The sequence below is a fragment of the Ornithodoros turicata genome, chromosome 2 (genome assembly GCF_037126465.1).
Source record: "Ornithodoros turicata isolate Travis chromosome 2, ASM3712646v1, whole genome shotgun sequence".
Taxonomy (NCBI): domain Eukaryota; kingdom Metazoa; phylum Arthropoda; class Arachnida; order Ixodida; family Argasidae; genus Ornithodoros; species Ornithodoros turicata.
Window position 1 is genome coordinate 99,292,063 of NC_088202.1, and position 288,358 is coordinate 99,580,420.

The window sequence follows — 288,358 nt, forward strand, 5'->3', positions numbered from 1 at the left end:
GCGATGAATTCCTGGATCGGTGGAGGGAGCTGTTACCGGCCTTTCCTCAAGCTGTCCAAACAGTCTTGATTGTTGTTACGGGCGATTTGTTAAACATTACGCGCGCACATATAAGCCTGTTGCGCTGGAGTTTCGCACAGACACTGGCGCCATTAAGTTCCACCGCTTTGTCTATTCCCGCCTGTGTGTACACAGACGAAGTTTTCCTGGGAATGGAAGGCGTTGAAAAGCGTCCAGGAACGAAAAAAAAAAAATGACATTGTTGTGCCGTAGGTTGTAGCAATAGCTATATGAACCCTGAAAGGACATATCGCTGGGCCTGTTTGTGCTACATGACTGAAATAAAAGTGTTAAACAACACAGGACGAAACTGACGAACAGACGTGTTTTGCGTGCCTTCTTCATAGTAGATTCTCTGAAGTGTTCGTGGTGGCTCACATTTTCCCACCCACAATAATGCACGAGTACGACTATTGAGACGGCAAAGTGCCCTGTACACAGAGAAATCACAACGAGGCACAGGACTGACCGTATAGGAGAACGAGAGAACACGTGTGTGGTTCCGATTCCGGATACTGGCGGCGCTTGTGTCGGAATTTCGGAGCGTTCCCCCAGACCAAATGTCTGGTACATCGAACTTTTGTGAAATTCTTGAAACATAACACACGGGAAAACACAAGCCGTCGCAATACGCGAAGAGTGCACCCTATTTCTGTATTTCAGGAAGAGAATTCAACATCAGATGCCTAATTTTCATGCATGCACACACACAAGCGCGCGCACACACACAAAACAACAAAAAGTGTTATTAATAATAGTAAGACTTCCTGATGCGTGTACATCGAACTCGCACGAAGGTGATCAGAAGAAAGACGGAAGAAACGCCTGTAGCGTTCGCACCAACAGCAAAAGAGAAAATCGCGATGTAGCGCATCCGTTGCTCCACCAACGCAGCCCCAGCACGCAAATGAGCTGCCAACCCTCGATAGCAGCTTCGTTCATTCACCGATGGCGTGATCGTCACCCATGCACGCCAAGCAATCGCGCCCAGCGCTGCGAAGTTAAATTCGGCGAACCCCAGGTGAATCTTTCCATCACATGCCCAAATTCTCAGATGTGGGAGGAGACACACGGCGTCAGCTGGGGATCCGTACTTGGTTCAGGAGCATAATCCTTCCGTGAACATACTTGCGGCACTGTGTCAGTGTGTCGCGATGCTGTAGACGCAGCTGCACTTTCACAGTGTCAGGACACAAAAAAAGAAAAAAAAAGGGGGGGGAGAACACACAATATATTAAACAGGTGTCCGTGTCGTAAACAATGAAACTGCAGTCTCAAACGCAATGCAGGGTATAACGTATGCGAGGTGTGTTAACTTTGAGGTTGTTCTTATGTATGTTTCGAGTGAAACTTGGTATTTTACTAAAGCAACACTTTTGTTCCCTATGTGTCCGCATATTCGATTTCTTTCAGACCATTTCGTTCTAAGCAGTGAGGAATACTCTTTCCACAGTTGCTTTATGCCTACTAGTCCCTCTCATGATAAATGTTTCGGAAACGTAAGAAACCTTGGAGTTATCTTTTTTTGAAAGCTCTCTTTCACGACCTGAAGAAGAAAACTTTTTGCGATTACTAACCAAAGAAACTGCACCTCTTTGTCGCTTTTCTCTTTGGTCAACTTCTGTATCACTCTGCTTTGTGAACGTGTCGAACGAATAGTGCCAGAGAAGTTAATAATTAGTCGGAGGCACCTCCGAAACTGTTGACGTGCCCAAGGGCAGTTCCATAGGGTGAAGGGCCTGTGGGTTGAAATTCCACATGGTGAAAGAACGCACACACACGGACAGCGCCCGGTATGTGCAAACACTGTCCGTATGTGTGTGGTTTGTCCCTATGTGTTACTTTACATGTGGAACGACAGTTAATCGTCTCCAGGGGACAAAGTCCTAGAGTGAAATGTCACTCTTACAAAGCGGGCAAAATGAAAGTTTAAATTGTGACACACCTTTATCGTTATAGTTAATATCACTCTAACGACGACAGCTGTAATTCGCATAGGTACTGCGTTAGCGAATGCTCTCTTGAGTACCTATTGAAGCCATTTCTTTCGCACGAAACATGGGAAGCATCCCGAGGCGTTCTGTTGGCTTTACATATTTTCTACGTGACATTCTATAGCATTCAGTGATTGATTTTCGGGGGGGGGGGGGGATGGTATGGCCACAATCACGTGCAATCTGAGCGAGTACAGCGGGTATTCATTACTTGTGTTGAGGAGGGACGAAGTTTGTGGGTCCTCACAATCCCAAAATTCGCGGTCACCCTTCCCGCCGGCGCACTCCGCCACTATGCTCAGCCGCTATGCGTGAAGCGCCCTTACAGGATGTGAATTCGATGGGAGATCGTGTTTATGCCAATTAACAGCAAAACAGAATAAAATTTTTAAGATGTCATCGTCGAATTGAAAAGAACACCATGTAAAGAGTCCCTGGAGATACGAAAGGGGCTAGCAGAATATAAACCTAGTGCACCCTGGCCAAATGAATTTTGATGAATTGCGCCTATGGGGATTCCGTCGATTTTTGCACAGCGCCCATGTTTAGGCTACGATTTTTCGATGAAGACAGTGAAATTCTGGAAATGTCATCGCCTATTTTTGTTCAGTACATCCTCCAGGCCACATACCAACCACGGCACGATGTATGAGTGTTAATCCTGATGCACCCAGGGCCTTCAAATTTGCGACTCAGACAGGGTTCCCCTCCTAGGCGCTCGACGGACTAAGTCCCAATATTATCGAAATACGCATGCGCTCAGACTGTACGGCTGGTCTGAAGGAGTTCGAAAGGCGAACGGTCATTTTTTCCAGAACTTGAAAAGGCTGACAGAATAGACAACTTTATGTTGAGTGAGTAATAAACAAATGATACCGTTTTGTATTTTATATCGCTTTTATATGAAACTATACAACTTGATAAAACTGTCCATTTCGAGTGCCGTTTCGGAAGTGATTTTGTCAAACACGACCTTTCAAGGTGCAACAGGAGAACAAGATACGGGGTTCAGACCCCGTGATTTTACTTTCACATATACATATTACATAATCAGCTTAGGATATCTTTATTATCATCGTTATATCAAATGATATTAATCCCCGAACTTGATGAAATTCGCCATTTGGCCATATCGAGGGCGGTTTTGGAAGCTATTTTGTCAAACGCGACCTCTCAGGGTGCAACAGGGGAACAAGGTACGGGGTTCTAACCCCGTGATCTTACTTTCACATATACATATTACAAAATCAGCTTAGGACATCTTTAATATTATGTTTATATCAAGTGATATTAAGTCTCGAAGTTGACGAAATTGGCCATTTTGCCATTTCGAGTGCCGTCGTGGAAGCGATATTGTTAAACGCGACCTCTCAGGGTGCAACAGAGGAACAAGGTACGGGGTTCAAACCCCGTGATCTTACTTTCACTAATATATATTACAAAATCAGCTTAGGACATCTTTAATTTTATATCGAATGATATTAAGCCCCGAAGTTGACGAATCTGGCCATTTGGCAATTTCGAGTGCCGTTTTGGAAGCGATTTTGTCAAACGCGACCTCTCAGGGTGCAACAGGGGAACAAGGTACGGGGTTCAAACCCCGTGATCTTACTTTCACATATACATACTACGAAATCAGCTTAGGACATCTTTAATATTATCGTTATATCCAATGATATTAAGTCACGAAGTTGATGTAATTGCCTATTTGGCCATTTCGAGTGCCATTTTGGAAGCGATTTTGGGAAACGCAACCTGTCAGGGTGCAGGGTGGTGCAAAAGGTGGTGATTAAAGGGGCTTCGAACGTTGTACAGGGCTCGGTCCTCTGCCGAACGTTGCGGTAGCCTCTGTTAGAATACCAGTACAAGCCATTCATAGTATCTTTTTGGCACCATGATACAAGTCATTTGAGTCATTGAAAAGGGTCCTGCTGCCGCCTTTTCCAAATTTTGCGGTGGTTTCCGATGCAATCACAGGAGAGGGGCATAACATAAGCCGTCGCGTCTTTATATGTGCAAAATGTCTGCCACCATGATTAAAGGGGTTTTTGTCTGTGTTAAAGGGCTCTGCTGGAATCTTTTATTGAGTTTGCGGCCGCGGCCGTTATGATTCCAGTCGAATGGCCATAGCATAAACCGCTGCGAATACGTATATGACTTTGGAACTATGATAAAACGGGTGTCGACCGTTTTAAAGGGCTGTGCTCCCGCATTTTCCATATTTTGCGGTAGCCTAGATATTAATCCCCGAACTTGATGAAATTCGCCATTTGGCCATATCGAGGGTGTCTGTGTTAAAGGGCTCTGCTGGAATCTTTTATTGAGTTTGCGGCCGCGGCCGTTATGATTCCAGTCGAATGGCCATAGCATAAACCGCTGCGAATACGTATATGACTTTGGAACTATGATAAAACGGGTGTCGACCGTTTTAAAGGGCTGTGCTCCCGCATTTTCCATATTTTGCGGTAGCCTAGATATTAATCCCCGAACTTGATGAAATTCGCCATTTGGCCATATCGAGGGTGTCTGTGTTAAAGGGCTCTGCTGGAATCTTTTATTGAGTTTGCGGCCGCGGCCGTTATGATTCCAGTCGAATGGCCATAGCATAAACCGCTGCGAATACGTATATGACTTTGGAACTATGATAAAACGGGTGTCGACCGTTTTAAAGGGCTGTGCTCCCGCATTTTCCATATTTTGCGGTAGCCTAGATATTAATCCCCGAACTTGATGAAATTCGCCATTTGGCCATATCGAGGGTGTCTGTGTTAAAGGGCTCTGCTGGAATCTTTTATTGAGTTTGCGGCCGCGGCCGTTATGATTCCAGTCGAATGGCCATAGCATAAACCGCTGCGAATACGTATATGACTTTGGAACTATGATAAAACGGGTGTCGACCGTTTTAAAGGGCTGTGCTCCCGCATTTTCCATATTTTGCGGTAGCCTAGATATTAATCCCCGAACTTGATGAAATTCGCCATTTGGCCATATCGAGGGCGGTTTTGGAAGCTATTTTGTCAAACGCGACCTCTCAGGGTGCAACAGGGGAACAAGGTACGGGGTTCTAACCCCGTTGTCTACTGCTTTACAGTACCTTTAAAAGGCCTTGCTGCCGCGGTATCAGAATTTTCCGGTTCCCTCTTGCGCAACCCCGGTAGAAAGGCATAGCATAAGCCGTCATGAATATGCCTTTCGTACCATGATACAAGGGGTTTCGTGCGTTTTAAGGGACTCTGCTGCTGCCTTATCCGAATTTTGTGGTCGATTCTGTTGCAATACCAGCATTATAAGCCGTTGATCATAAGCGTGTTTGGAACCATGACTTAAGAGGTTTCGCCCGTTGTAAAGGGCTCTGGTACGGTCATTTACGGATTTTACGGTCGCCTCCGTTACAATTCCAGTGGGAAGGCAATAGCATAAGCCGTAGCGAATATGCCTTTGGCACCCAGTACAAGGGCATAGTATAAGTCGTTTATAATGGCTTCGCTATGCAGGATACACCAGTGACTCTTTGTGGTGTATTCCTTGGATGCCCCTGCTATCATCGTTGTTGCAGAAAGGTTACTTTTTACTTTTCTCAAAGAAGTTTGCAAGTGATGCAATGTTTGAGAAGGAGACTGTGGGTCACTTCTTGCAGGTAGACGTGTAAGCGAATCATGGACTTCTGTATGTGTGCTGCACTTCGAGAAAAATTGATTGATTACCATGAACAGTGCTTTTCAAACGGCTTCGTAACGGATATGTATTTTCATCTATGATGTCTTTTCCTCAGACTCTAGCACCAGTGCTCGTAGGTGTCTGCTGACGTGTAAATGTTGGGACTGATTTGTCATGCAAGTGCCGGGAAATGTTTCCTTTCCAGGCGGGGGGGGGGGGGGGGGGGGGACATACGTGCATTGTCATTCAGAGATACGATATCACACCACCCAACGCGTTTCAAAATGAACTCCCAGAAACTAGCTCATTTTCATGTTATTTTGGTTTCGTGACTGATTTTCCTTTCCCACACTTCAGCCAATAAAATTTGCCTACCTGCGGAAGGCAAAATCTGACATGGGACTTAAGTTAGAAACCGCAACATCTGTTGTAATTGTCTGTTCTTGTGTTGTTGTAAATTGCCGTTTGACCTATCCACCTGCGACTGTACCTACAAGAATGGGTAAACAGTATTGTAAATACACTAAAATAAAATTCACTCAGCGTTCTCTACTTCTTCACCACCCCGTGTGTCGGTGACCCTCTGTATTCCTACACACTGCTGTGATTTGGGAATATACATGCCTGCTATTCTGAATGTATTTAGTTCTGCACCAAAATCTCTGGTCCAGCGAAGTCGTGTTTGATCATATCATTGCCACTCGCGTCGCCACAGCACTCGCAGACGTCAAATTTTCCATATCTTCCATTTCATTTATCAATAAGTCTGGATATAAGCGTGATATCGAAGATGTCATCATTTAATTACATAGACTGTATATCCATGCTTAATAGCTATGAGTCCGCGGCGCATACCTGTTTCCCTTGCTACAGCCTGCGATGTAGCGTTTGGTCAAATCGTTCATTTTCAAGCGACTAAAGAACAAACAGGAGACAAGATCACACACAAGTCGCTCTGTTGTTGTTTCGCGTTTGTTCTTTGGTTGCTTGTGGATTAGCACCAACCAGTCCAATCTATATACTTCAGATATTTTGCTAAATCGTCGCCCAAGTGGCACTCACTGGCACAAAATTGTCAGTTACGCCTATTTTAGCTCGTAACTCTTGATACCAACTTGATACTGACGGTATCGTCATAAAATTACGTAGTCTGTGTATCGTCTGCGGACCGTAGCTGTTTTCCTTGCTGCACCCTTAGAACTCGCATTTAGTCAATTTGTCGTCCAGAAGGCTATCACGCTCCGACCTGCCAATTTCATGCGACAATCTCCCGATATCTGGAAAGTCTCATGCTCGTTCCCACAGTTATACATCACGTCTTATTCTTTATCTTACGCGAAAACTCCCGGGCGTGTTATCGGTGTTGTTAACAGGTCGGGGCGCGAAAAGGGAATTGTTCGGCTCAGATACGTCCACCTCTCCCTTCCCAAATCTGTTCCTCCTCACGTACTCATGCACCACCCTGTAAACTTAGCTTCCTTGCGTAGTCCTCTGCTATCAGGTCAAGTCGAGTTTCAGAGGGGGTGTCCCGAAACGCTGCTCTTGAGCGGAAACTCATTAGAGCGTCCCTGTAGCTTGTCATGTCTGACACATATCAGTGAGAGTAAAGCATTCGTACGGCATCAAAAACGTGGTCGTCACGTAACAGCCATTTCAAACCACAGTATGAAACTCCGCAAAAAACAAACAAAAAAAAACACAAAGGCCACCTAGAAATTTCAATATACGCCTGTATAGCGTGCTCCATCGCTTAGACATTAGGCTTGTAGTGAAGCCAGACTCAGAAAACAGAAGCCATTACTTCGTTTGATCGTTTCAATGGAGAATCGTGCCCCAGCACAACAAAGTTGAATGCGGGTGCCAAACAAAAATGGCTTAATGCGAACTGACGTAATGTTTTGGCGGCACTATGCTATGAGGTTATTAAGCGGAAGAGCAGCTTCCATTTCCCTCTGCCGCGGTTAATCCAAACGTTCATTAATTGAAACGCGTACCTTGAACATGGTGCAGCGCGTGCAGGGGAGCTTTCGCTCTAGCGTTGCATAGGGCCATCATTAGGGCTTAATTACAGAACAGTGTTTTGCTTCGTGTTGCCGCATAATGCTATGGAGTGCTCACATAAAGAAACCAGGAGGCGGAGGAAATGTGACCAGCTGAATGACCCACCGCACAACAGTGGCGTGTTAAGAGATATTCTATCGTCTTTTTCAGCGTAGACAGCAGAAAGTATGCCATGCATTTCCAACACAGCTCTCATTGATGTCCTTGTAACGAAGCAAGGAGAGGATAGAGCGCCGTTACCTCGTCCAACATAGCCTGCGTCGCACATTGCGACATTGCTTCAGCGTTCAATACTTTCTTACCTTTTTTTTTCTTTCTTTCCATCATAGCAGTGAAGTATGGGTTTGCAAACTTTTACATGAAAAAACATTATCGTCATGAGTTTGGACATCGTGGCAACTTGTTATAGCTTACAACATGCGGAAGGGAGCGACGCAAAGTTAAACAAATTCTCGTTTAACTGAACACAAAGTAAGAAGAAGGACGCACATGGTGTGTATCTATACTGCTAGGGAACTGTACGAATCTTGTACCGGTGTGGTCTACAAGATCATTTGTTTGAAAGTGAGGAGTCAAATATGTTCCATTACAGCAGCTGCAGATGGGCGTCTTGTCAATGGTATTTTGTGATGGGTATTTTAGGAGCTACGCGTTCAACACTTAATCGATAGGCCGTATTATTTGACGTTTATGGTGTACACCCATGCTGGTAATGACGTAAAGACATGTAGCACCTATATGCAATTCGATAATTTGCGTAGCAGATGCAACGTAGCAATTGTGGACATTTATAAGGGAAAAAGTGAGAAGGTGCATCCCCTACCATGGGATGGATTTATAAGGAAGTAGCACAAAACACATGTTATTGCACGCCATCCACGGCCACGGTAAATAACAGTCGGTTTCCGCGACCACCACGCAACTCAACGCCCCTTCACTATAACTCGCGTTGCTGTAGGGCAGCCCGTTACTAAATAACTCGATGCGGAAACTGGGCCCCACATCTGCTTATCTTGCGTACTTCACGGCCAATCACGTTGTGACGCCTTGTATGCGGTCATTTCCTTCCATGGTATCCTCGTGAAAAGATGACGCTCTCTTAACACGGCTCCATAAAACGCCTCTCTATATAGGTCCACGCACAAGCAGCACTCTTCTTCGTTGGAGTCGCGAAAAAAAAAAGTAATAGACCCACCTTGCTGCACCGTCAGAGTGTCACTTTCTGTCAGGAATGACGTATGCACCACGGAAAGGGGGCTCGTAATCCGAATGGCGAAACAGTCGCGGCTCTATCGCCGGATGTTCTCACCAGAAGAGCATAAATCTTGCGTACAAGGAGGCTATCATTCATAAGTAGAACGAGAATATAATATCAGAGAGCGCGATAGGTTGCGCAGTCCTCTCGTATGTAGGGACGTGAGAGCACGACGTTGAATGGTACCGAATGGCGGAACTGCATTTCCATAAATTATGTGCTTGTGTCACCTAGCCCACGCGTGTGAATGTACTCTGCGCAAAATGCTTTCGTCATGTCCTGCACAACTCTCAGCTTGATGATGTCCTTTAATCGATAACACCACGCGGCCAAGGCTGTTGCATTCAGTGACCCGATGTTTCCAATCTGATAACGATGATGGTGATATGATAAGAAGAAGAAGAAGAAAAAAAAAGAAACGGCGCGACAGGGTCGGAGTGGCTACTCCAGCACCCCTAACTAAGGTCAGGTAACGAGAAGAAAATCTGAGGTACCTCCATATTTGGTGTTTCCGGGCTCGAATTACGTTTTCAGCGGATTATGTGAGGACAAAAGTAGCCAGGCGGGGTATTGATGATGATTCAATGAATAATACTATTCAGTCAAACCGTAACAAAGACTCTAAAGACACCGCAATGCTCAACTCACAACGCATTTGGTGTTCACACACTACAAGAATCAGACATGCAGCAGTACAGGTAGTTTAAGTACAGTCACTTCAGAACTTGCGTCATCGTACTCGACATGGCTCAACCCTCACCTTAGAAGTTGAACCAGTTTAAACGTGATATAGAATTCTTAGATAATGGGAGTTGGGCCAGGAGGAGTGCGATGACGCAAGTTCTGACGTGGCTATACTTGAACTGCCTGCCGGAGTCCGGCAATGGCGGCCTTGGAAACTCACGATCACAATCATCTGATAAGGCAATGTGGGGCGCATGGGGGATAAGGCAATAAGGCGTGTGGGGATGCATTCCGCTGGGGGCGCCACAGTACGCACACGACCTTATCGCGGGAGATAACACTTATGAAGGGGGGGAGGGGGAATGCGAGGAGAGACATCCAGAGTGTGGGTGTGCTTCGATGTGCGAACTCTGGCTGTGGACGTACGTGTCTGGTGGATGATGCACAGCCGCTTGAACGTGTTACTGCCGGTTGTGTTCTGATTTGGGGTGCTGCTCGACCCCGTGGTGATGTAAGTGTATCGCATTGCTCTTTTCATTAATTAAACAGTGCTCGTATGGCATGTATCGGCGTCTGGGTTCTTCGTCGTGCGGTTAAGCGGTGAGACGGGTAGGGTCCTACACTAGGGTGGGGTTCGGGGCGGGGGGGGGGGAGCGGAACCCTACAAGCGTGAGTTCGGGCCCTGTTACGAACTCACGTGAATGCCGACATGACGTATCGCTGAGCCCGATCATGCCACACACGTTCCCAAGCCGCACAATGTACAGGTCCCGACAAAAGTTTACGGAACACGCGAGCGGTGTATTTTCTCCTCGGTACGACACCCTAGCGGCAAGCGGAAGCTGGCGAAATCAGGCCAGATCACTGCCTCAGAGGGGTGGACAACTCAGAGCCATTTATAGGGAGAGTTTGGCCATTCTTTGATCTTTTGCCGCCTCATGGGAGGAGCTTATTTTGACGTCAGAGTCGTCGTTGCGCCGCCCAAAAAGCCTGAATCTGAGCGGAATCCGCTTATCAGGCATCTAGTCCGCGCCATATTGATGCTGTCCGCCAGCTGGTCGACACCTTCGTGGCCGTGTTGAATGTAATCTACAGGAATAACCGGCTTATGACCCACTGGCGCAAGTGATAAGGGGGGCTTTGTTGCCGAACAGAAAGAGTTCAAGGACGAAAGGCTTTCGAAGCAAGAAGTACGCACGTGTCTTCTCTCCTTGGATTGTAAACAACGATCAGCATCAATATGGCGTCTGCGACCGGTTGATGACTGGATAACAATAGAGCACGACGAGGGAGGTCGTTCGGCCGTGACGCGCTTTAAGTTAGGCTCCTCCCAATGGCCAAACTCTCTCTATAAACGGCTCTGGGACAACTGCGCTCTTAGCGACACACAGCGGTAGTTTCGGTATGATTACTGTTGTATGTGCCCGCAAAGTGAGTTGGATTTTACTGTTGTGCTCGCCAACAACACGTGATTCAACGATTGTTGAGACAGGGAGCTCGCCGCTATCATCGTGATAACAAGCATGAATCATAGTGGCAACACTTTACGGTGTATTGCTTTTATTGGAAAGCCATGATATGTAGACAAGAGAAAGAAAGGTATCTGGCAAACACTTGCTTTATTATGGACGACGCGTGACGAGCTGATAAACAATTGACGCTGACATTGGTAATTCATTGATTGATAAACAACTGACGTGAGTCACGAGTTGTTGACGAGCACAACAGTTAAATCCAACTCACTTCGCGGGCACATACAACAGTAATCATACCGAAACCACCGCTGTGTGTCGCTAACAGCGCAGTCGTCCACCCCTATGAGGCAGTGAACTGGCCTGATTTCACCAGCTTCCGCTTGCCGCTAGGGTGTCGTACCGAGAAGAAAATACACCGCTCGCGTGTTCCGTAAACTTTTGTCGGGACCTGTACTGAAAGTCAAGTGCAATAGGGGTGGCCGGTATGTGTATTACCAATGTTCTTTAGTTTCACAATTCTGTTCAAGGCCTTCCACCTACCCGTCCACCCCTATTGCACTCGACTTTCAGTACATTGTGCTGCTTGGGTTACTGCACTTACTTGCTAACATCACACTTGTAAACAGCGCAGATGTGATGTTATCTGGTGAGTGTACACGTGAGTTCGCAGCGGGGCCCGAACTCACACCTTATCAGATGATTGTGACCGTGAGTTTCTAAGGCCTGAAATGTCGAGCTATGCTGCCTGCACTTGCTGTATGTGTCATTCCAGCAGACGACGCCGCACTTTGAAACAGATGGTCTCGAGTTTTTCGCACTTGGCAAGGTGCACCGCTTTTTCTGTGGGTTTCTTACAGGTGTTTTAGCTTTCCTTGACGCCATACCGGTTTAAACACCATGCAGATCCCGCTGACGAAAGTACCTACTGTTGGATTCGCGGCCGCTTGCGCCCGAAATGGCGCTGTGCAAACTTTGCTGCAACAGCCCTGTAGTATTCACTTTCCTAGTCTGCAAGTTCAAAAGTATATTTACGCTGTGCAACGTATTGCACAGAATATATCCGTTAATTAGCAGCAAACATGGTTATTTGAGCAGAGAGCTTAATTAGAAACGAAACAGCATTAAACTATATATGTAGGTTCTCAGAACATGTACGTTCTGAGGTATTGTGTGCGGCCTTCGAGTCCACAAGCATCTGCCTACAGTCCTGTACAACTTAAGAAGGAAAACAAATCTAGTCCGTCAACTACATATGCCGTTGGAGATAAGGAGACGCAATAGACCGCCAGGAGAAATACTGCAGCGCCATCAGTAGGGAGTGCACTTTTTGCCGCAGCGTGGTGTCATGCGGCCAGTCTTAACAGCCAATACGGAAGCCGAGTGAGTATGACGCATTACAGTAATTGGCGCAGCGAGAGAGCGTGACCTCTCTGCGTCCAGCCATCCTATCTGCGGCGCAGTAATATTTTGAGAGCTGACGGGCTAGATTTATTTTCCTTCTTAAGTTAAACACGACTGTAGTAGGGAGTCATACTCTTTGTTAGTAGAAGTGGGTCATTCGTCTCAGTTTAGGGCGACGGCAGGCTCAGGCCTGTGCAGCAAAAATGGCACCCTTGATAAGTCACCAAAACAAAAAAAGCAATAACTACCTAGCGTCAACGAAACACAATGAAATAAACTTACTTCGAACACGCGCGCGCACACACACCGAGAGAGAGAGAATACAATCTCTCTTTCTCTCTCTCTCTCGGTTTTACGCTTTTTTGGATTTTTTTACGTTTTTCCGAAAAAAAGAGTAAACATTACGCTACATAACAGTGGTCGTAGTGAAAAATATTTTACAGGCTAATGCGTTGTGTGTACTTTATTTTTTTCTTAGTGTATAGAGTGCTGGAAAGCAACGAAATCAGACAAGAAAATTCATTTTATGCGTGGGCTCTTCCCGAAGCGGTCACTCAACAGATATCCGTTTTTTACTCGTTGATAAAGAAATATCCTTGAAGGAAACTCCTGCCAAGGAAATGTCTTTCTACTTGGCCCATTTCAAATTTGTTTTCATTATATAAAGACATGTCATGGGATGAATTGTTCTACATTAATATCCAGCTTCGGAACACTGGACTGGCATATCTCGTCTTGTGCTATTTATTTATTTTATTACCCTCAGGGCAGTAGCATTTCAGAAGCAAAAATGTCTCTAAGATGAACTCTTTGAGTCTTCTTTTCTTTAAACTTCTTGGTTCTCCGTATTAGTGGAAGGGTCAACAGCAATCTACTTGACTCATAATGATATCGTACACTCTCTGACCGTCCTGAAATGTGACTTCATACCGGAAACTGTTTGTTATGCTGTGAATCTCTACACGCTGTCCAGCCAAAAGAAAGCTTGGCTCCAAAATGAGCTGCGAGGCATGTTGGACGCGCAGATAATACGTCCATCAACGTCGACTTTTGCATCACCTATAACCATCGCACGTTTGGATCGCATCGGATGGAATAGTCCGTCGAACCTAGGGAGTTTCCTATAGCCTCATTCCAGGACGTTGTCGAGAAAATGGAAGTGCGCGAGGGCTATTGCGCGTATCCATCGCTTTCGTCCTCACATTCATGCGGCGTGTCCTATTAGCTCAGGGTATGCTTTTTCCTCTGGGAAGCATTACATAAGGTTTGTCCCGTTGCGTCCGTCCGTAACACCGCCATGTCGTCACACTCTTTAGGGTGATTCCATCACCCAGACTCTATCCTACCTTAAGCTACCTGCTTGCTCTCTAAACCGTTATGCTCTCTTTCCCATCGCCAATGACGGGGCGAAGGCGACGGGGCCAATGACGGGGTTGGCAGGTTGTCTAAGAAAGGGGGCCATGCGCTACCTTTGACTTAGACAACCTGCCATTAAGTACACGCCACACGGTCGTGACACTGCGATGAACGAGCGGGCCAGTCGTGCAACGGAGGGGGTTGTAACGTGACGCCCAAAGTCTGTTGCGAAGTTGCAGCCCTTGAAGCGGCGCGGTCGAAAGTGACACCTAGCATGTTACCAGCGCGGTGCCGAAGGCCTCTCGGATTCGGGGCAGAATGAGGCTCAGAGACGCCGCACCGATTAACGAATATGGGTCGTGGCGTTGGCTGCCGCGGCGAGTAGCGCCAGTTCGCAGCTGCGGTATACGGGAAGGAGAACCTAGTGGCGCACCCGAGAGGTAACGGATGCCAAGTCACCGGGGCAGTCGTGAATGAAAGATAGGACTACCACGGAATGTGAAGCGGTGTGACGCACTAGTTGGAACCATGAAGAACCATGTGCGGTAAGGTGGGGCAAGATGAGACACGGGGCAAGACGCGACATTTTTTGCTCGACGGCGTCTGTCTCAGAGACACGAAAAATAAGAATTTCATATTAAATTGCAAATTTGTGTCTCATCTTGCTCCACCTTACCTTACTATGGAGAAGCAGAGACGTCTAAAGAGAGACGCCCATCGTTGGGCTGTCGAGGAGTGCCGTCACCTGGTGAGTCGTCCGTGGGGCGAACCTCTCGTAACTCTAGATCTATCCAAGATCTATTGCAATAAGGCAGCCGTTGAAGAGGCAGCAAGCGCGCTACACATAGCTTAATCGCGGTATCGTTGTTTGCCTGTTTATATGCCAGCCTCAGCTGGGCTAATTTCCATTTCTGGCTTTCGTGATTGGCTGATTCGCCACGAGCTCCTGCAACAGCAGCCAGATGCTAGCCTTTGTTGACAATCTGGACATGCCGAAATGGCGACGTCTATGGTCTCGCTTGAAAGAGGTTGTTGACATTTCCTTACGGCTGGCAGGTCCAACGCGGCTTTCACGACGGTGAGTGCCTCGTTGTGGTTGAGAGTTCTACCATGGCTGACGCTTCGAAGTGAGCTGGCAGGTTACGGCAGCGGAATTCCAAGCGGAACAGTTCAACGATGCGAATGCTTATATATTTTGCATTCCAATTCACATATATATTATTATGTTCAATGGAACAAAAAATATTGATTATGGCATCCAAGCGTATTTCCCCCTTTCTTTTTAATGAGCAGTGTGTATATGATGGCCTGTTCTGGATAAGAGCAGAATGTGTTCTGGTCGACCAGCGTACCAAATCCAAGGACAATAAAAAGGGCCAGAAAACGGTTTTCTCTTGATATGTTTGGGTTTGCGTTTTTGTTCCTGTCGTACACTGATACATTTTATCGATTTATTACTCTCGCCTAACGTACAAGGCAGACTCGACCAGCTATCTAATAATTACCGTGCCTACATCTCTAAATTTGTGTGATAAATAATAGGAGCGTTGTTAAGAAGTTCTACTATTTGAACGGCATTAAAGGTCAGATATGCCGATTTTGAAGTGCCGCAGAACTGAGCGATACTCGCGCTGTGTGTTCATTACCGAACACTGAATATGTGTGCGAAATATCTTGCTCCAACTGTTCGTAGTTTTTTAGAAAACAGTTTTTTTAGTTCCCACGCCCGGCCGTCAGACCGTCGGCAAACCCTGCGCACGGGCGCACCGACGTCACTGCTCTCGGTTTATCTGTCTTTGGCTTGGCATGGACTCTTGGCTTGGCTGCTTGGCTTCTTTCGTTTCCTCCTCTGTGCATCGTACGTAAGCGAACAGCTGTTGTGTTGTTGCTAAGCCGGAAACAAAGCATGTGAATGTTTGTTTTTGGCACAGCGTCGTTTGGAAAGTGCACTTCCTTGTTCTGACCTTGCCTTTTATGGGCTGGAGCGATATGATTCGTAAATATGCCACGGCGAAGTTGTCGAAGATGCGAGAGTGCTACGCTGTTAGAACAATTCATCGGTGCATTCAAGTGTTACCTATTATAAGCTGCCAAAAGACCAAGCAGTGCGAAGCTCTTGGCTGACAGTGGTGCCTGCTAATTTCCACTGCAAGGATTTCGTCCACGAATGTTATCATAGGTTACGCGCGACTCCAGAGGCAATTTGGAATCTCGGCACGAAATCGTCTGATGAAAATCTGAGGTGCCCGACGCATAACATTTTGAACGTGCCACGGAGGATCAAGGCAAAAAACGAGAGCAAAAAATGGTAAGTCGAGGTTCAGATATAAAAAATAGCAAGCTTAATGAATCGATTGTGCAGCTGTCCTACTGCGCTTACTCTGATATAACCACGATTAACAACACAATAGTACTATTGATAATCTAACTTCTGAATTATCACAGGTGCACGCTGAAGGCGGAAATGAAGCATGATCTGGCTTGCATCTGGTCATGAAGAAATTGCTGACACGTTAGTTGCAGTCCACCTCCACCAACAGGTATGACAATGTGATGTTATAATTTGAGTATTCATCTATGTTCAACTTTTCATGTGCACTCGCATGCAGACATTTTGACACCACTTTTAAATCTGCCCTCAAAGTTACAACCTGTGCTTCCAGGGTGGAAAACAAAGATCGCCATTCCGATTAGCTGCTATCTCCCAGTTCAAGCACTTTTGTGTCTGGACACTGGTTCCTGTGGATGGGGTGTTACAAGCTTTACTGTCTGATATAGAAGGTACGTTACATTAGTTCAGTTAGTTTGTCTTTTGCACATTTTTGTTGCTGTTAGCTGGATTACTGTTGGACATACAATCCTTTGACACACAGAAGCTGATGTCGCCTCTGATAACATTTCAGAATTTTCAGTATCATCAACGTCCATTGAGGAAGGTGCCTTTACTATCTGTGAATCTTCAACTGAAGAATAGCCCAGAATTCATGTTAACATTCTCTACTCTTATTAATTCACTGTCTGTTTTCTGAGAGCTAAGAAAAATGGAAACTATTTATTTGTCACAACTTCACACTGGATACTGGTGTGGTACTGGCTTGACATGTAAGCTAAAATACCTGGATTCTACAATAATTGTGTTCAACTTGGTGCATTACCGTGGGCAATGCCACATTCACTACATTTTTAGTGGGTCCGGTGCGCAAATACTGTGTGCATACTGCATACATACATACTGTTCGATAGGCAAAAATACCTGAGCAGTGCTGTGTAGTCTTTTTACCCAAAGTCCATACTCTTACTGCAAAGTCACAGTACGTAGAACAGCAATATGTATCAAGTATGCTGCGTATGCAATGCAGGTATGCTGCGATAGAGATTCACAACTGAAAGAAGACTGTTGAGAGCATCTAAATTTTAATGAGACGAGACTTTCGTGCACAAGGCTGCTCTTGTTAATGTCTAACATGAAGTTACAAAATCCCAGAATATATAAAACATGTTGTAATGTAGAGAGCGAGGGGTGGTACAGACATAAAGATAATTATATAATCATATATAATAAAATAAAAAGGGGGTACAACTGCCCCCTCAACTCAACAACTCAATAACTCTACTTATTCTCTACCTTACAACATGTCATATATTCTGGAATTTTGTAACTTGATGTTAGACATCAAGAAGTACAGCCTTCTGTGCAAAAATATTCTTTCTGTTGTGCACAATCATTATGCAGTAAATGCGACTATCCATTTCTTGTCATTAAATGCTTTTCCTTTCTTTCTTTCTTTTTTTCTGCAGTGATGAGCATCCATAAGGACACATGCCAGAAAGGGAGTCTCTTTGGGATGACAAACCCTCATCACCTCATGAGGATACAATGGTTGACGAATGGTTCTCAAGCACATCGAAACTTCCAACAAATAATTCATGAAAAAGCCAGTCAGTGCTAGCACCAAGAATTGAACGTGGACCGTCCTGCTACCAGTCAGAGATGTTCAGTGGCGTAACCACAAGGGGGCTAGGGGGGGCTCGAGCCCCCCCTACCTACCACGGACCGACCCACACAAATCGTGCAAATCCGAGAACATAATATATGGGGGGGGGGGGGACCAGTGTGACTATCGCGAAAGTTCTTGCAGTTCATGGCGTCTATCTAAGAAGCATTCTTGAATGGTTTTCAAAGTATGAGCTTTTCAAAATACTTCCAATCTCGTGACACCACTTCATTGGTCATGACAGCCTATACATGTAATCGTACTGTGAACGTCTAAATCAACTATTTTCGTTCCCTTTTTTAATCCTCAGTTTGAAGTGTGCACAAGTATGTGTGTGTTGTCGACACAGGATCAGCGGGGGGGGGGGGAGTTTTCGTATCGAGCCCCCCTACCTTTGAGGTCGGGCTACGCCACTGGAGATGTTACATTTCAGGCGCTCATTGACTTTTGGTGAATTACTTGTTGACTTTGTCCCAAGGTGGAGCTTGCTACAGCTCATTTGCTATCTGTTAATGTTGTGGCATGTGTTGCGTTTTTCTCTTTGTGTGTTCCAGACTCAGAACGGTTAATTTGGATCAGGTCAGGTACGTTTCATTTAGACATGGCAAACATAAAGTGGTGTTTCTCAACACTTAGCAGTGGTCTTCATGCATTACTGCTACGGCCATTAAGCGTGAATAGAAACCTAGCCAGAGCAGCTGATACACAGAGAGAACACAGCCCGTGTGTGTTTGTCTTTTCCACCGCAGCCCTTGGGTTTCCTCCCTGATGGCTACACATGTCAGGGATAGGTTTCAGAACCGGTAGTTCCCGCCAAGTGTGAATTGCTTTTCAGGAGATCATCACGCTGGCAGATGAAACATATGGTTTAAATTATTTGCAGGACAGGAATTGCGCAGCTTCACACAAATACTACTACTACGACGTAAGAGTGGTTTAAAATCTATATTTTTTGTGTTCCTGACATTATCGCACAAGATGTAGTATCCACTATGATCCTTTATGTGGGGGTATGTACAGTGCAATCAACAGATGCTATTTACAAATCTGTGTTTTCTACTGTGTTGAAATGGGGTAGTTTGTATCTGAGAGCCATAGTGAAACACAGGCCCTCGAGAAACATGGCAACACATTGCAGGGACTCTGGATGCTGCCTAAATTTCCAGAACACACAGCTCAAGGCAGCGGTTAAATAACAAGTGGTTAGAGAAATCCAAGATGGTTGCATCCGTAAGCAGTCCGCTATTGGATTTGCTTCTGTCAGAGACACGTTATCTCAAAGGGAACGCACGGACACACTCAGAATGATACTAGGGCTGCCTGTGAAATAGAATGAGGAGAGGGGAAGATATATAACCCTTTTTCTTGTCTGTTATCCTATTGGTTAAATTGTCATTTTCTTAGCAGCATATGTGTGCATATTCCAGAGTCTGCTAATAAATATATCAGTTTAGAGCTAGCAGTCGCATTGTAGATGTCTCATCCTGTCCTTGGTTGCTTGTGATTCACTATGGCCATGCTTGCTAATGCAAAAACAGAAAACAAAAAAAGACAATAGAAAAATACGGAAAGAGCGACCTAAAAAGCTGCCTGTTCTAGTGCTCACATGGAGGCAATGCAATGAGGTAACATGTTCCATTCATGAACTGTGCATAGTAGTACATATCACAACGGCAACCGATTATTCAGATTTTTCTTGAAGTACTTTGTTTTTTTTTAGCTTTGTTTGCACAGTCTATTATTGGAGCTTTATGTGATTCCCCTCTTCAGATACTTTAAGATTGCTGATGCTGTGCAGTTTGTTAATTTTGAAACTATACTGTGCTGAGGTACAAAAACAGAATTGTCATATCTGCATTTGAGCACATAGGAATAATTTGTAAGTACTTTACTTGTTGACATTAATATTTGCACCAGGTCACAACATTGTTGATTTATGGAAAATGTAAATAAATATATTTATTTGCTTGCCAAACAATGCACAAATGTCTTCTTTTCTAGTGAGATATTCCCTGTTCACCAGACATAAATGTGGAAAAGTTAAAGGGGCACAATGATGGTAGAGTCTAGCGTTGCTTTTTGCCACTTCACATATATGCACTGTTATTCGTGTGCACATGTAGGAATAGGAAGGTAGAGGATGCGCATAAAAAATTTCGTATGCAGCCACACATATGGTTCAGAAGATTAATTAGATGATGTCCAAGCATATATAATTGTGCTTCATGTGCAATGGGTATGCTAACGGATTGCTTCCATGAAGCCTTTTTATTTATTTTTTATAAATTCTTTTTATAAATGTTATTTTTGATTTTATATGAATTTCATATTACATATTGTATACTTATATTTTTATAAATTTTATACTAAAAACTCAAGTTACACGGCCCCTGTAAGAGTGCCCTTTGCAAATGGTTTGGTAACGTGTCTCGAACTGTAAAGGTAAGAGGCAATCGAGAATGCTGCAGACAAGGTTGCAAATTACATATTGCTTATCACGTCCTACATACAAAGTGCTTTGTACAATAATTCCTGAGCACGGAATTAATCCCGAGGCTGGCCAGTGATGTCACCCACGACGACAAGTCACATAATTGCCTTTAATACTTTTACACCCCATGGGCTGAGTTGTGAATTGAAAGAGCACTCTACAGAAGGATAAGGTGCACCTGATTTCTAGGATCTATGCTATGCCCTAACTCTTCAGACACCACATTTCTAAGTGGCAATATGTGCTCTGGTACTTCTTTTGCGTCTGCATAGTGTGCAACCACATGGCTACTGGAGCTTTCGTGTGCATGTTTTTGTGCGACGGTGTTCATTACAAACAATATCCAGATGTTAGACATAAAATGCAGTAGTTTGTAGCGTACCACACAACACAGCGTGACATGGGAGTGCGTGATTCAAAGAAAGCTTCTGGAAAATGCACAGAATCCCACAAAAAGTTTAAAATGTGATTTGTATTTCGTTTTACGTCTTTCGTCGTTACATACCATCGTCGACGCTGTTGCACATTGATAAATCGTACGTAAAACTTGTCCCATAGCAGTATGCGGTTTCTCAAATACATAGCACAATTTTCCTGCAGTAATAAAACGCTGTCGGCATTTTCTTGCTGACACGGCTGTCGAAACGTCAGCCTCTACAATGGGCAAGTGCTGTAAAGGGGCTAACGCAGACGCGACTTGATACAAATTGTACGTGCTCACAAAACACAAACGACTAATTCCAGTCACAACATCGCACAGAGGTTGGTTCGCGAATGAGTTCGCAGCTGCTGCACTGTTTACTTATCGCGGAACGGTGGAACCCGGCTGTCCGCCATCTTCAAGCACAGATACGTGAAGCCGCGAGGAGCCGTAGCTGAAATCCACTGACAAGTACGAAGGCGCGTACACGTCACAACACAGGGGTGCCCTGTCGTATCCCTTCCCATTGAAAAGAGCGTGCAACCCTGCGCAAAGAACTGTGGGACGGTTCAGGCCTGACGTTTACGCAAACGTCATCACTCACATGATCAGTAAAATGGCGGCGCACATAATCGCCGGTGAACACGTTTGTAAACAATGTCACTTTTGCTTCTGTGATTGGATTCAAAAGCATGTTTTGATCGTACTGACAAGTTTGATCGAATGCAGCAACAGTTAAACATGATCCTCATGGATGTGGCCTCATAGTACACGGTGAAGTGTTGCGTACAGCGGCTAATTCCTTCGCAATATTTCCGCGGTACCGGCTGCCCGTTGATAAATAAACCTTGTTGTGAATGTATGTCATCTTTGTGTTTTACCTAAACTGAATGTGAAGTGTCCACAAAAAGAAAAAAAAAAAACGTCCCCTACCTCAGTCAGTTGGGCAGCCGCAGTAGTTTATCGCTTTACCGGGTTTTACCATGACATGGTGTTCCTGAAACCTTGGTTAGGAAGTTTGAGAGACAAGTTGGTAGCCCAGTAGTTACTAAATGAAGTGTTTACTGACGCAGGTTAAAGGAACAGTGCTGGGGAGACCCAGAACAAAAAGCAGCAACAAACTATTTACATGAGCCAACGTTTGCTCTTGACATACACTATGTGAAGTTTGTATTGTATCACTATATACAAGGCAACATGACCCAAGGGCAAGTGGGTGAAATATTTACAAACTATAAAACAATGAAGGGATGCTCTATATAATATATACATTACTGTAGTAGAACAGAGTGTGTTACAGTAGTAACCTGTGAAGTGGTCTTAACCATAGATCGAGAAAGTGCCCGTCATAAATAACTCGTTACAAATTCAGTTACCCCGTGAAAAATATAACAGTTAATAATTATGTTCTTCAGCCTGAAATGTAACTTGCAGTTACTGAGTTACTTACACTTACCTTACTTCGAACAAAAAATAGGTAAATAGTATTTGGTAATAGTGTTAGGTAATTAGCAGCGCGTGTGAGCAGTTGAGCTAGACCTTGAGTTACCTGCGGAGAAGTACAATACGACTAGGTCGTTTTCATTTATGTCCAACAATAGACCTCTCCCTTTTTGTAAACAAATGACGTCATAGTGTTCGACACCGCTACAAATTTGGTAAAGTTGAACTACACTCGAAGCTAGAGGTGAACAAGGTCAACCCCGAAAGCCTCCGTCTTGATGATATTATGATGGTCCCAGAAAGGGATGCGACCTTCTTTCCTATTTTTCTTCCAGTAGGAGGCAGCAAACAAGTTCCCATTCGTGGAACCCAGCCCACCCCTTCCGATTTGTCTCTGTCTACCAACATTATGATGACGTTTCTCTGGTAGGGGTCCATTCGAACGCTTTGCATCTTGCTCCCTGTGGGCACACAACGGGCCAGCTTCATTTCAATGGCAGCAGTTCTTACTCCCTGAATAGAATACTGTCATTGATTGAGCATCACGAAATGGTAAAAAATGGCATAAATGAACCGGAGGGAAAGCAAGAAAATATGTGGACGTGAGTGAAAAGTGAATTAAAAGTAACTTGGTACTTAACTTAAGTTACTCTGGCAAAGTTACCTAAAAAAGAAACGAGTTCCTCTGAAAGTTACCACAGCACAAAAGTACCGAGTTAAGTTACAAGTTGCCAAAAAAAAAAGGAACTTTGTTACGGTAACGAGTTACTTGTAACGGGTTACCTCGAACTCTGGTCTTAACCGTGATACTGAGTACCTGCTCAATGCAATGCTTCTTGCAACAAACAAAACACTTCAATTACTCCCCCTTAAACTGTGTTAACTTTGTGAAAAGCTGCCTGCAGCGCTGTCTATGCAAGTCAGCAGTGGCTTGCCTGCTTGCATGATGTAATCGTACCTCGAGGTATTTTTGTGCTATACTCTTCACAATGTGATAGTAATGATTTTCCAGTGGACCCTGATCAAGCATATGTTGTTGCCGGAGTGATTGAAACACTTGACTTTCAAAAAGGGGTTCAAGCACACGAGGAAGCAGTTCACGCAACACTATGCTCGACGGCTGTCCCTTCTCATTTAGCGCCCCACGGAGAACTCTTTCTGATTTTCGACAAACAGCAATAACGTCTTGTGACGGAAAGACAGCTTCACCTTGCAGTCTTCGTAGTATCAAAGAGTGATATGGCCTTGGATCTGACATGGTTAGCGTTGGGACACATGTCTCACATTTCAGGTACCCTTGTAGGTAACGTGCAATATACCCTGCGATGTACACTACCACCCTCTCTCCAAAAACTGAGGGTTCACGTGAATCTGGGAAGTAGTCATGGTCCCGCAGGTCAGCCGGCACGACGTGGTCCTCTGTTGTCATGTTTCTTCTAATCGATGTTACATTAATGATGTCTTCTGATCGAGATGTATAGCTGCTGGCATGAAGAATTGCAATGTTTTCTAGTGGAAGGCAATTTCCCATTCCTGTTTCTTGTACTTCATTTTGGATGAGCAGTTTCTTGAATCCAGCTGCCAATTGTCGTGCTGTTGGGTTGTTATTCCATCCCCCCTGAGCTCGAAGTGTGCCAAAGAAGAGTTCCAAGTGATCTTGGCTGATCCTATGTGTAGGTAGGTACGTTATGGCACCCTTGGAAATCAGGTGCTCATAAACTTCCAAGGAGCTCTGGCAACAAACAAGGAATCCAAAGAATCCAGTTTTCCTGTTGCATTTTAGGATAGCAGGGCCGGATATGCTTGTTCTAAGTGAAGTGATGTACGCTGCCGCGCAGTTGAAGAGGTCACGAACATTTTCTATGTTTTCTGGACATAGGGGCTTCTTCCAATTCTTCTGTATCATGCTGCGGGAGTTTAGCACATCAAAAATGTCATTTACCATCCTAAGGAACTTCTCAGTGGCTTCCGAGTCACTGAACTCTGGAAGGGGGAGACTGCGGCATTCAGCTAGTGCATCAGCTACAGATGTGCTCATTACTTGGGCGGCCAGGTTAACCTTCATAGGCTGCCGCTGCCAGTTGATGTGTGCCACCCGCAGCCTATTTCCTGCATGCAGGCCTTCCCTCGCTTGCAGCAAATGCAGCTTCTCTATATATGCCCATGAGATAGTGTCTCCTTCATTATCTACAAAGGTTTCCTTGTGGGACAGGGCATTGCGGATTAGTTTTAGCATATGACATGCGTCCAAAAATGCACTTATTGGCTCACCAGTCTCAGGGTGGGGAAAGCTTGTCTTGAGGCCCTTTTCGTAGTCAAAGGAGCAACCCAAGTTGCGAAGCATGGCAACGTTTGACGATGCCCCATCACAAGTGATTGACACGATGGTTGCACCTGCTTCATGTAAAAGTGATAATGCCTCGCGCACAAGGTGTGTCTTCTGCTCACCAGATATGCCATCAACTAAGAAATAGCCGATTGGCAGCTTCCACTTTTCCGTGATGGAAACAATCATCACAACAAATGCTTCTTTGGCTATTGCTGTATCATCGGTGGAGTCAGGCCCGAGGCTGACATAGCCGTATGTCCTCCTTCCATCCCACTCGACATGTTTCCTTATTGCCATTTCATCAACCATGAGGCTGCACACTGTAACTCTGCCTTTGCTGTTTTCATAAGCTGTCTTCATTCGGAGTGCTGTGAGGGCTTCTTTTGAGAATCCTGGTTCGCCGTCGATTGATTGATACCACTTCTTTATTGTCCGTGGATGTGGCAGGCAGGTGTCGAAAGTGCTACGCACATATTTATAAGCACGAGGGGAATAAAAGTGGAGTGTCAAGGCAAAGGCACGTAACTCTGGGCTGTACTGACGTGGCACGGGTTTTCCCTTCTGTTTTGCTGTTTGTCGTTTGAGGATGTCTTTGTGGGCTCCTGCTATGTTTTCTAAGCAGTCTGCATTTTCTTGCAGTAGTATGTTCTTGGACCTCAAGTCTTTTATTACATCTTCGAGGTGTGCCACTTTTTGCTTTATGCGTCGCTGTGCCTGCTGGAGAGCCTTTATCCTCTTTTTGCTGGCAGTGTGCAGCGATGCCACTCGTTTCACCTCCTTTTTCAAAAACGCCTTAACAGGTGTGTCCTCAGTGGCATGGCTGTCCTGGACAGTGAGCATGCAGTCGTCTTGTTAGACGTAAATTCATAACACACACATTGAAATTGACCAGCTTCTCGCAATAAAAAATAAGTATGCATCATTTAACTTATGATTTTATATATTCTACAGTGAAATTATTGTGCAAAAATGCAGGTTGCACGGTACATAATTATGCCAATCAATATTAGGTACCTCATTGTAAGTTTAATCAAAGGACCTTCAGAGAAATGTCTCAGCTTTCTTTACCGCTACGTTGTTGCAGTTCACATCCCCCCTGCCTTTGTGTGAAGGGTCAGCTGCGAGTGTTTCCACCTGACTTTCAGTTTATAGGAACAGGCATGATTCATGATTGATTTGTACCATGCACATGATTAGAAGCAAACGAGATGCACTAACAGCTTGCGAGGGCTACGTAGATGGACAAGCTGGAGTGCTCTTCCTCTATGCCTCCCAATCCTACTTCCTAGAATAAATGACACAGACATGCAAATCAACAAAGAATAAATCAATGTAAGTATTTTATTTCATCATTGAGTGTACATCATAAATGCAATTCATTTTTCTCATGCTGTTAGTAAAAATCAGTCAAATCACAGATCTAAATCAATACATGCCATCAAGATGTCATGTTAGGAATTAGAAGATACATGCAAACACATTTGATGGAATAGAAAGAGGCTGGTTTATAGTGCGTAGTACGCTCCAAGTAGGCTACGTAGATGCAGCCTGTACAAAATGTCAGCCGCCATCATACCCTCGTGATGAAAGATTTTTCTTCTAAAACGTAAAGGGCACAATAAACCCTTTAGTGTTCAGGGTACATCTTGCTCTCCCTTTCTCTTTTATTGTGTGCAATATGTTGTATTTAACTGCACTTAGTTATTAATTTCGAGGTAGTGGCCATGTCTCAAGACAGATTGGTATATCCTCCAATGACAAGAAGAACTATATGGTTTGAATGTATCCCCAACTGTAGTGGCACAGAGAGATTCTATGTTACTGTTGATATAAGCATGCCGCACATTCCCTCTGTGGTCTGAGATGAAACAGTAGCCCTCCTGATAGTTCTTACCAATATAATCCCTCTGGTAGGGGTCACAGGAGTGGAGGTGCTCGCAGTATCCTATGTGTCCGATAGAAAAATAAAATGCATGTATATACCTTGACTGCACTTAAATGTATAGCATATCCTTTCAACTGTTTTGCTTTTGGTAGTCCTCACCAGTGAAATCCTTCTGCTAGATGTGGCAGCAGCATAGGGAGCATAGGTGATGGCACTGGTTTCCTGTATACACAAAGGAAAGGAAAAGATGGAGATCACCCTCAGCTATAGCTAAATGTACTGTAGAATTGTAAAAGCAGGTGTACACCAATAAAGAAGGCAAAGCATAAAAACGTTAGCATTCACAAAGCATCACTACTGTGCTTCCATACTTATAACCCCTTCATAGCAACAGTGTGGGCGAGTTGGTACATACTGGACACAAAATACACTGCAGAGACCGGACATGACTAGTCAAATGAGACGGATGATTCAAATTCATAATAGAGGTGGTAACAGTGTGCCTTCCATTACCCTCCTTTCCCACGAGACCCAGTATGTCAACCACAAAATTGTTTTCATTCCTTCCCAATAAACCACAGTTGTTAGTCAGAGCTTCATTTGTCTACTCACGTCCTGTCTCTGCGCTGTTTTTTGTGCCAGTTTATACCTAGGGAGTGACTTTTTCGGGTTCAATGCCTTTCTCAGATTCGGGGGGTAAAAATCAGGCGATAATTGTGCCTTTGTTATACATATATATAATTATATGTATAAATATATATAATTGTGCCGGGTGTTATCGGGTGTTTTTGTTTCTCCTCTTGTCTATTGAGTCCTTTCCTAATCTCTCTTTTTGTGTTTTTTTGCGGGATCGTGACCTTCCAGTGGTAATCCTCGAAGGCATAGACAGTGTTCACACACATGGGTGTATTGCTGGGAGCGTAAGTGACCCATTCTTAAATGTGTTACACGTGGCGACCTTTGTTTGTCTTCAGTGGAAACGTCACTTGAGGATTCCATAGTGACTGGAGATCAGAAAGAAATCGGGTTTAACCCGAATTGGTCGTGCATCAGTTCGGGGGTAATAACCGGGCAGAATCGGTTTTAACCCGAAAAAGTCACTCCCTATTTATACCCCTTCTTCATTTCTCTTTCACATTAACATGTCTCGGACACTTGATAGCCTTATGGACATAATTATGTTTCGGCCCAGCTTACTGATTTGACCCAGGTATAAAAATAACCTTGGGTCATGTGTACCAATATGTAAATTTCCAAACACAAATCAACAGGCCGGTCCAAAACATTCAAAACAGGATTGCATTGAGCAGGAATTCTGACAGTTGACATTCTCACCAGTGAGGTATTTAAGCTTGAACAAGAAGCTTGAGGTGATGCATGTCCAGCTCGGACATATCCCTGCAAAATTTGCAGTTAACTGCACAGTTAACTCTGTGCAAGCATATGGAGAACCAGAGAAAGCAAGTACTTACTAATACGTCCTCATCTTCGAGCTCTGTAAATGGGTTGTGCAACGGGTTACAGTCAAAGCCCGTGCTTTCCTGCAGCCAAAGTAAATCACATATAATACAGGTTTGATGGTTTTAAGAAAGCATAAAAAAAACGATTGTTCAGACCAATTAGATGCCGTTAGATGCCGATGTTAGAAATTATGGTGCTCTGTGCATATGACTAATATTTTGCATAGCTGAAAAGGCAGCAATTTATCTGTATAATGTAAAAACCCCGAGACTAAGGAACACGAAGGGACAGACACAACACCCTTCGTGTTCCCTAGTCTCGGGTTTTTTACATTATGCATCATCTTCACCAGCTCGCGTGCTTCCTAGCCATTTTTTCATAATTTATCTGTGCCCTGTTGTGACCCCGTCAGATGAAAAGTACTGATAACCAAGCAGAACGTGCACAGTGACGTGCTTTGTTTCAGCACAATATAAGAAACAACATCGAGTCGTCTCACTTTGTGTTTGCTGGTTGACATGTTGAGTCACTCAGTTATCTCGATATCAGTTGTTTAACAGGAACCACACATTTTAGTGCAGCATGATTTAGCATCATAAAGCAAAATGTACTATACTTACATCACTCATCTCTGCACAGGAGCTGGACAATAAGTCTTGCTGTCAGGATAGAAATTTCAATGTGAGCTGACTTGTGGAACTCACAGCAGAGTAAACTAAACTGTCTAAACTCTGAGGTAATAAGATGCACAAATAAATTAGCAATACGCTATGCAAGTAGGTCTCTGCGCACGAGAGGGGAAATGTTTGGAAGACGACATGACAAAGTGAGTATCCTCTCCGAAGGCAACAATAGAGGACCACATGTGGACATGTAGTAAAATTATGACACTATATGGTGAAAGACGAAGCCACCTGGTACACAGTGTAATTGATGGCCCTCTTATTTTCGAAAAGGGTGGGGAAATTAGGATGGCTCCACCGGCACGAGGAGAAAGGGGCAACCTAAGGGGCTGCGCAGATAGCTCACACGCTTGCATAGCATACAATGGCATACAAGTTGATGTGTAGAGACTACACTCCTTCACACAGTAAGATACATTATGCATACTGATTGTAGCAATAGTAGACAATGGATAGCAATGGTGGATAAGTTTTTTAGACTCTGTGTTAGTACTGCAAAGCAACTGTGGCTATGTGTGGTGTACTGAGATGGATAGATGGAGCGAAAGAGAACAGCACGAGGGAGTGGTAGAAAGGCTCTGCATCCTGTGTCGAATTCACAGGGGAAATGTTGCATGATGTAGCAATAATTGTCCAAATAAAAATCATATACATGTTTGAGGACTTCAAGTCCTGTAGCTCACAGCACCCTGAGTGTGTACACGAAAGGGCCACTCACTTCATGTTCTCCCTCACAGGTTTCCTCTAGAGCGAGTTCCTCCTGTGTTCTGGCTGGAGCTGGGAGTTGCTCCTGTGCTCCACCAGGAGCTGTGACTAGTTCCATCTAGGAAACAACCAGTATGCCATACAGCAATTGCCACGACATAGCAGAAAAATACAGAATATAAACCTAAACGTATGAAGCACAAACACTGTGCAAGGAAATGCTGTGAACACTGCGTATCATGCCCTGAGAGTGTGAACACGAAAGTGACACTCACTTCATGCTCTGCTTCACGTGCTGCCTCAGGTGCTGTTGAAAGCTGTGCTACCTGGAACATAACCGACATTATATGTGTGCCATAGGTAATGAAATATTGCTAGGGATTGGCAGAAAAACGTAGATCACAAGTTCATATCTCATGTGCTGCACTTTCTCGTCATGTTACTTAATTGAAAATTTCAATAAGGTTACTGCGCATGACCAAAACAAAAAGTATGTTCTCTGATAGCATTACTTACAGAATTTGCTATTCAAGTTTTTTCTTTCCTTTCTTTTATTTTTGTCGACATTAACGCTCACTGATTCATAACAGGTTGTCACAATTTCTTGTACCGTTCAAACAATATTATACGCACTTTGGAGTACGGGAACGAGAGCACTCAAACACACCTGCAGCTCAGGAGCAGACACAGAAGGATGAGCGATGGGCACCGCACCAGGTCTTAATCGAATCCGTGCTAACGATGTCCTGTCCATGTCACGGTTCTGAAAGTGCTTGGAGCACACTACACTGTGTTTGCTGGGTGTCCATCCAGTTCTCCCAATGGCCTCAACCCAAGCTTCTCGAAGCGTAGGATCTCGTGGGAAACTGTAATCAATAAATAGAAGTAAAGTCAACTGTCGTACGATGTGCGACAAACGCATATACTTACCAGTGAAATGTTACGCCCGAGGCTTTTGTTGCCTCGCCGGACCGGTGCTGACAGCCCATGTAGCAACAACGTCCCATATTTATTATTGTAAAGTGTTATTCACAACTTTAAATACCTAAAAGACGCACAACGACACCAGACTAACACCACATAGTTGCGTTTGGCAAGTTGCCACCGATTGCCACACAGCATAGAAACCACGCCAATTTGTTTTCGTCGCCTTCCGTGCGCGCCGTATCGTCTGCTAGTGACGTCAGGCCTGGACAAGATGGCGGTTTTGCAAGGAGCGACCGCTTGGGGGTGGTTACAAGGTCTGGGACTTCTGGCACCCCTGTGCGTCACAATGCCCGTTCGGGCGCATCTACGTCATAAAAATGGCTGCGCCCATGTGTGTTTCGGAATGAATTACCTATTTTTTTGACATGGTACTGTACCGAACTGAGAGAACGAAGGTGTATTTTGGGGAGAGCTGGATGTGGGCTTTCAGAATATCACAACCGTTTCGACTATTTGGGATATCGGCATAGCTGACCTTTAAGTTAACTCCAGAAGCCGTAAGAAACTTCCTAGCCGGACACCGTGTGACACAAATGAATAATCATAACAAAGCGCACTGGTATCGGTTTAGTAGCTACCACGTCCTCAACATAATCGTCAGAGCTTGCTCCCTCATTAATGCTAACTCGAAATGGAAAACCGAGTACCCGATATGCGGTTCCAGTAATGAAATTGTAAGAGACGTGGGTACGACCTCTTCCTTTTACAGTTGGGAATCCAAACTACGTCTATCTGCAAAGTGCAAATATTATATCCTCTTCTTGCTGCTCATCGGAAGGATTATGGAACGGTTGGTCTTGACATGTCGCATCCGAGGTGTTTACGTTACAGACTCCTGCGTTTCGCTTGTGATCAAACCCTCTAGAAGGTTAGATTGGCGTTACTTAACAAACTTCTAGTTCATAGAAACAATGAGAAGTTCGGAACAGAATGTTTCATGGCAGATATAAGAGCAAAACTTATTGTCCCCTTTAATATGCGTCCTGAATGAGAGCTTGCGCCAGTCCAGCACAGTACGATAGAATAATTGTGCTTATTGAGAAGCGAAGATACCCCATTAATAATGGGGAGTGGATTCACACGTAAGGTGAGTGAGCCTGTATTTATGCGGCGACATGCTGCACGTGCCGCAGGGTACGCCTGCGGATAATTACGACCACTTCAGGTTCTTTAACGTGCACCGGAAACCTCCCACGCACGGTGCTGGAAGCAGTGTTGAAAATACCCCAACTCCACGGAGGTCGTAACCTTTGCAAGGCAAGGTCAAATTCCTTGGAAAGACAATGGAACGGCTCAAGGGACCCCAACTCCAGCCGTTCTATAGTCTTTGGTTGCGACCTCCTTTGGCTATGGATTAGGGTAAAAAAAAATTAGAGAATGCGAGTATGTTTGATGGATGCATAACAAAATCATATAACGTCGAGAACGTAGAACGTTGTTGCCGCCTGATATCGAACACAACAGTACTGGCAATTGTAGGCATCTCCCTTGCGCAGGCATCTCGTGTTTGATTTCGGGCATTCCTGCGTAGAAGGCCCCCAGAGTTTCCTGGATCAGGATACACACCACTAGAAGTTAACGTAGTTGGCCGCACTGCGCGATATCATGACCACCACCACCACCGTAAGAAATGCTACGTGAATCCGTCATTGGCCATGGGAAAGAGAGCATAACGGTTTAGAGAGCAAGCAGGTAGCTTAAGGTAGGATAGAGTCTGGGTGATGGAATCACCCTAAAGAGTGTGAGGACATGGCGGTGTTACGGACGGACGCAACGGGACAAATCTTATGTAATGCTTCCCAGAGGAAAAGGCATACCCTGAGCTAATAGGACACGCCGCATGAAATCTTAACACTTTATTATGGGGGCACAATATGAACGAGTTTATGTAACAACCACTGTAGTCAGCACATTCCTGTCACTCTCTGACTGTGACATCACCAGCGTCCCAGCGATGCATGTGTTTCAGTGGTTACTGCCCGAAGCCACAGCAAATGAATGTGTTGTTGCCAGGGCCAAGTTGTGCGAGGCCTGAGGCAAAGGCACATCGCGGGGCCTGTTTCACACCAGCAGTAATGAAAAGATAAGAAATGGTAAGATTTTCGCAGTGGGAGATTAAAGTAATCCCTGGTTGAGGGCTTCGTGCGCGGGGTCTATGCAAGCGCGGGGCCTAAGGCGGTTTCCTTACTCGCCCCCCCCCCCCCGCCCCCCTATCGCCGGCCCTGGTTGTAGCAGGTCCTCATAACCAACCTCTCCGCGTATTTTAACCTTACATCTCCCCTTCCCGTCAATACGTTCCATGTACGCAAGGTATGTTGTACCATGTAGTGTTATCGTGTGATGCACGTTTGCCAAACTGCACTTTGTGTTGACGACAGTGTAGAGAACACTGGACCGCTGCGAAAGTATCATTTGCCACGTGTCCACACTGCGCCTAAAATATCCAACACACAAGGTTCTTGTATCGCCATTACTGGTAACACAATACGTCTGCTTCTAAAGTCGGCAGTTACCTTATAACTCCTTATGAGCCACATACCAATCAATATTAGTAAACCTTTTGTCAATATCCCCCTTGCTTTATATAACCCGCTTTCTCTCTCTGATAAATCACCAGTGGGAATATGTTTAATGCAAAGTAACAAAAAAGAGAAGGTAAAGGTTAGTCACGGTGTAGCCTTGCTAGATAAATCACCACTTTGTCGCTGAGAAGTAAATCTTTGCTGCTCTACACTCTAAAAAATATAACTCCTTTTTGGGTGTAATATGACGATACCCTAACTGACTCCCTTTTTGGTGTATATATACACCCTCTGGCAAAACTACACCCCTCAGAAAGGGTGTTCTCTGAACACCTCTTTTGGTGTAATCTAGCGGTACCCTAACTGACTCCCTTTTTGGTGTATGTCTACACCCCCAGGCAAGACAACACCCTTCAGTAAGGGTGTTATGCCGAGGGCAACAGAAACACAACGGTTAAAATAACAGGCAAATTCTTTATTCGGGTTACCTATAATACACTGCATGCACTGCAATAACAACACCAATAGTCATCGCACAATACAAAACATAAAAGTGTCCGCCAACATGTCGACCAAGATGAAGGTATTACGGTTAGGCCAAGAGAAGTCCTGCCTCTGTAGTGAAAGAAAAAATGAACTGTGAAATGTCTTAATCAAATTAAGGGCGAAATACAAATTACATGACAGTTACGCAGATAGCTGAGGCTAGAGAAACACAGCCCTCGTCAACATGCAAGCAGCTCAAGATAGAAAGTAAGACAATCGATAAATGATGATGATGATTGAATTTATTGGCGCAAAAGCAACTTAAGCTATAATACGCCAAAACCATGGTAATATTGTGACTAGTTAAAAATCAGACGATTATACTAAAATAACGTTGAAATTAAGAAGCACACAATCATAGTGTAGTTAAAAGACCAATGTCCATACAAAGCTGCAATCGGTAAAGGGTCAGCGAAGTGTCGGTAGCGAGACCCGAACCCATACCTCTCTGATTTCTGGTCAAGTGTATTACCAATTACACCATTCTGACATCGCCAACACGCAAACTTGCCACGGCCTTGTTCAGAAGACGCGCACAGCCATTGACTCAGCACATCTGACCGGAAATCAGAGGGTTGTGGCCTCGTGGTTTCATAGCCCGCTACCTCTCGCCTCTTGAGTTGTGACTCTTGCCAGCTGCCTTACTTGCTACCACAAATTGCACCAACTTCGTTTGTTACGTATACCCCTTGACTTTGCCTAACGACCACATGTGTGTGACGCGCGACGACACAACACGACGCGCACTGTTCTCTGATCTAATCCGTGCATTTCACTTAAGGTTCAAACATAATCTCAAAATACCCGCTTCAAAGGCACCTCAATCAACCAGACAAGACAAAATACACCGACAACACTTACCAAACAGCACGCTGCAGCAAGACGCTTGGACAAGTTACTCGATCCGATGGGCACGGCGCATCTGTTGCTTGCATCCATTCGAGACCCGGAGCCATAATCCTTGCAGTGTCATACTAAACTCAGATGGTCAAATGACCTGTAGTTCACAAAACGACCTCCCCAAAGAACACGAAAACTTCCACAACTAACTCCAACCGCCATAACTGGAGAACACAGAGTAAACAGCACACTGTTGCCAGACTTGTCGTAGCGAAACGTTAGAAATTTGATGGCCACTACGCCTTTTTCACACCAATTCTCGAAATTACACCCTGCCGAGCGGGACATACACATATTACACCCATTTCAGACCAAAACCAGGATGTATTCTTTTTCCTGAGGGTGTAATAAGGGAGTAAAACAATTGATACACCCCAAATACACCCCAATTACACCTAAAAAGGAGTTTTAGTTTTTAGAGTGTAGAGTCGTTGTGCTTTTGTGTTGTCGTCCCTGTTATGCTATATTCTCTCTGTGTGGTTATAGCGCTTTTGGTACTCCATGGATTAGCGTGAGACCTAATTCGACGTTTTAGGTGTATATACACTACACCTTCCAGGCGCTATACAACTGGCTCTCTATGTTGTACACGACACGTAGAGGGTATAACCACGTTCAGCCAGCATCCCAGGTAAGGAACTTAACTGGCATTTCACCGCAGGCCCCATGTCCTCGACCCTCGACGTTCACTGAGTATGGAGAAACCAGCCCAACTGCTACTCTTGACTCATGGTCGCTAACTCTGTTGTGCTACCCACACAACTATACATAACTATGACCAGCAGACGACACGCACACCAGATAGCTCTTCCTCACACAGTTGTTGGAAGGCGCTCTCTCGTGTATGTTTTGTCGTCGTCCCTTTCTTCGCGACACTTAGAGCACAGTAGGTAACCAGTTCACATCAGACAGCTTGCCTCATAATAGTCTCTTTTCATTTGTGTTATCTGTGCTATTCCGGCATATATTTCATGCAACCGAGCAGTTTCCCAAAATCTGTTCTTGGTACTAACAGGAGATCCCGAATCTACTTTTTAATCTGGGACCTCTTCATGTACATGTCCTGTGACAGTAATATTTTCCTACGTTTAATAAACAAATGTCAGAATCAGACACTACTTTTGGATAAAATATTCCATGAACGCTTATCCACCTCGCAGCACGGAGGGGATTTCCGGGTAACCGATGCAACGGAAATTGAATTTCACGTCACTACGTGTTTTGGGCGCGGGAGTTCGTGGAAGCAAGGGCTCTTCCATCCTCTCATTGCTTCTTTCTTTGCCATCTTTTTATTACTCGCATTCGCTTGTCTCTTCGTGCGAATTTCCCGATGGACAGTTCAACAGTCCGTACAGCAAGCGAATATTGTTTACTGCATCGGTAGAATATTAATTTTAGAATGCATCGGTATCACTTGTTACAACATTTGGCAGTACGTAGCACTTCTGTATAGTGGCCAAACTTAATCTACAAAGCGTGGCATATACAGTAAAGGACCGAAAATACTTTACCAACATATCCAAACAAGAGCGTTGTAAAACAGAACAAACCTGCAGAAGAGGATATTTGATCGAGCTGTTAATGTCTTACGGGAGCAAAAAAGAAAAGCATTCATATGGAGAACTGTAACTGTTATCTGCTTTCGACCCTGACCGCTACTGATTGCAGAGGAGGTAGTGATTATCATTTCATTCTGTCAGCAAATCATGTTAGTTCTCGGCAACCTCGACGAAGTCTCTTACTGGGCTGAGACATCCCATCCGCTGTGGGTCAGAGGTGTGGGAGGTTTGGTCAGAGGACAATGCAAGCCTTTTGCGAGTACAACATAACTGATTGTATGTAAATAAAAACCTTTGTGCACTCAATATTGTTTCAAATTGTCTGTTTTCGTGTTTTATTTTCTGCGTCGTCAGGGGTATGACATGGTCATCGTGAGGGGGAGAGATTCGATGCACTGACGCACAGTGGTGTCAATCAATTAGCTTCCTGTCACAGCATGTGATGCACAAATAATGTTGACAGCACGCCGTAAAAATATGCTGACCTACTTTGGGAGACGGTTATGAGCTTCGACGGTGTGCACACGTTTCCTTTCGAACCAGTGTAGACATGCGTGGTGTACCATCACAGCTACGTCCAGTGTGTGCTTCTGTATGGACTGTGTTCCTGCAATCACTATCACCACCACCACTCTAGTACGTTGTATATATGCATAATTTACTGGGGATGTTTATGGGTTTACTGCTCATTGTACTCTATAGAAACTCGAAGCCTCGAAAAGCATATACAGACTGCCTTTTAGACAAGGTCATTCATGCACGTGTAGACAGGAAGACTGCTAATGGTGTATCCCGAATAATCTCGGTGGACCAACAAAGCCGTACAGCGTGTGCAATTATAATCGTATTCCAACTTTACTCCTAAAATCACAAATAGTTTCGCAGTTCTGGAGCTTGTAACTGCAATTCTCCAGAGAGAAAGGCTTTAGATCCGCTAAAATCCTCTAAGACTGCGGCACGATGACAATTTTGACAGTTTGACAGCTTACATTTTCTTGCGCTCACAAGTGTCAACCGCTGGGAGGCAGCGGCCCATGTCCTCCTGAAATGCGCAATTTACCTTGAGGAAGGAGGCAGTGTATGTTCGCCTCACACGAACGCGAAACTTCGGAAGAAATCGGCTTTCGTGATAAACGAGGACAGGCGTGCCTTCATCATTACTGCCTGGAAAAAATGAAGGGGTAGCAAATAAACGGCTTCCTGAACAATTAATGGCCGCTGAAAATCACTTTGAATTCAAGAAACGAAAGGAATTTTCTATTGCTCCTCCGCGCACACGCTTATCGTCTCCACAAAAATAATATAGTTGCTTACATCGCGAAGGAGAAAACAAATAAACTTGAATCTCTTGCGCTCTGAGTTCGTCCTGTCAAAGATGTAGGAATGTCGGCCACAAAAAGGCTAGTCCTCGGAATCACACAAAATAAAAAAAAGGTATCTCCATACTAGAGCAGTTGTACAATAGCGATACTGAAACGGCTCCTCTATAATAGATTTTATGGTGAAAGATTGTTTTGGGACGGACAACAATTAAATAATAGGGAGCATTCAGCTTATTACAGTTGTATTTAGTACAACGCTGGTTTTCTTTCTTCTTTTTTTTCATTCAGTTGAACTGTGAGAGAACATAATAGTTTCAGCTCAATGCTAAACATACTCTTCTGTGTGATTTCTGTTACATGAGCGCGCGCTCCATTCACCACCGCGTCCAGGTGGGTCTATGTGGAGTCCTTCCTCAAGCGTTCCTCTCAAATGGATTCAAACTGAATGCGTGTGTTGCATTCCTCTCAGTAATGTCTGCAACATTTGTTCACATCAGATTTCGCGGTGTAGCAAGCAGTTGAGATCAGCATGACAATCATAGTTACGTATGTAGTTCTACCTCTGAGATACGCCGCGCAACATACTAAGCTTAAAGCCACCACAACATTAGTGCGCCCCATCATGGAATACGCCAGAATAGTATGGTTTCAATCCACTCATGAACTGCGTTCCAGGTTAAAACAGGTACAGAAGCTCGACATCAGATTTATCCACAATAACTACAACCGTGATCGGAGTACAACATAACTGTTGGAGATGCTCGCAACTTCCCCTTCTGTCGGAGAGATAAAAACATTGTAGGATAAAAGTTCTTTTTGGTGATGTTGGGATTATATACTAAACTTGACGAGCACAAATGCGTGTCTTAGCATTCGACAAGAATTCAAAGAAACAAACATTTTAGGCACATTATACTCGTAAATTATCGCAATGATGGTTTAAATATTCTTACTTTGTACAAGTTATTAAAGAATTAAATGAGTAATCGGACAGTACGAAGCTTTAGTGAATCATTTTCACTCGAACGGCTCGCGAACGGTTTTGTCGCTGCCCATCCAGCGGATTCCGTTCTGAATCGCGCACCCTTTCCCATTGGTTCTCCGCTATACGGTTCGCGAACCATCTGAGGAAAACGATTCACTAAAACTCGCTGTTGTCACGTCCAGAACGGTATCCTCTTTCGTTTCGAACATCAAATTTTATTTGTGTAACCTGTGAATGACCATTTTAGTCAAGTGTAATGTGTTCTTTTTTTTAATGTCGTGTGTGTGTTTTTCTTTTGTATGCTGATACATGTTGTCTCTTAATGTATCCTCTCCTACAATGACGTCCAGAGGACGTTAGTAGTATCTGAAAATAAAAACAATAGATAAATAAAAGAAATAAATTGTGAGTTTCCTGAGTGGAAGTCGTGTCCGCTTAAAAAAAAGAGAAAGAAAGAAAACGGAATATTGCACAACAGACTCAGCGATCGTGAATTTGAAAATAAAATAATCTTACAAATAGAGCAATAGTTGAAATATAGCCAGTGTCTTTCCAATTTCTCATTAAATATATTTTCGCAAAATCGTCTAGCTTCGTTGCGAGAGTCGCGTGCCCGATGAAAACCGACCCTGTGTATATGAACTTCACTAGTTTTGTTTGTCCCGCAGTGTATGTCTCACCAGACGTGTGTAGGTATGCGTATGTAGTGCATCCGCTTCACTCACATAATATGATTAATATCCCACCTATCATGGGATTCAGCTCCACAACTCCATCGGACAAATACCATTTGTTGGCATTATCTGATCGTCGTAATGTGTCTTCCCAGGAATTAGTCGAGCTCACGCAAGGCCCTGGATCTAGACTGCGTCCATTACACTAGCAGGGCACTCGGTCAAAATCACTTCCGACATTCATAAATACAACCCCCCCCCCCCCCGTCATATGGCATACGCACGTGACTGCCAGTACGTCGCTAAATGAGTTTGTACTTGTAAACAACAACCTCACGCTCTATTGATCGTCTCCGCGTTCGTAAGTTGTTAATGGGGCTTTGCGGAGTGTATCTACTCCATGATTTACGATCTGTGCAAAGTCAGCTTGGCGACGTGCATGTTCTACGTAAATACGTATGTACAGTATAAATAAGTGAAATTCAGTACATCGGTTCAATTACTTGTCGTCTTTAGGCTCGAGAAGAGAATGAAAAAGTTTACCTCTGACTGGTAAGTTCCGTCTATTTCACATCTCGAACTGAAATGAACTGCGTAATATCCTAATGCAAATGATCAGTTGGACAAGTGCCACATTGGGGAGGCGTACTTTGAAGGAAATGCGAAAAACATGCGCATTGCATGTCGCCAAATCAATGACTTGATCACTGAAAAATTCTTACGAAAGTGAACTGGGACAACAACACTATTTTCGTGTTAAGCTACATGCGTAGATGAAGTCCTCGGCGTCGGAAGGGGAGAGAGAGAGAAAAAAATGCTGCAGAAACGAGTCTGCCTCGTTGCCGGCAGCTCGACTAGAGCTTGTTGCATTAAAAACGGCACTGGGATCATCACTTTCTAGCGATTTTGTGAGCCTCGTGTGTCTTACAGGATGGCTTGGTGTGTCCCTGGAATCGCGCCAGGGCGCGAGGCGCGGGTTCTCTTTCCCTGTTGCTCTTCAAATCATCGTGCACATTTATACAATGGGCTATACTGTGCTTCGGTAGATAGACATAGATGAGGAAAAAAAGTACAGAGAAGGGTAAAGCTTGGAACGTTCAGCAGCCATTAAAGGCTCAACCTGCTCCATTACTAGGTATGCATAAGCTTAACACGCACAGGGACGAGTAGAACGAAATTGAAGGGAAACGCGCTGTTAGATGTCCTATGCAGTTTGTGCGCAGAATCAGTGCAAGGGCAATTCACTTTCATCCTTCATAATTCACTGGTTAGTAGGGACCGGTACAAAAACTCAACTGGTGGGGGGGCTGAATTGCTTATCTGATCGCAGGGATTATCTCAGGATCCCAAAAGCTGATCGAGAAAAGCGGGGTGCTCTGTCATGCGCGAAACACCAACCCATGAGCAAGTCTCTTTCCGTGATTTTCTGCCATCTTCTGCGATATAAGAAGTTCAGGTGCCGCTATGCCATTGCATAGTGTTCTGCGGCCACCTAGCATGAGAAGGTGAGAGCTTCGTGCCATTCTCTCTGCTCGTCTTCGGAGCACACGAAGTTGGTGGAACTCCGGACCCACAGTGCGATAGCCTCGAGTGACTGTAACCAGCACTATCAGCAGCCATGGACAGAGTGAGCAAAGCTCTCACCGTTGACCTCCGATGAAAGCGATATTACTTCCAGTTCGTTTGCGGAACTTGCCTTCTCGATGGAATCTCGAAATTGTTTAGTTCATGTATAAGCTGGAAGAATCGCTGTTGAAAGTGCTTCACGGTCTAAGCGTTTGCGTGGAGACGGAACGGTGGCCCTGGAAACGCCTGTCAATGTTGACATTCCGCTCGCAGGATCGCCAGCACTCGCTGTAACGTGCAGAGTGAGGTGCATTTCTCACCTCCTTGCCGACTTTCACAACATGAGCATACTAGAGAACGGAAGCGCGGCGTTGCCGTTCCGCAGAACATTTCGTCGTCGTTTTCAACGTTTATTTCATGCATCTTCTTGCTCTGTCCATCGAAAAAGCAAAGAAGAAATTGGCAGTATACAGGATGCTTCAACTCAATGCGTCACAAAATTCTATTAGAAAAGCTGCTTGTCTGAAAGCTATGGGGTCAACGAGACCTTTTTTCGACGAACTTTTGCCGCGTCTTGCAAGCACGTCGATCAATTTTTAGTCGAAAAGCGGTTGGATTTTTCTTAGTTGAACTTCGAAATTTGCCAAGCCGACGTATCTTTTTGTTTCGTTTGTTGCCAGAAACAGAACGGGCGTGTCGTATTTACCCCATTGCAGTACAAAAATATATTCCCCAATACAACGGTAAGAGCTGAAAAGAAATTGCCAGAGCTGTCGTTTCGAGATGAGCAAATTGTTGGCAGCCCCTGTACTCACTTAAATGGTGAGCCTCTTCTTGACTCACTTCTAACTGTTTTTCCTATAACTCTGTCATTGTAACCTGCTGCCGCTATCGGCAGAAGCACTGAAGGGGAAGCTGAAGCGGAAGTTGCCGTCCTCCACGCGTCGCTTCTTGACTGAGAACTAAGCGCGGACTTTCAGCAATTGAGCGCTTCAAAGCGCCCGTTTTCGCACTTTTTTTTTCCTGATGCTACTATTGCCCTAGGACTAGGTAGCGCATTTTGTCGTGCATTTGGGTAAAGCCGCAGTCCGCATTTGGTTTCCGGCAAAAAACGTCACATTGAGCAATTCGATCCAGAAAATTCAATTTCTCGCTACTGAAAAGCTAGTCGAAGTATCATTGCAAAAGTTCGCCGAAGATAACTTTACATACTATTTTCTATACTACATACTATTTTTATTACTATTTTCTTTCCATACTATTTAGTACACATACTTGAAGACAAATACACGCTTGAATACAATTTTGTGAGACGTTATGTGAAGTACCCTGCTTCTTCTTTCCTGTAGCGAGATCTGCACAGAAAATGCAATGCGGAAGAAATAAAACGAAAACATAGAAGAGAAAGAAAACATGGAGCAGACACGGTTGAAATTAAATACTGTTCATCTCGCTCAGATGCTCTATGGGTGCGCAGAATATCCAAGCAGGCGAAAGAACGTCACCCATCTATTCGAACAGAAACGAACGATTCAAAGAAAGGACCTGCGCAACCTAAACTCCCCGGAAAAATGATGGCATTGTGGTTTCACTTCGCATTCTACTTTTGTTACAAGCCACGCGCCACTCTAGTCCATTTATTTTGTTACGATCCAATATTTCTCGTACTCTGCACCAGTGCACCGTGTTAACCGTCTTATGGTTCTGGTGCAAATATTTTCAAGGCTGCCTTCGCATGTATAGTATTTGACGTTAGTCGAGGACGGAAGGCGCTATATCTTTAAGCAGAAGATTGAGAGACAGCGTTTTATTCTTTGAGGTTTTCTAATGTTGAATTCCAATGGCAAATTCGGAACAGGCAGCGGAATCCAGAGCCGTATATTAAAAGGGAGTCTGGTCATTGGGAGGAGCCCCCAATAGAGGCTCGACTTGTCAATCATAGTTCCGCACCTCTGATTGGTTTGTCTTTTACCACTGGAGTCGCCATGACACCTTACTGCCACCCAAAGGGGCGACAAATTTCGTGACAAAAATTTTTCACAGACTACTCCGATTTTACGTTGCGGTTTCAATTGGTGCTAGGCTATCGCTATCTAACCGAAAATAATACGTTTTTTCGTCGGTGTTAGGCCTAGTGAGCACGGCGATTACAACGAAATCATAACAAAAACGGCACTGTGCTGCACAATTTTGAATTTAATTACTGAATCTTATGGATATCAACACTTTTGCCCTATTTATTTCATCTATTCATGTAGATAAGTTAAGGAATGTGCCGACGACAAGATGTGCACCAGCAGGTAGTTCTGCCGGCAGCGGTACAACGACGGAAGCAGGCGAGAATTCCCGACGTGCCTTCCGCAGCTTAGGTGGCAGGCATCAAATTCGCACAAAAAATCCACTACTTTTGCGGATCGCGAGAGGTATCCATTTCAATCCCATCCAGTCCTATTTGCCACCCAAAATGGCGCTGCTCATGTTGGATGGGGGGGGGGGGATATACGAGGGGCGTTCAAGTCAAACCGGGACTTCATTTTACGCAAAAGTAAAAACCAAACGGCAACCTATTTCGAGATAATGGTTGAGGTGTTTCATCTCATTCTCTTCGTTCGCGCCCCAGAAAGGTTCCATATTATTTGCACTTCGAAAATTAGCCCTTCTTATTACGGCGGTCGCTACGCAAGCTACGGTTCCACTTGAGAATGCATAGAACGGGCGGCGTCGTATCACGTCGGACACTTCCAAAACCGCCACTGGCGGCGCTGTCGCGACGGACCAGCGTGCCCCCTATAGGAGCCCCACGGTCCCTATATAGATAAAATAATTGCCTTGCTAATTTATCATTTGTGATTTAGAGGAAACCTGCGGGAGCATGTGGTGGTGGTGTGATATTATAAACATGTCATTATACTCAAAACGTACGAGGGGTGTTCAAGTCAAACCGGGACTTTTCATTTTTCAAGTAAAATGAACTTGAAGGCGAGAAATTAGTTTTATTTTTCAACGTAATCTCCAGCTGGCACTAATGCACTTGTCCCAGCGTTTCACGAGGGCTTGGATGCCAGCAGCGTAGAAATCCTTACCGGCGCGTAGCAGCGATCGGACCGCATTCTTGATCTCGTCGTCGCAGCTGAAGTGGCGACCCCCAAGGAACGCCTTCAGTGGCCCGAAGAGATGGAAATCGCTGGGGGCGAGGTGCATTGTCCTGTAGGCCGTACGAGGCGCTCATTGTCGAGGAGTCCTTTGGTGATGAGGCCCGGCCGCTTTTGCTTCAGCGCCTTATGCACATCCATGAGAACCTGACAGTAATATGCACTATTGCTGGTGGTACCACTGGGCAGCAAATCAACATGGACAACGCCAGCCTTGTCCCAGAAAACCGTGGCCATGACCTTACCCGCAGACGGGGTGTTTCGGAACTACTTGGGAGCTGGCGAGCCCAGATGCTTCCATTGTTTTGATGCGCGTTTGGACTCAGGAGTGAAATGGTGCACCCACGTTTCATCGCACGTGATGATCCGATCAAGGAACGGCTGTCCTTCAGAGTCGAAACGGTACCGTAGCTCTTGGGAGATTTCCAGTCTTCTCCGGCGATCAAACTCCCAGAGCTGCCTCGGGACCCAACCTGCACTAACTTTCCGAAACTGGAGGTGTTCATGAATGATAGTGTTCAACGTTCCCACAGAAAGGCCCGTCTTTCGAGCCAGTTCGAGACATGTTACCCACCGGTGCTTGAGGATCAGGCGCTCCACATGTTGGATGTTCTCAGGAACTCTGACACTGGGCTCTGAGCAGCCTCGGCCGGGATCGTCCTGCACTGATGTATGGCTGTCTCGGAACCGTTTTCACCACTCAAACGCTTTTCTGCGGCTAAGTGTATCGTGGCCATACTGAGCCTGAAGTCTTCTGTGAATTTCAGATGACTTTACGCCTTCATTCACGAGAAACTTCATGACAATTCGCTGTTCGATGTGCGCGCTCACCTCGTTGTCGGCCATCTTGTCCAGCACGTGTCTTCTGTTTTGCACAAACATTGGACCACCACGTGGTGAACGCGGAGGCCTGTCGCGTGTGAAAGTGACGAAAAAGAAGTAGCGCGAGTCATTTGTACGCTCAGGAGACGGAGAGGTCCCGGTTTGACTTGAACACCCCTCGTATTTATTAGACCCACGAAAAAAAGACTGGAGGAAAGGTCAGCCATGGATAGGGGGACAAATAGTAAGGTTGATGGATAATGCTATATATTTCTAGACGTCATTGGTGCGAAAGCTGAAAAAGTGGGTGGAGCTTCAGGTATAGGCATGACCCATTAATGGCCAGACTCCCTTTTAATATACGGCTCTGGCCGACTCCACGGGGTAGCGCCCATCTGCGGCCGAGAGCACAAAATCTGTATCTGTGATTGGAACATTCACGCACCCTTTAGAGCAAGTCGGGGTGGTAGGGACGCTCGCGCACGACCGGACAGACAGTTTTAAGTGTCTGCGGAGCTAGTTTGCAACTACATGTTAACATTCAAATTTCCTCGATGTGCGTGAAAGTTGTCGTGTACCTCTTCATCGCTGTACTCATGTAACGACGTTTTCGATTAACGGCAACTTTAGGTCACTTCGATGGCCGTCGAGAGATCGCATGAAAGGCGCGTTTGTAAACGATTTCCCCCTCATCGACCGAGCTTTCACTCGTTGAGACTGAGCATGGCATGCTCGTTGACTCGTCGCTGTCATTGGGGGGGGGGGGGGGGTGAAAGCGCTGGCATGCGAGACGATATACCAGCAGGCATGGGTGCAGCACTTGCAGCGGAAGCTTCGCGCCATGTCAGCGAAACCGAACAGATGGATGCGGCAGAAACCCGAAGGACAAACCACATGCCACGTGACGCGGGAGTTCCGGTGAAATATGGTGTTTTCGCGGGGCAGTCGGCGTTGCTCCGTGGAGCGACATTGGCCCAATGCCGCGCCAGAACTGCCATTGGAAGACTCTCTGCCAATAGAACAGAATTGCTCCAGACAGAGCAACCAGATTTGCTCCGGAAGGGCTCCCAATCTACCATTGGGATTCAACATAGAGGGCACATGGCGAGGTTTCAACGTTAACTATTAGTGGAGGAGCAGCGCAAGTGCTAGGAGGGAGATAGCTACGCCAGAACCAACGGTAGGAAGGCCTCGCGGAACGTGTGGAAGATACACAACAAAATAAAAAATATGCACTACATACAGATGTGAAGACAATGCCGTTTTGTCTCGAACTGGAGAATTCTCTTTTTTTTTTGGGGGGGGGGCGGGGTGGGGGGGGGTGGAAACGTCACATCAACTGCTAGGCATCTTTAATTTGCGGACGAATTCTTTGGTACTAAATGCGTGGATATTTTAGGCAGGCGAAGCGCGAGCGAAATAGTTCCACGCCCAAAAGCAAACGCCTCAAAACTTATTTACTGTATTCTCCACCCCATTTTGCCACCCCATTCTATTTTGCCACCCCACCTCGTAAAAATTATTCGCTTAATGTTTCAGCTCGCCAGCGATTTCGACAACACATGCAAGTCGGTCACGATATTCAATGCACGTTATGCGTTAACTCTTGCACAAGTATGTAGAGAATCCACTGTATATTACACATTGTGGACCCCTGCTGAGAATTGGTTCTGTTATATTGGATACAGGAAGCAGACTAAGAAAGCGCATGTAGCGCTGGACTGCATGAATTAGATTGAAAAGGTGGTGGCGGTCGTGGTGTTCATGATTGCGACTGGCCGTTGTTCACATTGAACAGAAAAATATGAAGATCGTGGTCCCAGAGAACCGCCTATCTCTTTCCTTTGAGATCACTGTGACACATATCAAGCGACCATTCTATGTGAGTACCAATGACGTTAAATCAAGGTGCGACAGTTGCAATTCCAGTATTCGCAACGCAGCATTGCGCTGGTGGCAGCATTGTGCATTCCATTGCTTTATCTCCCAGGATATCGCGTATTCAATGCTAAATGTACAGAGCGTCTTTCTTTCCCTCTCTACAGATATATTTATAGAAAAAAAAAGGCTGTGAGAGCACCATATGCCGTTCTTGCAGGTGAATTAAAAGTTAGGCGGAACATTCTGTCGAAGCGAGAATGTGACTACTAGCCCTAGAAAAAAAGGAATAAAACGGGGAGTAATTGCAGCTTCTACTCCCCTAGTCTGCAATTACTCCCCGTTTTAGTCCCCTAACCCGACATTTAGTCCCGACATTTACTCCCCAGGACTGCAAATTGTAAATGCACTTCGCGAATGGTCTCCTGAATGCAACAGTCTACGTAAATATGTGCCCTTGGTCAATTTGAAGGGCATAAGGCTATATAACTCAGCCAAAGTAGCAATTTTCCAGTCACAGAGTAAGAAACAATTAGCGCATCTTTCTTCGCAAATTATGCCCCATGTATGGCGCAAGATTTTATGTCACTCGATATATCACGGCTGATGGTTTGCTTCAAAGTATTTTCATGCATGCACACGAACTATGTACTTGGGACTCTTAGAACAGCGAGTGAAAGGCTCCACTCTGTGACATTCATTTACTCCCGAAAGGGACTATTTTTTGTGGCAGTGCATTTAGTCCCCAAAAGGTGTAACAGTACTCCTTTTTTTCTTAGAGTGTAGATGGCCAAGCGCATCAAGAGCCGAGAAAGCACATGGCCGCTTGATTCCTGCACGTCTTCTGTGTTCTTTTGGTGCTTTTAACGGTATGCAGTTACAACATGCCCAGTATGATATTTTCAGCTCTACTTCGAAAGTAAATGAATTAATTTAGTAGTTACATACTCTATACAACAAAATGTCCGCTTGGCTGTATAACCAATCTGCGAAAACAGCATCTACGGTAATCTCGTAGCTTTATTTTCTAAAAACTCTGTATCGAGCCAAATAAACATCATAAAACAAAATAAAACACCCTTCATATGATTCATCTATTACTTTATATAAAGCGGCGTGTTCTATCTCCGACTTAACACGTTTAACTACGGTAGAGTAATCCATGCTCCTAAGTTCAGATCAGGCAAGAACTCACTGAGGTCGTGTTACGGACAGAATACAATGTGTAGAACACACACACACATAAAGAGACGATGATGAGATGGGCCTCATGCTGGCCAGCAGGCTGGGCGCTGCCCCAGTGCCATTTGTAGATAGTGATAGATGATGATAGCGATGAGGATTCAGGTGATCAAAGGGTGGAGAGGCCTGTTGATGACAGGAAATCCCAAAGATGACGGGGACCTTGGTGCATATGAACGCTACTGGACCATGGGCCCAGCACCTTGCCTATGGTAAAGGGGCGGTGGTCGATTGCATGCATTACAATGTGTATTAAGTCACAATACTGAATTGATTTGTAAACCTCAATATTGAAGCATTGTCTCTTCTCCTCTTTTCGGTGCCCTTTATTACCTTATATGCTTATAGTTGCAAAGGGTTAACAAAGGAAGAAAAACACAGTCCATTTCGAGAGGGCATCTCAAAGTGTGCAGTCAAGGAGAATGGAACAGCTAGAATAGCTTTAACGTGACGCTTCATGCATAGCCTGCACTTGTTCAGGTGCAGGACTGAAGAAGTGCGGATCCTGCATGAAATCTTGCGTGACATTGAAATTATTCAAGATATTTCATTCTCTGTGATTTTATTTGCAAACTACAGGTTTTCGGCTTCGCCATCTACGGAGTTCACGATCATATAGACTACGGAATCCTCTTATCATATCTGGTCACCACACTGTGAATTATTACGATAAAGTCAAAACTGTTCTGTCATCTGCAGCCGTGGAAGGTATAAATAGAGAAGGAATCTGTACATGAAAAATTTAATGCAGTCCTTTACATTATGCAGCGATCTAGACGAAGTTGTTCATCTAAGAAGGATCGACATATATTTTCTAAAAAATCCAATCACTGCGGGATAACTAAGATCATTGAAACAAGAAAATAACTTCTGCAGAAAGTTTTGCTCACAGTATACCGCAACATGCTCCCTTACTTGTTGCAGATATAAAAAAGAAAAGAAAACGCGATTGCTTCCGCAATGAACTTTCACAGGCTGCCGGTGCCAGCGGAACGAAGACTATTATCAATGGAGTTCTTCTGCTTCTGCAATAGAGCTGTATTCGACTGTGACAAACGCATAGATATCAAATATAACATTTCACCCTGCGGAGCGTAGTAACGTAGTTCTCGAGATAAACAAGAAAAACAAACAGCATGTTTGCGCGAATTCAACCTCCCCTTGTTATTTTACCAACCAACCAACCAACCAACCAACCAACCAACCAACCAACCAACCAAACAGCATGTTTACATTCGGTTTCACCGTGACCTAAGGCAGCATTCACACGGGTCACCTTTCTGCAACAACTCTAACCAGCAGCTTACGACGCTGGAAACGCTCGAGACGGTGCCATCTCCGTGTTCACACGGACCAACTCTGCAGCTCCACCCACAAACAACCTTACGTCAGCTTACTTCGCCAAGCGGCGAAAAATGCCAATAGTATGATTGTGCGGCGTTAGTTTTTAAGTAAGAACAATTATTTCTCAGGTAAGCCTACACAATTCGTAAGCTGTTAATAAAAGGTTGTACGGAACGAACGAAATCGCATCGCCGTGAGGAGTGGACTTCCGGGAGCTTGATCTCCGGCAGCTCTCAAGCAGCTCTGTGTAATCCGGTCACGTGGCAATGCTCCTCTCGGTGATTGGTCGATGGGCGACCAACTTCTGAACTTTTCGCTCTGCAGCTCCAGCTTCCGTGGATCAATAGTTAGCGTGCTGGCCATGTCACGTCGAGACTGGGAGGTACACGGGTTCGGATCCCGGTGCGTGCTGCGCTGTCTGAGGATTTTCCTGGTTTTCCCTCAGGCGTTTTCAGAGATATGTCGGCACAGTTCCCTTAGAAGTCGGCCCAGGACGCACATTTCCCCAGGGCGTCAGTCGTGACATTGCCCACCTCTGTGAGGCCGACAACGGCGAGCCCTTTCACCATCCCCCACCACCACCACCACCACCACCACCACCACCACCACCTTTTCTCTCTGCGACCGATTCCCACCAACTCCGAAGTCTGTCCCAGTTGGTGCAGAAAGTTGCCACTTGTGTCGAGGTGCCACAAGGGTGTGTGACTGAGATAAAGGCGATTGGTGGCTATTTCGGAGATGTAAGATAAAACGTGGTTAGCAGGTTTCTTTCTCGAATCGGTAGCTTTGATTGCTTGACAGAACATAAGCCTGAAGCCACTGTCAGGGAAGAGAAAAACTTTGGCCTTATCAGCTGCAAAAGCCTTATCAATAATAGGCTGTTAGTTAATGTAACTATTTTGCACAGTGTCTGTGTCGTCTATGTTTGTGACCTGCCTCAGCTAATTCTCGTTGTTTACGTTGTATACACAAGATGTCGCTCTGCCTCGTGTCTGAATGAGTCAGTGAGTAAGAACAAACCCCAACTTTATTTCAAGATGATGAATGGAGAATTTTATCGCAGGGGCGATACCCCCCCCCCCCCCCCCACCCACCCATTTCTGGTGGTGATATGAGGAATGAACTAACGTGTGTGAGAAAGATGTAAGTGAGAATGGGAAGAGCGTGATTGGTTGTCTGTCCGCACCCTCCGGCTCTCCCCTCGAACCCGGGAGGTACCCGGGTTCGAATCCCGGTGCCGGCTGTGCTGTCTGGGGTTTTTCCTGGGTTTTCCTCAGACGCTTTCAGACATATGTCGGCACAGTTCCCTTAGAAGTCGGCCCAGGACGCACATTCCCTCAGGGCGTCAGTCGTGACGTTGCCCACATACGTGAGGCCGACAACGGCAAGCCCTATCACCACCCACCACCACCACCACCCCTCGTACTTAATGCACCCTAAAAACGTCAGGAGGCAGTCCTGCTGGCGTGGTGTAACGCTAGCATCCCTGACCGGAAATCGGGAAGGTCTAGTTTCGAGTCCTGACGTTGATGCGTGATGGTGATGTGACAAAGAAAAATATGGGGATGTGAGTTTCGACGAAGTCGAACTGGCTACACCAGTACGCTTACAAAAAGAAAGTACAAACAGATGATGAGATGATGAGAAAACAGAGGTGATGACCAAAGAAGAACAGAGATGGAGTTCAACGTATGTATGTATGTGTGTTTGTGTGTATGTCTGCGTTGATGCCTTTTTCCTGAGTTGTTTCATTTCATAGGTGCTGATCATCGCAAGAAAGCATGTGACAGCGCCGTTTTGGTTTTCGTCCAGACTGTTTCCTTTGCACGAAAACCCAGTCATTCGCTACACACAACCACTTCCAAGATGCGGAGCGAATACGTTTCTACATTATCTGTTGCCTTGCTTTGAGCATCACCCGCCACACACCTTTCCTGCAATTAAACCAACAGCTGACAGTCCTCTATCGCTACCTCTTGCTCCTGTAGACCGAAATGAGGTTACCGCCATGGCAAGCATCCTAACGAATAGAAAATCCACTGGCTAAGATCGAGTAGTTAAGTAGTAAATAGACTATTCATATTATTTCACCATACATCGCGCGCACGATGAAGGCATCGCTTTGCACAGTATTGTCTCACTGCACTAAAAACGTCTAAAATCACACTGGTGTTCAAACAAGCCTGATGAGTACAGATTACGTTAGGATGGAACGTGGATGAGAAACAGTCTCCGAGTGTACAAGTGTTACCTGTCGTTTCAAAAATAATCGAGGAAGTATTATTACATCGACTAGAACGTTGCAAACTCACCCGTGCTGTTGAATTGAAAAATTCAACAGCACGGTTCCATCAACGCAAAACCGCTGCATACCACAGAATTCATTTAACAGAACGTTGAAAGCAGCTTAATAGTTGTTGTACCGTTGTCGACCTTACGAATGCTTTTGATTTAACCGATCATAGTTTATTCCATGATAAGTCGTCAGAATATCATGAACGCTGCTTACCACTCACCTTAATCAGAAGCTATACTTGACTAATATATGCCAACATGTTTCCATCGAACAGACTAGTAATAACCTAGTTCATACATAACGTAGTTTGACATGTATGAAGGTTTATATTAGAGCCGGGACGAATCCAACGAATCCAGAATTTTCCGAATCCGAATTCAAGGAAGCTTCTGCGAATCCACGAAGCTTACGTATCTTGAATCTTTCGAATCCTTTCTTAAAAAAGTGTTTGAAATACACTTCTACTTAAAAGTGAATTGAAGCATAATCTTTGTTTAATGAAAAACAAATTAAGTAACATTTCACTTTCACCAACAACGACAGATAAATTAATGATGATCAATGGTGAAATTCGCCACATGAGGTGCGGCCCACTGCCCCAAGGCACAATGGGCAGGATGAGATGTGTCCTGATGATGGCGTGATGAACGACGCTGAATAGGGGTCGATATAGTCAGTGGTGTCAGTAAGATATCAGCAGAACGCTAGGCAAAAACACAACACATGAAACCACACACAGAGCACGTAGGCACATCATAGAGTAGAGGAGAGACCAGTGTACACCGGTCTCTTCTCTGGAGAAAAATCTGGAAGTACTGAAGAGCTTGGCGATGGTCGATCTGGTTAGACCAAGGGCCGAGGATGGTTGCCAATGTGAATGGTGCGAGTTCACTTTCAGGAGTAAGCATACCCATACATTTGTTCTTAAATTAACAATTAATTATTTAACATGTTTTCCATCGACTATAGAAACGCATAAACTCTCTAGTGTGATTGTTTTCCATATAACTAAGAAACAATCGAAAGCAAAACCATGGTAATGTCGGAGCTTTATGCTGTGGTGGTGCTGAAAGGGCTCGCCGTTGTCGGCCTCACAAAGGTGGGCAACGTCACGACTAACGCCGTGGAGAATGTGCGTCCTGGGCCGGCTTCTAAGGGAACGGTGCCGACACACTTTGGCCAGCACGCTAACCACTGAGCGCTTTATGCTGTGATTTTGGCCCACCTCGGAGCCCACCAGCCAATCAGGCTTTCTACGGACTCCGGCGGAAGCCTCCATTTTAAAAAGAAACAAACAATCGTGGTTGGTGAATTCGAAAGATTTGATATGCCGTTTTGGGCACTGGGATTCCCGAATCTTAAACCCCTGCCTAGGATTCGAGGTGTCGCGGATTCGGTTGGCCCTCCCTAGTTTGTACCTTTAAGGAAGAGTGAACTCAGGAATTGTTTGACATTTAATAAAAAATACACGGATTACTAAATCTGGGGCGCCGGCATTTCGACGACGGCGTCGTCTTCAATAGGACTGGACCGTGTAACATGAGACAGTGCTTTATCAGCAGAGGAGAGAGGATGGGAGAGAGTGACTATGGGCGTGGTCAGATGGTCTTGTCTTGAAGTACTCCAGGCATTTCATCTGGGGTCGTCAGTGGGAGCCTGTAATTGTAAAAAAGAACAGGAGGAAAAGTAGTGGGCCGGCGAGTTTGACTTACAGATCAAGAGCTAAGGCCAAGGACTGTTGGCAGTACGCCCGAGTCTTCGTCGACTGTGGTCGGCAATTTGCGGATTACATATGAACCGCGCTGCTCCGCTGCTGACAAGAGCGTGAATCATGTCAAATTCTCAAACATCACACATCACATCACAACACATACTCACGCATCACGTTCACGATAAACGCGGCAGTGAAGCGTCTGAGCAGGGAACACTGGTGTCGATGCGTCCCATCTTCCTCACTGCTGCACAAAGTGGATCCGGACCTGCGGTGTCTAATGCCCCCAGCGCTCCCCCAGGCCGTTACCTCCATCATTTACCGGCTCCGTCTTAATGCCTCATATGTCGGTCGCCTCCCCTTTAAACTTGGGAAGGTTTCCTCACCGAATTGTTCTCAGGGCGTGGTATTGGAGGACACAGAACATGTTATCGATGCCTGCCCTCGACACAGCGCGCCTCGCCGTTCCCTTGCGGCGGCACAAACCCGCCTTGACAATCGCCCTTTCTCCTTTGGGAAGGTTCTCGGCTGCTGGCTGGCCTGTCCATCACCTGGTGACGACATTGCGCGCTCTTGTCGACTTCCTCACCGCTTCGAACCTGCTTGACACTCTGTGACAACTTCGGTGACACTGTGTTCGCGTATTCTCCGGCGCTATGAACCAGTGAGCGTTTATCGGTGCCTAACGTCTCCCCCGTTCCTTTTCCCCCTTTTCCATTATGCTTTCTTTTGCTTGACCCACTCTACCTCTTTTCTGTTTCTTTGTTTGTTTTTCTTCTCTTTTCTTTCTTCCGGTTCTGTTGTTCCACCCACAAAAGCGTTTTGGAGTAGCCAGTCCTGACTGGGTCGGGACTAACATCTCCATATTTTTCTTTCATTTCCAATTCCAATTTCTCAAATATCAGGAAGGCGGTACGACATGCATATTAGATGTCGGCAAATGAATAGGACAACAAATGAATGGGACAACAATAATATGAAGTGGGACAACCACACTAGTGTTTTAGTGTTGAGCTACATGGGTAGATGAAGTACTCGGCATCAGAAATTCGTAACTCAAAATCGTCGCCGTACCAGCACTGCTTTGCAAACTCTATGACGGCACAAGACACAATGCTTGCGCATATCGCATTTCAGAAATAGTACTGCCCTCGCCCTACAAACGCCGAGCAGGCCTGCAGTTGGTAGCAGTTTCAGCACTGCGCAGGTGCCGATGCTCTTTGGCTGCACGTAGCCTATGTGTTTGTAAGTTTTCAAATGATGGGATGGGGAATGTACTTTTGTTTGTTTTGGGTTGTTTGTTTGTTTGTTGTTTTGTTTTGGGAGTAGCAGAACTAGTCAGGAGACAAGTTCAATTTCTCCCTGGTTTTCTTTTAAATAATCAATCAATCAATCAAACGTCGCCATACCAACACTGGGTAGCCGTTTGGACCATGTTGGGCCATCATTAGCAGTGCGCAGATAGGCAACTTTCATTGGGTGGCGTCAGGTCACCTAACGCGTCACACAATTCTATTAGAAAATCTACTTGTCTGAAAGTTGCGGGATCAACGGGATTATTCTTCAGCGAACCTTTGTTATATCGTACGGGCACATTGGCCAATTTATAGTGGCGAGAAACTTAATTTTCTGCATCGAACTTCGAGCTTTGCCAAGTCATCGTACCTCCTTTTTTTTTTCTTAGCCAGAAGTGGAAGGGCCGTGTTGTATTTACCCCATCCCAGTAGAACATATATTCACCTATACAAAGGTAATATGTACATGAAAATTGCTCGCGAGAGCCGTCGTTTCGAGACGTGCAAATTGTTGGTCGCGCTCTGTTCTCCGTACATTTATTACAGGAAGTGTAAAAAAATATACAGGTGACCTTTCCTCTTTCCTTCCATCCTGTACCTGTTTCCTTCTCACTGCTGTTCGGATAACTGCGCCATTGTAGCCTGCTGGCGTTATCAGCAGGAGCGTCGAATAGGAAGCTGAAGCCAGGTCCATCTCCTCTTCGTTGACCATTTCGTCTTCGTGTCGCTTCTTGACGGAGAACTAGCCGCGTACTTTCAACAAATGCGCTTCTCAAAGTACTGCTTCTGTACATTTTTTCTTCAGCTTGTATACTATCGCACACGGTAGCGTATGTTGTCGTGGATTTGGGTAAATCCGCAATTTGTTTTTGTTTTGTTGTTGTTTCCTGCCAAAAAATTTAAAAAAATAAACGTTTCGTTCGTTTGAGAAATTACACCCTGTTTGTTGTTTACCTTAACGACAACTCCACACAAAGCAATGTAAAAGAAATAGAACGTAAAAGAAAGAAGAGAAAGAAAACATGGCGCAGGATTGAAATTAACGTTTGTTTATCTCACTCGGCCCCTCTATGACTGCGCACGAACATCCAAGAACGGACGTCATGCATCTATCCCAACAGAAACGAAATGGTTGAAAGAGAAAAGTTGCGGAATCTAAACTCGCAGGAAAAATGATGACATTGCCGCTTCCCGTTGCGTTCCACAAAGTCCATTTGTATGTGCGTTTGTAACAAGCTATGCGTCGTTCTAGTCTGTTTCTTTTGTTGCGTCCCAATATTTCTTGCGCTCTGCACCGCGTTAACTATCGTACGGACGAGTATGTGCTACTGCAAATATTTTCAATGTCGAGTAACTTAAGTCAGATATGTAGAAGGCTATAGAAAATCCGACGAACCGGTAAGGAAAATGAGGGGAAGTGCTTCAGGACGAGAACCGCAGCTCTCGTCCTGAGGAACTTCCCTTCATTAGGTCAGATATGTTTCCTATAGGTTGTTTTCTCTTAAGTCCAAACCAGTTGATTTACTCAAAAAAGTAACGATAAGTTATAGTTACAGCTAGTCTGTAAAAAATAGTAATTGGTGAGTTAGAGTTGGCTATTCGCTTTGAAACGTAACTGGCTACAGCTACCACGTAAAGTAACTTAGTTACTTCACAGTTACCTTTTAAGACAAAAGCCTCATAAATGTAACTCTCAAAAATTTTGTCTGCTTTGCACTTGTACTGACCGTGCATGCTTTTACCGCGTCATAAACAGGAGGTTTCCCATGAGCCCTCACAGCACGGTGGAATTCTTTGCTGCGAAAAGCGGCAGAATTTCAAGCCTCGACAAAAACGACGTTTGGGGACTGACACGTGGAAAACATTGCACTACCTGAGTAACTTTTTAACTCCTTTTGCTTTAATATCGCTGTCAACAGTAAAATACCTGAGTGACTTAGTTACAGTTACATTAACCAAAAGCGGCTAACGAGTTAGTTACAAGTTGCTTAAAACTTCGTTACTAAGCATGTCTTGTTCAAACAATCCAAGCTTCGTCAGCCTGTTCAGTTTTGTAGCAGCTTAACGACCCCCCCCCCCCGCCATATCTGATAATTGAACGACACAATTCGTCGCTAAACTGAAACACGAGCCATGACAGACGTGCCCACCATCGTCGACACTAATCCCTGTTTTAAAGAACCTCCCATGCAAACAGCCTTATAGCGTGGGTGACAAATCATTTAACGCCGCGCAGAGGTTTATTGCTTCCGAGAAAAACTTTAGTATCGATCCGGCGACTTCTAGAAAGGAACGAACAAAAACTACAAAGCCAACGTGCGTGAAGTATTTGTGCGATGAGTTCACTTTTCAACCAGGCAAACCTACTGACAAAAGACACAATTTTAAATTTGCACTACGAAATTAACCTTTCATGCAACAGAGCAAAAGTGGCTAAGCTATGCTCGCAAATATCACCCCCTTTTGTGACTGCTTCAGCGCCACAACTGGAATGAATTGAAAAGCAGACAGCAAGTCAAAAATGTCAAGTGGAATCATAGTGTAGAAAATGTAAGGTGCTTGAAAAATAAATTGCATAGGAATTCGCGAGGATAGATAAGGTTCTTTGGTAAAGAAAACAAATAAATCGTGTTCTGATAATGAGATTATGTCATTCAATTGCAGCGTACCTTTCGACTTTAGCGAGTTTTAGTACATCGAAAGTTATCAAATCCTAGATGAACAATGTGATGTCACCTGTTGGAAGAGGCCCTGCAACTGGCTTGTCATCTTTTCGGGTTCGTTATCGTGTATACCTTCCTATCTCGTCAAACTCGTTTTTGTCTCTCATCTTTATTGTGGATTTCTAATAATAACCAAATACCGGTGCTAATTTGCATGAACGCATGTTATGAACACAGTAGAATAACAGATCTTGGACTGTAAAGTAGGTGATTGGCGATTCTGAGTGTGGAACAATAGCACGATTGCTGTAATGAGTGTAAAGTATGCTTGTGGGAGAGGAAGCATGACCAATACATAGAAATGAGCCAATGTGCTACAGCTGTCTGTGCTATTAGCAAAGGACATCGATCACGAGTGACGACGATGAAGTTGAGGAATGCAGAAGGGAATACTGGTTCATAGCGATACATCAATCTTACATATAGTCATATATAGCCCGGGTCAACCTCCCTCCGTAGTCCACGGCCATTTTTGTGTGAGGAAGAAGAAGAGGAAGAAGGTGGTGCAGAGCAAGAGGAGTGCCTGTATTTGCTCTGAAAAGCATGCGTTGCTGAAGAAACACAGGCACGTACTCAGACATGTCTAAAACCTTTTATGAAGAACCTTGGCCTTCGAAAACGATATTACAAAAAAAAAAAAAAAATTGGAGCTCTTCGTCAAATCTGAGACTCTGACGGGATGCAGGTCATCTTCAAAGGAAACGCCGTGATGCTGGGAGAGCCTGCGTTGTTCTCGTAAGGCGCGAAATAATAATAATAATATTTATTTCCACGAAAGCGATTGTTGTGGGAGCTGTGAAAAAAAAAAAAAAGTCACAAATGTGACTTGGCAAGATGAAATGATTACACTATAGCCTCTTTTACATGAACCCGACAGGAGCAGGTCGAGTTGACTAGCTGGCTGACTCAAAGCCGACCAGATTCTGTTTACATGAACTTGCTCCAACCAGAGGTGATCGCAGTGGCGCCTAGCGAGTCGAGCCTAGCCTGAGCGGTGCCTATAGCCCGAGCGAGTCGAGTCAACCTTCCCTCTGCTTTCGGGTTGACTTGACTCGACGCGATGTTGGTTCAACACGACCGGACAACGTTTACGTAAGCAAGACGAACTTGACAAGCCAACTGGACCTGCTCCTATTGACTTAATGTAGACGCGACTGTAGAGATGGGTGCGAGCCCACCCATCATGCCATAGGTTCCCCGCAAGTGGTAGCAGTAAAGTCGCATCGGTCACTGACAATTTAGGGGACTCGAGCTGAAATCGGGTCGCGGACCGCATTGACCTTGGACGACATCATGGAGGACCGGACGGAAAAGAAATGACCATTGCAAAATACCCCAGCATAAAAAAAAAAAAAAGAAAGGAGCCGTGTAGTTATTGGGCATTCGGTGTATGTATAATTATTCACTGAAAACTTCACTTTACACACCAACAGAAATAAATAAGCTGGCTTTCCAAATTGGGCACTGACAGTTTGAAAGGCGTTTATTTATTTATTTATTTATTTATTTTATTTCTTTTGTACATACTGCAGGCCATAAGTTGGCGAAAGCAGGAGGGTACATGCACAGCAGTCAAAACAAAGTACAAAAACAATGCACTAGATATTAGAGCAGCACTTATACGAACACTGACGATAAATATTGATAACAGCTCTTTCAAAGCTTTCAATGCTCTCCATGGAGACAGCAGATGCAGGCAGTCTATTCCACTCCTCGATTGTTCTCACAAAAAATGAATTTTTAAAGATTTTAAATTTCTGCGTTTCAAGTTCTTCGTACACAGTTCTTCACGAACGATTATCCCAACGTTCAGGAGCACTGAAATTGTCTATTTACGCACTGTATTGTCACCTTTGGTTACATTTTCAACGTGGAGAAAGAAAGAAAAAAAGAAAAATCAGAGAAACAACAATAATTAAAAAAAATATACAATGACCCTTGTATATAACTGTTCCATCTCTGTTTTTCTTTTTTCTCTGCACCTTTCTGCGTTATCTCCAATTCTACTCAAGAACAACTTCATTTTGACGATGTTATTGGAAAACTACAATAAAGGTTGCAGATCAAATTGAAAGATTTACGCTGCAATTGAACGAACGGGTCGCATTATCAAACCTCGTTTTTGTTTTCTTTCAGGCATGTCTAAGCTAGCTGGTGGCTATGCAATTTTGTTTTGAAGCACCTTACATCTCCCATGCATAACTATACTACTGGATACAACAGGTTCCGCGCAATGCTCCGATGCACACTACAATCGTAGGAATATTTTCAGCCGCTCGATCACGTCACGGGAATGTTTCCTTTCCAGGTGGCGGGCGGCAGACGTGCAGTGTCATTCAGAGATAGCGATAACACACGGCGAGCGCATTTCAAAATGGTCCCACCCAAAAACCTCTATTTCTTGTTATTTTGGTTTCGTCACTGATTTTCCTTTCCCGCACATCAGCCAATCAAATTTTCCGTACCTCCGGAAGACAAAATCTGACCTTGGACTTTAAAGTGTCAGAGGAAACCCCAGAGAAGACACCCAGACAGCACAGCCATTGCCCATCTAAGGCGAACAGTAGACCGAATCAACCAGCCATATCATCGCTCCTTTTACATCGCTGCATTGGTAGCGAGTTTTAGGAGAACGTAGAAGTTTTACGATAAAGGTTCCGTAAACATGATAAAGCCGATCGCCTGATTTCTTTGGTGTGGCTGACGTCATGCTGCTGATATCTGATCGACAGGCAACGATACGGAGCCGGAATCTGAGGTCGGGCTTGCGAATTCTCTAAAACTCCGTAGTGTTGTTTTCATGCTCAACTTATCTAACATGCATTTACCTTCTCCGCAGTGGTACACAAGGACGTCAGGTCGCACGATAAAGACACAACCCTCCATGACCTGATGCATCACCGGCGGGAAGATCGCTCGGTTATAACACGCCACGTACCAACCTATCGTCCCCCGACATCACCCAGAGCAGACGCGCCGGAAGGTGGGGGCACGGAAGTCGACAGCCTCCCTCGAGCTCGGGCTGTGGGTGCCGCGCCCCCATTCCCCTTCATGCATAGAGATCGGACAGGGTACCTGACATTCTCTTATAAAGCACGTTCTTTACAGGATTTGCATGTTCATCAGCATTAATTTTCATTACTTCATGTATCGTTTATCAGGTGCGAATAATTTCTTATTCGGCAATGAATATAAGTATTTATTATTAGCACCACTACCCCTCTGGCACGAAATACATTGCAGACCCAAATATGGCTACATCTGATTCACGTCATGTGATTCACATCATGTGAATCAGAGATAGATAAAGATTGGTCATTGTCTAAGGAAATGAATGCAGTAAGGTTAAGATGTCTACCATATTCCAAGATTCTGCACAGAGTGTAGTACGTGTCACTTTACTGTGTACGTTTCATGTGATTTTTTTATTTTTCCTATTTTATGTTTCGAAAACGGAACGTTCCTGGTGTACCAATCCTTCTTCAGCTCGCCCCCCCCACCCCCCACCTTCGTGTGGCGAGGGACTTCATACGCCCGAGATCCAGAGGGAACTCCCTATTGGTAAACCCCCTCTTCCTTCTTTTTTCTTTTTTTTACATAAAATAATGCATAGGGTTAAAGTCCAAAACCCGAGTGTGCGCTACGGGAACTGGACACGAAGTTCCGCTGCTACTGTAATTCGAACGAGTTGAAACGCTTTACATTTGCACACCGCGAACGAAAATAGTCATCGGTCACTCCTTTGAACTCAAGCAATATTGTCCGGTATATGCTGTTCATCGGAATAGGCTGTGAAGGTGTGGCCGACTTTCAGTAATAAAATAATGTACTCACTATAAAAGTATTGGACGGTGTTTAGCGAAAACTAGTCGTCTTTGCAACTGATTCTGACTCTTAGACACGATTTACACGCGTGTGCATCCTAATGAACAGGTCGTGTCCACTGAAGACCACTCTGTTGCAGTGAGAAACCCGAGGGTTGGTATTCGAGCATCCTACATGTTGAATTTGAGCGAAATGCAAAATTATGACAGCGGAGCTTTCCCCATTTACATCACTTTGTACAAAACCTAAACGAAAACGGAGTCCGCAACAAAAATAATGAGGAAGCATCGGACAAATTACCATCGTTATAATCCGAGTGAATTTCGTGGTTGGTCGCGATCCAAGTGGGCCGCCTGCGCGCGGGTGGGAGGGGGGAGCCGCATCCGGCTCCATTAATCGAATCCCTCTTTCAGTTTTTGACGCATTCGAGCGGGCTTTCGGCGCGCGACTCAGCAGCGGCCATGTGCTCTCTTCCCGGCCGTCTGTTTCCCTACCGCGGCACGTGACCGGGTCTTACCAATCAGCGCATGCGCCGCGGGCCACGCGTTGACGAGACGCACGCGCAGTGACGATTTTTCGAGCGACGCTACTGCCGTCCACGCTCTGACTCGCGTCGAGTTCTCGTGGTGTCGGACGGAGGATCGTTTTGCTCCCCGCCAGCCTGCATGTATGTTGTGTTGTGAGTTCCCCAACATGGCTTTGCACAACGGAGTAATGGATTCAGTCGTGATTCACAACGGCAACAGCGAAGTGCCCATAAAGGACCACGACGCGATCAAGCTGTTCATCGGCCAGATCCCGCGCAACCTGGACGAAAAGGATCTGAAACCGCTCTTTGAGCAATTCGGGAAGATCTACGAGCTTATAGTGCTCAAGGACAAGTACACAGGCATGCACAAAGGTGAGTGGGGCCGCTGACACAGCTGTGCATCTCATGTGGCGGCACAAAGGACGGCGAGTGACGCGAGGGCTTCGATCCCCATTCCACCGTTCTCTTTGTCTTCCTCCAGGCTCTGAGATGGAGTCTTCTCAGAGCACATCTCCTACGTTACGTCGAAAGCACGTGCGCCCGCTGTTATAGAGCCAGGATTTTTGTGCACGTCGCTGTTGTTAGTACACGCCATGCAGGCGAGTGAAAGGAATACAGCGTCGTGACATCTGTCAGGGGCTTGTGCGGCGTGTGTGTGTGTGCGGAAACGCCGGATTCGACGCAGTAATGAGCATTAACTATAATGTGTATTCAATTCTGCAAGTTCGAGAAGAAGTGATTATCATTTTTAGAATTTAGTATACAAAGCGGCATCTTTGTTTATAAGGCGTGGGATTGATGTCGTTTACTTTCATCATATCTCAAGGCGGTTTTACCGTTTGTACGAAATTATCTGCAGGATATCAGCCGCAGAAGTTGAGACCTTCCCAGTGGGGCTGTCATAGTTTTGCGTACCTCTATAGTTTATACTCGGGAATTTAGGTAGTTCGACAGTCACACGTGGAGACAAGTATTACCGCTATTCCGTTTCCAGTATCTCGCGATGCTTCCTAATTTATGATTTATCTCTACGGTGCTATGGTGCGTGTTCCTTTTAATGCGGAATTAACCTATACGTCATTTCCGTTGCCATCGCCGCATCCCTCGAAATCGGCTTGCTGCCCGTAACCCGAAATGATCGTCAGTGAATAGGATGTTTTCAGTTGTGAAGAAGACAGCGCATGGAAGACAACCTCACAATATTCTGTTCCCCTGCAACGTCGTTCTTACCCGTTTTCGGTTGCGACGAGCAAGCTGCAGTCAGTCGTGTATCACGTAACGAAAGATCTTGCGTTTCGTTGTCTGACAGAGTTGCGTGACTCGTTTGTGTCGAGCTCAATTAGAGCCCTATACAAACTAACATGAAGTAGTGTTTGCGTGTATATACAACACAGGGCGCGTGCATGTTCTTCGCGTCACTTGTGTAGAACAGCGTGTTTGTCGTCTCTTCATGCTTGTGTTAGTTAGTGTGGTCTGCGGAGGGCGCGTCAACGGAACCGGATTCCGTTTTTCCTGCTGTTGGCAATGCGTACGCTGAGCGAAACAACTGGTATAGCGTGGGATCTCTCAAGAATGTCATATCACCGAGTGAGAATGGCACGATTGGTTGTGAATTTGGGTGTTCATCGGAGTGGGAGTGCAGGTCGCAGTTTTAGCACACCGTTGGTAAGGTTATCGTGCCTATCGGAGTCAGTCACAGTCGTGTGTGACTCGGAATCTTATCCACTGATTGATTCCGGTTCATACGGTTCGACGCAAGCCACGTTATCACCGGTTTGCTAAAAATCTGTCTTACACACCGGATCCAACCAAAGCATGAGATTGAGTCACGCGCGCTACCATTGCTTCCGGTAGAGGGGTGACGGTGATGTAACCAGCGGTCTAAAGCACCCTATGGTCTTATTGACGGCATCCCCTACACCTATTTCTTTGCAATTGTTTTCGCCGTAACGATATAGCTCATGTCATTGGACAATAAGACGGAAGAAAAGCCAGTTTTAATTTCTCACCTTGTCGGTGAAACACTGAACGTATGTACAGAGGTAGAACAAAAATATTGAAAAACATTTTTACATTCAAACTCCAAGTCCAACCACAAACATTCCAACAAACATTGAGATAAGACTGCACTGGACGTGTAGGAAAAGCGGGCCGTCTCTGTGTTCGTGTGTCCTATGCCCTCTCGTCGTTTTATAATGGCAGCCTGCTTCATAACACGAACTATCCGGAGTGTGTACATGTACGGACAAGTGACCCGCATTTGAAATCCCTAAAAACATTCGTTACAATATGGTAATTCTGCGTTATTCTTCACTGTCCCCACGCACTTTGTATAGCTTTGCGCCTTTCCTGGAAACTTAACTCGCACACCGGATTACCGACCCGAATTTATTACTCCATCGCAGCTGTTGCGTGCACGGCGTGTAATGGACGCCCGAAAAAGAGCGCGTGCAGCGCGTATGTGTGTTCCTGCTTTCGTATGCGCATATGACTAGATATATGCGGGCCAGGATTTACGTTACCGCAGAGTGCACCATGCATGAGACGCAATATAAAATGTGCGCCCGGGTGCGAGGTCAATAAATTCGGTCCGCCCGCTATCTCGCGGACTCTTTCGCTTACTGATTCAGAGCTTGTGCACAAAAGAGGTTCTTTATTTTCGCTGACGCGATGTCAGTTGAAGGGAAGCATTTCCATTCAGACCAGGAACATGAACTCATCGTAGCTTTGTATGGGCCCCTACTAGCGGCAGTTTATTGCTGTTGTTGCCGCTTTGCAAAATTACGGAACCCGGACTGGTCCCGGATATTTTGGCTTTCGGGTCTTTGCTTGTTCTCTCGCCAAGAAACGTTGCGGTAAGAAAGTTGTAGTTGTTTATCTGGATCTTTCTCACGATCGCCAAGTATGGAAGAACGAATTGCTTCGTCATGCTTTTGTTCGCTTTGCATATTATTTTGCTTGTGTCTGTATTTAAAAAAGAAAAAGCTATGTGTGTAGTAAACAGTTTGGGCGGTGCAGCTGCTTAAAATAATCAAACACGTGAATATCCCGAATTCATAATTAGAAGTCACGAACATAAGATAAAGCTGTGCCTGTGAACCACGAATCAAGTATGTGTTTTGCTCCCCCGCCTTTTCTAGCATTCTTGTGTGCGATCGACAGCACCGTGTGTCTCCTACTCCTGTTACTCTTTTGTCTCCCCCTCTGTCGTCCCTGAAACTCCCGTCTCGAGCAGCACCAACAACGACCCCAACGCAAAGAGAAGGAAGTCCTGCCGGTGACGCCACGGTATTGCGCCAATTAGACTCATTCGTATCGTCTGGAGCAGTGCTCGTCCCTTCGGCATCGTTTGGCGCTCAAACTGCAGGCCGAGGTTCACCCCAGTCCGCTTTATTGTAACGCCAACTGCCGCGGCAAAGAAGAGACGATTTGAATAGGACGGTCATTGCTTCATTACAGCTGCGTTGCTCCAAGTTAACATCGATTTTCCGATATTGAGGGGGTCTCTCCCGTCGGTCTAACTGCTAAGAGGGGAGAACTTTTTGTTTTCCCCCCTTTTCCGCACGGAGCGCCTGCCGATTTCCTGTCGGTCGATAATTGCGTATGGGTACGTTTCTTCTTCCATGTATCGGACTCAGGTGCTCGCTTCGATCTTCCACGTTCGTTTTGGCCCATGGGAGTTGGAATGAAGTTCCGTCTGTTTAACTCCACGACAACGAGGAATCGATGTCGTTATGTAATGAGCAAACGCAAGTTTGCTCGCGCCAAAGTGAGAACCCGATGGGAAGTTCTTTGTTTACCATGGTCGTGTCACAGTACGTCGCAGAGAACACGGGCTCGTTTAGCGGTTGCTTGCTGTTCTACCGGCCAATTTTTTTTTTGCTGCCATTGAGTGGTAACTTCACTAAGGTCTGCTGTGAAGCTTATCCATGACAACAGCAAATAAATAATGACGATAACATGGGGAGTATTCTGCCCCATTACGTATGAGGCACTATGGGAGTGATACATGGCAAATCTGAAATAAGTTATGTACTAGTCGTTCACGGAACAATAGTGAGTGTTCGATCAAATGTGAGAGAACACACACACACACAAAAAAGAAACAGGATGAAATGAAGAATAAATCGCCGAAAGGATCACGAAGTGTCATTGGAAGTCACAGTATAACACTAAAGCGTCTGGGGAAACCGGTGGTCGTCAAAAGCTCCATCACTTTCAAGACCTCGACGGTGTTACACAGGACTCTGACAGGGGTTCACAATTGCAGCCAGGTTGAATGGCTTCCTAGCTGACGCTATTGACGTGAGCACGAAGTATCTGCCTTACCGTTTCGTACAACTCACATTCTGTAAGCACGTGCTCAATGTTCGCCACGACGCCGCAGCTGAACCATAAACTTGTATCACAGTACGCGATCTGTGCTTGAATTGTGGAGTGAAGGCTACATTCAGGCCTATGTGCTACAGCGAAAAAATTAAATGTACAGGCTATATAGAGATGTTAATGAGACACATACAGATGGATTGAGCAATGAAAAACGGAAATGGCGGAATGACGAAATCGTACCACTTAGCGACCTCCGCGCTGCAATACTCGATAGTCCCGCAAGGAGATCGATCCTTCCTAGCGTTCCAGATAGGACAGGCCTTTCCATCTTGCAAGGAAAACGTGGTCAGCACTTGAAGAGAGCTCTTCTTGGAGTGTCTCGTCTGCGAGACACATTGCCCGCTGTACAACTACCAACAACTATATGGCAAAGCCTTGAACAGCTATAAAACACGTACCATCACGAGCGGCCATGCATTCTATGTCCGCTGGCATGGAACTCATTCGAGGGTGTGTGACCGTGTGCTAATCTCCTTGGACGCGGACAACCCTACAACGGCGGCATAGTGCGCCAATTTGCCGCGTTACTTAATGTGACGCAGCCAGTAGCATAGGAAAAGTGCATTTCGTTTCCTGTCAGACCATGGCTTCTAGTGTGGGTAACCTAGTAGACGCTTTCATTCGTGTATACCGTGTGAGAGAGTTCCTATACTATGGGGTTTGTCATTGTTGTGTCTTATGCGGGCACTGTCCGTTTGAAAATTTAGTTGAAAGTGCGAAAAGTGAAATGTACTTTCCTTGCTCTTCCATTTCTAGCCATGCATTCTTTTCGAAAATGTCCAGTATCACCATAGTTCGCAAGATTTTATCCCGTGTTTCGGCGTTTTTTTTGTGAATATAGTTGTATTCTATATGCGCTGCAGTGGCATTGAGAGCAATATGCATCTCTTGTTTCTCGTGCGAGCTTACATCTTTTTATGTTTTATGAGAAGTGTAAAGGAAAAGAAAAATATACTTAAGAAGAAGATGGCACTGGGAATTTGCGTCGAGGGGGCCGAATAACATCCACTTCCGTCTGACACAAGAAAAGGCAGGAGGGTTGTTGCACATGCAGACGGTGCCTGCTTTAGCACTTTACACTAATGGAATGAGCAGGACCGCGGTGAAGCCTGTCTGTAATAAGTTTTTTGACCCTGTACAACAGAATTCCGACACGTATAGCATGGACGCTGTTGAATTATTAACTGGGCAACCCTTGACGCTGTTTTCCCAGCGCAAGTGTAACGTCTGTCTCTGCACTTTTCTCGCAAGGAACTTCATGGTCACCCAGACAACCACCAACACTCGATGGATAGCCATTTGTGGAGCAGACGTTCAACGTGCACTGCGAGAAAGTTTTCCTTAATTTTACTGCACAAGTGGCTGCTAACTCTGTTGGCGGCATAAGTGCCGTAACCTGTACTGTGCTGCACAAAATCCGTTTGGGGTGCACAACTGCACAGTTCCGGAATGGACTTTCGCAGTTTAACATCCCTTTAATGTAACCGTCATTAATTTCATTCGCTTATGGGAGCTGTGCAGTGTACACTCCAAACGAATTTTTTTCAATAACCAGTTTACGTGACGTATGCCGGCAACAGAGTTAGTGGTCACTTGTGAGTAAAATTACGGATTCTTTTACAGTGTAATGTTGGGGTGTGTGTGCAATACCTATGCGTCATTGAAAGACTGACACGTTTGGTGTTCATGTCTAAATTATTTCTTCCCTCTAGCAACTCTATGCCACTCTGGGACGCGAGCAGTGTTTAAATACTTTGCATTTAAAATCACCAATCATCAACAAAATGCTATTGAAAATATACGTACGTGTATTTGTATCTTGTATCGAAATGCAATATACGAATTCTATTTGTATTCATATTTAGATAGTATTTTGCGTTGATCAGCAATGATACAAAGGGAATTACAGGGGTTTATTTTGTAAATGCATGTCAGTACACCGATTGCGCGTATGTTATGGTAGAGGAAAAACCCCATCTCATCGTCATCGTGCATTGTTATTGTTGTTGCACTTATCCATATGCGCGTTTCCAAATTTCGCAGCTGCATTTACTGCCGTGACCGAGATAATCTCGCTTAGAGGCTGCATGTTATTCACCTGGTTTGAAGTTTGGTTCGCACTTAGAAGTTTCTTTCGGTCGTAGGCACACTGTACATGCATCAACATTCCAGGGACATCAATGTGGCTTATTTCTATCAATACCTGGCTTGTTACCAAATGTGCACCTTTTGGCGAGCAAGGAAAAGCTCAAATTTTAGGACCGCACTCTGTCAGAGAAATTGTGGAAAAAATTCACCGTTGCTCCAGTCACCAATATCAGTTTCACGTTGAGCTGCTGCTCACAATCACTGCAATGCAGCCTACAATTTTGGATGGATATTTCTTCACTATCGCTGCGCAAGAATCTTTATATGCAAGATGAGAGATGTGCAGGAGCATTGTCAACGGATTGTACTCTTTGATTTCCAGTCGCATGTGAAGGTATATGATACTTAGCTGCGCTCTCTTTCCCAGCAGCATGCCGTTGCGTGTTTGTTTGTTTGTTTGTTTGTGTACAGGATTGAAGAGCGGTTGATCAATTCGGGCTGGCCTGCTACTACAGGCAATGCGTTCGGTAATCACATACCGAAGCAGTGATTTATCCAGAACCGCAACCAACTGGGGGTCAGGGGCGATTAGCAAATCGGTGCGGGGGACGCCATAATTACAATTACGTTGTAACAGCTTTATGTATCCAAAGCTGAAATAACAAAGCCCCCCCCCCCCCCACACACACACGCACACAACTCTATGAGGTGCACAGGAAGGAAAGGAAGAGGGGCGTCGCGAAATATTTGGGAGAGGTACGTGGAGCGGGGGGGGGGGGATGGCACGCCTTGTACTGGCCCAGAGCTTGTACTTCAAGTCGCTGTGCCGAAACATAGTGAGGAAGGATACTATGAGTATCTCAACCCTGAGAATGACACCTCACTTCACACACCTATAGTTGTCCAACCCATTCTTCAGACTGAGATGGATCCTAAAAGAGATGGCAGTTATGTGGAAAAACCACTATCGAGTACTTGCTGTTGCTGCAAGCTGCGGGGCAGCAAGGCATTGTTATGGAGAAACACATCAATGTCGAACAACCGGATTCTGAATGCACATGACACCAGAGGGCTGCCGCCGATAACGCCGGCACCCACGTAGAGTGTGAAATCTATCGTAGACTGTGGTACCGACTCCAGAAGTCTCCAAGATTACAAGTGCGAATTTTCGAATGCCGCGGATGCATTTCTCTTAATGCTGTTACGTGATTATTAAAGACAGATTATAAATGCTTGCACATAGCAAATATTAGAAAAAGATAGGGAACTGCTGGGGGAATATATATTTTTATCTAAAAAAGGAGAGAAAGGAGCGAGGGGAGGGAACTGCACCTTTATCCAATGTCAACGTAGTTGCGTGGAACGATGGGATAGACTTGGATGGGGTGCTTTATGTGGCCACAGTCATAGCTCATGTTCTCGGTGTTACAATGACGAGATCTGTTCCAATGCACACATGTTGTTCCGACTCAGAATTTTGTAAGGATGTGCTGGACAAGAGCCTGAGGGTGTCAGATTTCCGAGTATACAGATTTCCGATTTCAGTGTAATAGTGTAGCGCATTAGATATTGATATAGGGGTACATTCCCCGCTAGGATGCAGCTTCCAGGATGCGGGACATCTTTAATATTGCGCGCAGTAATATAAATGTGCATATCACATTTAAATTACTATTATATACTATTACTACGATGCAGTATATATGTTGCCTCCTCTGCACGGAAGTCACCAGAATAGTTGATGTGAATGTTTAAAGAATAATCATATCGTGTGATTTATTCCCTGCATTATCGAGTTTAATGCCTTCGCAAAGTGTTTAATTTTCCAGCGTGCTTTCTTCTATACGTTATGAAGACGAACGTAAAATCCATTACTTCGGCGGTGTTATTCACAGGCGCACGAAGAGAACGCTTTGTCCATGAAGCAGCACTGCCTATGTTATAACCCTGTGAAGCGCCTCATGACACTGTCATCACGCATTTGTTGTTGTTGTAATCCTGAACATTTTTCGAATTTTTTAGCACGCTATCTCCATACAGTCGGGATATGTAAATCATCAACAAAACTAGCAGCTATGTCCAGCAAAACTGAACACCTGCGAACGGTTTTCTTCACTGCACACACGCACACACACACACATACACAGTTGAAAAATGCAGGGACGGGCCTCGTGACCTCATCTCTCGCGGAGATATCTGGGGATGGCCCGACAAAGGGATTTAATTAAGCGTACTTTGTTCCCGAATGTTATTGCTTTTTCCATTCCTTTTCATCGTCTCGTACGGCTGCTGCACTTGTCCGCTTGGCGCAAACCATGGAAGGAGAACACAGTTATAAAGGAAATGAAGAAGGAAAGGACATTTTTCACTTAGACTTTGGGGATCTACAATTGGCCCTCAGTCTTTCCTTCGTAAGTACGGTTTGGCATCGATCTGTTGTTCGCATAGATATAGACGGGATAGATGTACGAGTATTTATATCGATGCACAGCAACGAGAGCCCGTTCCACTCGGCTTCCTAACAAAGGGGGCTGTGTTTGGGTCTCTCGTGTACACTCAAGGAGGTTTTGTGTCGTGAGGTCGCTACGCGCACGTCCTCTCATTCGATTATAGCAAGGTCTCAGCACTCCGTATTTCTATATCGAACGGACGTAACGGGGCAGGAAATAATTGCAACCTGATCGCTCGGGGTGTCGCTGTTGACCGAAGCCACGGTGTTTGTGCTTGCTTTTGGTCTGGAAACGTTGCTCTGGTCTCCGCTTTCGCGGGAACGAAACGATAGAGCTGCAGGGAGCGGGTAGGAAGAACCTCGGGAAGGGGCCGTGTCGCAATGAATTAGGGATTTACAAATTAGGAAAGTGTCGGTAACGGACTTAGCGACGCCAGCAATGATAATTTTGTGGTTGTAAGCCAGCGATACCCTCGCTGATTCTAGCAGAAAAAGGAAAAAGCGATGTGATCCCGAATGCTTCGGACAAAGAGTTTCGAGCTGAGGCTTTTTGTGTGATCTACCTACACTGAGTCGGCGGATTTTCCACTTTTTGAATAATATTTTTTTTTCGTAGTGCAAGCATGAACAGCATGCGTGTAAGTTATGTTTTAAGTAAAAGAAGAAACCCCCGATATTTCGCACGGAGACTGTTCTTCTAATGACGCTGAAAACTACTCACCACTCGTTTAAAGCATGGTTTCCACTGGTCCTTGAAGCACTTGAATACCCTGGAATGTGAAAATGCCATTTTCAAGGTCTGAAAACCCTGATTCTTCTTTTTTTTTCAGTCCTTGAAACCCCTTGATTTAGCACGTTTTTCTTGTTCTCATGGAGCTGCTTGTGCAAATTTACGCTTTTCCAGGGTCAGAACTGTAGCTTCGAAACCACGGGAGTTAGCACTCTTTGCAATATGAATCAGCAGCAAGAAGACAACGGCATCCTCTCTTCTATTAATACATTTTTCTTTGTGTACTATGTTCTTTGAAATTGAGTAGTTGTCAGTCACATCGCTGAACTGATATTCTGCAGTCCACATGTATTCTCTCATGTGATGCCTGTAGATTATAAATATTTCTGCAAAATATTGAAGCCCTGGTCATAAACTGCGTTTTACACCGCAGACAGAATGACGTTTGAACTGAAAAGGTCATTGAAAAACCCTCGAATTTTTGTTCCAACCAACAACAACTTTATTTTGAAATGGAAAGTGGGGAGGTTAATCGCAGGAGGCGATACTCTACCCCATTGCTGGTCGGGAGGTGGGGAATTTTGGTTCCAAAATTCAGTGGGAACCATGTAAAGCTGTTTTTGAGTCATTTGGACGACTCACTGAGAACGTTTGGCACTACATCGGATCGCTGGATTCTCCACTTTTTAATATATAAGTGACTCTTAGTAGCACTTCTAAGTGTCAGCTTTCTTTGTCTCTACACATTACAGTGACACGTTTACCATCTCGAACGACATGAAGGACTGGTGTCTTGGAAAGCACTTATAGTTTTCCTTTTGCTGAAAGACCTTTCTGCTGTCGTTAGGAGTTCCTTCTGTCGCTTTGTAGCCTTTGTTTTACACCTTTTCGACCGCCTACATGTGTTTCCTAAAACTGTGCTCCCTGCGCCCCGATCTTGAGCTCTCACATAGCAAGCGTTAAGGCTGGTTCACACTGCCACGTTCGCGCTTACGGGCTACGGGTTGCGCTTACGTAGTACCCATCTCGTTGCCGGCTACGTTCCTCCATCGTTCACATTACTACGTTTCGGCGGTCCGTTCCTCCAATGAGGAGCGGCCTCCTAGAGCGCCATCCTTCCGAAGAAAAGTGAAATAGAGCCACACAGTAGCATGGCGTCCAGCATCCAGCACCCCGGTGCCGGCTGCTTTGGAAGACAATCAGGCATTCCCTGACGATGTTCTTAACTGTTAATGTTCTTAACTTAACGCCATCGTCGACAGTGCAACGTACAACTCGCTACGTCGGACAGATTCACTGAGCGAAGATATCACCTGACAGACCCACTACTATGCTAATTGTCATCCATGAGTTTTCTTTTTGCGTGGCATCCCTGTAGTCGCTTCTTTTACTATTGTATAGCCAGGGAAACTTCTCAACTTGGAGAATAAGAGCGTCTAAGACATCGAATGTTTGCGCCATCTTTGCAAGGAGACGCGCGAGACAAAACATATGCGCGGCATCCGAACTTTTCTGCCATCCTATTGGCCAGTGCGCTTACGGTTACGGAGCTTGCGGGAGAAAAGTTGAAGTTGCCTCAACTCCTTGCGGAAACGATCTTGCGGGCGCCGTCTCTTCGTCGTGATGGTAACCCCCACCGTAAGCGCCCGTAACCCGTACCCGCAAGCGTAAACGCGCCAGTGTGAACCAGTCTTTATCGTTATATTTAAAGTTCGCGGGCTCCAAGGCTGCTCTGATAGGCTCGCGGAAGAGCGCGTGGCGAATCACGGCGCGAGGTGCCTTAAACGTGCCTTCAAATAACGGTACGAGGTGATACAAGTTATATAGATACAATAACAAATTCAAGATCGGGCACCTGGTACACTTGCACACGCAAAAGAAAAAAATAATACTAAAAATTGCACCACCTATGTTTAGGATCACGCCTAACGAGACATTAGTTCTCATGTCATGCGCTATGCAGCGGAAACATGGTAGAAAAGTTAGCAAAGTTATTCTGATATGAGCCTGGTGGTGTATGCTATATATCAGATCTACGGGGGATGGGGATATGTAAAGGGAAAACACACAGATAAAATCAGATTTATCTTCGCTCACATTGTTTCACAATCTTATAACTACTACGCAATGTTCGATTGTTACTGCGGTCCATATTTGTACCTCAATCATAACGTATACCTGGTAATATTAATATTGCCACAGCTGCGTCGGTTTCCCTTAGTGGGACACATCGTACGGCCAACGCCACCTAGGTACAGAAGGCCTGCTTGTTGCCTCCTCTCCTACCTTCACTACGTGGACATATACAGGGTGTCCCAGAAAACGTGTCATTTAATTATAATAAAAAAACTACACCACCTAGAGTAATGGGGTCAATGGCATTTGTTCTTACTGGGTTTTTGCCACCTCCTCATGTGAATGTCGTGTAACGTAAATTTAATTATGTAAATTTTTGCGAGCTTAAGTCGGAAATTTGCCTAGTAAAGGTCACTTTTTTGCCCCACCAATGTGAAGAGCGTGTCTAATTTAGTCAAATTAATTATAATTGACGGGGATATTCAGTAGCTAGCCCATCGAAAAAAATAGCCGAACATCATGCTCTACAGGGGTCGCACAGAATAGCGCACGATGAATTTTTCAGTGCAATCTTTGTCAGTCCGACGAAAGGAGGTTGGAAACCCAGCCCTCAACGACAGCGCAGAAAGAGATAAAACAGGCACGGCTTATCACGTTCGACTTTTGCTGGGATAATGCTTTCCCTCTCCAAATTTTAGGAACAGTTACTTTTTCTACTATCACTCTGTGGGCTGGCTTCGGAACCTCCTTTCGTCGCACTGAGAGCGATTGCGCTCAAAAAGTCATAGGCGCGCGCTAGGGTCCGGTGCTCCGAAAAGCATGATATTCGGCTATTTTTTCCGATGGGATAGCTCGTGAATATCACTGTGAATTATCATGGATTTGAAAGAATTCGGCGCGCCCTTCATATTGGTGGGGTAAAAAAGTGACCTTTACTTGGCAAATTTCCGAGTTCAGTTCGCAAATATTTATATAATTAAACTTACGATACATGACATTCACATCAGGAGGTGTCAAAAACCTAGTAAGAACAAATGCTGTTGACCGCATGATTCTAGGTGGCGTAGTTTTTTTATAATGATTCAATGGCACGTTTTCTGGGACACCCTGTACAGTCAGAATTCGCCAGCTACTGCGATTCGCCGTTCTGCGAATTCAAGTACCCGCAAATGATTGCAGCTTACTTGGAACCTGCGGACATGAATATTTAGACGAAAGTGCAACCCGCTTTCGAGAAACTCAGTTTTGAGAAAGATTGGGGTTGTTTTACGATTTATTTCCAAGTTTTCCCATTTAGCACTCCGGGACGTTCAATCAGCATTCGCAGACGACGGTGGTTCGTCTTCATGGCTACGACCGGTGAAAGCACGTTCGTGATTGGCTGCCACCGTTGCAAACACGATCCTGATTGGCTGACTATTAGTTGTTGTGACACGTCGACGAGTAAGCAGGCCTTCTGTATCTAGGTGCTGTTGGTACAGCCCTATATGAACAGTCCTACACCGCGTCGCGCAAGTGACGTGTCGACATAAATTACCTGGGCGGTGAAAGAATGCAATTAGTGTCCCAATCTTTCATGATGCTATCCCCGTCTAGCATTCGATCCGTTACCGAGAAAGAGGACGGACAGCGCCATATTTAACGTGCGCTAAACAAAGAAGAGCCTGTCACGAGCCATAAATTGAAACGCATTCGAATACTCGTTTATGTGCATGTGATGTAGCTGTATGGGACACCGGGGTGCCGTCAATGCAGTCATCTAAATGTGTGCCGTGCATTCCACGTTTCCCCCCTTTGTGTTTCTTTTTGGGCGCAGTTTTTGCGCGAACATCTGTTATCTGCATCCCTTTCGGGAAAACAACGGGGCTGGCGTGAAAAATAGCGCCGTGCACGGTTGGCGAATTTCGCTCGGGAAATGTAATTTTTTATATTTCCCCACAGATATATCGGCAATAAGATGTGAATGATGCGCCTCTTTCGGTTAACGGTTTTGCTGTGTTTTGTGTGATACGATCTTTCGTTATACTGATTCAGGTTGCTGTTTCAGGGACGCAGAAACGTTTCGCAAATTATCGATTACTTTTTAATGACCCTGCGCCTTTCATTAAAGTCTTTGTCGTGTTGTAAACGATGTCCGGCAACAGATGTGCAGCCTGGTTTAGAGCTCTTAGTTTTGTTCTCGTTGTCGTTTTCCTTCTGTTTCTGTTTGTTGTGGTAGAGCGAGTGAAGTAAAGGGAACCAAGTAAGGCATGGGATGGTGGCACAGACGCTGTATCTATTATGTGTACAATTTTGTCACTTGCGAATAATTGCAAATTTGGCACTTCTCTTCGGTACTATTCGGTGCTCCTCACCTAAAAATGAGCTCTCGGGGTATTTTGCATTGCAATAAGCTAATTTTAAAAGGTGTTTTAGTTTTATGCGGTTTGTCCTAGTGGATGCCCCAGAGCTCAACATAAGGATTTTACGCGTTCTTAAGAAGCTCTAGTCATTTCATCGCACGAGGAGGGGTGGACGAGCTGCCGGGCACACGATTTGATCATTTGACGGGACGGGCATTTGATCGCACGGACAGTGATGCGTACTGCACAGAGGTCGACACTTGGGACTCCTGCTCACTCATCTCCCGGTCAGCTCTCCGTTTGCTCACACATGCTTCAGCTCATTGGGCACATTGAGCAGGAATGAGGATGCTCATTAGTTTGGGTCTTGCCAAGTAAGCAGTTTTAGCTAATGGAATTCTAGAAGAAGAAGAAGAAATTCTAGAGAATTCCACTTTCCTTCGTGTATAGCAGCCGTAGCAGTTTCGACCTTGAGATTGCTCTTTGCCCATGGTCCTGTGGTGCTGTTGGCCACATACGGTCCTCGCCCGGCTGATCTGCATAGCGCTCGCAAAAATCCGGAGCCTTTCTTTATCCCTCACTTCAGCTCTCTACTCCCTCTCTCATGCTTACTCATCCCCTGCTCCCTCTGCTCACTCATGCTCAGCTCACTCGCCACATTCAGCATGCGTGAGCATACTCATGAATGATGATGATGATAATTGGAGGTTTTTGGCGCAAAAGCGACACTCATGAATGATTGCGGACGTATGGTACTACATACAACACCTCTCATATCCACTTTGTAGTCATCGTTTGGGCTATCCAACTTTCGTAATTTTTGTATGTGTGATTTATTACACACCGTAAATGCTCTGCAAACCTAAGACCATAGCACCGCCTCTGTGGTACTTCAAATGTGCTACCATCGTATTCACCGCAGCTAATTTAGGATGTTATTAGCGTGGCGGAAAACATGCATGCATATATTGGAGTCCATCGTTCCGCGTTACATGTTCTTGAGCATTTGATACTAATAGAAATATATTATATTTTACAGTTTTTTTTTTATTTTTCACATCGAGCAGTGTAGCGCGTAGAGTGTAGCCATACCAGGTTTCACGCTAGCAGTTTTTTCTTCTTTTTTCTTAATATTTCGATCACTAGCGAATGTGGCTGATGCTCGTCCGAGACTTTCGCTCCGATAGGGCACACAACTGCTTCGAGCCATAAAGTATGACGTTAAGAAGCTACAAAGGTCGAAGCAAAGGAACACTGGATCAGAGCCAAAAGTCTTTTGTACTAGCACCAGGTGCATATAATGTCTGCTGCTCAGACCTAAGGCCGGGATGGAGCGCACGCTTTCAACTGAGTTGTCGAAAGCGTTACTGAAATAATGAGACGTCTGGACCTCTCGCCGATTGTCTAATTACCACCCTGAAAATCTCTTAACGCGGTCTAATTTAGGGCAAATACTAAGCCAATGCTAGTAGGTTTATCGGATGTGTCGCTCATCTGGGGACGTTAGTCCAATTGCTTAATGAAGTCTCGGGCGCTTAGTTTTAATACGCGCTCAAAACCTTCATTTCCTCATATCTACTATTCTAATTCAGGAGACTATATCGTCACTACAATTTGCTTGTGTGATATTTGTCGGAATCGCCGAAGTCGTGCGTTTTTCCTCAACCACCATCGTCTTGGCAAAGCAGCCAAATAACATATTCTATTTTTTTATTGCTTACTTCGTCCTCATCACTTTGCTTCTCAGCTACATATCTGTAAATTGCAGCAACGACGGGAATGACAACGTTCGTGATCGAGGGAAACAAAAAGCAAGGAATGCCCCATTCTAAACTGTGTATATTCGTGTCTCGTTACTTTCCCTATTTTCATACTCCATCTATCACATTCTGGTGCAACGTCCGTGGCGATCCGAAGACAAACCTATTCAAACGGGACACCCACCCAGTCGTACACAATGTTTGGTTCTACGCAGCGGCGGCAGTGCACACGTTGTTTCACCCTTCATGACATATGAGACCAAACTCGCGCGCCGGAAGCTCTGAACGCACATCTCTGCTTCCGGATCGAGCAACTTCTCCATCTCTTTCTTCCACTCGGCGACATGAGAAATTGCTCGGGGGCAGCAACGCATTGCGATACACTTCCTGCGTGCATTGGCTTTATTGGAGACTGTGTGAGAGAGGACGAGAGAGAGAGAGAGAGAAAAGTCTGTGTATCTGACTATAGCACGATATGGGCTCGAGTGTTCATATTCGGAATGTACTTGAATGCACGATATTGCTAGTTGAGTGTCGATATGCGGGAAGGCTGGAAGCTTGGAAAGCCGGCGATCACCCGGAGGTCTGCGCTGGTGTACAACGATATAGAGTAGTACGGAGGGTTGTATGCTCAGAATGTAAGTCGAATGGGGCGCTTAGGTGACAATGTCGTTCTGGAAAGCGCTGTAAAATTGAATGGGTCGACGGCATTTGTGATGATTGTTTCTAATTGCGACTTTTGAAGCATGTACGTTCTTATGCACCAAAGCTTTATGTGAGCAGAGTACTCGAGAGATGCTAAATATTCAACAACCGTGTCATAAAATGACATGCGGAGTCGCAGATGTTCACTCAACCAGAGTATGGACGAATCCATGTGTTGGTTCTACAGGGACTTAAATGGGTCCGCAGTATTTTTAAATAAGACATGTAAATAAGTCCCCGTAGACATAATCAGCCTACACTCTCAGAAACGAAACGGATAAATTTACGCTTACGTCCAATCTTACCCTTACTAAGCGTAAAGTTCGACAAAATCGCAGACGCCGTATCCGTCAAGGTCTGTTTTACCGTAAACGCGCTCGCTGTAAGCGTAAAGGGCGGAGTTTTATGCGTAAATGGGACGGAGGACATGATTTACTCTTATATCCTGACGCATACGATTTCGTCTTGACGGATAAACTGAAGCTCTGCGTTGGAGTATTAGCTCTTTACGCCTATATTGACGCATATTGTTTTTCAATTGTTATACGGGCCCTGCCTTCTGAGAACACGTGCATGGTTCCGTGTGGAAAGCGTCCTTCCTTTCGCTTGGTTAACGGTCACTCTGGCTTCTGGCGTCTCATATTATCCATTTACGCTTATATTGACGCTTATTGTTTTTCAATTGTTATACGGGCCCTGCCTTCTGAGAACACGTGCATGGTTCCGTGTGCAAAGCGTCTTTTCTTTCGCTTCGTTAACGGTCACTCTGGCTTCTGGCGTCTCACGGTCTCACATCATGCACGGTCTAACAAATGTAAGTTGTCACATTTTGCGCTGGGTGTCTGTAGTTTTTTTAATTTCATATTTCATTTGTGTCAAACTTATCACAGGAAGAGATGGCATCGAACGAGACAACGTCGCACGATATGTGGGCAAGGCACGCGGACGACGCTACTTGAAAAGTTGTGATTCTCCAGGCTATCTCCGCGCTACAAATTCGTATGCGTACGCCCATTGTACACCAGGTGAGACTCTTTTTGTTCTCGTTTTTCTCGGATGTGCGTTTCTCCCCGTTGAAGCATCTTTGTTAACGATTCCTCAATCCGTTCTTGTAATAGGAGTTCGGATGATTATTGCTGATTATACCGCAGCATGATGTATTGGCATGAAACAAATCGATTTTCTGATGGTCACGATTTTCGATAACGTGGTGCAGGTGGTGGTTGTGGTGGTGCTGCAAAACACGTGTGGAACGCCACTTCTTAGACAGCTGAAATGAGTTACGCGTCTAACATTATTCAGTTAACTGTTATCTTAAAGGACTAGAGTGTTTCCAGTTATAGTAAGTGGTTTTTGAAGTCCATGTTACGTTTATGACTATTTCATGTAAGCGGCCTCTGCGGGGATGGACTCAGGCCTGGCAAAGAGCACCTCATCGGCATGATTTATTTCGGCGTTACCATATTTACGAGATTAGCTTTCCCATTTAAACGCTAGAAACAGTATCAGTTCCGGCATATATACTGCTGCACAGACACGTGCACCCATTTGACAGTACCACAAATCACATCAATAACATGATAAAATAATTTACGGGTCTAACAAAATTCAGTTGAATGCTACTTAAAGGATGAGAAAGATTTCAGAATGCTATGTTTGCCAGCCTGTGACCATTTCATGTGGGAGGTCTCTGGAGATGACCCAGGTCTGGCGAAGAAGACCTTATCTGCGTCACGTATTATGACGCTAGCACATTTTCGAGATTAGCTTTCTCATTGAAATGCAATACCATATCTTTGGAATCTACTGTTGAACGGACATGAGTAGCCATTTGACAATATCAGCAAGCACATTATTTTGCGCTCATGACAATAAACTTCTATGTCCAGCATCCCAAGGAACAGGACACGACATGCTCTTCGTAGCCATGCTGGACTGCATAATACCACGCATGCACACTCAACTGCGTTAGGTGGTGCTCCTAAAATTTCTACTGTGCGACACATTCTGGGAAGAAATACACAAGACGCTACTCCCTCACGCATGTACAACCAGTACAACTCACCTGTAAAGATGACTTGTAAGTTGTGACTGCTTCATGAGTAATGATGCATTGCTCGATAAATGCAACGTCTGCAATACACTGAACTATAGGGTGTTCAAAATTAAGCTTTCACGAGCGCTACGCAAACACAGCGATGACAGGAAACCGGATGATAACTTTACGCTACTTGTGTAAGAAACAGCTGGTGCTAATTATGTAGAACCTGTTTCTTACTCAAGGAACAGAAAAATAGCAGCCAGTTTTCTTTTGTTCGCCTATTTATAAAGTGCTAGTGAAAGCTTAATTTTGAACACCCTGTATACTTCAGTTATTATACGGTGATTTCACGCCGGATCATGCACGGTGGTGAATTTTTTTTCTTTCAAACATATATTAAAACCTCGTCCTTAGGAGGCATATTGGCGCTGAAAGTAGCTGAAAATTATCAGTGGTTCTATTTTAATGAATTATCATTCTGATGTGGACATTTCGACCATTGCGTTTCCTACGCAGTTTGACGCCACGTATCTTCATAACTAGTTAACACTTTTTTTTTTACATATTGTCTAGGGTGGGTGGCATCGCATTGTAAGTTGTGAAGATCCTAAGGTTTGCCTTTGAGGAGATAAAAAATCGCAAATTTGCCTCATTTGTAAAATATGGTACGTTTTGGGAACCTCACAACTCGGCTCCCAGTTGAGATACCCGGATCTGATACCCGATATCTAAATGACATAATTAACATTGATGTCAATTGTGAATTTATTTCGTATGCGGACAATGCAAGCGTGCTTTCCAGTGGCTCTGATATTGATGTAATAGCCACTACTGCTAACGAGATGCTTTGCAACTTGGAAAAATGGGTTAATTTAAACTCTTCACGCATTAATAGTAGTAAAACTGAAGCAATCATATTTCGACCAAAAACAGGAGTGATAGTCTAAATAAAGAGATAGTATATCTTAACAGTCCTGTTGATATTGTAAAATGCATCAAATGCTTGAGTGTCATCTTTAACGAACAGTTGCTATGGCATGAACACATTGAATACGTTCGTTACTAGATGGGCAGGTTGATACGTGATCCTTCGATGCATCCAAACAGGAACGAGGACAAACACGAGAGACACGCTACGTTCGCATTGAATACGTTCAGAATAAACTCTGCAAAATATTAGGCATGACCGCTAGGCATAGACTCGTGTTTCCTTTTCGAATAAGCTACTACTATACCGTTCACTGTTCATGTCTCACCTAAACTATTCTCATTTAGTCTGGGGTACGGCAACTAAGAATAGTCATGATGAACGCTTGCGAGCAAAATGAACGATGTTACGAGTAGGAATATATGGGATGCGCGGTGTCGAATTTACGCATTTTCCGTAGATATCCCTCACAAAAAGCCTATTGGGGGCGTTGCCCCAATTCACAATACGACGTACTCGCTATGCGAAGAAAGGGCATTTCGAGATGAACACAATGATGTAGGTTACTTTCGGGTATCACAACTGGGGGACGAGTTGTGAGGTTCCCAAAACGTACCATATTTTACATATGAGGCAAATTTTCGATTTTTTATCTCCTCGAAGGCAACTCTTAGGATCTGCACAACTTAGGATTCAATGCTACCCACCCCAGACAATACGTGAAAAAAAAAAAGAAAAAGAAAGTGATAAGCTGAGTATGTCAAATAGTTTGAAGATGCGTGGCGTCAAGCTGCGTAGGAAGCTCACATCTGAATGATAATTCATTAAAAATACCCACCAATTATTTTCAACTACTTTCAGCACCCATATGCCTCCTAGGGCCAAGGCTTTAATATGTGTTTGAAACAAAAACAAAAAAATTGAAGAGGTCGACCGGACCACCCTGCCTGATCCGGCGTGGAATCACCCTATATATAATTAGTTTATGACCTGTCTGCTATGAATTTCTTTTTGTATATGTCTGATATTCTGTGTACCTCGATGGCTCATCCTGTGATATAACGCTCATTAAGTGTTTTTCCATTATAAACGTAATTTAATCCAATTACTAGCTCATATAGCTAGTCTACAATTTATATTTTGTTGTGTTGAAGTGTTGTGAAGATGCACAAATGTCATTTCATAATTCTCTAAAATATTGCAGGTGTTGTAATCTGTTGGTTTATGGCTAGTATGCTGTTCCCATTTTTTTAATGTTTGGTCACGTGCACCTTAAGACACACCATTTTCATGCCATAGGTGCAATATTCTACAGGGTGTTTCAAAAAACGTGTCATTCGGACTTTATAAAAAAACGGGGCGACGGAAAAATACGGGGTAAACGGCACTTGTGTGGCAACTGAATTTGCCATCTTGCAAAAATATTTTCATTTGATTTTAATTAAAATAAATTGAATTTCTTTAATTGAACTCAAAAATTTCCCAAGTCAACCTAACGTTTTTTTTACAGAATTTGAGAGCCCGTAGCGAACGTAGTCAGATCCACCAAGAAATCCGCTCGATATTGCAAATGGAAGTGCCCAAAAAAATTTCCGAAATTGAGGCTTCAAAGTTTCGGGTATTCAACGGCGCACCAAGTCAGTCGCAAAGATGCGCAGAGAGCAGCACATGCTCCTGCCCCCATGAAAGATAGAAGGTCGAAAAAAAAAGAGGGCGGGAAAAAAGAGGCGGAATCATTTTTGTTTGCCGCTTATCAACGTATGGTGGAATGTCAACCGCCTTGTTATCGGCACGTCTTGTGCTGCACGCCGGTTCGGCGATAAATTGTACTAGCTTCGTGGGGGCAGGAGCATGTCAGGCTCTGCGCGCGTCTTTGCGACTGATTTTGTGCGCCGTTGAATACCCGAAACTCTGAAGCCTGAATTTCGGGATTTTTTTGGGGCAGTTCTATTTGCAATATCGAGCGAATTTCTTGGTGTATCTGAATAAGTTCACTACGGGCTCTCTAATTCTGTAAAAAAAACGTTAGGTTGACTTGGGAAATTTTGAAGTTCAATTAAAGAAATTCAATTTCTTTTAATTAAAATCAAATGAAAATATTTTTGAAAGATGGCAAATTCAGCCGCCAGACAAATGCCGTTTACCCCGTATTTTTCCGTCGCCCCGTTTTTTTATAAAGTCCGAATGACACGTTTTTTGAAACACCCTGTATATACACATGCATGTATCTATTATTCTGGGCTCTTTCCTGCAATAAAGTGGAATTATTTGGCGAATTTTTGTTGCATTACGGTTTAAATGCGTGCTACTAACGCTGTGGGAAATACTTCCATGTATTCAGATGTTCTGATTTAAATGAGATAGCGGCGTACGCGGGCTATAGTGAGACGATGAACCCGGTTCAAGTGATGCACTCGTGCTTCTTATTTTTCTTTTGACTGTCGCGAGAACTCTTGTATATTGCTTGCCTTGTGCAAGAACGTGCTTGCCTTGCGCAAGAACGTGCCTTTTATATCTGTTATTCACGTGATGGATGGGTTTGTCTGTGTCATACTATTTTGCTGTGCAGTGGGCCTAGCTATTGTGGCGCACTGTCAATTGCCAAGTCTTTTGGATGAGCAACAAGCTATGCCTATACCATGGATATCTTTTAAGCGATAGCATATAAAAGTGAACGGGCTTCCGTCCGTATACATGCTTCGTGCACCTATATGGTACTGCTGACGAGTCTCGGATGATACCAACTGTTTTTTTCATGCCCTGTGAGATTCGTATCATCGAGATCCTGTTGTAGCAGCTGTTCTTTTTTTCCTATGAAACAATTTCGCATGGTATGCCGTCTTTGAACAGAGAATTGCACCCCCAGAATGCCTCACAGTACGCATCATATCTGGGAACCTTAGGCGCCGCGTGATGTCAGCGTCCCTTGGGCAGGCAATAGCTGCAATGCAAAATTGACAGGCAATCCGATTTTCCGTCTACTGCTCTGGAAACTTCTTTCTGATGCTTTTGGCAATCGGGAACCAAATACCCTTTTCCAGAACAGCCGCCGGAAAACCGCATTGCGGGTCATTTCAGAATTGCAGCCGTTGTCTGTACAAGGACCGTGAGGTCACGTGATGTCTACGGTGCTCAGGTTTGATGCATACTATGTGGTATTTTTAGGTGCAGTAAGCGGTATCACAAGAGTAGCCAAACAGCCCATAGAATAACCGGCATCGAACACCGCTTAAAATAGGGGTCAAAAATTTGACGATTTTTTACGCTTACTATCCGTCATACTTTTATGCGTAAGGTGTTGACCCTTAGAATATGGGTCAAAAATCGTTGGCGCGTGTGGACGTACTCTGCGACAGCTCCGGTGTTAGGCTTAAAATCATTCTCAAGAGATTGCTTGTTTTGTATCCTTTTGTTAGTTGTGTGAGTGTGGTTTTCAAGTGTGTGTTTCTAGCGCTGAACGGCTTACAGAGTGTAGCCGGGTCTCGTAGGCTGAGACGCCGGCAGAGCAATGGATGAGGGCCAGGATGACCGCATCCTGGTTTTTAAGGTAAGAGCCCCTCAGGGGTACTTTGGGAAGGATGTTTTGGATGCGTGTAAGAAGGTAGCCCCCGGCAGGGTCCGCGGTGCACAGAATCAGGGTTATGGCTTCTATGAGGTAGTTATGAACGATATGGAGGGTGTCAGGTTACTGAAGGAAGAGGGAGGTGTAGTGATTGGTGGAAAAAGGGTAGAGGCATATTATTTGGGAGCGAAAATGCGAAGGATAACTGTATTTCGATACCCCATTGATTATCCTGATACCGACTTGGAAAAAGAGTTAGGACAGTATGGATTGGTGATCAAGACTCAAAGGGAAAAATATGGTGGAGAGCATGAAGACTGCGAAACTGGAACAAGATTGGTTATCATGGAGCTTAATGGGGACCTGCCAAATTTTTTGACGGTGAGGGGTGTCAGAATTGAGTGCCTATATCATGGGGTCACACGGAGATGTGCGAAGTGTGACGCAACTGATCACCTTGCTCGTGATTGTAAGGCTCATAGATGCCGCTGGTGTGGGTCTTATTACGAGGTGGAGTGCGGGAAATGTAAAAGAGACTTGGCAAGAAAAAGGAACGTCCCGGCGGACATAAGGCCATCGGCTTGGGGAGGTGTGGTTGAGCCAAAGAGTACGCCATGGGTGTCAGAGGAGAACTTTCCACGTTTGGGAAGTACAGAACAGCAGGAAGTGCAGCAGGAGGTTGTGGTGGATGTAGTGGGGGGTGGAGGTGTAGATGTAGTGGATGATGTCAAGTTGGACACCACAGTCGTAGAGAAGGATGGGGAAGTTAAAATTAAAGAGGTTGTCAGTGGGGAGGAACAGAGAGAAATGGGGGCTTGTGATAAGCAGCAAGAGGTAGGAGAAAAAGGTTTAGGGGAAGAAACAAAGGTCAGCAAGGAGGTGGAGGGAAGCATAAATGATGAAAGTAAGGGTGAAGGAACGGAAGAAAAGCGAGGGTCAGAGGTTCGCATTGGCAATGCTGAAGAGGAAGCAAGCCAGGACGATGCTTCCTCAGTAACAAGCACAACCTTAAGTGTGTCTTCAGTGTCACAAATTACATATTCTGACAGTGGAGAAAGCTTCCACACGATGGTATCAGAGGAAAGTGAAGGACAAGAAAGCGAGGAAGTTGACAAGAAGGGCCGTGGTATGGCTTTAAAAAGGAGAAGGGTATCTAGGAAGACAAAAAAAGGTGGTAGAAAGGCGAAGGATGATATTTAATACAAAGTTGTTAAGTTATTACTGGGTCAGGCAGTTCAGTTTCCTCCACTTCACTCCAGTCCATTATGACGTTCAAATTCCTAACATTTAATGCAAGAGGATTTAGAAGTAAACCGAAACAAAATGAAGTAATCCAACTATCGAAATTTTTGGGAGTTAACTGTATCCTAATTCAAGAGACGCATTGGCACAAACAACAAGAAGCAATGGAATTCGATAAAATATTTAACACAAAGTCGTACTGGAGTTATGGAACGCACAACTCAAAAGGGGTTGGTATCATTTTCCTACAACCAAGGAGCATAAGAGTACTTAAATTCGAAAAAGACATTGGTGGGAGAGTAATTACAGTGGATATAGCCCACGGAGGAGGAGTACTTAGAATAATTAACGTGTATGGGCCAAACAGAGCAAAAGAATCGGAGGAGTTCTATAAAGATGAACTTCCGTATTATTTTATTGGGGCTCACAATTTTATACTTGGTGGAGACTTTAACTGCGTAACTGATACTATAGATACATCATCAGGAAAACATTCCAACAGTAGTGGTGCTAGACACTTGGAGTGGGCAATACAAAAATTCCAGCTACAAGATTCGTGGCCAATAGCAGGTGGGGGAGGAACGGGCTTTACCCGCCTCAATAAAAAAAGGGGGAAGTAGAATCGACAGAATATATATATCAAGTCGAATGGCACAGAAAGTAAAAGACGTTAAAACTATCGAAACAATTGACATTTCCGATCACAGGGGTGTCTTGCTGGAAGTGACAGAAATGGGGTTTCCGGGTTCCCAACGTCCATGGAGAATGAATATAAAGTTGCTCGACCTCCCAGAAGTTGACCAAGAAGTCAAACACATAATCCAGAGAGGGGTCAAGGATAGTGACCATACTTTTATTTGGTGGGATAAGCTGAAAAATACTGTAAAAAAGTGCCTTAAGGCCTGGGGGAAGAAAAAAGCGCATGAGAAGCGTGCAATGACGCACAAGCTCCAGGAACACTTGCGGCGGTTGCAACAGTTCGGCGTGGGAGTACTCTCCGGTGTGAGCTACACCTCCGCCAAAGATCACCTCGCACTCCTGAGGGAGGAAAGGTGGGAGGCGTTGAGGTATATGGCGGCGAGGGACAGTCTAGAGAAGGAAGCCTGGTGCTCCCGGAGGCTCCTCTCTAAACATCTGGCTTTAGCGCAACCGCCCATGGAGGCCCTCATGACCAAGAGCGGACGAGTCACCAAGCAAAGTGAAATAGCCATTGTGGCAAGAGAGTTCTACGCTAACATGTTTGAGAATGGACTCACGGCAGGTGATTCCTTCTGCGGGGGAAAGGCTGGAAAAGGCATAGAACTTAGCTGCAAGGAGGTGCAGCACGCTGTTAGAAGCCTGAAGAATGGGAAGTCGCCGGGACCCGACGGGTTCCCGGCGGAGTTCTACAAACGGTATTGGGACATCCTGGGCCCCTCTTTGGTGAAGGTGCTTAATGGCGCACTCCAGAAAGGTACACTTCCAGAAACCTTCCTGGAAGGAACGGTCACTCTGTTGTGCAAGGACCAGCAGCGTAAGGAGGAGTTGGGCGCCTGGAGACCCATAACGTTATTAAATTTAGATTATAAAATATTAGCAAGGGCAGTCGTGGGCCGAATACAAGGAAATATGGAAGAATGGGTGTCACTAGCACAGGGTGCTGCAGTTAAAGGTCGAAGAATTCAAAGGAAAATATGGGAGCTAAGAGATGTTATAGAATGGACAAGCAGAAGGAGAATAAAGAGTATTCTCATGACCTTAGACCAAGAAAAGGCATTTGACCGGCTTAAACACGCGTATTTAAGAGATACATTAGAAGGAATTGGGACGGAAAATCCAATAATAAACACAATAGGAGCCATGTATGAAAACGCCAGGAGTAGGTTACTTATCAATGGGCAATTGGGAAAGAGCTTTCAGGTCAAAAGGGGAGTAAGGCAAGGTTGCCCCCTTTCTCCCCTGCTGTATGTGTTAGCCTTTGATAGGTTATTACGAGGGCTGAACAAGTCTGAGGCAGTGAAAGGGGTTGGATTACCTGGGGCAGTACAGTGTAAAACCATTGTGGCCTACGCAGATGATCTCACTATGATAGTTCAAGGCGAAAAGGAAGTTGAGAAAGCTCTAGAAGTAATGGAAGAATATGGGACAATGAGCGGGGCGAAAATAAATAGAGACAAATCAAAATTGATATATTTAGGTGGGGAGAAGCCGAGGAAAGATCTGGGCTTGAGTATTGTGGAGGAGACCAAAATCCTCGGAGTCAGGTTTAATAAGGACGGGGTTTCACACAACAATTGGATGCAGTTGGAAAAATACGTGGAAAAATTGAAGGAAGAGTATGTTGAACCGGGAACGCCACTTACAGCTCGAGCGCAGATTGTCAAAAGAATTATGATACCGAGATGTGCGTACCTGTTTTCTGTCGCTTACCCTTCTCCTGAAATATGCCGTAGAATTGAGAAACTCTGCTTTCAGTTTATATGGGATGGGAAAACGCAATGGGTAGCGCAAGAGAAAATGAAACTGCCTATTGATGTTGGGGGCCTACAGATTGCTGATCTGAAACAACTGTCAGAAGCACATGCTTTACATGGAATATATAGGATGTTGGATGGCAAGGACATCGCACAGCAGGTGACAAAATTTTGGCTGGGAATAAACATAAGACATTTTCGCCAACACGGGATAGATCATAGGAGTCCAATGTCGGAATGGCAGCCAGCAATTTATGAAGCAGGGAAGCACACTTTGCTGCAATTGAAAAGATCAGACAAGAGCAAAGACTACAGCGGAAGCTCAGTCGCTGAATTATACAGAGATCTGAGGGGGAAAGAAATAGAGAAATATCCATCTACAATAACAGCGGAAGCTTGGAAAAGAATTCTTAGTTACTGGTTAGAAGGCAAAAGAAAATCATTCCTGTGGAAAATTGCGCATGAGGTCATACCAGTGAGGGACAAGTTTTATCTGTGGGGTAAAAGCCGCAGAAGAGACTGCGAGCTTTGCGGTCAAATAGAAACGGTGAGGCACGCCGTCTTCGAGTGTAAGGTACCGATGTACCTGTGGTCCTGTTTTAAGAAATATTTTGGATTAAGTAACTTGACATTTGAAGAAGCTATGGGAATACATGTTGGGAAAGTAACCAAAAGACAACAGAAATTTTACACGTTAGTAGCAGTCGAAATCGCATATCAAGCTTGGGTAAACAGGTGTAGAGTGGTGCATGGTGGTGACTGCTGGGGTAAAGAACGAATGAGAAATATAATCAGCTATTACGTACGAACTTGGCTTGGGAGGGAGCGGTTAAGGTTAGGAGCAAAAAACTTCTCGAAACAGTGGCAGTGTAAAGGGTTCAGGGTAGTGGAGGGTATTATTAAATTTAAATTGGCAGATTAGTTAAATGAATTTAGAATATACTACCGCCGCAAGACAAGGAGGAGATCTATCGGAATTTTGGGGTGAGTTAAGTGTAAAGCACAGGAGTGTTGACGCTCTTCTGAAGCACACGATACAGCGTTACACTCAAGTGCAAAAGCAATGGGGCAGAGTTTTAGAACTGGCCTCAGTTGTTGACTTGGTTGGGGAAAATAAAGCAAATCAGTAAATTAAGGATATAGGGAGTGGTAGGCTAAAAGATAAGGAAGATGGGCTCACTAATTTTGTGACTCATCTAATCAGTCAACAATACAAAAATTTGACGATTTTTGACCCTTACTATCCGGTTTCTTTCTGAGAGTGTACAGTTTCCTCAGTGGCGGCGGTCTTTGTTGGTGTGTGGGGTTCGTAGTGTTTCCTACTTTCGTGACGTACAACGGGACCCTTAAGTGTCAAGTTCGTGTGGACTATGCGTAGGACAACTATACGCACATAGTCCGGTACAACTAGTTACGTTTTGCTTCCTTACATTGAGACTTCCTTCCACTTCGGGTCTCTCCCGAGTCCTACCGAGTAATGCCGAAATATTTTCTGGTATTTACTTCCTAGGACCTCCGAAATGACCAAACGTGACGTTAGGTGAAAGTAAAAGAAAGAAAAAATGAGGTATTTGTCTCCACACATTTGATCTAGTGACTTCTGTACTCGTGCGTTAACGAATCTTTAATTTCATAACCTAAGATGTAACGCTAAGATGTGCTTTGTGTCATCTAAAATAAAGTAGTTGTTGTTGTTGTGTGGCATCGAAACAAAAAATGAATGCCACATTCTCAGACACAGACAGCTGTATTTGCGCACGTAACCATGCAAATAATCCTTAGCTGATGTCTGTGTTTGGTGTTTGCACCCGAGTAACAGTCCACGCGAGCAACAGTCCCTTCAGACACGTTAAGGCAGGCTTAGGAGCATGGTCATGGGGGCATAGGCTTTTGCTATTGTTTCGTGAGTGACGTCAACCGAAGCCAACGGAAGCCCCTAACGGTGAGCAGATGCCGTGGATAAGTACCGGCCTGTGGGTCCAACCGCTCACTTCCCATGTATCGTTACAACGCACTACAAGAACACATTAAGTAAATTTGGGAGAAATTGCAGCTTCTAATTCGTAAAATTGCAATTACTCTTCGTTTTAGTTCCCTGACCTTGAAATTTGCTCTTCAGCACTGCAGATAGTCCTTAGGCTTAAACCATTTTTCATGCTTGCATCCTACCAGAAGTGGGAAAATTGCTTTTATTTTGTAATGCATTCCTATTACTCACTACTTTTTCATAAGTAATGCATTACATATTTAGTCATTACGTTTTTATGGCTAGTGTTAGTCTGTCATTACTCTGGCATTAGAATTTACCAGAAGTTTCTGATAAAGTCCTGCAGTATAGGTATCAGTCAGCCGAATATTCCTCGAGTCGGTGCAACTGAATTTGTACAGATACTCATGAAGCATGTTTAAGGTTTATTGCAGCGCGGACGCAATTGGCACTCATTCCAAGACAAAAACAGCCGAACACTTGTACCTTGTGACTTGTTACGGCTGTAGGGGATTTTTTCTTATTTTTCCTCTTCCTTTTTGTATTCATTCCCTTTTGACAGAAAACCAGAGAACACTCCGCGCTTGGTTCTTCTCCTGAGGGCCGTTTGCATAAAAGAAGACTGATATGAGTATGATCTCAGGGTGAGTTCGTACAAATGAGTAAAGTCTCAGGTTTGAGGCCGGGACGAATGCATAAACCATTTTTGAGACAATTCTCGTTTCATACTCACGTGAGACCGAACTTCAGATCGGCAGCACGGCAATTCCGCAACTGGCGAGCGGAAATTACATCACGCGCTCAACCGTCCAATGACATGGAGGATCCAGGTGCTCTGTACCGCGCGGATGCCGGAGCGGGCTGCTTGTCAACCCTCGGGGATTGTTTACTTCTCGTGGTAATCCTGTCTGTGCTGTCTGAGGTTTTCCCTGGGTTTTCCGAGGACTTTCCAGCGGAATGTCGGCGCAGTTCCTCTTGAAGTGGGCCCAGAACGCATGCTAACCCCCCTGTCCCCCACTCCTTCCTGCTGACGTCTCTCCATCTGTCCACGTCGTAACGCCGGTCATGGCCATATAGTTGCTTCGCGGCGCTAACAAGGAATTAAAAAAAAAAACTTCTCGTGGTTGTAACGGTCTTCATCCTTTGCCCCTCAGTGTCAGTCGCGTCAAACGATCTGTGGCAAGGCCCAACATCACTGTACCGCGAACGCCTGTTCAATAAAATGAACACGAAGCTTTGTGGGCTCTGTTGTTTTGCATGCTGCAGACGATCTGCAGACGATGCTGCATCTCATAGGTGTCTCTCAGCACTTGAACGGCGCTGAAACGGAACCCAAATCAGACACAAGGTGGACTGGTAAATTTGAAAAACGAATGGATATTAACAAGATCAAATAATTCCGATTTGCAGCAACACCACAGCAGCGAAACGCAATGCAACAAAAGCTGCGAAACACAATGGAGCAGTCCGTTGCAAAGCAACTGGCTGCATGTGAGTGACAGATCAAGAAGCTGTACCGATTGTCAGCTAAGCAGAGCAGCCGTTCTCAAGTTGAGAACACGTTTGGGTGTGGTATAGTTACCTGTCTCACTGTTAGCTGTTACCTCACAGTTACCTGTACTTTGCTCTCAACTTTGCTTTATGCAACCGGCTCAGACTAGGGCCCTGCACGGCCCGACTTTTCCGCGCGCGACCCGGCCCGGGCGCATCGCAAAATGGCCCGGGCCCGCACCCTTATGTATATTTATGCGGCCCGACCCTGCCCGGCCCGGTGACTCAGCGAGTACAGCCTTGCCTAGTATATCCAGCCGTGACGCATGCGTTTCTAGCGCTTATCAAACAAATGTATAAGTAAATTTATAAGAACAGATGACAAGGCCACAAGCTAGCGGTTAAAATCCGCAACAGCACGAGACCAAATTAAATCCAGAAGGCACACCTGCAAGCACGTTATCATTACACTATCAAGTTTTTGTGGAGGTAGAGGATGTTGTCGACAAACTCTTTCTCCGAATCCTTACCCCTCTCACCAAGCTTTCCGAACGTGATTGTGAAATACGTGAGGAGTCAGGAGCAATGTGAAATGGCTTTGAGAATGTTCTAGAGTGTTGAATCACACGAATAATGCAGTGTCCTTTGCTTGTTTTTGCAAATATATGCACAGGAATGACGCAAACACGTGATGATATGAACTAATTGAACTAATGAACTATGAACTAATGATATGAACTCCATTGTGTGGAATTAGCAGCGTGACCCGGCCGAGCCTGACTCTCGGAAACATGTTTGTCGGCCCGGTCTCGGCCCGGCCCGGAGCACACAGCCAATAACAAGCCCGGCCCGGGCCCGTGCAGGGCTCTAGTTCAGACCATGAGCACGAGCTTGAATAAGAATTCAAGTCGAGTTTGAGTTTGAATATATATAAAAAAAAAACGGGAAGAAGTTGAATTCGTCATCTGACGAAATGTGAGAGAAGTGTGAGACCGATCTCAAATAGCTTCATGCAAACGGGCCCTGGTCATTGTGAGAAGGGTTGGAAACATCAGGGAGTTTCTGTGCCTGCACACTGCACAGTTTTTAACTGTCGGCTGTAGCCACTGCCGCAACATTCAATCCCAGTAATGAGTAATGACATGACGCGTTACTCGGTCAGAAGATAATGACGTTAAATTACTCATTACCTGATCCCGAATGGGAACGTATGACCGTTACTCATCAGTCGTCACCCAAATGTGATGCATTACCGGTAAATTACGCTCCACATCTGCAACCCGCTGCCGCAAAAACCTCACAGAAATCGAGAAAATAGCATGTGGAGACATGGCTACTGAAATACACACCAGTGGAAGGTTGGTCAACGCAGAAAATGCAAAAAAAAAGAAGAAAAGAGAAAGAAAGAAAAAAGAACGAAAGAAAGAAAAACCTCTGCTTCCTTCCACAGAATGTTTCACATTCGATGGGAGTCATACCTCTCTAACAAGTGTTGAGTGATGTACCGGCAGAATAGATCATAAGGCATCTAAAGAAGCTGGACATCAACAGCACCATCAAGTACACTGATGATGAATGGGTAAACTCGCCACCTGAGAAGAACGTCGTCGATGTGAGCAAATAGAAATTTGAGCAATGAAGAGTATACTACATGTGGCAGAACATGGTAGTCACATTTGATCGTCCTACTCCCCTACACAAGCCTAACATTCGATATCTGTCATCAGAAATTCAGCTGTTCCAAATCGTTCGGGTGGAAGAGTTTGAGGCACGCAGCTGGTACATGCCGTAGGTCTCAGTATGCGATGTGGCCGGGGACGAAACAAACGACTGTGAGGATCGGTATCATGTGGTACGTGTTAATTTGACGTCAAGGTTAGGCAAAGCTTAGCTTGTCCACAAGGAAAGAAGACGACGTTTACTTTGAGAAGTCATTCGCTGCTGTTCTTCTTACAGAAGAGCAAACAATGGTAGCACGTTCTATACTCAGACTGACATGCTACAACTGACATCTAAACCATAGAACAAGAAAGTTAACTTAGCTACCTCATTTCGAAAAAGCAAGACTTCCGCAGCAAGACCGTCAGCTTCCTCTGCAAAGAGTACTGCCCTACCGTGGAATGGTGGTGACTGGAGCTCGGAAGATTCCCCTGCTAGTACGAGCACGCAAATGTGAGGAAAGCATTTTTTTTACAGAAAAAAAAACTGTTTATCAGCAGGCGACCCACTCCCGGATGTCTATTCCCGGCAGGAGAGCGTAAGATAGCTGAAAGGGAAACCATAAGTGGACCAAAGAAAGACAATACATGACTAAGCACTTTGGTCCTCAGGTAACTTTTTCAGGTATCTCTTTAGGTAACTTTTCAGAAAGCTTAGAGTTTGTCCAGTAGGCCTGTGGCTGTATGAAAATTCCCAAGTGATCGAAGTGACAAGCGTTGCTGTGCAGTATTACGCCAAAGTCCAAGAATATTTGACAGAGAAAATTTACCTACGTCAACCGTACCGTATTGAATGTACAAATCTAAACCTCACTAACATATATCTCCAAAAAGGTAGTATACACACGAATAAAATGCAGAAACTGCGAGGCACTCTTCATTTTGATATCGACGATGTCCGCATGGCTCTTTTCTGGGCTTATTTGCCCACAGCAACAACAACAAATAAAACGTGACTATGACATGGGGTGAGGGGGTACGGGGTGGGGTGGGGGCTTACTTGAGCGCTTTGTACAGCACTTATTGAATTAACTGGACATTTTTAGTTGGCAGTATGCGTAACTTTTTCATTGTAGAGACGATTAGATTTTTACAACTGAAGTGCAGTGCCGCTTCCCATGAAGCGCCAACAATTAAGAAAGGTCCGCTAATAACGATCCCCGTTCAAGACGTGTGCGACCTTGTGACCAGCAAGTCTTCGATTCACTCCTCGACTGGGGTTATAGGTTGAACTGAACGTGTTGAGCAAGGTTAAACTACGTATATCGGTGAAAGAATGGTGGTGGTAACGATGGAACTGCTTCCTGTAGTCGGCAACGTCACGACTGTCGCGGGCGGGGGGGGGGGGATCGTGCGTCCTGGGCCGACTTCGCAGAGGACTGTGCCGACATTTGTCTCAAAGCGTCTAAGGAAAACCCTTGGGACCAGCTCCCGTGGCATAGTGCTTAGGATGATGGCTTTCCAGGCCGAGACTGGAAGGTGACGCGGGTTCGAATCCTGTCACCGGCTATGCTGTCTGAGGGTTTCCCTGGGTTTTCCGAAGACTTTTCAGACGAATCTCGGCACAGTTCCCCATGATGTCTGCCCGGGACGCATACTAACCCCCCTGTCTCCCACTCCTTCTTGCTGTCCACTCTCCATCTGTCCACGCCTGTACGCCGCTCATAGCCACAGTTGCTTCGCGGCGCTAACACGGAAATAAAAAAAAGCACGGATTCGAATCCCGGTCTCCTCCCAGTCTCGGCGTGGAATGATAGGTGAAAGTAAAGTAAAAGACCGCTCATAGACTAGTGCCCTTAAGAGGCCGTCGCCTCTTAAGGCGACTTGTCTCTTGTTAAGGCACTTGTCGCCGCACTGCCCAGCTTCTTCGCACGAGCAACAACAAATACAGTGATGATGATGAATGGGGAAAAACTCGCTACCTGGGTAGTGGCCCACTACCCTAATGCAGACGGTTCGCACGAGCAGCGCATTACGTTGCCTCCGAAAACTATATCCTCCTCTGTGTGCTGTTGTAATTTGGGTGCCAGTCAAAGCGACAACGTTAGCCAGGCAACGCTTCCGGAAATGAAGCGTCAGGGCGTGGTGCACGGTTTCTCCTGTGTATTGTTTGTACTATTGTGACAGTTGACGGAAGCATGCGACAGTTGCGCTAAAGCAATGCTCTTTTCCCTGAACTAGTCTGTCTGTGACGTGTAAGTCACGAGGCCTGAAGTCTGTCCAGCATCCGTGTGCTATTAACACTAATTTCTTGTACTTCAGCAGGACCCCACATCGTATTGCAAACGTTTTCCCATTTGGTTCTGTTTGTTCTCTCCTTCTCATTTGCTTTTGAATGCGACGCAACGTCTTTGGTTGGTTGGTTTAAAAAAAGAAAACATACGGGGTGGTTGGCCCAGCTCTGGCATTTTTTTTCCACCAGAGTTATAACGAAGGAAATCACGCCGTGGAACAGAACGTGCCACTACACGGCTCACCGTCGCCGAATACTTTGTGGATGTTTGGAGGGCCGTTGAAGTGTCTAACAAATGCATTACGTAGCGCTTCATACGTAGCTTGCTGTGAATCGCTTGTAGCTCAGCAATATGTGTGTGTGTGTGGGGGGGGGGGGTGGAATATAGGTTTATTGCAAAGCAAAACAAAAAACACGAAAGAGGGGAAAGGTTAGCCTGGCTCCAGCAGCCGACTTGCTATTCCCGCTTACAAAAAGGAAAAGGGAGAAAAGGAAAAATAAAGAGAAAGAAGAAAAAAGAAAGACAAATCGGAAAGAGCGAAAGAAGAGGCGCAGTCACAGGCTCAGCGCGAGCCCTGTGTCGGTAAGGAAGCGTACAAGTTCCCTTCCGACGCGCCACTGAATGGGGCGTTGCAGAGGGCCCAGTAGCGTTGCCAGCGTGACCTCCCTGAGCCCTAGGGCAGCTAGCCGCTCCATCAGAGTGGCACGGGGAGCGGCGAACAGGCGACTGTGGAGGAGTAGGTGGGAAGTGTTGCCCTCGGTAGAGCAGGCTGCACATGTAGGGGTGTCAAGCGTGTTGAGTTGGAAGAGCCGTGTTGGCGTTCGAGCCACGCTTAACCGAAGACGGTGGATAACGCACGCCTCCCTCCTCGTGATGTTTGGGGGAGGGACGTATTGCATTTTTGGGTCGATGGAGTGCAGAAATGTATTGAGCGAGATGGCACGTTCTGTGAAATCTTGGACACAGCGAGAGCGCAAGCGACGTATTTGGAGCAGGCAGGCAGACATTGAAAGCGGGATGCTGAGACTCAAGGCAGCCGTGGTATGGGCACGTTTCGCAGCAATGTCGGCACGGGTATTTCCGGGCAACCCGACGTGACTGGGTACCCACTGGAGTCGTACGCTGTGGCCGGAAGCCAAGAGCTCCTTGTATCTGGCGATTACAAGCGTGCGGAGATCACAAATAGCACTGCACCGGTACGACGCCAAGGTCTCCAATGCTGACTTGCTGTCCGTGAAGATGGACCACGAGTCGGCCTGTGAACCAGATATGGCGTTGAGCGCTTCATAGATGGCTGTCAGTTCCGCTTCGGTGGATGAAGTTTCATGCGGCAGCTTGAAAGTCTGCGTAGTATCGCTGTGAGGTATGTAGAAAGCTGCAGACGACGCGCCGTACACAACCGAGCCATCTGTGAAAATTCCTTTACGCTGACCGTGGACAGAGTTCAAATGGTCAAGAGCAAACTGGCGCGCAGCGAGGACAGGAGTGTCGTTTTTGCGGGACATGTCGGGAATATGCAGGTCCGTCGGAGGCAGCTCGAGGGTCCACAAAGGTGGAGCGTATAGCAGGCGCGACGGAGGGGACGGAAGAGACTGTGCCAGCCTGCAAACAGCAGCCCCGAAACCCGAGCTTTCATACAGTAGGTGAATGTCCCGTAGGTAGTGGGCAGCATGTCTTGTGCGGTACCGCGCACATGCGCGCAGGGTCTCCATGTCGCGTAGGACGTGGGCTGGCGTCTCCTTCGCCTCAGCCAAGACCAGGAAGGTGTCGGTCGTTTTGGGGACACCAAGGCACACTCGAAGGCTTCGCGCCTGGATGTTCAAAAGTTCGCGCTCTGTCGTTGAACTTAGACCGTGCAATACCGGTAAGCTGTAACGCAGGAGCCCTAGGACGAGTGAGGTATGCACCTGGCGAAGGTCAGGGTATGATGGGCCCCAGGACGAACCAGAGATGCGGCGGAGGACGTTCACGATGGTAGTCGCCGCGGTAGACAGGGCCTTGATGTGCTTGGACCAGGTCAGCTCCCTGTCAATGGTTATGCCCAGGTATTTGTGATGACGTACGAAGGCGAGCTGTTAGCCGTCAACGCGGAGGGGGAATTTGCTGAAGGATCGGCGGGTGAATGCCATGGCAACAGTGTGGGGTCCTGTGGCACTGTGTACTGAGTACTGTTTGGTGTGGGAGCTATTCCGATACGGTGAAAGAACGTGTAGCCGACGGGAACGTTCAGACGGAGTCCTTGAAGGTATGCGATATGTGAGGCGGAGATCTACCCTATGGAGCAGTAATGTTGCTTCCCTCACGTTCACCCAATCACTTTTTATCAGTCCGGTTCGGTTCAGAGAAGACCTAGAACACGTTTCGCATCGGAGCCGGCGAAATAGATTTTCTGTGCGGGCGCGTGCTGGTGGGGGTCCAGGCCCAAGACGGTAAGCTACTGTGTTGCCGCGAATGTTGCCGGTGTCCACCGTAGCCGGATGTCGCGCCGTTTGTCGAGAGCTTCGGTGTATGCGCATGGTGAAAGGCTGCTCGTTTCTTTCACTGTGAGAAGTGCAGTTAAGCCACTTTTAGGATCAGTACACTAGTGATCAGTGACTAGTACAGTAGGGGCATACCGAAGGGCGGTGAGAGTCCCATATAATTCTGCGGCGGCGGCCGATGTACGGCGAGACAAACCAGAAGAGTGTTGAGAGTTGCTGACGCATTCGCGAAGATAGCTTTGAATTATTTATAGTTTGGATGTAATAGGAATGTAGTAGGAAATAGTAGGAATGGCATTCAATTTGCCGTGTGACAGGAGTATACTTTATACAAGGGATGTGCAAACCGAATCCGCGAATCCTGGAATCCTAGGCAGGGATTTGGGATTCGGGAATCCGAATCCCGGTTCCCAAAACGGCGAATCGAATCTCTGAAATCCGCCAACCACGTTTGTTTGTTTCTTTTTTTCAAATTGGAGCCCCCGGAGTCCCGCGAAAGCCTCATTGGCTGACAGGTGTTTTCTTGTTCGTTCGTTTACATTGCTCTGTACTGAAAGGGTTCAGCCAGGAACTGTTACATTACAAGTTTAAAACTAACATGTTTTTTACTTTTCATTGTGGCTTAGTTTTATGGAAATAATTCAGACTCGAGAATTTATGCATTTCTTGTAGTCGATGAACAACATGTTAAATAAATTAAGTTTAAGAAGAACTATATGGGTATATTTTCTCCTGAATCTAAGCTATTAAATTTGTTTTTCGTTAAACAAAGGTATCATATTTTGCTTCAAACCGCTTTTTAGTTGAAGTTTTTTTTTGCAGGCTTTTTAAACTCTTTTTAAAGAACATTCGAAAGATTCGTGGATTCGCAGAACCTTCTTTGGATTCGGAAACTGCTGGATTTGTCCCATACTTTATACTGTTAATATAGTTTGGAGGATTTATTCAAATGGACGAATTAAACCAAATCATGATCATTTCACCACATCACTATCCCACAACATCATCATTCGTCTGTCTATGTGTTGCCGATTTATTGTTCATTGATTTGTTGTACAGGCATACTGCCACAACGGTGTGGATGCGATAACAACACGAAGTGCTACTCTCAAGCGTAAAATGGAACGCGGACGTGGATGCTTCGCCACTACTACATTTTAAATGACAACCTGTCTAGAAATGATATTTATTTTCTATCGCTTATCATTATTTTCGGAGCCACCTTGATTCCATCCTTGAATTTATTCAGCGGAGGTATTTTTGGAGTATACACGATGTACGTATACTAGTATATCTAGTATATACTCGAGTATATAGTTAATAGCCACAGCATTTGCCTGCTCCCTCTGCTGTGCGATACTAAAGTCCGGCGCTAGAAGTACGCAGTATACGTAATACGCGTGTCGAAGTTGTTACGGAAAAATTTATTATGTACGCATACACAACTTGGTCTCAACACAAACTAAACCGATCGCAACAGGAAACTTCAGGGACTCGAATGACCATACAACACGCAACAACAACAACAACAATAAATGAAGAAGTGAGGATGACATGGGATGTTTCCCCGTGGTAGCCACAGGACACTACCCCATTTCACAGTGGTTAATATGAGAGGATGAATTATGGTGAGAATGAAGCAACGACAGGTCGGAGTTCTGTTTAGAGCTCTTCAAGGAGTCCAGTGGCCTGCATGAAAACGAAAAGGGAGCGAAGAGCCCGGCACTGATGTTCAGGGGAGCTCCATGGGCCAAGTACTTTGGACAAGCTGAATGGTCTATGGTCGAGGAGTTCAAGTTGGCGTCGAAGTACCCGGCGTTCACACGTGTACCGCTCACAACACGTAAAAGACACACGCACTACTGGATAAACTATGAACGCTATATACATCTACCATTCATTGGTCATATAGTCTATACTATAGATATATATATATACCATGTGTATATAATTACGCGGTGTACACTGTGTACAATCAAGGCAAGACTCACGCGAGTGATACGTGGCCGTCCTGTGCACAAACTAAGGGATGTGCTCGCCATAGCCTATAGAACCGACCACGAACACGAGTAGCTCCCGGGGGGGGGGGGGGGTGTAACGTTGGGTAGACGAGCGGTCTGCCTGCCTAGCTGGCGGCATGTCACTCGAGTAGCTCCCGCTGCAGGAAATTCGTCACATTCACGCGCAAGCGTTCTAACAAGAACAACGGGGTGCGATTCCGACGTTCGGCCACCACCTTACAGCGCGCTGTCCACAATACGTCGGCGCCACAAGAAGCCACAAAAACACTAAGGCGGTGAGACGGACGGCGACAGTAGAATGACACAGGACAATCAACGTTTGTTTGACGGCTAACAAGACTCCAAAAGATCCTCACCGTGTGACACTCGTAGAGCACATGATTGTTCGTCTCGAGAGATGATCACAATAGGGACAACTGTTTGTCGACACAAGGTTCCACAAGAAATGATGGTCGCGTGTGGGCAGGATATACCAGGCAAACCACCACGTCACATCACGCAAAGGTCCAGGGGGCCACGGGTCGACCAGCACCGCTCACGGCATGTTTCTTGGGCGTGTCCCGCTATTGGACCCATGGCTCTCCATTTCTTGGCAAATCACTCCTTCCGACAGCGCGCTAGGAGACGAAGCCAGTGAATGTCTTGGTAGAATGGAGGACAGCTTGCGGTGATAGGAGTGCACGGCGGTATGAAACTGTGTCGGTGACGCAGCCGATGGAGCCACTGGGTCATAGGTATGCGCGACGAGATTTTGTGCGAGGCGGCCCATGCAGTATAGAGCAACAAGACTTGGGTTGGCGACGGCTCGCCATTTAAAATACGCAGCGCAGTTCTCGTGGCGATTCCTCTGTTCATAAGACCAATGTCAGGAAGTGACACTCCTCCGCGCGAAAGCAGGAAAAGACAGCAAGATGCGTGGAGTTGGCCTGCGCCGTTTTCTCCAGAAGAACGAGAGCATCGCGCAGTGGATCTTCGGAATTGTCTGGTGTGGTGCAATTAACAACTGGCTCAGGTGCCATACACGCCCCAAAGAAAACGGTTCGCACTAAGTAAGCGCGTTCATGGTACGAGAGCTCGAACGCTTCCGCAGCTTGACACTTGGACTGGAACTCCTGCAAAGCCTGCAGCTAGTAGTCGTGCATGGGGCCGTTCCGGTCGAATAAAACGCCAAGGATCTTGAGAGAAGAGGTACTGCGCAGAGGCAGGTTCACATTAGAAGCGGCGCCGTCAAGAGGCATTAATTTTGTTTTATCCTGGTTCAATATGCCACCGGACAGTGCAGCATACACATCATACACGTGGAGGGCCTCTGCCACTGATGCTGTGTTACTGAGAAGCACCGTAACGTCATCCGCGTATCCAAGTGCCGGATGCTGGAAGGGGGTAAACCACGAATGCGAACGTTGGTGTCAATGTTCCACAATAGCGGGTTGATTGCCATGGCGAACAGTATTGGGAACAGTGGGCACCCCTGTCGGACACCCGTGGCTACTCGAAACTGACGAGAAAACCCAGGACATAGAGGCAGCTGCGATGGTTGCCGTATAGGCATTCGATGATGCTGAGTATCCAATCCGGAAACCCGAAGTACAAAAAATGAGGTAAGAATCAGCGACCCTGTCAATCAGCGACCCTTTGCTTGGTCCAGTCATAAGAGGCATCCAACTGGATGAGTCGATGATACAAAGCGAAGAATATCCCGTAGGCCGGACGACGTGCCGTATACATGCTTCGACTTCGTACACTGGACGATTACGAGGGATGGATAACTGATGGGAGTACGATCTGAATTTTTTGGGCAAAAGCGAAGTTTAACGTTCACTTACAAATCGCACCAGTGGTTCCATCTGCCACAGGGAATTGTTTGCGTTGTTTTCTGCATAAATGTATAGTCAGATCCTGCATCGTTTAGGTGCATTTAATCTGTGCACTTGCATTCAGTGACGACGAGAACCAGATGCCTTCATTACTGGAATTCTATATGGAGCACTGTCGATGCGCACACAAACATAATTTCTGAGTTCTACGTATAGACACGGCAAAATGAAGTTAGTAGGAGACTTGTGTACCGAGTATTCGATTGCGGGGAGTGTGTAGAATGCACCGGTGAAAGATGCTTGCGGCAACTAGGAAATGGTAGACAAACCAAATCAGATTACACGCGCCCAAGTACGCCTCGCATTACTTATGGGTGTACGGACGACACACGACGTCGTACGTTTGCAGACAGTGTCGTGTAAACGATATTTAAGGCTTTGATGTCGACGCGGCTCGCTACCAAAGTAAAATATCAGCTATGCTACTTTTAACAAACCAAAGCCAGTTAAAGTGGTTGAAAATGTATGTAATGTTCTGACGCACAATAATAATATAAAGTTGATTTTCATGTGGAGCCGTCGTGATATGTTGGAATACCGTGCTCACTTAACGTATTTGTCAATTGCAAGCAATAATATGACGACACCTCAAGTCATTTTGTTTTTGTCGGTATTTCTTTCGTAAAAAGGTACTTGTGTAAGCTCCAATTTGCGAAACCACCCTCTGTTGTAGAGTAGAATGTGGTTGTATGCAAACTAGAATTGTCACTCTGCGCAGAAAATGGGAGAGTATAGGCATTTAGTAGGCGAATCAGTTGTGGCGACCCATGAAGTATCAAATGGCATTAAGACAGACGACTACTGCCCGTGTGACACCACATGAATTACAGTAAAACATAACGCGTTAAGCACTTTACTGTCATCTTCCATGCCCGTGTGGTCACCAGCATTAGCCCCTTATCCTTCAGTTATGTCGCCAGGTTTGTTGACTGTCAATTTGCATATTTTTGTTCTTTTATTTTTCGTGGTCTTGATCTCACCAGTTTTAAATTTTAGCGGTCTGGATTTTAACTGACGTCTGATGTTCGTCGTGTATCGCGACATTTTCATGTATATCAAAATATCAACTGCCGTTCTCTAATCGAAGTAGGTTGTTCGGAATGCTTACGAAAGTATGTTATTTAATGGTAGTACCTTCTGACTGGCCGTGCTTGTGCCGTGGAGCAACGGACTCAAAGAGACGCTAAATTTATGATGCTTAAAAATACGCTGTCGTACGTCGCTTCCACGCCCGTTCCGCTTTCGGATCGATACATCAAATAAATTCAGGTGATGCGCGGCTACTTCGTCAACGCGACCTTCAGACTGGCTTGTCAACCTGGGAAAAAGGAAGCAGAGTTGGTTCGCTCATAAATGAAAACGAAGTACATTACGGTTTTTAAGTATTAACGTGCAAGGTTAATGGCTTCCCATGCCCCAGGAGATACCTTGTAACGCCGCATAGGACGAGACTGTTACAGTAGGGCTGTTGCAGCAAAGTTTGCACAGCGCCATTTCGGGCCCATTTGGCTGCGGATCCAATCGTAGGTAGTAGCCTGCAGCAAATTCACAGGAAAAGCGGTGTATCTTGCCAAGTGCGAACAACTCCAGACCATGTATTTGAAAGTGCCGCCGTCGTCTGCTAAGCTACCGCTCGTTGCATATTTTTGGGCGCTGACGTTGCTGCTCACTCGCGCCAAATGGCCGGGCAGAAACGGGTATATAACGACGACGCGATGCCAGCGAGGTGTAGTGAGTAGCGCGCTGCAGCAGTAATCACCCGAAAGGTTTCGCGCTATTTCATCTGTGCCAATCATTTCGGAGTTGGGGTTTTTCTTTTTTTTTCTTCGAAGCACACAGGGGCGGAAATTTTTGCATGAATTGAAAGTAACGGCCCGAGTAACGCGTTACTTTTATACTCGTTACTCTGTTACATTTTAAGTCGAGTAATTTGTAACGGTAATCAATTACTTTTGCTAGAGGAGTAATGGCAACGGTAATCAATTACTTTTTTTGAGTAACGGGCACAAGTCTGCATACGCGGTGGGCACGTGACACATTGCGCGTGACGTGTACCACGGCCTTCACGTATCGCGCGAAGAGCGCCGTGCACGTGTTTTATCACGTGGCCACCTTTTTAAATTTCCCGCCCGCCTTTTTGAATTTCCCGCCACTCGTTAGCTTGTAACGACCGTAACGACGATGAAGCCATTAAGCCGCCTGACCTTTCCTCTTCTTTTTTTTTCTTTGTCCTAATAAATATATCCCCCCACCCTCGTGTAACTTACAAAGAAAATTTTATTCGGAGAGCTGCGAATACGGTCTCGCAGGCCTGCGAAGAAGGTCTACGCTGGAGATGTGTGTCTTTTCACACTGTGTGTGTAAAAAGACGTGCGAGAGCGGCCTCTCGAAACGATATGACACTTAGACAATGTCTCATGTTCGGAAACAAGTTCAGATACCAGTATCGCCGTTAGTCATAAAAATAAGCTTACTGGAAGCCCCCAAAGAAAAGCGACCATAACTGTGCACACCTACAGCGGACTTTTAATCCCAGCTCTTTTTTTTACGTGGAAAATTACACCATGAAGGCAATGTTGCTATGTTTCCTGTTTTGTGCACACATTGAAATATGGAAGTATAGCGGTAGTCAATTGCGGGGTTCTGCTGAACTGGTTTTCGTCAACGAAATGAAGTATACCACCACGTGCAGTGTAATCTGCACGGCAGAAAACCGCCTAGTTCTTTTTAAATAGCATTATTTGTATTATCGTCAGCATCGAACACGTGTCATCGTTGATAAAACTCTTTTGTATCAAGCAGCCACCCAATAAAAAGTTGAAGAAAACGTGCGTGATCTATGGAAGACCGTTCGATATCACGTTTTATGGCAGGCTGAATGTGAGATGGATAAATATTTGACACGAAAGCCCAATGCTTTTGTGGCCAAGGAGCGACAACTCCCTTAAAGGGGCTATGAACTAGTCTACGAAGCTAGCACGCCGACTTTGTCGGCTCTAACCGTCGATTTTAACTTGTTGACTGTGACACCTTTTGTATAGATGAACCTGATAGGTCCGTATCTTCACCACATATAGCATGCTGCTAGCCAACCATCGTCCCCAATGACTACGTTCTCGCTCCTGATTTGTTGATAACGGGAGGCGGAGCCTATTATGTAACCACTATGTACTGCATTATGGCTACAAAAATAGGCTCCGTCTCCCATTTTCAGCAAGTCGGGGACGAGAACGTTGTCGTTCGGGATGATGTTTGGCTAGGAGCGTGCTATGTGGTGAAGTTCATTTTGAAGAGTGTAGAGCAGAACGTTATCTGTACCTCCGCGTTGGCGTCTGATTGGGTGCTACAATTCTTCAGATGACGTAGCAATGGATAGAGGTACCTGGATTGCGGTACGTCTACTCGCCCGTATCCGAAAAAAAAACTGCGCTGCACACGTTATGAACGAGAAGTATGGAACAATAAATTGTAAATAGAATTACAAAGCGTAGAAGAACAATATTACACCTATTACATCCTTAACTAAATACCTGCAGATATGAGTTCTTACCTCCTTTAACGTCAGTAAGGAGAGGTTCGAACACTGGACGCTGGATAAGACTGGACGACAAGACTTGTGATACCTCTGTTACCTGAAGAGTCAAGTCAGTGTTAGCATACAGCGCTTGAGAAACTTCACGCATTACACGCAATGAAGCACCGGAGCTTTATAGTCAGTGGTACCACCGCGAAGCAACTGTGGCTATGCGCGGCCTACAGACGTAAGCAGATATAGATAGCGCAGCAGAAAGGAGTGGACGATAGAGGGGGGTTAGTATGAAATCTGGGTCGACTTCGAGGAGGACTTGCGGACGTCCGTCTGGAGAGTCCGCCGAAAAACAGAGGAAAAGCTTCAGACAGCAAAGCCTCTGGAATGATTCGAGCCCAGTGCCTCAGACTTCGGCATGACCTTATAGCTAGCACCAACGAGCGTGTGCTGTATATCTCTGTCATGCCGCGGTTTCTTTTTCATCGTCATCATCTGTTTGTTGTTGTTCTTTTTTCTCATTCAGCAGCAGTCTGTTTTAGTAAACACAACCACCGAAACATGCACTATAGTTACAAATGTGGACGTAAGCTATAACGGGCGGCAGCAAACGACGTGAGATGGTCCATCTACTAGATATGTACGTGATGCTTAAATACACTAATGAGTTAAGGTGAGCCCCTCCCCCCACACACACGCGCACACACACACGCACTCTCTCTCTCTCTGTACATACACCCTGTATATATATACACGGTGTCTTTTTTTTTTCGATACAGATTTTTTATTAAAAAACTAGAAGGGCTCTAGACATCCTGATTTCACTTCTATCATCTCTGGGCCGGTGGACGTTCTTGGCCATCTCTTGCTCAACTGTCGAATTACTAATTACCTAAAAATCGTTAGTTACCTTTTTAATTATAAAAGCTACAAGGTCGTCCCAATGAGAACATCTGGTCCCTTTGGTTACCTGATACCGTTACCGTTTTCAGAACAAAAATTCGTTCGATAGATCGCCCACAAAAAATTCGTGAAAGAACACCTTTTTTTTCTTTATTTTGTTCATTGCGCATCATCAGAGACGCGTCTTTCCTGCTTTTACAGTTTACTAATTGCTAGGGACAACGCTGAACGTTTGCCGAGTATGGAATACGGAAGCCCATAATCTCAGGGGGAGAGGTGTGGCCTCGAATTACCATTATTCCTGGAGACGTAGGCCTGCCTGTATGAAACACATGTATCATATCGAAGTTACGTCTGGGACACTTTACGTGTCAGTTACAGCAGACATGTCACTCTTGTCCCAGCATCACCGCAACCCAAGCCAACCCTGTAGTGATTACACTACGATTTCATATACATCCTTACTCTTTGTTGCAGCTAGCTGGGTCCATTCACTGAGGATCTCCTTCCCATCGATGGAAATTTTATTTTTTTTCTAACCTCCACCATGCAAGGGTCTCCTACTATACAGGGTATCCTAGCTAACTGCGAACATATTTAAAAAATATATATACATATATCACTTTTTCCCGGATGAAATCAATTGCAATATAGCATATGCTGAAGGGCACTCCTTAGGAGGGCATTAGCAAAGTCCTAAGGCAATGTTTTAATTAACTTTCATTAATTAACTTTTTAATTATAAAAGCTACGAAGTTGTCCCAATGAGAACATCTGTTCCTTTCGGTCACCTGATATCGTGGCCGTTTCCAGAACAAAGATACGTTCGATAGATCGCCCGGAAAAAAATTCGTGAAGGAACATCATTTCTTACTTTATTTTGTTCATTGCGCATCTTAAGGGACGCGTCTCTTCTTCACCCTCCAATGTGAGAGGGTGAAGGAGCACAGTGCCGCCTCATGCGTCGAAGATGAGCTCGAACTTGCGGAAACAAAACAAAGAGAAATGTATCGGGTGACGCTATCCGAACTGCCCTTATCTTGGGTTGCATTTTCGGTTTTCTTTTCATCTTTTTCCAGGACGCAAGCGGCGATAGTGTGCTCCTGCACCCTCTCACATTGGGGCTGAAGGAAAGACGCGTCTTCGAAGATGCGCAATGAACAAAATAAATAAAAAAGACGTGTTCTTTCACGAATTTGTTGCGGGCGATCTGTCGAATGAATTTTTGTTCTGAAAACGGTACCGGTATCAAGTAACCGAAGGGACCAGATGTTCTCATTGGGACGACCTTGTAGCTTTTATAATTAAAAAGTTAATTAACAATTTTTAGGTAATTAGTCATTGGACGACTGGGCAACAGATGGCCAAGAAGGTCCGCTGCCCCAGAGATGATAGAAGTGAAAACAGGATGTCTATAGCCCTTATAGTTTTCTTTAATGAAAAATCTGTATCGAAAAAAAAAAAAAAAGACACTCAAAAGAGAGGATGATGAGGTGGGGATGATGCCGGCTAGCAGGCTGGGCGCTGCCCCAGAGCTATCTACAAATGTGCCTACATGCCGTTATGTAAGGTGTGCTCATATTCAGTTTTTTCCCATACGCCGCGGTAACAAAAGTATAACGGAAGCAGATTTCCGATAAAGACACCTCAATATTCGATTCGGCGAGTACATTTTACAACATTTGCCAGTTGCTATATAGCGTGCACGAAAAATAGCCTCCCTGAATATCAATAGCAGCATCGAACGGCTCTTGCCCCGTGGCAATAAAAGAGAGAGAAAGGGAGGAGTCCTAATAGTCAGTGGAACTGCGTTAGTCTGACCATTACTCACTTGTCAGTATGTACACGTTGTAAGCAAGGAAAATACAGAGGTGACGCGCTAATGTAGTCCGAGCGGCCACCAGTATCTATTGGCGACATCTTTCGATTTGCTTAGCTCCAGAGAGGAGTAATGCAGCTGTTGTTAATTGAGCGCGTTCGTATATTAGGCGGACGAGACTTGGACATAGCGAGGATAGTCCCTGTTTCTGGCAAACGACTCGCCATTTCTCCGTTATGGACACGTGAAGCACTTGCCTATTAATCACAGATGTTGTTAAGGTACCCGTGACGCGGACTTTAATGTTAGATTTTGCCGTTACAAATTGCTGGATTTTGTTTTCCTTCCAGATGCAGATCGCTTGAGTAATAAGTCTTGATTCGATCCATCAACTGTAGAGGAGCTCAGGTTCCCAGAGGCTTGAAGTCTTTGTTGAGCCTGTACCGAATCTAGGAATCATTTCAGCGCGACGATCAATCTGTTCTTAAATCCGAACTCTGGCCGTATTACATCCCACGTCGATCGACACGCTCAGTTGAATGTCGTTCCACAATTTCCTCGATTATCGACCGAAATAGGGAGTTCTGCAGCGGAACCAAGACGCGATCGAATGCTTATTTCGGAGCCATTATTAGGGCGACCGTTTTCTAGATCTCTCTGCATTCATTTTTACTTTTTGAACTTACAACCCCCATTGAGTATATGGAGTAAGAGATCAGAACGCCTCTTAGTAGCTGTGTTCGAATAACTTGATATCTTGCCTACAAGGACGTGTAACGTGCTTGCGGCCCAACCGCAGTTCTTCGTATGACAGTAAGGGACCCGGCGTTTTGCGACCCCACAGGAAGTGCCGCCACTGCGCATATCCTAAAGACAAAATGCGCTTTGCGGTGCGGAAGACGTTTTTTTTTTTCTCATGCGAAAGTAGCGTAGGAGCTCTCTTGCGTCGCACTCGTGGCCTGCAAAAATTCGCGAGTTTGTCGTCTCCCAACGGCCGCAAGCATTAACAACAACAATGAAAAATGTTGTTTGTTTGTAAGAAACAAAACACGAAATGAAAAATGTTCTCTTTCACGATACCACCGATTTTTACAATAACGCGATATGATTACGAAAGGCGATAATTTTAAATACTCTTGATTTCTATTTCTGCCGTAAGTCTTAGCTGTTAGCCGTCACGACTAACGCTAGGGTACCCGGAGGAACGCCAGGTTGCCTGAATACTAGCTCCAGTTGTGTAGGGTGGAGTCACCTTTCTAGAAGCGAATGCCGCAAAACCGCCATGTTTACGCCCGCGCTTACCCATGCATGAATCAGGGGCGGATCCAGACCCTCGGTTTGGGGAGGGGGCGGTTTCTTTGTCGGAGCGCGTAGTGGGGGAGGTGGGAGAGGGAAATCCAATGCATAAACACGTTTTGGAGAGGGGGCGATCGCCCCCCCCCCCCCCTTGGATCCGCCACTGGCATGAATGCTGTGTACTGATTTCACGCGCTTTTTCAAACCTTGTCTGCTATGTATTTACCATAGATTCAGAAGTCACCCGTCAAAAAGAATATATATAAGTTAAGTTACGGTGTGCAAAATATAACTGAGTTAATAACGAAGTTCTTCAGCCTGAAATGTAACTCGCAGTTACTGAGTTACTTAAAAAAAAGAACGAGTTACTTCTAAGTTACTTCGGACACAAAATAGCATTACGTAGATGCAGCACGAGCGAGCAGTTGAGTTAGACCTTGAGTTGGCTGCAGAGAAGTGCAAAACGCTTATGTCGTTTTCGTTTATGTCCAACAATAGACCTCTCCCTGTTTGTAAACGAACGACGTCATAGTGTTCGACAGCGCCACAAATTTGGTAGAACTGAACTACGCTCGAAGCTAGAGGTGAAGGTCGCGCCCGAAAGTCACGGTCTTGAGGGGATTACGATATGGTCCCTTGAAGGGACGCGACCCTCAGTCCTGCTTCTCTTTCAATGGGAGACAGCGAACAAGTGCCCGTTCGTGGAACCCAGCCCTCTCCTTCCGAGTTGTTTCGGTTTCAGTCTGTCTGCCAATGTCATGACGACGTTTCTCTGGTAGAGGTCTATTCGAACGCTTTGCATCTTACTACCTGTGGGCGCACAATGGTTCAGCTTCACTTCAATGGCAGCGGTTCTTACTTCCTGAATAAGAAACTGTCATTGATTGAATATCACGTTTTATGAAAAAAACAAAAAAAAACAAATGCCATGAAGGAACCGGAGAGAAAGCAAGAAAATATGTGGACGTGAGTGAAAAGCCAGTTAAAAGCAGGGTGTCGAACCGCAAAAAATACGGGTTCGGTTCGGGTTCGGGTTCACGTTGTTTTGATTTCGTTCCGGTTCGGTTCCGGTTCGGCCACGCCAAGAATCGAACCGGTTCGCAAACCGGTTTACAGCCCCGAACCGGTTCGCGAACCGGTTCAACGCTTCCGTTTTATATGTTCCATAAAACAGCTTTTATCAGGAAATGCGTGGCTAATAGCTTACTGCTGTTGTCTGCATTGACGTCTCTAGCGGTGAGGTAGCCCTTTAGCGAGAGAAATGAGGAATGATGAACACTTATTGCAAATAGAGTCCACGCTGTTGAAGCGGTGTAGTCCTGCTACTTTCTGTTCCCAAAATCTCTTTTTTCACACGCACAGTGCCAGCAAGATACACTTAAAGGAAGCCTAATAAGATGGACAGCGTAACATAGACGACAGTACTAGCCGGCACACTGCCTTCGCAACGTGAATCGTTCTGAAACCGTACTGAAGCATGTCGAAAATAAGCCTGCCAGCATTACTCTGTCCGAGCTCACAGCAGTGTACTAGTTAATCCACAACACAAAGGCAATATGTCACGACACAACTGCACTACCAATAAGCAGAACCACATTTACTTTTCAAGCCACGACCAATCAAACAGGCACCGTTCTGCGTACGCTCCTTCTCCACTTCTCATGTTTCTGACTTGTTTAATTTGTACTGCTCACGTGTAACGGGAAATCTTGGGCGCTTATTTGATCGCATATACGGCTTGTAGAGCTACATAACTGGCCTACTCCATTCCTGTTTCATTCGTCCGCGTGGCACCTGGTCTCTGAAGAGTAGATGCCGCACCGCGTGCGTGGGGCGCTAGCGGCGGCGCTCACAAGGACAACTGCGCTTCAACATGTTAAAAAGACGCTGAAAGTATACTTACTATACGTCGTCGTCTCACTGTTAGGTGAAAATGTCTGAAATCCATGATATAGGCGCGTGATGATGATACCAATGTGTCTTCGTTCGGGGATAGAGAGGAATCTTATGCTGACTTCTTTTATGTCCGAACCGTTTTGTTGCGAACCGGTTACCGCTATTATTTTTTACGGTTCTGCTCCGGTTCGGGTTCAACAGTGTCATGAAAATTTCGGTTCGGGTTCGGTTCCGGCAAAAATAACGGTTCGGGTACGGTTTTCGGTTCGGGTTCGGGTTCGGTTCGACACCCTGGTTAAAAGTAACGTGGAACTTAACTTAAGTTACTTTGGCAAAGTTACCTGAAAAGGGAACGAGTTCCTCTGAAAGTTACCACGGCGCAAAGTACCGAGTTAAGTTACAAGATACAAAAAAAAAGGAACTTAGTTACAGTAACGAGTTACCTCGAACTCTGGTATTTACCCAACTCCAAAATGTAATATGTAGTACACTTTTGTGAGCGCATCGCGAGCTGTGCATGGGAGTAAAGATGGCGGGAATTCATAGTAGACGACGCGGTTGTCTTCACCCAATGCAGAGGGAGCTAGTATTGAGGCACCCTAGGAACGCAAGCGCACAGCTTTTCGTTATAAAAAGTTAATGTTATATGGCTGTCGCGGGAGAGGCCGCTCTGCGTGCATTCTAGCGCTTGCTTTTTGTAGCACGCATCCTTTCAAAACTCTTTAACATTGGGAGTAAGTGAAGACGCTATAGAAAATTAGATATGGCTCTCCTTCGGCGGCCATGTCTAACCGAGTCAATGCAGAAAGACAGGCTGCTGCGTTTCTGCGATTTATTTGGGATTATGATCATGATGGTGGTAGGAAAACAAACACAAGGATGTAGGCCCTATGCATAACGCGGGACCGGCTACTTCAGGGTCATTTACAGCAGGTACCTAAATATTCTTAAAAGGAAGTCTTCTTCTCCGTATGTTCATGTATTTATGTTGCATGGTTTGTCGATGGACGGCAGACGCCAGTCGGCTTGAACTAAACGATTCACAAGGTTGGTCGACTTACTGTGACCGTAAATGCGAGGTTTAGGAACCTATGTACACCGTTTTCTTTCGTTCCTCGGTTTATTTCCTCCCTCTCCGAATTAGGAGAACTCCACGCCAACCCTTATAGAAAACTATTCGTGAGAAATAAAGCGACACACTTAGCTAAGCCTTTTCTGTAAGCATACAGTTTACACAAACCGTCGAACTAGGGGCAGGTCATTCAAAAGAAAGTAATTGCGTGATAAGCTTTACAACAAATTTTGCTTCTCCTGCGAAAACGTGGGGAATTGTGCACTCTGTCCTTATGTTCCTTTATATCTATAACAGAAGTGACGTAATAAGCTTTCTTATTAGCAGGGAAATTGGGCCAACATCTCCATATTTTTCTTTTTTAAACAAACCAACTAACCAGGAGGGAAATCGTGAAATATCACTCAATATGATGATGAATGAAACACGGATGACTTCTTCATCGGCATAGAAGGATGGCTACCGTTCCATGAATATTGGGTTAATCGGCTGACAATTATCGCTAAATTTAAAAGAACAGGCATTCCTGCACACTCCTGAACGCGTGACAGGTCAATATCAAGCAGTGACGCATTGGCCATATAAAGCGCTGACGCGCGTTATGCAACCGCAACAGCACCAGGCGTTTTGGCTTTTACGGGAGGGATATGTAAACGTAAAATACGCGAGAGGTTGGTAGCAGTTATGATGATCTGCTACTCCGCATTCATTTTTTGTGGCAGGTAATACAGGCAGGGCAGGTTTAAACACATGTGTCACCTGATGTCAGAGTCAACGACGAGAAACTCATCCCGTGTCCGTCAGAGATAGTCTTCAACGGTGAAACGTTGAGATGATGGATTGTTCCAGAACCCAATAGGAACTTTCGGAGATAATGGGTCACTGGTGGTCCTGTGTAAGGCTGTGCCTAAACAGGATCTGAGCCGTTCATGTGCGGCACAACGCAGGGAGATGTGCCCAGTGCCCGCGAGTGCCAAAGGTGCCACAGGGGGAGTGCCACAGGTGGAACAATTCGGGGGACGTTTCCTCATTCTCTACGTCCTGTGGAGCATGTGGGCAAAAGTCGTGTGCGCCGCGGAGTTGACGCATTAGAGACGCATGCACACTCTACTTACGCCGCGAGTGATGGAAAAATTCATATTAGGGCCAATCGCTCTCAAGTGTAGTCATGTAGCGTTGCCATAGACTAACTGAATCTAACTAATACACCAGCAGCAAAACTCTCATAGGAGAAGATTGGCAGCCGTACCTCTAAACGACGTGGCGTGATACACTTCGTTGCTATGGACAGCAAGAGCAGCAGAATCTGCTTCCTCGTTGCCAGGAACCCACTGGCAGATGGCATCATGTCCAGTCAACAACAGCAACAAATAAAATGATGATGATGAATGAGGAATGGCCACTCAACACTACACGGTATGTTTCTAGCAGCTCGAAGGAGCACATAGTTTGGAGATCGCAGCCCAAATCGAGAAATGTTTTCAGTGGAGTCTTCGAATCAAGCAAAAAAAAAAAAAAATCCCATCTGCCGAGGGCTAAACTCCACGTGTTCTAGTGCCTTGACAATGCCTTAAATCTTCGCTGCCGTGAACGAAGTGCGGTGGAAGTGGTAGTGACTCAATCCTGTGAGCCGGAGAAGGCTGACGATGAGCTGAGAGCAGTGAAAGACCCATCGGAGAATAACATCGTCCGTGAAGCAGAGACCGCAGCAATGGACTGGAGCGTTAGCTGTCGTAAAATTGAAGTACTTAGATGATTCTTTCCTGAGACCAGGCGCATGTATATAGGCATACACAAAAAAATAAAAAAAAATAAAGAAAGAAACAGAAAACGGAACTGTTATCCAAACGGGTTCCGTCATACCGCTTGAGGAAAACCAACTCGAAAGTGGTACATCAATTCAGAACCGCGTACGATGTCAGATCAGTCGAGGGCAATGTGCGTGACTGCGGTTTCTTGTGGGCTCATCCTCGAGAACTGGAGGTCTGCTTGTGTGAGCACAAGCCAATAGCGTCGGGAGAACAGCCAATAGCGAGCAATAGCCAATAGGAGGACGTGCTTCGTGTTCGCAAGCGTGCCACAGCTGGGGCAAATTCGAAGAGCTTTTTTGCTTGGACTTGTTCCTCCGAAGTGGAGTATTACCAGCATTTAGTCGTAGCCTGTGCAATAAAGATGCTCAGGACCTGCTCGGGACCTGCTCATGGGGGCTGCACATCAGAGTCTGTGTCTCTGAGGTAGTCATTTCAGCTGACATAGATCGACAATACTGAGACAGCAGCAAACGTTCGCGTCAGCATGAGCAAACGATACCCAGTCACATTCATCATGCGTATAGAAAACTGTTCTATAAAAAGACTGTGCAGCGCTGGAACTGCTGAGTGTATCCGTGTCGTAGCAACGCGGTTATTTTTGTATTTCTTTGCTCCTTTGCATTGGCATCCTTTAGGAAACTCCGTAATGCCTTTGTTCGGACGGGATTAAGATATTCCCCGTTCAAGGCGGCCTTTCTGATCAAAAGAGTTTCGGTAAATAAGCTTAAGGTTTTTAGCCGTGTACGGTGCTTGATAGTGTCTGCGCCCTCTCCAGCTCGGAACTTTGCCTCCATATGGAAGGAGAATGTATTTCGTTTTCTTTTTGTACCCATTGGAAGCAGTGGACTGAGCACACTTTAACGAAGGTTGCAATAAACGATGGGGGACTTCAAGAGTGCTCGGATGAGTGGCAGGATGTTGTTCTTTCAAGTCTTTCAAACTATAAAGGACTGCGTGGTACTCGAAAGGGAATTTCAGAACCGCGTTTGAAGGGTAGAGCTATGTCCTTAGAAACTGGAGTACTGGAAGAATGAGTAAATTAAGGGAGCATGTCTTTAGAGGTTCGAAAAATGATGCGTGCAATGTATCCACTGCGCTTACAAAGGACCATGTGCATTGAATATAAGTGTCGCGCAATCATCAGAATCTCCTGGTTTTTTGTTCCCTCCAAATCTTCAACAACCTTGAGTGAACGGCCGAGTTCTCACCCCATCTCAACATCAGCATCTATTGTTGTTGTTGTTCTCTGTCATTCAGTTGACTATTTCTCGTTAAACGCAGATCCTTTCGCTTGGCATGTGATGTTTCCTCGAGAAGTGTTTCCCGTGTAGCGTTTTATGAGCAGAACTGACTACGGAAGTTACTTGATGATGTACGTAGAATAGCACTTGAACTTAACTTTTTACTCGTACTTTGCAAACGCAAGAAGCAAGATTCAAGTTTTTCAAGTAGCTATTTTCTGTGTAACTGGGGAATTCAATGCTAGGGAACGAGGTCTTGCCCCAACGATGGGACTGAGTGAAGTCATGCAATATGTTCCTTGCTAAAACCGGCGGAAAAGTTATCAATTGACGTATCGTACATGCACGGTCAATAGTGCGTTTTAGTGCAGCGTACGCTATCGCCTTCGCGTACGCAAGGAATAGCGTGGAGGTTCTGCGCAATGCGCGAAGCTCTTTTTTGTTTTGCGCGTGCGCAGAACCACCAAGCTATCCCTTACGCACACAAAGGCGATGGCGCACGATATACTGAAACTCTCTAATATCACATGCAGCCATCGTGGGCCATGAGGATCGAAAACGAAAAGAACGATAGAGAGAAAGCCTACAATCTTCTGCGACCGCGCAATACAGAAAAGACAGTTGCCCCGCGTTAAGTTCACGTGACAGAAGAAGAACCTGGAAGAGAAGCGACCCCCTCAACAAGATAGGAAAATTCGACCGTATTGGGAGTTACAAATTTTATTTACCGTTAATGAAGATAAAACTAAGTAAGTGGTAATGGAAAATCTTGACGCGTGTGTATGCCAGAGATGTTCGTGGAGGCGATCGCGTTAGTGTGCAAGAGAACAATTCTACCAGCAGCCACAAAATATGAAATTCCCGCATTCATTAGAAATCGAATTAAAAATTAAGTGATGCACTCCAGTCGAACGGGGTCTTGTGTATGTAAAGCTGGAACCGCATGGGGTGTATTTCAGGGCGTAAAACCACCAGCGCGACGCCCTGAAATACGCCCCATGCGGTTCCAGCTTCATACGCATGCCACGCTGTGATTGCCACGTTGCCGTCCCCGGGAAATATCAAGAGACTGCTGACGAGCTCGAGTACGCGCTAGAAATCGGTTCTGCGTGTGAAATTTTGCGCCAAGCCTACTATGGCGCGTTTCTCACGCTGAGATACGCACCATGCGGTTCCAGCTTGACGCTTTTAGCTGCTAAGCACAAGAAAAAGTTGCAACCGTGGAGCCTTAGAATATGCCGTGCGTACTCAATGGTGACCATTGGTACATCATGGAACGTGCACTTCGAAATCAGTGACTGCAGTTTGACCAGCAGAACCCTGTCGCAGATTTTTTTCTTCTTCTTTTGATTCCCACCTTATGGTTTATCCAAATGCCGCACAATATCATCACAGGTCCTATCGCTAGACGAAACTACTCTGTTTTTTTCTGCTCCCATCAGTATGAAACGTAGTCAATGCTCTCTTTATCGCTGTTAGCTCCATCTTGCTCCCTCTTTTCCTCATTTTCTCTTCATTCACACCAGCTGGCTCATGGAGGAACCCTACCGCGAACTACCGCGTATTCCAATATAGAGTGAAGGAATCCTTCGTTACTGGTACTTTCTGTTTCTCGAATAATGAGTGCGTCGAATCTGGATCAGTAGCAGCTTTGATGTCCCCTGTAGCGTGGGTTTGTCTGGTTGTTGTCAGCCTTTTCTTACTTAGACGTGATTTGAATTGGAGGCCTTCTCAATTGAGGCGGCGGACAAGTTCGTGCGCAAAGTTCATAAGTACCATCTAGTACTTTCTTCTCTTCGTTTTAGGGTATTGAAAGTAGGACATGTACAGGGTGTTCATTTCTATCCGTTTCGTATAGTGTAAAAAAAGCTATCAAAACTACGCAGATGCCTTTTTGGCAGGTGGGTTGTACGGCCCGTTATACGGCGTATGTAATTGCGGGATATTGTTGAATAAACTTTTTAATGAGATGCTTTCGTGGAAATGAGAGATAGTACAATTGGATCCAGTCATTATTTAAATACACTACCTTTTTTAAAAAAATCCTAAAATGTGCACGGTACCTTGACATTAAAACCGCAAAATTTTGCAACGCAAAAAGTCTGAACCGATCCCCTTCCCCTCCCCTTTCTCCCTCTCTCCCGAGCAACGCGCCGCCAGTCTAGGCCGGCAGACCGCTCGTCTACCGGATGTTACCCCCCTCCGTCCAGACCGTAACCGAAACCACGTCAGTGTTCTCAAGTGCAAAAGGAGCGACGGCCGCTCGCTTTCGAAGGCGACGTGTTTTGTAGCGATGGATGTGTTTGGAGTAGGCGCCGATCTGACAGTTTTCTCGTCCAGATATGCCGGAGGTTCCGTTTCTGTGCTCGAGAAGTGCGTGCTTCTATCGTGGGGTGTACTACGCTAGGTGGGAGGAGAACGAGACTGACAAGTGACAAGGTTAGAGTGGAGGACAGAGCAAACTGTCAACTGTTTCTTGACAAAAAACAGCAAAACAACAACAACAACCATGTTTTTGTTGCCAAAACATACCACATTGAGAAGTCCCAATTGGTCGATTCAATTTGCGGGTGCAGTCGAAGTTCTATAGGACGGGACTGCTCCAAAAACAAATTGCATAACGCTTCTTATGCCTTAGACCGACTTACGCAATCAGTCAAAGAGAAAACACATTACTGCGCACAGGCAAAATACGCACGGTATGCTCTCACGAGAAAATACTTCGAGAGATGTATCAGCTGCTTGTGTTCTCACGAAATGTGCAGCTGGTTGTTAAGTTTCATTTCCCACGGTGTCTACGCCCCAACGTTTAGAAGGTGTGGTACGTTTATACACGTATTTCTGCACGGGCATTTCGCAAGCCGAAATGCCCGTAATACCTGCTTTGGTATATTGCAGATCTCAGGCCCGTAAGAGTGCGCTGTGATTAGTAAGGCGATCTGAATAACTCAGTTGATAAGTTGATAAGTAAAGTAAGTACGTAGTAAGTTTTACACGGCCAACAGTTTCGTTTAGCTTCATTTCGTGCAGCTATACTAATGAAACCTGTTTAGTACTAAAATACCAATCTTCCCGAACCACACTCTCCGCGACTCTTAATCAGCTGGACTCTCGTCCCCCCCTCTCTCAAAACTGCTTGGTCCCTGGCTAAATCCAGCCCACCAACGCTCTGCCCTCAAAGCTCTTTTGACCGTTTTGGACACCATAGGACTTCGATACTTATTGTGAACGGGCTCATTATTTCGTTCCCCCCATCACCAACGGGAATGGGGTAGAGTATGGCCCCTGGCGATGAAACTCCCCATTCATCATCTCACAATAATAAAGCTGCTTCTAAAATACCTCGTTGTATAAGTCGTTAAAGTATTGCGGAAATAAAGTTTTTCATTCATTCATTCATTCGCGTTCGCATGCGGGTTGACATTGACAGTATCATGGGGTGGCCGAACAAGGTAAAATTATTGTCCCTAGTTGGTTTTCTGTTGCCTTTGCAACCCTAGTTCTACAAAACTTATAAGGCGTGATAAGACACGAGACGTTAGCAGCACAAGCACATTTACATTGACTGGTATCGTCTCCCACAACAGAGGTAATCGATTCAAATCGAGGAGAGAAAGATGCATGTGAGGAGGGTGAAGATACTGATGTCCAGAAGGGGCTTGTAGGCAACATGCTCTTTGAGTATGACGAGCAACAGACAAGACACACACGAGATGGGACGAGGCTCAATGTCGTGTGTGTGGCTGTTCTATGGCTCATCATGCTCATGGAATATGTTGCATACTATTGTTTGTTTGTTTGTTTGTTTGTAAGGGAAAAAAAGAGGGTATATTGAACTCGTCTCCCGACTTGTTCTGCTACTCTAAACATAAATTCTCACCCCCCCCCCCCCACTCCCCAAAAATACTTCCATGTGCCCTACTCGCAAGTTCGCTATTCACTATGCACATGATCGCTATTCAGAAGTGCACTATTCACATGTTCACTAGTAGTCCACTATTCAGAATTATCCGCTATTCACATGTTCACTAAAAGTCCACTATTCACAATTATCCCAAGATCATGCACAGAGAATCCTCAGTCCATCCCACAGCTCTGAACAAATTTCACTAGTGCTGCCAAGGCAGCATCCTTCGTGTTCGGTGCCCAAAGCCCCAACACCTTCACTATATTGAAGACCCTGATGTGTAGTCGAGCAAGTGTAGCTTTCAGTGTAGCTCTTTGATACGCATACCTACTGCAGTGCATTATAATATGCTCACTATCCTCCACCGTTGCACAAACCGAACAATTCTATGAGTCTGCTTTTCCAACTTTATGAAGAAAAGGACGGCCATAAGGCACATTCAACCGACACCGGTGTAAAAACGTCTGAACAGAGCGCGGTAACGTAGACGGAACACCGAACTTCAGCGCCGGATCTATGCGATGTAGCAGCGACGAATCACTCTGCAATTGTACCCATCGCCGTCTGCATAGTTCCTGCGACAATGACTTTAATAGTGAAGATGCAACATCTGACTTAAAGTACATGACCGGATGTAGTGTTGAAGATAGGTGTATTATGTCCGCTAGTTCGTCTGCAGCTTGATTCCCTCCTATACCCACATGTCCAGGAATCCACTGCAGAGTTACTTTGTGGCCGGCGACTCTACACTTGGTGTATTCATGGAGTATTTGGCGAACTGCTGGTGTCATAGAGCCACTTCCCAAGAATGAAAGCATGGCTTGGAGTCCAGCTTTTGAATCGCTGTATACAACCCGCTCGGCAGGTGGCTGTTGTTCCACTACGTACTGTATTGCCATCTGGATTGCTACTAATTCTGCTGTTGTTTTGTAATGTTGTAATGCGGTAATCTTTTTTGCGACAGTCGTGCCATTACCTCTTTCCTGTGCAGTGGAGCAACAAAAGCAGATGCTGAGCCTGATGCCGTCGTCGATCCGTCAGTGAAAACAGCAGTGCTGCTACAGTGACGCTCCATCATAGATAGACAATGCTGTCTCAGCACTGCAGTGGGTAAAGTGGACTTGGGGTGGTGTACTCCAGGCAGGGAGATGCAAACCAGCGGTAGATCTAGAGTCCAAGGGGGATGCTGGGTCGGTCTTGGAGGCTGTGTTTTTGGCAAGTTGCGCTGGTAAGGAGCAATGGCTTTGTAGAAGTCAGAATTTCGGCATCTTAATCTCCGTGCCAGGGGGTGCTTGTCATAGCGCAGATTCAGGCGCAGATAGTGACGCACTATTTCTTGCGTTCTCAGCACCTCTACAGGCAGTTCTCTAGCTTCTGCTGTTGCCAAAACATTGGAGGTGGCTATTTCATTTCTTGTCCGTATTGATTGTATGCGTGTATAGGCGGCGTCCACAAGCACTCTGCTATTCGTTTGTTGTCTACAATATGGTTTCACATGAAAGAACGTTGCTCTGTTGCGGTGAATTACCTCATCACATTGTCATCCATGTAGTTGTTGTTTTTCTGACTTCGGTCCTCATTGCGAGGCGACTCATTATTCCACTTCACCACATTACCGCCATAAATGGGGAAGAGTGTCGGCCCTGGTGATGAAACTCCGCACTCATCATCGTTCAAATAAAGTTGATGTTGTTAACGTTGCACTGACATACGGAATAGAATAGAAACAGAAAGAAAAAAATGGAAAACGTAGGTCGCACTGGTGCGACCAGCTGTTCCAGGATGCTTGACGTGTGAAAGCACTGAACGATTTAAAACATTATTTCAGCACGTATGTCCTCGAGGTAGGTCGTCAGTGCACACAGCGCAGGTTGCTGGTGCTGCCTTGGCCAGCTGCCCAGTACCGTCTCAACACTAAAAGGTTGGTTGTCAAGTTTCGCGAGGGCGTTTTTTAGTGGTCGCCGACTAGAGTCGAAGCGTCGGCAGGTGACCAGCACGTGCTCCGTGTTCTCCACAGTTCCGCAAGTTGAACAGCTTGGCGATCCAGCGACACCTGTCTTATGAAGGAAAGCTTCTGCGGACGAGACTTTGAGTCGCAGGCGATGGATGACTGACTCTAACGGCCTTGGCATCTTCGATGGGAGACAGTAGGTGCAGTTGGGGTCTATTCCCTCGAGGAACGAGTGATTCATGACGTCGCCTGTCCACATGGTTTTAGAGAGTCGATTACGTAAGGAGGCCAGCAAGTACTTTGCATCGGATTGCGTGAAGTAGATTTTATGAGTAGTTCTTTTATAGTGAGCAATTCGAGCACCCTGGTCCGCCTTCTCATTTCCACTGATACCACAGTGCCCTGGGATCCACTGGATGATGATTATGTGACCCTTTGATATCGAAGTGCCGTTTCAAGTGAACAAGGTCGCTGAGATTAAAAAGTACGACTGTCTTCTTGAGACAGTTTTAATACGCCGTTTCATCTCTTCGATGAACGCTGATGAATACGATGTTGGGAAATCGCTATAGATGAACTGTCCCACGTGCGCACGGAAGGCGGAGAGCATACAGAACATACAAAATTTGGTTGTCAGGGTACCTTGCCAGGGTTGCTGTGTATTTGACATTGGGAAAGCTACATCATAGTGTGCTGTCATGTATATGTTACATGCAGAACGCTAAATTTTAGTAAATGACTAAACGATTCCAGGCATTTCATGAAATGCCTGTTTCGGTCAGGCATTTAGCCAAATACAAAAAAAAAAAGAGAGAGAGAAAAAAAAGCCAGACATTTCGTTAAATGCCTAGAGAAGCAGCCAGACGTTCCGTTAAATGCCCGTTCGCGTCGGGCATCTTGCAAAATGCTTCGGGAGTGCTATGTACAAGGAACGGAATGCAAAGAGTGAGTGAGTAACAAAAACATGGAGAAACTGGCACCGCCAACCTGGAAACCGGAACACAAAAGAACGGATCATATTGATTTGCTTTCCAACAAGAGATGTACGCAAAACGAAACAGAAGCGCGACAGTTATAATCAAGTATGGGAGTGATCATATAGTATAATTAAGATGTGCATGATATTGGAATGAAATGACAGACATTACTCGTCATATAGCGCCCATAGCGGTCCCAGGGTTTTTCGGCACACTTTGCAGGCGAATGTCGGCACAGTTTTCTTGAAGTCGGCGCAGGACGCACACTAACCCCCCCCCCCCCCCCCCTGTCCCACCACTCCTTTCTGTTGTCCTCTCTCGACACATCTGTATGTTGACATCTGTACGCCGCTCATAGCCATAGTTTCTTGTGGGCGCAAACACGGAAGCAAAGCAAAAATCATAGCGGTCGTAGAATCGCCCATCTCATCGTCACCCCGTGTATGTGTGTGTGCGCTTTTACTCGATGAAACTAGCATGAGTTACAAGGCTAGCTGGTGTTGGCTTGACGACCTTAAGATTTTCCTTGAGTTTGAGGGAAAATGCCGGACGAGGAGAAGACACGACAGACTCACAGCCTGTCGTACAAACTCGAGGCAATTTTAACGTCGTCACGCATTTAATCGCCAGCTTAACAACGAGATGCGGAAACGAAATGACACTTCGGAATGACCACCGATCCACTGCCGTCTTGGGCATTGTTTAGGTAGGGGTCACCATTCCGCAACTCGGCTTCATTATCGAAACGAATTTGGGGAGGCGAGGCAAGCTGCTACAGCCGCGCTAAACTAACCTAACTTAGCACTAAACTAACCAAGTTTATCATGTCTTAGGTTAGTTTAGTGGATAGGTCAGGTTAGGTTAGATTAGTGCGGCTGTGGCAGCTTGCCTCGCCTCCCCAAATACGTTTCTAAAGGAAGTTGGGGGCGATACAAGCTGCCACAGCCGCACCAACCAAACTTAGTACTAAACTAATCTAGTTTATGATGTCTTAGGTTAGTTTTGGTGATAGGTTAGGTTTGGTAATTGCGGCTGTCTGGCTTTTTTGGGCATCTTGCCTGTAACATGTCCACTTAAGAGACCTGCGATGGCGCAGTTTCCTCACAGGGGCCCACGACAGCCAAAAGACTGAGTACTGTTCCTGCTATAAAGACCAACCGCGTACTGTGCACGCAGCGTCCACCTTTCCGTTTCGTACAGGGAAAGGAAAAAAAGAAGTGTACTTGGTTCGGCCTGACGACTGGCACATTTCGGCATTTTCCTAAATGCCCGACGCAAACAGGAATTTAACGAAATGCCTGGCCGAACCCGGCACAGTGTCATAAAATGTCTGGAATCGTTCAGCCGTTTAACGAAATGCATGATTTTGCCTGTTGCCTGTAACAGATATACCCCTCTATTTGTACTTCAGGTAACTTGAGGCTTCCCGCACAATTGTTCCCGCTTGAACGTGATCTTACTCTACATACTGTTTCGTTTTATTGACGTTCATGCCTGACAGCACAGAACCCGTATTACGAAGCTTTCGCTCATAAATTGTCGAGTGGAACGCAACTTTGCCTGTTTGCAGCCTAGCTGATCCGTTTTGCATATGAAACGACGTTCATAGATATGTGCACGCACCCACATAGAGATGCATCCCTCTTCGCCTTCGGCAAATAGAATCAGACGCGAGCAACTGCTTACTGTGCTGGTTCAGCCTTGGGTATAATGTGGGATTCTGAATGCGTCCGTGTTTTCTGTTTGTTGAACGTACTGGAAAATGGAAACGTTCGTGTATGGTGTAAACACACACAACGACCAAAGTATGGGAAACCGCCGAAGGGACGCGTCATGTAAATGCATCCACGCAAGTCTCATCTAGTGCTGTGTTCATTTGGCATAATAAAGTAACTCCGTGCTGTAACCATAAATGATGAAAGCCGGGAAAAGTATAATGGCGCCTCTATCGTTCGCGTAGCGCGAACATTGCATCATGCTGACTGCATCATGCCTCTATTTCCAACGCCCCGCGGTCTTCTTATTTCGCCCGTGTTTTTGTTTTGTTGTTTGGACAATCGTGCACATGATTTTTGTGTCTGCGTATGCATATGACGTTTGTACCAGCTCGCGTGGCATAGTGGTTACGACGATCGCATTCCGCACCGAGATGGGAGGTGAACGCGGGTTCGAATCCTACCACTGGCTGTGCTGTCTGAGGTTTTCCCTAGGTTTTCCGAAGACTTCCCAGACGAATGTCGGCACAGTTCCACCTGAAGTCGGCCCAGGACGCATACTAACCCCCCTGTCCCCACTCATTCCTGCTGTCTTCTCCCCATCTGTGCACGTCTGTAAGCCGTTCATAGCCACAGTTGCTTCGCGGCGCTAACACGGAATAAAAAAATCATACGACGTTTGTACCTGGCTCATACGTGGTGTTCCTGAGAGGGCGATATTGGAAGAACGGAGAGTTGTTATTATAGAGTTGCCTCCTCGAACCTGGGAGGTACCCGGGTTCGAATCCTGGTGCCGGCTGTGCTGTCTGGGGTTTTTCCTGGGTTTTGCTCAGACGCTTTCAGACATATGTCGGCACAGTTCCCATAGAAGTCGGCCCAGGACGCACATTCTCTCAGGGCGTAAGTCATGACGTTGCCCACCCCTGTGAGGCCGAGAACGGCGAGCCCTTTCACCACCATCGCCGCCGCCACCACCACCACCACCGCCCCCTCGAAGCAATAAGAAAAAAAAAAGAAAAAAAAAGACAGGAAATACGCAACCAAACTTCTCACTCCTCACCAGACTCCGTCCCAGCTGGTCACGCCCAGGTTCGTTATTCGGCACCTTGCCCAGGCTGTTGCCATCCGGAACGAAAGAGACCATCGCTTTTCCGCAGCGGAGGTGTTAATTACCAAACATGCCACGTGTCTGGAAGCAGAGTGGCCCATTCCTCCTCCTCCTCCTCCTCCAGTTAAGTCGCGGGGAGGGAGTTGGGTAAATGTTTATTTTGATGAATAATAAAGTGAAGTCGGGATTACACAGATGAGAATGCAGAGACGAATACGTCTAACGTCACCGTTCTTCACTTCTGAATTTTCCGGCTCGTCATTATCAGCGAAAGCAGTTTAAGCAGCTGAGGTAGCTCGGCAATTACTTGCACTTTGAGGACGAAACGCACCCATCAACCAAGTGCTTTGTCAGTTAATGCCCATATCTCATCGCTGATCACGCAGAGACATCCTCGTCAGACTCCACCGCACTTGTTAACCACGTTTCAACTTCCGCTCTTCCGTACGCATGCCCAAAAAGCAAGAAGACGAGAAAGCCCTAACTTCCGCACGATCGCTTCAATCCATATCTCTCTCTCTCTCTATCGTCTTCAACATCCTTTGGCTTCTTCGTGGTTGTACTTACCGCTGGACATAATTGATGGTCGTGCATTTACGAAGAGAATGAGCACGGAGCAGCGCAAATCCTGGCTCGGAATTGTTCCTGCCAATCTGGATTCGCGCGGGAAGCGCGTCCGTCATATTTCTCTCGATTTGCTGCTTCGCTGAACCCGCATTAAACCTGTCGCTTTCTGGGAGAGCGTGGGCTCTTCCCGCCCCATATACGTCTCGCGTATTACGCGTCGTTCGCTGCTACGCCTGGTACCGTTGTCATTTTTGAGGTACTTCTCCCCGTACATTTGTACCAGACGGTTAGATACAGCTTTGTTGTACCGATATCAGAGAGTTTTAGTGCATGGTACACTATCGCTAGGGTTCCGCGTTTTCGGTTTTAATCGAAAAACACCGAAAAACATACGCCGGGTTAATTTTCTCTCATTCGGTTTTAATCGAAAAACACCGAATACAGAGGGACATTCCAGTAACGACGACAGAAATAAATTGCTGCACATGCCCAGCAAGTGTTTGATACAGATAAGAAAACAACACCGAAATACTGTGACTGTGAAAAATTTCCGTTTACTGCGGTTTTTAGTGCCTTGAGACTTCGCTTTTGGTGCCAAGCTAGGTGATGATGTTCTCATTTATTCTTTCAAAGCGTTTCAAAGAGTCGAGGTTAGTGTAGTTTCCCTTTCTTTTATTAATAACGCGTCCTGGAGTAGCCAGTCCCGAGTGGCTCGAGACTACCATCTCCATTTTTTTCTTTTAAAATCAATCAATCAATCAATCAATCCGTTTACTGTTTCGTTAGCCGTAACACGCCACCGCAGCGAACAACGCCATGCTGAATGAGCGTCGTGCGGAAATTATATTGTAATTTCTATTCGCCGATAACTGTCGGGTAAACCATGTACACGCCATGAAAAAACATAGGAAAATGCCGATTTCGTGAAAATCAAGAAACACCGATAAACCTACGCCGAATCCGCCGAAAAATAAAAACCGCAAACGCGGAAACCCTGGCTATCGCCTTTGCGTACGTAAGGGATAGCGTGGTGGTTCTCTTTATATTTTGCGCGTGCGCAGAACCAGCAACGCTATCTCTTGCGTACGCAAGTGCTATAGCGTACGATCCAGTAAAACTCACTATTTACAGAGTGTGGGTGCGTGGTTAAGTGCGCAGCCGGCAGATGAAGTTGAGGGACAAACATTGGTAAGCTTCAGGAAACACCTTTGCTAACAAACGGCGGGAACACGTTGTCGAACAGCGGTGGCGAACACGTACCTATCAGGATTACAGCAATAGGCTCAGATTGCGTTCACCATTTAACTAACTTGCCAAGTAGCGTTACGTGTAATGTTGAGCAGTTCCGTTGACTGTATCAAAATCTGAGACGAATTTAGGGCTCGACGCTGCAAACTCAGCGTCGGCAACACGACTCTTGAAATGCCAGTCACACATGAAATGCAAAATGCTCAAAGATATACGACCATATTGACGACACCAGAGGCGTTTTGCCCGGTACTCATCCTATTGTCAATAAGCTCCCTATATGCATTGACGGGTGTCGAGGCGACTTTCTATACCAGCGGCGCGCGAATGAAGTTGCTGATCCAGACGTGTTTCTTTTGTGTGCAGTTGTGGTATAGCGTAGCATACAGATGCCTTTTGGGCAAATTGATATATACCAACTTGTATTGCTATCTGGATGTGTAACAACTTGCATTCTGTAGTACCACGTTTGTATTGCCAACTGTAGGATGGAATACGTTTGTTAGTGTGTTCGTGTGCACAGAGACGATATATTGCATATGTTGAATCCGCATTATGTGATACATGTGCGCCGACATGTATGACGAAGTAAGCTAAATTCAATATACAGCTGGTACAAGGCTTCGTGTTGCGAGCGGCTGCGACTGTTGTTCTTCCTTTTCTGCCTGGCTCTGTGTTTGCCGCAACAACAACATAATCACCTTCCTTGTAAATCTACTCCCGATTATTATTAACATCATCTGCGTAGTGACGATAGCATGAGGTATATCACTGTTTCTGTTTACCACATATTTTGGAAGATGTCATAAACATAGGCGTTTTTGGGTACCACCACGTGTGCTGTCTCTGCTTTTTCTATCATTTCGTCTTTACGGAAAGAAAACGCACAGACTTTGTTCACCAGTGAGCTATACCGAGTTTGTAACTTTATGGATGCTTTAAAGCGAACGATGTTGGTGTTCGGTTCAAGATTGATGCAAGGAAACTGAATATATATGAGCAGTCATGACACTGTTGCTAAGTTGCTGACTGTGGACAGTTGAATAGTTGAACAAAATCGAACTTCTTTTTCGGTTTCGGGGAATATAGGTAAAGCCAATAACGGCCCCTTCCTTAGCTGTCCGATTTTGTGACAAGTGTTGAAGTTCGTCGATTTGTAACATTCGCTGCAGGTCCTTGGAATCGATATGTGCTTTCCTGAGGAATCCCTGTCGTTTGCGTCTGTAAAGCTAATGTACGTTTCCCAGTACATGACATCTTGTGCGTAGCCTACAGATAGATGCAGTAATGCACGCCGCGTACACCCTATGGAAAATAATTACAATAATTAGTCGTGACTTTACGTCGCGAGACAACTATGATACCCATTTCTCATTCCCTTTTTTTTTGTTTTTCTATCACATCACATCACAACTATGATCATGAGCCACGCCACACTGGTCGGTCTGCGGATTAATTTCACCCACCTGAGTGTATTCTAAGGACTAAATTGGAGAGCGATTACAGCTATCTAGCACCCTAGGTCGCAATTACAACCCATTTTACTCCCATGGCGCAAACAACGTGAAATTAGCCGAGGCATGCTACAGCCATGCACGACACAAGCACGTGAGCCACCAACCAGTGTTGCTTGAGATTTGCTTGCTTCAAGAGCGGCTTGATTTCGTAGTCTCATGACTCTGAAATTTACCCCCTTGACTGCAAATACTCTGAAAACTTCGCATAAGCGGCCGTGCATTTAGTCCCACAATGTGTGTGTGTGTGTGGGGGGGTATATTTATTGGAACAGAAAGGGAAAGGAAAGTTCAGTTTTCTTTTATTTGGATCCGTGTTAGCGCCGCGTAGCAACTGTGGCTACGAAAGGCAGTTCCCACAGTGGACTAACAGTTGTGGCAATGCATCTAGTTTCCATAATGACTAAAACTACTCTGTGTATCTTCCTTTTTCCTTTGCAGGCCAAGAAGGATATTCGTTTTTCCCGCATTCAAACAAACCGGCTTCCCTTACTCAGCAGCAAACTTAATATTATCGTACTTGCGGCCTAATGCTGAAGTCAGCCCGTCCATTTCAGAGACCGATTCTTCGGTCGATCGTGTCGGCCCCCGTGCAGCACTATACGCATGCGCGCAGTGTTACATATTTGCCCTCACGCGCGATACTCATACCATCTCTCATCCGTGTCCGTAGCCGTTATGACACGTCGACACTACGTGTACTACATCACTACATTATCGCATCTTCGTCTCCTGTTGTCACGCACGTCCGCATTCGTCTAGCGTCAGCTATTCGGTCTGCTTGCACCGTACAGTGTTATGATCATCACATATCCTTTCCTCGTAACAGCCAATCCATTCGTTGCTTCGTAGGAGATCGTATACAGATCAGAGCGGACAAAAACTCCCATGAGATAGAAGAGTGCTGCTGTTGTGGCTATGTTGTTTGTGAGGCACAGACATCGCTATTTTCACGGCCGTATGCTCCGGTAAGCATCCCCTGACTTTTGCCAAATGGGAACCCTGCACAAAGTCGGAACCCTACTTGTACCCCATGCGCTCAGGTATCAGTGGAATCGTGTATGCTTTTTTTTTTCCTCTCCTTATTACGCTTATACTAATACGAGAATATGGGCTTGGTGGTAACGCATTTAGGTATAAATCAGGAGCTACCGAGATACGGACAAAACATAGGACACAAGCGACTGTTCCACTATCAGCAACCTTTGTTTAACATATATGACAGGTACGAATACCACTATCATGGCGTCACTTACATTCCCTAAAGCCTAGACCAGTTACAAAGGGGAGACTTTGTTGTATCAAGCAAAACGCCATAGCAGCCTTCAAGTGCAGCAGGAGTGTGCTTTATGAAATTCTAGTGTCATACTGTACGGGTTACATCCTGATTCGAGCGTGAACGACTGTCCACTATTAAGGGTCACGTGGCGTTGCACGTCCAAAGCCGCTATTGTACTCCACTGTTCGGACAGACCTTCAGAAACGCTGCCCACGTTCGAAAGGAGGAACGCGAAATCGTTGGAAAGTACATCATCGAGAAAGCAAGGTCTGAAAAATTACGGCAGAAATCGCTGTGCAGAGTGTCATTGAAATGCCATAGCATTTATAGGCTCATCGTGGGCATTCTCGGACGATGGAGAGTAGAGGCCTGTGGAGACTGAAGTAGATGACGTACTTGGCAACCACTAGCTTGTCTATGCCCCTGACGAAAACACAATCCATAAGACTTCCTGTATGGGCTGTGGGAATTTTAAAGTCACTGATTAGATGCAAATGGAAGACTTCGTCCATGAAATCCGCGAACCAGTTGTTCTGGGGCTCCTTAGTGTCCGCATTGAAATTTCCCATAGACATGTTGTGCTCCTTCAAGTAAGCTGTTGCTTGCAGAGTAATTGAGAGTTTGGCTAGAAGGAACCTCTTGGTCGTGCCTTTAGTGGATCCCGGTGTCATGTATACCAGCATGATGAGTGTGGGGGCACCCCTGTAGACAACTTCTACGACGCATAGGTGGGGTAACTTCGCCAACCGTTCTGGTGGTTATCGTTGTACGGAACGAGGCTACTAAAGGATACTCGTCAGCTTCCTTTGGTTGGTGGTTCTTCGCAGCTACCCGATTCCCAGAGCAAGATGGACTGCACAGCGCTCCCTCTCCTGTACCACAATCACCTTTCCGCTCTCCCTTTCACCCGTCCCTTTTCCCCCCTCTCCTGAGTGCACCGTACTGACATTTGTCTTAAAGCGTCTGAGGAAAACCCAGGAATACACCCAGACTGCACAGCCCCGTATTGGAACTCGTGTCTCCGCCCTGTCTCGGTGTGGAATGCCGTCATCGTAGCGACTAGGCCAGGGGAGCTTTTTTCAGTTTCTTTTTTCAAACGAATAAACTTTACCTACAATTTTACAATACTTATAGTGTGTCCGGACACAAAGCACAGTAGAGCGAATTGCACTGTTTGGAGGCATTATGCCTGTTCTGTATTTCTTGCTAGCCGCTTTTCTGCTATCTGGAGCTGGCGTGTGTCACGGCAGTTTTGTAGCCGCGTATTTGAACACGTGATCTCCAAGCAGGAACGAATGAGTGCAGGGCTTACGCCGCGACGTACCTAGCCACAAGAAATATCGAAGGGTTCGCTCATCAATGCTATCGTGTTTAAAAATATGTGAGCCAGCCATGCGTATAGTACTAGCCCCGCAAGAGATAGTGTAACTCGAGTCAACACCTGAGTGTTGTTATGGTTTTTGCTTCCAAAACAAGGTCGCGATCGCCTGTTGTTATTGGCGCAGAACACGTAAGTGACGTTATGACAGGGCTATTTGCACCGGTCCTGTATGTTCAATGACGGTTGTTGATAGTGGAGGAGTAGTTCATGTGTTCTCGTGTTCTGTCCGTGTACAGGCGCATGCGGACCTGCGTACTCGGAAATGATCCATTGCTCTATCCTTCGGAACTGAGACTGAAGGGACACTGTGCTTGCTTTGCTTGCTGCTCCGTGGAGAAATTTATCGTCTCTATCGTATCTCCGAGATTTTATCGTGGAGAAAGCAGGCGCATACTTGTCCGTTTCCTTGACGAGGCAAACGGCTGTGAAGAGGGAGCCGGCCGAGGCGGACACCAGAGATCCGCCTTCGGTATCGTGACCTTGGGATACTTCCCGCAAATGTGCACGAAAAAAACTTCACTTCCCGTTTAACTGCCGACATCTCTCAGCACTGTTCGGCGCCACCGTCGACGCTAGCTTGAAAAGATCGCGCTTTTAAAAACCCAACAGTGAAAAAAAAAGTTCAAATTAGGAATGTGAGACTTTGCCTGTCGAATCCACGGACAACGACGTATGAAATGGAGCCATGGGGAGCGACTGTTTGCATGTCGTTTCTCAACCCCTTTAACACTTTGACTGGCGTTAACACTTTCCATCCCGAGCAGTAATGCACTGAAAGTTCCGGTGCATGGGACGTGACAGGCCTGTGTGGAGTTCTCCATTTTTTTTTTAGAGCTGCGCACGGAACACCGTACACTCGGACCTCCCGTACATTGTGCTGTTTGGGACGCCGTGGGCGACACCATCGTTCCTGCCCAGTTTCTGTGTTGCATCGTTCGAACAGTTACTTGCCAGTATGTTCGGTTCGACCAGCGTCATGGCCGAGTGGGTTAGGGCGTCCCGCTCGTTGGTGGTAGCCAAGGTCGTGCTGAAGACTGGGAGATGGTGGGTTCGAATCTTACCACCGGCTCTGCTGTCTGAGGTTTCCCTGGGTTTTCCGAAGACTTTCCAGACGAATGTCGGCACAGTTCCCCCTGAAGTCGGGCCAGGACGCATACTAACCCTCCTGTCCCCCACTCCTTCCTACTGTCCACCTCTGTACGCCGCTCATAGCCACAGTTTCTACGCGGCGCTAACACGGAATTAAAAAATATATAAAAAGAATGTTTGGTTCGAAGACCGAATTTTGAAGTGCCACCATGAGTTTTGAAAGCGATCATTTTTCAATCAGGCTCGCTTAAAAGACTGAGTGCGCGAAGTACAGGTGCCGAATGTGAACATTCGCGGTTCCAGGAAATGTATTTTTTCGCATTACCCTCTAACATCATTCTGACGGTATAGGGACAATAGAGGTTGAGCCTCCTTGACGTGTCGCTGGAAGATAGACACGCTGAGATTCAACTCAGGTTTGCGTTGCCCGCGATAGCTGAATCACCTGTCGCTTGTCTCAATAACCCCGGAAAATGCAATCCGTTGAGGACACCGTATAGCGTCGCTAAGGTTCAGAGCTTGCGGATGGCTTATCGATCTCCAACGCAGAAATTCCAGCCTGCGTTCGTATGACAGGGTGTAGACGCCTTACGCAAGCTGGTGATTCGAGAGCGCTGTGATGGCAGGTTGGCCGCTCAAGGATGTGTTTTTTTTAGTGCAGTTATATAATGAGCTTCGAGAGATGGGGGTCTGGGTTTAGGATTATGATTAAACTATTCTGCAGAGTCAGACTTTGCCGAGACTGGTGTCTGCATACGCCCACCTGGGCTGTGTACATAACACGCGAAATTGGTGCGCAATCATTCTAAATACTATATGCATGTGTATACACACGCCCCACGGGAAGAGACTGCAGCAGATTTGTGGAACGGCTCATTACTTTCCATGCCTTCAACCTTCCATGTCTGCGCATCTTATGTAGGATTCTAAAACATGTCCAATTACGAAGCAGCTCAAGGAGCCTGTTGACGCAAAAAATGGGGGGGGGATATGTTTATTGCGAAAAAAAAAGAGGCAGGTAAAAAGGAAAGGTCAGCCAGGCAGGAGCCGACTTGCTATTCCTTGTAAAAAGAAAAGAAAGAAAAGGAAAAAAAACAGAAAGGGAGAAAGACGCAAGCGGCACATGGGCAGCAGAGGGGCATGAGTACACGACCGCTCAGAGGCAGTCCAGGAGCCCAGTGTCACCCAGGAAGCATATGAGCGCTCTGGTAACAGCCCATTGCTTCTGCCCTACGGGGCCCAGTAGGGTGGCCAAAGACAGGTCTCTGTGCCCCAGGGCAGATAGACGGTGCGTGAGTGCGGTCCGAGGAGCGGCATATCTTGGGCAGGTCATGAGTAAATGATGGGTGTCGGCGTCGGTGGAGCAGGAGGGGCACGCCGAAGAGGGACGCTGCTTGATCTTGAACAGGAACGATGGAGTACGGGCGACATTCAGGCGAAGACGATGCAGAGCCGACTCTTCCTTTCGAGACAGCCGTAGCGACACACTGAAGGCCATCTTCGGGTCAATGCGGTGGAGGAAGGTGTTGGCTGCGACAGTGTTTTCCATGAAGAGGTGGGTGTCGAAGGAAACGCGCCGGCGGATGTGTATGCGGCAGACGGATGGTGATAACGGGATGACAGTGTTGCACTCAGCTGCGCCATGAGCGCGCTTCGCTGCTGTGTCGGCACGTGTGTTTCCCGGCAAGCCAATGTGGCTTGGCACCCACTGAAACCACACGGAGTGGCCGGAGGTGACGAGGAGGTTGTGCACAACCAGGATCAGTGAGCGGATGTCAGAAACCACTTGCGAGCGAGGCGAAGACAGTGCCTCCAGCGCCGACTTGCTGTCTGTGAGGACTGTCCAGCTTCCAGGTGGACGAGCGGATACAAGCTTCAGTGCTTCGTGAATGGCTACAAGCTCCGCTTCGGTGGGCGACGTTTCGTGGGGAAGCTTGAAGGCTTGTTCGATGTTTTCGGAAGGGAGGAACAGTGCTGCTGTGGAGACGCCCGCGGAGACCGAGCCGTCGGTATATATCTGCAGTCGCTGGCTGTGTAGGGCGTCCAGGTGCTCCAGCACGAGGTACCGCAGGACAGGCGGGGGATGGTCGTTTTTGCTCGTGATGCCAGGGATATGTGTGTACACGGTGGGTGTGACCATCGACCACATTGGTGGGGTGTAAGACGAAGTAGACGCAGTTGATGGGACCGACACCTTCAGTCGCCGGACAGCGGCACCGAATGCCGACGCAGGGCAGTCATGGTCGATGTCCCGCAAGTGGTGGGCGGGATGACGAGTAAGGTATCGTGAGTAGGCGCGGAGGGTTTCCACGTCGCGCAGAATGTGTGCTGGAGACTCCTTGCCCTCTGCTAGAACCAGGTATGTGTCTGTCGTTTTGGGAACACCCAGGCAGACGCGCAGGCTGCGGGCCTGGATGTTGAGGAGCTCGCGTTCATTGGCTTTGCTTACGGCGTGGAGGACTGGGAGGCTGTACCTCAGGGTTCCGGTCACCAGGGAGGTGTGGACGAGCTTAAGGTCGGTGCAGGTAGGGCCCCATGACGTTCCAGAGATCCGTCGCAGGACATTGACGAGGACAGACAGCTGGGAGGACAGAGCTTTGATATGTTTGGACCAGGTGAGGCCCCAGTCGATGGTAATGCCCAGATACTTGTGGTGTGGCACGAACTCCACCGGCAAACCTGCAACCCGTAGCGGGAACTGGCGGAATGACCTGGGCGTAAACGCCATGGCGACCGTCTTGGATGGTGAAACAGACAATCCCCGGTCGGAAAGATATTGGACAACATCATCAAGGGCTCCTTGCAGGCGACGCTGAATCGCGTCACGGCGGGTGCCGGAGGTCCACAGGCATATGTCGTCGGCGTAGATGGTGATACTGACGTTGCCTCGGAGGTGAGCTGGTAGGGAGGCCATGACAACGTTGAACAAAAGAGGGCTGAGCACACTGCCTTGCGGGACGCCGCGGCGAACAGGGAAGGATTGGGTGTCCCCTTCCGTAGTGCGCACAAACAAAGACCTGTCCGATAGGAAGTCCTGAATCCACGACAGCATCCGGCCCCCCACGCCGGCCTCTTGGAGTGTCGCCACAACAGTACTGTGGAGTACGCTGTCGTAGGCCTTCATCACGTCGAGGAAGACAGCGGCGGTATGTAGGCCTTCAGATCGGGCTTGCTGCGCGGAGGAGGTGACGGCGATGACATTGTCAACGGCAGATCTACCTTGTCTGAATCCGGCCATCACCTGCGGGAAGAAGCCCGCACTTTCAAGGTACCAGGCAAGGCGCGAATGGACCATTCTCTCGAAAGTCTTCCCGATGCAGCTGGTAAGGGCAATTGGCCTAAATGAATCGATGTTGTGTGGCGATTTGCCAGGCTTTAAGATGGGGATTACCATCGCACACTTCCATTCTGTCGGGACGGAACCGGCTGCCCAGGACGCGTTGAAAATGCTCAGAAGAGACTGGCGCGCGCAAAGCGGTAGATTTCTGAGCGCCTTGTAAGACACACGGTCCGCGCCTGGCGAGGTATGCACGGGTGCATTCTCCAGCGCAGATTCAAGTTCAGCAAAGGAGAATGGAATGTCTAGGAGAGGTTCGCTCGACGACTCCAGAACTACGGGGATGTCCTTGGATGAGGCTAGTGAGTTGGTGGGGGCTGAGGCGAGGCGGTCGCAGTACTCCTCCGCTATTTCGAGTTCCTGACGCCCGGAGGCAAGCGAAAGCGATCGGAATGGCTGGCGCTGAGAGACGGGCACATGAAGCCCTTTGAGCACCGACCACAGCCGAGACAGCGGCGTGCGCGGCGACAGTGAAGTCGCAAAGTTCCGCCAGTGGGTACGTGCCAGTTTAACCAAGTGCCTATGGACAGCCTTCTGTACACGTCGTGCCTCAGACATGTGTTCGGGCAGACTAGTGCGACGGGCTCGTCGTTCCGCGCGGCGGCGGAGCGCGCGCAGCCTCTCGTACTCCGCATCGACGGCAGTGAACTTTTCCGGTATCCGCGCAACGCTGGTGGAGGACTGCGCGGCACGAACGACTGCTTGACAGAAGTCCCTTTCATTCATCAGCATGGAGTCTGCAAAGTCGGTCTCCAGAGCAGATCTGTAGGACGCCCAGTCAGTACGCTTGACGCACCGTGCGGAGCGCCGCTCCGTTCTAGGGTGCTGAATGTTGACCAGGACAGGCAGGTGATCGCTGCCCATCGTGTCAGCATCGACTTGCCACCTGGAGATCCGCGCAATGGAGGCCGAGGCCACAGTCAGGTCCAAGCAGGACGAAAGGAGAGTCGAAGTGAGACGGCGGCAAAAAATGGGAATGTTCAGGCATGCATGAGACAGGTGAGATAAACGTGGATGCACGGTAAATGTGGATCACCACGTGTGTTCGTCGCAAACGAATTGGTGCGACAGCATACCCATCAATTTCTGTTTGGTCTTCAACAGTCACGAGGAGCAAATTCGCGGTACGATTATTATGTAGCGTTCGTATAACAACGGGCACATGCATTCCAGGCACTCGGCAATGCATCGGCCAGCACCCAAGGACCTCACTGGGATTCACTGGTTGGTTATGGAGGCGAACTAACGGTGATTCCAAGGCAAGTAGCTCGGTAATAACCCGATAGAGGATATTAAGGCACTGAAAAAAAAAACGCGTTCTATGCACCTAAGAAGGCACTAAAAGAGGCACAAAAGGGCATGATTTTTCTCGGAATAGGCACGATCACTATTGCAGTACCAGCACTACGAGCGATGCCGTCAGCATTGTTTGCTTTACATCAATGCGTAACATGCCATTCTATCGCATGCACATCTGTGACAATAATTGCTGCTGAGAAATAGTATTCTTGTATTCGGAAGTCATTCTTCGATTGCACTGCAAAGATTCCAGCCATCGGGAGAGAGAAATAAGGAGAAAAATAATATGAAGATTTTGGTGTCCACAAACCCGCTCTGACAATCTTTATTTTGGAATTGAACTACAAGCACGTCTTTCCTATAGTCGGTTACTTCACTGGCTTTGCACTGGGCTCTCAGAGGTGAGTCTGTGACCCTCACGGGGGAGGGGGGGGGGCATCACGTTCTACGTGACCGTCGGACGCTGCTGGCTCAAACGTAGACTCACGACTATTGCAGGGAAGATCGTGCCTCCTGGACCGACATCACTGTGGGCTGTACCGATATTTGATCAAGCGTTTGAAGAAAAACAAGGGCAAACAGCCAGACAGCACAGCCAACACACGAAAGCGATTCTCGACCAATGATGATCTGAAGCGTGGAGCCGTTGTGTAAAAGCCTATGGTAAAAAGCCTAATCGTATGATAACGCAGAAGATGAACTCTCCTCGGGCAATGCTCAGCGTTCACCGATCTCTTATAAGTCAGATGGTTGCGCATCACATTCCCTTGCTACACAACCTCCCTGTTACCACAGAGAAGGTGTTAGAGTCTATCCTAGCAAAGGGCGTCAAGCTCTGTCTTGGCCTTCCTCGAGCAACGTCAAACGCTTTAGCCATGGCAGAAGCACGGGAACCACCTGTATCAGCTCTCAGGATGCAAGAAACGTTCCGCCACTACGTGCGGTTGGCAACGCGTCACCATCGCCATCCTCAGCTTCGAGCCATTATGAGTCGTCACCAGTCTTCTTTTACCCAAGCTATCCAGACACAACGTGGTCTTATTCCGAAACACAAGCCACATGCATTACCAGATATCCCAACATGGGTCTTGCAGCCTCCTGACGTAAGAACTAGTGTGCCTGGACTCCCGGGAAAGAAGGATATACCAACGCATGTTCTTCGTCAGTTCAGTCTTGAGCTACTAAACAGCCCCGCAGGCAGGATGCAGATTTTCACGGATGCCTCTACGACATCATCCGGCTCCTCGTGTGCATTTGTTATCCCGGAGGCGAATATTGAGAGAGCGGTGCGGCTGACTCACGTCACCTCTGCAACGGCCGCTGAACTTTATGGAGTCCTCTTGGCAATAAGTTTCATCAACTCACAATCTTCAGCTGCTCGCTGGACCATCTATAGCGACTCAAAATGTGCGTTACAGACCCTAGCTACCATGTTTACTACGGGATCTCTGGCGACAGCAGCACAAGATGTCTTACACGCACACCATGCAGCAGTTTTAAAAGGTCATGACATCCAAATGCAGTGGATCCCTAGCCACTGTGGCATTGCAGGTAACGAGGCTGTGGACGCTGCTGCACGCCGGGCTCTTCAACTAAGGCGCGCCCAGGTGTTGCCCATTTATTTCACCAAGGGTGACGCGGGGCGAATGCTGAACGAGTTCAAACAACGAATGTGCAATACCTCCTGGTTAACAGGATCGGCTCGGGATTCGCTTCTGTACAAGGTCGACCCAGGGTTACGCTTTCGAGTACCACCTTCCTTTACGCGACAAACGACAACTGTCCTACATAGGCTACGGCTCAATGTACCGTACAGCGCACGTCTCCTCTTCAAAATCGGAAAGCGAGACTCTCCGAACTGTAGTGAGTGTGGCGTTGTAGAGGATGTAGAACACATCCTTCTCAGGTGTCAGAAGTACGTCGATGCTCGAAGTGCATTAGAGACAACCCTCTCTCGTTTGGACTCCCGAGCCTTCGACATCACGAAACTATTAGGTCCTCCTTCGTCCGACAAGGCGCTAAGGGCACTTGAAGACTTTTTGCATGCAACCGGGCTTATGGACATCCTATGACACGGTGAATGTGTGATGTGTCCTGTGTGTGCCCCCGGTGATTCCGCCACTTTACTCTAACTTGGGCGCAGCTCTTGAACTTTTGACCTACATGTTGAACTCCATTATCATCTCTGTTCGTCTCTGGACATCATCCTTGCGTTTTCATCATCTCATCATCGGATTGAACTTTCTGTATTAAGTGTACTAGGGTAGCCAGTTTGACTTCGTCGAAACTCACATCCCCATTTTTTTCTTTATTCACATCACATCACATCACGCAGAAGATGAACGTCTCCCACGGCCTCAAAACATTTCAGCTTAGCCAGATGTTTGATCCACAGTACAGGGAGTGCATCAACTGTATAGTTAGCGATTTAAACTTATGAGCGCGAGGAAATAGACTTACGAACAGGAGCGCGACACGGCGCCAGGTCGACATAGCGAGAACACAACATTTGGGCGCTCAAAATGGGTGATCAGTAACTCGTAGAAAGAGGTGGCCACCTCCTGGAGTGGTAGGGGACCTTTCTTTACCCAGGAACGCAAAGAAGTGCAAATTTATTCTAATTTCTGGGATGTCATCAACCAAAAACTACAGGGGTGTAATACCTGGCCATAGCGTCATGCTGGGCTTTAATGGGTTAATGTGTTTGCTGGATTTTGCAATAGACGTTCATGTCATTGGCACACTCTTGCTGTGGTTTTGTTCATGCCGCGGAAAGTTTGAAATTTCAACATCTCTAAAAAATCATAATATATCCCCCACCCTTCTGTCAGTTCCCGTGCCGCTGAGTTCCATTTTATGGCCATTTTGACTCCTCCATCTAATTAAGTTGGCTTCAGCGAGCAGCCTTACATTTCGTTAACGAACACTACTTGTTTGCGCAACGGGTGTTATTAAGTTTCTTGCTTGCGTAAGTGGAGGGGCGCAAGTAACGTCGTTTTGACTACGCCTAGAGTGAGAGAGCGAGAAAGAGAGGGAGAAAAAACCTTTGCTAAGAAAATATTTACTCAGTTAATCAGAAACCATAATGCGTTGGCCTGGTAACGCTCTTTTTCTTCCTAGTTCTAAATGTGCACGCCATGCCGACAAAGTCTCGACGTCACACTTCACTTGGCAGATCGTTTCTGCTAGTTTAGCCGGTGGACAAACACTGTTCTTCATACTCGTCTCAAGCAGGGTGACCCGATTTTCGTTACTGTGTGTAGCGGAGTTGGGGAAATTACTTTTATATTGTTATGCATTACCGATTTACCCATTGTAATTTTGTAAACTAATGTATTATATTCCTCCTTACCTTTTCGTACTTGGTAAGGAATTTTGGACTCTCCTTGGTTGCCTGATCAGTGACAAAGGTGGCTGCGAAGAACCATTTTCTCTACCAGGCACAATTCGTACATGATGGCTTTAGACAATGCCCGAGTTTTCAACCCAAGTAATGAGCAAACCTTAACTCGTCTAACAGTAATGACGTTACATTACTCCTTTATTGCGTTAGCATTACTCATTACTAGGGCTCAGATTTTTAGGCATTTGCCTTAAGGCGTCATTTTCGGCGTTGCCTGCCTTTTTGTCGGCTCTATTGAATTGTAGCCATTTTTTTAACATTTGTAGACGCCAAACATCCTTTTTTTTTTAGAGGTGTAAGTGCGAGTGCGCCTTTCAGGCTCGTGCTGAGTGCTGCATTTTGCTTTTCGTTTCTGCGTTTTTGCGCCTTTCGTTCCTTTTTTGCGTTTGGTTTCTTTTAGTACCTTGGTTTGTTAGGAGTTCATGTACATTTGATCAAAAGATTTGGCCTCTCTGGGCCTTTCAAGATCTTCAAAGGCAGAGAACCAAAAGTATTATTCAATAGCGTGGTTCCAGGCTGCCTCAAGATTCGCGTACCAGACGTCAAAGCTTGTATGGTACCGTCGGCTTTAAACGAGCACGTTTTCCCTCATGAATCATTCTGAAACACCAACAGAGCCAAAGAGCGTACCAGATTAACGTGCATATTTCTGCATTTTATTGCCTATTTTTGAGGGCTTAAATGCCTGCCAGTTTTCATTGGTTCTAGTGCCTCAATTTCCGGACCCTACTCATTACCGATATGTAATGCATTACAGGTAATCCGTAATTTGTGATGCGTTACTCCCCATCTCTGCATTGTAGCCGTCGTAATTCGTGTGTCGGTGCAAAGACGACGGAAACTTTCACCGCAGTCTTCGATATGGCTCAAGCTAGCAAGCAGTTGTAGAAGCGTTTCGTAATTGCATTGTGCAGACATTGGTGGACGTGTGACATTTTCATGCGTGTGTTTTCGTCTTTTTAGGCGATTTTGATTTCTTGACGACTTTGGCAATACTCAGAAAATTTAGGATTTCCCTAACTCTGCGAGGTTAAAGATTGACCCGGCGAGGTTAGAAAGACGATCAAGGCATGTCCATTCTCACGCACTAGTTCCAATATTTGCACGCACAAACCGGTATAAAAATTCTTATTTTCCCCGAACAATTGAGGAGTGGAATCGGCTGACACAAAACGCGCTCGAATCATACGAATCCTTTAAGGCCCACTTGAATTTGTTCTAAGGTATAGATTATCTCGAGCCTGGAGATGCCCATTGTATTTATTGTGCTCATTTGTCACGCTTCGTTATTGCTATACTTTTGCTTTGATCTTGTTAATGTTTGCTAGTGTTACCATTGCTGTAATTATACTTCTTCTCTTTTCACCACTATGACGCCATATCCTTCTGCTGTATATGTGTTTCAACATTCACTCCTGCTTGGGCTTGTATTAGCCTGCAGCATTTCAAAATAAACAAATAAATAAATGTGGTTAATTTTAGCTGAGCGTAAACTGGTCTGTTTCATGACCTTTGATGAAATTAGGCTACAGGAATAACAAGTGGATGTGAAGAGTGATTGTAATACATTTACGAGTGCTAATGTGTTTCTTTTGAATTACTGCAGCTGATTCACGTCTAAAACTAAAGCGACTGGAAAAGGCATTAACACCGAAGCTGAGGCATTGAATAATTTTTAATCAGCGGTCACTGAACCACGCGAGGTCAGCATTTCCGCGTACCACACAAGAATACGAGAGTGGTTCCATAAGTTTCCGAGGTAGAAAATGCGCGCGAATTTAAAAATGCGATTAAGGACGCGTGGAGCCATCTGTTGGAGGACCGGAGCACCACCCTCAACCCTCTCCATGCTTTTGTCGGTTGGAGAGCGGCATTTCAAACAGCCAGGGTGCACTCTTCAGTTAAAATGGAAACAATCGAGTACCGCGCTGTGATAAAATTCTTGACAAAACAGGGACTTTCGCCTAAAGAAATTAAAGCGCGACTGGACAACGTGTACAGGGAAGCCTGTTCGTCGTACTCAACGGTACAAGACTGGGCTAAGCAGTTTCGACTGGGGCGAGAGTCCATTGAAGGTGATCCACGCGATGGTCGTCCAGTGGAAGTGGTGACACAAGAAAATTTGCCTCTTGTCGAAGAGGAAGTACTGAGCGACAGGCGTCTGAAGGTGAAGGAAATCTCAGGAAGGCTGGGGCTTTCCAAAACAACCGTTTTTCACATCATCTGCGAGGGCCTTCACATGAAAAAGGTCAGTGCAAGATGGGTGCCACGACTTCTCTCGTCAGTTCAAAAGCAACAGCGCGCCGTCCGTCGTCTGTGCCAAAGAGTTTTTGGAGCTCCGTCAAGAGAACGAAGAAGGAATATTGAAGTCAATTGTCACAGGGGATGAGACTATGGTGCTGTACTATGATCCCCTTTCGAAAAAGGAGTCGATGGAATGGCGCAAACCAGCAGAAGCACCCCCAAGAAAAGCCAAGGTTACACAATCCACAAAGAAGATCATGGCAACAATATTTTGGGATTGTCACGGGATCCTCCTCATCGACTTCAAAGAGAGGAACACCACAGTGAATGCGACGTATTATGCTTCACTCCTGCACCGACTGCGAGACGCCACCAACGAAAAGAGGCGCGGCAGGTTGAGTCGAGGTGTCCGGTTGCTCCAGGACAATGTCCCTGTCCACACGGCTTCTGTTGCCAAGGCTGCACTGAAGGAGTGCGGCCTCGACGAAATCCACTACCCACCCTACAGTCCAGACTTCGCACCGAGTGACTGCTTCCTGACTGCTAATAAAATAATGACTGCTCTAAATCATGCAGCGAATATCAACCATGAGTTAAGACGGAACACGATTCTCTATAATGTGGCTTACACGTAGCTCTCAACCGCACAAAGCCTCTGCCCTGAGGGTAATAAAAGTAAATAAATAAATAAATAAATAAATAATAAAGGATACCCAAGCATGTCTGCAACATAATGCACAAAGGAACACTGAAGCGAATGACAAAATTAGAATCACCAGTGTAATCCATTTCAGGAGAAACAAGATCGGTACCGCCTGATTTCCTTTGTGTTTACTCTTGACAGCCCAGCTGGCGTTTACTTCCTCTATGTGAAGGTCCAGATCTAATTGTCTTCCCCTGCTATGGGGTAGCTATGGAATCCTCATCGGTCAAAGCTTTCGCGTTGCTTTCATAACGACCGACTTCGCGGCCAATCTTCTCCGTCGTTGCTATCGCCCCTCGCACTCTTCCAGTGCGTCCGTGTCTGTGTTTGTATATTAAGCTCGGAGCGTGTGGGAAGTTGATGGAACCCAGTAGAATTTCCCGAGGCGGCTGAACCTCGAGTCCGCATCGATCTGCTCCTCACTTTGCCTTCACTTTTTGGGGACCTTAAGCGTAAACATATTGCGCCTTACTGGAAGGGCACGTGGGGTTCCACTGAATGAGGTACTGCTTGATTCTAGTTGTTACTGTAACATTATTATACATTTAAAAAAAACTTCGTTTGGTCTAATTACTTTGTCATTATGCGGATGCATGCCGCTATGTCTGCTACGTCAACTCTTTTTTTTTTTAGTTTTTATTTGAACCCTATTACAGAACACCGTTTTTTTAGTCACACGTCTTCTTTGAAGCATATCGGAGGGAATATTCTTTCCGGCTTGCTAGAAGGACTTCTAAGGAACATGAAAAAAAAGACAAAAAAAAAAAGAAGAGCACTGTATAAACAAACATCCTCTCACTTTCAGTAACTGAAACCTAACAGCACCCCGGTAGTCTTCCTCGTAGACTGTCATCGGGACTGCCAGACTCGAAGAAAAACATTGGGGCGGGTCAGCATGAAGGAGAACCCAACGAATATATTCTATGATGCTTGATTTTCATTACGCACCACCGGCCAAAGCAACACGCCTATTTTTCGGACGCTTTATTTATGTACCAAGTCTGATGCACTAGACAAAGCGAGTCGGTGTTAGGGATGCAGAGGAAGAAGCGGGGTAAGCGATGAAGGATCGGAACGAACCAGAAACGATTCCCTTGTGGAGCGACCTTACTTGCAATAAAGGCTACGCGCGGTCGTGCGGTGTCCCCTTATCTTTGGAAAGATATTAGTGAGTTTTAGTGCATCGTACGCTATCGCCTTTGGATGTACGTAAGGGATAGCGTTTGTGGTTCTGCGCAATGCGCGAAGATCGCTCTGTTTTGCGCGTGCGCAGAACCGCCAAGGGCATCTCCTACGTGCGCAAAGGCGATAGTGTACGATGTACTAAAACTCTCTATCGACTCGCACACATGGGCTGCACAACGGGAAAACAATGATGCGATTCAATTGAGTTCATACAATGTCCCCCGCTGTTTTAAGAAGGCATATTTGAAGTGCGATGAATGCCTTGCGAACCCTGCCTATACAAGCCATGAACGGTTCCCAACGTGTCTCTTGGTAGACTGAGTTGAAAGTCTCTCAACCCAAACCACTGAGTGGGGGAAATATTTACATAATTCTATACCTTTTTGCAGTATGGAATAAACCATTACGTAGTAAAATATAAATTCGTGACAATGATATTTAATGACTGCCGCTCATACGAGCCACGTGGTTAAGGGAATATATAATGCAGCATTTAGAGATTAATCGATAACACGAGTACCCGTAAATTAACGACGAAAGATATTCTGACTAGATTTGGTAGTGAACAACAGAAAATCGTCATATGTAAAAAGTGCTGCCGGACGTGTCCCAGTGATGTTGCTGAATTGCATCTCTGTTAAAAGCGCGGCAACGCTTTTGCTATGGGCGTGTTTTCTTATTCAACCCGAGTAGCTAGGGAGTTGGGTAATGACGTCAGAGCCTTTATCATCACGTGACTCCAGAGTACCACCATTGACCGGAATTTTCGAACGGGTAGAGTTAGTCTGCGTTCAAACTGGCGGACTGGCATGATGGGCGACACGATGTGGAAGTGGTGGCATTCTCAAGCTTCGTCATACTGTTTGTTTAAAGGTACTGTAAAGCACCACCGATCAAATGTCATTTAGTGTGGCTATTCGATAGTCCAAGCCACCAGGACAAAAACTGCGCAAGTTTTATTCCAATCGACGGTACAATTAATTAGAAAATTACAAATCAATATTACCGGCAACACTGTACTAGGTATTCGAAATGAATCCGTACCCCTGACACATACGGCGGCAACCACATTGCATGCGTATAACACTGGGCCCGACATCACAATCCACCATAAAATCCGCACCTGCAATCCACACAATGATCCACATCTGAGGATAAACGGATAAGCGAACTGAAATGAAATGCTGAGTCGTTGAAAAAAATGTGTCAGACGTTCAAGCCAGACAGCGTCGGGACTTGTTTCTTCACAGAGGTTCACAAAGGGAGTTTGTTCGTTCGAAAGAGGCCGCGAACAGAAGCAGCGCGCAGGCGCAGCAGAGAAGTTGGGAGAGCCTCCATCGAACAGCGGTCAGCGCTGGGTTACTTCGCAAAAACAGGGGTTAACAGGTTAAATTGTTAACAGAACAGAAAGTATAGCACGATAGCAAGAATAGAAGCAGCATAGAAAGCAAAACAGAATGCATAGGTAAACAGGAAAACTAATAATATGGTTACTAAAATAACGAAGTTCCGATGTAATAGTGTGTAATACCAATTTTCAGTGTTGCCCGCTGTACAGGGGGTTGTTTGACACCAGGCGTCGCACCGCTCCACTACGCCGCAGAGCCGTATATTAAAAGGGAGTCTGGCCATTGGGAGGAGTCACAAAAAGAGGCTCGACCTGTCAATCACAGTTTGGCTCCTCTGATTAGTTTGCTTTTTACCAAGGGGGTCGCCATGACACCATACTGCCACCCAAAATGGCGACGAAAACAAACACAGTGAAGCGGGGATTTCGTGACAAAAAATTTTCACAGACTAACCTGACTTTACGCTGCAAACATACATCCTAATATAAATTTCTCGAAAATCAGTTTCAACTTATGCTCATCCATCAATATATAACTGAAAATAATACGTTTTGTCGCCGGTGTTAGGCCTAGTGAACACGGCGATCACAACGAAATCATAACAAAAACGGCGCTGTGCTGTACAATCTTATTTTTAACAGCTGGATTTCATGGATATAAACATTCTTGCCTCTTATATTCCAACTATTCATGTAGATTTGTTTAAAAATCATACCGACAACAGAATGTGTCCCAGCAGGTGGTTCTGACGGCAGCGGTACAACGACGGAAGCAGACGACAATTCCCAACGTGCCTTACGCTCCCTAGGTGGCGCTTATCAAATTTGCACCAACAATCCACTACTTTTGCAGATTGCGAGAGGTATCCATTTCAATCCCATCCAATCCACTTGCCACCCAAAATGGCGCTGCCCATGTTGGATAGGGGGGCAAATAGTGAGGATAGGCTGATTGATAGCGCCCCATATTTCAAGACTTCATTGGTCGGAAAGCTGAAAAAGTGGGTGGAGCTTCAGGTATAGGCTTGACCCATTAATGGCCAGACTCCCTTTTAATATACGGCTCTGCTACGCCGCATCTTTCATGGCAAATTAAAAATATTTATAGGGCGTTGTCGGTCATATGGTTCCGCATATGGTATTTAGAAGCAACAAAGTCTCTCGTCACATCATTGGCATATCATGCTTGTCTACTGCTTTACAGTACCTTTAACAACTTACTGTTCAATGCAGATGCGTGCACTCCGTGTACATTTTGAAAATGTTCTACAGTTTTTAACCAGTCCTCCATTTCCAAATCGCAGAGAGAACACCACCCAAATTGTCTGTCAACAGGACAGTTGGTCCTGTTGTTTTGGTCGAGTTGGTCCGTTTCCGGTTCGTTCCGATCCTTCATCGCTTACCCCGCTTCTTCCGCTGCATCCCTAACACCGACTCGCTTTGTCTAGTGCATCAGACTTGGTACATAAATAAAGCGTCCGAAAAATAGGCGTGTTGCTTTGGCCGGTGGTGCGTAATGAAAATCAAGCATCATAGAATATATTCGTTGGGTTCTCCTTCATGCTGACCCGCCCCAATGTTTTTCTGTCAATAGGACGGTTGGCCCTGTTGACAGACGCAACATGCGTCGTCTGCTAGCGTGTGTGTGACGTCATAACGCCGGCTTACGCAAAGTTATGACATCATTTTCGCTACTCTGGTTACTCCGGGTATTTTTCGCCTGCTCAAAGTAGCTCGGAGTTGCCAGAGTTGAATAAGAAAACGTACCCATAACAAAGTTTCACTAATTGAATGAGCGTTCCAAATTCCTTGCTGAATTACCGAAAGTACCCTGCAGCAACAGTCAACAAAGTAGCGGTTCCTTCTTTTCTGGCTGTTGCGGTTAACAAATTGACGGTAAATGGACACGGAAATACGCAACACGACAGGACAACAATCCAAGTTGCGGACTAGACTTGTCCTGTTTGGTACTTCTCTGTTTCTTTACTTCCTAGGACGATCGCAGCTTCGTTACATCACCTTGCCTTGTGTACTGCCTTTTAGGTTCTGCGCTTTTCCTCGTCCTCTTCCTCTTTGCCGCAAAATGGTCAGCTATAGAGAAAGTATTGCGCACCATAGCCGCAGCAAGGTAGCTCTTTCTTTCCTTTTTAAGTGCTTATGCACTCACTTCCACGATCGTCATCAAAAGGCCTTGAATATAGTTAGCGCTTTCGACTTCTTCGTTTCATTTCTCGATCGCGATGCGCTATACCGTGTCATTTTTCTACTATGTGTATGCTGGTGTGCAGGTAGTGTCCTATTTCGTCGCTTTCCGAATGACATGTGGAACGGCATTCGACTTTTATTTTGCGTTATTACTCGGTTTCTGTCTCATCGTCTTCGATTCCACTGATAGAGTGTAGCCTTCATTTTCGTAGCGGTACTGATATTTCGTGTGATCATGCAGTAATACATTTACCTTCTGCGATTTGCGTGGTTTATTATGGAGAAACGGGCGGCGCAAGCGTGGAAAAGTCATTCAATACGTTCCATCTTAACCACCAATTAATCAACTAATCACGTAGCATAGGGCGAAAGTATGCTGCTTTGAAGTATGTTTATTTCAGTCTATAGTGGCACATTCTACGAAACGCCCGCAGACTCCGAACGTCCGTACAGTTCGGGTGTGAGTGCAAATTACGACAAAATGCGTCCGGGGATGAGGAATGCTGCTGCAAATTGACTATTTAAAGGTATCAAAAATAGGACATTGCATCATACAGTGAGATCATGGCACACTTTATATCTGGCACATGGCACACAATATCTCTCATTTAGATTAATATAGGCATTATTGAACATACTCGGTGTTGCGAAATAATTTTGTATGGCTCCGCGAGTATTTTTTCAGTGATACTTTGGAATATTTGTCTTATCTTCGTCTAGAATTCTTTACCTTCCTTACTGTGGAATTACACTTGTTCCTAGACGGAAATTAATAGGTTACTAACCTAACCATTGGAAACATACGCCACTCTTTGGCTTGAATATAGATGTTGCCTTTTTGGAAAATTCCTGACATGGTGTCCTGCTTGTTACGTGCGATAAAATTCATATAACATTCGCAATGTGGCATGACGCTAGGATGATGTGTTACGATTCCGAGAGTGTATAGCAGTGCATTATTCAGTTGCACGTCTTAGCAACCATCAACGCTAGAAGTCATTTAGAAGTTTTACCATGCTCCAAACAGCCACCCTACATAATATATTTACATACATGGACTGCATCCGCGAGTGTTTCTTTTCTACTCTTGCATCACGCGATGGAAATCTACTGCCGCCATACATATCCATCTCCGAGTGCTGTCCACGTTTTCCTCTTTTCTTTTTCATATACTGGGGTTTGCGTCCCAGTTGCAGCTATAACTCGGAAATGGCATCACGCTGGGGATGTCTCTGGCGACTCTGGGTGTCCATTACAAGAATAAACGAGCACACTTAAGCGGAAGAGCTCTGCTGAAGCCGCTTATGGTCTCATGAAGCTGTCAGTGGCCGTGGAATTTGCGAAATGTTTCATCGTCAAAGATGTGTTCGCACGTCTGGTATATTTTAAAACGCGCTCACAGATTTCATGCGCTACGGCCGCTATGGTTGCGGCGATGCGTGGTATACAAAAAAAAATAAAAAAAAAAAAAACTTGCAGATAGGTTGTTGAATTTTGTGATTTTGTGACGTGCCAGATTTGTGCGCACGTGTGTGTTTTGATGTACGAAAGCGGTTCTACAGCTCGACTGGTTTTGCCCCTCATAGCTATAGTCGTCAGTGGAGACATGGGAACATGCTTTCTGGACTCAGATGAATATAGTCTTCACAAAGTCATAATGACAGCGCTCCAGCGGCGGCGCCTGGGTTCTCTCTATCTCTCTTATTCCAGTTCATGTTCTATAGAAAAGTTTACAAAAACTATGACGTCATGCTTTCTTCTTTTACTTGTCTTAGCTTTGTCTCCTTGATTTTGTTTCTAATATGTGCCGCAGCGTATTGGACACAGTGAAAAATTATAAATGGCGTCAAATGTAACGATACAACAACCACGAAGTTGAAAGACAAATGCTATCATTTTCAGTAGAAGTGTAGGACCTTGTTTAGTGGTCGCTAATGTTTTGGTGCATCTTTACTCGGTTATGAGAGTTGTGCAAAATATAAAGAATATTACTAAAAGGTCACGACAGCACTACAACAATAAAAACAGAGTAAAAACGTGCCGTTTCGGAACTAGTGTCCTGTTTGTGATAAACATGGATGTTCGGGGCCTTTTAACTCTATATAAGGACTGCGCTACAGCGTTTCGTGTGGTCAACCGAAAGGAGCCTGCTGCAGTTAATACTTCCAACATTGTAACATATGCTGATGTATATATTGCAGGCGGCTGTATCCACCGATAAGTTCCTTTTGGTGTTTTAAATATTAGTTATGCAATAAGAATGATTCTTAGTCTTCGTACCTCCTCATTGTCAAAACCAAAACCAGTGATGTCAAAAATTCGAACAGTCCCGAATTCCGTGTACCATAAACGCGAGGCTCCGAGAAACTCGTTCTGGTTTTGCTCAAGGATGAATTCGGAAAGCGCAGAACCATTGGTCGCGTTACAAGTAGTTCCTTGATCATTGTGTGAACGCCACCATTGCATACATTCGCGGGATTATTGTCTGCCTAGGGAGGGACGCGACATTATTGAAACGTGCGAGGAAGGAAGGGAGAAGGATCTGATCCATCGGGTGATGTCATACAAAAAGCACACTACACATCTATGCAGAGAGGGATTTTGCGCTGTGCGTGGGAAGGGAACGGCGAAAGGAGAGAGAGGAGGTAGAAGGGATGTTTTCAAGAGTGTATTGTGCGGGGAGGCCATGTATTCTGCGCTTTCTTCTTCGTCTATGTTTAGTGCAGGAAGCCGCTTCGTGCAGGAGATTACATGGATGATCAGGCACAGATCTTTCTGGCCCTGGCCACGTGCTGCAGGTTGCAAGAACAGCGAAAGCGAATATACGACCCGGCAATGGATAGTCATCTGATAAATAAGTGTGTTGACCAAATGCATATAAAGAAAAATACACTTTGTTTATATGTGCTAGGTTTTGCAAGGCTTGTACAAGATACTCACAAAAAGATTTAAGTTAAGATACTCTGTAGTTAGCTAGCTAGTAAATTAACTAACTACACACTATCTACCGTGTACCGCGCTAAAAACGGAACTGAGTAGAGTACTGAATACCTAATCTTGAAAAGTATTATATATATATATATATATATATATATATGGAAGAAAAGTAGCAGAAGCTCTTTGGCTGCACGTTGAACATGTGTTTATGAGTCCCAAACGTCGCCACACCAGCACTGGACAGCTGTTTCGGCCTTATTGGGCCATCATCAGCAATGCGTAGGTGGGCGACGTTTGAGCGAGTGGCGTCAGAAGGTCACGTGGAACGTGATGTCCTCCCGTCAGGGTGAGAGACTCACCTATGAAAGCGCAGTGCAAAGCCAGTGAAGTATTAATGGAAGAACAGTGGCAGAAGCTCCTTGGCTGCACGTTGAACATGTGTTTATAATTCCCAAACGTCGCCACACCAGCACTGGACATCTGTTTCGGCCTTATTGGGCCATCATCAGCAATGCGTAGGTGGGCGACGTTTGAGCGAGTGGCGTCAGAAGGTCACGTGGAACGTGATGTCCTGCCGTCAAGGTGAGAGACTCACCTATGAAAGCCCAGTGCAAAGCCAGTGAAGTATTAATGGAAGAACAGTAGCAGAAGCTCCTTGGCTGCACGTTGAACATGTGTTTATAAGACCCAAACGTCGCCACACCAGCACTGGACAACAGTTTCGGCCTTTGGGCCATCATCAGCAATGCGTAGGTGGGCGACGTTTGAGCGAGTGGCGTCAGAAGGTCACGTGGAACGTGATGTCCTGCCGTCAGGGTGAGAGACTCACCTATGAAAGCCCAGTGCAAAGCCAGTGAAGTATTAATGGAAGAACAGTAGCAGAAGCTCCTTGGCTGCACGTTGAACATGTGTTTATAAGTCCCAAACGTCGCCACACCAGCACTGGACAACTGTTTATTATTATTAACGGAAAACCGTTAAATATATTTTTCGGTTTCCCTCTTGAGCGAAAAAAAAAAACGTATACGGTTTCGATTCCGTTCGGGTTCGCACCAAAATAGCGTTTTTTTTCGGTTTTCGGTTCCGGTTCACTCCGACACCCTGATCCTCAGTAAGCTTCAGTCTCTTCAGTCCATAGAAATTTTTTTCTTCCTCACAATTCAATTAAGAAATTCAGTCCAGACATATGTACCCGCTGCTGAACGGTCGTCCAACAGGAGCAGTGGAACGAATGCCCCGATTTTCGCAAAGTCGTTCACAGCATCCAAACATGCGGGAGAAGTACGGCCCATCCGATAAACTTGATTAAAGACACACTTTACGGTTACGCTCATCACTGTACAGTTACCAACAACAATTATATTTTGACGATGAAAAAAAACAAGGGCTGGGGGGGGGGGGTAACAGGTAGAAGTTGCTCATTTACTACGATAGACTGGGAAGATCCTCGTTGAACAACTGGCTTGTTCTCTCATTTAGTCAGTCTGATCCGTCCATCCTTCTGCAGTGTAGTAGCCGCGAAGAAGAAGAGACTGTACGTGCGTGCACGTAGTTCTGTTGTTGCTTTTGGTTTTCCTCGGAAGCGGCTGCTTCTGTTTATCTCTGTCTGCTGCTATGTTGCATTAAATCTTTTATCACTCTTGCTACTGGCAAACTGGCAAGTCTTCGGTCATCTCAACTGGCGACGAGGATGGCGACTCCACCGGCACTAACCCAACAAAGAGTGGCTGTTGAAGACAGCACTCGGAGGTTTCGCAGCCCAGGAGTGTTCGATCCTTCGAAAGAAGAGTGGAATATGTACCAAGTAAGGCTTGAAGCAGCTCTTCGGGTGGCTGGGGTCACCGGAGACGCGGACAAATGCAGCTTGCTAATAAAGTCTCTGACCCCCGAGGTTTTCAAACATTTGTACAACCTTCTTCGACCTCACGACGTTTTGACCGTTGCGCATTCAGAGCTGACCAGCAGACTTGCCGTTCACTATACTCCCAAAAGGTTTAAGGAGTGTGAACTCCTCAAGCTTTTTTCTACAAAGCAAGGCGATACCGAGTCAGTAAAGGATTTCGTGCAACGCCTTTCGGCCATCATAGCACGCTGTGCATATGAAACGGATGCTCGCACTTGTTCACTGCTGACAGCATTCACTGTGGGTTTGCGAGACCAACGCGTTCGTGCAAGATTGGTGCTGGAAAAGGAGCTGACGCTGGATAAAGCTGTCAACTTGGCTGAGAATGTCTTGACGGCGGAAGCTGAATCAAGAGATCTAAACGCTGCTGAAGCCGTGCACAAGCTCGAGAGTAGAACTATCGGTTTGCGATGTTTTCGAAGTGGAAATTTAAATCACGATGCGCAAAAATGTAGGTTCAAAGACGCAAACTGCCATGCTTGTGGCATGGGTGTGCATATCGCCAAAATGTGCCGTGGAGGTCGTCCGACAACAGGGAGGAAAAGCTACAGCGTCGAACACATTTCCAATGTCTTCATGACTGGCGTATGTGAAGGTCAGAGTGTCTCTTGTCAGATAGCAGGCCGCAACGTACTCCTCCAAGTGGATACTGGTTCTGGCACGACACTACTGGACACTTCAATTTATGCTAAGCTGGAAAGGCCCAAGCTCTTTCCTTCACGGCTTCGTCTACGGTCTTTCAGCAAGGACGACATACCGATTGGAGGGCAGACTCAAGTGGAGGTATCGTGTAGGGGCCGAAAGAAAAGGCTGGACGTTTTCTTTACTGACATGGAGCACACGAACCTACTTGGTCGAGACTGGAATCGAGAGTTGGGTATGAATGTAAACAGACTTTTCGTGGCGTGGGTCAGAGGCGAAGGAGTCATTAGCATCGATACTGTCCCAGTTTCCTGAGTTGTTCGGAGCAAGACTGGGGAAGCGTTCCAAGACGAAGGTCCATCTGTATTTTAAAGAGGATGTGCAACAAAAGTTTTTCAAGCCACGCCCGATGCCATTCGCAACCAGACAGGTTGTAGAAGCGGACTTGGAAAGACAAGTCGCAAATGGTGTTCGGCAACCGATGGAGGTGTCAGAGTGGGCGACTCCAATCGTTGTTGTGCCAAAACCGAACGGCGCTGTACGGGTTTGCGGCGATTTCAGTGTAACTGTAAACTCGCAGCTGTTCGTGGCACAGTATCCACTTCCCAGGCTGGAAGAGCTACTGGGGACACTAAATGGTGGACAGCATTTTTCAAAGTTGAGTTTATCTGAAGCCTATCTCCAAATGGAATTGGATGAAGAGGCCAAGAAGGTCCTGGTGATCAACACGCACAAGGGACTTTTTCAGTGCACACGCATGCCGTTTGGCATTGCCTCGGCCCCGGCAGTTTTTCAGCGTACGATGGAGCAAGACATTGCAGGAATTCCCTCAGTGGCCTGCTACTTGGATGACATTATGGTTACGGGCAGGACAGATGCTGAACATCTGGACAATCTCCGCAGTGTTTTCTGTCGGCTTCGAGATTTTGGCTTCACGCTGAAACGGGAAAAGTGCGCTTTTGTCCATCCCGAAGTGGAGTACCTAAGGCACGTGGTCAGTGCAAGTGGTTGTCGCCCGTCTCCAAAAATGGTGTCTGTCGTTCTCAACATGCCACCACCGACGAATGTCTCTCAGCTACGTTCGTTTCTGGGTATTCTGCAACATTATGGCAAATATTTGAAGTCACTCTCCGACGTTATTTCACCAGTGAACGTTTTGTTGAAGAAAGAAGCATCTTGGGAGTGGACTGGTTCATGTGTAGAAGCGTTTGAGAAGATCAGCAAATGCTGGTTTCCGCATTTACACCTCCACTGCCTTCAGTGAAATGTTTCTCCGAAATGGCTTGCCGGAAGTGTTCGTCACCGATAATGGCCCGCCTTTCACCAGGAAAGATTTCAGCCGGTTTCTTCAAGCGAATGGAATCAAGCATATACTTACTCCGCCTTACCACACCCAGTCCAACGGGCTAGCAGATAATTTTGTTCGCACTGTCAAAACGGCTCTCCCCCGCTGCACAGAGGAGGGGAGGAAGGACACTGTTCGCGACTTCTTGTTCAAGTATCAAGTAACACCTCACGTCACAACAGGACGTCCGCCCTGCGAAATGTTGAACGGCCGACACTACCGCCACACGTTGGATCTTATCTGTCCGGGTCAGCCGTTGGTTTCTGCAAAAGTTCGCGCGTCACGGGATCGCCAGAGGACGAATTTAATAGAAAAACGCGGGACAGGAGTGAGTTTTCAGATAAATCGAAAGGTTTCGATGTTGGACCCTTGCAAAAGGCGCACTGGAGAATCGTTATCATTGTGGCTAAGCATAGATCGGTCATTTGTGTAGTCGAGGATGAGCACCAGCTTCGGCATCGGGTGTACAAGGACCACATCAAGGGGCGAAACTCGGACAAGTCTTAGGCGGACCAGGCAATTCCCATTGGCGTTTCTCGACTGCGTGAACGGTTCCGTTCCTTTTCCGGAGGCTGTTACCTTTTCCGGAGGCACACGCATCCTGGGCGCACGAGAACGAGAACCACCCGAGGGATGGTGGTGCCATCGGTATCGGCATCCGGAGACAATGCTGTCCGGCGTTATCTCATCCGCACACGGAAGAGTCCGGAACGCTATGGCTACAGTTGAAGAGGAAGGGATGTAGTAGCCGCGAAGAAGAGGTGCGTGCACGTAGATCTGCTTTTGGTTTTCCTCAAATGCGGCTGCTTCTGTTCATCTCTGTCTGCAGCTATGTTGCATTATATCTTTTATCACTCCTGCTACTGGCAAGTCTTGGGTCATCTCATGCAGCACCCCTCGTTACACACGCACATAAGCTTTCATTCCCGGACTCAAAAACAGGACGGTATGCAGCCCACTCGAAGCCAAAGCAGCTGCGGGGAACCTTACTAGCGACAGATATTCCTAGCGCACGCGGGCATTCACTGACGGCTCCGTTGACCGCCGCACCAAGAGGGCCGCATGCCCCTATTACGTTCCAGGAAAATCCAAGCAACGGTTCACAGGCTTCGAACCGGGTCAACGCTTACTATCTCGATGCGGCTCCAACTTGACATCGTGGACGCGGAGGTGCAGGCACTGCGATAAGCCTGAAATCATCGGGCACATCCTAAAGGACTACAGCGCGATCGAAGTCGACGCTCACTGGTTAGCGTGCTGCCATGTCATGTCGAGACTGAGAGGTGCCCGGGTTCGAATCCCGGCCCCCACCACCACCACGAAGGGGCGCACCGAAAATGTCTAGCAGAGTGCAAGAATGATACCCTGCGGGCCATTGTATACCCTAGCAGCACGCTTACCGCAAGATTCATCAGGTCCCAGAATTTAGGACGCCTTCTTTGCGTAGGCAGGCCGCCTTGGAGGACTCTATGGATGACTCAGGGCCAACTCTGTATTGTACATGGAGCACGAAACCACCGCCGGGCCTGTACTTACATCACGCCCTGATTTTCTTTTCATCATCACCTCATCGTCATCTTCAGCCACAGCTGTGGCGATGCCCACAGCTATGATGCCAACAACAATAACAAGCTGCAACACCGCGAACCCCTTTCATCCCTTCCCCGAGGATTCCCTTCACCGTGCCGCTAATCTACGCCCCCCCCCCCCCCCCGACCATCAGCACCACCCAGCGGTGTAGCCAGAGGGTGAGGCGGTCAATCCCCTCCCCACAAACTCGTACCTTCCTTTGGTAGTGCATTTGGGAAAGGGAAAGCGGAAGGAAAATCCTCCACACCATGTAAAACCCCTTCAAAAACAGTTTATTCTGGCTACGCTACTGCCAGCATGAAAGGAGATTACGTGCAAACTGAAAATGGTCAAGTACAATATTGACCTACACCAACAGGCAGCCACACGCTAAATGGCGGCGTAATATGCTGAGAAGCAAGCCTCGGAGCTTGTCAGCTCCCACCCCCACACACCCCTATGCAGCGAAATGGATGGGATCGCAACACGGAATGACTCACCTCGAACGAAAACAACTGAAGAATTCTTGCCCGTTGCACGCAAAGCAACTATCTTCAGTGGTCTAAAATCACAAGCCAGTGCTTGCAAGTACGTTCTTGTTTATTGGCGGTTAGGTTAATTGCGTTCCGCCAGCCAAGATAAGTAATAACGCCCATCAAAGCGCGCACTGTCTACGTTCCCGCTGCTGTAATAGTTTTGTTACAAGGGTGCGTTTTATGTAGTTCAGTCACGTTACTTGTGTAAGCTGCTGATCAGGTGTACAGAATTATGCCAGACACGCTGCGCCCGTGAAAGCCCATTGATCACATAATCGCGTTGCGGTGTTGCTTTAGAGCAGCCTTTAGTTGTTTTAGTATTCTATTTTAAGAGTATAGCCCCGATTTAAGTACGCAGACTGCACGATTAGTGTTTTGTGGTCCCTCCTTTCTTTCAGTGGCACCTCAAACATGGGGACAAAAACATATCAGTACCAAATACAAATTTATAAACCAATCTCGTTCAGTATCAAGTCATCTGTTGGCATATATTTATATTTCTGCTCATTTGGCGTAATGCGCCATTACTCCGACCAGCTTTTGGGTTCTCTTTTACTTATACACTTAACTGGCTTTTGCACTGGAGCTTTCAGTTGCTGAGGCCCTCACAGTGACGGGAGGACATCACGTTCCACGTGACATTCTAAAGGCTTACACACTTTCTTATACACTTCATTGGCTTCGCACTGAGACATTACCTACACGAGGATTTCGCACTGGGGGTATCAAGGCTTATCCATCATCGGCACCTTTTTTAGTACATTTCACTGAGTTTGTACTTTGGCTTTCAGCTGGTGGTGCGCTCACCCTGACGGGAAGACATCACGTTCTTCTGACAGCTTGCCTCTGCCTTTTACACTTCACTGGCTTTGCGCTGGGACATGTATTGTACAGGGTCTTTGCACGGGGCACTGGGGCTTATTCATTATCGACATCTCATTTAGTGGCTTTGCACATGGGCTTTCAGTTCGTGAAGCACTCACCCTGACCGGAGGCCATCACGCTCAAAGTGACGCCACCGCTCTTACGTTGCCTACCTGCGCACTGATGACGCTGGCCCAATAAGGCCGAAACAGCTGTCCAGTGATATATAACTGACACTGAGAGACTAACACTACCGGGGAATGCGAACGTGAAACTTCACTGAGCAGTAGTAATAGGACTGCCGAGCACTGTACATGAAAATTGACTTGCAAACGTGGAAAACTCTTTGAGACGGAATGACTACCCCGATTGCTTGCTTTGTGTTCGTTGAATGTGCCATGAGTAGCGAAAGCCAGGTAGTCTTAACCGTCTGAGAATAATCGAGTCGTGATCCAATTGGACGAATGCTCACTGCTTGACAGCGCACGGGGATTATGTTGCAAAATAACTTATATTGAATAGAGAGTACCAAGGTCATAGCCAACCACAGGTGAATATATTGCACTGTTCTGTGCGGGAACTTGTCCTGTTCATGTGTTGTGTGCGTTTTGTTTTCGTTTTCTTTTCTTTCTTGTTTGTTGGAGCATGTTGCCGCGCTTTCTGGCAGGGCGGCAGCCCTTCTGCAATGCCACACTCACCGCACGATCAGTGGCCTGTAGTAAATAAGACACATAACGCATAGAGACAGCTAACAGGCGTAAAACGTTCTGAACGGAACACAGACATTAAATATTGTGATGGGACCACGAGATGGACCGAAGCTATTTGATCTGCGGAGATATATCTGAGGGTTCTTCTTACGATGGGACGGAAATGGGCTTACTTTTAACATACGGAAGCGAAACCGAGGAAGAAGAATGCTACAACATTAACACGTTAGTAGCTGCATATCGCGACAGTGACAGACACAACCGTAGAACCCTACTTGCAAGATCATATCTCCTATTAATCGGCACTTTCCAGACGTGAGCCCTCCCTCCCGTGATGCCGGCGCGTGTTCCGGTTAGCTTTGTTGGCTACAGCGAACAATATGCCGAAGCAACCTATTTTCGAAGCAGTTATCCCATGTTGTCGTGTCCCATTTTAACCACCTCGTTAGACGCGCAGTGTTTCGCGAAAATGTTGGCGATAATTCACTAACATCCCCGTAAACGTCGGAAAGTTGTGGTGGGCTTCTTCAAGGGCTGCGATTTCATCTGCAAACCCTTAATAGCACCCCATTGTGCAACAGCGTTTGAAGACTGAGCAAACTTGGTGCTGTAGGACCGGGAGAGAAATAATTATAGTTTCAGTATTTAATGAGCTAGTATTTCCCTGTGCGCATATGTATGCCTGTGTAGGTACAGCAAAATAAGGGATTCATTTTTCAGTTCGAAACACAACTGTAGGGAATGAAATCATTTTGGCCCAAATATCGCGGGCGGGCGTGCCGAGGGAAGCGATTTTGTTGCATCTCCCATAGACTCACATGTATTGAAAATTCGACAAACTTTATGACGCCAAAAATCAGTGGATCGCGTCCAGCCTTCAAAAATGTGTCATTCCCTAGATAAACTCGACGGGAACACGCCTATACCTCTTTCGTGTAGAAATTTAGAGAGGTTTACGAGAACCCTGCGAACAAGATTTCCCCGTAGACTTTCTTAAGAAGTGAGTCCGTCTTATGGTTGTGACAACGGTGCCACGTTATGGTATTTTCGGTTTGAATATACCTTCATGTCATGTCACGTTTCGGCCGTACATTACAGACGTTGGTTTGACTGAGCGAGTGCAAAGAAAAAAAAAGAAAAAATGCATTGCTGCTTATTCGCTGAACTGCTAAGAAATTACGTCGCCAATTCAAAATTCCGCGCAACAGTTTGCAGGTATCGCAGAAATCTGGAAATCTGTTGAAAAATCTCATTGAGTTGCGTTGCAATAGACCCCTTTTCAAAAGTCAGTCTCGCCACCTTCTAGCAGACGACATTCGGCAATATCATTGGCACGTCGTACATGTGGTGCCGTGTATGGTAAGCGAACGCGGGATGGCGAACGAGAATATTCAGTGGTCGAGAGACTTGACGAACATACCAGATGGGTTTTCCCAAAGACGTGTGGACGCCTTTTGTGAACAAAGAGTGCATCTGGCACGACTGGCCGCGCTGGCGAGAACGGATTCTACTTCCATCCGTGTCGCCTTGTCGACTTTCAGATACGGTACACCATATTTTTGCATGCTGTATTGTGTTTCCTATGCACATTTCAAGACCAGTCGTGTATTTTGAATGTGGGACCTTACTGTGTTGCATGCTTTCGCCGATGCTTCCTACTATCCTACTATATGTTCAACGCTTTCGCCTGCGAGGTATTTATAGTTCGTCCATTTAGAATGACAACAGAACGCTTCTGATGATAGTTACTTGGAAAGCCATGTATCACGTGAACTTTAACCGCCAAACAGTTCGTGCACACGCCTTGTTACCTTCGGCGTCTCTCACGCCACGCTGGCTGCAGAGGGGCACGCAACAACAGACTGACATTACAAATGCAGATGGACGATCCACTCATGAAAAGAGCGATGCTTCGATGAGGAAGCAGACCAAGCCCCAGGCGGCGGACGACAAAATATCACCCCAGACGCGCGGTTCAAACAGAGCCATACTGTCCGCGCGCAGGCAACGCTTCCATCCTTGCGAAAATATGGCGGACGTGCGCGGCCAGAGCGTAGTTGGTTCGCCTTAAACCAGATGGCGCCGACTTATGAAAACCCTCTATTACACAGAGAATACCAAGCTACCATTACGTTTCACGCCAAGAAACTACACACACACACACACACACACACATGTTTGTAATTTGCGATAAATAATTTTCATTAAATTTGAAGTTCTCTGTCGCTTCTTCACACTCCACACATATTCAACACAAATGTAGTTCACTAAGCGCCAGGGCCGTAGCGACGGGGGTGCGAGAGGGGCAGCCGTCCCGGGCGCCCTCACCAGAGAAGGCGCCGAACGACAGGCCCTGGCAGGTTGGACAGTATAAAGCGGGAATGAGGAGAATTTGAATTTACAACCCCGGCAGGGGGGGGGGGGGTGCAAATAGCGTTTTCTTCCTATGTTTACAGAACCTCTGGCGGCAAAAGGAGGGGGGGGCGCTTCAGATTTGCCCTGCCCCGTGCGCAAACTCGTCTCGCGACGGCTCTGCTAAGCGCAGCAGTGAGTGCACAGGCTGCGCCACGGCCACGCGCCGACGCACATAGGGGGACGGGATATGTTTATTAAGAAAAAAAGAAAGGAAAGGTTAGCCAGCCGCACATTGGCTGCTCCAGGGAGGTATCCGCGACACGATCTACCGTTGCTCACGTCGCACGGAAAATCATAGGGGTGCCAACTGAACGCTTAAAGGGGCCGTAAACATTTGTTTGTGTTATATTATTGAAACTTATGCAGTGAAAGCTCCTTGCAATTACTAACGCTCAAAAACAAAAGGCGCTTGCATACCGATGACTTTTCACTGCACTCTTTCGCATTTTAGCTCCGCCCAACGCTCTACCTTTACGCCATTTTGACGTAGCGCTTTCCTCACCAATTACGATCGAGTGTTCCACGTATGATTTTATTTCAAATGCGGAATTGGACTAGATGAACGTGAATCCTGTTCTATTCAAAATCTAAACAGTTACAGCCTCAAACTGAAAAAGTATTTAAAGTCAGTATTTAAAGTAAGTAGTAAAGTATTTAAGTAAGTAAAGCGTTTAATTTAGGTATCGTACGCGCACTACGTTTTCTGGGCAGTAGCACGCAGCACACCACGAGCGCGAATGGACATCCGGGACTACAGTTCAGGAATCTTAGGGTACATTTAGGGTACATTTATGCTGCAGCATCACTGCTGGCACATGGCACATCGCTGTTTGGCGATGACGAAACAAACACATGTATCTCTGTGGGCGCATTCATGCTGCAGCATCGCTGCTTGCCAAAGATGCACGCCATGATCATCGCCACAACAATGCTGCCAAACATGTTTGAACATGCCCGGGGACTACCTGACTTCTGGCGATGACAGGTCAAACACAGAGCTTTCTGTTGGTGCATTTACCCTGCAGCCTGGCTGCTCGCTTATCCTCGCCGCTGCTTGCCGCTCTGCTCGCTGCACCTAGGAATGTAAACATGTTTGTCTTCCTGGTATCATTGATGACTGGCGTCTTGAAATCCGACCTGCGATTGGTTGTGATGAAGTCGGTTTCCTCCTTCCCACTTTTCCTCGTTTCCATCCTTCCACAGTGAACGCTGCTAGGCGACTGATATAGCGAAAGCGAGCAGCATCTTGAGCAATCTGCAGGGTAAACGCACCCTAGCGGTTATGCGAGCAGCGATGTGCTTGAAGCTGCAGCGAGCAGCGATGCTGCAGCATAAATGTACCCTTATGCTGCAGCATCGCTGCTGGCACATGGCACATCGCTGTTTGGCGATGACGAAACAAACACATGTATCTCTGTGGGCGCGTTCATGCTGCAGCATCGCTGCTTGCCAAAGATGCACGCCATGATCATCGCCACAACAATGCTGCCAAACATGTTTGAACATGCCCGGGGACTACCTGACTTCTGGCGATGACAGGTCAAACACAGAGCTTTCTGTTGGTGCATTTACCCTGCAGCCTGGCTGCTCGCTTATCCTCGCCGCTGCTTGCCGCTCTGCTCGCTGCACCTAGGAATGTAAACATGTTTGTCTTCCTGGTATCATTGATGACTGGCGTCTTGAAATCCGACCTGCGATTGGTTGTGATGAAGTCGGTTTCCTCCTTCCCACTTTTCCTCGTTTCCATCCTTCCACAGTGAACGCTGCTAGGCGACTGATATAGCGAAAGCGAGCAGCATCTTGAGCAATCTGCAGGGTAAACGCACCCTAGCGGTTATGCGAGCAGCGATGTGCTTGAAGCTGCAGCGAGCAGCGATGCTGCAGCATAAATGTACCCTTAGGTAGGTGTGCGATGGAGCATCTTCGGCCCGGATTCTCGCTCCGCCCTGAGGATTAAGTGCACGCGCAGGGACCCTTCCGTCCATTCACGAAGCATGGACAGAAGGGCCCCTTCGCGAATGGTTCCGACAACTGGGCTGCCGTACTTTGGTTTGAGCCACGCGGCATCGCGTCACCAGCTCGCGTGGTACAGTGGATAGCGTGCTGGCCATGTCACGTCGTGACTGGGAGGAACCCGGGTTCGAATCGCGTCATGAGATAGCAGCCCAGCTGTTGACGTTTGCGTCAGCCGGATATGTTGAAGATGTCATGACGTTGAATTTCGGAACCACGGAGCGCAAAACGTCGTTTCACACAAACAAACTGAGCGCTCCGACTCACAGCTGATAACGAAGTATATTTATTGGCTGGTAATTTGAAACGTCATGTGCGCAGCTCGGCCCCCTGATTGGACGGCAAAATGCTACGTAGCCATGTGACGTATGCGTGGTGGAGAGAGGCTCGCTGGTTACTCATCTTTGAAAGCAGTAATATGGGTCAATGAGCTGGCACGAGCCGAACAAATTGTATATTGGGGTATTATAATCTGCGTTCTTTCATGGGGTATCATTATTTCAGAAATGTTTAGTGGCCTGTTTACGGCCCCTTTAAAAGTGAGAAATTGAATTTGTCACCCAACGAATTATGCTACTCCCAAAAAGAGGCCCTTCCCTTTTTTTCCCCACCATCGCAAAGTAAAATAAATCATTAAATAAATAAAGAAGAGAGGAAGAAAGAACGCAACGCTGCCCTAACGTCACCCGCCTTTTTCGCGAAGCTTCTATTGTCCAAGTGGTCGAGAGCAGATTTCAGTGTAGCCCTTTGGGGTGCACCTCATCGTGTACAGTGCATGAGGATGCACTCCTCCGGTTGCAAAGCCAACCTTCTCAACTGTGTTCGGAAACCATCGACTAAACGGGACGTTCACGCGATCTGAATCTCTGAATGACTGCATCTGAATCACTGCATTTCAGCTCCCGGTCCATCTGTTGTACAGGGATGAGCGACTGTCGGCTTATGATCATCGTCGCAAGGGTTGTCGTAGATCTCACCGAGCGTACGACTGTATAAAAAGTGTTGTCATAGTGTCAGAACGAAGAATATAAAGCAGAAAAAGAAGATATCGACGATGAATACAAAATAATTTGCAGTAGATTGTTACGTTAGTGACGCTAAGATATAGTGCTGTTTCTCAATTGAAATAAAACCTTCTTACAAAAACGAAAAAGCGCGAGTGCATATTAATAACCAACAGGTTTAGCCTGAGAGCTTCTTAAAGTGGATTTGAACCTTCGAAGTGTTTGCACCCGGTAAGTCAATATCCGAAACTAGCAAATCGCATTTTACGAATAAGTCCCCGTAGTTCCTCTCTTTCCTCTCTCTCGGTGAGCTTACCGACGGAGCGCGCTTCGCACCAGCTTTGTGCGGACATTTTTTATTTTCCTTTCCTTTTTATTTCGAAATACAGAGAAGCACTTTCGGAGCATTTATTCCAAATCGTGTTTAGGGCGGTGCGAGTATCGCAGAAGGGCCTGGAAGCCATTTCGAGACTGAAGCTGAAGAATGGACAAAAATTCGGAAGGAGGGGCATGGGCTTGTTGGGCCAGTCAAATTCCTTTCGTCCTCGCTTTTTACCTGCTTAAGCCTAGCGCGCGATAATTGCATTTTTAAACGCCGCTCAAACAGTCTTTTTTTTTTCGGTGGGGGAATCCTGTCCTGGTCTTCATTCGATTTGCTCTGGCTTGAGCTGCGTCTATTAAAGTTTTCATCCTGTTAGTGTCACTAGAAATGTTTGTGACTTTGTCAGCCCGTTGATGTTGACGTTGGCGAAAAAAAATAATATGGAGAGATTGAATTCGTCACACGATAAATTCGGCTACTCCCATAAACAGACCCCCCAAAAGAAACGAAAAAAAGAATAACTGGTCAGCGAGCGTCCAAACATGCGGGAGAAGTACGGCCCATCCGATAAACTTCGCCACGCTGTCGCCGCTGCATTTGGCACAATTTTCTCTCATGAGCATCAACCATGTACGCGACTTGCACATGTAATCAGGACCAACCTTGTTTCGGTTTCGGCTCATTTTGCTCATGGATACGTCGAAGTACGTGCCCGTTTCGAGATTTTAAAAATGGGATGAATTTTAATAATGACTGGCTATAATTCTGCTATCTCACATTACCAGAAATCCTCTAATTAACAGTTAATTAACGAATGTTAGTTATTAAGAGTTATAACGAATTTACTTATGTTAAGAATTCATAATATGTAAATACATGGAAGACATAAGGAAGGAAAGAATAAGGACCTGCAAGGAGATTATGATGTCATTTATAAGCTATGCCCTGAGCTCATGGTATCCTTCCTTAGGGTGTGGTGTATGCATAAGAAAGTAAATGTACTCTGGGTGGAATAGAAGCCGATGCCCTGTTGAGCGACATTGCTGCCTTTCTTGCGATCGCCACCGAACTGTGGGCAAAAATTAATAAATTCAAATAGGACACGTCTATAAGTATCTCGCACACTATACGTCATCGATCACGGTTCTCTCACATTGTGAGCTATAAAAGTTTTTTTTTATCTAAAAGGCTTCAACGGTGTCTTCCGTTTTTCGATAAGGGTTCAGTGAAGTAGTGAACTGTTACGCTTTATCGAAACGAGCTCCCTTCAACCAATTTTGCAGTTTCAACAGCTGTCCGCGTTCGCATATTCGAAATTTCATTCTTGCTTCGCCGTAAGAAGGGGCTGCGCCTTTAAATCGTGTGCACCAAGCATTTTCCCGAAGATAAATGCTTCCTTTACTCGCACGCGGTTACGATGATGGCTCGGATTTCCTTTGCCCGCCCGTATCCATTCGGATTGCTTCTTATCGGTCCGTTCCACGCAGGTGTATAGTATAGGCCAGGTAATAGAACTGCAGTCGAATGCGCAGTGCAGCGGGAAATTCGCAGAGGGATATGATGCTCTTGCAGACATCAGCTACTGACGAATCGATATTTAATTACAGCCTGCTTCGTTCACGCTTTCTTCTGATCTGTGAGGCTTTCAGGGAGTATATGCAGAAGGATGGTAACTCAGGTACACGTAAGACCTATGCACAATCAGACCCATGCCTCATCATCATCCTCATGATCATGCCTCATGATCGTCTCGCGACGTAAAGCCACGCATTATTGTCAGTATAATGGCCCGTTGAATAGAACAGTATTCTGAGCACTATTGCTCTATAGTATAGCAGAGCAGGTATAGGGTGAGTCACGTCCAAGATGGCTGTAGAACACTCAAAACAATGACACTGAAGCTTTCCAAGTTTAATATGTACAATCTTTCACATTAGCTTGTACCGTCACATTAAGTACATTCAACTTAGAAAGCTTCATGGTTTTGAGTGTTTTACAGCTGTACAGTATATAGTGTGATTGGTCTGATGAGCACGAGATACAGCATAATAACAGTATGTGTGTAGAGTGAGCATTACATATTCGACTCCGTGTTCGGGCGAGCTCATTGGTTCGTTTAATGCGCCTTCTACAGCGAAGGAAGTAAAGCAGAGTGTGCTGTGTATCGAGAACTCATCACACGTTAAACAACCGTCAAGGGGAAAACAAAAGCACGGTCCGATCACTGTATAGCGTAGCATCAAACGAGAGACCATCCGCTTCCTCTATACCGAAGCGGTCCTTATACGTGTCCATTTGTGCAGCTGTTCAAATGTCACGGTGTTCAACGGCAGAAACGAAACGAGAAAACGAACTCGGGCGTTTCGCTAGTCAATGCTCGGAAGGGAGATGACTAATTTTATTTCGGGCATTTGTCATCAACGTTCAGCTTCCTCTCCTTTTTGCATTTCACGTTGTCTGATTATCTCGCCTTTGGTCGTGACGAGTTATTTGTTTTTATTAAAACCATCCGTTCACAGAATTGTTTTCTTGGTGATTTTACGCTTTTTGCAACGAATGATGCTTTACAATTTATCATGCATACAGTACGCTAGACGTGCTACACTTAGAGTTCTCCTTGCCCGCTCCTTCCGAAGCAGGTATAGAGACCGTGACAAAATACAAATACTAAAGCACATTCACTCTTTTCCCGACGCAGATATATGTTTGACCTTCTGAATTAACTGTGAACTCGGACCTTTATTGGGTCTTCCATTAGTGGTTTAGCCCTTACGAGCTGTCTCGTGACTCTTGCTACATTGTCGAAGGCTTTCATTCCAATTAAAATGGATAGACGGACGGCGAAGCACTTTGACAAGGAAGTCACTTTCTCGGATTCTCCGACGGATGTATTCGTCCTCCTTTTGAACGACCGAGCGTGGAGAGATCGATTTCAGAACACAATGATGCTTGGCACACTAACTTAATGGATGCTGCGATATTGTGTAGGATGGTGCACGTAAAGCGAGGTAGTGTGTGCTTTTGGAATATTAACCAGGTGTATTAGGCTGGCGGACGACGCCTCGCAATAATTAAGGACAAAACGATGAGGGAGCTACTCGGGTGTCCTTCTCATGAAGCAGACCGTGCATAAATGTTAGAAGAGCTCAAGTACGCCGGGTTTTCTAACGAGGCTGTACCCATTTTGGGGTGTAATTGAAGCAGTGTGATTTATATATGTCCGCTGTATAATGCTCCGAACTAAATCTGACGTCGCTTATGTAACCCAAGCTTGCTAATAATATGGCTTAACCGTTTCGCGGTTTTTGTTGGTTTCGAGATGCAAGTTGGAGATGCGAAGGAAAAAATAAAATGAAAATCATAAAAAATAGGCCCAGATTTAGCTCCCTGAGTTGCAAATATGCATGCCCTATGTGTTCATCATCTGTGGCTTAAATAGACGATTTACAAAGGTGCGCTCCCCCAAGCGCGCGCGCAGAGCAGCATGGGAACTTTGAGGGATACTGCTCCGTCGTCTGCTTCGGTTATGGTTTACCCCGGCTGACGCTGCTGCTCCGCACACTGGGAATATTGTTGTTGTTCATCTTCTACCTCCGCCACTGCCCGCCTCGTAATGCTGGGGTGCAAAAAAAAATAAAAAAAAATAAAGAAGGGCTTGTTGCGCTTGTTCCATTCCACAGATGACAAAACAAGAAGAAGGGAAAGGTTAGCAATGATGTAGGGTGTAGGAGCAATGCTGTAAGGCCCTTCAAGTTTCCATTTTGTTATTCGCTACCCGGTTCGTTTGGTTTTTTAACTTGTGTCGCAGCACTGGATAAAACTACACGGCATTTACAAAATTATCTGATTCGTACAAAGAACGGTGAGAACGAAGCAGATTTTGTTAACCTTTGACCACACATGTAATGTTATTTTGAGCATACTTCTAGCAGATCAGCAAGTCGTGGTAACAGCACTTTCATCTTGAGCAGTGCTGGGGATTTGAAATCTCGGATTTGATTTTAATACGGATTTAAATCAACAAAAGAGACTGGCAGATTTGATTTGGATTTGACTGGTATCTTTATTATGGACATGCTTTGGATTGAATCACACTTTTGCTCAGGGATTCGAGTTTGGATTTACATAATTTGCCATGAAATTCAGCCTATATGCATGAGCCCCTGTTACAACTGTGTAATACGTATAATGCTGACACTAAATCCAATATACTTCAATATTTGGCGAATAGGCAAGTGACAAAAGCTCGGCGACTCTTCATAGGATAAAACGTTGTTCTTCGGTGGTACTGCCCAAACACTGCAACGACGGTTTTGCACGCTGGTCACGTCAGTTTACGGCCTACACAGGCTATACCTCTTGCGCGAAGAAACAAAAAAGCAAAAAAAAAAAAAAAAAAAACGCTAGGACCCATTTTATTCTTCCAACTTCCCACGAAGTGCTCTATCATGATGCTCCTCTCCCATCTCTTTATTTCACATAGTTCTTTGAATTCATTCGTACGTACCGCACATCAAGAAATGTATCATTGTACCATACAAAGACCAGCAACAAGGAAGTAATAAGCATTGCGTTTCCCGCAGCACAATATTCGTCCAACCAAGCACTGGGGTAGAGTATCGCCTGTTGCGATGAAACTCCCCACTCTCCAAGACCGAAAATAAAGTTGTTGTTGTTGTTTCGTCCAACAATCAACTTCCCATTTCTTTTTACCGCTGCATATGCTCATTGAGCTCCACTGAAGTCGATGTCTCTCATGTTTCACCTCCTTTTCTTAGTTACGCAACTGTTACGAATTCTTGTTCGTAATTAGGTATTCTGTGTAAAACTCTTTTTTTTTTTCTTTTTTCTTTCCTTTTTTTCTTTTTTGTTAATGGAATAGCATGCCGACCTTGGTCTGGCAGACCTTTCCTTTTAATAAATGTATATTCACCCCCCCCCCCCCCCCTCCCCGAACTTCGAAAACTGCGGTCGATTCTGAAACCATGCCACAGCTGTTCAGCAGTGTTCAGCAGTCAGACTTTGTAATGGATTTGACAAATCCGGATATAAAAAGGAATTTGATTTGGAGTTCTGAAAATAAATCCGGATTTACAGTGACTTGGTGCACTCGAATAAAATTTGAATGTGGACTTGATTTGGATTTGATTTAGCGCCTTCTGTAAACTGCGGATTTGATTTAAATCAGATTTTTTCCCTCATATCCCCAATACTGATCTTGAAGAAGGTTCGACGAAGATCAAACAAAGCACCGGCAGCATGGCCGACCGCTCGTTGGTGGTCACACCAAGGTGCTGAAGACTGGGAGGTGGTGGGTTCGAATCCTACCACAGGCTGTGCAGCCCGATGTTTTCGTCGGTGCAGTTGCTCCGAAGTCGGCCCAGGACGCATACTAACCCTCCTGTACCCCTCCTTCCTGCTGACCTTTCGCATCTATACACAGCTTATAGCAACGGTTGCCTCGCGGCGCTAACACGGAATAAAGCAAATCAGAAGAAATATTCGTGTTCACGCTTGAAGCATTTATCAGTGGTTGTGTCCTGCACTCCTTTACCTTTGCTTCCAAAGGGACAAGATAACTAATCTTGATCTCTAACCTTTCTGTGCAATATTCCCTCTTCAGAATCTTTACAGAATCTGCGTCCTACTTTCACAACCAACATACGTACGTCTAAGCGCACATATATCTCTTCTTCCGTTGGCATATAATATAAAAGACGAAGGCGCCGGCTTCCATGTCAAACACGGTGAATAATGCGTTGATGAATGAACGACGGTGAAAGACTGAAGCGCACACTAAAACTTTACATTTTTAACCCGAGAAGGTACTAAAGAGAAGGCGTGATGCCAGAAGCGGAATTACTCGCTTCGTGAGGCCGTGGGAACCGAAGACATCGACCCAGAAGGAGCAAACCCTCGACGAAACACGCATGGGCTGCTGGCGCAATGCTGCACCACCTTCTCCTGCGATCATTATTCTTTACTCCCCCTCCGTCGCTGTTTGCCGTACCATATCCTTTTTGTGTTTGTTTGGTCTGTGTAGACGGCTGCAGTGTGGAACAGCTGGCCACTATTGTGCGGAATTTCCTCCCTCATTTCTACGAGCGTACCCGCGTGTGCTTATAGCGTATCTTATGGAGCGAACGAGGCTTCTTCACCTACACTCAACAAGTCGGACTTCTTTCGACGAAAATCCAGACGCCGCTGAGAGAAAACTGGTGAACTCCCAAGATGCGTCTTTGTCCCAGTCCCCTCCTGCATTGCTTCTGCTGCACGGCGTAGTAGACACCAGGGAATTAGGGGAAGAAAGGTCGACAGACCAGACCCCTGTCAGGACGGGGGAAACGGTCGGTTCGTCAACCTTCCCCCTCTTTGCTGTGTTTGGTCATGGGGACCGTATATGAAGGACACAAGCAGCGCATGTCGAGAGGGGTTCTGTATTTCCTCATATTCACTTTTTGTTTTGTGTTTGCCAGAAGCGGGGTGTGGTTTTGGCGGGGTGTGGTTGTGGCGATGGTTTTGTGTGGGGCGTAAATCGCGGAGAGACCACAGCTGATAGGCTGACGTCATAGACGTGGTGCCACTTCCTTTGCGTTTGGGGTCTTTCCGTTTCATGCCGAAGATGTTATTTCTCGACGTCGGCGATGATGTATGATCGTGGAGGTGTTCCTGTGAAGAATTGCCTTTCGTCGTTTCGTTGCACTGTGTGTGCCTCGCTCGTTTAATGGCGACATCGGGATCAGTTTTCGAGGATGGCGACTTCGTATTTGCTACAAGAAGAAATTTCACAATTTCGAAGTATAGTGAAGTGATGTAAAGTTGCCCCGTTCTTATTTCTTCGGAGCGCTGAAATTACTCTGTTTGTGCTCTTGTCAGAGGTATCCCTCAGAGGCAGTACTACTGCTTTTTAAGGAGCGGGGTGCTTGCGATCCCTGCGTATGCGTATCTTCTTCCGTATCTATCCGTATCTTCTTAGTATGGTATCTTCTTCCGGTGGTGTTGGTTACGAGACCGGCTCGCCGTTGTTCGCCTCACTCACGTGGGGAACGTCACGAGGTCACGACAGTTGCCTGCGTATGCGCTAACGTTGTCAGCCTCGCGGCCTATCCAAAGTATATCTAGAAACTTCGAGAGGCGAGACTTCCATAAGCCCCTACGTCTTCAGAGGGACGGCATAATGAAGACTGCAGGCGCCTTCCGCCCGTTGCGCGGGCTACTACAATTGTAAAAATGACGTCCGAGATTATGACACCGGTATGAATTGTGTATAAGCGGTCCAGCCTTGGTGCTTCTTCGCGCGCACGCTTTGTTTGCGTTTTATTGCTTTCAAATAACGGACATGTGAAAGAGACACTCCAAAGCCGTTCGCTCACTAGCCTAACCAAAATTTTTAGTTTTTTTCTAACCATACCAATCACACAACGCAACAATACCAGTATAGAGAACCGAAAAAAGAAAAAAAAAACGCTCGCCAGATATGATCGTATCCATAATAGGTTTAATAGCACATGTTGCAGTTCGAAACACATGCATATATCACATGTGTCTCTCTAGCAGAATTCTAAGAAAGGAGAAGAAGCATCGTGATGGGCACACAGAAATCAGGAAGGTTCACTCGAGGATAATTTCCCACCTGGAACTACGTGTACACTATAGGACGAGCACGCAGAAATAGCTGTCAAGTTATTAGCCGTTTGCAATTTTCTCTAATGAGTGATCATAACGTGCCGTTTGCATAAACAAGGCACTGTAGGGGGCCTGCGGCAGATTGTAGGTGGTTGCAGGGGCCAGCAGAGAGTAGTATCTGTAGTAGAGTCTGTGCATTACTCTCAAACCACCAGTCTCAGCGGGCTCCTTAGTCTCGTTCCTGGCAACATCCACAACGACACCATAGGAGTGGACTGCCAGAATCACCTCCTCCCATTGGGATGAATACTGATGGTGCCCCGTCGTCTTTAATGAGTATGACTGACAAGAACGTTAATAATCCATATAGCTAGTAATCTGGTAAACATCTGAGTAGCGTATCAATGTTGGAAAGATCAAGGAAAAAGAAGATTGCTTTGCTTCCGCGTGCGATATGCACAGTTGTGCACGTGAACAGTGCTGGCCGATGCGATATCTTTTCTACATCGGCTTCCGAGCGCTCGCAACAAACTGAGAAGCTGACCAACCTACTTGAGTGATTGCAAAATTGCATGCTCTTGATAGAAACGGCAGTCCACACGCGCACAGTTACTATGTTACGCCACCGGGTTGGGTCACCAATTCCTTGAATCGCGTTTTTTGATTAGAAAAAGAAATGTGATGAAAAAAAAATGTGCCCGGAAATGTGAGCCTCGCTCACTGGAGTGATATTGAGCCAGACAGGTGTACTAGCTGCGTATTAGGATATGCGGACGCACGAGAAAACAGCACACTGTAGCAACACGCATAGAGTACGCGGATCTGGAAGGACACTCTGTTCGCTCTGTCGCGCACAACTGGATTGCGAAGCACGTACCATTTTTTATATTGAAACTCTTACTGTATCATTAGTGCATACGTCGGTGGTGTCTTTCCTAATAATTGTATGTGTGTCCGTGCTCGTGCTACCAACGGCTTGCTTGTGCGTCATGTAGATGGCAAGGTTGCTGTGCCAAATTTTGTTTTTGTGGTTGCTATCGCTCCCAGTCTACATACGTACGCCTTGGCCTATCGGTAACTCCTGTCTGCCATCCCTGGACTCTTGGCGTCCAAGTTTGCTACCTTCAGTGGCCACATAGCCGCAGTATGTTTCTTCTATAGGCGACACACATTATTACTTTTAAGATTTTGACATTTCGCAGCCTACCCGACGAAATAGATTATTTCCGGTCCCGGAAACAAGACGGACATCCCAGACGTTGAAGTTGAAGTTCCTGAAGAACTGGACTTATATTACAATCTTTGTTGTTTGACATCCAAATGAATCGTAATCAGTGCTAGAATACCGACATAAAGATACAATTTTGAGTTATACATCAGGTAACGTACGAGATATTTCACTCCTGAATGTGCGTTTAATTGTAGAGAACCGGGTGATTGCTTTGAAGTTCGATGCCTGTGAGTATGAATAGAAGCATCATCTTTAGAAACCCATTGCACTCGCATTCTTTTTCTTCGTATTTTTTAGATTAATGAGTTAAGGGGTTCATTCGGAGCATACCAATTGAAGCCACTTCATTGCTGACCTTTCCCTTCCTTTTTTTAGCATCTTGGAACGTATCCTCTCCCCCCCCCCCCCCCCCTACACACACACACGCACTCTCTTTAGCCGTGGTATACGCGCAAAGCAAACACATTTTGAGCATGATATAGCATAAGGACATACGAAAAAAAAAAGTTCCACATTTGTGCTTTTACTCAATAAAGTAAGAGAAGTGATTTATATTACTTTGATGTAGTTTTTTGGCGCGATCAGCTCTTCATAAATCTAATAATGTATTCTCTCCACTTTTTTATTTTTCGCGTCTCGCTGTGCCTTGGATCGCGGATCCTTTAAAATATTCAGCAGCCGAAAAAGCTTCTTCTTTGCTCAGTTTTATTTATTTCTTTATTTTTGTCTCTCCCGCATCAGTATAATTTTCCTGCGACGTGTTTATATTTATGCAGTGAAGTATACTACGTGGTGTAGGGCTCGAAACGGCCTCGTGCGAGAAATAAAAGAGAAGCAACGTCCGAGAAAACCCTTGGTCTGCTTTCGTGCACAAGTTGACGTCGGCAGATATCTTGTCGCTTCCTTCGACTGCCCCAGAAATACTCAGAACGTTCTAGTTTGTGTATCTTTCGGTTCGGGAGGTCAACGCGTTCGTTTCTTTTACTGTTGCTATAGCGCTGTTCAACTGTGTGGCATATCCTTTGCGGCTGAATGAAAATATAACCGCGAGAAAGGAGACAGAAGAATGGAAAGGAAATTGTAACACTTTCGGAAAAGATGTACGGTTTGTTGCAGAGATACGACGTCGCCGTTTACCGCAGAGCGAAATTTATTTCCGCTCAAGCTTTTGTAAGCCGGTTTCGTATATTAGTGAATTTCCTTTTTGCGCAGTTGTGTTTTGCTACTCTTGTCGTATGAAGTATGTGAGAGGGAGATACTGAAGGTCAGTTAAAACAGTTACACGAACACTAAGGTCTGCCCATAGCTCGGCATTTCGGGCCTTCGAAACTCACGATCACAATCATCTGATAAGGCGTGAGTTCGGGTTGTGCCTCATACGCACGAAATGCTCATAACCTCCAAACGCTCAAAACCTCCAAACGCTCATATGCACCGGAAAAAAGTTGGTGGTTTTTAGCGTTTGGTGGAAATGAGCAGGAGGGAAGAACCTGCTCATAAGCACCAAACGTCCAGAACCTCCGAATGCTCATATGCACGGAAAGATGGGAGACCACAAAGGCCGGTTCTTCCTCTCCCGCATTTGGAACAAGGTCATAGCGTGAGAAAGGTGGAATGAATGGCGACTACCAAGGCGGCTTAATGTGTCAGTTTGAAGTCTATGTAACAGCTTTGTCCTGCTTGTATGTAGCCACAACGAATAGCACCTCCTCGTTTATGGATTTCAATTTGAGCTTTATTTTCATAGACATGGAGGCAGCCTCGGATGAAAGACTTGATTCTAGCTCGAAAGGCACTTGGCTCCCAGGCAGAGTTGTACGTAACGCGTTACTAGTAATTGCGTTACTAGTAATCAATTACTTTTTCAGTATTTTTTAACGCAATCAATTAATTTTGTGAGCAAGTAATTTTCCAAGTAATCCGATTACAATTTTCCGTAATCAATTACTGAGTAATCGATTACTTTTTTAACCTTCTGTCAACAATGGCAACCATTTTCAGCAAGCCAATCTGTTCTGTTTCAAAACGAGTTCGACTGAAGCAATGACGCAGAGGTCACTGTGACGGCCGTCTCTAGTCCACACGTGTTCCATACACACTACAGTACAGACTTGTACGTAACGGGTAATTGCGTTACTAGTAATCAGTTACTTTTTTGAGTAATTTGTAACGTAATCGATTACTCTTGGGGCCCAGTAATTTTTTGAGTAATTCAATTACAATTTTCAGTAATCAATTACCAAGTAATCGATTAGTTGGGAACTAAAGAATCCACATTGTTCGGGACGACGCACACACACATATATGGGATGATTCACCGCCGCGAGAAGACAAAACCAACTGCCCTCTGCAAGTTCGGTGCAAGGCAGCTGTTTTATCTCTAGGACTTTTCCCGCAACAATTACTTACCCGAAGACCCCGAGGTCAATTGCCACAGTGTTCCGCACGTGTAGTGTATTTTTGAGTCCACTGTCCTCTCCCCATTTATGTGTACTATCTATCCGTTACGCGGCCTGTATGCAGTAAGTTGGACTGTAGGTTGTACCGTGAACCTGATGAGGCATTTGTGGGAGTTCCAGGTAGGACTCTTTTCACAGAACTCTCAAAACTCGCAACATCTCGACACATTTTTCATAGAACTCTCGACCCCGATAACCTAATGCCACTCTTGTGACCATGAGCCCCTGTCAGTCTTGTGCGGAATACTGTCGATATCACAACGATGTCGACGCTCAGTTTCCTTTTTTTTTGTGGATATCTTTTTTTTCTATCCTTTTTTTATATCGTTTTCTCAGATATCGAAAGTAATTGGCAAAGTAACGCGTTACTTTTCAATGCGTTACTTCATTACTTTTTCCGGCAAGTAATTTGTAACGGTAAAAAATAACTTTTTCGTACAAGGTAACGGCAATCAATTACTTTTTTTAGTAACATGTACAAGTCTGCTACAGTAACATGATAATACCTTACAACCGCGACCTACTGGCGACCTTGTATTGTTGACTGATTAGACGAGTCACAAAATTAGTGAGCCCATCTTCCTTATCTTTTAGCCTACCACTCCCTATATCCTTAATTTACTGATTTGCTTTATTTTCCCCAACCAAGTCAACAACTGAGGCCAGTTCTAAAACTCTGCCCCATTGCTTTTGCACTTGAGTGTAACGCTGTATCGTGTGCTTCAGAAGAGCGTCAACACTCCTGTGCTTTACAGTTAACTCACCCCAAAATTCCGATAGATACTGGCGACCTACTGCTTACAGCATGTAATTGTGTAAATATCTGATGTGAGTCATAGACTAGTCAGCACCTATTCGTCCACGTATTAGGCACGCGTATATGTACATATGTATAAACCTAAGTCGTTCGTAGACAACGGTGTCGTGTACATAGATATGTAAATGTGTATATAAATCTGCAATAAACGCGTGTATGTCTTTCGTATGTTGCTTTCAAATGTATTTGTGAATTTCACTTAACATGTATGTCGGTGTCTCATATTAGAATTTGCAACAAGAGCTGCATGGTTGCATTCACTGCAGGCTTGGAGGCTTTGGTGTGGCCCACAATTTAAAAGTAACGGGAAAAGTAACTCGTTACATTTTTAATCGGTAACGTATTACATTTTTGATGAAGCAATTAGTAACGGTAAAGGATTACTTTTCTCGCAGTAGTAACAGTAATTGTAATCAATGACTTTTTTCGAGTAACGTGTACAACTATGCTCCCAGGGCTGTAGCAACAAAGAACGTGGCCTCCTCCTAACATATGTCCGGGCTCACTTACAATGCAGAAGCTGGAATACGATATTTATGTAGAGTTCATATTATGCATGCATAGGCCTACAGTGAACATATACGCAAAACCTTTCTTTCTAGCCTTGTTCTTCGCAAGTTGGTTAATCAATGCGTCATAGTCTAGAGATATGATAATCTTGCTTTCGGTTGACTACAAACTCATAAGGCCTGACATCTCTCATGGTTGAGCGCAGGATATTCTTGATCGATCAGTTTCATTGTGCTGAAGCTTCTTTCAGCATAAGCGACAGTAACTGGTGTGGTCAGAAAATAGAAGCCTGACGCAAATGCAAGGATTCAAATACTATATCTCCTGCTCCTGGAGCCTTTCTTGTATGTGTACGATAAAAATTGTTTGGCGTCCTCTCTTTTTCTCAATGACACAGAACGATATTCCATTATGAGTTCGTTGTCGTCAGTGTCTACCATTTTTACTTAAAATTTTTTGCTGCGACTCTCCAGTTCAAGTGCTCATTCACACTGCTCCAAGCTCTTAGCGTTTTACAGAAATCCAAACAACTTTTTACCACTCCACGAGTTGGTCGACGAAACAGAAGATATGGCCTGATCAGCGAGAATAAGAAAAAACTACGATTTGAATTTTCGTTTTGCAGAAAGACGACTCTTACTTCTTTTTTTCTTTTTGTTGTTGTTGTCACTTCTAGGAGAAGGTAGCAGACATTGCAGAATTGCTTCCCGATCTTGTCGCGTTGTCTGTACTCCGCAAAATAAAGAGAGGAACAGAAAGAACCGACGTAATTTGTACAATACAAGCGGTGCTGCAAATGGTACCGATTTTATGTTCCTCATTAAATGGCGTGCAGCATTTATTGTTCATTAAGATTAATGTCAATTAAAAAAGCATGTCTTCTAATTTCGAAAAAATAGGAGGGCGAATGATAGCACTTGATTGGCTATGATTCGGTTCAACAGATATCCACAACGACGCTCCTGTATTTTTGGGCGCACGGAACCGCGCGGGACCATTTTTTTCCGCCACGCAACCAGAGACCAAGTGAACTTCTGTATGCAATAAGGGGGTAAGTCAATTTATCCCCTTTTTTGCTATTTTTGCTGCAATGACATCTACATACCAGTATGTTCCTGGCAAAGAAAATTTAGGACCCTATTGCAATTTATTCGCCCGCTACAGGAGGGTAAGAAATGGGAAATGCATGTATGTCAATGGGACGCGCAATCAGATAAGGCCCCTTTTCTCGGTTTGGGATTTTTCGACTCATCCCCTTATTGCATACAGAGGTTCAATTTTTCCGGGACCAGCTTTTCCGGACTATTCTATTCCGGAACTCCATCCGGCTTGGTTCTTTGGATGATTGGTTTTCAACTCATTTTTGTTTGCCCACCGTTTTAGGTATTCAAGATCAACGTTACTTCCTCCTATAAGTATAACTCGGAAATTTACGTGCTAAAACCATTAAAATAGACAGGTATTTAGACCCTCAAAAGCAACTAAGTAGGCAAGAACATGCAAAAACAGACACGTTGTAACGCATGCCAAAACTACTTCTAATGTACGCTTCACGACGCAGACTTTGTACTGTGGAACTGTAGCGAATGCTACACAACCATTCGATGACGCCAGTGGCTGACTGCGACGCTGTGCAGCTTCAAGCCTCCTTCCTGCACCGCTAGTTCAAGCTCACTGGGTGTTATCGTTGATCCTCTGACATATATTCAGTTCAATTTTATTTCTTCAGTTTATTTTTACTACTCGTTTTCTCTTATGTTTACTCGTTTACTTTAGCATATATGTAGCTTTAGCCGCTATGGAGTAGACTGCGCTCTGTGTTGATTATATTATCCGTCCATCGGTCACATTTTCTCTTAGACGTTTTGTCAGCCACACGCTCCCTCAGGTAGGCGAATTTAATCCACTGTGGTGATGATGAAAGCTCTCGCCGTTGTCGGCCTCACAGAGGGGGCAACGTCACGACTGATGGCCTGGAGAATGTGCTTCTAAAGGAACTGTGCCGACATATGTCTGAAAGGAAAACCCTCTGAGGAAAACCCAGGAAAAACCCCAGGCAGCACAGCCGGCACCGGGATTCGAAGCCGGGTACCACCCAGTCTCGACGTGACGCGGCTAACACGCTAACCACTGAGCCACGCGAGCTGAGGCATCGCTCATGAACACAGTTGTCTCGCGACGTAAGTCCACCAATTAGGAACATGCTGCATGCGCATGACAATAGACGAGTGACGGCGGATGTGTTTGTCACGTTCAAACACCCGTTGGCTCACGATAACCCCATTCAAGCCCACACGTTCACCCAAATTCAAACTTCATAAACAGCCAAACTGACACATTAAGCGGCCTTGGTAGTCGCCATTCATTCCACCTTGCTCACCCTGACCTTGTTCGAAATGCGGAAGGGGAAGACCCGACCTTTGTGGTCCCCGCTTTTCGGTGCATATGAGCATTCGGATGTTCTGGACTTTTGATGCTTATGAGCAGCTTCTCCCCTCCTGCTCATTTCTACCAAACGCTCAAAACCACCAACTTTTTTTCGGTGCATATCGGCGTTTGGAGGTTATGAGCATTTGGTGCTTATGAGCTACTACCTGAGTTCGGGCCCCGCTATGAACTCACGTGAAGGTCGACATGGCTTATCGGTGAGCTCGATCATGCCGCGTATTAGTGTACTCACCGGATAACATAACACTTGTAAACAGAGCAGATGTGACGTTATCTGGTGAGTGCGCTAACATCCGGCATGATCGAGCTCACCGATACGCTATCGTCGTAGCTCTCTGGCACTCTCCGCCTCTGGCTGGACCATTCGTTCCTAGCACGCAGTAGACCACCCTCTCTGATCTCTTATATTATGTGGACGGGCTCTACGCGGCCTTCTAACACATGCAAATTCTGAAAGTGTGCTCTACACAAACGAAACCCAGAGGAAAACCTCAGAAATGCCATAAAAGTACAAATTAGAAACTTGCCTCAAATGATCTAGAGCACATTCTTCTCCATTGCCCACACTACCAACCTTCCCGAACCGTACTCTGCGGATTCCTTAACGAGCTAGACTCTCGCCCCCTCTCTCTCACAAAATTGCTTGGTCCCTGGCCACATCCAGCCCCCCAACGCTCTGCCCTGAAAGCTCTCTTCGCCTTTCTGGATACCATAGGACTTCGACCCTTATTGTAAAGCGGCTCATTATTTCGTTCCCCGCATCACCACCAGCAATGGGGTAGAGTATCGCCCCTGGCGATGAAACTCCCCATTCATCATCTCGCGGTAAAATTGTTGTTTGCACGTTGGCAACTCTTTCAAGAATGTCAGACGGTTAAAATGTCCGAAGAACACAGGAATGGTATCACGATGGTAGCTCGTCTTGCAACATGTACCAAAGAGGAACAACACCCTATCATTCGCCTTGTGTGCTGTCAACGAGTGAAACTAATCGAAAATCACCTACGATAGCCAGGTATGGTGAAGCATAGCAGCAGCTTGCGCTGTGTACGGGTGGACTTAGTGGACTAATACCCCTGATGCACGGGATAGCTAGAACTCCTTTGCGGTTGGAGTCCTTCACTACTAGTTTGAAGGCCACCTTGCTGAAAGGAGGTCGTGCCGGTGACACACGACAGCCTCGATTTTCCTTTCGCTCAGTAGCGCCATCTGAAGTGTGATTTGAGGGTACTGAACTCACGAACCTTCGTCAGGTCTTTATAAACTGCAATTATTAAATTAGCTGCGAAACGACTTTCTAACTGTTAAATAGTTCAAATGGTGAAGCCGCACATCCTTATTTCCAATTGTCGTGATCTAATACTCGTCGGCAGGTTGTGTGTTCGAGGCTAGGCCTTTTCGTCCCTATAGGAGACGGATAATCTCCTCTTCGGAAAAGGCCTGCTTGCGGAAGAGACTTGAGAGTTTTAGGAAAACGTAGAAGCTTCACGATAACATTTCTGGAAACATGATAAGCCAATCGGTTGATTCCTTTGGAGTGGGTGACGTCACGTTGCTGCTATCTGATGCACTGAAAGTGATTCGGAGTCGGAGTCGGAGGGAGCTTACGATTTTCTAAAACTCCCTACTATCTCCTTTATCGTGCACGATGACACATGTGTCATGGAACGCAAACGCCGTTCGTAAGGGTGTCCTTCTCTGAAAAGGTATCTAGACTGCCCGTGTACCAGGGGTATAAGTCGAGCATTGCGTCTTGTCCCAAACTGCAGTCTTCGATAAAAGGGGACGTACCTTTTTATAGTCGACAGTGCGACAACGTTAGTTCTTTAATAGACTCTCCTCAACCGGATCAGGTATAGAAGAGAATAACACACGGATAGTAGTTTCTCAATGGGTCGCTGAGTATAGTCACCAGAGGCCTGTGGGCTAAAGAAACACAAAGAAAAATTGTCGCGCAACAGCGAACGAACAAGCCGCTTATCTAGACATTAGTCATGGTTCAGCACATCATATCGTTCATGATATCCATAAATGTTGTATAGGCGAGCATCCATGATGGAAGCGATGGCCCAGAAACGGCTGTCTGAGCCCAAGCAGTTACCGCTTGAGACAAGTTGACTCTCACAGATGCCGTCACTGCGTGGATCTGGAAGATCTAGAGCGCATACTTCTCCATTACCCGCACTACCAACCTTCCTGAATCACACTTTCAGGTTCGCTTAATCAGCTGGAGTTTCTCCCCATCGCTTTGTCAAAATTGCTTGGTCCATGGCCAACTCCAGCTCACCAACGCTCTACCCTCAAAGCAGTTCTCACCTTTTTGAATACCGTAGGACTTCGGTCCTGACTGTGAGGCCATTCATTATTCCATTTCACCACATTAGCGCCAGCAGTGGGGTAGAGTATCGCCCCTGGCGGTGAAACTGCCCAATCATAATCACAAAATAAAGTAGTCGTTCTTGTTTGAGCCCAAGCAGGCACACACAGTGAAGCGCCTTCTGCACAAAACATAAGACTCAGGGGCGCTCTTTGTGACGATGGAATATCGATAGTAGGAGAGAAAATGGAAGATGAAATTAATTGGAAATGCTAGCGTTGACGTGTGTATGGAGTGCTGCTTATAGCATGTGGCAAACAGACAAACAGATATTTAGCATATTTGGTACAATAAAGTCAAGTAATATCAATTACGAGAAGAGCTACGAAGTAATTTCTTACAAATAATTCAGTTGCTTTTAATAAATACCCTTAGCGTAGTTGATTACATTACCTATACACCTTGAAAAATGACTAACCGTAACTGTAATTTAATTAAATTTTGCCTGCCTGTAACTTACTGCACTCATGGGACTGTTATCTTCTGCTCTTGTTTGATGACTCTGTTGTAAATTTCTGTCTGCGGTATCGTCCTATTTTCACTTTCTAAAGCCCGAGTCTTTTCGACGGCCAACAGGTTTTTAATTTTTCTTATAGCTACTGGTATTTCACAGATTTCAGCGTTAATTTAAAACATCGTGCTCAAACAAGGTTGTGACTCTTCGTGTGAACACTCATCGCACGAGATCAATTATGTAGATTCTTAACATCTCTTTTCATACATTTTGTTTTATAGTGGTAGTATGCGCCACTTTGACGAGTACAACGTCTTGCGCCATTAGCGACTAATCTAACGTCGATGTTACATGTGGTTTCGTGCTTCTGTCGATGCTCTGTATCCTGCATACAAGTTTCGTTGTTCACATAAATACTTATATAATCTAGTTCACTGGTGCAAGTTATGAACGGTCGGCATGAACAACATGGCGGACGTGACTTCTAGCCACTTGAAACGGACACCGCCTGATGTAGCTCAAGAGTAACTCAGTTACATTTGATGTGTAACTGGAACTGAATTCCATTTTGGTTTCGGTAACATTTCTTGTAACTAAATTACTTTCTGAGTCATGTAACTGCATTGATTACGTCTACTTAGATTACGAGTTATCATTTGCGGCATTAATGGGAGCATACATATTTCTCCTGGCCCTAAGAACGTGTAATTGGAACAGGGAATATACTTGTAGCACCAAGAAAATCTCTTGGCGCATCGTTGAATTCTCTACTGGAGACGGGCTTCATGTTACAGGAACATTACTTCGGTCTTCCGGAAGCCCCTGCAATATGCCCCGGAATATCTCTGTATTTCAATTTAAGTCGCACATGCATTCATAATTATAGAGCATTATTTGATGCGTTACTCGCCCCAAATACACGTACAGTGCTACCTCGAAATGGAGGCTCGAGTATAGGATCCGGTTACCACTGAATAATTTATGAGCCAGTGCGAATCTTACTGCCTGCTATGTGTATGCTGTAGCCATTCCTTATTCAGAAGGGCCTTAATCTATCGCATCTCATTTCGGGAGCGCTTCTCAAGTGTCCCGTGATTATGCAAGTTTCACGTGTTTTAGTTTTGCCGACTTCTTATTACGAGTAATACTATCCTAGGTCGATTTCAGATTATCGTATATACCAGCTAGCGTTTGCATGCATGGTCTTTATTCATAACGTGGTCGCAAACTGAATGAACGAAGCAAAAATGACATTCAGATGTGTCCGTTTTTCGTTTGTACTTCAGCAACGCATCTTCGATATTATTGGCAGGGGGGCAGCTTGTGTTTATTTTCATGTCAATACATGTTTTGAGGGCAATAAGTGTTATCTGCGTTTGGCGGCTTCGAAATGGTTATTGCGCTGTTTAGAAAAACTAGTTGCATTGTGGGCTTCGCTTATAAATTAATTAATTTTTCATAATGGCATGTAACGGTCCTGCCTCATCATGATCTTCGTAAACGCAAGACCATTTACTTTTGTTTTTCTTTTTGTCTTCTCCCCGTAGCACAGGTGCAGTAAAACTTTCAGGTGATGTCCCACATTTGGACACGGCATCTGCATGGGAAGTGAAACCTCCGCTGTACAAGAAACAACTTGGAAAATTATCACTTAGAGTGTCGTATACAGTGTCATTCGTCAATATTGAAATGGTGTTCGAAGTAGCTGTACACTCTTAAGAAAAAAAAGCGAGTAATTTTGCAACAAAAGAGTAAAGAGTAATGCATTGCCACACGGCACGGGACTAAATGAATGTTACTTAGTGGGGACTGCATTTCCCGCTCTCTTCTAAGACTCCCAGGTACATAATTTTTGTGCATGAATGAAAGTACTTTGAATTAAACCGTCAACAGTAATATGTGGAGTGATATAAAATCTTGCGATATGCATAGGGCACAATTTCGCAAGAAATAATATCTATTTTTTTCCTGTGTGTGGGTGGAACATTGCTCAGTTAGCTAAGTTATATATCCTTATTATATCAAATTCACGAAGAGCAACTATTAACGTAGACCATTTCATTCAGGAGACCATTTGCCAAGTTCAGTGACCATTTGCAGTCCTGGAGAGTAAATTTCAGAGTTCGGGGAGTAAAATAGGGAGTAATTACAGTCTAGGGGAGGAGAAGCTGCAATTACTCCCCGTCCTACACTTTTCTTTCTTAAAGTGTAGTGGAGTCTTGAAACGCTGATTACATTTTCTAGTGGGGAATACGTAGTGTAGCGAAGCTTGGAACGCAGTGAAAAACAGACGCCATAGAATAGACTGTAAAAACGCGTAGCATTGCCCCACGCCATCGCTTAAATGCATTAACTCCAGTATATAGTTGTGCAGGACGTTGACTTTAAGAGGCGCAGGTAAAGATGGAAGTCTCGCAAAAACTTCAACGTCGGAGGGCAGCACAGCCTAGAACCATAGTAACGTGTTTGAAACCTGGTCGTAAATGTTCCATGTCCCCATGGGGAATTGAATCGCGTTGGCGCGGTCGCCGTTTTATATCCTCTTTTATTTTCCCTCTCTCATTTCTTTCACACCGGAGACATGACGACGAGGCCCAAGTTGTCGTGACGGAGATCAGATGGCGGTCTTTGTTCGATTAGAACCCTCATAGCCGTCCTGGAACAGGCTTCTATTTTTGTAGCCAGGCTCGGAAATCCTACCTTGCTCACTGAACCTGCCTGCGGACTGCATGCTGTACTAATTGGAAACTCTGTAGGACGAACAAACGTGCTCTGTTGATGCCAAAGATGATTCATTGTATCATTGCAGTATCATCATGCGACCGATATGAACATATCTACACGTTGCAAAATACTCTTGTGTTTCAGCTACAACTTATGTCATTAAAATACTGCCTGCACCGCCAATGCATACCCCTGCATTTCCAGCTCAGTGTCTATACTGATAAACCTAGATTGGAAACCACTTGTCAGTGGTGTCAATGTTCCTACTACCGCTTTGAATGGAGTGACGAATGCGTTTCCACCATCTTCACCCTTAAAGTAGCACAAAAATCATTTTTAACACCCAGTTTTCTTCCTATAAAACTGTTACGTAGGCCAGTAAGATGCACCATGCGAGGTAATCTACACCACAGAGTCATAATTATTTTATAATTGAAAGAAATTGAATTTAAAATACGCCGCAAAAAGCGACCGTGCGCAACGGTGGTGAAGAGCAGTACCAGCCTGTGATCTGCCTGGAACCTCGCGCTGACACTATAAAGAGAACGCTTGCTGATTGGCCTAGAGAAATGTTGTCTGCTACTCGGCTGTTCGGGGTTCTGATCAAGCCTTTCTCCTTGCTCGGTAATGCTTCGGCCGCTCCTTCTATCCCCAATTCTCCGCGAAAACTGGCAAAACAGGTTTACGGCGGCAAAGGGACAAGGCGCTGACCCCCACTGACCGGCAAACCAGAACGAGTCTCCTTATGCCGTCATCGGTGACGTGCCATCATACCTCCTCATCCTCGTTATAGCTGGAGTGGCGAGTTAAGGGTGAAGGCGCGGAGCTATGTTTATGTGAGTTTTTATCTGAGAAACAAATTGCACACATCAAAACCTTTCGCGCTATTCGGTATAATGACACACACACTTTCATCAGATGTTTTAATCTGAAATTTTTTTGGATGGCGCTCTGTACTCCTTTAAGGCGTTTGTGACGCCGTGATGCATGTGATTCATAGCGCCACGAACGCGTTTTACTCCACGGGTACTAATATGGGGGCTCATTCCAGGTCAAACATCTGAGGTCGGTGGCTCGACCATCAGGGATTTCAAGGAATTTTTTATGTTTCCTTTTTTCCTGGCGTTCCACTTCCCAAATCTAACAGCTTCTCCTCTACGTGGCGTCAAACTTCCGCGCAGTGCGCGAAACCTCGCTGGCTTTGCGTGTCTGTTGCGTCTCAACCCTTCAACGAATCCGGAAAATTTTAACGGTATGCGTTTCGAGAAGGGTATGTCTGTTTGCGAGCGTGTTTCTTGCGATTTTGAACCTAAACGTGCAGAGAAGAACGACTGTGCAAGTTGAACGAAACCTGCGATATTGATGATTTTTTATGCCGCGTTACGTGTCACATATCGAAAAGATTTTTTTTCCGTTTAATTCCCACAATATGGACATTATCTAAAAAAATTTCCGAGCCCCTAGGTACAGCTTTTTTTTAAAGAAAAAATCACAAATTGCAGTTTTTCTCGCAAAACTGCCCAAGTGGAGACGACAAAAAAGCAAACTGCCGGACGGTCTAGAACTTCACGCGTGTATCAAAGTGTAGATCAATGCCTCTAGGTTGCAGGAATAAAATATCTCGAGTGTGTTTTCCCTTGTTCTGAATATACAATTTTTTTAAGTAGAGCGGTGTAGGAGCCATGCCGCACGTGAAGTTTCCGGGTTCCGGACACTCCTTTCGCCCCACAACTCTTAAATGCTGAGTGTCATATCAACTTTAATGACAAACGCATCAAGAAAATAACAAGTGGCAAGAGACTTCCGTAAAGATATGGAATACATTGAGCTTAAGAGTTCAACACAAAACGCACGACAACCAGAAGATTGCATGTATTATGTAGCTTGCTATGGCAAAGCGGTGTTTGTATCTTGCGTTTCCGTGGAAAGTTTCAATACAAGTTTGCATTTCACAGGGCTGTACGCCGAAATAAATCTTTTAAAATAAAACATTAAAAAATTCACGCTTAAAATTCCACCCTTCGAAATCCATTTTCTGAAATAAACCGTTTAAAAATACACGTCCTCAAAATAAACGCTGTTAAAATAAATCATGGTTAGGCTTAGGAAGGTAATGCTCCGTATCATAGAGTAGTGATAGCCGTATGGGCGACACGATGTTCTTTTTGGCGAAACATGCTATTATGATGTTTCTTACTCATGTTTGTATTGCTATCAATTACATAACAACTTAGGATTTCGAAATATCCAGCTTAAAAGTGATGTCGACGATGCGCGTATGAATACAGGACACACACACTTGATCATACCTGGGTAGTAATAGCATTACTGTAATAAAATTACAGTACTGAATTACTTTTTCTGGTAATTTGTAATGTAACGCATTACTTTTGACATTAGGTAATTTGTAATGTAATTTAATTACATTTGGGCTGTAATTTTAATAACATTACTCATTACTTTTTACAAAAGAATCGAGTGTGTGTTCTGTGTTGGCACTTGGCAGAAAGAGAGTTGGGGGACTGGCAAGTGAAAAGAATTCCAAAAGCGATAAAACCCCGGTGCAGGGGACACAAAGAGACAACACACTAGTTGTTTGTCAGTCAGTGCTTCGTCTGTGTTGTCTCTTTGTGTCCCCTGCACCGGGGTTTTATCGCTTTTAGATGTACCACCAAACAGCCCGGTTTTTATCGCTTTTTAAAAGAATTCCAACGGCACTATGAACGGTGACGCACTCAATCGGCACGTGGAACGTCAATTCCCTTCTACGAGCCAGTTGCCTTAGGCAGGGCACTCACAAACAAACGTTGTTAGGTCAACGGTTTGTAGCCCTGGAAAATCATTGTTTGCGGGCCCCATCCTCCTGACAATCTTCCTGTTGCCGTCATACATTGTGTCTCCTTCGTCTCTGCATTGTGGAACGATACGTCACACGTGGCACACTAGCATGACATGTAGAAGAGACAAATAGAAGAGTACAAGTTAACTGTTGATACCATTGTAAGCATACATTTTTTTCCTCGAATTTCGGGGAAGGCAAGTTTCGTCAACTTGTGTGTCCCTTGTGCCTTCCACAAACTCGGGATCATGTATGCCAATAATGGTAAAGTAATGACTTTGTAATGTCATTACTTTTTCGTAGTAATTGTAATGTAATTTTATTACGTTTCAATTGCATTCGCACTGGTAAAGGAAAGGCCAAGAAAGCGCGCACGCACACGAAAAAGAGAAACGCAAAATCAAAAAACATACCAAAGAATGGCCAAACTCTCCTGATAGTCGGCTCTATATTAGACTATATTACACCGATGTCGCGCGTTACTTGCACTGCTAAAAGAGAACTTCACCGAATAATACGCTCCCGGGCATCCGTCATTCCGAATGATATCAGCCCCCGCCCCCTTACTAGGTTGGCAAAACTTGTCACGGATCACATACAGACAGACAACCTACTTCCGGTGTACCGAAATCCTCGTTCACAGTTATAGCCCTGGCTAGCCCCAAGCTCGAGGAGGGTACTATTTTCCGCGGCGGGCGAAGAGCCGTCGGCTGTCCACCAATCAGGGACCATGGATGTTAAAAGATTTATTTCGAAGCGTTTATTCTTCAAAGTTTATTTTTCGGAGTTTATTTCGACAGCGTGGATTTTCTCATGATTTATATTGAAGAGTTTATTTTGCAAACTTGATATTTAAGAGATTTATTTTTGAACGTTTTATTTTTACATGATTTATTTCGGCGTCATCCCTTTCACAGTGAACAACAAGTTAGTTAACCCACTACCATAAAACGCGGAAAACATCGCCCTTGTTTGACGTTGATGTTAACGATGGCCGCAGGTGTGTCTGAACACAGCGGTTGAAAATGATGGTAGTTGCGTGTACCCCGAACATAAAACAACTTGCCAAAACCGTTCTCCGAGTATCTCTTCTTCTTCGCCAACCTTTGTTTGTTTGTAAGAAAAAAACTTTTCATTTGCCACCCGTATTGGATGTATGTCATGCAGATGTTCTTCACCGCATGGAAAGAGATCCCGTGGGTACAGGATCTTATTCTCGTGCGGTCTTTGCAAGCTGGCATTTGCGGCGAGTCTCCTTACCTTCCCACCTATCACACCGGAAGGTCCTTTCCCGTGGGAGGTGGCGAAGAAGTTCCAAACGGCACCGACACCGATGTCCTCTTCACGCTTGCAGAGGTTCGCGAAGTTTTTGCGGTTCTTATACTTGGAATCTGCTTTGACATTCATGCATGACTTGTAACAACTCGGACAGAGCTTGTCGCCAGGTGCCAGGCCAATTGTCGTCAAACTTTGGGCCAAGCTGACGGAAATGCTTTTTGCGCTCCGAACTTTCTTTTTGTGGTTTGCAAAGGGATCCGCGCAGTTTCTGGACGTTATTGCAAATGGGTACCTACTAGTGTAGAGGCAGTAGCAGCGTTACCCACATATGTCGTTGACGGTTGCTGCGCTGCGCCGAGAACTGAGAACAAGACTGCTGTTCCTCGGTAAAGGGGGGGGGGAGGGTATGTTTATTGAAGAAGAAGAAAAAAAAAGGAAAGGAGTAAAGGTCAGACAGGCTGAGGCCGACTTGCTATTCCCAAAAGAGAAAAAGAAACAAAAAAGGAAAAGAAGAAGTGGCGGAGGACGATGGGGTGGCTCAAAGGCTGCTGAGCAGCTTAGTGTCCTTCAGATAGCGCAGGAGGGCTCGGGTGACTGCCCACTGTCTGGAGTGGCGGACAGGTCCCAGCAGCGAAAGCCAGGGAAAGTTCCCTGTGGCCTAGGGATGTGAGACTTGAGGCGAGAACGGCTCAGGGGCCGGCGTACCGCTTGCAGTGCAACAAAATATGGCATATGTCGGCGACTGCAGCACTGCAGGGACACATCGCGGACGTGCGTCTATCCATCTTAGAGAGGAGCAGCGGGGTCAGGGCAACATCGAGGCGTAGGCGATGGAGGATCGACTCCTCCTTTCGCGACAGCCGCTGGGAGAGGGCGGGCGAGGATGGAACCGAGGGTTCCATCCTCAGGTCGATGGAGTGGGGGAACGTGTTTGCCGCTACAGCGTTCGAGCTAAACGCGAGGGTGGTGCGAGACGTCTGGCGGCGGACCTGTATCAGGCAGGCCGATGGAGTGAGAGGAATGGTGGTGGTCATAGTGGTGGCAGCTGCCCCGTGCGCGCCTCTCGCCGCGGCGTCAGCGCGGGCATTTCCCGGCAGGCCGATGTGGCTAGGGACCCATTGAAGCCACACGCTGTGGCCGGAGGCGGTGAGACGGCTGTATGTCGTGAGGGCTAAGGAACAGATGTCTGTGACGATCTTGGAGCAAGGAGAAGATAATATTTGCAGAGCCGCCTTGCTGTCCGTAGGGACAGTCCAGTTGTTTGGGGGCCTCGTTGATATAAGTTTCAGGGCTTCATTGATGGCGGCGTTCGGTGGAGGATGTCTCGTGAGGAAGCTTGAGCGCTAGTTTGAAATTTTCAGAAGGCACAACAACGGCTACAGTTGAGGCGCCCGCGGGGACCGACGCGTCCGTGTAGACCGCTACTCCTCGGGAGTGCACGTGACTAAGGTGTTCCAGCACGAGTTGAAGCAAAGCGACTGGAGGGTGGTCGCCTTTTTTGAAGGCGCCAGGGATGCTGGAGTACACGGGAGGAGTAGCGAGGGTCCACATGGGAGGGGGGCGAGACGCATGTTGGAGGGCGAGTTAATAGACGTCCTCTGCCGCAGAACGCAGGATCCGAAAGCGGACGATGGGCACTCCATGGCGATATCTGCCAAGTAGTGGTGCGGGGGACGTGTCAGAAAAACACCCCCGAGATATTTTATTTCTGCAAACTATATATGAGGCATTGATCTAGACATTGATACTATACTTGAGGTTCTAGGCCGTCCGGCAGTTCGCTTTTTCGTCTCTTCTATTTTGGCATTTTTGCGAAACAACTGAAATTTGAGATTTTTTTATTTGAAACACGGCTACACCTAGAGGCTGGAATTTTTTTGTGTGTGCCAATGCCCACATTGCGGGAATTTATAAAAAATATTTCGATATGTTATACATAACGTGACATAAAAAATAATCAATATTGCAGTATGCAGTCTTCTCTGCTGTTTTAGGTTCAAAATCGCTAGAAGCCCGTCCACAAATAGACATACCCTTCTCCCAAGCGCATCCCGTTAAAATTTTCCCAATCTGTTGCAGGGTTGGCACGCAAGAGGCGCGCAAAGGAAGCGAGGTATCGCACATTTCGCGAAGTTTGGCGCCACGCAGCGGAGTAGCGTTCAGCTTTGGGACCGAAATATTTTGCATTTGTCTTGTGCACATGAAGTGGAACGCCACAAAACTACTTCGTCGAAATCCCTGATGGTCGAGCCACCGACCTCGGACGTTTGAGCTGGAATGAGCCTGGGGCTGGGGTAACTTTGCAAACAATCCTGTTGGTTACCGTTGTACTCAACGAAGACTACTGAGTGATGCTCGCATGTTTTCTGTGGTGGGTAGTTCTCTTGGACTATCCAAATCTCAGAGCAAGAGGGAATGCGCACCACTCCCTCTTCTGTACCACCATCATCTCACCCCTCCTTCTTTCACCCTTCCATCTTTTCCCTCCCTGGGTGCACCGAGCCGCCACCCCCAAGGAAGGTTACCGCAGCTTTCCCCACCATCGCCCCCCCCCCCCCCCCCCCGTCGAAACAGAATTAGATAACTAGTTTTCTACGTGTCGCAGTTGGCGAGATAGCCCCCGACCTTTCCTACTGGTTCTTTTCCTCCGCTGCCGCCTCATTGACGGACATGCAGCTGTGATGTCGCACTTCGGTGGCGATTTTCTACGCTGTCTATTACCCCCGTTTGGCGTAAACGTTCGACTGTAGGTAGCCATCGTTTGCATATATCCGGGATAACTTGGGGTGAAGCGTCACATCCACTTAAACTGTCATATAAGGCGCCATTAGGAAACGGGAGGCCCGAGTAAACGTTAATTACTCTTCTCAGCTACCACGCTGGTAACCACCACGCATCCTGTTGGCCGTATTTGGTGCACCATAAATTTTCGAGGAGTTGCGGCACTTTCGCTACAGATATGCGATATTCCGATACTTTCGCCCAGCGCCTGAGGTGCTCATTAATAGACAACATCCAGTCCGCTAATCTGTCTTTCTGCGACGACGCCGGTAGAAAATGTAACAGCAAAGCCGCACTCCGTAGCTTAATAGGTTATTGGAGTAGATGTACTCGTAAGGTGTGTCAGCCTATGTTTGTGTGGCTACATGCTGAACGTGCCGCAGAGTACGACTGCGGAGAATTTCGACCACCTGGGGTTCTTTTGACGTGCGTCGGAAGTGTCCGACACACGGTGCTGGAAGCAATGCTTTCCTCCCCCACAATGCTACCGTCATCGGCCGGCAGCGAACGCGCGCAGTCCGTAGATTCAATTAGGGGAACCCGACCATTTTTTAGATTTCTTGCGTTTCGTGCAAGTGCTTTTCCTATATCGTTTAATCGTGTGAGTATACTATCTGGCACCCATGAATCTCGCAGTAGTTCCAAACAGCAGCGTCTTCTGAACCAAGTTTTGTTGATCCCATTTTTTTAATCCCCTAAGTTTTGTGGATCGCTGAATATCGGATTAAGAAATGGAAACGCTGGCTCCATTTAGGCAGTGTATTGGGTTCTCCGGAAAGCTCCGATTGGCTGGGGCCTGTCCTGTGCGGTGCCTCACTGCCTGACATGTCTGTGTTGCCTGACGATGGCGGTGAGAGGTCAAGAAACGCACGACGAAGCGGTATAGGAAAACGTACAATCGTAATGAACTTCCTCCTGTGTTATTCTACTATGCGTTCTCACTTTGGCGATGAAAGCAGTCATGAGTTCGCATTCTGGTAATACGAAGACATCGCGACATGGTAGCAAGAAGAAAAAGAAAAAAAAACTGCAAAATGCTAAAAGTAGGTTCTAAGAACTAATGCCATTGGTCATTGACATCACAGCTATTGCTGTCACATTTAGAGCTGCGTGCACACAGCCGAATAAATAAATTGGCAAGACTACTACATCTATTACTGGACTCTTGAACCTGCGCTACTCTCGTGTAAATGGAGTTGTTGTGTTTGCTTCCTTAATAGTAGAATAAAGCGTGTATCTTAAAGGTACACATCCACGTAAACTTCCACGGCCCTGCGATTTCACTCTATCATCCACGTCGTCTCTGCAGTTTCGTCTCTGCTATTACTCACACGAGAATAAGACTGATGATATACATCCCTCTCCTGGTGACATGCAGTAGATCAGGAGAGAATTCCAGACTTACGTCGGGTAGTCCCGATGATGGCCGCCATTTCGGGGAGTATAAATATACCGTGTAGCTGCACTCTTCGTTTTTGTCTCCGCCGAGGGGCGTGAAGTATAGCATGCCGAGCATTGACGTCGTATAAAACACATTAAGCGTCTGTCGGCAGTACCATACCGATGGTCCTGGCCTGCGAATATATTGTCTCGTGCGTATAGCGTTGGGACATAAATTGACATTGCATCAAGGGAGAAAATTATGTCAGGCACTCGATAACGGGAAATCAGGCGTTGTGACTCCGCATATACGGAAGGCTTATGTGGCTTGCATATAAAATTGTTTGTTTGTTTGTTTGTAAGAAAAAAACAAGGAGACAATTAGAAAATTATTCATGCTCGACGTATTGCATTATGCACTTTACGTACTGAAAGTTCTTGTACCGCCGCTGCGTCTATTCTGTTTTCTTTTTGACGTACTGCGTTTGGTGTTAAATGCTACTTCGACGTTGAAACGGGCCTGGTTTCACCAACGCCGATTAACATGTGAACCGAGATCAACAGTCCCTTAAGTTGAATTTAACGCTTAACTCTGCTTCACTAAAGATATTTATTGTCACTGAAACATTCATCGCGTCACCAACTAACGTTTGTAAAAAAGAATTGAGTGTTAACTTCAAGTTTTAGTAACCCTTGGACCTTCGTTGTCGCTGCGCCAAAAAAAAAAAAAAAAATCCCAATCATCATCATCATAGTAACCCTTGATCTCGGTTCAAAGTTAACGAGCGTTGGTGAAACCGGGCCTCGAGAAGCTTGTCTTGCAGAGTGGCTTGTATCTAGTGATTTAATATGCGCCTCACCAAACGCGAGCGTTGACGAATCTTCAGGCCTGGTGTCGTATTGTCGCACTCAGTCACATCAGTTGTTGCTTGCATTAAAAATTTGTGCTGCAAAATAGAAAAAATAAATAAATAAAATTAACCGAAACTGCCATTGATTGATTCAGTATGGCTTCTAGGCCGCCACCGAACATGTCTCAGTAACAAAAGGTCACAAGGGAGAAACACGCTACTCTCCAGTGCAACCGCGAACGATCATTTATTACCCTACCCTGGCGAAATATTGTGGTTATACTGCAAATTATACTTGTTCAGTAATTCGAGAAAAGCCGTGAAGTACAGAGCCACACAACCACACCAAAAATGACACGCAGCATTCATCACCTAGAAGCACGTCAGCAAACCCATCTACCGCGGTTATTTGTTATCTGTGTGCTCCAAAGAAAGAAAGAAACAAAAACGTTATTCTAAAAGTGCTTACAGGAAATTCTCGGCATGTAGCTGTGTTGGGGCATGCTAAACTTTGTTTCACAACGCAGATATGCTGCTGCTCCTTAATCACTTCAGCTATCACGCGAGCACTGTGGCTCCTCGCGCTTATTTATTGATAATGGAGCTGAGAGAGAAGCGCGTAGCATCGTTGCGGAATGCCTGGTACGATGATACATGTTTCATGCATTTTTCCCAGCTAGTAATAAGCTTGTGAATAGCGCCACGCCACCACTTTAATCCTCTAAAAGGAGCAGGGATGATTAACAATTGAACAACCTGTTAAATTAAAAATTCTTCGAACTATGCAAAGGAGCTTCTGTACACACATAGGGCCGCGTGGCCTTTTGTATTTGCAGAGCTAGTATTTGCTAGCTAGAATATATTCCTTTCCAATAATAAACTTGATAGATGGTAAGAAGGAGTTGTATAGGAACGAGTGAAGAGACTTAAGCCCCTGCCGTGCCATGCCGCGCCGCTCACAGAATGTATAACAGCAACGCAAGCAAGCAGCAAACAGCAATAATACTGACGAGGAAGAGGAGTGATCCTGATATTGCTATCATTCTACAAACTATTTAAAAAAAAAGAAAAAGAAAAAAACCCCAGGCATCGAAGACCACCAACGACCGTTCCCTCATTCGAAATTATGAAGTAAAATATAGCATCCTTTTCCTCAACATCTGCCGAAACAACACAAAGCGCGTCATTGTGCTGCCCCTCGCACTCCGAGCTTCTGTTTTGCGGGTTTACCACGACGAACAAGGCCGCGTCGACCCAACACGTATGATGTCAATGGTGGAGCGCAAGTATTTTTGGAAGAACTTAAAAAAGCACGTCCAAGAGTACGTCAAGTGTCGTGAGACGTGTCAGCGTCTCAATGACCGCACAAGCCAGCCCGGTGGAACCTTGCAGTTCCCCTTATCGCCCTTTTGCTGTCATTTCCGTCGACCACATCGGATCAGTCAATACCGAAAATGAAAACCGTTATCTCATCGTAGCTGTGATCGTATCTCATCGTATCGCATCGTAGCTCACGCAACAAGATATGTCACTGCAAAGACCGTGTCATCGAAGGCATCTGCCCACGTCATTCGTTTCCTAGAACAAAAGATATCTTACAAATACGGCACTCCTGAAACTATGGTGTCCGACGGAGACACCGCTTACACCAGCATCATCGTGCGGAACTTTCTGGGTGACGCAGGGATTCGAGTGGTCTGCCTGTCCAGTGGCGACACGTGGCTCGGGGAAAGTATAAAATGGGGAAGGGGAAGGCTCACCACGTCTGGTTCTACAGTTCCCTGAACTTAAAAGCCGACAGTGAGGGTCCACTGCATTCAGAAAGTTCAGCAGGGCTTTCTGTACTGATTTGCGGCGCTGGAGGTTGCCGCGCGGACGGACGATCTCCTTAATCTGTAGCTCTGATGTTCCACGGTGCTACACTGCTTTCTGGAGTTCCCGCCTGGCGTCGGATGTAGCCGGACAGAGCATTCTAATGTGTTCCTCCGTTTCTGGTTCACCGCATTGGTGACAATTTGGACTAGAAGTGCGGCCGAGTTTGAAAGTGTGGGCGCTCGTGTAGGCACTACGGGATCGGATGCGAAGCGCGATGGGATTGGGACGGAGTCTTCCGAATGGTGTGAAGATAGCCGGAATACTGACGAGGAACAGGAAGCTAACGGGGGTATTCGGAATCTCGAGATTAGGGAATACAGACGTGCTTCCTGTGGGTTTTCGGTCCACATACTTTACAGTTCACAGCATTCCGTAGAAAAAGATGTATTTTTTGCGACCTTTTAAGAAATGCTATCAATCTCCTCTGGACGTGCTGTAGCCAAACGTGCTGTAGCCGAAAACCAAAAGTGTATGAAGCCGGCTTTTTAAAACGGCTACGGTTTCGTTAAACCTCGCTACGTGCATGAGATTATGTGAGGTGCCTTAGATAGACGCAAAATAGGTGCCAACAGGCACACCGTAAAGGCCCCATGTCGTAGTCGCGATTTATCTGTTGTTCTTGTTGTAAAGGCAACGCTACAGCACGATGCCAAGTGAGGGATTAGCTGATGTCTGCCTCGCGGTACATCAATTAATATATCACGAAGTTTTACATCCAACGTGCCTATCCAGTATGGTTTTGTCCCTTTGTGCGCCTGAAAGGATAAAAGGGCGAGAGGCATGGAGCAATACAAAGGGAAACACAACACGAAACTGTCTCAGTAATCAACGGGTCCCGCCCGAAGGAGGTCAATCGCGTGCAGCCACTTCTGGGATGTCTCCTCACAGGACGTGCAGATTAAAAAAACGAGGACGGTGCACTCGAGCATGCTGTGGAAAACCTCATCTCCGCGCCAAATACTGCATATGGGAGACGTGACCCTGAATTTGGGGTAAAGACGCACACGACAGACCAAGTAGATGGGACGAGAGGTCTGGTTCTTTATCCCATATGAAACATACGTGCACCAGCTATAGCTTGCGTTACTATATGCTCTACGAAATACGCTTTCTATGTGCCTTGGTGTACATGCGTCGTCCTCCAGATGAAGAAATATTGCGAGACGAAACACCCGCTCTGGTATCGTCCACCTTCTATAGCAAAGACTGACGAACGATAACTATGACATGATGTGCTGTTATTTAGAAAGCTGCGCAGGCTTTTTAGGATGGATTGTATCTTTATGAGGTTTTCTATAGTCTTATGTAGTATGGACTGTGTTCATCTATCGTACGGTCGAGACATCGAAAATATTCGAAATTATTGTAAGTAGCGGCACATAGGCAGATGGGGCCACAAGCAGTGAACGTGGTGTCATGTGTTGGGGAGGGCAACTCTTTATCAGATGAGACGCTTTCAAGACAAGCGGAAGTGGCGGAGTGCGTGGCAAAGAAAAGGTAAAGAAAAGAAAGGTAAAGGCAAAGAAAAAGAAGCTCGAACGGTTTTGACGTGTATCTTTCGGCTCCGAATTATTTGTATCAAATCTACTCGATTTCACGTTTCTTGACTACACAGTTACCCGGTTGGGTAAGCTCATGGAAGAGCCGGTTGCGGATTCTAAGGTCCGCGCTTCGGCTGGTACCCCGAAAGCTCCCAAGCCCCTTGCAGGAAACGGGGAGGACTCACCCGAGACAGCGGTGCATCATGCTAAGCGCCGCAGGGAGGAGAGTGGTTTCACTGAGACCAACGAGATCACTGAGATCATGGAGGATGTTGAACAGGAGTTAGATGGAGATACTACGAAAGCCGGGAACGGTGGTTCTGGAGGTGATCATAACAGTGATGAAGGCGGGCCCTTTCAAGACGTGATGTGCAGGAAGAACAGAAAATCCGGCATTCCCGTGTACTTTCGGTCGGTAAATCCTCTACAGTCGTTTTGGACAGTTAACCCAAACTCTATTGCAAAAGATATCGTCAAGGAGATGCAGGAGAAGATCCTACGTCATCGAATAACCAGAGATGGCAATCTGATAATCGTAGTTTCTTCTGAGGGATCCGGAAACTGTTTGCTTCTCATGAAGTCCGTGGCAGGGGTGGAGGTAGAAGTATGTGTGCCGACTGTCTATCTGAAGACAATGGGATGATGAATAACCGATGTTCCAAAGTGGTACACGGAAGATCAGCTGCTAGAGTACCTCCTTCCTTGTGGAGTAATAGCAGTGAAGAGGGAAATAGTTTTTTCTCGACAGGAGGACGGCTCCTCCATGCCGTACACCAAAAGGAGCGTCATACTTACCTTTCGTGCAGGTCAACATCTACCTCGGGAGGTAAAGCTTGGCCTCAACTGCCACCCAGTCACAGACTACGTTCCCCCACCAGTACGCTGCTTTAAATGTCAACGTTTTGGGCATATCGCGAGGGACTGCAGGGGGAACCAAAAGTGCAAAATTTGTTCGGGGCCTCACGATTTTAAGTCGTGCACAGCACGTCGAGAGCCACGGTGTGTGAATTGTGGAGGACAGCATGTGGCATCCTATAGGACATGTATAGGCATCATATAGGGCAAGCGGCCAGGTCTGCTGCAGCAGCCCATGAACGCATGGTTGTTGAAGCGGGAGAACGTGTTAGATCTTCTGCGAGACCTAATCCAGATTATGTCAAACCAGAGGTCAAGCATCCTTCACCAGTGCACAACGACCAAGAGCATCAACGACCAACGGCACCATATGCAGATGCGGTCAAGGCAGTACCGGCTCCTAGGCCACTGCCGCGGAGAGGTGCAGCCAAGCAGATGTCCCGCCCTGCGGCTCCGGAAGATCCGGATCAAGTCAGTGGAAGCGTACATCCGAGTGTGTCCCGGGGTCTTCAGCCGACTGCACCGCACCAACCTAAAGCGAACGACGCGACATCAAGCGGGCAACATCAACAGGGCCTTCTGGAGATGATAGTCCCCATGCTTTTTGCTGCCCTTCATGCAATAGTAAGCGGAATGCCGCACATGAGAAATTTACCTCAAGTTCAGGCGCTTTTGGCATTTGAGCCACTGCTTACACGTGTTGACACTACTGCTGTACTTTATAATGGTAATGGCAAATAAGTGTCCTCAAACTACGATTCTTCAGTGGAACGGCAATGGGCTTTCCTCTAAGCTAGGAGATTTCAGAAATTTTGTGCATCTTCATGCCTTTCCGGTGGTAGCGTTGAACGAATCACCAGTGCCTGGCACTGTGCGTATCTCGAACTATGTATTCATCAGTCTCAACGCCCCGGGGGCAGCGGCCGCGCGATGCTTTGCATACAGAGGAATACTGCGCATGACCTCATCAAAACGTCCACGGATGATCAGTTTGAGTACGTCGTATGCTCTGTGCTTCTGGGATCCCGGAAGATAACTGTGGTAAGCTGCTACGCTGCGCCTTGTGTGGCAATCACCGAGCAACAATTCCTGGACTTGTTTGCATCGCTACCAGAGCCGTACATTGTATGCGGAGATTTCAATGCGCATAGCGCATTATGGGTAAGTGAGCATACAAACGTACGCGGAAGGTTGTTAGAAAAGATAGTAGAAGATATGGACATCACCGTGACGTCGCAGATCATTCCAGTCTTAAAACCAGGCAAGTCTCCACGAGAGCTGGGTTCCTTCAGCTCGGTCAGTCTGACAAGCTGCCTGTGCACGATATGGAGTGTTTAATTCTCAACAGAGTCGAATGGTACCTGGAGTCAAACAGGTTCCTTCCGGACTGCATGGCAGGGTCCCAGGGGAAGTCCCGCTCCGCAATGGACTGCACGCTCGACCTAGTTACAAGTATTGAAGAGGAACGGGCTAACGGACGCCTAACGGTCACCGTTTTCCTTGATATTAGGAGTGCCTATGACATACACGTCACGTGACACAGCACACACACACACACACACACACACCTGTGTCATACACGTGCATGTGCTACACTCTTTGTATAAGCTGGGTTTAACTGGTCGTTCATTTCGTTGGATTGCGGCATATCTGCAAGGTGTTCATGCGCACAGGCAACGGTGACAGCCACTATCATGCACAGGAAACAGGAGTGCCTCAAGGTGGTGTTCTTAGCCCGTTGCCCTTCAGTGTAGTGCTCTCGTTTCTGCCACAGTTGCTGCGATGGGGAGTAAAAATCAGTTTCTATTCGGATGATATCTGCCTTTGGACTGCAGGGAAGCAATGGTCGGCACTGCAGACCTGGCTGCAGGGCTCCCTTGACCTGGTGATGAGGTTCCTCACAGAGCGGGGTATGAACGTCTCTCCGGTAAAGACAGTCTTCCTTCCGTTCACGCGGAAACGGTTGCCGAGGTTACAGCTGGAGGTAAATGGACATGCTATGTCACGAGTTACGCATCACCGGTTCCTTGGAGTCATCGTGGATCGTTCGCTCTCCTGGAGACCTGAAGTCCTAAGCCTCAAGACCAAGTTGCATGCTCGTACCAATATCCTACGATTTTTGGCAGGCTGTCGATGGTGATCATCATGTACATCAATGCTTACCTTACATACTGCGTTAGTATGGTCTCCCCTCACGTTCCACCTCCCAGTTCTTCATGATCTAGCGCCGTCGTCGGAAATGATTCTAGAACGTGCGTTGGCAAAGAGCATCAAGATCTGCCTTGGAGTTCCCAGAGCAGCGTCCAATGCGGCTGTTGTAGACGAGGCGAGACAGCCCCCACTTCCTGTGCTACGGATGGTAGAATCGCTTCGCCATTACGTTCGACTAACAACGAGATTTCGCCGGCACCCGCTCCCAAGAGCTATTTCGACACGAAGCTTTTTGAGGTTCCATCAAGCTATTATGCAGTGCCGCACTTATGTCCCCCGGCATAAGCCTTTGCCATTGCACTCCAGCCCTCCCTGGACTTTGCTACAGACTCGGGTGTTCGCGAAAGTACCGGGTCTCACGGGAAGAAAGTTCGTGCCGTCAAGTGTTGTGCGTCAGCAAACTCTTCAGGTAATGCACAGTCAAAGGGACAGAGTGTGCATTTTCACGGATGCGTCTACAAATGAGTCAGGATCCGCATGTGCATATGTCGTCCCTGAGCTCTGCGTTGGGGGCTGCGCACGATTGTCTCATCGCACTTCGTCCACGGCCGCAGAGCTCCATGGGATGATCATGGCGATGCAATTTATAGAAACACATGAAGACCCCAAATCATGGGTTGTTTACAGTGATTCACAGACCGGATTGCGAACATTACAATCACCGGGCGGATCAGCAGGTCTTGCTTCGATCGTACACGACGCCATTAAGACTTACAACGCGTGTGTAGTACAAGGACACGACATCACCCTTCAGTGGATCCCTGGCCATTCCTGGATCCCTGGCCATTCCTGCATACCTGGGAATGATGCGGCGGATGCAGCGGCTTCCCGGGGCACATCAGTCCGGTCTGGTTTGTAAGGTGTATTTTACTCCCTCTGACACCCGCTTAATGTTGTCTGCTTTGACGGAGACTAAGCAGAGACCTGTGGCACAGTGATTCTGGAAGGCCGCCACTGACCAACATAGACCCAGACTTTTCGTTCGTGGTCCCACCCTCGCTTCCTCGGTCCATGGAGACCCTAATCCACCGGTTTCGTCTGAAGGTCCCATACAGCCGTAGCTTTCTACACATGATCGGGAAAGCAGCCTCCGCAAACTGCTCCATGTGCGGTGCTGTGGAAGAGGTAGAGCACATTTTGATGCCCTGCGCACGATACACTGAAGCTCGTCGTCTTCTACAGTCTGAGCTGGCAGCAGTGGCCGGGCGTCCGCTCAGCGTTTCAAAAGTACTTGGGCCCTGGAATCACAGTGTCAGACACCGGGCGTTCTCCGCCATAGTGAAATTTTTCCGGGACATTGATGCAGACAACAAGTTTTGAGCCTATGTGTGTTTTGTGGGTTTTGCTGTTCGACTGTTTGCGTGTTTGCGCGTTCTGTGACATCTCAGTGTGTGTGTACTTTCTTTCTGTCGCAATCACCCCCACCCCCACCACTAATGATCATCATCAGCATCATCATCGCCATCTTCCTGCTCACCTTCATTGGCATCATCATTCAAGGAGTTTTCCACCAAAGTAACTGGTGCAAGTGATGTGGAGTTGCGGGCCTCACATTCGTGAGGCCAAAATCTCCATTTTTTTTTTCAACCAAACGAAACCAAAAGGTTCATAAGCACGCAGCCCGGTTTTGGAAGCTCTCTTGATTCTACCGTCCTGTGCAACGGAGAGGAACTGGGTCTAGGATTTAAAGGGGTTGCGGCACTTCGTCTGAAGTTATTCCGGATGACATGTAACATCGAATTAATTGCGTCGATATGAACCTACATTCCATGTTCTACAGCAAAAAAGGTAATAGACGCGTAGGTACGCAGGGTACCGCGAACACCGAAAGTCCTGCGGCTTTGACGTCACGTCTCCGCCAGTGAGGAACTGCGAGAGAGATCACGTGCTTACGATTACCAATGCGAATGGCCGCAGCTCTGGTGTCAGAGCCTGACGAGTACCTGTGTTCAGATGTTAATATCTCGCCAAGTGCGACACCTAGAAAAAAATATTTTTTTCTCAATACTCTATATAGCGTGAACACAATGTGTGCATAATGTAACGAACCACATCTATCTAAACTGTCATATCCGCTTGAATGTAAGCACAATAAATTGTTCGTTGTTTGTTTTGTACTTTACGTTGTGCCTTCTCTGAGCGGCGGTGCGCACGGGCATATCTTCGAGTGTGCGATTAGTTTCCGACAAATCACTCTTACAATGACGCATAACAATGACTATCCTGTAAGTGATGAAGCGTCGCGTTGCATGCTTTAGATTTCGCCAATGTTTCTTCTTTTCTGGCTTGCGCTCTTTCTTTTTCTTATTTTGCATGATTTCCTAACGGTACCGAAGCTTACAATAACAGTTGGCATTAACGCGCAACACACTGAGGTTCCTATACGTTGACCAATAGGGCGAGCATTTTAAAACGGGACATAAAAACGTCCTGCATCCGCAATGCTGAAAGCAGAAGCAGTACGTCAGAGTTTCTTTGGTATTTCACAGAATGTCCCTATACCTCGCACTCCCTCCACTCCCGAAGTCGCCCTTTTGTGGCGATGTGTTCAGGACTACGGATGAAAAGTACGGCGCAACGCACACAAGCCACGTTGAATCGATATTGGTACAGAAGTGCACAGCTACGGCGGATTGACTATGACAGTGGTATTGACCGGTGTATTCTTGACGTTCTCGACACATGTATGTCGCTTCTCGGCAACATTCTCCATAATGTGACCGACTTGTGCTATAATGGAGGGAATGGGTGATTTCCTGAAGGGGTGAAGGGGAAATACCTACTCTTACGAGTCATAAACAATGCGAGAAAACGCGCGAATTTCGCCTCTCATATTACAGCATGATTGCGGATGAACCGGTTTGTAGCGTAGCAACCGATATTCGCCTCACAACTTCACAAGGCCACACACTTCTCTTTATTGGGCACGAAACTCGCGGGTGACCGTTAACGACTTCTGAAGCGCGCGTTTATCGTATAGTTAAGCCTTTGGCTGCTACTGCTCACTTCATGTTTTTCTTTTTTCTTTTTTTCGGGACCACTTCTATCTTTGTGCCTGTTCTTACGTTTGTAATACGCTCCGACAATTTGTCTCGGCGCATGAAAGATGGTAAGGTTGCGTGGATACCACGTGTGCCCCTCACTTTGAGCTGTTGCCCCCTATTTGGGACACGGACCAATGCTACGGGCAGTATAGGGAGGAGGGGACCTGGGGAGATGCGCAGAAAGCTCATCTGCAGTTGCGGGCATACCTAGCGCATATGCCAAGGCAGCCGCTTTTCTTGTATAAGGGTGTGTCGCTCTTCATGGGGGTACAGCAATATCAAGTCTGTGTAGGAAAAAAAAATCGTTGCTGCTTGTGACAGTATAGTTGATAAGTGTAACAATCGATAGCATCTGGAGTTGAATTGAGTTGAGTTTGAATGTAAAAAAAAAAGAGAAACAAAAGATAGCAACTGGAAAACCAAGGGTTTGGGTTATTTCAACGTCAGTTTCTTTCTGAAGCAACTACATCTCTTTCTCGGTCGCTATACGACTGATGGATTACCCGTTATAGCGAAGTTAAGCAGAGTTCGGTCCAATTAAGATAATGATAATGTACTATTGCATGCTCTTATTTTTGATACGACAACGTTAAGCAAATAAACATCAATACACATCATTTGTCCTGCAATAATGATCTGAATTTTTGATTCAGATGGTGTGTGGTGATTGGCGTGTGAAGTATCGTTCAAACTGGAATAGAGTTTTATTTATCTATTTTTCTAAGTGCGCGGGAAGAAATCAAGCTTCTTCTTACACACCGGTCATTGAAAGAACGGTTACTGGTCTTACAGCAATGAGTGGTGAACGCTGCCATTTTGATTTCTCTCTTTGTGGTTTCGGTGTGGATGCTTTTCGCTTGTGCTGTGTTCCTTTGTAGTCCTTTTTCGCATTCTTGGTCTTGGCAAAGTTACCCCACCTATGCGTCGTAGAAGTTGACTGCAAGGATGCCTCCACCCTCATCGTGCTATGCTATACATTACACTGAGATCCTCTAAACGCAAGATCAGGAGATTCCTTCTAGCCAAACTATTCGATTACTCTGCAAGCAACAACTTCGTTGAAAGCTTGAATAATAACAACACATAAGCGGTGGTGAGGTAGTGGGATGTTTCGCCGCTCAGGCGGTATAACTTGCCTATTGGAAACTTCAATACGGATATTACGGAGCCCCAGAACAACTGGTTCTCGGGCTTCGTGGACGAAGTCTTCGATTTGCATCCAGCCAGTGACTATAAAATTCCCACAACCCATACGGGAAGTCTTATGGATTGTGTCTCCCTCAGGGGCATATGGACAAGCTAGTGGTTGCCAAGTACGTCAGCTACTTCACTCTCCATCGTCGGAGAATGCCCACGATGAGCTAATAAATGCTGTCGCATTTCGATGACAATCTGCACAGTGATTTCTGCCGTAATGTTTGTTTTAGCTTTTTACAAGCTGTAAGCTCGTGATCGATATCGGCATGTCTGATTTTTCTTTTATGTTTATATCATACCCGAAGGCTGTTGAACTGAAGTCAATTTGCGTTTTAAGATAACATCAACCTTACTTATTTCTTCTGTTGTTTTTCAGGCTGTGCGTTTCTCACCTACTGTGCCAGAGAAAGTGCCATCAAAGCGCAGCACGCCCTCCACGAGCAGAAGACACTTCCAGGGGTGAGTCCATTCTACCTACCGGGAACTGCGGCTCGTATTACATTACTGCCAATGCACTGCCCGATCAACTCGTCGGCAACCTTATTGGGGAAACCTCTATTCAATTGCAGCTAACCGAATTAGTCACTCGAGGACTTCCTGTTCAACGTTCAGGAAAAGAAACAAAGCAGCGACGTGTTTCAATTGAACCTGATATACTGTAATGAATTTTACGCGATACTGCGAGATAAATGTGACGTTGTCATTGTGCTGAGCGTCTGACATGATTCTATCAGATAGCTTAACGAATAATAACACTTTCGCGCACAGATTGACTGACTGGAGCTGTCCGTGTAGTGAGACAGTTGTTCGGCTCACCTTTATTCTGTGACTGCTGCTGGAGTGACGCCGATTACAAATAAGCGGGACTTGATGAGACGCTACCGCTTTGTGGACACTATAGTTTGGTATAACGCTGGGACGACGAATCGCCGCCTCCATAACGATCGTGTGCACCGTCATTTCGCAAAATAAAAGTATAATTGCTTGATGATGACGCGTGTTTGTAAGAATAGTATATCCAAGAACAACCTTTGTTGAGGGACACTTTTCAACGTGTAAGTGACCAAAGCGACAGGGAAACCCCTGCGCACACGCAGAAGGCAATTTGATCTGCTGTTTATCGTCCAGATCGATATAGAGTGTGCCGCAAATATTTGTTCAGTTTTCGCTCGATGAGACCACGCTCCATCTAGCGATAGAATGGCCTTGCGTAGCGTGAGAAAATTAAAATACTATACAAATGGTACAACATCTGATGGGTTAAAAAAAAAATACAGGGTACTGCACGCGCGCAGGTGAACAGTCCTATAATGTTACACTGACGTTGAACGTGGATGTGGACAGCGTCATCCAACAACTTTTTAATGGACTCAGCTTATGGATAACTTTGCAGGGTAGGCAGAACGCTAGTTTTGTTGCCGAAAGATGACGCGATTCCGCTCCATGCTACCTGCACGTCTAGCACATCAACCAGCTTGCAACTGTACGAGGGTTACGCTCCGCAAATAGAACGAATCAAAGGCGAAAACCTTTTTGCAATAATTTGCATGGATGCCAATGGTCCCAGAAGGGCGTACGCCCGGCATCGTTCTGAGTAGTGAGTGATCTTGCCCGTATGATTTGGAAAAAGTTCTGATGTTTTTCATACTGTAACGAGACATAATTTTTCATCTACGCGATTTCGCACACAAAGAGGAGTTTTCACTGAGCAATTTTCGCTCGATTTTCACTTAACCGTTTTGCCGCAGCCCAACCCGAAGACTGCATCCTGAGTCGCTTGTTGTTCTGATGGGTCACCCGCGATAGCGCTCGCGAACCGTTTAGCTGAAAACGATTCGCTAAAACACCCTCTATCCAAACGAAATGCAGCAGGGCCTCGGTGGCTCAGTCGGTAGCGTGTTCTGATCCCGAGATCGCGGGTTCGAACCCGGCCAAGGACGCCAGCATTTTGGTGGCAGGGTACAAGTTGCATAGGCACGCCGTCTTCCGCGAGGGACGTTAAATACGGGGTGCCGTGTGGTGAGCTTTCATCGCACGTTAAAGAATCCTCAGGTGGGCAAAAGCAATTCACAGACCGACCGCTGTGGCGTCGCTCATGATCTCAGTTGGCTCGCGACGTAAAAACGCAATTCTTTATTTAAACGAAATGCCTTGTTCATCCACACGTTTTGGCCCCCAATTTCAACGCTCAGTTACGCGCCTCACATATCACGAGTTGCCACAGATTTCTTGTTAGAGATCCCCCGAATTCCCTTCCCATCTTAATTAGCTGCTGGGGAAAGTCGTTCAGCCTATCTTTGGCATCCGTCAGAGACAAAGCGTTCGTAAGAAGGATTAATCCTTTTCTCCCGAACAAAGCGGCGCTTTTCCACTCTTCAACTCCAATCGAACGCTACTTGTTTCTTCTTTGTTTGCCATCACTTTGCCAAACGAACGTTGCGCAAGTGGGATCCGGCATCGTGGCTTGTTTCTCTCGATGGCTGCAACTGCGTCAGATTCGGGATCACGGGCCTGGGTAATCTCCTTCCCGATGTGAACGAGGCAACGCTTCGGGATGACGGGATAACAACAACGCTGCAAGGGTCGATGGCGGGCGTGACTTGGGACGTCTCCTGCGAGACATCCCATTGTTATGGCAAAACTAACAAGAAGCATTGCGACTCCCGGAGAATGGCAGTTCTTTTGATGTCCTCGAGCACGGTGCGAGAACGCGACAGAGCTCCAGCGTAGGGCTGGGTAATTAATGTACATCCGGGGCCCTGTTCTGGCATAACGACGCATAGGTTGCCTTTCGCCACTTGCTCTTCTGTAGTAACATGCGTATAGTTTCAAGATTAGACACGTGTTCAGATACTCATACAAAGAAAAAATCTAGTCTACAAATAATGAAGTTACTTGGAAAGTCTTATAAGGATTAAAAACAATTGCTAGTTTTATTACATTTACGAAAAAGGAAATTAAATGGGAGGTCCTAGAAATACGTTTACAGTTCAATTTAGTGGTCGACGTTTCGGCCAAGAAAAAGAAGATGATAATGATCGGCGTGGTCGCCGTCGTGGTGCTCATCGCGTTGCTTGCGGTCGGTTTCATTGCCTTCAAGATGCTGAGCAAGAAAAACATCAAGGACGACACCGAGCCCACCCAACCATGGTGAATCAATCGCCCCGATCTCTTCACCGTTCCACTTGTACATAACCTGCCCTGTCAGAAGGGACTCCAACAGTGGACTTCTCTTCTCTAACGTCGACTTGTCCAACCAAAATGACCACCAGGCGGCAGGACTCTCCAAGTAATGGAGTTCTAAAAATTTCTCCCGCAAACGCACTATTTGACAAACCGAAGCTGGTGAACCCAAGTTTTCAATGTAGGTCAATATATTCCAATATAGCTTCCTGCCCAAGCAGCAACTTCATGAAGAGATTTTGCCCTACAAATACCGGGTCGATACCAATTTTTGCACTTTCAGTGCCTCTTTAAACCACCACGACTAAACTTGGAACACACTGCGCACTGTTATCAACTTTGTGCAGTCGACCGACCAGCTCGATATCCTATGTGGTCTTCTCATTTTCTTACTCCACCCCTGACCCTTTATTTTCTTTCTTTCTGTGCACTATTTTATCATTACTACCCCTTTCACACTTTACCCAACGGCAACAGAGCAGCGATCTGCATCTGGTGGAGAATTTCCTTACATCGTAATCATGATTTAGTTGCCTGTCGTTACAACTTAACTTCCACCAACTTCACTGTCGCCACTGTTGTGACTTTCCAACCGCATGGGTACGGCATCCACGTACATGTGCAGCTATTGGCAATCTAACGTTTAGGCCATACTATCATCATACTGTACGTAGTATCATGATAGTATCATCATACATAGTATCGTCATAGTCCTTATATTCGTCATAGTATCACCATACATAGTATCATCATCTGCTATAATAATAAACCGATTTAAATGTTACCTTTTTTTTTTTCAAAACACTAGGTATAATATTCTCTCAACATATGTGGTCGGATGCGCACATGAACCATATTGCAAAAAAGCTGGCCGCAGTAAACGAAATTCTCAGTAGGAACCGCCATTTTCTGCCTGAAAGTAAGACTACACATATACAATTCTTTATTCTCCTCAAGGCGCAACTATTGCTTCCTAGTATTGAGAACGACCACCGTGAGGAATATAAATTATTTGCTTCTAATACAGAAAGGGGCATTGAGAATAGTTGCAGGTCTTGGCTGTCTTTCGCATACAGTGGACTTGTTTCAATGTGAGAGAACTGATGTTCTGAGGCTGGAACAACATAGAAGGGACAATCACATACAAGTCCTCAAGTTGCCTAAGAAATTAACGATGAAAGATGAAAGTCACTGAAAAGGTTAGCCAGCTGTAGGACTCGAACCCACACCTTCTGGATTACCGGTCCAGGGCTCTACCAATTGAGCTAAGCTAACAAGCCTTCTCAGCGACTTCCATGGTGCGTCACCTGAAGGGACAAACCAGTCACTCTCTCTCACTCATCCTCCTCTCACTCTTACATTTTTGCACTGTTAGAGCCCTGGACGGGTAATCCAGAAGATGTGGGTTCGAGTCCTACAGCTGGCTAACCTTTTCAGTGACTTTCATCTGTCATCGTTAATTTCTTAGGCAACTTGAGGCCTTGTATGTGATTGTCTCTTCTATGTTGTTCCAGCCTCAGGACATCAGTTCTCTCATGTTCAACATTTGCCGCTTGCGTCGATCCCTGTCGTATGAATGTGTGTATGAGTGTGCAAAAATGTAAGAGTGAAAGGAGGATGAGTGAGAGAGAGTGACTGGTTTGTCCCTTCAGATGACGCACCCTGGAAGTCGCTGAGAAGGCTTGTTAGCGTAGCTCAATTGGTAGAGCCCTGGACCGGTAATCCAGAAGATGTGGGTTCGAGTCCTACAGCTGGCTAACCTTTTCAGTGACTTTCATCTTTCATGGTTTGTTTCAATGCTTTAGGGGTAATCTCTTTACCCAAACTGTATGGCTATAAATTAATCCTTACTTTCTCAACCAGCACTCGATATAACAACGAAAATTTCTTACAGTTATGTCAGCTTAAAAAGCGAGTTTTTAACTATTCGCTTCAAAGGGAAGAATGGCATGGCCCTTTTTGCCGGACAAATTACGGCAGACGATCATTAAGGTACACCTCATCGTTATTATTTAACTATTACATTGAACAAAACATTAACCCATCACTCATCACCAAAAGGGAATTTTGTAATTTCTTCTTAGATATGTAGCAAATATTTCTACTGTTGTCTTTATTTTGTAGACGCGTTAATATATTTTTTTTGTACGTAGTGGTTATCAAACTAGTCCCTGCCTATGTAAGTGTTGTTGTTGTATTTTAATTAGATTGTGTTGTATATTGTTGCATCTGGTCTTAGTCAGCACATGCGTATATATAGTATAAAAAGAATGCCAATGTGGATTCCTATAATGGCTGCACAATGTAAAAGGTGGAGAAGCCGTTGTCAAGCATGACTGGCTTTTAGCTCCTCCTCTCTCAGTTAAGGAAAATAAACTGAAATTGAAATTGAAATACTTCCTGCCGCGCTCGCTTTCTGTACCCTTACCTCTCGACTGTCACACACACACGCACAAAGAGCGGAGAACCAGTATGTTAGCAGCGGAGAAGACTGTGCATTCCGAAATGCAACCTCTTCAATCTCACTATGTGCGTGCCACGTTGAGGATTCATGTACGTAAACACGGGACGTAGTCTGGAAAGCATCATTTTCTGTTGCATCAGAATTAGTTTTTGCTTCTTGTTTTAACCTTACTCCCCGTGCAGCCGCGCGATGCATTATCAAAGCCCCATTTTCAGCACTCCAGGGAAATATCGGGAGCCGGCTGCTCGGAGAGAGGGCTCCCTTAGGATATTTCGTAGCAGCGATATTCGCGGCTCATACTGCCATTTGAATGGCATCATGTCGAGATCGCGGACTTTACCCTCTGAGAAAAAGTTCCAACCCGTGCTATAAAAAAAAAGAAAAAAAAAATCACAACGAAATCAAACCCAAGCGGGCGTGACTCATGGCGCAATCTTGTGGAGATGAGGGGAGATGTATGATTTTCTGTTGGCTAAAATGCACGTTTCCCACGTTTTAGAAGTATACATGAGTCTCGCCGTTTCGTGGTTTCAAGACGAAGAGGCCGGGTGGCTCGAGGGCTTCATTAAAGTGACGAAACAGCTGTCAGGGTGTGACGCTGGCGATGCAGTGATTTGTCAAGCGCGTGTGTTCTAAATTACCATCCGCGGCAAAAGTAAATCTGGAATGGCTTCTCCCATGCTTTTGCTTAAGACAATGTTCTTCGTGCGTACCGGTCTGTGAGCACTTGACTATACATACGAATAAACCTGAAACTTTTTTGTCTGCTGCTTTTATCGTTTGGTACTGCAGTACTTACCCGGTAGCCTCTGACTTTGCCTCTGACTTGATTTTCTTAGTTGGCCTTTGTGAATTGTGAGCTGTAGAACGGGTTGCAGTGCTCAAGCTAAGCCGGCGGTTATTCTTTCCGCATGACAGACGCGGAATCCACACCTCAATTCAAGTGGACATGCTCTTGCGCACTGACGAGGGGGACATCGGGCAGCGCAGTTCCAGAAGCCGTGAGGTTGGTCCTGTGTAAGGCGTTTTCGGCGCGCCCCCAGTAGAAAGAGACGGAAGAGATTCTTCTGGAACCAACTAGAAGCCGCGCGCGCCCACGAGCGCGTCCCAGGGCAGGGCCCAGGGCCTCCTCTCCGGGCGACCATGGAGCGCGCGCGCGGACGTAAGCTTCGAACGAATTTATGGTCGACATGTCTACGCCGCTGCGGCCTGGCTTGTACTACCGCCTGAGCGAGCGCCGCCGACCCTAAGTCTCACAACAGCCTCAATATTTGCGTCTTTTCTTAGTATCGAGTATCGTTAAAATACACGATACACTAAAAATGTATTTTCGATACCGATACTCCGATACTCTCATTTTTGGCACGGGATACCTAATACCGATACACAAAATGTATCGAAAGATTGTATCGAAGATACATGTATCTGCGATACTGCCCACCACTGATAAGGAGCAGCGCAAGGTACATTTTCCACAATTTTATAAATATTTCCTGCAATTCCACCCGACCCTGTTACTGGGTGATGAACCATTTGTGCCATTTCAAAACGTATTACACTTTTTACAAGACATTAATATTCTCAATGAGCTTTGAGGTTTTAACTTGTCCATATTAGACTACCACAGTTTGTTTTATTTACAAACATAGTTTTCGTTTAATTACATCAGTATATTTTCAACTCAGTTTAATGTACTCACCAGCATTTGGCGCATTATGGCCATAGTTGTCGATGCACGAAAAAAGACCCTAATCATCATCATCCTGATCATCATCTAAATGGAACTCGCAACGACTCGTTTGCCTAACAGATTTCGCGGTTGAGTTATACGGCTAGGCGGAACTCCTCTCGAAGAGAATATGTAACTACAAGATGACGAATTACCTAAAATTCATTGTCTCTTTAATTAGGGGATTTCAGGCGAAATTGAGATGGCAGAATGGGAAACAACCCTCACTGAAAGCCATTCAAGCGTTGAAATATCCTTAGCCGAATTTTGCTATGCAAATGAGCCGGAACCGAAACTGCGCTAATCGGGAGCGCAGAGAAGACAGCGCTCGTTCGACGTTAGAGGACCACGTGCACGGGAACGATGGAGATGATTCGAGCGTAGGTGCAGATCTGCTCGCCCGATGATCATGCGCTTCTGCGGCAAGGTTTCGCCCTACAAGGACAGAGACGGAAAGATACGCCGCACTTTCAGCCAGTTTTACTGCTACTAACAAAATGGCGTAGTTACAGGTGGATGAAGTTCATAATGTAAAAGCTGGGCACACATAGCTACTACAACGATACACTGAAAAAGGAATGAACCTCAAACATTCACCCAACCGAACTTCCTCCCCATTGGTCGCCTTCGACACTAGATTAGATGAAGATTACCCGATACCATGTCGCATTGACTGCTTTTTTTTCGTGAACAGGGCCGTAACCTTAGTGACACAATTATCTCCTTTGATGGAGATCTTCGTCTCAGATACGTGACGTAGATGTCTCAATGAGAGGCATAGGGGAAGGTCAGGAACAAAGATATAATGAATTCACATCTTACGCTTCACGTCCAGTCCTGTAAATGTGAGCAACTGTTATCCGCCTAGCAGAAGACGCACACCTACGTCGGACTAGCCTTTCCTTCCTTTCTTTTTTTGTTTTAATAAACATACCCCCCCCCCCCCCTCGCCTACGCCGTGTAGTTGAGACGTACCAACAGGGCCGGCAAGAGAAATTACGGGCCCCGAGATGGTTCATGTACGGGCCCCCTCCTCACGTCTCGACAACACATTCCAAGCGTATCTTCTTTCTATGATTGCGACAGGTCTTGGGTCCTGCGGGCCTCTGGAGTAATCGGGGCCCCGCCACGCCATCCCCGGCTGCCCCCACCCTCTTGCTGACCCTGCTTACCAATTCCAGTATGTACCAACCAGCCCAGCTTTTAATAAGGTTTTAGTTTCGGCTCATTTGCGTAGCGAAATTCGGCGATGTATATTTCACGGGACGCCCTCGTTTCATGATTTTAAGAAGATAGTATGGCTTTCAACTATAGGATTGTCTCCCATTCTGCTACCTCGGTTTTGCCGGAAATCTTGCTCATCTTGTATTTACATGCTCTCTTCGAGTGGTGGTGGTGGTGGTGATGGTGAAAGGGCTTGCCGTTGTCGGCCTCACGTATGTGGGCAATGTCACGACTGACGCCCTGGGGAAATGTGCGTCCTGGGCCGACTTCTAGGGGAACTGTGCCGACATATGTCTGAAAGCGCTCTCTTCGAGTTCCATCATCACTGCCATCACCTCCACCACTGAGAGGACGTCTGCCTGGCCCTATAAAAAAAAGTAATAATAATAATAATTATCTGTAACTGATTTAAAAAATTCCGTGTATGTCCCAAGGCTTGTAATCCTAATTTCTACTCCTGCTGACATACTATTCTTATTATTATTATTATTTGAGTTCTTCCATGCTCTTTTAACTCATAACGGATGTCGTCGTACCATACTCCTGGATGCCGAGCACGTGCGTTATGGTAAAATGCAGAGATACTTGCCTGTTTATATTTCTCCGTTCGTCGAGCGTTTCGCACACAAATATTTAAATGTGCCAATCAGCTTCCCCGCTTATTTTTGTTAATGCTGTGGCGCAGATGTGAAATATTGATATCACACATAATAAATCATTTGCACTTAGTCTAAAATCCAATGTTCCAGCACAAAGGGCTTTCGTCTGGAGAAGCGTACGTGGTGTTCCACACGGTCGACATAGCAACGTCAATATTGGGGCTAGGCTGTCTGTTATGTATGCTTATAAATAGCGTTGAAGCCGATTTGTTTGTTCCATGTTTTGACATCTGTGACTCGCTGATGTACCATTGTTGAGGAAAAAGTAAGTTGGAAAAGAGTGAAAGGTGTAAAGTACTAAAAGACTTCCTCCTGTTCACTACTGAGCTTGGAACCTTCTAGATGAATGATATTTTTTATGCTGTTGACTGGTTTCATGAACAACGAAACAGTGAGCTCATCTTCCTTAGCAGAACTCGAAATTTCCTGAGCATCCCATAAAATATTTGCTGAAAACAACAACAACTTTATTTGATGATGATGATTTTTTTTTCTGTCCATTTTCGTAGACTGCTACTAAAGCCCTCTCTTATTATTGAAGGGAGCGGCTAGTCCTTCCTAACATGCTGATGACCGTTGTTTGCTACGTGAATACAGGTGTCGATCAGACATACAGATCTCGAACTTTAATAGAAGCTTGATCGCAAACCTAACACTTTTCGACAGCTATAAAGACAAGCAAGTCAATAAAATGAGCACAATTGTTGCGGTACTAGTGGTTATACTTATGTGTATACTGCTTCTTGAGGTATAACTAATGAAACAATTAGAATAAAATAGCCGTGGCCCCCACGTTTTATGCAAGTTCAATTTTATTCGGATTTACAACACGTTGTGTGCGAGATGTTCGATGTGTTACGTAACAGATCGCTGGATGCGACAGGCGACGACTGCTTCGGGGTGTCGTGTATGTGAGTAAAAGAAAGAAAAAAAAAAAAAAAACTAGACGTTCGGGTGTGCTACTGTGGCCGTCCGAAGAATAAATGCACAAATCCGTTATACCCAGACGTGCGCCTGTCAGAGGGAATGTGGGAGAAAATTCTCCTGCATCGTTCCGAGAGCATCGCGAAGTAAAGCGAATCCTTCAAATGGAAACCACGTCTGAATGCGCGTCTACAATTCAGCAGCGTCTGAGGGCTCATCACTTTGGAGTTTTGTTTGCTGAAGCGAAGGCTCAATATTGACACTTCCGGAATGGTAATGTGCTACTACCAGACTTGCGCTACAAAAGGAGCTTTGCAAAGAACCATTTCCACTTGGTCGGAAATTCCGTGAAAGCGAAAAATAGAGAAAATGCGGCTTTATATGCAGAATGTCTTCTGCGTCGGGAGCGAAGTACACACCATCAATTTTATTGTCAACGACTGCGTTTGTATTTACCGTCAAGATGGTTCTTTAATGATGTTAAAGATCGACGTAGTTGCTGTGAGAAAGAAAAGTAAGGAGTTGCAGGTAGCAGTGTAAAATTTTCATCCAGTGTCTCCGATATTCGCACCTGCTTGAGCGCTATTCCACTCACGATATATATGGGCAGGATGCATTAGACTTGACGCTTCAGAAGAAGACAAATGTTTTCGTTGGAAACAATTAACTTCAGCGCATTTAAGAATTATTGACTTCAAAAATTTGCAGGTACCTTCTAGCTCATAGCTGTTGCACCTGCGCGCAAGTGTCTAAGGGGAGAGTAAAAAAAATAGACTACATCTAACTCTTTTGCAGGTGTAAAACGCAACAAGGGCTGTTGCATTAAACATCCTGTTCTACGACAGTTGCTGTGCCCACTTGAGAACACGCCAATAGAATCCGCTTTAATATACCACAAGTCCTTCGCTTTTGCTGTCGATGAGCTAAACGTTTACTCTTCGTTTCGGAAGTGTAAATGTTGCACGACAGTTCGGAACTGAGGTAGTTGGTGCATACTTTGACTAATCATAATAGCAGCGCACGAAGCAAAAGACACAGAGAACGGAGACGAAACACTTAGTGCACTCGGAACTAAAGGAAGGTTTAATTTCACATTGACGCACGCCGCGCGTTCAAATGTTACACGCTGTGCAGCAGTGTGACTGAATTCTTTGAAGGTGTAAAAATTACTTTGTTGGAGAGGGGGTAATTTTATTTTACCGTCTTCTTCTTCGTCTTAAGTGTTAAGAGAGGGGAATATATTTATTAGAACAAAGGAAAAAAGGGGGAGTTCAGCCTATAAAGAGCTCTATAGAGAGAGCTGTTTAAAAAATTCACCCCGACGAGAAGAAACAAAGTCAGGGAGTCAGGTTCTGGAAGGTTCTTGGGAAGGACCCAATAACCTTCCAGAACCTGACTCACTGACGACCGCCTCCCAGTGGAATTGTACCGGCTGTGACGACACTTTTGTAACATTTTAATGGACCTTGTACATAGATTTTCGTCTTAGTCCCGAGGAAGGCGGAGCCTCCGCCGAAACGTCGACTTCCCCAGACCCTTAGTTTTAATGCCCGTTTAATAAATAACTTTCCCCCACTCCCTACTTCAGTCTCTGGTGTCTTTTTTCCCTATCTATCTATATATATATATATATATATATATATATATAAACTAATTTATTTAATGGTAATTTATCACATAGATTAAAAACAGAATATATATATATATATATATATATATATATATTAATCTATGTGTTAAATTACCATTAAATAAATTAGTGTTTGTTAACGTTCCTGTAATCTGTAGTCCACGTCTTATTATTTCACTTATATATGTAGATTTAAATGCTACCGCTTTGTAGAAAAAAAGTTGGAAGCAAAGCAAATTCTCACCCCATGCAATTCCTATAGCCTATACCGCCCGCTAGCCGCCATTTTTTCCTCTGTCTGCTTAATGTACACATCACCATGTATAGGTGGCGCTACCTGGAGACGAAGCAATACCAGAAGCTATGGAATAACCAGCTACCAGATGGACCAGATGCAGGGTTTAGACCCTGCATCTGTGAAGCTTGCAGCAGTGTGCAAGTGCAATCTCAGAGTTTGCACCAGTCTGCAAAGTTTGAAGCACCAGAAACGTGATCTTCTATTTTTACAACGAGATCAAAATGTGTAACCTTTGCTAAATTCACCCTATACTTATCAGGAATGCCGGCTCTGGTGTTCAGGCGCTGTGCCTGACGTCGTACTATGCGTACCCACACTGGGATATATATAACCACCTGTACTGCCGTACAGGACGGCTAGGTACCGCGCTTAACCCGTCCTGAGGTATGAGTATATGCCGCTATTCCAGAGAAATAGAAGCAGTCCGCGTACGGAAACTTGCATATTTAGCAAGGCATGTCAATGTTATGCCATTGTTACCACCACAACCACTGCTTCGAGGCCATCTGGTCGTAGTGTTGATGACTTCGTTCGTAAGAAGAAGTTCATCCCAGGACACTCCATTTCTCCTGCTTAACTCTGTTAAGACGTATCCTGCCTTTGACTCAGCTGCAAATAAAGCAGTCTCCACTTTTACGCTACAATATCTCGAATGCCGAGGCTCCTCAGGGACCAGGTACTAGCCTGTGAGAACCCTGATGGAAACTGGTAGTGAAACAGCCGTCCATTTCATCCTGATTCCTGCGCATCTCGCTTTACATACCCCAGCTTCTCACCCCCACTTGGGCACATCCTGCTGCAAGGGCACTGCAATATTGACCAATTTTTAGGCGGTTCTTTCTCGGCGCTGTCATGTGCGGTTCTGTTGCAGGGATAGACAGCTTCAGTACGTACGAGTTCTTCTGGAAGCAATGCAGTGCATTGCAATCGAACGCAAGCATTTCGCTTGTCCCAAACTACAGTGTCCAATAGAACCAATGCAGACGTCCTAAGACACGAGGTCATAGCCTAGGTCGCCTCCCCGGCGGTTGAAGTCTTACGGCAATCCCGTACTCGATTTCCCGCGTTGAAACAAACTTACCGTAATTCTCGTTGTATAACGCGCGTGTTATGCGCACGAAAAAAGTTGGAAAAATAGGCCGTGCGTGTCGTCTATGAGTGCGTGCTGTACATCGATACATTTCCGCTGAGGACCGCCAGTCACCTTGTATAACACGCATGGTGAAGACGGGTCAAAATCCCGTTGAAATCAACGGGTGAGTGTTATACACCGAAAATTGCGGTGCAACAGTTGCTTTCAGATTCGTATTCTTGCGATCGGCGAGCTAGTCAGATCATTGAGGATGTCCACCTCATAGTATTCTTCGTCGCATGATGCACAGGTCCAATCGGCGTCTTCCTCATACTATCGTGTATTCGATATTGTACGTATTATGTAAGTGAAAGTGGCGCATTTGAGGACATAGTACCACTTCAGTGGTAGTTTTGAGTTAGCCGTTGGTCTGTGGATGATACACGCTATTCTGCTGTGGGAAGTACATGGCTGCCAGGAAGTACTTCTTGGGCCAACGCGCTGCTGGCGAAACCTGTTCTCCCACACGTACTCCTGACCCTCTTTGCCACATGTGCCTGTCACAGGAATACGGCTGTTACTGCGACAGCCTTAAGGACATTAATCGATTTAACAGCCGCAGCTGTTAAGTACTCAGTTTGCCTGCGTTCTTCAGATATAAGCTTAGTTCGGAACATCCTTTCGCAACAGTACTGGAGCGGCATGTTCTTGCCTATCAAATTAATGCCACCTGCTTGTGAACTACTTCCATCTATCCCACTGCTGGTGCTCCACCTACCACGCTATATGTTCTTGCTGTTTCTTTCTTTGTGCACGTCTTCACCTGTCAACCACGGCGCAGCCGTTTTTAGGTATCACTGTTTACGTTTCGTCCGCATCACGCAGCTTGAAACGATAGAAAATAAAAAGTGGACGCAATCACACACAAGTAACGATCATCTTTCTTCCAATTTTCCCTGCGTCGGAGCCAAACAAGAGGGAACAGGAAATATCGTCGTCTAAATTCTCCCGACTAGTGCAAAAGAATTCTTCCACAGAGAAAATAGGTCCTCCTCCGATTTCCTCAAAACGAGAAGTGTAGCAGTATCAGCGGTACTGCCGGGGATTGATTCCTGAAATTGATGTCTGAATTCCTTTTCTCTTGTCTGTTCCCTGCGCAATACGCGCAGGGGCTAGTAATACGCGCAGGCGCTAGTAATACACTCTAAATCTTTTCACACCTTTAAAAGTGTAATAACGTGCATGGCGCACGCCTTTTTTGGTGTAATTTTGGTAACGTCATAATGGAGCACGGTTTCGCACAAATTTTCTTTACTCGAGTGTTGTCTGTCGTCCAAAAATTCAGTCTTGCAACATCTCAACATTGTTCAACAGTATTGTAGACACTTGCCCGTGCTCGATTATCGGTCGCGATGCATATATGCATTAGCTCGTACCTACGATAACCAAGACATCATGAAAGCAAGATTTGCACTGACAGTTGATCTTTAGTAATTTCCGTTTCCGTAGTAGTTTCCGAATTTTGTAAAATATCATCCTGGAGATGCAATGTTACGCAACCAGGTTGAATGTGCATAGCGCACACCTTTAAAGGTGTGAAAAAGTTTACAGTGTACGCGCGCTTTCGATTATTTGCTTCGTTCCCTGGCAATCCGTTAGACGTCTTCCTTCAACCACGAGAAGCTGTACACAAACGGTTATATACACTGCTCCCCTCCCCCGCATTATGGCAACCCCAAGTTCAAGATGTGCGTCTAAAGCCTATGTGTGCCTTTTCGCAGCTTATGTGCTCAGTACTTACAAAGGGTACCGGAAGAATTGGATGATTGTAAAGTAATACGCTTGTACACGTGAGGCTTGGCCGATGTATTGCAGGGCTGCGTTTCTTAATTCAGAAGCATGTTTGTCTCTTGGATGGGTGGCCGTTTATGGGTGCAGTCTTGTTGAGACCGGAAATGGTACAGGTGTGCTTTATAGCAGTAACTGTACCTGTGCCACGGTAATGGCACTTGGCTCTGGAAATGGGTGGCCGCCGGGCAGCTCGGTTTGCTATCAATATTGCAGCGAGGAGAGTTGCAAGCGCCGATTGTTGCGGGAAATCGTTTTCCTCTAGAGGGTAGGCTGTTTTCCACCGCTTTCTTTGTCGCTTTTCTTTTCTTTTTTTTTGCCGCTCTCACACAGTGGCTCAGAGGTATGGCTTCGATTTCTTTTTTTTTTTTTCAGCAGATACAGTAGATTTCGAGCGAAACGTTATAGCGGCGTCGGAGTTTGAAAAATCGAGTACTCCTTGCGATTGCCCTCGCAAACGCCCCTGTGTACAAGCGATACTGTCGATAACCCTCCCTGCAATCCCTCAAATATCCGGAAGGAAAGGCTACCAACTTCACCGCACCTGCGACACGCCAGCAAATTAAACCTCACTCAGATGGACGCATTCACCATCTGCACAACTTCACTTGGACTGCAGCATCGCACTACGAACCATTGCTCACGATCAACAAATTTTCTGGCACAAACCGGAGGGCATCGGAAGTCCGCGGGTCCATGGCTTGCGTACTCTTGCGGTTATTCGCGGAGCTCTTTCTGCTGTGCTATAGGGGATATTGCACACAACCTCGTGCCAGGTCAGCTTTCATTATCAGGATGATAGGCAGGCCGCGCTGAAAAAAAAGAAAATAAAAAGAAAGAACCCCGTTTAATTTCCTGTTATGGAAACAGACGGCGTAATCATTTGTGCCCTGGCTTCCTGTGCGAAAGCTGAGTGAGCAAACAGTAGAAATAATATGCGATGTTTGATATTCGTGGCTTTACGTCACGAGACAAGTAGAACGGTAGGAATATGCGGCTAGCATGAATATGGATGACCAAGAAAGAAAGACCACGATGTCTATGTGATAAAAGTCGTTTACAAACTTGTTCGTTATGAGAGTGCTTGCACAGGAATGAAACAAGCTTTGAGCGAGATAAAAGTAATTTACCCGAAGAACGCATCTACTGCTTCTAGGGGGGATATTTATTAAGAAAAAACAAAGGAAGTGTTAGTCAGACAAAGAGCCAGCTTGCTATTCCACCAATAAAGAAAAAGAGAGGAAAAAAAGCGGAAAAGCAGAAAAAAAAACGGAAAAGAAGAAAAAGAAAGAAGGAAAAGAAGAAAAAGAAAAGAGACACTATAATAGGTCACATGCAGTTCATGAATCCTGAGGCTCTGAGAAAACTGAGGAGAGCGGCAGTGACAGCCCACTGGTTAGGGTGCAGGACGGGGCAAAGGAGTGCGGCCAAAGAAAACTCGTTACAGCCAGTCTGGACCAGTCTGCAACGGAGGGTGTTCCTGTGGGGAAGGTGCTGCTGACAATACAGGAGTTGGTGTGGGATGTCAGCTTCCACGCCACAGAAAGTGAGAAACGAGGTGTACGGGCAACATTGAGTCGTAGGCGATGGAAAATGGATTCTTCTTTACGACTGCGGTGGCAATCGACGACAAACTCCATCAATGGGTCGATATTCTGTACGAATGTGTTATGAGTGGTAGTTTCGGCCCGGAACAGCAGGACAGGTGTGGCACACTGATGGCGAATATGTTAACGGCATGTGGAGGCTGTAAGCGGCAGACGCGCCAGGGCCGAAGTGCTATCAGAGCTCGCTACTGCGTCTGCTCGGGTGTCTGTTCGGGTGGGAGGCCACATAGGCCGTACAGGCCTATGTGGCCTTCAGTCTATCGCGCTATACTGCTTGTCGTTCGAATCACCGAATCTGGAAGAGGTCTACACTTCACATGGTGTCCGCTAGAAATGTCTCCGAAAAAGGGAAAGCAAGCATGAAATGACGAAGCTAGTGCTTCGCATCAAAAGTAAAAAAAAAAGAGAGAACAACAAGCAAAAGAAAAACAAACAAACGAAGACTGCAGCAAAACACACCCACACGCACGCTTTTAGCGACTGTATCCATAGAAACGGGCACTCTCGGGCTGCACAGGGGCCACGTGCGGATTCAGCTACATCTATTCCATTTGTTCTTGCCCACGTTTTTGTTTGTTTGTTTTCGGAAACACACGTTGTCTACGCACAATATTGCCCCTATACATCGCACATCGCTTTACCATAAGCTTTTGAAATCATACGTGCTCAAGTAGGCATACAATACATGTGAGGGAATAAACAGGTAAAACCTACCTACCTATTCGCTGCGCAGGACGCGGAGTATGAATTATTCATCGCTACGCACCTGAAGCGAAAGGATATGTGTGAATATTGCACAGGTGGCTGCTGGACGAAAGAGAAGCAAGTCTTGCGGAGAAAGTGCCAATATCGTCGCAATTTACGTGTTATGCTCCGGCTTGGAGAAACAGGGTTCTGATGCGGAATGAATTTATTTAATGTATTTATTGGTCGTTTGTTATGGTTATGTCTTCGGTTGTTTATCGGAGCTTTGTGTATCCCATTTTTGATGCATCTGCGGTGTTAAGGGACCGCGGAATATGGAAGGGTCTCCTGAGTTTTGATTGGTAGTGATGCTTACGGTGCGTACAAGCTTGGTCTTCATTTTTTTTTTTTTGCTATAGTCGTGACGACGCCCACTTCTGTGTGGCCAACAACGGCACACACTAACACCCGCTGTGTCCCACTCCTTCCTGCTGTCCTCTCTCCATCTGTGCATGTGTGTACGCCGCTCATAGCCACAGTTGCTTCGCGGCGCTAACACGGAATTTAAAAAAAGCTTGGTCTTGCCATGTTTTGGTTATGCGATGTATCCATAGAAAGAGAACGCTTTCTGTTTTTGATGCAGAATGGATTTTTGCAGAGTTGCTGCTGTACTTAAGTATCAGTAGCCCGGAGTACACTTAAGTTCCCTAAACATTTCCCAAGGGTGCCTCGACTTTATTTGAAATAGGTTCCGCTGCTGAGGAGGTACAAAGCTTTTTTTAATGCGATAGCATTATTGGGCCTACCCCCTGGGAAATTCCTGTGGTCTGCGCCGAAAACTCAGCTCGGACGATAGATATAGCGCCAAGGGAACCATGGACGCGGAAGCGTTTATGGCAGGTGAGAGGGATATATTCATTAGAACAAAGAAAAAAAAGGAGGAAAGGTCAGCCAAATGGTATGTCAGCTTGCTCGTATTCGGAGAACAAGGAGCCGTCGAAACAAGGACGAAGACACAAGAAGACATACAAACAGAGGCTCCACTATCAACAAGTTTTTACTGTACAGCACAGCACATTTATATCCAATGGTAGGGAGGGGAAAGGGGCATAAACGGGACACACGTGGGTTCATAAAAACACAAGGAACACCCGGATCTAACTACTCACTTCCACCTTTCAGTCTGCATGCCAGGAAACCGAACTCTTCCCTTGTTAGCGATATTGACGGCTCACTGACGCATTTATCAGACCCGTACTTCATTATCAAAAAGGCCTCGAAAATTTCCCTTTCATTCTTGGCGTTGAATCGCCGTCTAATCTTAGTTATCGGAAACTCCGGAACGCAACCACAGACCCTGACGTGTTCATGCAAGGTACCCCCACCAGTTTTATTTACGCAATTCTTATGCTCCATTAAACGTTCATTTAAGCAACGGCCTGATTGGCCCACATAAACCCTATCACACGAGAGTGGAATTTCATATAGAATAGACCTTTTACATTCCACAACAGAGCACCTATGCTTCTTCTCGCACTCTTGTGATACCTTCCCTTGATTCGTTAACCTAACGAGTGAAGACAACTTCGAAAAAGACTTAAAAACTACCGGTACACCAAACCTCCCTGCCAGTTTTTTTTAAAAGATGCGACGTTTTATGAATATATATGAAATCACCCCCGGTCTTCCATCCATTCTTATATGGGAACTCTTTTGACCCTCAACCTCTGTAAGCAACCTACGGAGGATCATCAACAGTACCTGCCGAGGAAAACCAGCTTCCTCGAGGCGGTTCTGTAGCACAACGCTTTCAGACATGGCATGCACACAAGATTTCTGGAGGGCCTTCCTAACACTGGTCAATCTTATACCATTCTTTACTACTTTTGAATGGTTCGACCCAAAGGGTAACACAGGTTTTCTGGACCTTTGTTTGTATTGCCAACATATATGTTCTGAGCCTTTAGAAATACATAGGTCAAGGAACTGAAGCTTGCCACCTACAGGTTTTTCATGCGTAAATTCGAAACCCTGTCCAAAAGAGTAAAACACATTTAGAACTGCATTTTCGTTCAACTCACTATCAAAAAACGGAAGAAAATCATCTACAAATCTAAAGACCTTTTTTACACCTAAATTCTGCAAAGATTCATAGATGCTAACATCAAACTGCCCCAAAAAAATATCTTACAAAAGCGGAGCAATGCTGGACCCAATGCACCCCCCAGATTTCTGAGTATAAATCAGGGTGTCGAACCGCAAAAAATACGGGTTCGGTTCGGGTTCGGGTTCGCGTTGTTTTGATTTCGTTCCGGTTCAGTTCCGGTTCGGCCACGCCAAAACTCGAACCGGTTCGCAAACCGGTTCGCAGCCCCGAACCGGTTCGCGAACCGGTTCAACGCTTCCGTTTTATATGTTCCATAAAACTGATTTTATCAGGAAATGCGTGGCTAATAGCTTACTGCTGTTGTCTGCATTGACGTCTTTAGCGGTGATGTAGCCCTTTAGCGAGATAAATGAGAAATGGATGAACACTTATTGCAAATAGAGTCCACGCTGTTGAAGCGATGTAGTCCTGCTACTTTCTGTTTCCCAAATCTCTTTTTTCACACGCACAGTGCCAGCAAGATACACTTAAAGGAAGCCTAATAAGATGGACAGCGTAACATAGCCGACAGTACTTGCCGGCACACTGCCTTCGCGGCGTGAATCGACCTGAAACCATACTGAAGCATGTCGAAAATAAGCCGAGCTCACAGCAGTGTACTAGTTAATCGACAACACAAAGGCAATATGTCACGACATAACTGCGCTACCAATAAGCAGAACCACATTTACTTTTCAAACCACGACCAATCAAACAGGCACCGTTCTGCGTACGCTCCTTCTCTACTTCTTATGTTTCTGACTTGTTTAATTTGTACTGCTCACATGTAAAGGGAAATCTTGGGCGCTTATTTGATCACATATTCGTCCTGTAGAGCTATATAACTGGCCTACTCCATTCCTGTTTCATTCTTAGGCGTGGCACCTCGTCTCTGAAGAGTAGACGCCGCAACGCGTGCGGGGCGCTAGCCGCGGCGCTCACAAGGACAACTGCGCTTCAACATGTTAAAAAGACGCTGGAAGTATACATGGCTTGCACGTGACGTCACACCATAGCTTTACCAGTGCTTTTTCTCTCTTTCTGGTGGTCTGGCGCACCCCGCCTTTACGCGTGCTTCTTTTCCCTCTTTCTGGAGGGCCGGTGCAAGCAATCTATACTTACTATACGTCGTCGTCTGACTGCTAGGTGAAAATTTCGGAAATCCATGATATAGGCGCGTGATGATGATACCAATGTGTCTTCGTTCGGGGATAGAGAGGAACTCTTATGCTGACTTCTTTTATGTCCGAACCGTTTTGTTGCGAACCGGTTACCGCTATTATTTTTTACGGTTCAGCTCCGGTTCGGGTTCAACAGTGTCATGAAAATTTCGGTTCGGGCTTGGGTTCGGTTCCGGCAAAAATAACGGTTCGGGTACGGTTTTCGGTTCGGGTTCGGGTTCGGTTCGACACCCTGGTATAAATCTGCTCGCCAAAAGAGACCCTTAACGACTTTAGATACAGCATGAGTAACTCTACAAAGTCATCCACACTAACGCCACACTCATTTTGGAAGCCAACAACCCCACTCTGTTCAATACAAAGCTTTACACAGTACTTCAAACCTTCAGTAGGAAGGGAGTAATATAAGACCTTTACATCAACCGACATAAATTTGAAGGTGACCCCTTCATTTGCCTTCAGAAATCTCACAACTTCCATGCAGTCACGTGCTCTAAACGGATCCACAATCTGTAAATTGCGCGGGCCTTTCTGAATGTACGCACCTAGCTCCTTCTGCCAAGTTCCTCTTTCAGAGACTATAGGTCTGAACGGAACAAGAGGCTTATGGATCTTAGCAGTGAAAAACACCTCCAATACATCCTTCTTTATTTTCCCAATTCTTTTTGCTAGAGAAAACAACGTGAGGTCCTTGCATCTTTGTAAAACGGTTTCTCTAACCCCTGCTTCCTTGGATACCTTAAAGTTTGCTACTAAGGCCTGGCCTGCTTTTTCCTGATACATCCCTTTAGTCAATAAGAAAAAGCAACCATCCTTATCCGCTTCCAATAATCTCAAGTCGTCTTGCCTTAGCTTATTCGAAATACTTCTGAAGTCCAATTTCATTCCAGTCCTCCTTTTGTCCTCAGTCCTCACTAGGCACGCAACACCCTCTTTTACGAACCTGGTCCCCTCAAGGTCTGGTACCGAGAGGCATAAATACCTGATCACAGAAACTCTCTTAACAGCCGGCACACTCTGCTGGGGACAAAACTTAGTCCCTAAGCCCAGCTGTTCCACGATGTCAACTGAAACAGACGCTCCTTCCATACATCTAGCCCCTACATGCGCGGATTCCCGCTTCCTTCTGCCTTTTGATAGATATGGGACCACTTGACCCCACATGATCTCAGTGACACATTTTGTCAAGTTACTTAACTGGGACAGTCTTTTCCGCTTACCATCCTCCGATTCGTTGCTGAGCTGAACCGAAGCCTTTAACCAGTCCTTGAATAGGTTTATTTGGCACCACACCTCACTTCTCACAATCCTTGTGATCCTGCTGACGTGGCTGGGGGAGGCTCCAGCGAGGCCCAGGGTCAAAGCAACTTCTGGAGGAATTGAGTGTTTCCGAAGATGAAACGATAAAAGCCTCGCTCTACATGTAAGGTAGGCAATCCTCAAAACGAAGACAGCGACGTACCGGTCTTGTCCTGACGAAGAAGATGACGGTAAATTAACGATGCCCAAGTATCTAGAAATAATATTGACTAGAGTAGCTTGATGGGCTTGTTGGTACATGACTCGGAGAACAAGGAGCTTGTCAGCTTGCTGTTCCGCAAAAAAATAAAAATAGGAAGGAATTAGGAAATAAACGATAAACGAAAAGAAGGTGAAAGAAGGATCAGATAGATTAAAGACAAATAGGATTTTTAGAAAGAGGGTAATATGTATGAGCGTGAGAGGTGAGGGCGGGACACTGAGAAATGAGATGACAAGACTTGAGTTCACAGGCTGGGCATGAGACCTGTGTCGCTGAGGAACGTCAAAACTGCTTTGGTCACAGACGCTGTGTGGGATGTCGTATTGGGCCGAGGAGAGTGGCCACAGAAAAGTCTGTGCAACGCAGCTCGAGTAGGCGTCGTTTGACCGTGGCTCGATGGGTGTCAAATCTGCGGCAGTCTCGGAGAACATGTGAAATAACAGCTTCAACAGCGTAAATAGGGCATTTGTGCGAGTGGAGAAGACTCATTTTATAGATAAGCAGAGGGGTCCTGGCGGCATTGAGTCGTAGTCGGTGTAGAATGGACGCTTCTCCACGCGAGCAGTGGTGTGTGGCAACGAAATCCATCGACGGGTCGATGGACCAGAGATAATCGTTTAATCGGAAAGCGCCCTCTTGAAACTACCGAGTGCCGCTGTGGCGGATTCGGCGTATCTGTAATGGACATGCTGAGGTCGAAAGTGCTAGTGAACAGTTATTGAAGGTGACGTCCCCATGTCCCTGACGTGCTAAGGCGTCTGCGCGGGTGTTCCGGTGCAAGCCGGTGTGACTGGGTACCCATTGGAAACACAGGCTATGACCTAGGGATAGAAGTCGGTTGTATATTGCGACTATCATGGTGTCTAGGCCGCCGATTATTCTGGTACAATAATTTGCCAGAACCTCTAGGGCCGCCTTACTGTCCGTGAACATAGTCGACGCTCCAGGCGCTGATCCCGTAATGTGGTTCAACGCGGTCAGTATGGCGAACAGCTCCGACTCGGTAGATGTATATCGTACTCGTTTTGTATATGATAGTTTCTGCGCCACTTCAAGGTTTTCATATGGCGTGTAAAAGGCTGCTGTTGATCCGCCTTGAGACACTGGTCCATCGATGTACACAGGGAGTCGTTTAGGGTAAGCTGGGCTGAGGTGCTTCAGCGTAAGTTGATGAGCAACAACGGCAGTAACAGAGCTTTACTTCAGACCACCAGGAATGTGGTCACATATGGGCGGCCTGCGAAGAGTCCACATTGGCGGGGCATAGGAACGCACTGATGCTGTGTTCGGGAGGCATACTTTCAGACAGTCTACAGCGCTGTTTATGGCAGGGTATGCAACGTTACTCTTCCCCTTCTCCCGTATACATGTACAGCTGTGCGTGCGGAGGGTAGCTTGAGAACCCGCTGGCGGCTGCTTAGCGGCGCCCTATATAGTTTCAGATCATGCGACTGTGAGACGAGGAGTGCCTGGTAAGGCATAGCACCTTCCGTGTTTTCTAGGTGAGGCTATCACGAGGCAGCTGCGTGCATTGGAATGCTACGTTATATTTCACATTGCAAGCGAGACTGCCAAGGCGGGAGAGCGTCGTCTTGCTTCTTCCTCGTAGCGTGGGTCTGCCGACGTGAACAAATGGTCGTTCCCGGACTCACGACGTCACGTACAAGAAGAGGCGAGATTTTGTTACGATGCCAGATAGCAACATCGCAACTCACGACGGCACCACCGATGCGACGCTCTTGAACGTCTTTGCACTACTGCCTGCCTTGTTACCGCCGTGTTTCAGTATTGGGTTGTGGATACGAGTTTATCTCATGGACCAGAACGGTGCGTTGAAGCGACACACAGTCTTGGTCTTATCCCGTCACCGTGCGCCGTTTCCGGACGAGGAGCTCCTCTTCTGTGTGTGGTGGCTGCTTGCGAGGCCCCATCTCATCTGACACAACGAGTGCCTGAAGATCGGGCTTTATAAACGGGTTATTGTAAACGGATTACGACGCAATTGACGTCAGCCCGACTGCAGCGCGCCACTTAGAAATCGGTGTTGCAGTGGTCTGGGTGCGTACTGCAGCTCCGTGTATGTACGGCGCCGCAGGCAATCGGGTGCGATTGTGAAAAAGTGCGTACTGCCGCCCAGTTTACACGCGGCGCATGTATACCTCCAAGTTTTGTTAGGAGGCCAGAACAACGAGATAGAGTGGGAAATAGAGGGATAAGCCGGCAGCCATATTTGAAGCCACCCTAGATGGCGCCATGTTGACATCACCTTGCCTTGTTTGCAAATGGCGGACATTAGGGACTCACGCGGTGAGGGTCTTTGCGCGAGTACGTTTCGAAATTCCGTGGCAATTATTGGTTCCGTAATGCCGCCAACAATTTAACGAACCGGCTTTATAGCGAATTCAGATGGTTGCTTTCGTGCAGAAAAAGTTGCACTGGCTCGAGTTTGCATGTCCCTCTGCCGCTGCATTCTACTGTGCGTCGCGCACTCGCGTTTCATTGGTCCTTCGGTTCGATCTTCGTTCGTTTTCCCCTTGAACGAAAGAGTGTGAGAAGTCTTCTTGAAGCTTCAAAGTTTAAGGGGAAACGCCGATCGGTTGCGCGCTCTACGTACATCTACCTCGTTGGACCAGAACACGTACCACTCAGCAGCTCCTCCAACAACTTACGAGCTTACACAGAACCACCGCTGGCAAGGCCCTCATCGGGAGACTGAAAAGCGCACGGAATTTCGTTTCGCAGCCACGATCCGTACTTTCATCGAGGTAGTGCCCACGTCACCTGCAATGCCCCGTAAGAACCCGCCTTGGACAATTTACGAAATTCACAGGGAGCTATACCTAGCTGGACCAGTTGTGGCCTGCCAACTGACCTTGTTCCACATCTACAGTCACCACCGGCATCGAACCCAAATGTACACCGATGCTTCAGTCTCTCTAGTTGGGTCGTCTGCTGCCTTCTGCATCCCAGAGGATGGAGCTGAGTACGGCTTCAAGCTCCCTCTTATGTCATCTGCTGAGGCTGAGGCATTCGCACTACTGGCCGCTTTGAGACATGTCTCCTCGTGTGCGCCCAGGGCCTGGTCGGTCCTCGCCGACAGTAAAGTGGCTCTGGAGGCGCTGGCCTCTTACTCTGCCGCAGTCATCAGTGACACCTACACCACGATCATCGCCCTGCACTCTGAACTTGTATCACTGGGACACGAAGTGGTGTTCCAACGGATTCCGAGCCATGTCGGAATTTCAGGCAATGATCGTGCTGACGCTCTTGCTCGGCAAGCCCACGACGCTGAGCAACCAACTGTCTTTCCCCTTGCGCACTCTATGTGCCAGCTGAAAATCCGCCGCTTCACTGCCAACCGCACATAGCTCTTTCAGCAAGAAGCTATACGAACCAATGCCTTCCTTAAATCCATTGACCCTTTAATGACATATGCTGTGCCTGGCCGCATCCCGCGCATCGAGGAATCGCTGCTTCATCGGCTGCGGCTGAATGTGGCCCGAACTCCTCTCCTCCTATTTAAGATGAATCAGCACCCATCACCTCTTTGCCCAACGTGCAACGTAGAAGCCGATGTGCCACACATTCTCATTGCCTGCCAGCGGTACGAAGACCACCGATCGAGTCTCTGGCGCCGCCTTGCTCATCTAGGCTACCGAGAGCTTTCCCTCGCGGTGCTACTTGGCCCTACCCAGCACGCTGAAGTCACGTCTGCGCTGACACGATTCCTTCGGGAATCTAAACTCCTGGGCATTCTATGATGCGTCCTATGCGCAACGATTAGTGAAGGAGCTGTTTCTTCTGTATTTTTTGATAATTTTCTGTATCTCAGCTGTTTTCTTCTGTTTGCTTGAAAGCATTAGGGAATAGCAAGCCCACACCGTGGCTAACCTTTCCCTTCCCTTTTTTCTTACTTTGCATTAAACATATCCCCCCCCCCCCTGGACCAGCTCCCGTGGCGTAGTGGTTAAGATGATCGCTTTCCACGCCGAGACTGGGAGGTGACACGGGTTCGAATCCTGTCACCGGCTGTGCTGTCTGAGGTTTTCCCTGGGTTTTCCGAAGACTTTCCAGACGACTGTCGGCACAGTTCCCCCTGACGTCGGCCCAGGACGCATACGAACCCCCCTGTCCCCCACTCCTTCCTGCTGTCCTCTCTCTATCTGTCCACATCTGAACGCCGCTCATAGCCACAGTTGCTTCGCGGCGCTAACATGGCATTAAAAAATATATATATACCTAGCTGGATTTCGGAAGAAAAATGACCTCACTGACGCCGTTGTTCAGTACCTTGCCGCCGAGTGTATTCACGAAGTCTACGGCACCGCCACCCATATTTACACTGACTGATGCAGCATTGACAACAGAGTCGGCAAATGCTGCATAGCGTACTGCATACCATCATTGAAGCTAGAGTGGGCAGAAAGCTTGGAGGGAGAGCTAACATCTACCGACGCAGAATTGACGGCAATAACTGAAGTGCTTATAGGGCTACAAAGACCGCGTGTTTGTCAGACATCGTTGTAGTCACGCATTCTCTCGAGGCGCTATCTCAGGCATTCATCGCCACTCTGATACGTGCTATTTCGAAGGAGACGAGGCCCGGCACCAGCTGACAAGACATAGATCACGCGGTACCGCTGCAGTGGATGCCCCCTCATAAGGGAATTTCGGGGAATGACCGAGCTGATGAGCTGGCCAAAGCAGTTACAAAAATCTAACCTAAAGACCAGGAGCATTCAAGTAGTTTCTCCTGCTCCAGAGCTATCAAAAGACATGTATGAAGGCTACATCCTGATACGCGAACGGCTGACGTTGCCCACCTCTGTGAGGCCCACAACGGCGAGCACTTTCACCACCAACACCACCAACGATACACGAACGGGAGACGGGTCTGCACCCCCACCCTGTGCAGCGAGTGACTTCTCCAAGGCTGAGGTTGCCCCTCCTGCTTCGCAACCGATCTCGTAGTGCCTACACGTGCGCCCACAGTTTCAAAAACTCGGCCGCACTTCTAGTCCAAATTGTCACCAATGCGGTGAACCAGAAACGGAGGAAGACATTATTTTGTGTCCGGCTACATCCGGGAACTCCAGAAAGCAGTGCAGCACCCTGGAACATCAGAGCTCCAGATTGAGGAGATCGTCCATCCGCGCCTCAACCTCCAGCGCCGCAAATCCGTACAGAAAGCCCTGCTGAAGTTCATGAAGGCAGCGGACCCCGCCTTTAGTAGCTAAAGAATGCTTAGTTAAAGAAAAGTAGTATGATCTATGCACCATTCACTCGAGGTGCCTGCCACCGGCAACGGTACCACAATGGACTTCGAATTTGGTTGTGAACTTGACACGCCGAAACGATTCGACTGTGTTTGCTAGAGGACTGAACACGCTGAAGTGCACGGATTACATAACGTATTTCAGCACTCATAAGCTGTTACTATATTCAGGTAAACCCGTGTATACAACGAAGAAGGAACAAACAAGATCGGCATGAATAAAAAAGTTATCTTCTAATTTGGGTCAGTGGATCTTATTTCTTCACGTCAAGCCCCACAGCGCGTTATCCTCTCTAGGATTACATTATAACTCATTGCAGTCCTGCTCTTACATTTGACCCATATCTGCAAACCATTACACGCAATTTAGAATTATCTCCGCATTTTAGCAGCATTTTAGCAGTTAATTCAACGATTGCTATTGCTCTACTCTTCGTTGCATGAGCAGGGAGACCGCTACTTTTTTGTTTAATCCAACGTTTTAGTGGTTTCATGGGTGCACTTACACCAGGGTACGGGATTCCTCGGTAGAACGCGCTTAGCGTGTTCAAGCACACTGCATATCACTACAAGGTTTTGTTGCTCTATCCTGTTGTTCTGCGCAAGTGTGAGCAAATCCAGTAAATAAATAAATACGCTAAGAAAATTGATATTAGTTAATTGTCATGGCAACAGAGTCGCTCCTTTTCCCTCTAGGTGAGTATTCCCACAACCAACTCTCCCACGCTGGCCCTCACTATTTCACCCCTTATTCAAGTTTATTACAACAACTACTACTACATGAATGACGATGGGATGAGGTGGTTCACCGCAACAATTGCGGCACCATACCTCAGTGCTTGTGGGTTAATGTATGAGTAGGATGACTATGAAAAAGATGATGATGACGACGATGCTGATGATTGGGATTTTTTTTAGCGCAGATGAAAAAGACGAGGCATACACACGCCCATGAAACACGCAAATGAGATATCACACTTGCGCGTGCATCGTTACTGATGGGTATAGTTATTTACAACCTCATTTCACTTGAGCAGGTTCCTGAGCTATTTGCTCGTGCTACAATCTGGACCGCAGTAAGGCATTTCCGGATGAAGGTATAGTCATCCTTTGATAAAACTTTTCACCACACTCCCAACACACTCGTCTGCGACCAGGGAAAGTTGGCCTAGGGATGACCCGCCCCTGAAAGCGTCCGCTTAGTTGAAACACGGCCTGTCCTCCAACATCTGACACTAATACGCAAGAGTGGAAAGGTATGTAAGGCGACTAGACAGCTAATGGCTTTTAGCCATGATGTGACGCTTCCCTGAGCGATGCTCCAGATCCTCTGGGATAGACCAGTTGACATGCTATCCTTAGGGTGGAAGGACATCTCAGCCTTGTGGAGCTTTTTACTACGCGTTATTGACGAGAAAACGGACAAGTTTGCTTTCAAGTACAGCTGCTTAGCCAGGGAATATGCGCATGTATTTTGGTGTGGATATTTTAGCGTGGACTTTGCACCTCCGCACCAACTAAATCCGTTTTACCAACGCTAAGCTTCCTGTATCGAGGCTGTATCTTTAAGTCAGAAAAACAAGAGTCCGATGAGTAAATTCTATACTCAGTGAGATCGCTTACCAGCCACTTACGCACAGGTTGTTTCACTATGTTTTCCCTTTGTCATGGATCGCGAAGAGAAACGGTACACTTTTTTTCTTTTTGCATGAGCGCTCCCTAGTTTAACACATTTTGCGTTTTGCTGAGCATATGTCAGGTTCTCTAAATGTTTTTGTCGCTGTCCACTTCGCGTTTGGACGCCCTGTCTTCGTTTCCGGATACATGGTCTTTTGTCGGTGTTGTACCCGCGCCCGCAACTAAGTACGGGGACTAAGTACGTTACCCGCGACTTCATTCAAGGGTAACGGAATACTAGTGTCGCCACAAATTCGAAAATGACGCAATACTGCTACCAGTACCGGATAAACGTAACGCAGATACCTTTCCGGTGTGTTCCCGCTACCTAGCCTACCTACATTTATTACTTGTTTTAAATTACCACTATCAATCGACATGTATTTTCTAGCACACACTTGGAGCCATGACATTGGATGTCGTCTCCGACCTTCACATTATGTGCACCTATGTCATTCTGTGCAACACAGTTATTTTCGAAGATTGTTCTTCCGCGAGAGCAGCTTTGAATTCGAAATATGTGCAGCTCCCAAGCTAAAGCTTTTCCTTCTACTTATTACAACCCGATTTAGTTTCCCTTTCGTCTACTTCTATTAAATATATCGCATATTCTCCAAAATATCCTGGTGCACATTTAAAAACAGGGTGATATCGATTTTTCTTTTCCATTTACTAAATCGTGAAACGTAAGACGTTACAACTGTTATACTGAACGTAATAAATCCTGAAGCCTTCAGATACAATCGCAAAAAGACGACACTTAGAGCCCTCGTGCCAAAAATCAAAATAAGGCAGCGAAGACAAACCTCAATACCCAAGGACTTACATATATCATGCGAAAGGATATTTGGATCACATTTCAGGATCCGTATGAGCTAACTATATATTTAACGTTGACAGAAATGCGTTGTCCATGTCAGTTTAACGTCGTACCGAAAAAAAAAAAAGATCGTGTGTTTTATGGTGCTTCTCATATATCTCGTGTTTCTGTCCTGATTCGCATGATATAGCATATTGCTTACCCGCTGCGAATAATAAAACCAAGATGAGCAATCGCAACGTGCATATGCCGTCGTCAACAAGAAGAAAGATATGATAATGGGAATGAGGTGAAATGATTCAAGGGGAAGCGAAAGCGCAAAAATTTCACCTCGGAGAATGACAGATGCCGTTACCTTGACACAAACACAAAAGGGACGTTGTTCATCTGTTGCGTCTACTTCAAATTAGCTGTAAGAACTTCTCTTTGGCCACTCTGCTTGGCTCCGTCCTGCACCCCAACCTGTGGGCTATCACCACCGCTCTCCTCCGCTTTCTTAGAACCTCAGCACTCATGAACAGCCTGTGACATTGTCACGATGTTGTCCTAGCTTTTCTTGTGCTTTCTTGTATGTTTCATTTTATTTTATTCTATGGAATAGCAAGCCGGCTCTTTGACTGGCTAACATTTCCTTTGTTTATCCTTTCTTTTTAATAACCATATCCCCCCGTTGCGGCTTTCGTGATCCGTGAGCGAAAGAAACAACCATTCACGTTTTCCATCTTCCCCTTAAGTAGGTCGACAATGCGGAGCGGGCTCTCATTGGCCCTCAAACAATTTGTCCTACCACCGCGAGAGATGGTTTGAGGAGACCAATCGAGGCCTCTCCATATTGTTGGCCTTCTTGAGAAGATGGTGTGTGTGTGTATGTGGAGGGGGGGGGGGTGGATAAATGACGAACGACGCAGCCGATGAATCAAGTTTCTTTTGCGTTTGTGTCAAGCAGACTTGTGCCCGTTATTAAACCAAAGTAATTAGTTACCGTTACTTCTACAGAAAAAGTAATTGATTACTGTTACCAATTTCTCGACTACAAATGTAATTGCGGAACGAGTAACGCGTAAAGTAACGCGTTACTCGGGTCGTTACCTTCCATTCACGCCATGGGTGGGGAGTAACGCGTTACAAAGTAGTGCGTTACCGGTAACGCGTTACATTCGAGTAGTAAAATATGGTAACGCATTACATTTGGGAGAAAAGTAATGAGTAACGTAACGTCATTACATTTTTAATAACTAACGCGAAACGGCATGCGTTACTGCGTGTTCGGGAACATTGCTTCATCGTCTAAACTTGAAAGCTTGAGCGAGGACCGTGCCTTCAGGATCCGGGAAAATCCACGATTTTTTCTATTCATCTTCAACAATCACAAGAAGGTACATCGGCACTCACGAAGAACTCAAAAGAAGGGTTATTGACCTACCCTGGCTGAGTAAAACGTGAAATAGTTCACCAAAAATATTTCGAGGACCAATGCCGCTTCGCAACCATTTCAGACCCAGGTTGCGAGGGTGTGTGTACTGTCATGGGGGCGAACTATCCATGGGAAGGAGGCTAATATTGCCAACTGTAGTAGGGAGTGTATTGATATGATGTAGGGAACCAACTGTGTGTATTGCCATCAACCAAACAAACAAACAAACAAACAAACAAAACAAATGTGTTTGTATAGTTGAAGAACGCTTAAAGAAAAACACACGGGACACCAGAATGAATGCGTTCGCGACTGCGAGAACGCCGTGTTTGTTGTTGTTGTTGGTTGGTTAAATAACAAGGGGAGGTTGAATTCGCGCCGTGTTTGTGCTGGCCTGCGTGTTTCTCTCTAAGCTTTCTTCAACTAGGCATAGTTTCAACCAACACGCTCTGCTCGTTCTTTCGTTATTAACTGTGTGTTGTCATCAAGCAGGAGAACTACCTATGGAGGTAGCCCAATTAGCACCGACACTAACTCTGCCTTACAATCCCACATGCGAGATAACAACTCTCCCTAGGAGAGTCTGCTTTTGTACTAGCCGTACCAGCGAACAATTTAGATACAGGAGAGTCGCTGCGGAGGGCAATACAGTCCTAGCCAGCTGGCTAGAACATGATTTGCCACTTGCCCTGAGCATGGCGGAAAAGACGAGAAAACGCCAGCCAGTGGCGATAGTACTCTACAAGGGCGTATGCTTCTTCACGGACGATGTGGCTACGAAGTCCTACACTGAAAACCTGAAAGAAAATTGCGTCTCCGAAGTCTGGGTCACCGAACGCTAGCCGGCAACGGTGGATCCAAATGTGGAAGTTTATCTCCGCAATCAATAAAGTCAATTGTTTACGCCGAGCTAGCGGAACGGGCAATGGCTCTAAGGTCCGCACGGTAGCCCAGGCGACTGTCAAGAGCTGAAGTACTTGTGTTAACCAGCGCCAGAGCGAAAGAGGAACGTGGCAACGCATGAAACAGCACTCGGCCGTCTCAAACATCCCGCAATACGGACAACCAGCAGGGCGAGCGATATGAAAACTGCGCAATCGCTCGCGGTGTGTCGAAGAACGTCGTGGTCAAGGCTACCGTAGGATGTATTGTCATCAATCAGCAGAGCTACCTATGGAGGTAGACTCCGTTTGACAAAAGAACACGAAAAACAAACTACACTAAAATGCAGGATAACAACGATCCTAAAGGGAGACTGCTGTTTGTACCGGCCATACCATTCAACAATCCATGATATACGGGAGAGTCGCGTCGAAGGACAGTAGAAGTCAAGGCAACTTGCTACAAAATGCGTCACTCACCCTGATTATACCAGAAGATGCGAGCGACAAGAGCACTCGACTGAACCGAGGACGGCGCGGCGCGTTCCCGGGTAGTGTGTGCCCGCACTTTGGTGTGGTGTGGTGTGTGGACATTCTATGACTCGCTAAATGTGTTGTAAAGGAAGATAAGGTGCTTTTGTCTGCTAACGTGGCTCGTGAACTCCGTGCTCCGTGATCCGTGCTCAGTCATGACTGTCATTCAGTACGGATATATCGCCATATCGTTACTGTCACTAAACAGTAGCGCCCATTCCCCTCCGGACGTCTTGGTTCCTCTTCTTGTAACATGTGTGCTGTCTGTGCCCCAGGCGATTCCTACATTTTACGCTCACTTGGTCGAAACTTTTGAACTAAATGTTGAACTCCATCATCATCATCTCTGTTCATCATCTATCATCTGTTTGTACTTTCTGTGTGTAAGCGTACTGGGATAGCCAATGTGGACGCAGAGTTCGAAAGGTTACGGGCTCTACGGCGTCGGGCAGAGAAGATTTCGGAGGTCTGGGTGTCTTAGTGACTATGACGAAGTCTGCACGCTACCATCGCTAACCCGGAGACATCTTCAGCACTTGAGCCGGAAGAAATGGAGTTGGAGTGGAACTGTTCATCATTATCGCCGTACACGCCAACATGATGTATATGCCCCCCCCCCCCCCCATGTTCTTAAAAGTATAAGTTCCCCAGTGGAACAACTGAAGCCACTCCGAACTCTCGCAGTTCATCAAGCCACATCGGAGATATTGAATGGGGGATACTTTTGCAGGCTCCTATCCAAGACCTTGGAGGTGTCCTCCACTGCCACCCACAGATCCTCAGTATAGGACATGTATGGAGCAATAGTATTTGATAGTGGGGCTCAAGAACCCCACATGGGTAAATATTTCACTGTTCAAGAGCTAGAAGCTGCCATCCGCCTTTCCGCGAAACACTCAGCTCCTGGGCCTGACGGGGTCTCATACAAGGCTATAGCGTCTCTGGGTTCCTCGTCGCGCTCTGTACTCCATGCCCTTGTCAACGATTCTTGGAAACGGCTTTGTCCCTGAGTCATGGAAGATGTCACAGGTTGTACTTCCCTGGGAAATGACAGACGTTTCAGAAAGGCGCGCTGCTCAATGGACTGCATTCTAAATCTGGTCACTCACATTGAAGAAGGTAGTGTGCCCCAGGGAGGCGTCCTTAGTCCACTTCTTTTTAATGTCGTTTTGGCTGCGCTGCCAGCCCTGTTACCTCGCGGCGGGTACATCAGTCTTTATGCGGACGACATCTGCGTATGGTCGTCCGGTAAGCAGTGGCCCACCCTGCAGCGTCGCCTTCAGGGTGCCCTGGGCTGTTTGAACCTTCCTCCTGCAGAGGTGCGTGGACGTCTTATCAGCGGCATCTAAAGAAATTTCAAATGCATATTGGCAGCTACCAGATACGCAGAGTGCCGCAGCATAGACTTCTGTGGGTTACTCTGGATCGGAGTTTGTCATGGGCGGCGGAGGTGCATTGTCTAAAGGCAAGAGCGGAGAGCAGACTCAACGTAATGAGATATCTATACGGCTCCCGACGGGGTAGCTCGACCAAAGCAATGCTTGGTGTCCACTGCTCCCTCATACGCGAGTTGTTAGCGTACCACATACCGGTGCTTCACAACCTCCCTCTCACGTCAGAGGAAGCCCTACAAACCACTCTTGCAAAGAGTAGTGAGCTATGCCCTGGCGTTCCTCGAGCAACTTCGAGCACGGTAGCCATGGGACAGGCACGGGAACCACCTGTACCTGTTCTCAGGATGCAAGAGTCGTTTCGCCACTTCTCTCAACTTGCAGCGCGTCATCATCGCCATCCTCTGCTTCGAGCCTTATTGGGACGCTCCAGCTCTGCGTTCACTCATGCTATCCAGGCACAACGGTTCATTCTCTCTAAGAACAAGCAGCACATGTACCCTGCTCTTCCAACGTGGGCCCAGCAACCACGTGAAGTGAGGGTCACTATCCCGGGTCTACCACACCGGAAAGATGTATGGACTCAAATCCTTCCGCAGCTAAGTCTAGACCTAATGAAAAGGTCGGCGGGTAGAATTAAACTTTTCGCCGATGCATCTACAACGACGTCTGGCTCGTCATGTGCGTTCGTGGTTCCTGAGATGGTTGGCGAAAGATCAGCACGGCTGTCACACACCACCTCGGCTTCAGCAGCTGAGCTCCACGGGATCCATCTGGCACTAAGCTTCATCATTTCTCAAGATGTGGCCTAGAGCCATTGGCCTCTATGCTCATCACAGGGTCTCTGGCCCTAATTGCTCATATGTACTGCACCTATATGATACCGCAGTCTCACAGGGGCATGATATCATATTACAGTGCATTCCTGGTCACTGCGGCATAGCCGCTAACGAGGCTGCGGACGCTGCTGGGCGCCGAGCACTTCCACATAATCACGTACAAACAAAGACCGTTTATTTCACCATAGGGGACGCAAAGAGAACGATACGTGAACAGAGACAACAAATGTGCAACTCTTCTTCGCTGACAGGATCTGCTCGATCTTCGCTGTTGTACAGGGTCGACCCCGAGGTACGCTTGCAGGTACCTAAGTGGTTTCCTCGACAAGCAGCGTGTCTCCTGCATAGGCTCCGGCTGAATGTCCCGTACGGGGGTCGGTTGCTCTACAAACTGACCAAGTCACCATCTCCAAACTGCAGTGATTGCGATGTTGTCGAGGACACAGAGCACATCCTCCTCAGGTGCTCCAAGTATGCCGACAGTCGCAGGACACTAGATGCAAGTCTGGCTCGCTTGGACGACCGGCCATTTGACCTTGTAAACCTCCTGGCTTCAGCCATTCAACCATCAAGCGGCTCTATTGAAAGCGCTCCTACGTTTCCTTGAAGAAACGCACCTGACTGCCATTTTGTGACACTTCTGGTCCCTCTTTTGTGACAAGTGTTCCCATAGTTCGGGATGTTTGTCTCAAGCCCCCACCTACTGGCCCAGCAAACCAGATACATCCAGCAAATGTCCGTAAGATATCTCGCCCGGGACGTTTGGATATCCACTGGAGTTTGCCACAGATCCGTTTTATATCCATGCGATATCTCAGCGACTAGCATTTCTGCCATGTTTGTAGATCCACTGAAAGTCCCTGCGACATCTGTAACGGATATTTGGATATATACGGGAGATTACGAATATCGTACATATTTTGCTTTTTTCGTGCATGAGATATTTAGTGTTTGTAGAGTGCGTAGAGGCCACTGCAACTGTGTACAAGCAAATAATATTTATTGTGTGTTCCCATTTGATACCATTGTTCTCATTTGGGAACAAAACCATTACCTTAGCCTAACAAGATTCATCACAGTACAGCAACACTGTGGGACCTGCCAGCATAAGTGCCGAACCCTACTCGCCTCACTTGGACCACTTGGGAAAACCCGCACTAAACCTTTATTTGCGAGTTGGATGGAATGTATACTGAAATACAAATCGTTACACACACGTTCGTTAAGGGTAGCGTGGCGTAAACCATTTGTAACGGTGAAGAGGATGTATCTTCGAAATTCCTGTGCATCTGCATCAACTCAAAGTATACCCAACAACATTTCTGACATCCCTTCCTATTAACTACTGTGTTTTTAATTCAGGTTACCGTCTCTATAAGGACAAACAAATCTTTCCTGGATCTCCCATAGACATCCCTAGGATCTGCAGGCTGCCTGTCATGGGACATTCAAACATCCAGAGCGTGCTATCCTTCCAACATAACAGGGACATCTGTTGTTTACTGGAGTAAGCTCAAAACGCAATGGAATTGTACGACATCCCATAGATATCCTATGGATATCGAGATATTCAGGACGTTCGCTACCTTGTTGGGATGTTCCAGAGATATTAAGGGTTTGCTGGGCGGTTTTCTCCTTTTTTCTATCTATTTGAACTAACTGCGGCTTAGTGGCCTGCTGTAGCCAGTCTGACTTTGTCGTGACTTAAAGGGGCACTAAAATGCAAAAACAACTTGCTTTCAAATGAAAGTCCGTGTTTCAATTAGTATAATGCATGCAAAATTAGTTCACACACAGCTACCGTTTAGAGGAAGAACGCAGTGAAAACAGAGCCGTCTTCGGCGGCAACGAATGGGATCCCCAGGAAGCAAAGATTGGCGGCATCCAATGAGACAGCAGGAGAAGCGCGCGCTTACCTGTCGTAGCTGTGTGGATTTGGAACGGGTCCGATCGTATCGCGGCATGATGCGCACTGCCTCATTTTTCAATACCATTTCACTGAATTGTAGCCCACAACTGTTCTCGCGAATGTTCCACTGACAACATTTATTTTCACGTCCTTCGGACAGCGACGCCAGTCCGCTTCGTAACGCGCACTATGTTTTTCACCGGGACAGCTCTATGCCGTTGCACGCACGTGCAAGCGCAGCATTGACCAAAAACAGCGACGCACGAGCTGAAACGACGTTCAGTGCTTAGCGCCGAAGCAAGAAAGAGCACGCTATAATTTCGATTGTAGCTCCGTAACGGAATCAAAGTTTGGAATTGTGATAACAAGTACGAAATTAACATACCGTGGAACGTGATTTGAAGTGAACTTGTTTTTGCATTTTAGTGCCCCATTAAACCCCCTTTTTTTCTTTTTCTATCACATCACATCACGGTATCCAGATTTGGAAATTGATTTCCGCAATCAGACATGCCAAATGTTTCCGATACCTTGCTGCAACCGACAACGGTTTCATGAACCTTACGATGACCCATTCGACTGTTGGAAGCGCGAAAACATCCGCCACTGTGCTCCACAGATGCAGCGGAGTCTGACAGCGTATTGTTATCAAGCCAAAAAACAGTGAATCTGACAATGCGTATTGTCATCAAGTAAGAGAACTACCTATGGAGGTAGTCTCCTCAGGCACCCTATAGGCAACAGACGTCCCAGGGCAGTCTTCGGAAGTCCTAGGGAAGTAGTTGAACAAATCTGTGGAGGCGGGGTAGTTGGTACGGATTCATTGTGTATAGGCAGCAAAAAGACACGGACGAAGAATGACGGCAAGGACGACTGCTAGCTCTCAACTGACAGACTTTACTTGGTCGAAACAAGTTTAAATAAGTTTGAATAATTGTTGACTTGTACTTATATTACCATCAAAGTGGAAGACCAACCACAAGGGCTGCCTCCCTATAACGAACTTAGCGTCAAATGAACTTAGACTAACACACAATGAATGCCAACCCTCTGCCAGAATTCACATGTGATCAGAGATTGGTGTACGTGTGAGTTGCCTCCGTGCAACAGTCCATAACTTTGGACAGCTGCCAGCGGGATAGCGACACGAGAACAAGTACAGCTCAAAAGTGAATGCAAAACTAGCCATGGTCCACTCGGAAGAGAACATTGGATATCACCCACCGGCGTTCAAACTAGACTGCGTGCAGAAGGACACTCTTCCTGTAAAGAACTCTTCGGATACCGGCACGAACGAGTTGAATTACCTCTGGTGCACTACGACTGTTGTTTCCTTGCACCGCCCGAGAGCGTGCGATCCATACCTGGTATTTTGTATTGGAACTACCAACTGTAGGATGGGACATGCGAAAGGTTTCCCACATCACATTTCCAAAATAGTACTGCCCTCGCCCTAAAATCCAAAACAGGATTATGCTGTGGAATACCACTGTAATGTTAATCGACCGATTTATATTGCCAGGAGAGCTCAGTTGTCAGGAGAACAAAATGTCGCCCGGCGAAATCCCTTGAACCAAAGAAGATAGAGGAAGAGAGGAAGAAGGAAGAGGATAATCTCCGTGAATATCAAGGAACTAAACTGAATGTCGGTGTCCAGTACCCCCCGCCATATCCCACGTTTTGAAAGGAGTGGTAGCTGAGAAAATATACGGCGCTGCTAATTTCAAATGTAGTAACGTCTCTACTCAACGGGTGAACAAAAAAGAAAAAAAAGGAAAACGAAGTATGTTACGAATTACGAATACGGTATAGCCTTGCATTGCCTGTTCTGCGCAAGTGAGGAGGCTAAGAATGCCATGGAGCGCCTTTCAAGATCTCGTTTATCCGTCGAAATCCAATTAAGTGAATACGAAGCTGCTCGTCGCAGGGGTTGTTTGCACAGTCACTCAGACCATTACGGAACACGATACAGAAAAGGGGTGACACTCTCGGTCGTTAAGGGGACACCAAAGTGCGAAAATTTCTCTTCGCGGACGGAAAGATGCCGTTGTCAACAAAAAGAAAAAAACAAAAGAGAGATAGAAAAAACATCACCTCCCCCCCCCCCCCCCACCCACCCAGCAACATATGCACGGGATGCATCTCTCTATCCCATAGAAGTGCACGGAATCGCGATAAACTAAACCTGGAACATGAAACAAGGAACTCGACGACGCATGCCTGGAACGCGGTCCTAAAAGATTGTTTCGATATCGCAACTCACTACATAAAGTTTACAGGTGCTGTCAACGCTGCATCTCTCTTCTTGGGTTCCCACACACCCAACAGCTTTACTATATCGAAGGGCCTATTGTCCGAGCTCTCGAGAGCAGATTATCTCTTTGTATATCGATGGAATTTGATGTTCTGAGGCTGGACATTTTTTCATAATTTTCTGTGACTCTGCTGCTTTTATCTTTCTTTTGTTTGTTTGTTAGCTTTTGGAAATAGCAAGCCTACATCATGGATAACCTTTTCTCTTTGCATTAAACATATTCCCCCCACAGAAGAAAGACACACAAACACACAAACAAACGTTCCTTCTTCATTCATGATTTGAGTGCGGCACAAGCCACATTGAAAACATGCGCGTGCTGGCCACGACAATTATAACGTGTGAGAGACAGGCGTAGCTGCGTTTTGGAGTTCGGTGACGGAGCGGTGATATAGAGTCTGCTGCTCCATTTCTTTTAGTTCAGGAATATGCTCCTTTTCTTCGGTTGAATGTCTGCTTTAAGAATAGCAACTTGGCGGGGAGGGGGGGCGTAGTTTGTTTGAGTAGCTTGTTGACGATTAGATTTGTAGATCGCAGGAGGAGGAAAAGGGTGGGAGTGTCGTTTGGTTTGGGGATATCCTTTACACTCTGGATCTGTCTGGTGATAATCGACATGCGGAGTTTCTTCTTCAGTGGATCTGGCGTAGTATTTCTGCACGATTTGCGTATCTTTGAGGAAGTCACACAGCACTTTGAGTGCGATTTTTCTGTCCGAGCTGGTATTCCCCATTATCTTGGCAAAGGTGAGAGGCGTGTGACTAAGCTTTCCTAGCTCTTTCTCTAACTGTTCACGTTCCTTGGAGAAATTCTTGCACTGCGTGATGATATGGTGGGTGGAATCCGGGACCCCGGTTATATGGGAGCATACTTTGAGCAGTAAGGGGAGTCTGCTCTGCTCTGCTTCAAGAGGACTGAGTTGGTTGCCGGGGCTCCGAGAATTGTGCGGTGAATCAATGTGCTGTATTCCCGTTTCACGGTGCCAGGTATGGCATACTTGAGCTCAGGACCAATGCGTTTGATGTAATCTTCTGGGCGCAATGTGTTTAGCCAGAGGTTCTGTGCGTATACCTTAGTTTTGGTATTGAGCAGGCATACTGCATCGCCTTTAGTGAACGGGATAGGTGATCGTTTCTGATGAGACAGGACCTCTTGTGCCAACTTTCAGCCAGTTCATTTCTCTCAATACCACAGTGGGCTGGTGCCCATTGTAGTTCGACGTGGCTGCTTGAACGAGTTGCATAATAAATCGCCGATGTAAGGTGGTGACATGTTCGGTAGAACGCTTCCCCATCGTGAATGTCACGGAACCTGACAACGAAATGTGGATAAAAATAAAACGTGCGTACGCAGCGGGTTTAATGCTAAACCTGTTCACGAATAAACAGAAGACATGCTCAGTATAGCCTGTGTTACATAAGAAATAAGCCTTTCTCAGCTGCATTAAAAAATGTACAGGTGGAGTCGTTGACATTCTATGGTATGAGACTGCTGTGAAAGTTGTTGTCATTTGCCGTAAGGCACACATAATGACATGAGATACACAGGAGGGTCTTCTCTGTAGCGATGTATTGGCATCAAAACGGCGCCGGCTTCCTGTAGCATCTCAAACAGACTTCAAACACATTCTGAATACCAACTCTCGCCCAGCGACCAAGGCTGTTCAGAGATTGCTATACCTGTCAGTTTCGTCGTGCAAGCTGCAAGTGGGATAACAACACGATGACTAGGACACCTCATACGGTAACATGGAACTTGCCGCTGTTCACCTGAAAGAGAATGTCAGAGGCCATCCAGTGGCGGTGAAGCTCAGCTGCTCCAAGTACCGTCTGCTCCCTGCAAAGAACTCTGCGAATACCGAAATTACCAAGCTGAATCACCTCCTGCACACTGCGGCTCTACTCCGCGTGCACTCGTCGACCGCGAGCAATCCACAACTTTCCATGACGGTTTAGCCTGCCTATTTTCTTTCTTGCTATTGCTTCTATTTGTTCTATTGCTTCTATTGCTTTCTTGCTATTTGTTTCTTGCCTATTGCTCTTCCTGAATTAACAACTGAGACAAGTTCTAAAACCTTGCCTTCTACTTTTACTACCACGAGCAAAAAATGCCGCGCAGCTCCAGCATGGTATATAGGTATGAAATAGCCAAACGCACTACATCACTTTGCGTCATTGCACAGCGACACTGCGGGTGCGCAAATCACGGCACTTGAATACGTCGCTGGTAAAGCGAAAAGGAAAATGTACGAGGGGTGTTCAAGTCAAACCGGGATTTCTGTCTCCTGAGTGTACAAATGGCTCGCGTTACTTCTTTTTCGTCATTTTCACACGCGATAGGCCTCCGCGTTTACCAGTGGTGGTCCAAAGTTTGTGCTAAACAGAAGACACGTGCTGGACAAGATGGCCGACAACGAGGTGAGCGCGCACATCGAGCAGCGAATTGTCATGAAGTTTCTCGTGCATGAAGGCGTAAAGTCATCTGATTCACAGAAGACTTCAGGCTTAGTATGGCCACGATACACTTATCCGCAGCAAAGCGTTTGAGTGGTGCAAACGGTTCCGAGACGGCCGTACATCAGTGTAGGAGGATCCCGGCCGGGGCGGCTCAGAGCCCAGTGTCAGAGTTTCTGAGAACATCCAACTTGTGGAGCGCCTGATCCTCAAGGAACGATGGATAACATGTCTCGAACTGGCTCGAGAGACGGACCTTTCTGTGGTAACGTTGAACACTATCATTCATGAACACCTCGAGTTTCGGAAAGTTAGTGCCTGTTGGGTCCCGAGGCAGCTGTCCGTGTTTGATCCGCAGAGAAGACTGGAAATCTCCCAAGAGCTAAGGTACCGTTTCGACACTGAAGAACAGCCGTTCCTTGATCGGATCATCACGTGCGGTGACACGTGGGTGCACCATTCGACTCCTGAGTCTAAACACGCATCAAAACAGTGGAAGCATCCGGGCTCGCCAGCTCCCAAGAAGTTCCGAAGCACGTCCGTCTGCGGGTAAGGTCATGGCCACGGTTTTCTGGGACATGGCTCGCGTTGTTCATGTTGATTTTCTGCCCAGTTGTACCACCATCAATAGTGCATATTACTGCCAGGTTCTCAGGGATGTGCATAAGGCGCTGAAGCAAAAGCGGCCGTGCCTCATCACCAAAGGATTCCTCCTCCTACAGGACAATGCATACCCGCATACCGCGCATCTCGCGACACGCACCTTACAGGAACTTGGCTGGAAGTTGCTGCCACATCCCCCTTACAGTCTAGACCTCGCCCCCAGCGATTTCCATGTTTTCGTGCCACTGTAGGCGTTCCTTGGGGGCCGCCACTTCAGCTGCGACGACGAGGTCAAGAATGCGGTCCGATCATGGCTGCTACGCGCCAGTAAGGATTTCTACGCTGCTGGCATCCAAGCCCTCGTGAAACGCTGGGACAAGTGCATTAGTGCAGCCGGAGATTACGTTGAAAAATCAAACTAATTTCTCGCGTGTATGTTCATTTTACTTGAAAAATGAAAAGTCCGGGTTTGACTTGAACACCCCTCGTATGTTTTGAGTATAATGACATGCTTATTATATCACACCACCACCACTACCACCACCACCACCACCACCACCACCACCACCACATGCTCCCGCAGGTTTCCTCTAAATCACACATGATAAATTAGCAAGGCAATTATTTTGTCTATATAGGGACCGTGCGACACCTAAAGGGAGCATGCTGGTCCGTCGCGACAGCGCCGCCAGTGGCGGTCTTGGAAGTGCACGACGTGATACGACGACGCCCGTTCTATGCATTCTCAAGTCGAACCGTAGCTTGCGTGGCGACCACCGTAATTAGAAGGGCTAATTTTCGAAGTGCAAATAATGTGGAATCTTTCTGGGGCGCGAACGAAGAGAATGAGATGAAACACCTCAACCATTATCTCGAAATAGCCGTTGCCGAAATAGTTGCCGTTTGGTCGATTCATTTGATGGTGATACAGTATTAAGCGGTGTTTCACCGTCATGAAAGTGGCAACTGTAAATCATTGATAATTTTGCAGGTCCTCATTCAGTTTCATTGAAAGTAGAACAAAAGAAATAGAATATATTCGCTCATGTGGTGCACACCTCATGCAATGGCCGAACGCGCGTCAAAAACGCTATACGCTGCGAGTCTAGTGCCCTCGGTGGTATTGGATGGAAGAATAGAAATCACGAGAAATGAAACATCTGGTCCCTAATGAAGAGTTCTTTTAGGTGCTGGCACAGTTAGCGATGCAACAGTTCCAGTGTGGCAAAAAAAAAAAAAAAAAAAAGACGCCCGCACTTCACATGTAAACAAAGCTGGCTACCCGGCGGCTATCACGCAAGGCACTTTCTCCGGAGGCCGCATCGCGGCGCCACCAGTTTGTCGCACAGTCCCTATTGTACGTTTGAACGAATGAAGGGAGAGCAAGAACTGAACCCGCACCTCTTGATTAACGGTCAAGTGCACTTTGTATTTTATACGTCGTATTTTATTGGACGGTGGACGAGTTCACCTGCGCACGATGTATTTCCTTTTTTCCGAGGTGTGGATCAGCTGACGTTGGACACCCTGTATTGTAGTTTTAATGGGAACTGCCTCAGGATCTGGGACGGCTCAGGATAACCTATGTCCTGAGACTCTTCCCTCTACATTTCCTCGCCGGTTCGCTGGATTTTCTACCTTTCTACTCGTTTGGAAGTGTATTTTGAGTGCAGACATTGCGCTAACGGGCCGCAAAGTTGTGTTGCGGCTTATTTAAAGCGTATCTCATCACTAATGCCTTGTCCGTGCTGCGCTTTTTTGCAGCAGCCACACTGTCGTTGCGTCTCGTGAACTGGATTCTCCGAAGGGAACGTTTATCCACCAGTTGCTAGTCTAGGCACGCTTCCGTAAAGTCCCTGATTCAAGACCGTGTTAGATTTTCCGAGCGACAGTGCTAGGGGGGCATATGTAGGTGTTAGGCATAAATGGCTCTTCGTGACAAGCGTTTACTTGTAACCAAACAATTGCAGTGGTGGGGTCACAGCTAATGGTTTTGAAGTGACCGTTCACCTCTTACGACTCTCAAAATACTATTGAACACATACTACTAATGTAAATAACGAAGGACCTGGGCCACCAAGCGTCCTTGATGGAATCACGAATTTACCACCACGGTCCAATGTCGACACGACGAAAAACCCAAACGGTCTTACTGGACTTCTTAGGGTTCTTGCCGCATTTCTGGCAGACCGCCCCCCCCCCCCCCCAACCGTTTCATTAAGAGTCCCCTGAAGTTACATAATCGTGGATGTAAGGTGGTGACATGTTCGGTAGAATGCTTCACCATCGTGAATGTCAGGGAACCTCACAAGAACAACAACAACAACAACTACGTGAATGACGATGGCATGAGGTGCGATTCACCGCAACAATTGCGGTACCATACCTCAGTGCATGTGGGTTAGTATATGAGTGGGATGACGATGAGAAAGATGAGGCATACACACTCGCACACACACACATGACACACAAAAATGAGATGTCACACACGCGGGTGCGTCTTAACTCACAACGAAATGTGGATAAAAATAATAACCGAAGGGATAGCGCTGATTCCAGCTCCTGGCCGACCGCTCACCGACATTGTTGTCAGAAGTGTGAGACCATGAATTTGGACGAGAGTGTCGCGTGCGCTAATAGGGAGTATGATCATGACAATCAGTCATTTTACGTCGCGATACTTTTGGGGCCATGAGCGACGGGCACTGTTCACTGGACAGCACTCTTAACATTTTCAACTATCATGCTCCATAAAAAGACGATGCTCACACTATCCAAGGCTCTAGCGTACACATTTACCGGGAGACAATGCTAGCTAAAAGGAATAATCCGCGCGACTCTATCCTTTTTTCCCCGCGTTACATCGGCTAAGTCGTGGAGGTTTACGTATAGCAATCGTCCAGCCACTGGAGCTTACTTTCATGTCGCACTCCTCGCCAATGAGGGGCCCCGTTGTGACAAGCTGTAGCGTGCCGACTCTACACCAGTTCTCGCAGTGGCGTAAATGGGGGGAGGGGGGGTTCAAATCCTCCCAAAGCGAGCTGGAAACGAGTAGCAATTGCTCCTCCCTCATGTAAAGTCCCTAGAGAACTACTCCGAAAATATTTTTCTGCCTACGCCACTATAGGATGTTGCAACTCCACGTTGATCTGTTCACAATATTTTATTAAGCGGAAAGGACGCTGCTGGATATTCATCCTCGTTCGCGGAGCAACACAGCGCTGAAAACGTGGTGCCCGAGTGTAAAGAAAATTGCGGACTTTCAGTAATATTTTCTTTTACTTGCTAGCTCGCTGGTTTCGTGGTTCTGTGGAATGATATTCCAAATTTACCTCAATTTCGAGTACTGCAATAGGTTAGTGTATAAGCGTCCTGTAATGTGAGTGCTTGACGGACGCAACGTCAAAATTACGTGCGGCTATTGCCGGCGAGGCATCGCAGGGCAGTGCACAAGCACGAAGCAGTGGAGTGAATATTTTGCCGGTCGCAGCAATTCCGCCTTCGCTTTCGTCTTCAGCAACGTGGCTCAGCCACCAAAAAAGTACATCTAGTATACTTCTTTCAGAGCCCCTTTAATTTTGCCCACGTGCAAGTGTGCATCGAGGGACAACACACAATGCGTAGCGACATTCAGGCATAGGAGCATTTACCGGAATCGCCTTTAATGCGAAACACACCTCTCTGCAAATGCGGATGTAGATAGCAGTGAACGGTTAAATTGATTCAATTCAGTATCGCCAAGATATAGCGCAGCAGCGGCATTGGACAGATTGAGCTAAAAGTTTCATCTCTAGCCATGCAAATCGATGTGAGCCTTTGAGAGGTCGTTCTCTTGATGTTCTTACATTTGTAGAAAGCGGTTTGTTTCTATCAGGCGAAGACTTCCCGCGGCAGACGAAGGGGCCCACCGGGAAATGTGCCGAGATGAGGATAAATCTCAACGGGAGAAGCTTTACCGGTTTCCATTTAAATACTGTATGAAGGGGAAAGCTCAATACTGGAGATTTATACTTGAGCTGTAACGTTTGTAGTTCTGTATTTTGCTGTCTAACGGGTTAGGTTCCCCATAATTTTATTCCGTGCACGTGGAAGCTGTACTTTCTTTCGTCGCTGTCGCTTGCATCACGTCTCTGTTCGGTGCGCCATCAACCTCTGAACAGATTTTGAAACGAGCACGAAAATTAACGAAAATGAACACTGTGCAGTAAGAGCTCACGTTGAGAGACAGAGTACCGAGCCCATAGGAATGCCGAGCTGCACCTTGGTTGGTTTTCATTGAGTAAATTTCAGAATAACGCGCGGTACTCCATAGCAACAAAGGTCGAAGTATCCTCCCTTTGATTTGCGCTCTAGTTTTAGAAAGTCCCCTCAATTTCGTTCCGCGTCAACTACATCCATCTTACGATTACAGCTCGTATATACCACTGCACGACTGGTATCACCGGCATAATAACGCACGGCTCCAGTAACGAGGACATGCCGTGTGGACGAAACGCATTCCTTTCTGTTTGCGTTGCTTTCTCCATGTTTACTTTTTTCACCTAGCTGTGGATTGTCGGTGATTGCGAATCGCATTCGCTATAAGTATAATCGACAAACTCTCTGGCCATGACTGGAAAAACACTTGAGCGTGGCAACAGCCGGCCGCTGTGTGAAGTGGAGGCGATGTGGCGCTTTGAAATGTCAGTTAGCTTTCACATCGCAAGTTGTCCGGTCTTCAGCTATATGTAATTAAAATTTAGAGCCTCCGCGTAAACTCCGCAGGAGCCACGGAAGATGTGTGATTCTCTGACGTGGCAAGCTGTTCTCAGTTAGTGCAACAGACGAACTGCTACTTTACAGTGTGACGACCAGTGGCATGGCCGAGCGGGTTAAGGCGTCCCGCTCGTTCGTGGTAGCCAAGGTCGTGCCGAAGACTGGGAGGTGGCGGGTTGGAATCCTACCACCGGCTGTGCTCTCTGAGGTTTTCCTTGGGTTTTCGGAAGACTTTCCAGACGAATGTCGGCACAGGCCGCTTCAGGGAACAGCCGGGTCTCTCCAATGATTTCGAGGGAGGGGGCGGGGGATCTATTTATATTGACAGGGAATTAAGTCAGCCAGAAAGAACAGCTTGCTATTTTGAGATTAGAGTATAAGTAACGCGGAGGCGTCACATATGAAACTTTCGTCCAGCAGAACGTTAACGTGTGTCAGATGAACACGGAATACGAACCGCATGTCCACATGTTGTATCGATTTCGCGATGACGTAAGCACGAGCACCTGCAGCTTGACGGGTGTCGTTAAGGTAAACCCAAAGGCAAACCCAAGGTAAACCCAATTGAGGCCGGTAAAACGCAAAAAAAAAAGTATAGATTTGGTGGCTTGAATACCTGGTAGAACAGAAACCGGAAGTTGCGAACAGTGACGTGACGTGACATGACGATAGGGAAAGCGCTTTCGCTACCGTGATGTCACTCTTTGTATCTTCCGGTTTCTGTCGTTTTTGTGACTTTGGGGATAAAACATAAATTGTAAATACGTGTCTGCGATTTTAATTGAAGTATTTTACGCGATGACGGCGAGCATCATAAGAAACCATGTGACGCCGTTGTTTAGCTTTGTGTTCGGTACGGGCCGTCGCTTTAAGTCAATGTTTTAGCAGTTGAAGTTGAAACCAGCGATTGGAACCGAAACTGAACCCGAACCGAAAACCGCTAAAAACCCGTAGTTTTCTCTGAAGCGGAATTGAACCGAACCAAAATATTTTTTTTTCTCGCGTTGAACCGAACCGGAACTGAACCGAAATAAATTTAGGCGGTTACCGGCTCACGAAGCGGTTCGGACGTAATGTGCGTTGTGAGATATCGAAACGGCAATTTGCACACCGGATTGAGCCACGTTGCCAAACATTTCGAAACCGAAAACTAAACTACAATCCAAGTGCGCGAGGTATTTCCCAGGGAAGGGTAACCGAAACGGAAACGTTATTATACCTGAAAGATAGCAGGTAATGGTAACAGAAACGGAAACAGCCATCGCCATCGCACACTTAGAATACCTGAAACGGAAACGACAATAATTTACGGTAATAATTCGGGTACCGCAGGACCCGAATCATTGCAACTCTTTACCGAGATCAACCTCAATGAAACAAATTAAAATAACTGAAGAAGTAAAACTAAAATGAACTATCAAACTGGAGCATATAAGTAAGTAGTATACAGTAAATAGAATAAGCATAATCCTTATACGCTTATGGTGACCTGGAAGTTGCAAGCGTGGGTAACATTCCTAAAAACCATGTTCATATTAGCTGTGCACAGGAATGTATATGTATATTTCGAATAAACGTGATGTTTTGTGTGCATGAATCCCTGGAGTCCTCAAAATAGACTTCAGAACGTAGAGGGATTAAGTTCTGTCACGGTCTCAAAGCTTTAAAAAGAAAAAGAGAAAGAGAAGAAAAGAAAGAAGGAAAACAAAAAGCGTGGGGGGGTATCGATAACCGAAACGGAAACGAAAGCCACAATGGTCGTAACCGAAACTGAAACAGCAGCAAATAAGGGCCAGTAACGGAGGTGGTAACGGAAACGAAGAAAGATTCCGCTACCTCTCCCTGGTATTTCCTCCATGCCCCTAATGCGTTCATTCAGTTGCGGTAGCTTTGAGGTCGTGCGTTTGGCTGTTGTAGGCTTCCGTGTGCGCGATTTTTGTCATCCAGCAACCCGAAGTTTTCATTTTGGGCTGTGAAAATAATGGCCAGTTCCGGAGCAGGGGGCGGAGTATATTTATTAGACGAAAAGGGAAAAAAACGGGGGAAAGGTCAGCCAAACGGGACGTCGGCTTGCTATTCCAGAAATAACTAAATAAATAAGGAAATTAAGAAATAATAAATAAATAAAATGAAAAGAATTAAAGAAAGAAAGAAGGAAATAGGAAGGAATAAGAAATAAATAAAGTAAGAAAATTAAGAAATAAGAAATAAATAAAAAGAAAAATAATTAGGAGATTAAGGATAAACTAACAAATGATGAAAGAAGGATGAGGTAGATTAAAGACAAAGATGACAAAAAAAAGATGACTAACAAACGGTGAAAAAATGATGAGATGGATCACAGAAGATGACTTTAAAAGGAAAGCATGAGATTAATTCGTTGGGGGTGAGTGTGGGGCACAGAAGAATGAGATTGCACGACTGAGTTCACAGGCTGTTCATAAGACATGAATCTCTCAAGAAAGTCAGAACTGCTTTGGTCACAGACCGCTGTGTGTGATCTCGTACTGGGCCGAGCAGAGTGGCCAGAGAAAAGTCCGTGCACCGCAGCTCGAGTAGGCATCGTCTCAGCGTGGCTCGAGGGGCGTCGAATCTGTGACAGTCGAGGAGAAGGTGTGGAACATCAGCTTCAACAGCGCAAGTGGGGCATTTGGGCGACTGGAGAAGACCCATTTACCCATTTTAGTAGAGGTGTCCTGGCGGCATTAAGGCGTATATAGTCAGTGTAGAATGGACGTTTCTTGACGCGAGCAGTGGTGTGTGGCAACGAAATCCATCGACGGGTCGATAGACCGGAGATGGTCGTTCAGTCGGACAGCGTCCTCTTGAAACTGCCGAATGCCGTTATGACGGAGTCGCTGTGTCTGTAACCGACACGATGAGGTTGAAAGTGGTAGCAGAGAGTTATTGCAGGTGCCGTCCCCATCTGCCCGACGTGCTAAGGCGTCTGCGCGGGTGTTTCCGTGCAGGCCGGTGTGACTGGGTACCCATTGGAAACACAGGCTATGACCAAAGGATAGAAGTCGGTTGTATATTGCGACTATCATGGTGTCTAGGCCGCCGATTGTTCTGGAACAATAATTTGCTAGAACTTCTAGCGCCACCTTACTGTCCGTGAACACAACCCAAGCGCCAGGCGGTGATACCGCTATGTGGTTCAACGCGGTCAGTATGGCGACGAGGTCGGACTCAGTAGATGACGTTTCGTAGGGGAGCTTGTGCGCCACTTCAAGGTTTTCATGTGGCATATAAAAGGCTGCAGTAGATCCGCCTTGAGACACTGATTCATCAGTGTACACAGGGAGTCGTTGAGAGTACGCTGAGTTAAGGTGCTCCAGTGTAAGTTGGTGAGCAACAACGGGAGGTACAGAGTTTTTCTTCAGAAGACCAGGAATGTGGTCACTTACAGGAGACCTGCGAAGAGTCCACATTGGCGGGGCATAGGAAAGTACTGATGGTGTGGTGGGGAGGTGCACTTTCAGGCGGTCAACAGCAATACCAATGCTGGAGTCCGGACAGTCCTGAGCAGGGTGTAACAGGGTGTATACGGTGAGTGATCGTAGAGAGTACAGTATGCTACCGTAACATTGTATCTGAAATGCAGATCTGTAACACTCAGTGTTGCTTTGAACCACTGCTGTGTCGGCAACAATAACAGAACAACAAAAGTACATTTATGTTATTTCAAAATCAAAAAGATGTGCTTCTTTTAACCCACGGCAATCTGCACAAAAATCACTTTCCTGAACCGGTTTAAACCGGTTCGAACCGATATTTTTCACATCTGCTGAGCTGAACCCGAACTGAATCAATATGCGTGAAACTGAACCGAAGTCAACCGCAAAAAATAACGGTTCCCGGGAAACAGTAGAATCCGCTTGCAATTGTTTCTAATTATCCTTTTCTTCTCTTTTCGTCATGACACAAAAACCATGTCGCCCCGCTGTTATTTTTCAATTCAGGGAGCACGATTTAATTTATTTATTCTTGCGCAATGGGACAACGTCAATCACAATTTGTCGCCATTCATTTTTTTTCTCTCCTTTCAACCGCTTCCTATCGATGTCCTTCACGCCTCTATTGACGGCTTTTTATGTATATGTGTATAATTTACATTGCCTCTTCAGTAAACTCGTGTAAAGTTGTGAAATCTGTATTTTTAAATACTTTCCGCAAAACAAGCCGTGATTTTCAGTCGGCGAACATGAGACCATCGATCCCATTGAAACAGTTACTCCTACTTTCGTCCATGACAGGCAGCCAGAGCTCGTAAAAAAGCTGATAAAAATGTCAGAATAATACCGTGATGAAAGAACGATGTTGGAAATTAGTCCTCCGATATTAGGGATTCTAAAGATTAGCAAATACCTCGACAAGCTCGTTAGTGCCGAGGAAATCGATATGTGTTCTTGGTTCCCAGCCTTCAATATGTTAATTACTGCCCAAAATCAATGTTCCTTATTCCGTGAGGGGAAACCTCATGTTAGATGCCTGATGTTATCGGGTAAGATGCCTTTCTGAAGTAGACGGCTAAAGGTCGTGTGCCTTTTGTTCTAGTCTGTAATTCGAGGAAAGGGTTTGTGCCAGACTTTTCCTCAGAGTGTTGTCAGCACTATTGTTGCTAGCAGCTACAATTGTTGCACTAGTGTTGTCTAGTGTTGCACTGGTGCACTAGCACTAGTGTTGTCAGCACTATTCGAAACTATCGTGTCCCGCACGCATTCTGCATGTCTCACCAGAGCACATGTGTTGCACATGTGTTGGTGAACTGATGTTTATGCTTCCTCTGCGTAGACAAAGTGCGAATTATCTTCCATTTTATTTTGTCTGAGCGTATCCTAGATGTATAGCGTGGGCATAATGGAACGGCAGACAGCCCATGCAGCTTCCCTCGTGAAGTGCAGTTGTCGTTTCTACAGAGTTATCAAACCATTAAACCTCTGTGCACCAAATTTTGCACCGCCGGAACACATCGACAGTGCAAAGCTCCACGGCAACCAACAGACATATGTGGAGGTTACATTCTGCTAAGCCAACAGCAGACGGGTCTGCACCCCCACCCTGTGCAACGCGTGACTTCTCCAAGGCCGAGGTTGCCACTCCTGCTTCGCATCCGATCCCGCATCGCCTACACGTGCGCCCACACTTTCAAGCTCAGTCGCACTTCTAGTGCAAACTGTCGCCAATGCGGTGAACCAGAAACGGAGGTACACATTATAATGATCTGCCCTGCTACATTCGACGCTAGACGTGAACTCCAGAAATGTGTGCAGCACTCTGGAACATCAGAGCTCCAGATTGAGGAAATCGTCCATCCACGCGGCAACTTCGAGCACCGCAATCCGTACAAAAAGCCCTGCTGTACTTTCTCAAGGCCATCGACCCTCAAGGACTGATGTTCTATAGTGCAGACGTCTGTATAGCTAGGCGTGTTAGTCTTGCCCAGCCCAAACCCCATTTTATCCCTCCCCCGGGCAACGTGCCGCAGATCTAGGTAGGCAGAGCGCTCGAACCCCTACGTCCCCCCCCCCCTCAATGCAAATCGTTTGCGACACGGCTTGAATTGATCCTTTTCGTGTGGATACGGGGTAGCGATGTGTACTTAGGTATCGACGTTTGTCTGTGAAAATGCATGTGTCATCCAGACATAAAAGGCCAAGATTCTCATACACACACACGCACAACAAAAAAGAAGGAAGCCATGACAACCTGACTGATCTACTACGATTAATCGTGAGGTAATAGGTAAAGCACGTACTGTGCATAGAACATAAGGACTGCGCTCATTTCTGTTATGGGGTGATGCTTCAGAACTGTCGAGGTATTTAAACATGGGCGCGTGACACAATGTCGATTTCAGGCACTCACACCACCCGAGCAACAGCCTGTTGACGGAAGAAAATATTTCATCACTCATATACAACGCGCTGTTTTAGCGTACACATTAGCTGGACAAGCGCAGCCGTCGCAATCGCCATTATCCGGAAAAAGCATTAGCGGAAACGGAACAATTCCGCCGTGTCGGTGCCGACGTGAACAGTGCATCCCTGCAAGGCGGGACATTCGTCATATAGCACAGCACGATGTTTGGCCCGGCGTGTTTGGAGAGCGGCAAAATAGAGTGGAGTGGCAGTCGGCGCGGACACCTTCCATGATGAATGACGTCGTTTGCAAGGGTACGGTTGTCTCTCGGTTCATCAGGGGTCTCACGCGGGAACCGCGACCGTAAGCGGCGCGAGGAACGTGGCATGAATCCCAACGAATACCCGCATGTCAATGCGGTGGAAGGGCTCATCAAGGCTCGGCCGCTGTGGGAGAGATGCCACGTTACCTTGCCCCGGTGGTTGCTGATTCGGATGATGCATTGCGGAAATGTTTCTGCAGTGAAGCGACCCTGCCGGATGGTTTACAGGGGTGTGCTTGGAGGAGGGTAAATAAGCCTTAATAAGGGCTTTTATAAGAGGGGCTTTTTAACGTTTGCTTATCCTTTTCCGGTGTCACGGCTGCTTGTTATGCGGGCGATCAGTCGTAGCAGTCTCACTACATCGCATCATCATCGTTGTGGAACGGTGTGGAAAGGGCGTTTTCTTTCTTTTTTTTTAGGTAAAACGTACACGTCGTATACGGCATTTGATGTCAACAGTATCGGTACGAAAGCATAGACCGTCCAAGGAAAGACATTGTTTGAGGCGAATACTTATTTTACGTTTGACGATGTTGCCAAGTATGGCCAAAGTGTCGTTCATTTTGTGGGGCTGTAAATTTGGTGCGAGCTGGACTTTTTTCCGCGGCCGTAGCCTTGCACATCGACGCTAAATCGTTTTTTTCCCATCCAGAGTGGGCGCTGGATGAGCTCTCGGACGATCGTGAGTTAGCACTGTTTAGCGTGAGTTGGCACGTCCGTGAGTTAGCACTGTTTTGACGAGCTGATATGTTTTAAACTTCAAGTTCCCATTTCCGGCGCGTGATTGAATATTCGAAATCTCTACGCGGTCATTAGCTCTAACTCCGTGAGTTAGCACTGTTTTGACGAGCCAAGAAGTTTTATCCTTGCAGTTTTCATTTCCGGCGCATGATTGAATATTCGAAATCTCGACCCTTCTTCCCTTTCTGATTATGGGTAAGGGTTGGGGGTAATGGGAGGATGGGCTCGCTGCTGTTGGCCACACAGAAGTGGGCGTCGTCACGACTATGGCCAAAAAAGAAAAAAAAGACGGATGGAGATGCACTTCAGTGCCCCTTTAATAAGTTCATTTATTTATTTAAAAGATACCGCCGGCCGACATTTGAGGGTCAAGACATATAGCATAGTGGAAAATATAGTGTACAACAACCAAGAATGGTTTGTGTTGGCCTGTGGAGGACAACGGTGCGACACTACTACCGCACGCCATGCCGCAAGTCAATCAGTTCAACCGGTAGGATGAAGGATGAATGGCAGTGCCTCAGGACGAGAGCCGCCGATATTTCGAACAGAGTAGTGCCTTAAAGAAATAGGGCTGCTGCAGATAGTGCAACTGGCTACGGCGACGGCATTCCGCGCCGGTATTGGAAGGCTGTCAGGGTGTTCTTCCTGGGTTTTCCTCAGACAATGTAAGACAAATGTCGGCACAATTCCGTGCGAAGTCGGTCCAGGACGCACCACCACAAAGCAGCAAAACGCCATGAATCTTTAAAGGTCTTGGGGTATTTTCATGATAGTTTCGCGCAGATAATCAGTTTCAATATGAAGTTCCGCCTGATTAGGAACCTACCTGCCGCCTCATGCCCATGCACAACAGAAGATGAATATTCCTCCCGATGAGATTGAACTAAACGTAGTTCTAAATTCCCGTGCACCTGCACGTAATAGGGCGTGTTCGTTGAGTAAGGCTAAGAAAGTGGTACCTCCGTAATAATTTCTACGTTTGCTCTTTACGGGAAGAGATGCTATCGTGAGTACATTTATTGTCACCCGGATGCCGTTGCATTTTGAATATTAAAGTGATCGTCCATCACGAATTGCTCTTTCGCGATTCCATCCCTTCAGAATCCCTCGTCGCCAAAGGGAATGCGGCTTTGATGACACGAAAGGCAATCGACCGCGCAAATGCTGTGCACGAACATTTGGGGGCAACACGCACGAGACACCATCTCTCTAGTTTTGAAACACTTCCATAGAGGTTCATGCATTATTCACTCTCGACGCTGGGAGATACACGTGTGCGTAGACAGTTGCTTAGGCTATAGAGATTTTTTTGCACGGTTTTCTTAGGCAAAATGGCATTACTTCCCTTATGACTTCCAAGCCTTCAGAATAGCTTTGGTTTTTGGGTAGCTGAAGGATGGACAAGAGCATCTGAGGTTATGTTGCATGTATTATCTGAACTGCGGAATGAAAAGTAGGGAGTTTACTCCATTTCTTATCGGGCTTACTGTCGGATATGTCAATCCGATTTATCTTTAAAAAATGTACAGTACAGTGTAGTGTGCATCGCTGGGTTTGGGGGGAGAATCGCATGTAGCTAAAGTACAGTAACAAACCGCGAGTCGGACCTGATCAATGCTTTATCTTTATGCCTCTCAGCTTTACTAATATGTGGGAGATCCGTTATCCAGAAATGATACCGTAAGTTCGCATAACTGCACTTCACAAGCTAGTTCATACAAATTAGTTCTGGGAATGGTAGAGACTGCGTGCAAAGACGACGGACCTCCTACTCAGCAATCGTGTTCAATTATGGGCTCATCTATAGTTTTAACAAACGTAACTTTTAATTTAGAAAGCGATACCTTTTGCAACACACAGTCCCTTAATACCCTTATTATCCTTATTCAGTGGGACGGGATGTTCAAAGGCATTTAATAAACCCTTAGCCGATCCGCCTTCACGTAAACCTGAGGGCGACCTATTTTCCGCATGTATTATGCGAGGCGAAAGATATTTCATTTAGTATGCGGTATCGTCAAAGCGTTCGCATAGTTTGTACATTGCTAGACAAAAGTTTACGGAACACGCTCCGGCGCATTCCTTTCTCAGAGTGACACGTTAGCAGTGAATGGTACCGTACGCAGTTGCAAGCACGTAACTGGGTTACCTAAGTCTGTCTGTAAGTCTGTACGCTCCCATTCGCTGCGAGCGTGTCACCCTCAGGAAGGAATCGACAAGAGCGTGTTCCGTAAACTTCTGTCCAGCGCTGTACATGTGAGCGTACGAGCAAAATCGAAGCTATCCAAGCTGTCCCGCCAGCTCTGACAATTGACACCCAAAACAGTTCAGAGGCTCAACTTTTCATTATTCGATACCGCACTGGTGGTGCTGGTGAATGGGCTCACCGTTGTCGGCCTCACAGTGCTTGGCAACGACACGACTGACGCCCAGGAGGAGTGTTCGTCCTGGGCCGTCTCTGTCCCGATATATGTCTGAAAGCGTCTGAGGAAAACCCAGGAAAAACCTCAGACAGCACCGTGATTCGAACCCGGGTACCTCCTAGTCTCGACGTGACATGGCCAGCACGCTAACCACTGGGCCACGCGCGCTGGTTCCATAGCACGCGATAAATGCATCCCTTCCCTGTAATTCCTCACGAGCTTCCGCGCGATCACCAATCGAAATCCCGGTGTGGGAGGGTGGGGAAGGTAGGGGGATATTCAAGTCTAGCTTACCGAAAAGGTTTTCACGTTGTGCTGCGTGGCGTTTGGAGCACAGCAACTTGAAAAAAATAACGATAACTAACCGTATGTAGATATCAGAAATCGGGCCTGTGGACTGTGAGTCACCTCAACGTTGGCTAAGAGAATTCAGGTCGTGCTTTAATCGATGATCCACTATTCCCAGATATACCCTGTCCCGAGACAGAATGTATGGCACGTGGTCAGGAGTTAGGGATACTTTATATTACGTGGTCCCATATATGCCCCAGGTGGCAGCTTGTTATCGCTTGTCCAGGAGAAAGTGTTGGACCGCTTTTCTTATTTTTGGATGTTCATTGTGCTCAAGGACCATTGAAGCAGTGCTCCTGCAGAGCTATTAAACAACTGTATCGTAATTGTTGTCGCAGGCTGTAACTCATGCACTGTAAAACAGAATTTCACTTGACGGATAGCTCAGCGCGGCCGACAATTTGCGCATCTCAATTTTCGCTTTCCTTCTTTCGTGTTTTTTTTTTCTTTTTAGCTACTGCCATTGTAGAAGGGAATGTATCTTGCGATAGAATGTGGTAGATGTTCACCATGTTCGTTTTCTATATCCGCAAACAACAACATCAACAAAATACAACAAAAAATAAACAGTGACTTGGCAAATTTACGAATCCAACGGGACCCATTCCTTCATTCCCAGCTTCACCTCCAGCAATGGGGTAGAGTATCGCCCCCGGCGATGAAACTGCCTGCTCATCATCCTGAAGTAAAGTTGCTGTTGTTGTTAGCAATCCAATTCAGAAAATTAAATTTCACACGGCTGACAATTTATCAAAGTGCTCATACGTCACGGCAAAAGTTAGCCGAAGATAGACACCATTGGCCCCATAATTTTTAGACGAGTAGATTTCTCTATATATTTTTGTGACACGTTAGGTGAAACACCCTGTATACTTACTTGTTCTGCAGCGTGATATGAACATACTACCACCACAAACTGTCACGCTTCCAAGACTTTGTGCAGCGCCGCTTCCTGCTTCTCCTGCAGCGCACAACCGCGGTGAAACGCCCCATCTAATCGTTTTCTTGTTGTTGTTGTTCTCCTGCCTTATTGTGACGCTAAATCATCGGAGCAATTTTATTGGCTGCCGAGAAGCGCCTGCTACCTCGCGGGAGCAAGGCATGCGGTTGACTGCTCTACGTCAGACGTGTGATGGGTGGTGCCGCGAAAAGGACAAAAGAAGGCGCATGCCTTATCATTGGGCAGATGATGGGATGTCGCCGATTCGCAGCGAAGAGAAGGAGCCTTTCTGACCCACAATATTGAAATCTCTCTTGCGCCCCAGGATAAGTTCATAAGTAAACTAAAAAAATATGGAATATGCGCTATACTGGTGCTTTTTGGGGTAATGTGTGTCCCGGTGTTGTAATCGTGAGTTCTAACCCTTCTGAAACTTTTTTCGAGCCCTTCCATATTCTTTTAAGTCAGGAGGGGCACATATTTCCGATCGCAGTCATTTTTGTTCGTTACAAGTTCTGGAATGCAGGCACAGCCCATCATGATCTCACCTCCGAGATCAAGGCTGCTGCTGCTGTAGTCAGCGTGCAAATGCAAAACGTTGTGAACTGTAATCTTTACTACTGGGCTCAGAGGTAATGAAATCCATTTACAGCGCAAGACAGAGCTCTCCTCCCGATTCCATTATCGAAAATCCAGTTAGATGTCGTCGCTGTTCTTCGACGCGTAAGATGAGGGAGAAAAAGGAGAGATTCCTTAGAGATTAATCTGGGCGGGAACTGGTAGTCCCTTTGGTGATGTGATGTGATGAGGTGACGCGTTTTGGGATTTCTTATATATTTATCGTTTCCTCATTCTTGAATCCTCAGGATTGTTCGGAAGAATACTGTCTCAACGGGTACGCCACCTGTTGTTCAATGATGTGGGTCAATCATGAGATTTTTCACAAGACCGAAGAATTCGTAAAGAGTCCGCGAAGGTATTTGCAGACAGTTTAGCGGTGCTTTTTTAGAAATGAACAGTGTGAGGAATACGGAACGTGAACTTCGGAATAGGGGAGGAATATCACGGAAGGAATAGGAACGCGAACTTTCGTCACATTGTGCGCCATAGGTCGTCATTTTTCTAGAAAATCATTCAGCATAACTTTAAGGTATGACATCACATCAACATCACAACCCACCAACATCATACCCCATCATTCGACATAGACTCATAGCCCATCAACATCGTAACCTATCATAAGGACTTTAACTTCAGCACCTGTCATGCGGACTTCGACTTCGAACCCGCCATCTGACTTCAGAACCCATCATTCAAATTCAGAATCCATCATGGGTTTCCAATGGTGGGTTTTAAAGTTGAAGTCCTCGTGTATATGGAGGTAAGCCATCACTCAGGATCACATCATTCTCCGTGATGTGATGGGGAATGATATCCGTGAAGGCTACCATGAATGAATTTGCTGACCCGTGTTCTGCCGTGGCATACCATTCAAGCACATGTCTCACCATTGGTTCCTCGGTTTTAATGTTGATGCTGGGCTCCCTTGGGGGAAGCATATTGCAAGCTTGGAGATCAAGATCCACCGTTGGATTGCGGTGATCTGTCGCTTGACAGACATGAGATGGGGCAGTGACACGAGCCCTGTGTTGGCTGTCTACGGGGCTTTGTTTCGCGGTTGCTTTAACCGCGGTTTGCGCTTCTCGTGCGACAAGGGATTAGTCATTCGATTAGTCAATATTGAGTCGCGAAATGTGGAGGCAATATAAATAATATATACCGTGCACACCAAACACCGCAGGGACGTCGTTAGCGACATGTCGGAGAGGGTTGGAAGTGGTTGTAGTATTTTAAGTGCACACGCTGTCCTGATAAAATGGCCTTCATAACCATTCCAACCAACTTTTTTCATTCACTTCGCTGATTAACGAGAACTAATACGTTAGTGCTTAAATACTATCTTTTTATTTCTTTATTGGGTTGCAGAATTCGTCGGGTGCCGAATTTAATCGTTTCATGTATATATATATATTTTTTTACTTATCAACGTAACGTATCATTTTCTATATTTAGGATGGACTGAATGGTGCGCGACTTCTATGGTGCCTGAAGATGCCTATGGAAATTACTTTGTGCTTGACATCAGCTTGACATGAAGATGCAGAGAGACCAGAGCTATTCTATATCGTCCTCAAGTAGGGAACCTACCTATATAGATGTAGGCCCCTTTACACGTATTTCAATTGTAGCACACATACTTTTTTTTAATGAAGCATTTCGCTGAAGTCAACAGAAAATTTGGAATAGGGTGCTGATATACTTGCAGAATCCAGATGCTTTCAGGTGTGTATTTCGCAGTTCTTGTGGTACGCTAGCATAGTACATCCTCCGACCATCAAACCATCAAGACTGAGAAATCCGCCTCCACCGCAGCTGACCTCGACGTGTTGCTTCATAACTTCATCCCTATCGTCTTTTTGAATGACGAAACAAACGCATGTGCCGTTTCGTTTCTTAACCTCAAGAAACATACATCATTTAGTTCGTTCCCTTCAGGCTGTCCCAGGTGCTTTTTTTCTCTCTTTACATTGCTGGTATCATCTGTTCGTGCTCTGCCGAAGTTATAACTTCGTGCATGGCTTCATCCAACGTTTCATTCTTTACAAAAATACTTCTGAGGCGAGGCCTTCGTTCATCAACGCTTGGGCTCGTCATGCTCTGGCGGAAAATTGAAATGCCTCATGGATAGGTAAAAGGTACGGCGAATGAATGGAACATGTTTAATATTCCACGCAGTGCCATCAACAGACGAGATTCCGCTGTTTCGAAAGCGTGCGTTTCTATCCACACAGAGTTTTAACAGTGTGTCACACGACAGTGTGGTATGGTACGTAAAAATTATTCAATATGCCTGCATATCGTATTGGCACGTTAGAAAATACACAATGCAAAGTTGGCCGCAGTCCGACTTTGATCGGTGGCGCTGTTTTTATTAGAATGACATCAATGTGTTGAATATACTATAGCAAACATGTCTCGTGCTCGCCGTGTACCTTGGTCGCGTGACGGCTGTTTCCGGATGCCATCGTGGGTGGAACCTGTGGTTGAGTTCTTGTCTGTCGGTTACTGATTACCATTACGCTTAGTGATGAATTGGAATTCTTTTAGCGCGTGTCGTACATCACACATTAGATTGTCGCTGAATTTATTCGTTAGCTATACATATTATTGAATGAGTTTGTGATACCTTTCTTCCTTCTTCGAAGGATTATTCGACGCACACAGCGCCTAGGAATCGTTCCGTACGTTGCAGCTCCCAAAAGGCCACCGCCGACAGATACATTTTCTGACGAAGAAGTTCAGAGAGGAGAACGTGCTCCGCTAACCATGCTGACAATCAACGGCTACATTGCACTTCTGGTAGGATTCTGTGTCCACGATTGGATACGACCCTAGCTCTACGTTAAGACATATTTCATGGCCAGGTTTGCAAGCTTGCTTGCAAATTTTGCTATTTGTTCGCAAAAGACCGTCCGCGAATCGGCAGCATTTCCAGTGTGTGATGTCACGGTCAGTTCGCCTGGCAGCCGGGTCATAGCAGCCGCCGTTCACGGCCGCGGTTAATATCGAATGTTTTCGCTATTTGAACGATTTTCAATTCCATATTTCACAGGGTGAATGCTTTAGTGCAGAGGAACAAAGTGAAAATGGTCTTGTAGACTTGCCAAATATCCCTTAATGGTCCATTTAACACACATGTCCATTCCTCGTGATGAATTTGCAGTGGTACGGGCCACCTAATTCCGCAACCCTGCTTTATTCAGGCACATTGAGGAGGCTGCCAGCCCGAAGTTTGTTATCAGGCGCAATCCATGCGGCAGTACAGGGCAACATAACTATCACCAGGTCCACAGCAGTAGACAGAATTGAGGGATTTATTATCAGAGGCTTCTGATTTGTTATTGCAATGCTAGATGGAGTGGATATGTGGTTCAGCCACATCATGTGTATCGTCTTGTATATTCGTTGGTCGCGTATGCTCGTTCACTGGGGAATATCGAACGAACGGAGAATTACTGATTGCAATATATACCAGCCTCCTCCTCCTTTTCGACTTTCCTCTCTGCAGCAGCCCATGTGTCCAAGACTGCACGAAGAAATTGAAGAGAAGTTCTTACCTTCGATGTAGTTTCTCAATGTTAGAGTTTGGATAGCCTACAAATTAAGACCAATTTGATCTCAACAATGAAAATTAATTTTTTCCCTCAATAAATTAAATGGAAAGACCTATGTTCATTTATCTGAATCGAGTGTTGCAAAAGCACACATTGTTTGATACCTTGCCTTTTATGCAGGCATATTTTCCTCAGTTCTGAGCTTTCGCAACGTAGCATTTATGTCGCATGACTGGTCAGCGCATCAGAGGCTTTCAGAGGCTCAAGTGTTCTTATCATTCTTTATGATTGGAAACTGTTACCTGTTAGCAGCGGGTGGCACAAAATGTGACGTTAGGTGGGATGTTATGAAATCAACTTCACTGTGGCAGGGAAGACCTTGCGATACTCGATGTTCTTACGGCTAATTAATGCAACGCAACAATAATTAATGCAACAATACAAACGCCATGAACATGTCTGACTCACACAAACCACACTGCATTTTTCGGCCTGCCAACTTAGGGCCATCTGTAGCTCCCACATTAAGACGCCCGTCTTACGATCCCTTTCAGCCCTATCAAAATAAGAGGTGATTGCTCTCCGGGGCGTCATGAAATGAATTTTTTTCCGCAGCTTTTTTGCTTGTGAAACACCAAGGACCGATCTCGATGGCCAGTATCGGCTCCCGATATCTTCCCAAGGCGCTCCAAATAATCTGTTCCCCGCTGCATGCATTTTTATATATTACTCTAACTATTCGCAAGGAGAACCTATCATCCCGTCACCACGCGACGTTTAGCGGAAACCGTCAACAGTGTGGATCGACGCGGACAATTCGCATCGCATGCGTTACGTTTGGTGCGTTCCCTCTGCTTTGTGGTCTTTGGTACCTACATGAGAACAGAAAGTGAACACTCTGTGAGAGGTAAGACGCTATCAGTGGACATGCGAATTGCTATTTTGTCGTGAGCACGAATAACGCGTCCTTTTGACGGTACGAAATTGTAACATAGTAGCGTTTGTTTCCTAGGTACTTTGCGTGCGTGAATGACGGTGACCGTGGTTATTCCTCCTCTCAATGCATTCCTCGAATCCTTTATAGCGCATTAATTCGGTACATGAAGTATGAACGATTCAGCAAAAGAACGCGCCTAGTCCTGTGAGTGCCTCGCAAAATTCATCGAGTAATCCTTTCAGGAATTCGTTGAACGGTGTACGGACGTTTCGATACGGACATCTCGGTACACGGAGATCTCGGCACACGGACATCTCGGTACACGGACGTTTCAGTACACGCGCGCTTCGCTACATGGACGTTTCGGTACACGGGCATCTCGGTACAAGTCCTGCACGGGACGCGGAGCGCATGTGTTGTACCCGTCGAGTTTGTAAACGAGGGTTAAATCCTGTGAGGAATAAATGACCTTACCGAGGTGTTTTTGTAACAAACATCAAGGTTATTTACATGAGTGGAAAACACTTATGCTCATTTCTACTTACAACGTACCAAATGCTACGCATATGAAGAAATACTAGGAGGAGAACACTGCGAACAATTAGTCTATGCTCCGAAATTTATTTTTAGCGTGGCCGTTTCTCTGGAGGAAGGGAACAAACGGGATATCAATTATGTAACTGATTTCTATCAATTATGTAACACAATCACATTTATGAACTATACGGCTAATTTTTCTCGAAGTCTGGTCGACTTTACTATACGCATCTTGCAGTAACTCCGCTTCATAGGTCTGTGTCAATATTAGGATTTTTTCGAATACTGAAGCGAATACTTGTGTATTCGATTCGGATTCCGAATAGAATGTAGAATACTATATTGGAATTTCGAATCGAAGCGATTGCTGTTCCAAACCGATATTGGAATAGGTCGGAGGCTGCGCTCATAAGCCCGTAAACGCCAGAAGAGAGGATATAAAACAAAGCGAGTTCTGCATCATAGGAAGCACCGAATGCAAATATAATCTACATATGCTGTACGTGTATCCGTACTAGTGCTGAATATGTGTGCCATCTTATACATAACTATATATTCGCTTCGTATTCACTTCGGTTGTTGTTTGCTTTGGTCTGTTGTTGCTGGTGAAGATTCCATTCATAATACCGCATACATATAGTGATACATAATGGGAATACGGACTGACGCGAAAATTGAGCAGAGCTTGCTGTCCATTAAGTCCATAAGCTGTCCATTAACCTTGTTGCTGTGTAACGAGAATTTGTCTGTACTCCTTGTCTCGGGTTTAGTTCGCAATTAAGCAGAGACAACATGATACCCGATTTTCTATAGGCAGCTGTCTCAGCCTTGAATCTACATTGCCGCAAAAATTCCAATGCATATCCCTTTCTCCAGTTGGGCGTTCCGTTAATTTATCGAGAAAGCTGGCACTTCTAACGGCGACGAACTGGCGTGTGAACATTTTCCCTACGCGACAATTCTTGTGCCGAGATGCCCGTGTACCGAGATGCCGGTGTACCGATACGTCCGTGTACCGAGATGTCCGTACCAGAATGTCCTGTACCGAAACGTCTTGTACCGAAATGTCCTATAGCCCGTTGAACATTTCATGCTGTCGAAGAGTCTAAACACTTGTTGTTCACTTTGCTGTTTACTTTCGTTGCCCCTTTCATTGCTCACTGTAATAGAGCACGTTGAAAACAGCTGTGTTCTGCCTATGTGTTAACGAAATGTCTGGTCTCCTCAGTGCCCCTTATTTAGTTAGCCTCCACTTGACTAGTACCGGTGAAATAGGTATCGATGCTGGTGTGCACCTGTCCCGAATGACTCTTCTAGGTCCTTAGGAGGTGATATGAGGAAACCATCAATTCGATAAATTCTATAGCGCACTTGGTGCTTTGCGGGCGACTTGCTATGCAGCCGTGCGGAAAAGCAGAGAGGTTGCACCAGTGATTTATCCGGACCCCCACCTCCCCCCCCCAAAAAAGGTCGGTAACACCCCCTAATTTTTTTACCTGTTTACCCCCGGTGCCCTTGCCATTTCCGCTTTAGACACATGTCGGCGATGGTATGTGACTCTCCATTTTTTGGAGTGATCTTATGATGTACTGTCATTCGTACAACAGGGGTTGAACCTAGGCCCTCTTCTCTTCAAGGCCTCGGCCTCGTTCGCTTTCTCCAAGCAACGGGCCTAGCGGAGAGACCACTCTAGTGCACCTCTCACCTACAGTGTGCTTCCGTCCCATCAGTACCGGTCATCCTGCTTCTACATCACTTTGAAGTCCTCAACTCCCCTTTCTCCCACCTTCTTTTCCTTTTTTTGGCTATAGTCGTGACGATGCCCACTTGAGTGCGGCCAACAACGGCAAGCTACCTCGACACCCCCCCCCCCCCCCCCCTCTTCTCTTCAATATTTTTCTGAATGATCTGTCCGCATGTGTCAATAATTCTCATGTTCTTCAATATTCAGATGACTTAAAACTGTTCAGAGATGTTTCGTCCTTAATTAAGGGGCTGTAACCTGCTTCAAGATATTATGTATGTTATTAACTGGTGCTCTAACAACTTACTGACTCTGACCGAATAATGATAAAAACGTCGATGATATCTTTTACAAAGAATTGGGTTGATCATACATATGTATGTTCGTCTTCTGCAATTCGACGTGTAGATGTTGTTCGCGATCTCAATGTGCAACTTGACCCGTCATTATCTTCCGTCTGTCGTGTCAACAGTATGACATCTACAGCAACTAGGAACCTCGGTCTTATTGCTCGTATCACGAAAACATTTTCAAACCCCTTATGCTTGCTGCGCCTCTACCAGTCTCTGGTTGTACCACACTTAGAATTCGCATCTGCCGCATGGAATTCCATAGCCTTGACAAGACAACGAATGATTGAAAACGTGCAACAGCGTTTCATCCGGTTGTTTTATGGCAGGCACAATGGCGTTTCCACATATTACAACTATCATCATTTACTTCATAAACTGAGTGCGCCAAATTTGTTATCACGCGGCATTTCCCACGGCCTTGTGTTCTTGTACAGTGTAGTTAACGGTGAAATTGATTGTCATGACTTGTTATCCCCCCTTTTATTCCATGTCCCGTCAAAAGTGTTGCGTCACTCTCCTGTTTTTTACATTGTTAAGTGTCGTGACTACAGTCCATTAACGCGCTTAATGATGCATTTCAACAACGTATCTCATGTAAATGACATTTTTGTAAACTCCACTTTGTTTTCACGTGCTGTTAAATCAATTGTTGTTGCTATTTCTATTATGACCCATTTTACTAATGCAGTGTCTTGTGTATTGAATAATTAAGTATGCACCATAAGGTAGACCAATCTAGGTTGCTTATGGGCACCTTTAAAAATAAGACTTGAAAACTCGAAACTTGCAACACCCCTCCGTGCTTCGGATTCTGGATAAACCACTGGGTGGCACGTAGGGATTGTTTGTGTCACAAGCATCGTCCGAATGTAAACCTAATAGTAACAGTTTAAAAAAAGGCAGTCGTCGAAAAAGTCAGACAGCGGCGGATTTGAATCGCGCATCTCTCGATTTGCCGATCTCTCCTTGAGTCTTGCGTTGTGTTCGCTTGTTTGTGTGTTTCAGCCTCAGAACAATTACTTTCCATCGTGCTAATAGTAACAACTGGGCGACACCAGATGATCTCAAAATTTCTATGAGCCGTATATGTGTTTTCTTCCCTTACTCTCCTGAAATGTTCGTTGGTGAAGTGTTTATCACACATCATCGCATATTTCGTGAGCTGTTTCCCAATTCTGAGTTTCACACACCGAACTTTCGCTATTTCCTGTCCTTCGGTAAGGCATGAAAGCTAATTCCGGGTTCAGTGCTATATGTATCACACTAAGGAACGTCACGTCGCTACGATTTGCTTTTTCGACGTCTGTCATCTTTCTAAGCTGATGTTTTGTTATGTCCGTCCCTCCGTGTTCCAGCCTCAGAACGGCTTTCCATAATGCGGAACGCAGCCAGAACGGACAATTTTTCCACAATCGCTTCGAACGCTATGAAGATCTAACGCGCCACACACATTATTCGAAGTGCCCGCAGCGCCACCCATAGGCCGTTCTCCTCGCCAATAATGAATACAATAATTTCATCTACGAGCAACATCTGTGTAGGACCAACAGTGTCTTATTGAAGGACATACATTACATGGGCACAGGCAGATGTATAATGAACTTACAGCTTTACAAAAATGCAACGTATAGTTGTAATGACATATGCTAATGCAAAATAAATAAAAATAAATACACAGAGCTGCCAGCTTGAGTAGGCTAGGCTGCCAGAACAGCAGGCAACTTTGCAGCAATAAGGCTATGCTAAGTTGACTATAGCAAACACCACGGAACTAATTAACTGAAATCCTCATTGTTATTATTATTTTCTCCTCATTAGATAATGTATTGTAGGGTTCTTATTGTGTAGAGTATTCGGGTAGCCTGATCGCGACCGCGTCGCCGAATTACGTCACAATTTTTTTTTTCTTTCTTGTTCTCATCATTATCATCATCATCATCTCCGAGAAACAAGTGCGCATTCGATAGCGCGAGCTTTCTCTTCCGCGAACATGGTGACAGTAGCTCCGTGTACTGTAATACTACCGTCCCTAATAATACATCAAGTATTTGCTTCAGAGCTGGTGTTAGGCAATGTCATGCCCACATGTGCTTAGGCCATGTCGAGGACAGAGTGTAACGGCGCTCTGGAAGTTGCCTGCTAATCCGTTAGATGTGTCTTTGATTTCATGATCCTTACGGTCTGCAGATAAGCGGTTCAATGGTAAAGCACTGAACGAAAAATACCAGACAACACACAGGCGCAGCTGTTATACTTCCTGTACACACACACATAAAAATAGTAACGGGAAACGCACGCACGAAATAGTAAATACAAATTAAATGCCGAAAAGCAGTACTCTGTCACTGCATGAGTAGATCCGTCAAAACACAGCGACACAAGTCGAGCTGATTTGTTACAATTTATATTGAGAAATGAGGAGCAGAAAACACGTTTTCACAGGTGAGGACCAGCATGTCCGCCAACACAGCACAGTTGGAACATACCATTGCGTCGACCTTCGAGTAAAGAGAACAACCTAATGCAATAGGCGCTTCATACAAAGTGATCGTCAATCAATCAATCGAAAAGTATTCATCTTCTTCACCACCAGAGCGCGCCGGTGTTGATTTTAAGTGGCGCCTGTCTGGCGAACATACTTGCACCACCTAGTGGAAATATGTGCGTGTCGTGTTTCAGACGTGTTTCAGGTGCGGTACCCTACCCCATTGCACGTGGAACATTATGTGAAGATGATGAAGGAAGGGAGAAAACACAAGAAAGAACTAAAGCGTCTGGAACAATCCAGTGGACGACAGGATGTCAATGAACAGGTAAAGGACCCGACGATGGAGCACAGGATCTTCATAGGGGCCAATGGGTGCAGCTAAGGTGAGCGGCCTCTTGCTGATACGGGCAAGCTCATCACACAATATCCGCCTTTGCGGGCAGTAGAGTGAACATCCCATATGAATGTGCTGGGCGGTCGCCACGACACTGCTGGTGGAACAGAGGCCCGTGTCACAGCATCTGATCATGCACTTGAATTGCGGGGTGAAAGCCACATTGAGCCGGAGTCTACGCAGGAGGGAGGTAAAATGGCGTAATAGACGGGCAGGGAAAGAAAACGACAAATTTGGGTCTACCGAATATATGAGAGATTGAGCCGTGATGTCCCGGCGCCATTGCTGGGTTGAAACCATGTAGTTAGTAGGGTCCTTCTGTCACCTCTCGACAGCACAATGGGCACGGCTGTCGGGGACTCGTGGGCAGCCGTTGCTACTCTGTCAGCCTCCGCATTGCGTCTTAGACCGCAGTGACCTGGAATCCACTGCAGGGATATATGGTGACCTTCATCATGTAGACGTTGAACTTGGTGGAGCATTCCATGCCAGTATGGGTATGTGCGTGTAAACCATAATCTATGCCTGAGTGACAATGCTGTCAGTGGCCGAACGTGAATTATAAAGCGAAATACCCACTGTATCTTATTTAAAAAATCATCATTTTAACCGATAATTTGAATCACCTAAGTACGCAAGAACACTTCAACCAGGAAATGGAGCCGTCATTTAGCAACTTAGTAGCTTGTATATACACACACTGTCCCATTAATAAATTTGCCTCCTGAAGGAAAGCTTCACTACCGCGCAACCAAGATCGTGGTAGCACGTGATAGCAGATCGGTACGTAATATGTAATACAGCGGAATTTAATCCCCTTTTGCTGCCCCCTTTGCCTCCCCTTATCACATGATCACATACCGGATCGCGAACGGTAGTACGTGGGGACAGAATCTTCACATCACTGTCTCTTTCTTATTTATCCTCTCCCACCGCACCGCACCGCACAGGGACGGGATTGGACTTATCCAGTTGACATTGCCCACCGCGGAGTCCGCGGGCCCGCCGAGTTCAGAAGCTTTCTCTTGTCGTCAGTGCGGATTGGGCACAAAGTTCATTTTTTCGTCGTAGAAAAGACATCACATTTTTTTCGCGTTTAACGTACTATGCGCCAGTTTTCACTTCATCTCACCACGCAGTATTAAATGCGATAGCATTTCTTGAACGCACTTTTGGGGCCTCGGTGTAGCCGTCCCTCCCCCTCGTGACATTATTTATTTATTTTTTCTCGATCGCGCGCCGGTTTAGTAGATTTAGAAGGATCCGAAGGATCACAAGATATTTAGTAGATTGGAATGCCTTTACGATAACGGTTCCGGAAACGTGATACGCCATGCAAGCCAAGCACGTTTTTTTTTTGTGACATCGCGTTGCTGATCTTGAATTTGACAGCTTCCATTATCGTATAATGTTCGTAAAGTGATTCTGATGTGCTAAAATGTGTGTTTCTTTTTCTATTCCGCGTCTGCGCAACAAAGCAGATGTGGCTATAAGCGGCGGACAGGCGTCGACATATCAGTTAGCGGACGTCAGTGGACACATGGAGACAGGATAGCAGGAAGGATTGGGGGACAGGGGGGTTGGCGCGTCCTGTGCCAACTTCAAAGGGGACTGTGCCGAGATTCGCCTGGAAAGTCAGTCGGAAAAGCCAGGAAAAACCTTCGACAGCAAAGCCGGTGGTAGGATTCGAACCCAATACCTCCTAATCTTCCGTACGACCTTGGCTACCACCAGCGAGCGAACGCTTTTTTTTTCTTTCAAATTGATTTTATTTCAAAGAGTTACAATTCCAGGGAGTAGATGTCATTTACAATGCAACATGCGGTATCTGATGGAGAACACGACGCACGGACGCTTTAACCCACTAGGTTGTCCCGCTGGTCGCTCAGTGTCTGCACAGCGCGTGTCACGTGATGCCGTCCACGTCGCCTGGCAACGCGGACGTCGCTGAGTTACAGCGCAGACGGTGTGCTGCGGAGCATTCGCACAAGTATAGAGTACGCAGATGTGCGACGTGCCGTCATTGCTGCGTGAGATGTAGACGCGGTGGCCGAAAATGAGGAACGTAAGCGGCTCATTATGCTAGGAAGCGGCGTGCGACAAAGCGTACAGTGACTTTAACAAGAAGTGAACGAGTTTGCAGGAGAAACCCGCGTTCCTGCACGAGGCCCATGGCAACCTATGGTCGGGTTCGCCGTTGCGCCGCACGCAAGTCATGCAAGATCACAGTGCAGGAGAACCCCCTTTGTCTGCTGCAATGCTACCGCATTTCGTATGTGTTTGGCAAAGCGCCAAAGAATATAGTGATTTTTTTTTTAAATTCCTTCTCGAATAAATAGAAAGCGCACTAATATGTTAATGCTTGTCTAATATCCTGATTCATTCGAGTTGCTTAGTAATCAAATTATTCATTTACAACATGTAGTATCCCATTACGCAACAACCAAGTCCACAAACAGTAAGTAAATATGTACTGATGCGTATGTTTGAAACGGGAACGGCCGTTAGCGATATGGATGTACTCCTCCTACACAAAATCGCGCTCTCTCTCACTCGCACATACGCATGCTGTGTTTAGATTGCTAATTAGATACACATATTTTCGCCACACAACAGGCCGAATCATTATCCTTACTACAATGTAACGCATTTCCGCAGTCACCTATTTTCTTTTTGCAATTTAACTTGAAACCTCAGCGTCCGGTCCCCTTGCATCGCTTAGTGGGCTCGTCGATAAGTTCGGGTACTCGATGAACGACACATTGCACTGACAGCTAAGCTTTAACGGCACAGCCCTCTTGCGCGAGACGAATTTATTCCTACCCGGATTTCCAGGGGGAATGTGGACTGCGGGCGACACACCGGCGCCGCCATTTTCCTTCCCTTTGCTTGTTCTTTAAGCCAGGCGTCTCTCTCCAATCTGAACTGGCGGCTCGGCTGTAGTATAACGAGATTAAGCCGTCACGGGTACCTGTAGGAGACTGGGAGTCTTCTACCGCGCTGGTTCCTCGCAAGTAGAATCTTATTTCGAAAGCTCCTTGGGCTTCCAAGTAGTTGATGGCTCTTCGTGTGCTTCTTTGAGTCCTTAGGTCAAAGTAATGCTTGAAGCTCGACGTCGTTAGATACTACCAGTACGAAAGTGAACTTATGTTTGATGAAAGATGAAAGTCACTGAAAAGGTTAGCCAGCTGTAGGGATCGAACCCAGCTGGCTAACCTTTTCAGTGACTTTCATCTTTCATCGTTGATTTCTTAGGCAATTTGAGGCTTTGTTTGTATCTGTCCCTTCTATGTTGTTCCAGCCTCAGAACATCAGTTTATCTCTTGTTTGATAAGTCGCGTAACGTTCGTCTTAGTCCATTAATTGCAAATAAGAATATTACTTAATGCTCGTGCTGTAGACTTGAGGTGGTGGGTTCGAATCCTACCGCCGGCTGTGCTGTCTGAGGTTTTCCCTAGGTTTTCCGGATACTTTCCAGGCGAATGTCCGCACAGTTCCCCCTGAAGTCGGCCCAGGACGCATACTAATCCCCCTGTCCCCCACTCCTTCCTGCTGTCCTCTCTCCGTCTGTCCACATCTGTACGCTCTCATAGCCACAATTGCTTCGCGGCGCTAACACGCAATCAAAAAAATAAAAATATTACTTAATGCACCCACCGCTAAGTTGTGTGTGCGTCATACATCTGTAAATGTTGTATGCAGAGTATTATTGTGAGCAGAATGGGAAGTAACTGTACTGCGGGTGAAACACAGACGAACACGACACAAGCCTCAAGGTGTCTAAGAACATGAACAGTTCTATTGTTCATGTTCTTGGGTACCTTGAGGCTCGTGTCGTGTTCGTTTTGTGTTTCATCCTTAGAACCGTTACTTTCCATGATGTTCACCTGATGCCCCTACCTCGTACTTGTGTGTGTGTGAGAGAGAAACAGAGAAGAAATGTAGGAGAGAATGCGAAAAAGACTGTTGAATGAGGGCCCTTCTTAGGTCTGTCAGAAAGCAGATGTCAGCGTAGCGTAATTGGTTAATACCCTCGACCGGGAATCGAGAGATGCGTGGTTCGATTCCAACCGTTGTCTGGCTTTTTCGACGAGTGTCATATTTCAATTAAACCCCTGTATGCAATAAGGGGACAAGTCAAATTTAGTCGCCCCGTTTTAGTACTTTTGTTGCAGTGACATCTACATACCAGTATGTACCTGTCAAAGAAAATTTAGGACCGTATTGCAATTTCTTGGCTCGCTATAGGAGGGCAAGAAACGGGAAATGCATGCGTGTCAATGAGATGGACAGCCAGATCGGGCCCCTTTTTTACACATGCATACAAATGGTGTAGCTTAATTTTTTAATTAATTAATTAATTTCAGATTTGCGCAAAGGAACCGACTTCCACTCGAAAAACATGTTCTTCCTACCTCACGTGACCGTGTCAGCAGTGCTACTGAGCGTTGTAATAGCAAAAACGTGCGCACTATGCTAATAAGTCATATTTTGCTAGCCATACAGAACATTAGTTTCAGGATTGTGCTCGTTTAGCAGCTCGATAATCACGATCTAGGCTGCTGCAGTGCACAAAGGTAACTTGACCCGTTCTGTCGTCACCATGAAAGTCCGACTCGTGAAAACTGTTTTTTTTTTCTGCACAAGAACCCTGTGCGTGCTGCGTTATATAGAAATTGGGGATAAGTCATGCTCCTGGGTTTTACTGAATTTCTGCTAAGCCACACATCCAGCCACGATGCTAACGGGACATGCATGTAGAGTGGACAGACGCATAAACAGGGTGTCCCAGCTAAATGCGAACATATTTCTTAAAAATATATAGATATCTCTTTTTCTGAGATGAAATCAATTGCAATATAGCATATGCTGAAGGGCACTCCTTAGGAGGGCATTAGCAACCTCCTAAGTCCTCCTGTCGTAATTAACTTTCAATAATTAACGTTTTAATTACAATAGATATAATAATTATATATATATATATATATATATAGAAGTTCAAAAAAGACGCGGAAACAGATTTTAGGGAAGTTACAAACACTAGTTTATTACGTAGGAAGACGTTATAAAGTAAAATGGGCAAGGGGTTGACGTTTCGACAGTGGCACTGTCTTCGTCACGACAAAAGACAGTGCCACTGTCGAAACGTCGACCCCTTGCCCATTTTACTTTTTAACGTCTCCCTATGTAATAAACTAGTGTTTGTAACTTCCCTAAAATCTGTTTACGCGTCTTTTTTTTTAACTTCTGTAAAACTTCGTGGCCATTCGATAATCCTTTTACCTCATCCTATATATATATATACACACACACACACACACACGCACACAGACACACACACACACACATATATATATATATATATATATATATACTCATGGAACGATGCGACAGCACCAGAGGACACGTGTTTCGCCGTGTTTGCGGCTCGTCAGCTCTGGGTAGCTGCGCATCGTTCGGAATTGGCAAACCAGGGGTCACTCAGCGAGCGATATACACCTGGGAGGGTTACTGAGCACTCCTCAATGCCACATTGCAAGCCAGTGAATTATAATGAGGAAAAACAAGCCATTAAAGAAACAAATAAATGACTCTAGACGTGTTTGGAATTCCAAATTGCAGATTAAGATGGCTTCTATGGCTGCACGCAGAGAAACAGATACTCATGGAACGATGCGACAGCACCAGAGGACACGTGTTTCGCCGTGTTTGCGGCTCGTCAGCTCTGGGTAGCTGCGCATCGTTTGGAATTGGCAAACCAGGGGTCACTCAGCGAGCGATATACACCTGGGAGGGTGACTGAGCACTCCTCAATGCCACAGTGCAAGCCAGTGAATTATAATGAGGAAAAACAAGCCATTATTTGTTTCTTTAATGGCTTGTTTTTCCTCATTATGTATATATATATATATAAAGAGGGGGGAAAAGCCATTAAAAAAATAAGTAAATGATGCTAGACGTGTTTGAAATTCAAACTTACAGATTAAAATGGCTTCTATGGCTGCACGTAGAGAAACAGATACTCATTGAACGATGCGACAGCACCAGAGGACACGTGTTTCGCCGTGTTTTAATGGCTTTTTTTTAATGGCTTTTCCCCCCTCTTTATAATTCCCTGGCTTGCACTGTGGCATTGAGGAGTGCTCAGTCACCCTCCCAGGTGTATATCGCTCGCTGAGTGACCCCTGGTTTGCCAATCCCGAACGATGCGCAGCTACCCAACACGGCGAAACACGTGTCCTCTGGTGCTGTCGCATCGTTCAATGAGTATCTATATATATATATATATATATATATATATATAGTTGTGGAAGGAAAAAGACGCGGACAACAGATTTTAGGGAAGTTAGAAACACTAGTTCATTTAATGGGCAGAAATTAAAAGTTGAATGAGAAACGGGGTCGACGTTTCGACAGTGGCACTGTCTTCGTCATGACAAAAGATGCGCAGGGGGTTAGCAGATTGCTTAAATAGGTTTGGTGTGTGACGTCATCATCGGTACAAAGCACGCCACAGGCGGTTGTCGGTGAGTCAGGTACAGGAATATTCCAGAAGGTCAAGTCCGGGCGGTGAGGTCATTCTCCTTTGGTCCCTCTCTGTATTTGGAGAAAAACATTCCTAGGCAGGGTGAGTGCTGCTTCCGACTTTGCTGGAAAAAAAGGAAAAAAAGGAACGGAAAGAAAGGAGCTCAACCAGGCGGCCAGATTTCTTACCGTTGACAGTGCTCCGAGATCTTCGTTAATGGTTGATTGGAATTTGTGAATGAGATAGGATTCGCATTGTTCTCTGCATCGATCTGAGCTAAAATTTGACTGGAGAATGAAGAGTGACACATTATTTAGGGAATGACCTGGTTGTTTGAAATGACGAGAGACCGGGAGGTTTGGCTTTTTTGTAACGTCAGACCGGTGGTTGTTGAACCTGATCCGAAATGATGTTTTGGTCTGACCTACGTATTGTGCTTGGCACATGTCGCACTGAATGACATAAATGACGTTAGATGAATTACAGTCAAAGTCACCATTAATTTTGACGAAAAAAATAGAATTAGTGCTTTTAAATACTTGGGCGCTTTGCATTAATTTGCATATTTGACACCTGCGACCATCGCACGGGCGGCAACCGGTTCCTGGATGTACTGGCTGGCTAACCTTATAGCTAACTAGATTATCGTGCAGATTGCGTGCGCGCCTGTACGTAACCCGCGGTGGCTGAGGGAAAATGTGTCCCATGCGTGTCCCAAATGTGTCCCAATATAATAATTATATATAAAAGCTACGAAGTTGCCCCAATGAGAACATCTGGTTTCTTGGGTCACCTGATACCGGAGCCGTTTTCAGAACAAAAATCCGTGCGATAGATTGTCCGCAAAAAATGGTGAAGGAACACAATTTTTTTCTTTATTTTGTTCATTGCGCATCTTCGGAGACGCGTCTTTCTTTCACCCCCAGCGTGAGAGGGTGAAGAAGCACAGTGCCGCCTCATGAGTCGAAGATGAGCTTTAACTTGCGGAAACAAAACAAAAACAAATGTATCTGGTGACTCTATCGGAACTGCCCTTATCTTGTGTTGCATATTCTGTTAGCTTTTACTCTTTTTCACGACGCAATGGGCTATAGTGTGCTCTTTCCCCCTCTCACAGACAAATGTTGACTTTCCAGACAAATGTTGACACAGTTCCCCCTGACGTCTGCCCAGGACGCATACTAACCCCCATGTCCCCCACTCCTTCCTCTGTCCTCTCTCCATCTGTCCTCGTCTGTACGGCGCTGATAGCCACAGTTGCTTCGCGGCGCAAACAGGGAATTTAAAAAAAAAGACATTGCAATGTATCATTGCTGCTTACTATTAGTGCCGCAATGTTGACAGTATTAAAAAAAGCACGATATATCCGCACCATCTTAATTTTAAGTAGGGGGCGTTCTTAAAAGTCTGCTACTCACAAGGCATTATGAGGCGATACGACTGAGTGATGTAAACTTTTTCCACGGATTCAGTTTCCATTTAGCTGTGCGGGGAAGCGAGATGGTCCGTCATTCCTGAGTGGCCTCCTGTGACGCAAACTCGTAAGAAGGAAAGGCAAGCATAGGGTTGATTAATGGTCTTCGTGGACAGAGGATTTCTCCACACCGTTAGAGTACCGTTCTTCCCGCTCGACGGCATCCACGCAATCGATTCTCATATCGGAGGCTGCGTAGCTCAAGTGCTTCCCTCAGCTTTAAAATGGGGTTTTCACAAAGTGCCCAGATATTGAAGTGCAGCGGTGTGTTTGAATGCCCCCGTGCAAAGTTTGTTCGTCTACGAGGGGATTATAACACCGTGATGAAGCGTCTATTCGGAACCCGCTGCTTCAACGCTGAAGCACACGATAATATTGTCATCACATGTTTGTTGTTGGAGGAATCTCTGTTCGATTTGCAATTGACTGGCTGTGTCATTAGGACGTGGCAGGTGGGGGGTACAGCATTGTAGCGTAGTGTCAAGTGCGGTTGTAATGTAGAGGACTATAGAACCAGGAGTGTGACTTTTCCATCACCCCCTCTTTTATCAATTCTTCCCTCCTGCAACACCCCACCCCACTCCACGTACGTGTGCGTTCCGGAACTCACTCGGGTCGACCTGAGGGTTGAGGATAGCTACTCTTTCCGTTCCAGAATAAACCCGATTACGTCACGACCCGTAGTCCTAAACCGTGTCATCTCCCCGAGGGTATAGCGACTCTGGTTCCACTCGCGCAACTCCCTGTCAGGTGGGGTAGCTAAGAGTAGCGACGTCGGAGCTGTCGTCTGCATTTGCCGCTACTCGTATCGGCTGCATCATGGAGGCTGCGCGGAAGTTCCAGTGCTGAATTTGCGAGCTGATGTCTTCTTCAGAGCAGCATGGATGGAACCATACATACAACACAGATCAGCTCCTGCCATGTGAAGGTCGAAAGCTGCTTTCATGCGTTTTGGAGCTAACTGCGGACTAGAACAGCGCCACCGTTTCTCAGAATGCGTATGTGTGTGTGCAAATAGCCTCTGGCGTGAATGTTTTACAAACTCACGCAGATGACCCCACACCGAAGTCAACACCGTCACAGCAAAGCGAAGCAGCAGGCAGAGGTTCTGATGCTCCGATAGGCTCAAACGTTACTGTCGTCTGCTGTCGCCATGTCGAGGACCGCATTCGCGCTCGTTCCAAAACCAGCTCGAGGATCGCCTATCCTCTTGGTCACGTGGTACAACTCTGTGACGTGACCAACTCCCGAGTTTGTTTTGGAACGCAGCCGTAGATTATTTATTATTACACGGGTGAGGGAGTCAATGTAAATAGAAAATACACACGCATGCATGCATACACATATTGGGTGATGATTATGGCCTTAGTTTGCGATACGCCAATGAATCATCAACGCTGGATGATGATGATGCTGATGACGGTAGGAATCAATGAGTCATGTGACTTTTCAGAAACAGAAAGAAAAAAAAAAGTCGTACTCGATCGTAACGTGTCACTGAGCACAGCACATGGAACCTTTGTCTTATCTGCAAACGTCTATGTCATAGCTTGCAGTTACCTGTTGTATGCCTGTGTAAGGCAAAGAGCTAGGGCAAGAACGAAAGGAGGTTACATCGACACACCATACGAGGGGTTGAGACCCTCTCCCTCGTACGGCGTGTCAATGTAAACTCCTTTCGTCGCACTTTGGCGCTCAAACTAAGTAGAGCCAACAAAAAAGAGGCGTAGCCATTTCAACTCAATTTCAGCAATTTCCATTGCGTTACTAAGTAAAATGACCACGAGGAACCCATTTCAAGAAAGAAAACGTTATTTCGACTCGGAAAATTTGGGAGTTTAATTCAAGAAATTAAATTTCCGTCAATTGTAATGAAATAAACGTGGTATGTTCCTGGAAGAAAAAAAAATCCATTGGCCGTCTCTCCGTTGCCTATACGTTATTTACTATGAATTTCTATCGTAGTTGGTGGACCACCCTGTATATTATGTATTTTAATACCAAATTCAGTGGCCCATTATGGGACCGTTGCTTTTCTCTTTCCAAGGGCTTGACTCAGCGCGATGACTCAAGACCGGGGATCAACAGGACAAGATGATCTAACAGGAAGCCGTAACTATTTTGTAGTTTGGGGTGTCGCAAATTAAGTCAGCACTTACCGATACATGTTATACACTTTATTATGCATATCTTGAATACTTGCCCATGTCCCTACACCACTATTCACGTGGCGCTGTATGCACATTCAGGTGGAACACATCCCACCATATCTATAGGAACAGTTTTGAAAATGGAAGACGTAGGAAGCATCCAAAATTTAGAAATTTATTTAATAAATCTCTAAATTTTGGATGCTTCCTACGTCTTACATTTTCAAGCATACCTTAGTGACTTCGACATTCATAACTGTTGTCTTCGAACAGTTTTAAAACTAGAAAACAAACTAACACGTAAAACACAGGTTTAAAAGTCACAACGACCGAGGCTGCTCCTCTAAGTCTAATTGAGACGGTATGATAACACGCCTCTCGACCTTCTGACAGGGTACTCGTTGATATAGCAAGAGTCCCTTGGGTGAGCAAAAACGGGATGTTGATCTTCCTGTTGCCACCCATCGCTAACATATCTTGGTGGCTTGCCGCCTGCGTCTGGGGAGGCAGGTCAGCTCTCACAGATACGCGTTGCACTTTATTGCGCCATCTTGGATACCTCATCCGTAGCCGTCTTGCAATTACGGCCATCACGCAGTCACTTTTTATTGATTTCCACTGCGTAGGCAATGGCGTCTGCATACAGGCGGAATACACCGCAGTAGCCGCATGTCCATCTAACAGAGGCTACTTTACATAATCTCTCCGTGACATCTCAAAATATGACTCGCACGTGACACCATCACCACTACTGACGACAAGAGAGTAGCCTGCTGGCTATCGTGCACTTATCGTTCTGCCTGCCGACATGATGCTGTCACCCGTAGCAGATGACGAATGGGTGGGGGAGCGGGCCTGTTGTCATGGCGTCGTCAAGTCTGGCATTGCTTGGGGGGGGGGGGGGGGGGCTGCACTAATGGATTCCGTCGCTTGGCGTGACCGCTCGGGGACCGGGCGTGGCACCTGTGAGTTGACCACCAGCGAGGTACCCATCTTACACTACTTCGTCCGAGAGCGAGAAGAGCAAACTCTAACCGATCGACATTATGAGGTAATCGAATATCGATCCGCTCTTCCCTTCCTCGTTCGCCATTTGTCAGACCTGGCTAACGCTGTTTGTTTTCCTCACCGCCTTATCTTCGTTGGCAAAATTTAATGGGATCCCGGATTCGTGCACGGGAAGTGAATCTGTTGATACGCTTTATCGAAACCTCGAAGAGATTTAGCCGTGGAAATCGATTGGGTGTGAGAGCTTGCCTAAATATTAATGCCTTTCGCTGGAGTACACGTTCTCGCTCCAGGTGAGAACAGTCGAGACGGAATTAATGAAGACTCTGGATGCGCTCATTCCTGCCTTCCTGTTGGGAGCTCAAAGAGTTTAATCGAACGGGCGAATAATAATAATTCGGTTTGAATTTTCCAGTAATATAAGGTGTGAATAATTCGGTGTCCAGACCGACAGGCACCAAGGTTGATCAAAGGCAGAGCGCTCTAAACGAATGAACGCAACTGAATGTCGTCAGTATTTTGTATTCTGACTTTTCATTTTGTCAGATTAATTAGATAAGAGTAATTGGCTAACGTTTTTGTTCTGATTTCAGAGGTGTGAATTGCGAAGTTTTTGAGATACACAAGGACATTGAGAAACAACGGACCGAGGAGTTTCCAGCAAGCTACACTTTGTGTGACTGTCCTTCCTTTCCTACCTACAAGAAAGCCCGCGAAATGATAATAAAAAATGCTCGTGACAAACGCGGCGCGCGTGCGCCTTCTCACGTGGCATTTTTTCAAATACGTAACTTCAACGATACGAAGATGAATACGAATACGAAAATGATCAATATAGGTTTAAAGGATTACGGGAGGCACGCTGAAAATAGTAACCTGGCGACCGATTTGATAATTGACACCTATATAATAAAGAATGGAATTAATGTTTAGCATTAGCAAAGAGTGGAACTGACGTGCACTAATAATTCAAAGTATCACTATAATCTCCACATGTATACGACATGTATATGTCTCAAACGACTTTGCGCGGATTGACAGCCGACCCCTTGACCTCAGACTCATTTTAGGACCGTGGGACACACGAAAGCAGATGTCCGTCTTGCGACCCTTCATCAAATTCCTGCAAACTACCGCCCTGATCGACTCTCTCTAAAACCCAGTCAGCGTCGTCAGCATCATCCTCATCACCATCCTCTCATTTTTCCCCAATAGCAATGGGGTAGCATTCTGCTCAATGAGCGGAAGTCATCCCCTTATCATCGTCATCATGTATTTCTCTCTCTCTCTGCACATGTATACTCCATAACTGCCATTCTGTAAGCTCCCTGCGACAGGTTAATCCAGAAAAATTTCCAAGGCAGCCGCTCGATGCATATAAGTTCCGCGACCAGCAGAAAGCGTTGGTGAATGCTAATTGATAAAAAGTTCTCCAGTGATGCAGAAATGAAATTTTTAAGCACAAGAGAGGCGTTCTAGCTCAACAACTTTATTGAACATGATCGAAAGTAATCAGAGCCGTAAGCTGACATCTCTTGATGTTTCTGTGCTTGTAGCAGGACACTCGGATGCTGCTGCTTCTGTTCACGGTTAACAACGCGCTTTGTCCTTCCATGCTCCATTATAAGGATGCTCTTGTAGGAATCCTGGAATTGTATTCGTTATGTAACAGTCCCGACCCGTTTTAGGCAGTCCCATTTCGTTACATAACGATTACAATACATAAAGAGTGACAGGTGATAAGGAGAGGTGTAGAACAAGATTCAAGAGAACTGCGCAATACCCTCTCGTGCTGCTTTCTTGCTCAGCTTTCCTTATTGTCTGAGAAAAGTGATAAAAAGTTAAAAACTGTGAAACTCGGCTCTTTATTTTCGTACAAGCTTTCATGCAGCGTATGAAAAATCAGAAATTCAAACATGCATACGATATTTTTTCTTTCGTCTGACAATAATAACGATTGATAGGAACGATTTTACGGGCTTGTTGCATATGCATATTAAATATATTCTGCTCAACGGCAGTGTAATTGTTGAGAAAACACAACCAGGGATGACGACAGATGCAAGACAAAGTGGTTGTATGTTTTCCAACACCATCACCTACTCATTCAAATCAATCAATCAATGAATCACCTACTAATTTTCAGCATGCTAATAGCTGCGCTACGATTTGTTATTTGCAGATTGATAATTCGCTTTGTGTTCTTTACGGTGAATATGCAAGCAGTGTACACAAATGATAAAGCTCTGGAGCAATTGATAGGATAGCATAAAACGGAGGCAAGCTACTGGACGAATTACACGATGAAGAAAGCCTGAGCATGGGCGTCGAAGAAGGGACGAACACCACAGCAGCTCAAACCAACAAAGATGTTCTACTGCAAACACAACAGCAAACTATATGTACGAGCCAAAGTGCGCGAGTACGTCCAATATGTACAATCCAAGTCAACTTCCCACACTTGGTCTGTAGTCTGTACACATAAGCGGCGGCTGCAGGGCACGCTGTCGCATTGCAGTGAATACCAGGACCTGTCGGCATCAGCGGTAATGAAGAAGCAGATAGAGCCACCTTGAGCGCCCACCAGCACGCAGCTCTTTCCTCGATAACGATATCTCCTTGCGACCCTAGATACTTCCTTTCGACACTCACCGGCCCAAGACGAATGCTCAATGGCAACACGATGTTCCCTACTCCCTTCTCTCTGCTGTAGACCCCACGCTTTCTCTTGAAATTCCTCCGCGCCCTTTCACCGCACTGTTCCACCGCATGAGGCTGAACGTTGTCTTTACACTTGCTTTTAAACTAGAGAGAATTTTCCGAATCCGAATCTAAGGAAGGTTGTGTGAATCAACGAGTCTTACGAATCTTGAATCTTTCGAATCCTTTCTTAAAAAAGAGTTTAAAAAGCCAGGGGAAAAAGCACTTATACTGAAAAATGTTTTGAAGCAGAATTTGATATCTTCGTGAAATACGTTGAAAGAGACATAGTGAGAAACAAATTGAATACTAGTTTACTTTCAGGGAGAAAACATACCCACATACTTCTTCTTAAATGTCATTTATTTAACATGTTTTTCGTCGACTACAAGAAATACGTAAACTCTCGAGTCTGAATTCTTTCACGCACGCAATTCAGCACGAAATTTGATGCAGCGGAAGCCGAACAGCGGCGCGCATTCCTGTGACTATACGGAAAAGCGCGCTGAGAACTATTTCTCCACCAGGGGAGTGTTTCGATGCCAGGCGACGAAGCATTGGCTCCAATTGCACTTTAGCAGGGGACATGGAAATGTACAGATCTCGACAAAAGTTCACGGAACACCAGTGCGACGTATTTCCTCATCTGAGGGACGCCCTAGCAGCGAACGCGAGTAGACACACCTACCGACAGGGTGTCGGAGCGAACCGAAAACCGGAACCGGAAACCGAAAAAAAAAACGTTATTTTGGTGCGAACCGGAACGGAATCGAAACCGTATAAGTTTTTTTCGCTCAGGAGGGAAGCCGAAAAATATATTTAACGGTTTTCGGTCCAAGAAAAAACTTCGCCGGTTTGGACTACGGATAGGCGAATGAAACAGACGTCGTGTGCTCTGAAGTCATGTCATGGATACTCTACGAGGGTTACGGTTACGGTGGAATATATTTCGGTATACTACGACCCTTAAGCTCCCTATGTAATGGTTTATCGTTCGCGCACGCGCACAGACTTAGAGGTACATGTGACTCTCTAGCAATGTGCCGTAATGTTCGTTTTAATTTGATCCCCGCAAACTGTCCTCAACTAAACAGCGACCCAAGGGGGCTGCATAACGGCTTCTTTATCGGTAATGTCGCGCAACGCGTCCCTTGTTTGAGAGCAGCTAAGTTGAATACATTTACGTATACGCGAGGGCAAGCCCGTGCGAAGTGGCAACTCTTTTGTGGACAGGACACGAAGAAAATAAAACGGAGCCGTCGAACTCGTTTGTGAGTGAAGGTGTTCCTCGATTTGCGTCCTACTCGTGCGGTGGTGCTTGTTGGCTAGACAGTAGCAGCAGACATTCGGATGGGACGCGATCGCTCCAATCCAGCAAGAAAGTACTTTACGTATGGCATCACGACAAACAAGTCCGTTTGTAGCATGTGCTTCAAGAAAGGAGAAAGCCCATTTGAACAGACAGTAACCTACAGGAACCAGGAGCTACGAGTTTCACAGCTGTCTATTAATATTAAATGCATTGTATGCGGAATAAACGGGTTTACATTTTGTAACATTGATTTTTTTTTTTGTGGGGATGAAGATTCCCAGCAGAAGCGGAACCTG

General features: G+C 46.0%; 2 protein-coding genes and 3 long non-coding RNA genes across 5 annotated transcripts; 4 read left to right on the top strand and 1 right to left on the bottom strand.

Annotated features, from left to right (window-relative positions):
* The first annotated feature begins 10,095 nt into the window (after positions 1–10,095).
* LOC135383887 (uncharacterized) lies at positions 10,096–59,987 on the top strand. Its single transcript, XR_010420128.1, has 2 exons — positions 10,096–10,222; positions 59,720–59,987. It is a non-coding gene; the product is annotated as an uncharacterized LOC135383887 (long non-coding RNA).
* Positions 15,816–18,561, top strand: LOC135383885 (uncharacterized). Its single transcript, XR_010420127.1, has 4 exons — positions 15,816–16,251; positions 16,389–16,483; positions 16,607–16,724; positions 17,742–18,561. It is a non-coding gene; the product is annotated as an uncharacterized LOC135383885 (long non-coding RNA).
* LOC135383886 (THAP domain-containing protein 3-like) lies at positions 26,194–30,553 on the bottom strand. Its single transcript, XM_064613180.1, has 9 exons — positions 30,287–30,553; positions 30,024–30,222; positions 29,632–29,682; positions 29,370–29,474; positions 28,589–28,627; positions 27,980–28,048; positions 27,843–27,905; positions 26,667–26,729; positions 26,194–26,567 (listed from the first exon to the last, which is right to left on the bottom strand). The coding sequence occupies exons 1-9, from the start codon at positions 30,361–30,363 to the stop codon at positions 26,436–26,438; spliced, it is 798 nt and encodes a 265-aa protein (XP_064469250.1). The 5' UTR covers positions 30,364–30,553; the 3' UTR covers positions 26,194–26,435.
* Positions 59,988–61,300: 1,313 nt separating the features above from the next.
* Positions 61,301–205,251, top strand: LOC135384913 (CUGBP Elav-like family member 4). The gene is made up of 3 exons (XM_064614095.1): positions 61,301–61,606; positions 204,966–205,048; positions 205,159–205,251. Exons 1-3 carry the CDS (start codon positions 61,375–61,377, stop codon positions 205,249–205,251), a joined length of 408 nt encoding a protein of 135 aa, XP_064470165.1. The 5' UTR covers positions 61,301–61,374.
* Positions 78,141–80,249, top strand: LOC135383888 (uncharacterized). The gene is made up of 3 exons (XR_010420129.1): positions 78,141–78,587; positions 78,664–78,798; positions 79,663–80,249. It is a non-coding gene; the product is annotated as an uncharacterized LOC135383888 (long non-coding RNA).
* Positions 205,252–288,358: the final 83,107 nt, after the last annotated feature.

Excerpts from the sequence above, each read along its gene's own strand:
- LOC135383886 (XM_064613180.1), bottom strand. The coding sequence starts at position 30,363 with ATGGGACGTTGTTGCTACATGGGCTGTCAGCACCGGTCCGGCGAGGCA. Across the intron at positions 30,223-30,286 it reads TCGGGCGTAACATTTCACTG|TTTCCCACGAGATCCTACGC; the intron begins GTAAGTATATGC and ends TATTGATTACAG. Across the intron at positions 27,906-27,979 it reads TCGAAGATGAGGACGTATTA|GGATATGTCCGAGCTGGACA; the intron begins GTAAGTACTTGC and ends CAAATTTTGCAG.
- LOC135384913 (XM_064614095.1), top strand. The coding sequence starts at position 61,375 with ATGTTGTGTTGTGAGTTCCCCAACATGGCTTTGCACAACGGAGTAATG. Across the intron at positions 61,607-204,965 it reads GTACACAGGCATGCACAAAG|GCTGTGCGTTTCTCACCTAC; the intron begins GTGAGTGGGGCC and ends GTTGTTTTTCAG. Across the intron at positions 205,049-205,158 it reads AGCAGAAGACACTTCCAGGG|CTAACCGAATTAGTCACTCG; the intron begins GTGAGTCCATTC and ends ATTCAATTGCAG.